Below are 206,509 nucleotides of genomic sequence, written 5' to 3'. Positions count from 1 at the left end.
CAAAAATAAATCCCAGGTGGATTACAGGCCCCGAAATATTTTTCAGGAAATATTTCTTTAGGATATCAAAATAGAGACGAATTTCTTAAATAAGCCCCAAAAAAACACAAACCGTGTGAGAAAATATTGTTAGATTTGACTGCATTAAAATTAGTTAATTCTGTAACAACAGAAGTTTAAGAAGATGCAACACAAAGACAAGCCAAAAACTAGATGGTATTCAAATATATAAAACCGCCAAAAGATTAATATCCGAAAAGTTCCCCAAATCAAAAGGAAAAAAGCACAATCCAGTAGGAAAGTAAATAAAGGATATACAGAGCTAGTTCACCAAAATACCAATAAGAATGACCAATAAACCCGTGAAAAGATGTTTAACTTCACTGTGACCATCAAGGTACAAATTAAAACAATATATGGGGCACCTGGCTGGATGAGTCAGAAGAGCATTTGACTTTTGATCTCAGGGTCATGAGTTCCAGCCCCATATTGGGTGTAGAGATTAAATAAACATATATATATATATATATATATATATATATATATATATAATATCTACATATATAACATATATACATATAATATGTAGATATTATATATATACATAATTTTATACCCATTAGTACCATGTTTTAGGATTTAGAAATATGGAACTTATATATTGCTGGTGGAGGCATTAATTGGTAATCACTTAATAAAATTGAATATACACATGTCCTGTGACTCAGCAATTCCTCATAATAATAATGGTTGATATTCATTGAGATAAGGTTTTTTATATATTTTAACCCATTTAATCCTACTAACAATACCATGAAAAGTTACTATTTTTACCCTCATTTTATAATTCAGGAAACAGACATGGAGAGTTTAAGTAACTTGACCAAAGTGACACAACTTGGAAATTATGGTGCCCGGAATTCAATCCCAAGTAGTCTGCTCCAGAAACGGATCTCTTAGAGGTGCCTGGGTGGCTCAGCTGGTTAAGCAACTGGCTCTTGATTTTGGCTCAGGTCATGATCACATAGTTCATGAGATTGCCAGGCGTTGGACTCTGCATTGGGCTCTGCGCTGACAGCATAGAGACTGCTTGGAATTCTGTCTCTGCCCCTCTCCCGCCCAAGCTTGAGTGCTCTCTCTCAAAATAAATAAACAAACTTAAAAAAAAAAAACTACCATAGAATCTGACCTCTTAAAAAATTTTTTTAATGTTTATTTATTTTTGAGTGACAGAGCACAAGCAGGGGAGCAACAGAGAGAAAGAGGGAGATACAGAATCCGAAACAGGCTCCAGGCTCTGAGCTGTCAGCACAGAGCCCGACGCTAGGCTCGAACTCACAAACCGTGAGATCAAGACCTGAGCTGAAGTCAGATGCTTAACCCACCCGAGCCACCAAATCTGACTTCTTAAACACTATGTTGCCAATGTTCATTGCAACACTATTATAATGATAAAATATCAGAAACAGCCTAAATGTTCAATAGTAGAAAGATGGATAAACAAATTATGGTATATTCACACACAAAAAATATACAGCCAGTAAATGAATGAATTAAAACTTCATACATCAGCATAGTAAGCTGCATACATCAACATTGATTGATTAGCACCTGTTAATGTGCTGGGCACTTTCCCAGCTAACAGAGATTCAGAGAACAACATATTTTAATGGACAGATGTGGCTAAACATTAACGTGTTAGATGTAGGTAATAGGCACATAGTTTTCTATAAAATTCTCTGTACTTTTTTGTATCTTTGGCATACAAAAAATTAGGCCTAAAAAAAAAAAAAGGCAGGATGCGGTGGGGTGGGAAGAAGGTCAGTGTATCTGTAATGTGGTGCAAGGCAGGACAGGTGGTAGAGATGAGGTTGGAGAAGGAGAAAAGGGCCAGATAATATAGGACTTTATAGCTCAAGGCAAGCAGTGGGGATTTAAAGTGTGACAGGTAACCACCGAAAAGCGTTAAGTGGTCATATGATATCATCTGATTTACACTCCTGCTGCCACCATGTAGAGAAAGGTGGTGGGAGGCAAGAAGGAAGACAGAGAAGCTATTGCAGCAGTCCCAGTAGTAAAGGTGAACAGATTAAGGATACATTTTGGAAGCAGAACCAACAGGCCGATGCTTTGTTTATGAGGAGTGAGGGAAAGAGAGGAATCTGGAATGGCCTTCAGTTTGAATGCTTGGCAAAGATGCTTACTGAGAAAGATGGAGACTAAGGAAAGAAACAGATTGGGAAAAGAGGGAGAGAGAACCAAAAGTTCTGTTTGGGACGGGTTAATTTTAATTTCCCTATGAGACATCCAAATGGATGCGCTTGGATATATGTCTGTGGGCAGGGTTGGAGATGCAGAACCATCAGTGGTCATGCCACTGTTACAAGACAACAACAGACAAAAACCACAAGACTTCTTTCACTCCACCACATCCTCCCCTAGTTTCCGTCCCACATCTCTGCTCTCTTTTGTAGAAAAATTCTTGTAAAGAGCTGGCCAAATCCTCTATTTGCACTTTCTTCTCATTCTCTCTTGAACCCTTTACAGCCAGGCTTTCATCCCCAGTCCTTGCTGAAACTGCCTTTTTTTTTTTTTAATGTTACCAGTAATTTCTACTTTTGTTGTCTCAAGTGGCAAATTCTCAGTCCTTTATTTAGTCCCTTGGCAGTATTTGGCCTTGTTGATCATTCCCCGGTATTGGATTTCACTTGGCTTCCAAGTCTCCATACTTTCCTGGTGTTTCTTCGTGGTTTCTTTTCTTGCTCTCCCTTCTCCTTCTGATTTCTAGCTGTCCCAGGCACAGCCCTTCAACCTCTTTTCTATCTACACTCATTGCTGTACCCATCCGGTTTTTTTTTTTTTTAATGTTTATTTATTTTTGACAGAGAGAGACAGAGCATGAGCAGGGGAGGGACAGAGAAAGAGGGAGACACAGAATCCGAAGCAGGCTCCAGGCTCTGAGTGTCAGCACAAAGCCCGACACAGGGCTCGAACTCACAGACGGTGAGATCATGACCTGAGCCGAAGTCGGACGTTCAACGGACTGAACCACCCAGGGGCCCCTGTACCCACCCAGTTCTAATACCATTTACATATTTAGGCCCATGAAAACCATCCAAGAAGGGCCCTGTCCTGGCAAATCTCTCTCTCTCTCTCCACACACACACACACACACACACACACACACACACACACACACACACTAACTATATTAAAGAACACATAGATTTCTCTATCTTTCAAGATCCGGCCCTCATCACAGAGTACAACCCTAGGGGTGCCTGTGTGGCTCAGTTGATTAAGCATTCAACTCTTGATTTCAGCTCAGGTCATGATCTTGCAGTTTGTGGGTTTGTGTCTTGTCATGGTCTGTGCTGATGGTGAGGAGTCTGCTTGGGATTCTCCCTCTCTCTCTGCTCCTTTCCTGCTTGCTCTCTCTCTCTCTCTCTCTCTCTCTCAATAGAATAAATAGAATAAATAAATAAACTTTAAAAAAGTACAACCCTGGGGCGCCTGGGTGGTTCAGTCGGTTGAGCTTCCGACTTCGGCTCAGGTCATGATCTCACCGTCTGTGAGTTTGAGCCCCGCGTCGGGCTCTGTGCTGACGGCTCAGAGCCTGGAGCCTGCTTCGGATTCTGTGTCTCCCTCTCTCTCTAACCCTCCCCCGCTCATGCTCTGTCTCTCTCTGTCTCAAAAATAAAATCAAACATTAAAAAAATTTTTTAAGTACAACTCTATTTACTTTTATAACTAGCATTATTCAAACTCCATATCTTTTGCTCTGTGTCCTCAAACGGAAAGGCACCAAAAGAATTGAAAGCAAGGATTTGAGCAGATATTTGTATACGCATATTCACAGCAATATTATTCATAATCACCAAGAGATGGGAAAAACCCAAGCATTCACTGAAGGATGGATGGACAAACAAAATGTGGCATATACATACAATGGAATATTGCTCAGTCTTAAAAAGGAAAGAAAATCTGACACATGCTACACAATAGATAAGCCTAAAAGACATTATACTAACTGACATACATAAATCACAGAGATAAATACTGTGTGATACCGCCTATCTGAGGTACCTAAAGGATTTAAAATCAGAGACAAAGAGTAGAAGAGTTGTTGCAAGGGGTTGGGGCAAAGGAGAACGGGGAGTTAGTATTACATACTTACTGAGTTTTGGGGCACCTGGGTGGCTCAGTTCTTTAGCACAGGTGCAACATATTCGGGCATAACCAAGTATTATTTCCCAGTAGTAGTGAATGTTCCTTTTTACTGTTGTTGTTAAAGTTTATTTATTTACTTTGAGCGAGAGAGAAAAGGAGAGGGAGTGGCAGGGGGAAGGGGAGAGAGAATCCCAAGCAGGGTCCGTGCTGTCCGCACAGAGCCCAACTGCATGAACCCTGAGATCCTGACCTGAGCCAAAATCAAGAGTCAAATGCTTAACCAACTGAGCCACCCAGGTGCACCATGCAGGAAGGTTTTTGGTTTTTTTTTTTAATTGCCTCTTTACCTGTTCCGATTCAAGGTGTGGAAACAATTGGTGATTTAGTACCATTTCCCATAGTGGCTGAAAAAAAATTCCACAATGCTAAACAATTCTTTTGACCGTGAAATTTTACATCATGTGTGTATTTGTCTAGTTGTAATGAATGGAAAAACTGGTTCTTTACATTGTCAATACTCAATGAATTGGGAATGCATTGGGAATAACTTTGTATAAAAATATTTAATAAGACAATTTGGTTTTTAAAGGCTAACTTTCTATTTCCTGCATTGTTTATACAATTTTGATTTAAAATTCTGATATTTTGGGGGGTGCCTGGGTGGCTCAGTCGGTTAACCGTCTGACTTTGGCTGAGGTCATGATCTCATGGTTTCTGAGTTCGAGACCTGCGTCGGGCTCTGTGCTAACAGCTCAGAGCCTGGAGCCTGCTTCAGATTCTGTGTCTACTCCTCTCTCTGCCCCTCCCATGCTCATGCTCTGTCACTCTCTCTCTCAAAAATAAATAAACATTTAAAAAAATTAAGAAGGGGCGCCTGGGTGGCTTAGTCGGTTGAGCGTTCGACTTCAGCTCGGGTCATGATCTCACAGCTTGTGGGTTCGAGCCCCGCATCGGGCTCTGTGCTGACAGCTCAGAGCCTGGAACCTGCTTCAGATTCTGTGCCGCCCTCTCTCTCTGCCCCAACCCATTCGCATTCTGTCTCTGTCTGTCTCAAAAATAAGTAAACATTTAAAAAAATTTTTTTAATTAAGAAAAAAAAAGAGTCAGGGGCGCCTGGGTGGCGCAGTCGGTTAAGCGTCCGACTTCAGCCAGGTCACGATCTCGCGGTCCGTGGGTTCGAGCCCCGCGTCGGGCTCTGGGCTGATGGCTCAGAGCCTGGAGCCTGTTTCCGATTCTGTGTCTCCCTCTCTCTGCCCCTCCCCCGTTCATGCTCTGTCTCTCTCTGTCCCAAAAATAAAATAAAAACGTTGAAAAAAAAAAAATAATCTATAAAAAAAAAAAAAAAAAAAAAAAGAGTCAGATGCTCTACTGACTGTGCCAGTGAGGCGGCCCAACAGTTTCATTTTAAACTTATCAAAATATATTTACACTTTGTACATTTTGAATACAATTATCTTTTATTCTCAATCCTTTTTTAGCTCATTATTCCCACAGATACAAACTATGTGAAAAATTTTATTATAACAATATGATTAGTGATTTTGCTAAGGCAAGAAAAGTTAATTGTATGGAATAAATATGTAATCATTTATCATGTATTTTATAATTTATCTAAACATCCCTGATCCATCAATGGAACAGTCAGACAGGTATGATAGTAACCAAATTCAGTTTTTTTGTGATATTTAGCCAAAATTTGGCCACAAAAATCACAATTTCATTATGTGTCCTTTTAGGTTTTATTGTTGTAAAGGTATATTTATCAAGACAGAAGGATAGAACATGTTTTATCTAACAGTGTGATGTTAAGTTAGTTATAACTTTATATAGTTGGACATGTGGTATATGGACCACCATTTGTGCTCTTGGTTCTGACCCTGAAAATACTAAGAGTGAACCTGCTAACCATTACCACTGTACTGATGTCCAGACTCTGCCTCCTAACTGTCTCCTCTACATATCTAGCAGGCAGCTCACACAATACTTATCCAAAGCCTTTCCTTTGTCAGTAAATGACAGTGGGTTCATTTGGCTGCTTAAGCCAAAGATTTGGAGTCGTGCTCATCCCCATCCTCTCTCTCACATTCCATATCTGTTCTAAGCTCTTGATTGAAAATGTGCTCTCTGGGAATGCAAGCTGGTACAGCCACTCTGGAAAACAGTATGGAGGTTCCTCAAAAAACTAAAACTAGAACTACCCTACGACCCAGCAACTGCACTTAGGTTTTTATCCAAGGGATACAGGTATGCTGTTTTGAAGGGACACATGCATCCCAATGTTTATAGCAGCACTATCAACAATAGCCAAAGTATGGAAAGATCCCAAATGTCCATCGATGGATGAATGGATACAGAAGACGTGGTATATATCTACAATGGAGTATTACTTGGCAATCAAAAAGAATGAAATCTTGCCATTTGCAATTATGTGGATGGAACTGGAGGGTATTATGCTAAGTGAAATTAGCCAGTCAGAGAAAGACAAAAATCATATGACTTCACTCATACGAGGACTTTAAGAGACAAAACAGATGAACATAAGGGAAGGGAAACAAAAATAAAAACAAGGAGGGAGACAAAACAGAAGAGACTCATAAATATGGAGAACAAACTGAGGGTTACAGGAGGGGTTGTAGGAGGGGGGATGGGCTAAATGGGTAAGGGGCACTAAGGAATCTATTCCTGAAATCATTGTTGCACTGTATGCTAACTAATTTGGATGTAAATTTTAAAAAATTAAAAAATAAAAAAAAAAGAATTGTTTCAGAGTGAGACAGGAAAGAATACTTACTAAATGTGTGCAGGAAAATTGAAGGGCAGTGTTGAGTGGCATTCTTCATTTGTTTAACAAATATTCATTGATGGTCTGCTATGTTTCAGGTACTGTCCTAAGGGCAGAAATATGTCACAAATACAGGCGTGGAATGGCTCAGTCAATTAAGCATCCAACTCTTGATTTCAGCTCAGATCATGATCTCATGGTTCTTGAGATGAAGCCGTGTATCAGGCTTTGCACTGACAGCTCAGAGCCTGTTTGGGACCCTCTCTCTCTCTCTCTCTCTCTCTCTCTCTCTCTCTCTCTCTTTTTCTGCCTCTTCCCTGCTTGTGCACTCTCTCTCTCAAAATAAATAAACTGAAAAAATGTTTTAATAAATATATATATATATATATATCTCATAAATAAAAGATGTCCCTACTTTTGTATTTTTTCCCAGAAATTATAATATAGTTAACTTATTTGCAACTTTCCTTAGTCATATTCTAGTTCTACAGATACTCCTGGTTCTCCTTGATGAAGCTGGATATTTCTCAATACACCATCAGCGACACATTTACAAGTGATGGTTTAGGGTAGTTTCATTGTGCAGATTCATCTATTTGGATTCAAAAAACATTGTGGACTGACTCACTCTATCATTTCATCTAGGTGGTGATTAAGTCACAAGAGCCCAACTTACTAATTCACCCTAAGAAATATAATGGCATCCTTATAGAAAAGTCAACTTTGGAAGCAAAATTAGCATCGGAAGTTTGCTTAGGGAGGGTAGGATCTGTGTAAAGGGAGCTAGAAGATCTTAAATCACCCCCTTCCATACCCAGCCTTATTTATAATGACTTTCTGTTTTTCTCTTTCCTTTCCTCAAGATCTAATCAGGTTAGGTTCCAAATCCAATCCATTGGTCCTCAGGAAACCTTCTTCCGTCTGTCTTTTCTCTGACCCATTTCCATTTACCCCTGCCCAGCAAATGGGAACATATACAGAACACAGCATGATGTCCTCTAAAGGTCACAGAAAAGCAGGGAGGGTGAGAGTAGCTGCAAGGTGAGGGACCAATGTCTATATTCCAGAACTTCCTTTGAATGCTTAGCCCCCATGACTGTCACCACAACCTCCCAGTCTCTCTCCCTTGGACTCATCATGTCCTTGGGATCCCAGGAGTCTAGTGTTCCTTCCTGGGAGACTTTGCTACTGTGTTTTGATGAAGGGTCGGTGGTCCCAAAGGCAGAGAACCCTCAAAGGAGATGGAAACTCAAAAACCCCACAGATGCTGTTGCAGTCTTCCTCCCTGCCAGAGATTCCCCCTGGAGAACTATTCTTTGCTCTTCCTTTTCAGGGATTTTACATGTGTTGGATTTATGGAAGGATTGATTCCTTTCCTGTACCACCACCATTAGACATGTCCTACTTCTCTCTTGCTTGGGCTATTGCACAAGTGTCCCAACAGTTATCCCTGCTTCTAGACCATCCCACTTGCTCTCTGAAATTCATCTGCCTAAATTCACCTCCACTGCTTAAAAATGTTCAGCCCCATCTTGCTTCAAATATAATCAAAATCCTCAGCCTGGGTTTTAAATTTTTTTTTTCAACGTTTATTTATTTTTGGGACAGAGAGAGACAGAGCATGAACGGGGGAGGGGCAGAGAGAGAGGGAGACACAGAATCGGAAACAGGCTCCAGGCTCTGAGCCATCAGCCCAGAGCCCGACGCAGGGCTCGAACTCACGGACCGCGAGATCGTGACCTGGCTGAAGTCAGACGCTTAACTGACTGCGCCACCCAGGGGCCCCCTCAGCCTGGGTTTTAAATCCAACCACTTAACTACTTGCTATTCCTAAGAGCACAAAGTTGTTTGCTAGCTCTCCAAACATGTCACCACCCCCCTTATACACAGTTTTCCTACCTTTGTGTCTTTGCTCAATTCGTCACCTTTTCTTGGAACTCCTTGCCATTGATACTAAACGGTATGAAAATACAGTATCATCCTGTCATGGTAGACTGGCCCTTCCTTCAGCCCCGCAAACCCTAATCTTTTTCTTACCTCAAGGGCTTTTTGTACTTGCTGTGCTCTCTGTCTGGAATGTTCTTTACATCTCCAGCTCCTTCTCAATCTTCAGAGTTCTTCTCTTGAAGTGGCTCCCTTGCTTTTCTCTCTTCTCCCAGCCTGTTCTTTGTTTCTTTCATAGCACTTACCACAACCTGTAATGACACATTTAAGTATGCATTTATTCGTTTGATATCTCCTACTGACACCTCACTAGATCATAAGTTCCCCACTCTATTTCAGTGCCTCACACAGAGGCTATCATAAGCATGAATATTTGTTGGACGCCTGAGTGACCGTCTGGGTTATAATGCATGCTCTGTTATTAGCAAAACCACCTCTCTTCTCAAACTCTTCTCTGCTTTAACTTACACATGAATCTCCCCAAAGAACACTTCTTCCCTCAAGTGCTATCTTTCCTCTTTTGTTCACATCATAATTGGGGCCTGGCACAGAGTAGTTGCTCCACATATATTTATTTATTTGCTTTTTGCTATGACCTTTTCCCTTCAGTCTAATGAATGGTCAAGAAAGCCCAACAGAGTGAAAAGCGGTTACTGTTCTGAAGTCAGACAGACTGAAATTGAATCCCATTCTTGCAAGTGACTAGCGGGCAATCGTGACCACATTATTTAACTTCTCTGAGCCTCAAGCTTTCACTTTCATGTGTTAACAGAATTTTAACGTGGGCAGAGGTAGGTTGTTAGGTTGGGCCAACGTGTTAATCTACACTGCCCCCTAGAGGGCCTTTGTTTCTGGGATAGTGTTTTCAGAATCCCAGGAATGTCTGAAGATCTTTGCCAGCTACTCTGACGCCCTGGAAAGAGAGGAGGGGCCCCAGCACAGCTTTGCCGGAGTTGGACCCAGCATAGATGGTGTGCCACAGATGGAAAATCCAGTGGCCTGGAAGAGGGCAGCAATCCTTGAGCTGCAGAGTAACAATGGTAGGTCTAGTTATTTTTGAGAACTGGGGAGGGGACCTGATTGAAAGACTGGATTTGCTATCACTTAAGCTTTTGGTGGGTTGCTTACAGTTTAGAAATTTGGTTTATTTTTTTAATGTTTATTTTATTTATTTTGAGAGAGAGCGTGAGCAGGAGAGGGGCAGAGAGAGAGGGAGGAAGAGAGAATCCCAAGCAGGCTCTGCACTGTCAGTGGAGAGCCCAATGCAGGTCTCACTCCCGCACACTGAGATCATGACCTGAGCCAAAATCAGTAGTGGACGCTTAACCGACTGAGTCATCCAGGTGCTCCAGAAGTTTGGGTTACTGATACTGTTTGGTACATTTGTGTTAACCATGCTTAGGTGGGGTCAGGGTGTTTCTGAGTCATACATTAAATGAAGATAATAATAAATACCCACCTTTCAGGGATGTTGTCAGGATCAAATGAGAAAACGGATTCATGTAAAGTGTGAATATGGTGCCTAGTACACAGTAGATACTCAATAAACGGCAACTGCTACTATTCTTGAAAATTAGGCAGGCTTTCCACTTTTCTTTCTTTTGCCAAATGACAAATTTATTCTCTAAAAAAGGGGAGAATTGGAAAAAAATGGATAAAACAAGAACATGGTCAAACCATGTACTTTTTTGTAGGCAGTCTTTTGCTTTTTGGTTTAATAAGAAAACGCAGACGTTCCGTTATTTAAGTGTGTGTAGTTAAATATATATTAAGATCCATTAATAGGTGTAATATAATTATTAAGTGGTTGCCAGTCACCAGGAGTTGGGAATAGAAATTTATTGAGAAGGGCCAAACAGAACCTTTTGGGGTGAGAAATGTTCTATATCTTGATTGTGGTTCCTGTTACATGTGTATATACATTTGTCAAAGTTCACTGAATTGTACATTTATGTGGGTATTTTATTGTATGCTAATTCCATCTCAATAGAGCTAATTCTTTTTTTTTTTTAACATTTATTTATTTTTGAGACAGAGAGAGACCGAGCATGAATGGGGGAGGGGCAGAGAGAGAGGGAGACACAGAATCCGAAACAGGCTCCAGGCTCTGAGCTGTCAGCACAGAGCCCAACGCGGGGCTTGAACCCACAGGCTGCGAGATCATGACCTGAGCCGAAGTCGGACGCTCAACCGACTGAGCCACCCAGGCGCCCCAATAGAGCTAATTCTTTAGAAAAATCCAATCCTTGGGGCACCTGGGTGGGTCAGTCAGTTAAGCATCCGACTTTGGCTCAGGTCATGATCTCACAGTTTGTGGGTTCGAGCCCCGCCTCAGGCTCTGTGCTTACCGCTTGCTCAGAGCCTGGAGCCTGCTTCAGATTCTGTGTCTCCTTCTCTCTCTGCCTCTCCCCTGCTCACACTTTGTCTCACTCTGTTTCTCAAAAATAAGTGTAAACTAAAAAAAAAAACAAACAAATCTTTAATTTTTCTCCTAGCCTGGTGCAGCCCAGACTCGAGACCCCTGAGCTTCACAAACAGGAGACAAATGTCAGCCCCCGGGGACCTTGAACTATCAGGTTAAGTGCAAGTAGGAGGCCCCTCCCCTCAGAGTGCATCACAGTCTGGCCCCCATGTGACCCTGATGTTTGGCCGTCAGCTCCCTGACAAGTCCACGGGCTGACAGACAGGGAGGGCAGCAGATCATTTTCAATGTAAGGAGGTAAAAATCATGGTGGGGGAATGAAAAGAATACAGTGGGTTCTGTGCAATACTACGGACTACTGGCTAACTAGGTAAAGCTCCCCAGAGGATTGATGAGGCTGCCTCCTCTCCTTTATGAGTATTCCAGGATAAAAACACACGAACTAATTAGTAAACCAAAATCTCTAGCTGTATACTAGACTGTGTACTACTGTCTATAACTCTGATAGTTGTTTGGTGGAGAGCAAAAGCCGTGCGTGCAGAACAAGGACGGAGAAAAGATGTATAGAAAGTGAGACTGGGGTGGGGCACTTACCTGTGCCTTCCAAGCAGAGGTATGAGGTGGATAGGACTCAGTGCAGGAAGAGCTAGGAGCCCAATGTGTGCCAGAAGTCTGGAGTTACAGCCCACGTTTCAAAATGACCCAGGGACTGTTGAGGATTAAAGGAAGCTTATTGGTAGTTCTAACGAGGATTGCCAGATTCGGCAAATTAAAATGCAGCACATCCAGTTCAATTTCTAATTCAGATAAATAACAAATACTTTTTTGGCCTAAGTATTTTCCCGGGTTCAAACTGAACTGGCTTCCCGTATTTTATCTGGCAATCCATATGAATGAATTAAAGTAACCACTCAAAACCATGAGCTCATAAACAATAGGGAAACAGGCATGCTTCATGGGAAATGTGAGGACTAAAGTTAAGATTTGGCTGATGAGCTTAGAGCTGATGGGGCCCAGGCCAAGAAGGCAACTCCGGTGGTCTGGGCGGCCAGGGCTAGGGCTGAAGTGTGGTTTGAAAGGTCAGGATTGGTAGGCCCTCAGGGCAAAGGAGGCTGTGCTCTCCGGCAGAGTCTATGGGGATGGGGCCAAGCCCGTGGCTCCTGTGGTCAGGAGATTGAGTAAATAAGTGAATATATGGAGAATAATGGGAGCCAAGTTACTGTTGGAGAAGACAGTTACAAATATGGAAATGGAAAAGAGTAGACCAAACTGATGTTGAAATAGAATTAAAGGTAGAAGCGTGAGCCCATGGTGTATATAGATGCATATATGTGCACGTCTGTATGTATAGAGAGATAGAGATAGTATTAACTATCATATATAGAGAAGAGTAGATATATGTGTGTGATATATATGTAGTTGTACTGGTAAATGGCTTTCCGATTAAAAAAACACACTGAGAGGGCACCTGGGTGGCTGGCTCAGTTGGTTGAGCATCTGACTTCGGCTCAGGTCACGATTTCACATGAGTTCGAGCTCTGCATCAGGCTCTCTGCTCTCAGCCAAGAGCCCACTTCAGGTCCTCTGTCTCCCTTTCTCTCTGCCCCTCCCCCATGCTCTCTCTCTCAAAAATAATAGATAAAGGGGCGCCTGGGTGGCTCAGTCGGTTGAGCGGCCGACTTCAGCTCAGGTCATGATATCGCGGTCCGTGAGTTCAAGCCCCGCGTCGGGCTCTGTGCTGACAGCTCAGAGCCTGGAGCCCATTTCAGATTCTGTGTCTCCCTCTCTCTCTGACCCTCCCCTGTTCATGCTCTGTCTCTCTGTCTCAAAAATAAATAAACGTTAAAAAAAAAATTTTAAAAAAAATAATAGATAAACATTTAAAAAACCCACACTGATATGTAGCATTTACTGACTTCTGTGGTATAAATACTCCTACTATGGTTGATTTCAAACTACCATCAGTTTAACAGCTGCTCAAAGAATTCCTGAATATTCAACATTGAGCTTTTTCAAGCCCATATGAACTGACTCCAGCCCAACATCTTAGAAGGTGCATGATATCTATTTTTGTGTGTGTATGTGTATCCATAAGTATATTTCCTAGCTGATATACTATTTTCTAGTCCTACTGAAAGGGCCTGCAAGAATATGGGACATCTAGGGGCACCCGACTAAAAGCTCAGTCTTTTAAACATCTGACTTCAGCTCAGGTCATGATATCGCAGTTTGGGAGTTCAAGCCCCACATCAGGTTCTGTGCTGACAGCTCAGAGCCTGGAGCCTGCTTCGGATTCTCCCTTTCTCTCTGCCCCTCCCCTGCTCTCTCTCTCTCTCTCTCTCTCTCTCTCTCTCTCAAATAAATAAACATTTAAAAAATATATGGGGCATCTGAAAAACACAACAAATGAACAAATTAAATAAACAGAAATAGACTCAGAAATACAGAGGACAGATGGGTGGTTGCCAGCGGGGAAGGGGTTGGGGAGATGGGCAAAATAGGTGAAGGGGGTAAGAAGTATAAGCTTCCAGTTACGAAATAAGTATGTCATGGGGATGAGAGTATAGCACAGAGACTATAGTCAATAATATTGTAACAACTTTGTGTGGTGACAAGTGGTAACTACACTTATTATTGGTAATGTATATAAATGTGGACTCATCATGTTGTATACCTGAAGCCAGTATAAAATTGTGTGCCAATTATACTTTAATTAAAACAAAGGTTAAAAAAGTAATGGGATTGTATATATGAGGGTTTTTTCCCAGACGCTCTATTCTTTTCCTTTGGTCTATGTCTGCATTTATGCTAGTACCAAACTGTTTTGACTACCATAGTTTTGGATTAAGTTTTGAAACCAAGAACAATATAGTTCTTTTTAAGATGGTTTGGGCTATTTGGGGTCCCTTGAGATTTGATATGAATTTTAGGATGGATTTTTCTATAAAACCAAATAAGTTAAAAAAATATTTTTCAATAGAAGGAAATGGTACACATTCTTATACTTCGAAGTCCTCCCTAAAATGGTCATGAACTGGGGTGCCTGGCTGTCTCAGTCAGTAGAGCATGTGACTCTTGATCTCAGGGTTTGAGCCCCACGTTGGGTATAGAGATTACTTAAAAATAAAATCTTAAAAAAAAAATGGTAGTGAAATTAGGGACCCTTTTGAGACCTGTCTTAATGGTACTGGATCCCTGTACGGAGAAAGTCGAAAAGCCTGGGACAACATTTTATGAGATCTCCTTTCCTTGGTTTCTACCAGTAAGAAAGCAGGCTCAGTAACACCCTGGGTGCACATTTCCCCAGGTTATTACAACAGAAAAGAAAGTTTATCTCTCATTGATTTGTTTGTTTCAAAGGCCTTTTCAGAGCTATGAGGAATTTAGTGGTTCTTGATAGGATTGCTTAATCTTACCTCTGAAGAAAAAAATTTACAAATACTACAAAATCACATCTTTTATGGCCCGGTATCACTTAGCAGTATAAAAGGGTCTCAGAGGGGCGCCTGGGTGGCTCAGTCGGTTTAGCATCCAATTCTTGATTTTGGCTCAGGACATGATCTCACAGTTCATGAGTTTGAGCCCCGAATCAGGCTCAGTGCTGACAGTGTGGAGCCTTCTTGAGATTCTCCCTCCCTCTCTTCCCCTCCCTGCCCATGCTCTCTCTCTCTCAAATAAATACATAAACTTTAAAAAATAAAAATAAATAACATAAAAGGATCTCGGATTTGGGACACCTGGGTGGCTCAGTCAGTTAAGCATCTGACTCTTGACTTTGGCTCAAGTCATGATCTCTGGGTTCATGAGACGGAGCTCCACGTTGGGTGGGCTCTCCCTGACAGCATGGAGCCGGTTTGGGATGCTTTCTCTCCCTCTCTCTCTCTTCCCCTCACCTGCTCAAGCAAGCACATTCTCTCTCTCTCTCTCTCTCTCTCTCTCTCTCTCTCTCTGTCAAAATAAATAAATAAACTTTAAAATAAATGATCTCAGCTTAATTTCTGCCAGTAATGCATTTGAAATAAAACTATTCACCATGACCCTTCTCTTTCTGCGAAGAAAATAATAAATAATGTAAATTTTACAAACAGGCTTGCCCAGCTTCTAGTTCTGCACTTACTAGGTAAGGCTCTTAATCTCTTTGTCTTAGATCTTTAAAATGGAATATTGGGGCGCCTGGGTGGCGCAGTCGGTTAAGCGTCCGACTTCAGCCAGGTCACGATCTTGCCGTCCGCGAGTTCGAGCCCCGCATCAGGCTCTGGGCTGATGGCTCAGAGCCTGGAGCCTGTTTCCGATTCTGTGTCTCCCTCTCTCTCTGCCCCTCCCCCGTTCATGCTCTGTCTCTCTCTGTCGCAAAAATAAATAAACGTTGAAAAAAAATAAAATGGAATATTAACAGAAACCACATCATGGGGTTAGATAAGATCAAATGCATTAATAGATGCAAATATTTAGAAATATGTTACATCAATGTCAGCCATTATTATTACCTTATTAGGCGTTGTGAGGATTAAGGTAAATGAAATAACCCTTGTGAAGCTCTTAGTACGGAGTCTGGTACATGGAAAATGCTAAATAAATGTTGATTATCATTATAAACAGATGTTTTTGTGATTTCCTATGATGCCCACCTCTTTATTAGGTACATCTTGCCTCTCTTTGCAACTTGGACCTATGAGGAATTTGTTACTGTAAAAGCATTGGGTTTTTTTCACAGTTATCCTTCAGTCAGGCAATTCATTTCTGAGGCCTTTGGCTATGTTGTCTAACATGGGAGCCTGTGGACATATATGGCTATTGAACACTTGAACTGTGGCTCGTCCAGATTGTGATAAACTCTCATAAAATACACACCAGGGGTGCCTGGCTGGCTCAGTGGGTAGAGCGTGTGATTCTTGATCTTAGGGTTGTGAGTTTAAGCCTCACATTGGATGTGGAGCCTACTTAAAAAGAAAAATCTGGGGTGCCTGGGTCGCTCAGTTGGTTAAGCATCGGACTTCGGCTCAGGTCCTGATCTCATGGTTCGTGAGTTTGAGCCCTACATTGGGCTCTGTGCTGTCAGTGTAGAGCCTGCTTCAGATCCTCGTCCCCTTCTCTCTCTGCTCCTACCCCACTCTCTCTCTCTTTCCCAAAAATAAACATGAAAAAAAAGCTTTTACAAAATTTAAAAAATAAAATACACACCACATTTCAAAGTCTTAGTATGAAAAAAAGGATGAGAAAAGTCTCATTAATAATTTTACATCGATCACATGTGTAAATTATAATATTTTGAATATATTGGATTAAATAAATATATTATTTCAATTAATTTCACCTGCTTCTTTTTACTTTTTAAATGTGGCTTCTTGGGGCACCTGGGTGGCTCAGTCGGTTAAGCGTCCGACTTCGGCTCAGGTCATGATCTCGCGGTCCGTGCGTTCGAGCCCCGCGTTGGGCTCTGTGCTGACAGCTCAGAGCCTGGACCCTGTTTCAGATTCTGTGTCTCCCTCTCTCTCTGACCCTCCCCCGTTCATGCTCGGTCTCTCCCTGTCTCAAAAATAAATAAACGTTAAAAAAATATATAAATAAATGTGGCTTCTAGAAAATTTAAAGTTACATATGGGGCTCACATTTTATTTCTATTGGGCAGTGCTGCCTTGTTGGGTAATGATTTGTGATCATTTACTCAAGTCATGACCACAGCTTTAAGACGAGCTTCTCATGATTTGGCTTAATCAGTAAATAATATTTCTGAATGTTATAAATATACATTGATCATTTACCTCTACACTGAAATTATATTTTAAATGTACTTCATGTTAATACCTCTTTTCTTCGTATTATCCTGGATTCGAGGCATTTTTTATAGATTTAACTTGTTTCATGGGGGCGCCTGGCTGGCTCAGTCAGTGGAGCAAGTGACTCCTGATTTCAGTGGCGTGAGTTCAAGCCCCACATTGGGTGTAGAACCCACTTAAAAGAAAAAGAAAAAATCTTGTTCCAGTTGATTACAGTCATTGATTTCAATATTCAGCTTGTGGTGGCATAACTGTCCCTGAATGTGAACATTTTCTTCTCAAATTGGCCTGTTTGCCTCCTCCAACGCCATACATGAAATCCCCAAAGAATTGCTATTTCCTGTCAGTAACAAGATGTACCGGGAGTTTCTCTGCCTGGAGATTTGGCACTGGCTGCCCTCCAAGAACCCTGGTTTCTTTTCTTGAAGGATAATTTGAAGGATTTAGGACCTGAGGCTGCATTTGTATTATTATGCTCCATGACTATTGGGTGTCAAATAGCCCAAAACAAAGGAAACATTAACCATTTTGCAGACTGAATGGAAGCCTTTCAGAGTGACAAGTTTAATTTCACCCTCACCTCATTATTGTTATCTTAGTCTAATACACATTATAATTTAAATAAAACTTAAAATTCTACACAACAATTTGGATCATTTAACAGTACAATTCTCCCTCTATAACATCGTCTCTTATCCTGCTCTATTTTTACCAGGTACTTAAAATTTTCAATATACCTCTCTCAATTTTCATTGAATTACTTAACTGAATTGTCAGCTTTTTCTTTTTCTTTTTGGAAGTTATATTTATTATTATTTTTGAGAGGGAGAAAGTGCAGGAGAGGGGCAGAGAGAGAGAGAGAATCCCAAGCAGGCTCCATGCCATCGGGGCTGAGCCCGATGAGCGGCTGGATCTCACTCACTGTGAGATCATGACCTGAGCCCAAATCAAGAATCAGATGCTCAACCAACTGAGCCACACAGCACCCCCCTGAATTATCAGCTTTTTAACTTTTATACATGATATATTCATACCATATGCATTCTTTTTAAAAAATTTTATGTTCCTTTTTTAAAAAATGTATTTATTTATTTTGAGAGAGACAGAGAGAGAGTGAGCAGGGGGAGGAGCAGAGAAAGGGAGAGAGAATCCCAAGCAGGCTCTGTGCTGTCAGTGTGAGTCAGGTCTCAACTCGCAAACCGTGAGATCATGACCTGAGCCAAGATCAAGAGTTGGATGCTTAACTGACAGCCATGTAGGTGCCCCAATTTTTTTTTTAAAGTAATCTCTACATCCAATGTGGGGCTTCGACTCATGACCCCCAGATCAAGAGTGGCATGCTTGTCTGACTGAGCCAGACTGGTGCCCCCATATCATACGCATTCTTAATATCATGGGAAAGAGAAAAGCAGCCGCTTTCATCTGGAGCTGGCCTGGTACTCACGCCTGGGCCTTAGCACAGCTGGGAGCTGGCCTGGTACTTGTAGCTCAGCCATGGTGTTCTCCTGTTGAACATGAAAACATTTGGCAGAACAACAACAGAAAAACAACATTTCGCAGAACATAAACATCAGATATGTTTATCTGACTATGACAGAGGCAGACAAAACAAGACCGGTCCACAATCACGTCTGAGTAGACAAAAACCAATAATGTTATCTAAAGCACAAAAATGACTGAGCACATGCCTTTTTCCTGGATGATATGAGCGAGTACTGCTCTCTCTCTTTCTCTCAAAATAAATAAACTTAAAAAAACAAAGAACTTTGCAGTTAAACGTCTGACTTCAGCCCAGGTCATGATCCCGCGGTTCGTGGGTTCGAGCCCCACATCGGGCCCTCTGCTGACAGCACAGGAGCTTCCTTCGGATCATCTGTTTCCCTCTCTCTCTGCCCCTCCCCTGCTTGTGTGCTCTCTCTCTCTCTCTCTCTCAAAAATAAACATTAAAAAAAAAATGAACTTTGTAATAACATATTTAGAAATATGGTTACCTAAAATAAAATATGTTTTACTAAAACCTGCTTTGTTATCATATGTGCAAAGTTGATGAGTTGATTACTCAGGTAATTAACAAGTGTATAAGTTACATTGAAAGGGGTTAAAAAATGTAAAAACTGTGTTAAATATTGGTCTCTAGCATGGGTATTTGAAAATATTTAAGATTATTTTATTCTACTGTTTTGCTTAGTACATGGCTCATAGTTAATAACCTAGCTTAATAGGTCTGTATTGTTTTGAACGGATATTTAAGAGTATCTTACTTTCAGTTTCTAAATACGGAGATGTTGCCTAAAACAGAATTCGATTTGAATCCTTAGATACGTTTTTATTTTTTTTAATGTTAATTAATTTATTTAGAGAGAGCAGGGAAGGGCTGAGTGAGAGGGAGACAGAGAATCTGAAGCAGGCTCCATGCTGTCAGCACAAAGCCTTATGCAGGGCTCGAACTCACAAACCATGAGACTTGACCTAAGCAGAAGTCAGACACTTAACTGACTGAACCACCCAAGCACCCCATGTTTTAGGGTTTTTTTTTGCTCTCCTCTTTATTGGTGCTCCTTAAAAAAATAAACAGGAAACTATTAAATTAAGTTTTCCTGATAAATCTGATACCATCGAAGCACAGAGTCTTGCAGTTGAAACAATTAAAAGAGAGTTTAGTCCATCATTCCCCACTCCCAGTTTTATAAGTGAAAACACTCTGGTAAGAGATGTTCTAGAATGACCTGGCTCCTGCTCTTGCTCTCTTGGTGAAAAAGAACTTTCTGTGTCAACAATGTACGGCTTATTGAACAGATTATTTGTGTCCAAACTCATAAAAAATAAAAATGTTTGAAGCAACTCGCAGCAAGAACACAGGAAATAAACTAGAAAGTGAGAGGGAGACCATATTCCCTGAGAAGACCAAGCACCCAGCTTTGGGTGCAGGGGCCTGCAGCTCTTGGATTCCCAGACCTGCTTTCTCCTTTGTTTTCTTTGTTTTTTTGCTTTTCTTTTGTTTCTTTGTTTCTCTTTCAATAGTGCATTTTGCAATCTCCTTTGGCTTATGAAGAATGGTTAGGAAATGTTCTCAGAGTTTATCTTCTCTTGATTTATTGCTAGACACTGGGGAAGGAATAGCCTTGTTTGGAAGGTATCAGGCATTCTCAGGGGTTACGTGTGAGACATTTACCAACGCTTATGGGAAGGTGTTATATGTTGCAACATTCCAAGATGCTGCAAGAAGATCAAGGCAGCCAAGAACCCAATACCTCCCCAGGAAAACATCTCTTTATCTGGGTCATATAGCTTCTCCTTTCTAGGTCTTCTGGTCAAAAAACTCCACCCACCACTGTTTATTTGCTACCGGTTTACAGGCTTGATGGTGAGGGAGGATGAGCGCCGGACTGCAGGAAATGGTTTAGCACGTGCAGGCCTAGATCATACAAAAGTCTTTGTAAAAGTTGATTCCTCAGAACTGTAACTCCAGGATGTCACTGTGCCCCGTGAGTCTTTAAGTCTCATGAGAACTTGCAAGTCGTAGGTGGCAGTGAGGTTAGTTACTTGGACTCTGGAGTCAGAACTGGTGGCTTCAAATTCTGTTTCTTGCTTGCTGTCCCACCTTGGCCTTAACTTCATGCCTCAGTTTCTTCATCTGCAAATCGGGGACGATTGAGCTCACTTCATAAGGTTGTTGTTGGCTTAAATTAGATAATCTCCAATTCTGATTCCTAACACAGAGCTCCTAAATCTCTTAGAATTTCCCCGGGCAATAGGAGTGCCTTTTGTTCTAATGAGGTAACTTTTGGTGGACTCCTGGATAGCTTCAGGATGGGGCTGGTCACCAGAAAAACCAAGCCATGTTTAGGTACTTGGAACTTTCAGCCCCACCCCTCTCCATTGGGAAGAGGAAAGGGGCTGGCGATTGAGTTAATGATCAATCATGTCTATGCAATGAAGCCTCCATACATATAAATCCTAGAAGTACAGGGTTCAAGGAGATTCTGGGTTAGTGAACATGTTTGTAAGCCAGGACAGTGGTGCACCCCAAAACCATGGACCTCACCCTATGTCTCTTTATCTGGCTGGTCATTCTTTATTATATAACCTTTATAATAAACCTTTATAATCAACCATTAAACATAAGTGTTTCCCTGAGTTCTGTGAGTCATTGTAGCAAATTATTGAACCCGAGGAGGGGGTCGCAAGGACCTAGATTTATAGTCGGTTGGTCAGACATACAGGCGACAACCTGAAATTTGTGATTAGTATCTGAAAGTGGGGGGGCAGTCTTGTGGGACTGAGCCCTTAACTTGTGGGATCTAATGCTACCGGGTCAGAACTGAGTTAAATCGTAAGTCACCCAGCTGGTGTCAGACAGTTGCTTGATGTGTGGAAAACCCACACATCTGGTGTCAGAAGTGAAGTGAAGTGTGGTAGTTGTCGTGTGAGAGTAAAGGAGAAAGACACAGAGAAAAGTAGATTTTCGTTTACAACGTCTAACAAAGTTCCTGGCTTACAGTAAATGCTCAATAAATGTTAATGATAATCGCTGGGCTCTGTCTTCCCCCTGGGCCTCCAGGAAGGCTATGGTTGTGAATAAGTAATATATAACTGGGGCACCTGGGCGGTTCAATTAAGTGTCCAACTTTGACTCAGGTCATGATCTCATAGTTCTTGGGTTCAAGCCCCATGCAGGGCTCTGTGCTGACAGCTCAGAGCCTGGATCCTGTGTCTACCTCTCTCTCTCTCTGTGTCTCTCTCTCTCTGTGTCTACCTCTCTCTCTCTGCCTCTCCCCAACTTGTGCCCTCTCTATGTCTCTCTCTAAAATAAATAAATAAACTTAAAAATATACATATATAGCCTTCTGGTGGCTTTGACGTGATCTATAGATGGTGTTAAGAATACCAGCATGAGGGGCAGATTCTATACTTCCTCCTTCCACAGGACCTCCTTCTGCCTAAAATGCTCCCCTGTTCATCTCCAGCTCAAGTTTTGCAAAGTAAATATACCTTTCAGATCACAGCCCAAAGGTGTCTTCCCTAAAACAATGTTCACTGACCTCCCAGTCTAGGTCAAATCCCCTTCCTACACCTTTTCTTTCTTTTCTTTTTCTTTCTTTCTTTCTTTCTTTCTTTCTTTCTTTCTTTCTTTCTTTCTTTCTTCTTTTTTTATGTTTATTTGTTTTTGAGAGAGAGACAGACAGACAGGACATGAATAGGGGAGGAGCAGAGAGAGAGGGAGACACAGAATCCGAAGCAGGCTGCAGGTCCTGACCTGTCAGCACAGAGCCCGACGTGGGGCTTAAACTCACAAACCTCGAGATCATGACCTGAGCTGAAGTTGGACGCTCAACCGACTGGGCCACCCAGGCGTCCCCTACGCCTTTTCTTTATAGAACTGACCAGAGGTGTGATTTTTTTTTTTTAATGTTTATTTATTTATTTTTGAGAGTGGGCATGGGCAGGGGAAGGGCAGAGAGCAAGGGAGAGAGAGAGCATCCCAAGCAGCTTCACATTGTCAGCACAGAACCTGATGAGGGGCTCGAAATCACAAACAGTGAGATCATGACCTGAGCCGAAATCAAGAGTCGGATGCTTAACTGACTGAGCTACCCAGGCGCCCCCAGAAGTGTAATTTTCTAATTTTTTTTACATAGTTACTCCATTTGTATCTACTTCCCTGCTAAATTGCGGGTCCCAAGAGGACAAGGCCTACTACACCTTTTTGCTCACCTCTGTATCCCCAGGACCCAGCATAGTGCCTGGCATATGGTAGGAATTCAAAAACCAAGTTTTGAAGCGGAATACCCCTCATGCAATCATCCATAGGTATAACTCCTTTTCGTTAGCCTTTAATATTTTCAAACATAGTTTTGTGGTTGAAAATTATGCTTTATGCTGATTATAGCAGACTTGTAACGGGTGTTGGCAGCACAGAGTTGAAGCTTGTGTTCTCTGGTAAAATCCTAGCAGGCTGACCTTCCGATTGGCTGGCAAAGGTGACCTCAAAAAGAGTGAGTCCCAAATAAAAGGTGTACTTGAGACAAGCTACATTCTCCAAGTTTCCTACTGTGATGCCTCTGAGGGCAACTAGCAAGCCATTGGGGGCTGCTGACCTCTGCAGAGTTTAATTACCTTGTGTAGTCTGCAGATTTGGATTAACTTCTCTTATACTTCTCTTATGGTGAAATCATCTGGTGTGCATTTTCTTATTTATTTATTTATTTATTTATTTATTTATTTATCTATTTATTTTTAATTTACGTCCTAGTTGGTTAGCATAGAGTGCAATAAGGATCTCAGGAGGAGATTCCAGTGATTCATCCCCTAGGTATAACACCCAGTGCTCGTGCCAACAAGTGTTTTTCTTACTGCCCCTTGTCCTTCTGGCCCATCCCCCCACCCCCCACCCCTCCAGCAACCCTCAGTTTGTCCTTCGTATTTGAGAGTCTCTTATGTTTTGTCCCCCTCCCTGTTTTTATATGATTTTTGCTTCCCTTCCGTTTTGTATCTTAAATTCCTCATATGAGTGAAGTCATATGATATTTGTCTTTCTCTGACTGGCTAATTTCACTTAGCATGATACCCTCCGGTTCCATCCACTTAGTTGCAAATGGCAAGATTTCATTCTTTTTGATTGCCGAGTAATACTCCGTTGTAGATATATACCACATCTTCTTTATCCATTCACCCATCGATGGACATTTGGGCTGTTTCCATACTTTTGCTATTGTTGATAGTGCTGCTATAAATGTGGGGGTGCATGTGCCCCTTCGAAACAGCACACCTGTATCCCTTGGATAAATGCCTAAGTGCAATTGCTGGGTCGCAGGGTGGTTCTATTTTTTATTTTTTTGAGGAACCTCCATATCGTTTTCCAGAGTGGCTGCACCAGTTTGCGTTCCCGCCAGCAGTCCAAAAGTGTTCCTTTCTCCACATCCTCACCAACATCAGTTGTTGCCTGAGGTGTTAATCTTGTGTGCGTTTTCTATTTCACTTAGAAATAAGGATTTTTATTTGTTCTAAGAAAAGAACTGTATCCACTTCAGTAGGCTCTGTTTACTCTGATGACCTCGTGTTTCTGGCTGATCTCCAATAAAACAGAGCCTTAAGCATCCCAATGCTTTTCAGGGCTAAATGGCCAGACTTTTATTTTGCTTCTCAGCAGACAAGAGCATCTCATCAAAGAGAATATTTATTAATAAATTGGCATTTGTATTGTGCTAAATTACTCCCGACTGAGCCGGGAGAATAAAGGATAGAAGAACTTCCAATTCTTTCTAATCTACCCACAAGAGACAATTGAATGGATCTAACATGAGGCTATTAATAAGAGGGGGAAGGGCCCTTATGTTTTGGGTACCAATAGACAAAGGCATAAGCAATAGCAATAACTTCATTCTGCCTGATTGCTCATGCTTCTTCCAACATTGTTCTCCCTCAAGATGGGGGTGACCAGGACTATTGCCAGTGGCCCCCCCTGAACTACAGACTATTCCTGGTATTCCTGGGCTTGCTTTATTTATTTATTTTTGAGAGAGAGAGAGACAGAGAGCGAGTGCAGGCATGGGAGGGGCAGAGAGAGAGAGAGAGGGAAGAGAGAATCCCAAGCAGGCTCCATGCACTGTCAGCATGGAGACTGATGTGGGGCTGGAATTCACAAACCTGAGAGTGAGATCATGACCTGAGCCTAAATCAAGAGTCCTAAATCAAGAGTTGGACGCTCAACTGACTGAGCCACCCAGGCACCCCTCCTGGACAATTTTTAGGAAGAATAAAGTCACTGAGTCCTCTATGGTCTCTGGATATCCTCTGAACAAGCAGGACGCACCAGCAAGAGCCCACCCCCAAAGCACCCAGTCCCCTCAGAGGGTTTCCAGTCTTCTCTGCCACTGAACCATCCCCCTTTCCCACATAAACAAACACCTGTACTCCCTTTCTCACCTCTCAGGGCATGACTATCACAAACCAAACTTTCAGAATTCCTTGATGAAGACTCAGACTCTTGTGAACTTGGTTATTGTGAGTCAACTCTCTGATCCTGATGGTCTTTGGTACACTGACAGAGTTCAGACTCTGGACCAGGAGGCCTCTATTTGGGCATGTTACCAACTTCTCTGCATGTCGTCCTCAGTTTATTTAGATGCAACCATTAACAATTACAATATTCCACATGTTTTATTTTTTTTAATGTTTATTTCGGAGAGAGTGAGACAAAGTGTGAGTGGGGGAGGGACAGAGAGAGAGGGAGACACAGAATCCGAAGCAGGCTCCAGGCTCTGAGCTGTCAGCACAGAGCCCGATGCGGGGCTCCAACTCATGAACCAAGAGATCGTGACCTGAGCCGAAGTCGGACACTTAACCAACTGAACCATCCAGGCACCCCCAACATTCCATACGTTTTAATAAACAGTACCCTTCTAGGAAAAGATAGTGATGGTCCTTTTCCAGTTGGAGTTTTATTGTCTCTAAACTGAGGGTCTTCTCAACCCAAAGCCATCCTGTGGAATTGTCATCTGGAGTAGGCCCCTCCAAGATCGTTGAGAACCTTGCACTTGTCTGAAATAGAGGACATGTTCGCCTTGGCAGAATTCCCAGCCCCAATTAGCAGTTGCCAAGATCAAGAAGAAAGGAGCCTGTATTCAAATAATTTTCTTGTTCTGTCTTTGGAGTCCATGCCCCAGATAAAATGCCGCAGGTACTTCATGACAGAAAGACCATGCTGGGAAAAGTTCTAGTTAATGGGAAGATCCTTGGCTAATGAGGAAAGTGGGTCTAGTGGAAGACTGACGAGTCCTCTGCAGAGAGGCAATGGGCCTTTTTGAAGCTCACCCTGTTAGAGACCAACCCACTCCTGCAACTGAATTAGATGTATTAGGGGATAGATTGTTAAAAAGGGATTCCACTGCAGTAATTAAGTGGGCAAGGAGTTTGAAGAAGAGGAACAAATGGTAAATAGTACATGTAATAATATTCCTCCTTGCTAGTAATCAGGAAAAAAAAATTCCAAAGAAAGCATATTTAGGAGTCCATCTGACCCTTCTCAAATAAAGGAAACTGTATTTAGGGGCTCCTGAGTGGCTCAGTAGATTTAGCGTCCGACTTCGGCTCAGGTCATGATCTCACGGTTCGTGAGTTCGAGCCCCGCGTCGGGCTCTGTGCTGACAGCTCAGAGCCTGGAGCCTGCTTCAGATTCTGTGTCTCCCTCTCTCTCTGCCCCTCCCCTGCTCATGCTCTGTCTCTCTCTGTCTCAAAAATAAACATTAAAAAAAATTTTTTTTTAAAGAGACATTCTCTTTCCAGAACCTGCACTCTTAACTACTACATTATAAGGTAATGATACAATGAAAGTATAAAGCTCCATGTAGGAAAAGTCAATTGCAGAATTCTGTAAGGTCCAAAAATGAATACATAATAGGTTTAATAAATTGTGGTATGTCTACCACCCAGCCACAAAAAGGAAAAAACGTAGAGCCTGTAGAATCAAAGAAAATATTTACGAGATTCTATATCAGAGTATGGTGGTTACTGGATGAATGAATAAACCAGCAGAACCCCTGCCATAGTCAATTTCTGGCCCCAAACGATCATCAGTTGCTGCATACCCAGGGCCAAGCCCTATGTCTCCACTCACAGGGCTTTCCCAGTGCCTGTGGGAAGTCAAGCCTCCTGACTGGGGGAAGCCACAGGCAAATGACTCTAGAATCAGGCTCCTCCATCTGAGCTGCAGACGTTGGCCTTGGAGTCGTTCCCCATGGACAAAATTATGATGGTGTCTTCCATGTTTGCGAGAGGTTGAAAAGACATCTGCCTGTGGACAGACTCTGGAAGGTGGTATGCAAAAATGAAAATAGTTGCAATGTTTGCTGGGAGAATTATAAAATTACTTGGTTAAGATTTTTTTTCAATGTTGTTGTACTGACTTTTCAACAACATTTTGTTATTAAGAAAGGGGGTCCTGACCTTCACCTTAATGTTCCTAAGACAAAAGTCAAATCAGTTGAGGGTTTAGTGCTATCTATATCCAACCCAAACCTTAGGCCTTGGCAAGAATTCATCCTCTAGAGAATATCTTGGTTAGGACTACTTAATTGTTCTCATTCCTGGGGGTAGGGCAAAACATAAGATGAACAAAAGTCCCTATTCTCTAAGAGTTTATATTCTAGAACTTCATTGCCTCTGGCTACATGAGGCTATTTAAATTTAAATTAATTAAAACACAATAAAATTTAAAATTTATTTTCTTGGTTGCACCAGCGACATTTCAACGGCTTAAGACTCATATGGCAACTAGTGGCCACTATAGTAGACAGCACAGATATAAAAACATTTCCTACACTGGGGCACCTGGGTGACTCAGTCAGTTAAGTTTCTAACCCTTGATTTTGGTTCAGGTCATGATCTTGCGGTTTGTGCGTGTGAGCCCTGCATTAGGCTCTGTGCTGACAGTGCACAGCCTGCTTGGGATTCTGTGTCTCCCTCTCTCTCTGCCCCTGCCCTGCTTGCACTCTCTCAAAAATAAATAAGTAAACATTAAAAAAGACCATTTCCTTCACTGCAGAAAGTTCTATTGGTCAGCACTATTTTAGAGAGAGGAGTCTGACAATAAGCAAGTAAACAAAAATGGACAAGAGTAAAAATTACTCTGAAGAAAATAAAAGAAAATGATGCCATACAGATGGATGTTCTTCGGGAAAGCATCTCTGAAGAGCTGACATTTGAGCTGAAGACTAATAAAAGTAAGGAGCCAGTCATGCAAAGATCTGGGGATAGAATGTTCCGGGAGAAGGGAGAGGCAAGAGCAAATGCCATGAAGCGAGAACGAGCTTGGAGTATTTGAGAAACAGAAAAATCATTTTGGCTAGAACTTTATGAGCAAGAAGAAAAATGGTTCAGGATGAGTTTGAAGAGATAGGTGGGCGCAGAATCTGTAGGGCTTTCGAGGTCACGATGAAGCGCTTGCATTTACCCTCTGCCCATCTTTAGAGGGTGGCCGGTCTTGAGGTCTCCAGAGAAGCCTAGACATTTTGCTAGGTTTTTGAGGCTATGAGTTGTGTATCCAGGCACCTGAGATCTTGGAGCAGAGCAGAGTTGTAGAGGCTGACAACCGTTTTAGAGATGAGCAGAAGGTGGTGTCAGAAAAGTTGGGCTTGCTGGGAAAAATAGGAGGAGATGAGGAACTCCTTAGCAGCAGTCACAATCCCATTACTGGATCAGGTGATTAAGGCACTTGGGCAAGTTGGTGCTTTCACAAGGGCTGCAGAGTGGGCCTCCTTGTCTGCCGCCTAAAAGGACAGTAGATCGAAGGTTCTACCCACTTCGTTGGTTCTACCCTAAGAAAAAAATCTTTTGGATGCTAAAGGCACAGAGTTCAGGTGAACCCCAGAGAAGCTTGAAGTGGGGAAGGAAAGAGTCACGTCCCCTCATCCTGGAACATTCAAATGAAGAACTATCTTCTACCCTTCTCTGAGACCCATTCATCCAATCATTCATTTCCCCTCCAAATACTCTCTACCTATACTATTTATGCTATGGATTGTTTGGGGTGTTAGGGATATAGCAGTAAACAAGACAAAGTGCTTGTTCTCATGTTGCTGACAAAGCAGGTAACAAACAAATGGATATATAAAATAATAGGTGGAAAATTAAGCAGGAAAGGAGATAGAGTGAAAGCAGCCTTTGTTTGACACATATCATTTGGGGAAAGCTCTACCTAGGTAATGATTGAATGGTGTTTGGAATGAAGTGAGAGTTTAAGCCAGGCAAATGCTTGGCAGGGGTGGGGGGGGGGTGGGCAGCATTCTGGGTAGAAAGAATGGCAGATCTCTGGCGGTGGAAGTCTTTTTCATGGACTCATGGAATAGCAGGAGGCCAGTGTGCTGGATCCCAGTGAAGATAGAGAGAGCTGGGAGAGCTGCAGCCCTGGATGTGAGGCTGGAGGCTGGGGACAGATAACAAAGTGTTGCAGGCCACCAAAAGGTATTCCAAGTATGATGGGATCTTGCAGGGAAATTGAGGAGAAGGAGAAACATGTTCTGATGCACATTTTCTTTTTTTTTTTAATCTTTATTTATTTTTGAGAAAGAGAGAGACACACAGAGTGCGAGCATGGGAGGGGCAGAGAGAGAGGGAAACACAGAATCTGAAGCAGGTTCCAGGCTCTGAGCTGTCAGCACAGAGCCCGACACAGGGCTCTAACCCATGAACTGCGAGATCATGACTCGAGCCAAAGTCTGATGCTTAACCAACTGAGCCACCCAGATGCCCCTGTGATGATTGTTGAGCAATCAAGTAGAAATGTTGAGTGGGTGGTAGAAAATATATGTTTGGAGTTTAGGAGAAAAGGCCTGGAAGCATGAATATAGAAGTGTTCGGTATACAGATTGTGTTTATTCATTCATTTATTTTTATTATGGAAAAAATTTTAAGCATATACAAAAGTAGAGAGAATAATATGATGAATATCTGTGTACCTATCACCTAGCTTTTTCAATGATTAATATTCTGTTAGTCTCCTCCTCATTCCTTTCCGGGCTGAAGTATTTTGAAGCAAATTCTGGATATTTAAAGTTCTCCCTGTAAATACTTCAGGATGCAATAGACTGTTCTTAAAGTCATGGAGTCAGGGTGCCCAGGTGGCTCAGTAGGTTGAGCTTCTGGCTTTGGCTCAGGTCGTGATCTCACGGTTCATGGGTTTGAGCCCGGCGTCGGGTTTGAGCCCGGCGTCGGGTTCTGCACTGGCATTGCGGAGCCTGCTTGGGATTCTCTCTCATTCCCTCTCTACCCGTCCCCGTCTCATGCTGTGTCTCTCAAAATAAATAGACTTTAAAAAAAAAAATGCCTCACTGTGTGAAAAAATAAATAATTAATTAAAAAAATAGAAACAAAAAATAAATAGAGTCATGGGGCCAAATGATATTACCCAGGGAATGTATATAAATAGAGAAAATGTCTCAGGACTGATTCATGACCCTCCACCTTTAGAGGTTAGGAGGAATGAGGGGCGCCGGGTGGCTCAGTCGGCTGAGCGTCCAACTTCAGCTCAGGTCATGATCTTGGAGTTTGTGAGTTTGAGCTCCATGTTAGGCTCTGTGCTGACAGCTCAGAGCCTGGAGCCTGCTTCAGATTCTGTGTCTCCCTCTCTCTCTGCCCCTCTCCCACTCACACTCTGTCTGTCTCTCTCTCTCTCTCTCTCTCAGAAATAAACATTAAAAAAAATTTTTGAGGGGCATCTGGGGTGGTTCAGTTGGTTAAGAACCTGACTCAGCTCAGGTCATGTCTCACAGTTCATGAGTTCAAGTCCCCACGCTGGGCTCTGTGCTGACAGCTCAGAGCCTGGAGCCTGCTTTTTTTCTGTGTCTCCCTCTCTCTCTGCCCCTCCCCTGTTTGCACTCTCTCTCTGTCTCAAAAATGAGTAAACATTAAAGTTTTTTGAAAAAATTTAGAGGTTAGGAGGAATGAGCTAAGGGGACTGAGAAGGAGCCGCAGGCAAGATGCAGGAAACATGTGGGGAGCATGGTGTCTTGGAAGCCAAGTGAAAAATGGGTCTCAAGAAGGAGGGGGTGATCAATTGTGTCAAATGCTATTGAGAAGCCGAGAGGGATGAGGACTGAAAAATAACCCTTGGATTTAGCAAAGTGACGATTATCAGTGACCTTTATGAGAACAGTTTAGTGGAGTTATAAGCATAGGAGCTTGATTAAAATCTATTCAGGAGAAAATGAGAGGAGAGGCAATAGAGACTTCAAGTAGATACAAATTTATAAGAGGTTTTATTTATTTATTTATTTATTTATTTATTTATTTATTTATTTATCTGTAAAGAGGAGCTGGAAAACAGGGTAATAACCAGAGGAAGGTACAAAGTTTCAAGGAGGTACATTTTTAAAATGTTTGTTTATTTATTTATCTATCTATCTATCTATCTATCTATCTATCTATTTATTTATTTATTTATTTATTTATTTATAAGAGAGGGGGAGGGGCAAGAGGTAGAGAGAATCCAAGCAGGCTCCACACCGTTAGCCTTGAGTTGGACACAGGGCTTGAACTCTTGAACCATGAGATCATGGTTCAGATAATGAGACGATGACCTGAGACGAAATCAAGATTTGGAAGCTTAACCAACTAAGCCATCCAGGCTCCCCAAACAAGGTATATTTTTTAGATAGGAGAAATTACAGCATATTTGTACACCTCAGGGCAACAATCAAGTAGGGAGGGACATTCTGATGATGGACTAGTGGGAAGGAATAAATTAACGAGCTAAGTCATGGAGTAGATAGGAGAAGTAGGATCTAGGGTGTTAGATCACTCATTTCAGTAGCTATAGTAAGTTCTTAAGACCGCAGGCCTTGCCTCTTGTGGGTCGGGTCCTAGATACAGGCATACTCTCTTCCTTATTGACACTGGTTCCAGAGAATGAACATCTTTGCCTGGAAAATGGCTGGGGCTTGTTGTTGAGACAGATAGGATTTTCTCCCACTAAGTGGAGTCATTTGGCTATGTCTTATCCGTTGTGGAGTCTACGTTTATCCAGTGAATCCCAGTGCGGAGTAGTTCCTGTGCCCAGTCCCAGCGATACAGAGATGAGGGTCTCCCAAAGAATTGTCAATACAGTAGAAGAGACACTAAGAATAGAAAACTTTTTTTGTCCCCCCTCATAGCATTTATTTTGCCCAAGGAAGCTGACTAACTCAGGGGTGGAGCATTATCAGTACGTATTTGGCCACACGGATAGGTCCAGGGGTGGACATGTGATCTAATACAATCCAATCAGATCCTTTTTGGGAATGCTAGACCAAAGACTCCCTGTTTTCTATACGATGTGAAAGAGAAAGTGTGTAACCCTGGAAGTATGGGCATCACTTTTGGGATAACAAAAGAAGTGAGGGTTGGTTTTTTTTTTTTAAGTTTTTTTTTTTTTTTTTAAGATTTTATTTTTAAGTAATCTGTACACACAGCACAGACCTTGAACCCATAACCTTGAGATCAAGAGTCACACGTTCCACCAACTGAGCCAGCCAGGCTCCCCAGGTTTTTTTTGTTTTTTTTTTTTAAGATATTTATTTTTTATTTTTTTAAATATTCTCTATACCCAATGAGGGGCTTGAACTCATGGGTCACATGCTCTACTGACTTAGCCAGCCAGGCACCTCCAAAAGCAGTCAGTTTTGATGAAGCCAACATTTTAGAAGGCAGAGACTAGTGGGTGAAATGAAATCAGATCCTTGTTGAGCTGTTGGAGATAACCTTGCCTGAAGTTCAAATATGAAGTTTCAGCATAGCTCTAAAAATTTTTCAGATATGTGGAATAATAAATTCCCTTTTAGCTTAAGCTAGCTCAAGTTGGATTTTCCATTACTTGCAACCGGAAAGCATCCCAACTGAAGCACAAAGAAAGGCACGGTGCTCTTCTGGGTTATTCACTTATTAAACATGTTTATCATACACCAGTTTTGCGTCAAGCATGTGCCATGTGCTAAGGACACAGTAGCAAACAAAGAAGATTGTGTCCTCACAGTCCAATAGCCCCCACCCTCCCGGTCACCTCTTCCTTGAAGGGCTGTTGGTCCTTTGTTCTTTTGTGAGCTCCAGTGATTCAGCTCTTCTCTCTTCTCAGAGCTACCAGCTCCTGTCTTCACATGAGACTTTTTCCAGGCACTTTTCATCCCATGTTTTTCTCCCCAGCTCTCCTCGTCTTTGTCACTGTGTCAGTTGGGGATCAGTCAAGGAAACAGAAACTACTCTAGATATTTCAAGCAGAGAGGAATTTATTTCAGGAAAGTAGCTGTTTTACCAAACCATCAGAATAGCTGGAGGATTGAAATTAAGGGAGTTATCCTTTGCTCTCAGCCTTGCCACTAAATTTCAGAATCAAAATTTTTATGTGGGCAATCTGTGGGAAAATACCGAGAGGCCACTGCAAAGCCTCTTATCTTCCTGCAGCTGCCTGAGGAATAATAATGCATGGCTTCTGTTTCTCATTTTCTCTCCCTATCTCTTCTGAATGCCTTTCATCAGCTGGCACTAACCTGAACACCACCGGTAAGAGGTTTTGGAAAATGTAGCTCCCAAATTTCCAGTCCTTGTGATATGGAGGAGTATAGAAGGGGATGAATTTCCAACAGACCATCTAGCAAAGGAAGACAATCCACGAAAGAAGGGATTTCTTTCCAATTGCTTTCTTTTAAGGGTTTGTCTGCTAATCACAACATAGATGCTTTCTGAAGACAGTGAGGATTTGCCTGGAGCAGGCTCCTGGGGAAAATACTTAGCCTGACAAAAAACAGATCAGATCTGCATAAAAGGTAGAGTGAGTGGGGGAACGATTCCTTTATTAAGGGATGATTCATGGACTGTACTCCACCCTCTTAATGGAGTCAGTTATAGAGGTCACTGGACTGCCTGCCTACATGCACCCTACAGATTAAGCCTGCCTGTTGATATGATACACACCTTCTGTTCACATAGAATTCAAGTTAAGGGATAGGTCTATTGAAAAAACACACATGCAGAGGAAACTTGAGCTAACTCTATAGGAATATGAATAGGCAACGGGGCACCCAAAAAGAAAAAAAAAAGCAAACAAAGCAAGTTCTCTATAAAGGAATGAGACTTGTCATCATTAGCACTGAATGTCTTCAAAGTTGTGAGGGAAAAATTATTGGAACCCAGAATTGTTAAGCAGAAATAGAGCCAGACACTAGTCAAAGACATCAAAGACAGATTTTATTCAGTACTATTGCAATAGGGCAGAGAGGCTTCGGTAAAACTGAGCTCAACTCCACATACAGCGAAGATGGCTGGGCATTTATATGCAAGGAGCAGAGTGAGGGGGTTGGAGGATGGAAAATTACTAAGAGGAGACCTCAAGGGTAGGGGGATTCTTGATGAACTTGTCTAATGAGATTCTTGCTAAAATTAGGCCAAGGATTTAGACATCAAGGGTATGGAATGAGGAACTTAATTAGATATCAATGGTGATCAGGTATCAATGGAATACTTGCTAAACTAACTTAGCAGGATTCTCTTTATTTATTTTTATTTTTTTAATGTTTATTTTTGAGAGAGAGACAGAGTGGAAGTTGGGGAGGGGCAGAGAGAGAGTTGGACACTTAACCAACTGAGCCACCCAGGTGCCCCTAACTTAGCAGGATTCTTGGTGAAATTGGACTAGGCAGGCTGAGGACAGAGCCCAAGAATGAGGCATAATCAAAAACAGGGCTCAAAGGAGTCTGCCTAAAGTCCGGTCAAGGACCGTGTGGTAGAGTCCTCTCCCTAAAGAATGTGGTAAGAATGGGGCACCTGGGTGGCTCAGTCGGTTGGGCGTCCAACTTCAGCTCAGGTCACGATCTCGCGATCCGTGGGTTCGAGCCCCACGTCGGGCTCTAGGCTGATGGCTCAGAGCCCGGAGCCTACTTCCGATTCTGTGTCTCCCTCTTTCTCTGCCCCTCCCCCGTTCATGCTCTGTCTCTCTCTGTCTCAAAAATAAATAAACGTTAAAAAAAAAAAGAAGAAGAAGAAAGGCCTCAGTGTCACAACTCTGTGCAAGAATCCTGCTACAAAGAAACCGAATTCTATACCTAGCCAAACTGCCAATTGAGTATGAGAGAAAACAAGAAACGTGTGGGAACTCAGAATGTTTAATATCACATATCCTATGTGAAAAAATTACTCATAGATATGAATGGAATGAAATAGAGTGAAATGAAATGAAAATAGAATCTAACAAAGAGGACCATATGGGATTTAAGTAATAGAGGTATAAGACCAGACAAAGTTAAAAAAGCTTGGGAAAAATTAAAAGATCTACGAGGCCCTGATATGTGGAAGGCTCCCTTTTGAGTTGTAAAGTTTTAATGTGGTAGGGTCCCCTCTCTAAGGAGAGAAAAAAGAGAAAACAAAAAAACTCAAGGCAACCTGGCTATGTGCATAAGTACATAAGTATGTGACAAAATCCCTCACGACCTTGTAACATGAGACCACTTAATCAGACTCCATGTTTATGTGTTACCATATATGGGAGACAGAGAAATAGAAAATGTGTAAAAAACTATGCCACATGATGTTCGGGGCTCAGTTCTTCAGATGCGAACCCAACTGAGCAGTGCCAGCATGAATAAAGTTGCTTCCTGGAAAAAAATGCCTCAGTATCACTACTCTCTGTGTGAGAATCTGCTACATTAATGACATAGGACTATATTTTCTTTCTTTTTTTTTTAGTGTTTTTTTAATGTTTATTTTTGAGAGAGAGACAGAGACAGAGCATGAGTGGGGGAGGGGCAGAAAGCAAGGGAGACACAGAATCCAAAGTAGGCTCCAGGCTCTGAGCTGTCAGCACAGAGCCCAACGTGGGGCTCGATCCCATGAACTGCAAGATCATGACCTGAGCTGAAGTCCGATGCTTAACTGACTGAGCCACCCAGGCACCCTTTCTTTTTCTTTTTCTTTTTAAGTAGGCAGGAGCCCAACACAGGGCTTGAATTCATGACCCTGAGATGCAGATCTGAGCTGGAATTAAGAGTCTGACACTTAACAGACTGAACCACCCAGGTGTCCTGACATAGGAATATATTTTCATTGCTAAAGGTCTAATCATACTACTTGATTCTACAGTTAATATTTGTAGAATTATAATATGGTAGGTATTAGGTTTTGGTTTTTAATTTTTAGTCAATCTGTATACAAATTAATTTTTAAAATTAAAAATTTAGAGGTGGGGGGGCGCCTGGGTGGCTCAGTCGGTTAAGCAGCCGACTTCGGCTCAGGTCATGATCTTGTGGTCTGTGAGTTCGAGCCCCGCGTCGGGCTCTGTGCTGACCGCTCGGAGCCTGGAGCCTGTTTCGGATTCTGTGTCTCCCTCTCTCTCTGACCCTCCCCCGTTCATGCTCTGTCTCTCTCTGTCTCAAAAATAAATAAACGTTAAAAAAAATTTTTTTTTTTTAATTTAGAGGTGGATAAAGCTGGAAAGAAGGGAAATTTTGTTAATTTCTTTATCTTTTGCTGTGGAAAGATACAGTTTAAAATCAATAAACTAATAAATAATTATACTGATTGAAGAAATCATGATAAATATCAGGAAAATGAAAAGTGGAAAATGTTAACAGAATTGTCTCTAGGAAGTGAGACTTAGTGAGAAATGAGAAGAGAGACCTTATTTCTTTTTCATGTCCTTAGAATTTAAACATTGTGTGTATGTACGTGTCTATATATGATTAAAAATGTCAAAAGCTTGGGGCGCCTGGGTGGCTCAGTCAGTTAAGTGTTCCAACTCTCGATTTTGGTTCAGGTCATGATTTCACAGTTTGTGGTATCAGTCCCACATCGGGCTCTGAGCTGAAAGCATGGAGCCTGCTTAGGATTCTCTCTCTCTCTCTCTCTCTCTGCTCCTCCCCCTGCCTCTCAAAAATAAATAAATTTTGAAGTTGTCTCAATGTTACAAAAAAAAAAAAAAAGGAGATTATCTTTTCCGTTGGGCAAGAGGAAAGCATTTTTTCAAAAAGTTTTTTAATGTAGATGGCATGTCTGATACAACTTTATCATTTTTGTGAATAATTTTTGTAGCTCCCACAGTTAACAAACCAAGAATTTTTTTTTGAAATTTTATTTTGAAGTAATATCTACAGCAAACGTGGGGCTCGAACTCACAACCCCAAGATCAAGAGTCACATGCTGTATTGACTGAGCCACCAAGTGTCCCCAAACCAAGAAATCTTGGTATTACCTTTATCTACTGCTGCCACCAGCTAATGGTATCACGGTCTTTCCATGGCTCAGATAACAGAAATAGATTCTTTCTCATTCTGAGAGTATCTGCTATATGTGGTCAAAATCCCTGTTCATTTTATTGAAAAGCCAGTAGGTATCTGGATCTTGATTATTAATACGCATGCTGTGTTTTTAATAGCAAGCAACTTAATTAAGAAATTTTAATTTAAATAAAGCAGTTTCTTGTGAAATAAACACACACACACACACACACACACACACACACACACACACACAACTGAAACCTATGAGCATTCAGATACTACTCTATGTTCCCACTGTTCCTTGTCTATTCTGGGGAATAGATATGTATCGTACCAACTTTCAGTACTCTTTTAAGTCCACTGAAATTGAGGCTTTACAAGTTCTCACTTCCTGTTACAATATTAATAAGTCTCAGAGGCTGTTTATTAAAATAACAACCTGGAATTGTAATGCCCCCGATTTCAAATCCGAGAAACCACCAAGGAGCCGATACCGATGCAAACGCACGAGGGTTTATTTGCAAGCTCGAGCTTGGGCCCAAGTATACCCGACACAGCGGAGCAGGGACTTGGACCCCTAGGTTAAGAGGCGTAGCAGTTTTATAGGGGCCAGTGGCCAATGAGATTGTAACACACACAGAAAGTTGCATAGTCATGTCAGGCCACACGCAGGTGGCCAATTGAGTTACAATCTATCCTATAGTAACTGTTTGAAATAGCCTATCACTCTGGTCAGAATTGGCGCGCGAGTTTGGCGGGCAAAAGGTGGGGGTTTACATCCTTTGGTGGTTAGGGGTTCCGCATTCCTTTATGAGTCGGTTTCCAGTAAGGGGGTGCTCACTGGCTTGACTAGGGTGGGGGTTATACATGAGATGATGGGTGTAGCACAAAATGGAGTTAGTCTTGCTCTGCTTGTCCAGGGGTAGGGGATTTTTGTTAAATTCCTTGCGTCCCACAGGAATTGACTTAAATGGAAAGAACTTTACTTGTCTTTTACTACATGGTTCCTCTTAAAACCAATCCAGAGGAAGTGAGAACTCTGTTGGTACTTCTCCACATGGATAGTTTGAACTATTTGATTAAAAAATGCTTTGGGGGGGTGATGATGGTTTTAATCTCTTTGTGGTTTTCATTTGCCTTTATTGTGATTATTTCAAGTCTTCTTTCCACATGAATAATTCCATTCCCAGCCTTGTCTATTCTACTCCTTGCTATTTTGATGTGTTTATTAGCTCTATAATGATATTGTTTTGGTTTTTGTGTTATCAGATGTGCAATTTCCCTATTCATCTCTTTCAGTCGTTTTATTGTCTCATTTTTGAGTTCTTACACTATTGAGCTCATTTTCTTTCTTTATTTTTAATTTTTTTAAATGTTTTTATTTATTTTTGAGTGAGAGAAACAGAGCACAGTGGGAGAGGGGGAGAGAGAGAGGGAGACAGAATCTAAAGCAGGCTCCAGGCTCCAAGCTGTCAGCACAGAGCCTGATGTGGGTCTCGAAACCATGAACTGCAAAATCATGACCTGAGCCAAACTCAGACGCTTAACCGACTGAGCCACCCAGGCACCAACCTCCCTCCTTTTTTTTTTTTTTTTAATGTTTATTTTTGAGAGAAAGAGACAGAGACAGAGACAGCAGGAGAGGGGCAGGGAGAAAGGGAGACACAGAATTCAAAGCAGGCTCAAAGCCATCAGCACAGAACCCGATGCAGGGTTCAAACCCATGAACCATAAGATCATGACCTGACCCCAAATCAAGAGTCAGATGCTTAACTGACTGAGCAACTCAGGTGCCCCTGAGCTCATTTCCTTGTTAGGTTATTCTAGAGTTCGAAGCACTTGGGGTGAATTTTTTTCTATTTCTCTACTTGCCTCCTAAATTCCTTCCCACTTTATCTGAAACTGATTTGTTTTTCCTAATGAACTGCAGCTTGAAGTCTGTTATTTTGTGCTGTATGCACATTTTCTATGATTTATAAGCTTATCTGAAAGAGAGGAGGGCAGAACTCAGGGGAGGAGGTATGCAGCCTTTGTTAGAATACTGCATTCCTCAGGGTCTTCTGAAGTTTTAAGAGTCTATTTCAGAGTTCACTCTAATAGGGGTTGTTGTATCCCATTCCTATATGAAAGAGCCTCAATTTTTGGAACTTCCCCCAATTTACTATGCTTTCTTGAACTCTTCACAGCCACCTAAAAGACCTAGTCCATTCTCCACTCCTCACTTCGCCTTCTCCCCAGTGGCCATTTTCACTTTTCCAGAGAGAAGAGATAAAAGATAAGGAAACCAGGTAGTTCTCTTTTCTCTTGGAATATATGTGCATATGGATGTATTAATTCTCAGGATTTTGAGAACCTAACAGTATGAATTTTGATGGAATGGAGGCAGGGTTGGAAACCTTGGCATACTCCAGACCATAATTTTCTATTTCTTTCCTTGACTGCCACTTGTCGACATTTAAGATACTGAGTTGTGGCCGTTTGCTGTGTATGAAATTTTAACTTTCTTAGGTATTGGCAGAAACAGAGTCTATGAGAAAGCTTTATTCCATTATCTAACCAAAAAGTACAATAATTTTATTTTATTTGTTTTATTTAAAGCATAATAATTTTTAATGTATATATACATTATACATTTTAATTATACATTTGATATATGTATATTATATCTTAATTTTTTCTGATTATAAAAGTTATGTATTTATACATATATCAAATCATTATGTTGTACACCTTAAGCTAATACAATGTTGTATGTCAATTATATTAATAAAACTAGAGGAAAAAGCCTGGGAAAAATAAAATAAGTTATTGGGGCGCCTGGTGGCTCAGTTGGTTAAGTGTCTGACTTCGGCTCAGGTCATGATCTCACGGTTCAAGAGTTAGAGCCCTCCGTCGGGCTCTATGCTGACAGCTCAGAGCCTGGAGCCTGCTTTAAATTCTGTGTCTCCCTCAGCAAAACTAAAAGGCAACTGATGGGGAATCGGAGAAGATATTTGCAAATGACATATCAGATAAAGGGTTACTATCCAAAATCTATAACTTACCTAGCTCAACACCCAAAAACCAAATAATCCGGTGAAGAAATGGGGAAAAGACATGAATAGACACTTCTCCAAAGAAGACATCCAGATGGCGAACAGACATATGAAAAAATGCTCAACATCACTCATCACCCGGGAAATACAAATCAAACCCACAATGAGATACCACCTCATACCTGTCAGAATGGCTAACATTAACAACTCAGGCAACAACAGATGTTGACGAGGATGTGGAGAAAGACGATCTCTTTTGCATCGTTGGTGGGAATGCAAGCCGGTGCAGCCACTCTGGAAAACAGTATGGAGGTTCCTGAAAAAACTAAAAATAGAACTATCCTACGACCCGGCAATTGCACTACTAGGCATTTATCCACGGGATACAGGTGTGCTGTTTCGAAGGGACACATGCACCCCCATGTTTATAGCAGCACTACCAACAATAGCCAAAGTATGGAAAGAGCCCAAATGTCCATCAATGGATGAATGGATAAAGATGTGGTATATATACAATGGAGTATTACTCAGCAAGCAAAATGAATGAAATCTTGCCATTTGCCACTATGTGGATGGAACTGGAGGGTATTATGCCAAGTGAAAATTAGTCAGAGAAAGAGAAATATCATACGACTTCACTCATATGAGGACTTTAAGATATAAAGCAGATGAACATAAGGGAAGGGAAGCAAAAATAATATAACAACAGGGAGGGGGACAAAACATAAGAGACTCTTAAATACAGAGAACAAACTGAGGGTTTCTGGAAGGGTTGTGGGAGCGGGGATAGGCTAAATGGGTAAGGGGCATTAGGGAATCTACTCCTGAAATTGTTGTTGTACTATATGCTAACTAACTTGGATGTAAGTTTAAAAATAAATAAATGAATTTTAAAAACTAAATAAATTCTGTGTCTACCTCTCTCTCTGCCCCCCTGCCTGGCTCACACTATGTTTTCTCTCAAAAATAAATAAACATTAAAAAATTTTTAAAAAGGAGCGCCCGGGTGGCTCAGTTGGTTAAGCGTCCAACTTCAGCTCAGGTCATGATCTCGCGGTCCATGATCTCGCGGTCCATGAGCTCGAGCCATGCGTCAGGCTCTGTGCTGACACCTCAGAGCCTGGAGCCTGTTTCAGATTCTGTGTCTCCCTGTCTCTCTGACCCTCCCCTGCTCACGCTCTGTCTCTCTCTCTGTCTCAAGAAAATAAATAAACGTTAAAAAAAATTAAAAAACCCCACTTATGTATCTTTGCATTACGAATTCAAACCATACATAAGTATAAAAAGTAGAAAGTGGGGCTCGCTTTAGCAGCTCAGATACTGAAACTGGCACAATCCAGAGAGGATTAGCATGGCCCCTGTGAAAGAAGGACAAGCAAATTCATGAAGCGTTTAAAAAAAAAAGTAAAAAGTGAATGGTGAAAACTGTTTTCTTTTCAGTACTTTAGCTGTTCAATGAAAATCAAAAATTCATGAAAATCTAGAAATACACGAATACGTGAATACATAGATTTTTTTTTAAAAAAACAGCTTGATTATGGTTATGTTTTACATCCTATAAGATTCACCCATTTCATGTGTAGGATCCAGTGATTTTTAGTAAATACAGACTGGTGGAACCATCACCATAACATATATACTTTTTGCAAAACGACGTAGTTACTTTCTTCATTCCTATTTAACGTATTCTCCCAATTCTAAAATGTACTTACCGATGCCTACAGCGCGGTAAACATGGCCAGGAAGCTGCATTTGAGAGTTTTGGGGTAGTTCTGTTCCTGCCAGTTGAGCTACATGACTACCAAATGTCTGTTGGGTTTATTCCACTTACTTATATCAGGAAAATTTGCTACTGTGATTTAATTAACATGTGGAAACCGTTATGATATATGGGTGTAAAAAGAGATGTTTCTATGGAAACTAAGTTGAATGCTTTGGAAAGGCTGGTTGAAAGCAAATTGCTAAAAACGTGTTAGATTAGGTATAGATGAAAATTCTGTCCTTGGAAGAGCTACACACATCTAGAAGGACTTTGCCTTCAGATTGCTTCACAAGTGCCGTTTAGTTATTGCTCCACTTTAAAGAAACATTTAAAGAAATTATGGGTGACTTGTGAAAGGCAAGAAGTATCTATCACTCTAAGGAACACTTTCACCAGGGGCCCCGTCATCACAGAAAAAGCCCGAGGCTATCTCAAAAGATTGATAAAGCAATTTACATTTATTAAGTCGTAAGTTTAAACCAAAAAGGGTGGTTTATAATATGCCAGGAACTTACTTTTCTTAAACAAAACCGTGTGCTGTGTAATGCTTTACCATTCTGCATTTTAATTGATTTTTTTCATGTAATAACTAACCACCAGGCCCAACAGCATCAGATAAAAGGGCTTCGGGTGGGTGTGCAACCAGCTTTTCCTTTACAATATATTGAGACATTTTTCATGTGGTATATATAAATTTACCTTATCCTTTATAAAACTCGCCTCATAATATTCCATTGTACTGTCCATACATCCTAATTTACTTACCAAATTCTCTATCCATAACTATTTCAATGATTTTCTGAAAAAATACTTTGAGCAGGCAATTGAGAGGATAAAAGTGGGTTACCATTTGCAACTTCGTGGATGGAACTGGAGGGTATTATCCGAAGTGAAATTAGTCAGAGAAAGACAAATATCCTTTGACTTCACTCATACGAGGACTTTAAGAGACAAAACAGATGAACATAAGGGAAGGGAAACAAAAATAATATAAAAACAGGGAGGGGGACAAAACAGAAGAGACTCATAAATATGGAGAACAAACTGAGGGTTACTGGAGGGGTTGTAGGAGGGGGGATGGGCTAAATGGGTAAGGGGCACTAAGGACTCTACTCCTGAAATCATTGTTGCACTATATGCTAACTAATTTGGATGTAAATTGAAAAAAAAAAGTAAAAGAAAGTGGGTTAAAATAATGAATCTGGCAATAGAACATAGAGCGGATTAAAAGGGGAAATGGAGTGCTCGTTTCGGCAGCACATATACTAAAGAGGGGGAATGGAAAAGGGAGAAATGGTGAATGAAAGGCTCCTGCAATCATCCAGCTTTGAGATTAAACCAGGAAGTGGCAGTGATTTCCACATCCAACACATGTTCTTGTCAGTAGGGAAGCCCTGCCACTTCTAAAAAAAAAAAAACAAAAACAACCACACCATTCTTTTCCACCTCTATACTTTGGCTCATCTCAGTCCTCCTGCATTTCATCTTTGCCTGTTGAAATCCTGTTTTTGCTTCAAGATCCAGGACGAATACCACACCGTGCCATTATTAACCCTGGCTGGAAATGATCCCTCACCTTCCATTTCTAATAGAGAGCCGAATCCCTCCTTTCTTTCTTCCCTCCGCAAAGCATTTTTCTCCCGAAGGCAGTCCGGTTCGTCAGCTGAGTAACCACTTTGGACCCACCAACTTGCTATCTCGGTGAACTCTGCACCTGACCCAAACTCTCAGCGCCTCAGTGTCCAGACCTGTAAAATGGGGAGAAGCGTACACAGCGTTACGAGGATCAAATTTGCTAACAGGGAAAAAGCACACAGAAGAACGTCTGATGTGCAGCAAGCGTTGAATGACCCGGGGCATTCATTTTGATTGATGGTGGCGGGCGGGGGGTGAGCGCGCGGTCCGCCCCCGCAGGCGCCGGGTCCAGGCCCCGGGAGCGCGGTCACGTGATTGGGTCAAGATGGCGTCGCCCAGCTGTTTGTGGCTTTTGGCCGTCGCTCTCCTGCCGGGGTCTTGCGCGGCACCTGCACTGGGGCATCTCGACCCGCCGGTGCCGCTGCCGCTGGTCATCTGGCATGGGATGGGTGAGTGAGGGAGGAGAGAAGCAGGAGGGTTTGGCGACTCCTCTTTCCCAACCTGGGTTCGCATCGGCAGAGTGCGAGGTGGAGAGCGAGGACCGTGGTCGCACAGCAGCAGGCTGGCCCGACGTCTTAGGATTGGGGGTGCGGTGGGGGGGCGGGGGGCTCCTCTGCATTGGAAAGGAAGAGAGGAGAAGGCGCTGTCTTTTGGTGAGCTCTGGCAGAGACCCGTGCGCTGCGTTAGGGTATTTTGGGCGGTTCTTGCTTAATTCTCACGGCGGTGGCGTCAGGGTGCAGCGTCTGGCACTTGAGGCAGCCCTGGCTGTGGCTGCATGACCAGGACATCCATCCTTTTATTCATTCGCACATTGAATAGAGATTTGTTAGGTACCTAAGGTTCATGTTTCCATTTAACACGTAGTTATTAAGCACCTACTAGATGCTGAAGATAAGACCGTGATAAGACCGTGAACTAAACAGACCAAAGTCTTTGCCCTTTCTGAACTTATTTTCCAGGGGGAGACACAGACTATAAAGAAATAACTAAAACATGTAATATGTTTTAATTTTTTTTTCAACGTTTATTTATTTTTGGGACAGAGAGAGACAGAGCATGAACGGGGTAGGGGCAGAGAGAGAGAGGGAGACACAGAATCGGAAACAGGCTCCAGGCTCTGAGCCATCAGCCCAGAGCCTGACGCGGGGCTCGAACTCACGGACCGCGAGATCGTGACCTGGCTGAAGTCGGACGCTTATCCGACTGCGCCACCCAGGCGCCCCATAAAACATGTAATATGTTTTAAATAAAATGGTGGCAAATGCAATGGAGAAGAGTAAAGCCGGGAGTGAGAGAGAAATGGAGATGGGGGCTTGCAATTTTATAAGCAGGGTCAGGAAAAGATTCACCCAGAAAGTGACATCTGTGCAAAGAGCTGAAGTGGATGAGGGAGGATACCCTGTGGATAGCTGGTAGAAGGAACAGCAAATGCAAAGGCCCTGAGGCAGAAGTATGTTTGATATGTTGGAGGAACAACATTCAGGTCAGCGGGGCTGGAACTGAGTGAGCAAGGAGAAGAAAATAGGGGTTTAGGTTGGGGTGGATGGGGATGCTGGGGCCTACAAAGGGAGTTGGCTACAATGAGTTGGAAAGCCCTTGAGGGATTTGAGCACTTGAGTAACATAATATGACTTACACTTTAAAAAGGACCACTCTAGTTGCTATATTAAGAATAGGTTGTAGAGGGACACAGACATTTGCAGGGAGACAAGTTAGGAAGCAATTGCAACAACTTAAACAAGAGATGGTGGTGGCCTGAAACAATATAGTAATAGGGGAGATATTGAGAAGCGGTCAAAGTTTGTGTATCTTCTGAAGGTGGAACCAATGGGATTTATTAACGGATTAGATTTGGGATGAGCAAGAAAGAAAGGAGTCAAGGATGATTCCATGGTTGGGGGCTGGACAAGTTGAAGGATGAAGTTGTCATTTTACCAAAATGGGGAAGCCTGTACGATGAGCAAATTTAGGGTAGGGAGAAGATCAGTAGTCTGCTTTTGGACTTACTAGATTTGGGATGCTTGTTAGACATCCAGATGTTGTAGAGCCATTTGGAGTGTGGAGTCTAGGACAGAAATACAAGTTGGAGATTTATGTTGGGAGCCTTCAGTGTGTGGCTGGCATTTAAAGCCATGAGACTGAGCAGGATCATGGGAGCGAGTGTACACAGAGGAGAGAAGAGGTGTAAAGATTGAGGCCTGAGGCGCTGCCAACATTTGGAGGTTGAGAGGAGGAGAAACTAGCTAAGGAGACGGTGGTGGTGGAGGAAAGTCAGAAGAGTGCAATGTCCCGGAAGTCCAATGAAAATGTTTCCAGAGGAAGGGAGTAATCAGCTGCATGGAATTTTATCAACAGGTCAAGTGAGAACTGCTTATTGGATTTAGCAATCTGAAGATCACTAATAACCTTAACAAAAGCAGTTTTGGGGGTGCCTGGCTATCTCAGTTGGTTGAGCATCTGACTTGTGATTTCTGCTCGGGTTACGATCTCACGGTCATGAGATCGAGCCCGGTCTTGGGCTCTGCACTGGGCATGGAGCCTGCTTAAGAGTCTCTCTCTTTCCCTCTGCCCCTCTCTCCCACTCGCACTCTTTCTTTCTCTCTCTAAAACAAATTAAAGTAAGTAAATAAATAAATGAAATCGTTAAAAAAAAAAAAAAGAAAAGAAAGAAAGAAAGAAAACCCTGAAGAGGAATTACAGTCAGCAAATATAAACAGTTTTCTCAAAGCTCTGTGCTGGGTTCCAGGGCTACTACAGTGGAGTTAAAAGAAGTTATTATGAGACAAATAGAGGATGCTTTAAGCCTCAGCTTTTCCTTCTTTAAAAATGAATTCTTGGGGCGCCTGGGTGGCGCAGTCGGTTAAGCGTCTGACTTCAGCCAGGTCACGATCTCGCGGTCCGTGAGTTCGAGCCCCACGTCAGGCTCTGGGCTGATGGCTCGGAGCCTGTTTCCGATTCTGTGTCTCCCTCTCTCTCTGCCCCTCCCCCGTTCATGCTCTGTCTCTCTCTGTCCCAAAAATAAATAAACGTTGAAAAAAAAAATTAAAAAAAAAAAATGAATTCTTAAGGTTCCTCTTAAGTTAGAAATGGGATGATTAAGCTCAAAATGGAAAATGATCTCAGCCTACTTCTCCAACTGAGCGGCCAGTCACTTTTCTTCCAGTTCTTGGTTTTAGTTCTTTGAAACAGGAAAAGAAACAGGGCTGGGAGTAGGACGAGGCAAGGAGACCCCTACATTGCAAAAGTTAAGAAGGCACTCACTTTCTAGCTCGTAGAAGTTCAGGGTCAGCACTTGCACGAACCTGCGAGTGAGTACCTCCTGAAATTTTGTGCCCTAGGCGTTTCACTTTTCTTTCCCTAGTCCTAGTCCTTGAGTTTGATTCCTAAGTGCTCTTGACTCTACTAACCCCAAATGTTCCAAATGATAAGGCAGGGTAATATGCACCTCTGCTTACTTTTCAGTTATGAATTCGGTGTCCCAACTGTATTGTGTGGGCTTTTGAAGTTTGTTATTACTTGAGAAAACACGAGCCACGCAAAAAATGGTTTTTTTTTTTTGAGGTGAAATTCATGTAACCTACAATTAACCATATTAAGGTATGCAATTCAGTGGCATTTAGTGTATTCATAATATTGTTTTACCAGCGCTCCTCTCTACTTTCAAGTTTTTTTCATCATCCCAGAAAACACTGTACCCCGTAAGTAACCACTCTGTTCCCCACTCCCAACACTTCCTGTCCAATGTCCAATGTCCAATCTGTTTTCTGTCTTTATGGATTTGCTGGTTCTAGATATATCCTATATAAAGGGAATCAAACATTATGTGACCTTTTGTGTTTAGCTTTTTTCACTTATAATAATGTGAATTTAGTGTGAATTTAATGTGAATTTAGGTTCATCCACATTGTAGCATATGTACGTATGTATGTAGCATGTGTATTTCTTTTGTTTTTTTACAGCTGAATAATATTCCGCTGTATGTGTCTACCACAATTTGTTTACCCACTCATCCATTGGTGGACATTTGTGTCACTTCTACCTTTTAGCTATTATGAGTAGTGCTGCTGTAAACATTGAGGTACATGTTTCTGTATGGGCATGTTTTAATTTCTCTTGGGTAGATATCTAGAAGGGAAATTGCTACATCCTATGGTAATTGTTAGGGTTACCTTTTTGAGGAACCACCAAACTTTTCACGATGGCTGCATCATATTACATTTCCACCAGCAATGTACAAGGGTTCCTATTTCTCCACATCCTTGCTTGCTACTTTCCAGTGTTTTAAATTAAAGCCATCCTAGTGGGTGTGAGGTGGTATCTCATTATAGTTTTGATTTGCATTTCCTTTTTTAAATTAATTATTTATTTTAGTGTTTATTTTTGAGAGTGGGGAGGGGCAGAGAGAAAGGAGGACAGAGGATCAGAAGCCAGCTCAGCGCTGACAGCAGGGAGCCTGATGCGGGGCTCAAAGCTCACCACCGGAGCCAAAGTCGGTCGCTCAACTGACTGAGCCACGGGGTGCCTCGATTTGCAGTTCCTTAATGACCAGTGATGTTGAACGTGTTTTCATATGCTTGTTGGGCATTTGTATATCTCCTTTGGAAACATGTCTGTTCAAGTCCCTTTTCCATTTTTAAATTAGGTTAACTTCTTGTTGAGTTGTAAGAGTTCTTTGTGTATCCTGGGTATTAAACCGTTATCAAATATATGATTTGCAAATATTTTCTCCCTTTTTATTTTTTTCCTTTTGCAAATATTTTCTCCCTTTTTATTTTTTTCCTTTTGCAAGTATTTTCTCCCATTCTGTGTGTTTCACTTCAAGAAAAATTTTTGTTTTTAATCTTTATTTATTTTTGAGAGAGAGACAGTGTGAGCAGGGGAGGAGCAGAGAGAGAGGGAGACACAGAATCTGAAGCACGCTCCAGGCCCCGAGCTGTCAGCACAGATCCCAATGCGAGGCTCGAACTCACAAATCGTGAGATCATGACGTGAGCTGAAGTCGGACGCTCAACCGACTGAGCCACCCAGACATGTCATGTTTCACATTCTTTATAATGCCCTTTGAAGCTTAAAACTTTTTAAAAACTATGTAACCTGGTTCATGAATATCTGCCATTGTCTTTGTTGTCTAGGAGACAGCTGTTGTAATCCCTTAAGCATGGGTGCTATTAAAAAAATGGTTGAGAAGAAAATACCTGGAATTTATGTCTTATCTTTAGAGATTGGGAAGACCCTGATGGAGGTAAGGCCCTTCACAGCTCTGTTCCTTTGAAGGTTTGCTGACTGATTTCATAGAATGTACTATTAAAATGCTTTGTCTTGCATTTTTAGCAGCAAATCTTGCAATGATACTTTAACTCTTGAGTGGCTTGTGTGCAGATTCCAACGAAACAAATTTGCCTTCTTAGAGAAGACACCAGTGGTGGTTCTCATCCCCATCCTTCCCCTGTGGCTCCTCTTTTAGGATGTGGAGAACAGCTTCTTCTTGAATGTCAATTCCCAAGTAACAACAGTGTGTCAGATTCTGGCTAAGGACCCTAAATTACAGCAAGGCTACAATGCTATGGGATTCTCCCAGGGAGGCCAATTTCTGTAAGTCCTGTTCGGTGATGTCATACGACTTACGTGGGATTGAATTTTTTTTTCTTTCATTCAGATCTAGCCACTCCTCTAATTCTTTTGAGCTCTTCATCTATCTTGGAAGGAACACTATTCTAAGATGTCTCCATGTAAAAAGCTTTATGGAACTTTATTTTCTGTGAAAGAATAAGGATTTGTTTGGCCATCTGGGGGAAATCCTGACACTCCCTGGCTTTGGGGAATCACAGGGAATGAAGTAACTTCATCTGGGAAGTTGGTGGTTGATGATACATTTCCATCTGATAATCCTTTTCTCCCCCAGGAGGGCAGTGGCTCAGAGATGCCCGTCACCACCCATGATCAATCTGATCTCGGTTGGGGGACAACATCAAGGTAACCTTGGCCTCTTTGTCTCCTTTTTTCTCTGTTCTAATCCACACCACCACTTGATTTTATTTATTTATTTATTTATTTATATTAAAAAAAAATTTAACGTTTATTTATTTTTGAGACAGAGACAGAGCATGAACGGGGGAGGGTCATAGAGAGAGGGAGACACAGAATCTGAAACAGGCTCCAGGCTCTGAGCTGTCAGCACAGAGCCTGACACGGGGCTCGAACTCACAGACCACGAGATCATGACCTGAGCTCAAGTTGGACGCTTAACCGACTGAGCCACCCAGGCGCCCCTGTTTATTTATTTTTAAAAGTGTATTTATTTTGAGAGAGAGCACACACGCACACCCGCGTGTGCATGAGTTGGGGAGGGAGAGAGAGAGAGGGTGAGAGAGAATCCCAAGCAGGCTCTGCACTGTCAACACAGAGCCCAGCATGGGGCTTGGTCCCACGAACCATGAGATCATGACCTGAACCGAAATCGCGAGTCAGATGCTTAACTGACTGAGCCACCCATGCTCCTTGTTTTTAACGTTTTTATTTATTTTTGGGATAGAGAGAGACAGAGCATGAACGGGGAAGGGGCAGAGAGAGAGGGAGACACAGAATCGGAAACAGGCTCCAGGCTCTGAGCCATCAGCCCAGAGCCCGACGCGGGACTCGAACTCACGGAGTGCGAGATCGTGACCTGGCTGAAGTCGGACGCTTAACCGACTGCGCCACCCAGGCGTCCCAGCTCCTTGTTTTTAAAAAACACAAGTGTTATTCAAATGCATGTTGGTAAAAACCTTATCATTCATTCAGTCAACAAACATGTATTGAAAATCTGTAAGACAGACAAGGTCCCTGTCTTCAGGAAATTAACATTCTAGTTGGGGGGTAGGGAAGAAATAGACAATGAAGCAAGGAAATAAATAAACACAGAGAGTGAAAACTATGATCAAGAAAAAAAAAAATAGGACAGGGGGTCCCTGGGTGGCTCAGTCAGCTAAGCGTCCAACCCTCGGTTTAGGCTCAGGTCATGATCTCACGGTTTGTGGGTTGGAGCCCCATGTCTCTCTCTGCCTCTCTCTGTGCCCCTCCCCCAGTCATGCACATGCCTGCTCTCCCTCTCTCTCAAAATAAATAAACATTAAAAAAAAATAGGATAATACTTAAGAGACAGGGCAGTGGTTAAAGGTGTGGGCTCTAGAGCCAAACTGCCTGTGTTCATATCCTGACTCTTAGCACTTCGTATCTAACCTTGGGCAGAGTATTTCATCTTCCTGTTTAGAAGTTTCTTATCTGTAATATGGTACAAATAATGATTTCCTCTCTTCATGGTCATGAAGATTAAATGAATTATTGCCAACATATGGTTGGAACTATGCCGGGCACCCCTGAAAATGTTATCGATGAGGATGATGAAGGTGGAAGGTGTAACTGGGGGAAGGGTAGGAATTGGGGTTAGGCACTACTTGAGTTAGGGGAGTCGGATGTGACTTCCTGAAGCTCCGACCTGAGAGATGAAATGAGTCCAACCACTGAAGCAGTGAGAGAGGAAATACATCTACCAGGGAACGGCCGGTGCCAAGGTCCTTAGGCAGAAAAGAGTATAGGAGCGTCAGGGGGAAGCTGGTTATGGTATGCATGCTCTACGTTATCTTCTTTTTTAAGTGTTTATTTTTGAGAGAGAGAGAGAGAGAGAGAGAGAGAGAGAGCAAGCAGGGGAGGGGCAGAGAGAGAGGGGAACAGAGGATCCAAAGTGAGCTCTGCGCTGACAGCAGAGAGCCTGATGTGGGGCTCGAACCCATGAACCGTGAGACTGTGACCTGAGCCGAAGTCAGACGCTTAACCAGCTGAGCCGCCCTGGTGCCCCTCAATACATATTTTCTTGAGGAATAAGTGAACAAGATCAGAGGTTAGTTCAGGTCTGTTTTGTTCCTCACAGTGCCTTGCACATAGTAGTTACTCAGTACACAATTCTTGAAAGAATGGATATTTGGCTTCTGCTGTTGTAGGTGTTTATGGACTCCCTCGGTGCCCAGGGGAGAGCTCTCACATCTGTGACTTGATCAGAAAAACACTGAATGTTGGGGCTTACAACAAAGCTGTTCAAGAACGGTATGTATGGTTGGCTAAAAAAAGATACAGAACTGTCATTGCATGAAAATATCATGCTGACTTTCATGGTAGCAGTGATTCCAGGAGTAGGGGCCAGTGATATTCAAATGAGAGGCTTTTTTTAAATATCTCTGTGCTATCTATTCAGTTATATTGTAAACCTAAAACTGCTTTAATACTAATTTTAAAAAGGAAGGGAGGGTATTCTTTTAATATGCATATATATAAAGTTTATTTTATTTATTTTGAGAGAAAGAGGGAGAGAGAGAATCCCAAGCAGGCTCTGCACCATCAGCGTAGAGCTCAACATGGAGCTCGAAGTCACGAACTGTGAGATCATGACCTGAGCCAAAATCAAGAGTCAGGCACTTAACCAACTGAGCCACCCAGGGTTTTCTTAGGGTATTTTTTTTTTAATATAGAAAGAATGTAATTAAAAACAAAATAAATTTCCATCTTAAAAAAACTAACAAAAGAGCCTTTAAAAAAATCCCAAGGGGTGCCTGGGTGGCGCAGTCGGTTGAGCATTCGACTTCGGCCGGGTCACGGTCTCGCGGTCCATGAGTTCGAGCCCCGTGTCAGGCTCTGGGCTGATGGCTCAGAGCCTGGAGCCTGTTTCCGATTCTGTGTCTCCCTCTCTCTCTGCCCCTCCCCCGTTCATGCTCTGTCTCTCTCTGTCCCAAAAATAAATAAACGTTGAAAAAAAAAAAATCCCAAGCCCAAGAAATTACCGTATATATTTTGGAGGACAGATTCTTTGTGTTGTCAGTAACGAGGGTTTAGCCTCCTATGTCAGTGTTTGCAGCTACTCAGATGTGTTTGGATATTTAAAAATGTACAGAATCACTTTTGGAGTGTATTCTTTTCAATTGTTTCCAAACTTAAATTGTACATCAGAACCCCTGGGAAATTCATTAAAATGGATCCTGGGGCTTCATTCCTGGGATCAGAGATTAGATTTGGATTTAGTAGGTGTGGAGTATTCTAAACAATAACAGATTTGGCATCGACTAGTATGGCTCTGGTAGCTACCCTACAGGTTTTCTTTCTTTTTTTTTTTTAACGTTTATTTATTTTTGAGACAGAGAGAGAGACAGAGCATGAACAGGGGAGGGTCAGAGAGAGGGAGACACAGAATCTGAAACAGGCTCCAGGCTCTGAGCTGTCAGCACAGAGCCCGACGCGAGGCTCGAACTCACGGACCGCGAGATAATGACCTGAGCCAAAGTCGGCCAGTCAAGCAACTGAGCCACCCAGGTGCCCCTACCCTATAGGTTTTCAAAGCATATCATTCTTGTCTAATACCAATTCTTCAATACAATACTTCCTTGAAGCCATTTTCCAGGGTTCAGCCTTGCCAGTGACTCACATATGGAAACAACTACGGCTAGCTCTCTCTTCCTTTCCTACCCTTTGGCTACGTGCACAGCGACAAAGCTGTGTTGGGTCAGTAGTGCCACCTGGTGGTCAGTGGTGGTCAGTGAAAGAAACTAAGATACTTTTTTTTTTTTTTTAAGATTTTATTTTATTTTTCTCAAATCCACCCAATGTGGGGCTCAAACTCATGACCCCGAGATCAAGAGTCACATGCTCCACCGACTGAGCCAGCTAGGCACCCTGAAACTAAGATACTTCTATGTCTCCACCCCCTTTTCCATTAGGCATCTCAAACCTCTGCTAAGCTTTACCCCTAACTGTTTTGACTAGTCACAGCTCGATTGTCTATATTCTACGTGTTCTCTCTGCTCATGGATATGTGTGACTTCTTTAAACTTCATTGTTATTTATTCTTTACTTATTATTCTTCTAACTCTTGCCCAGATGCCTCAGAAAAATTCAACGTTTTCTTTCTTTGTGTTTCTTTTGTGAACCAAATACAACCCTTGGCAATCAGAATTATTAGTGACTATAAATGAGCAGTCATGGCGGGGAGCCAGTCACATGTAACTGATTAAAAGTGGTAGATTGATGTGTTTGTCTTCACTTCCTCCTTTTACTGGAATAATAATCAACTAGTAGCAAAAGAATAAAAAGTAATAAACCCACAAGGGCAGAGAAAACAGGAGAGAAGAGACAATAAAAGATGTCAACATGTTTTTAAAAGAAAGCAGATGAATGAGTGATAATTGTTTTAGCAGAAAACGTTGAAACCTTGTATGTCTATAGAAGGATGCACTGACAAAAAGGGAACAGATTCACTTTTTATAGCTCCAGAAAGGGTCAGGAATGAGGTGCATAAGATCCTTTGGAAGGTAGAGATAAGTTCCTGGGGCTAAAAACAGGACTTTTTGTTGGGGAAAAATTTTTCTATATAAGGAATGATCAAACCGCCGGTTCCCGTGAGTGCACATCCAAGTGATTGCTCCTCCCCCATTGTGACAAAAAAAGCAAAATTTATTCTCTGGAGCAATTTAACTAGAGAAGTGCCAGCCTCTGAGACAACAGGCACAGGATGGTGGTAAGACACCACATAGAAAACCCACGCCTTCCCCCTTCCCTCCCACTCAGTTCCCAGAATGGTAGCGTTGAGGCTTCTTACCTGCTAGGGTGTTGTTCAGCGGCAGGCCCGTCTCTGGAAAACCTGACTGGCCCCAGAGAAAAGATCTACAGGTTGATGTTTTGGAATCCTCCAAGATGATAGGATTCCTCTTGACCCCCCTGACGTGAAGCCACCAGGAGGTAGGCTCTGTTCTCACATGAGGAGCCTCCAGTCAGCTTTTGTGGTGTCTGTATAAACCATGAGCCCGGACCCCCAGTCAGACATCTGAGGAAAGCTTCTAAGGTGAAAGACAGACCAAAACCAACAAAAAGTATAAAAAGCAACTTAGAAAGAAAAGATAGCAGTTCAAGGAGCCAAAGAAAACCTAAAAAAAAAAAAAAAAGCCTATAATTATTATCTTTGGAGATAAAGAATTATAATCCAGGGCACCAGAAAAGAATGTGAATGAAACCACCAATCAGAGAGTAAAAGAGAGATCCTGGAAATTAAAAATAAACAACAACAACAAAAATGTGAGCGCAATATGGGAATATGCACTTGAGGAAATCTCCTAGAAATTAGAACAAAAACTCAAAGAGGTTAAAAGGAAAAAAAAAAGAGAACTGACAAAATGAAAGACATTTAGCTGTTTGGGAAGTCCAGTTTCTGACCCATAGGAGTTCTGAAAGTCATCCAGAGGAAAAGGGTGGATTGGAATTATCAAAGAAGCAATACAAGAAAATTTCTCCGGTCGACAGGACATGAGTTTCCAGACAGAAAGGGCTCACTAAGTGGTTAGGGCAACAGTGAAAAAAGATTCACGTTGAGGTACGCTCCTGTGAAATTTCAGAGCACCGGGGTAAAGAGGAGACCCCAGGGAGGCCGCCCACAGAATCCGTACTACTGACCGCCCCTCCTGCCGGCAGCACTGCTAGCTAGAAGGCAGTGATGCAGTACCTTTGTGTCCTTATTTATGTATATGTGTATTTATTCATGAGGGCATGGGGAGGAACAGAGAGAGAGGGAGAAAGAATCCCAAGCAGGCTCTAAGCTGTCAGCACAGAGCCCAATGTGGGGCTCAAACTCACAATCCGTGACGTCATGACCTGAGCTGAAGTCGGATGCTTAACCAACTGAGCCACCCAGTACCTTTGTGTTCTTTTTTAATTCTTTAAATGTATTCATTTATTTGTTTAGGGAGAGTGAGTGAGCACAAGCAGGGGAGGGGCAGAGAGAGGGAGAGACAGAATCCCAAGCGGGCTCTACGCCATCAGCACAGAGCCTGATGCGGGGCTCGAACTCACAAACTGTGAAATCATGACCTGAGCTGAGATCAAGAGTCAGATGCTTAACCAACTGCACCACCCAGGTACCCCACCCACGCACCCACAGTACCATTGTGTTTTAAGGGAGAGTGATTTCCATCCTAGAATTCTATGCCCAACCTTCAAGGAGCAACCAGATGTGAAGGGAAAATAAAGACCTCTTCAGACATGGGAGAAAAAAAAGAATGCCCCTCTTTCTAGGCACCTGTTGGGAGACACTCAGTTCTATCCCGTCTAGTTACGTGGCCTAGTATGTCTTCAAACCTCCTCCTCTTCCCCAGCATGGAGTACGTGGTAATACTTCCCTGCACAGAAATTCAGTGCCGTGCTCAGTTCTTACCAAGTAGGCAGGTTTGGGCTGTTACCACTAGTGGTGTTGTGTTTAAAGTATTTATTCAATTTGAACTTCCTGTTTCTGTTATTTATTAAGTATTGCAGTGGTTTTGTCTTCTTTTAGTTGCAGTTCTAAAGCATTCCATTCATAATTCCATCAGCTGTTGCACTGCAGTTTGCCAGGCCCTGTGGTAGGTCTGGCAGATAAAGGGAGAATGAGACAATGACGGTCCCTGCTGTCATGCAGTAACCTGTCAGTGGGGAAAAGGAGGCTCCAAGTGAACAGAGGCAGGGACCACCCCTAACAGTGCTAAGGCCATGGTGGAAAGAAACAGGATGCAGTGGCGGAGGGTAGTGGAGGCCGTATCTACTCTGGACAAAATGGTCTTTGGAGAATAGGTATTGAGGCCGGGATCTGAAAGATGAAAGGGAGCACAGGAGGAGCTAAGGGAAGAGCCATCAGGCGGAGGGAACAGTAGGCACAAAGGCCTGATCCTGGGACACCTTGGGCTCGTTCTAGGCCCTGGCAGCAAGTTTAGTGATAGACGGGAGAGTTGGCAGGGGCTACATCGGCAGGGACGTGCAGGTCACGTCGGCAGTTTGGGTTTCCTTCAAAACATCAGGAGAAGCTACTGGCAGGTTTTAAGCAAGGGAGTAACATGGCCCGATCCATGTTTTTGGAAGGTCTCCACTGCTTTGTAGAGAGCAGATTGGAAAGTGGGTAGAGGAAAAGCAGGGGCTGTTGCAGCGTCTTGCTAAGAGGTGCTGGTGGTGTGGACGCTCAGTGAGATGGAGAGAAGTGGAATGACACGAGATACGTTTCATAATGGAGCTGAACTAGACTGCAAGCCAGGATACATCTCAGCATGTATCGCATGGTTTCCCTGGGGAACGGATTCTGAGTTCTCACCAGTTCATTTACAGATTGATGCTTCTCTAATTTTATGGGGTTGCTTTTTCTTTGTAAAGTTTGTTTTATATTTCTATGTATATCTCCGGTTAGCAGATGGTCAGTATGAGATTTCAAGAGGCAGGTAGTCCCAGTAGAGAGGCGGGAAGGGGGAGGTGAGGGTGTAAAGGGACAGAAGGAGATTGTGTTCTCCTGGCAGTATGTTCCTAGGCTGCCCTTTGTACCCAGAAGGATTCTCGTTGCAGGCGAATAACCAAACCAAAGTAAATTTTTAAAGTAGTTCATAGTCTGTTGGTGCTCAAGGTTTCAGAGGTTCTAGAATCGAGGAATGGGAGTCACAGCCAGCCAGGCCCATCTGTCTCCAGCTGGCATTGCTGCTGCCTCTCTCCACGCACACCACCCTCTCTGGCCACTCACATGGCAAAAGGTGGCCTTGCCCGGCTTCCAAGTTTTTGGGTGTTTTTGTTTTTTTTTTAAGTTTATTTATTTTGAGAGAGAGAGAGAGTGATTGAGCAGGGGAGGGGCAGAGAGAGGGAATCCTAAGCAGGCTCTGCGATGTCAGCACAGAGCCCGATGCAGGGCTTGAACTCACAAACCCTAAGATCACGACCTGAGCCATGAGACTGGATGCTCGACCAATCGAGCCGAGTTGGATGCTCGACCGACAGAGACACCCAGGTGCCCCAGCTTCTAAGTTTTTAATCATCTCTGCTTAGGTTATTATCTCAGGCGAGGCTGGAATCTTCTGTCCCAGTCCAGATTCTTGAGGAAGGGACCATGCCCCAGCTCAGGTCAGGTCTCTGTCATCGACTGTGGCCACAGAAGTGGGACCTTACATACCAGTTATACTTGCCCCTGTAACCAGGAGGGGCAGGGCAGGAAGGATACAGTTCCCAGACAAGGGAGGGTTGATTTTGACTTAGGCAGGGACCCCTCAAGATGTCTTCTACACTGTTGAGATCATTCAGCCTTAGCAAAGCAAATTTAATGGAGTACTCTGGGAAGCTAGTGAGGGAGGCCTTTTCCCGCACCAGCCCCTGGCCAGGCTCAGTGCGGGCAGCGGCGAGGAATGGTGAGGGTGACCGTTCTCTCTCACCTTGTGGATGTGAAGTCTGCCTTCTAGTTCCCCTTTGAGAAGCTGGCAGCCCTTCCTGGGTTTCTCCTTCTTCCAGTTTCCACCTTGCTATCCTGTGCTCATCCCTGCCCCAGGGAATACTGCATTGTTGCCCTGGCCTCAGCCTTGGCCTCTCCTCTTCCTCTGGGCCAGCTCTGCTCTCCTAAGTGGCGCTCCCCTTGGTCTGCGGCCCTCAGCCCTGCATGCCCCGTGCTTGGCAGGGCCTCTGCCCCCAGCAGCTCTCATAGAGCGCTCATCCACAGGTGTCCCACTGTGCCCATGCCTTCACCCTCAACTTGCCACCCCCTTTTCTGGAAATACTGAGGCAGCCACTGAAGCTCCCTTAGGCACTTTTTAACTGTTCAAAACAGTATAAGGAGTAATGTAATCTGAGACCTAAAATTAATATTTTGTCGTATTTGTCTCGGATATTTCAAGAACTGAAACATTTCAGATAACACTGACTTCTACACATCTCTGCCAGGTTCCGTTCTCTGTCCTCCTTCTCTGGTGACAACCATTGTCAAGAAATTAGAGTAGTAGAAGGGCGCCCAGGTGTCTCAGTCGGTTAAGTGTCCATCTCTTGGTTTTGGCTCAGGTCATGGTCTCACAATTTGTGGTTTCGAGTCCCACATCAGGCTCTGTGCTGACAGCTCGGAGCCTGATTGAGATTCTCTGTCTTCCTCTCTCTCTGCCCCTCCCCCGCGCCTGCCGTCTCTGTCTCCCTCAACATAAATAAATAAAACTGAAAAAATTCTGTCCATTAAAAATATTTTGTATATTTATATACATATCTATCCTTAATAGTATTATTTTATATATTTAAAACGTTATGAATATCTTGTGCACTTTATGCTGCAAATGAGTTTTTCACTCAATATTATGTTTTTGAGATCTAAACATGTGGTTACATATACATCTAGTTCATTTGTCTTTTTTTTTTTTTTTAACGTTTATTTTTGAGAGAGAGAGCATGAGTAGAGGAGGGACAGAGAGAGAGGGAGACACAGAATCTGAAGCAGGCTCCAGCCTCTGAGCTGTCAGCACAGAGCCCGACACAGGGCTGGAACTCATGGACTGAGAGATCATGACTTGAGCTGAAGTCAGACACTTAACCGACTGAGCCACCCAGGCACCCTAGTTCATTCGTCTTGACTGCTACATGGCATTCTGTATTCTGTGACTACCACAGTGTATTGATTTCCATATTACAAACATTTTGGCATTTCTAGTTTCTCATTATAACAAACAACTTTGAGAGAACACCCTTGTGTTGAAAAGCCCAGTCTATCTTCCTGCGTGTCTCCTTTACTTTTACACCACCACTGTACTCACACAGGACACTTCACTTCCGGTCACCAAATGTGTGGTGGTTTTCCTACACCGATGAATTCTCTGTGACATCAGCTGGGTGTCCTACAATTTAACTCAATTCTGACACTGTCTACCTGGAGGTAGCGTCAGATCCCGCAGGTGAAGGGCTCCCACAAGCCTACCAACCCCCCACATGCCCATTGCCAGTAGTAGGTCTGCGGGTTACCCACAACCTCTGTCCGACTTGGCTGCAAAGTGGAGGTTCCCTCTCAGTTTGACTAATTTGCTAGAGTGGCTCGCAGAACTCAAGGAGACATGTTTACCAGTTTATTAAAGGGTATGATAAAGGATACAGTTGAACAGCCAGATGAAGAGATACACTGGGTGGGGTCTGGGAGCACTGGGGTCCCAAGCGCAGGAGCTGGGGTGGGTACCCTTCTGGTGTGGATGTGTTCACCAGCCTGGAAGCTCTCTGAACGCCTACTTCAGAGTTACTAACTCCATTTCCAGCCCCCAGCCCCTCTCTGGAGAATGGGGAGCAGGGTTGAAAATCCCAAGCTTCAGGTGGAGGTTTGGTCTTTCTGGTGACCAGCCCCTTCCAGGAACCACCTAGGAGCCCACCCAGAGCCTCCTGAGTAGGACAAAAGATGCTCCCAGTATTCTTACATAACACTTAGGAAGTTACAAGGTTTTAGGAGCTCTGTGCCAGGAACCGGGGTTGGAGACCAATATATGTATTTTCTATTACTTAGCTGTCCTCGTACAAGAATTTACTAGCAGAATTCACATGTAGACTTTTAGTGATTCATTGGGTAATTTGGGGAATGCTCCGTAACGTCTCTGCTTTAGTTTCATCATCTGTAAAACAGAGCAGTAAGTATACCTTACGAATTGTAAAGAAGGTTAAATGAGTTAATAGGTGTAGAGTGTTTAACATAGTAACAGTACTTCGAAAACACTCAGTGCACTGAGCTGCTGTTTTGGTGGTTAGCATGTGCATTTTAGGCTTGACTGGGTATTGCCAAGGTGGTTGTACCAATTTCTGTTCCCACCAACAGAGTGTGAGTGTTCCTGTTTTCTCCAGTCTTTTTTTTTTTTTTTTTTTTTTTTTTTTAAGTTTATTTATTTACTGGGGCTCCTGGGTGGCTCAGCTGGTTAAGCATCCAACTTTGGCTCAGGTCATGATCTCACAGTTTGTGAGTTCGAGTCCCATGTCAGGATATGTGCTGACAGCTCAGCTTCAGATTCTGTGTCTCTCTCTCTCTCTTTCTCTCAAAAAGAAACATTAAAAAAAATAAAATGCTTCATAAACATAATTTTTTAAAAAGTTTATTTATTTTGGGAGAGAGGGAGAGTGAGTGCAAAAGAGAGAGCACGTGCGCGTGCGAGTAGGGGAGGAGCAGGGAGAGAATCCCCAGCAGGCTCTGTGATGTTAGTGCAGAGCCCGACGTAGGGCTCGATCCCACGAACTGAGAAATCGTGACTTGAGCCAAAATCAAGACTTGGATGCTTAACTGACCAAGCCACCCAGGCGCCCCTCGTCTTACTAACTTGTGATCCTATGTCACATGTCTGTCAGTCAGATGTGTGCAGAATGGTTTTGCATTCCAATCTGTATGTGCTGTTGGACAGCTTGAACATCCGTTCACATTTGTTGTCTGCTCAGGTGTCCCTTTTCTGTGAATTGCCTATTCTAGTTTTTGCCTGTTTTTCAGTTGGATGCTCTTTTTCTTACTGATTTGTAAGTATATAGATGCATGTGCACACGTATTATGAATACTAAGCCTTTCTTTGTTAGGTATGTTACACTTAACTTCTCCCAGCCCGTGGGTCATCTTTTTACTTGTGGTGTCTTCGTTTCATGTAACAGGTTTTTTATTTTATTTTTAGTTTTTTTTTAATTTTTAATTTTTTAGAGAGAGACAGTGCATGGGGGCATGCACTAGGGGGAGAGGGGCAAAGGAAGGGGGAGAGAATCCTAATAAGCAGCCTCCATTCCCACATGGGGCTCTGTCCCATGACCATGAGATCATGACCTGAGCTGAAATCAAGAGTTGGATGCTCAGCTGACTGCAGTTTGGTTTTTTAGATGGTTTTATTGAGCTACGATTCACATACCATACAGTTCTCTCATTTAAAGTGTATAATTCATTGGGTTTGGGTGTATTATATTACTTTTTTAAGTTGTGGTAAAACATATATATGTTTATAGATGTTTATATATAATATGTTTATATTATATATAAAACATAAAAATTTGCCATTTGAATCATTTAAAAAATTTGTTAATGTTTTTATTTATTTTTGAAGGAGAGAGAGAGACAGAGAGAGACAGAGAGACAGAGAGATAGAGCATGAGCAGGGGAGGAGCAGAGAGAGAGGGAGACACAGAACTCAAAGCAGGCTCCAGGCTCTGAGCTGTCAGCACAGAGCCCGATGTGGGGCTCGAACTCTCGAACTGTGAGATCATGGCCTGAGCTGAAGTCGGATGCTTAACCAACTGAGCCACCCAGGCGCCCCCCGTTTGAATCATGTTTAAGTGTACAGTTCAGGGGCATTAAGTACCTTCACAGTGTTGTACAACCAGCATCTGGGGCAGTGCCTTCTGACTTGGATTCAGGCCACTTTATCAGTCCTTCTGACTGATGCACAAAGCTATTCTCCTCCCCATATTTTCTCCCCATATTTTCCTCTCATTTTTTTAAAACGTTTTGTTTTTATTCTCATGCTCTTCATCTACCTGGGGTTTTCTATGCTTGAATCTGTTTCTGGGCTGCGCTTCTGTTCCATTGGCTTATTTGTCTATTTCCACCCAGCGACCACACTACTTCAGTTACTATAGCAACGTTTACCCAGTTCCTCTTCAAGTCTTGGCTGTGCTTGGACTTTTATTGTTTCATCTCGAGTTTATTTATTAAAAAAATTTTTTTTAATGTTTACTTATTTTTGAGAGAGAGAGACAGAAAGACAGAGCTTGGGTGGGGGAGGGGCAGAGAGAGAGGGAGACACAGAATCCAAAGCAGGCTCCAGGCTCCGAGCTGTCAGCACAGAGCCCGACGCGGGGCTCGGACCCACAAACTGTGAGATCACGACCTGAGCTGAAGTCAGACGGTTTCACTGTGCCCTTCATCTGGAGTTTAAATTATTTCAGATTCTACCAAAACTCATCTTGTGATTTAGATCAGACCTTCTTAGCGTTTGGCCATCCCCTCAGCGCACGCTCTGCTGCATTCCTTTCGCTCCCCTTCAGGCGCGTGTTCCTCTTACTCTAGGACTTGAGCAGCATTTCCCCTTGCGGACTCTGCGGGAGCCTGCTGGTAAGCAGCTGGCTTCAGAGCGTGGGAGAGGAGGGACAGAAGGGGATGGTGACAGGTCTGAGAGCACTACCTTTTGTGGAATTTGTGCCACGCATGGACACACTACCGAGCTTTATGGCTCTTGTTTAATTTTCACAACAACCCTGCAAAGAATCCGGCTCAAGGGGCGCCTGGCTGGTTCAGGCAGAAGAGTCTGCGACTCTTGATCTCGGGGTCGTGAGTTCGAGCCCAGTGTTGGGCATAGAGATTACTTAAAAAATATAATTATAATCCAGCTAAGAGAGGCAAATACCCATGATTCCAACCTGGGTCTGTGCAATACACGGCTGTGGGTGCTGTGTGCACCCCACGGTCCGCAGAGACAGTACGCATGTATCGTGGTTAAGAGCAAGGCTTGGGGGGCCAGACTGCCTGCTAGGCTCTTCTGGCTTTATTACCTCCCAGCAGGACGACCTCGGGCAAGCTGCTTAATCACTCTGGGTATGGCTGCCTCATTTGTAAATACGAGGCTAATAATAGCATCTCCCCTATGGAATTCTTGTCAGGATTAAATAGGTTAATGTGTGTCAAGTGCTTAGAAGAGGCCCAGTGTATGTAAGTGCTGTACTCATGCTTCTACTATTGTCTCTAAGCCACAGTGGCTAGAGCAGGCCTCAGGGATAGAGGCTCCAACTGGGGGTGGTGGGGAGTAGGGGGTGGGGGTGGGGGTGCCTGGATGGCTCAGTCAGGTGTCCCGACTTTGGCTCAGGTCACCCATCTCATGGTTTGCGAGTTGGAGCCCCACACTGGGCTCCTGGCTGTCGGCACAGAGCCTGCTTTGGATCTTCTGTCCTCCTCTCTCTCTTTAAAATAAATAAACGTTAAAAACAGAAAGATGGAAAAAAAGGCTCCAACTTCTGGGGCGCTGACAGCCTCGTGAGCGGGCTGCATTGGAAAGAGTGTGGACTCAGACAGATTTAGGCTCCTAGCTTACCTTGTCTGTGACTGTGTAGCGGTTTTGAGAGAGGTGCTTAACCTCCCTGAATTTGGCCCTTCACTGGTGCAAAGGAGGTGATAATAGTACGAGCCCATGTTTCTTTTCTGCCTCCTGAAGAACCGTCCGCCTCCCCCCACGTCTCCACCTCCCGCAGCACTTCAGCTTCTGCTCAGCCTCAGGCCCTTCCCCCCACTGCTGCCTGTGCACCCAGCTTCTCGCAAACCAAATGTCCTTCATTTCTTCCTGTTGCCCCTTCTTAGCTCTGTTTCCTTTTCACACAAAAAGGTGACCTTGGACTACCGCCTTTTCAGCCATTGGGCTCCCCGCTGTCATTCTGGGTGTCCGGAACCTGGTCTGGCAAGATCCAAAGACATTTGCATTTATTCACTTGACATTTAAAAAAAAAATTTTTTTTTTTAAGTTTATTTATTTATTTTGAGAGAGAGAGCATGCACCAGCAGGGAGGGGGCAGAGAGAGAGAGAGGGAGTGAGAGAATCCCACGCAGGCTCTGCTCTGTCAGCACAGAGCCCGACGTGGGGCTCGAACTCACGAATGGTGAGATCATGACCCGAGCCCAAACCGAGAGCCAGACGCTTCACTGCCTGAGCCACCCAGGTGCCCCTCACTTACCGTTTTTTGAAGGAACTCTGGCCACCTGTGTGGACGTGTGTGTGCTCAGGCTCACCGCTTCTGAGCATTTGACACTGTTGAGCGCCCACTCCTGAAGCTTCTTCCCTTGTTCTCACCGTCCTGCCTTCCCTTCTGCTCACATCTCCACATCCTACCCCTCCTTCAGCGCCAGCCGACTTGTTTTGGAGCTTGTCTGGCATCCCTGTCTCGGTCCCTTCCCTTCGGCAGAGCCGTCCTGCTGAGCGCCAGCCAGCGTGTCGCTGCTGAGGGAGCTAGTCGTCCTTGGGGGGACAGGGAGCCAGCTCACACAGGGTGAGCGACCACAGTGTTAGACCGGTGCCGATGTCAGTATTTCATAAGTGGTCGGAGTTCATCACATGTTTAAAAATCAGTGAAAACTAAACATTGAGAGCACGAGCAGGGGAGGGGCAGAGAGAGAGGGAGACACAGAATCCGAAGCAGGTTCCAGGCTCTGAGCCGTCAGCACAGAGCTCGACGCGGGGCTCGAACCCACAGACCGTGAGATCATGACCTGAGCCGAAGTCGGACGCTTAACTGACTGAGACATCCAGGCGCCCCACTTCCCAAACATTTATAAAGAAATTATAGAACATCCCTCTGACTGCTGACGGGCTGACAGCGCCCCCCCTTTGACCTCAGTCGCACCTGCCCTGGGCGTGAGGAGCGCTGACCTCTGCTGCTTCCACTGGGCTCTCATGCCCTCCTGCTCTGCTGAGTGGAACTTTCTGGATCATCACCTCTGAGGCAGCTCTTCCACTCAGGCTGGAGAGCTCGTGGTGTAGAAATGTTTCTTTTTTCCCCTGCCAGCCTGGGCTAGAGAGCCCCACCTGTGTTCTGACTCCTCCTTTGCCCCAGAGGACTTCTCCCGTCAGGTTCATGCTCAGCTCTCGGTGGAAATGCTGCGGTGTGGATCCTGGTGTGGATACGGGAACTGAGTGGAAGTGCCTGCAGGGAGGACTTGGGGAGGGGTCAGCGTGGGTGGGGGAAGGCCCGGAGGGGAGGGGAAGCAGAGAGACTGGAGGGAAAGTAAAAGGACGTGAAAACCTGTCTGAACTAATGCTATAAACAACACCAGATCCCTGCCTCTTGTCTTTAAAAATCGTGTGACCTACCAGAATCCTGCACACTAGTGTCATCGGTCAACGATAGGAAAAACGCTTTGTGATTGAAAGGTTAGACCTCCCTCCCAGCCTGAGGATGGCAAGGTGGATGAAGAGAGAGTGATGGGATGGTTGGGTGCAGAGGAGACAGAGGTGGTGATGGCTGAGTCTCTCGGGAGGAATGGGAAGCAGAGGAGGGTGAAGGAGGTGGGGTTGTGGGCGGGACAGCCTGTGCCACCCTGACCTGGAGCTATAAGTGTGGTAGGGCTCACGGCCATGGTGAAACCAATATTGATGAGTCCTTTTCCTAACTCTGTGGGACTCTTGTATCGTGCTAAGTAGCACTTCCTTGCCTCCGGTGTCTTGTTCATGGGGCTCTTGAACTGTTTCATCGGTGGAAGGCTTGTCTGCTCTATTTACGGGCCAGGCCTGGGACTTGGTGGCTCCGATCTTTTGTCCTTTTGAAGTCTCTTTGTGCACGGTCCCCTAGGCACAGGGGCATGCACCCAGTGCGCTGACTGACCTGCAGCTCGGTCCCCTTCACTCATTCCTTCTTCTTCCTGCAGCCTGGTGCAAGCAGAATACTGGCACGACCCCATAAAGGAGGACATGTACCGCAACCACAGCATCTTCTTGGCAGATATTAACCAGGAGAGAGTAAGCACCCATCCCAGGCTGCCATCCGTAGCTGTGCATTCATTTTGCTTCTGGGGCAGTACGAACAGATCAGCTGTGACTGTTTACCCAACGTATCCTGGGCAGAACCTGGGAAGCAGAAGTTCTGTTTTTTGGGAGGCAGTGCTCTTCTGAACTTTGTTTCCTTTTAGGAAGGCTGAGATTCTTCTGGCTTTCTCCCTGTAGGTCCTTTTCCTTTCCTTGTGTTGAAGAAGCAGGGTAAGCTCAGCAGGTTGCTGGCTGGCTTAAGTGGAACTTCGCAGCTGCTGTCTTACTGAGGGAAGCCTTCCTAGTGGGTCCCTTTGGGGTCAGATTTTCTCGGAAGCAAGATTTACTTAGAAGAGAGACTGCGGAGTGGGTCCCAGGCATGAGCTTGGTTTGAGCGATTCTGGTAAACTACATGGCTCAATTTATAGCGGGCTTATCTCGAAATTTTTGGGTTTTTAAATTTTTTTTTTTTTTAATTTGAGAGAGAGCACGCGCATGTGCATGTGAGCAGGGGGACGGGCAGAGGGAGAGATAGAATCTTAAGCAGGCTCTATGCTCAGCACAGAGACTGTGACCTGAACTGAAATCAAGAATCAGATGCTCAACCCACTGAGCCACCCAGGTGCCCATTTTTGTTTTTGAAAAATTGTATTTATTTATTTTTGAGAGAGAGAGCGAGCGACAGAGCACAAGCGGGGGAGGGGCAGAGAGCGAGGGAAACACAGAATACGAAGCAGGCTCCAGGCTCTGAGCTGTCAGCTGTCAGAGCCCAATGCGGGGCTCGAACCCACAAACTGTGAGATCATGACCTGAGCCGAGGCCGGATGCTCAACGGACTGAGCCACCCAGGTGCCCCCGATTTTTGTTTTTTAAAAACAAAATTTGAAGGGCAGTAGGGGAGAAACAGAGTAGTATTGCAGAGCCACTCAGAATGTGTAGTTTCTCATTTTGCCTTGGCTTTCTCTGGGTAGTAGCCTTTAACCTGTGTGATGGATGGCTATAGAGTGCAGTGACAGACTCATGGCTGCTGGCGTCTGTGTGCTCTGGTTGGTTGGGGTATTGTCAGATAGGATGGTAAGAAAAGGCTGTACAAGATACATTCTGGGCAGGGAGCTGGAAAAGCAGTCCATACCATGGAAAAGAAATATGGTGGCCCAGGGTCGGGGAGACCAGAGCACTGAAAGGCTTTAACATCCCTGCTGGAACCTGATGATGTTGTCCCTGAAATACTGCTGGCCTTTCCTCCAGGGTGTCAATGAGTCCTACAAGAGAAACCTGATGGCCTTGAAGAAGTTTGTGATGGTGAAATTCCTGAATGATTCCGTTGTGGACCCAGTGGATTCTGAGGTGAGACACTGTATGGGCACAGCAAAACATGCCAGGAGACCGAAGGAGTAAATGGTATTAAAAAACAGCTGCCTGCTGGGGGAAAAACCTTCAGTCTCTTTCCGCCACCTCTTGTGTAGCTTAGGGCGTCTTCACCTGAGGTCTAGAACTGGGACAGTGGGGGCTGGAACCCCCGCCACCTGAAATTGTGTGCAAAATTATGAAGTTGTGTTCTCTGAAGAAAGGTCTAATGCTTTTACCACATTTTCCAAGAGACCTGTGACCCAAACCACCAGCCCAAAGTCTGTAAATCCCTGAGGCTGGCACGCAAGGTCTGCCTTGACCTGTCCTTTCAACTCAGTCTTCCTTCATTACCCGCTTCATACACTAGGATCAAGCCATCTTGTACTTCTTGAAGTGACCCAGAGTTGGCCTGTGTTTCTTTTACTTGCCTTTGTTCATGCTTTTTAGTCTCTAGAGTTCCCTTCCCTGGGCTTTTCCACCTGATGAGCTCCTATTCATCTATCAAGGCCAAGCTCAAGTGGTCACTTCTTCCATCCAGGATGCCATCCCTATTCCAAATAGAATTTGCTCTCTCTTTTGCAGAATCATCACATTATGTCAGGCCACCAGGGACTAGCGAACTACAGCCTGCTGGCCGAATCCAGCCTGCCATCTGCTTTTGTATGGCCCATGAACCACTTTTTAATGGTTAGAAAAAAAATCAAAATATCTGATGACATAATTATATGAATTCATATTTCAGGGTCCATAAACAAACCTTTATTGGAATACAACCATATTCAGTTTTAATTTTATTTATTTATTAGTCATATTCCTTTTTAAAATATCGTCAGTGGCTGCTTTTGTTTTAGCACTGGGTAGTTGTACCCACGTGGCCCTTAAAGCCTCAAATACTTTGTATCTGGCCTTTACAGAAAAGTTTGCTGGTCCTTGTGCTACACAGTTGCTTCTGTGCCTCCGTAGACTGTTGAAAACAGGGGCCATATATATATATATATTTTTTTTTTTTTCCGGGTGTGGAATTTAGCACGAGGATTTTCACAGCACAGCATAGGTGCTCAGTAATTGTAGGAAACAGGAATTCCGGAGAATTAGAAAGTTCTGGGGAAAGATGAACTCCTCCCTCAGGATCCACCCTGAAAAAGAGATGACTCAGATAGGCTCTATTTTTATTCTTCGCTACAACTTTGTGATACTGTTGGTTATCTTAACGACCAGCCAGTCTCAGTCTGACAGTGTGTGGCTGTGTATCTGATCTGACCTTTCTTCCTCGTCTCCTGCAGTGGTTTGGATTTTACCGAAGTGGCCAAGCCAAGGAAACCATTCCCTTGCAGGAGACCACTCTGTACACACAGGTAACTGGGGAGGAGAAGGGTGCTGTTTTTTTCCGCTTCTGGTTCCTGAAGCTGCTAGGTTCTTTGGTGATAGACCCGGTCCCGTACACCTGGGAGCTGTGGGTGCCCGGAAGCGTCCGGCTTTGATACGGGTGAGGCTTGTTAGGGTGCTGGTTGTTACACCAGCTTATCAGGCGCCGGTTTACAGAAATGTAGATCCCAAATGAAAGACCTGTACCTTGTGGTTTTCAAGTATGCGCAACGGTCACATCATCTCCATCTCCTTCCTTCTGATAAAAAGGTTCAGAACTGGCTTCTTTTGCTGCTGTGCAGGGTGCAAATCCAAGAATCCCCCGTGCATCATGAAAACATAGGAGAGGTGTTACTTTAAAACATGAACAGATACGAAGTCCCATCTTGAAATTTAGGGCGGTGACCGGGGGAGCTCCTGCAGGAGCCCGAAGAAGCGCAGTAGGCCCCCCGCTGTTTCTCAAGCAGAGGTCGCACCATTTCATGACCTTTAGTTCTGGAGCCTTCCATGCTGTTGGGACTCTCCCAAAAGTCACAAGTGCTGTCTGCACCACTTGCCTTCAGAGGCCAGTGGTCTCCTCTCTTAGCTTTTCTCCTGCATCTGGTGCCCCAGCTTGGGTGAGATCAAAGGAAAGGGAAGCTGGGGTCTGTTGAGCTTTGGAGATTACAACTAAGAACCTCCCTATCGTGAAAGCCAAACCGATGGTAAGCTACAAGCAACACTCCGGCACCGTCGACTGCCCGTCCTCCCGGCCGTACGTGTTCTGTGGCACCGTGGGTAATGCCATCCTCAACTGCAGGATGGGAAAGCGTCTTGAGGTTTGTTATTGAAGGGTTGGCTGTGTTTTAAGTTAATGTTTTCCTGTCTTTGGCTCAGTCTCACTTAACTGACATTTTGAGGCAGTTTTGTCTGTGGCTTGCCCACCCCACATAGGTGGTCCTCCAGAAGCTTTAGGAAAGTTTCAGAAAGAATATAGAACTCCAGACAACAGTCTCAATTACATGTGTGTTTCGAATGCTTAGGAGGAAAACTGGAAGGAGGTATCCTTTTTGGCATTTTCGACAGATAGTACAGCTAAATTTTACTACGCAGGGCAGAGACTGCGTAGTAAAATTTATTTTTATTTATTGCCAATGAACATTTATTGCCAATGAACATTCTTTCTATTTTAACTGTAAAACTTTTCATTAGGCCTCTTGACTAACTATGGCCTTTCTCTCTGCAGGACCGCCTGGGGCTAAAGAAAATGGACGATGCTGGCCAGCTAGTGTTCCTGGCTGTAGAAGGGGACCATCTTCAACTGTCGGAAGCATGGTTTTATGCCCACATCATACCTTTCCTTGAATGAAACCCTTGTAGTTTGCATCAGAGCTCAGGGAGCCCCAAGCGCTTCTGAACCAGTAGGAGACAGTTCCCCTCATGCCTCAGCCTGAGCTCACATCCAGCTTGCAACTAATCCTTCCCTCTACTTATCACCTAACATGCCCTGCTCAGAAAGATCTAAGATTCGAACCTTATCCTTTGCCTCATCCTATCAGCATATGGTGTTGAATGCAAGTTTAATTAGTTAATAACCATGCATGGAGATTATTTTACAACCCCTCAATGTGGTCAGGCTGTCTTAGGAAACAGAGTCTGCTGCAGATCAGTGTCAGAACTGTGCCCAGGCCCAGAAGAGGCTGAAACTAAAGCAATTAGAGTCTAAAGGCAGACACCTTGTTCAGGAAAACCTAGCCGCATTTCAAGCCAAGAGGTAGCCGGGATCCAGGCCCGAGGTGACCATAAATGCTCTCTCAATTTTGCGGGTGGCGATTCAACCAGCGCTTTTTAAAGTATTGCTTAATGTTTCTGCAGAATTTCTTGAGGCTACTCTCTTTTCTCAGTATATTGTCCTGTGGTAGCATTTGATCTGTTCTGCTAGGCCACCGTCTGGTCTCGGTAGCACTCTTTGTGTCCCTTCAGGTAGTGATGAATTAGGTGCTCTGTCACAAAAGGAGGGAAGTGGCACCCAACTGGATTACTTAAGGGAGGGGAGGGGGGTGTACATCTTGCTTAACTTAGGGGAGTGAAAAAATTGTACAAGCAGCAATAACACTGTTATGTCAACTATACTTGAATTTAAAAAACAATGTACAAGTAGAAATGAAAAATGACAAGGCAGCTGGTTCTTCCCATTCCATCCTTGATTAACCTGTCCTTTCTCAGTATGACCAGTGGTCTAGATTCTAGAGGCACTCTGTTGCTGGTGTTAGCAGACAATGGGAGGAAAAAGGGGAAGAGATCAGGCTAATTCCCATCTCAAAAAACCGTATTTATCAGTACGCTGTAAACTATATCTGATGTATTTGATGAAAAAAAGGATGATTTGCTCAAAAAGTTTGGGGAACATTGTATACACCTTTTCTCCTGTTGGAGAGCAACTCACATTCGAATATTAATGACTCAGAATTCCTGTTTTTAGAGTGAAGAAAACTAACCTTAATCTACTGTTTCCCACACGGAGCATGGACATCTTGGCCGCCCCCTCCCCACCTAGAGAAAACCTATCAGCACTTCCTGGAAGACTGTTCTTCCAGAATGCCAATTTGAGATATGATAGCTATGCAGGAGGGAAGCACCTTGTTAGTGCTGCGAACTTTACCCTTTATGACTTTCCCCTCACCTTTCTCAAGCCTTATTTCTCAACTAAAAGATGAGGATTAAGAGTAACAAGTGGGGGAACATGAAAAAAGTTTTATGACATTGTCTAAAATAAAGAATAGTTTCTTATCCTTAGTGTCCTTTTTCTTTCTTTTCAATATTCTTACATACACCTCAGGGCGCCTGGTTGGCTCAGTCAGAACATGTGACTCTTGATCTAGGGGTTGTGAGTTTTGAGCCCCATGTTGGGGGTGGAGCTTACTTCAAAAAAAGTATTAATCTCTATACAGCAAATACCACCAGTAAATACTAAGCAAGTTTGGTATTAATTTTATTCTATTTTCTGTATAACTTTAAGTACATAAAGGTTTATTTCCACAGGCCTCAGGAAATGGGTAGAAGTCACAGGACAATCTCTCTTCCCACCAAAAAAAGTTGCATATTTTGGTAAGCGTCCTAGAGAGAAAAACTGTAATTTACATTAGCAATGCTGTGCAAGATTCTTACACAAGACCTAAAACCAGGCTGCAGTGGAGATTTTAGTCCTTTGTTCAGGTGCCTGGACAGAAACCAAAAGCAGTTGGGCATGACAGGGCAAAGGAGGCAGTGAAGACGGAGGGCAGGCACCTAGCATGGAAGAAGGAAGGAATTCCAGATTCCTTGGAATGGTGTAGTTTCCTTGTTTGTTTGTTTTGTCTTGTTTTGTTTTTGTTTAAGTCGTCTCTGTAGGAAGGTGCTGGGCAGGGATCCCAGTGAAAGAAAGGGTCCAAGACTTCTTTAACTGGCCTGGGCGCAGGGCTCTGCCCAGCGGCTGATACAGGACAACCTACTCTCTCAGGTTCAGGCAGACCCAGGATGGAATGCAGAATAAAAGGAATGCCTACAGGAATCAATTTTGCTCGGAATGCTAGATGGCCAGGCTTCAGCCTTTGGTCCAGTGCGACCCCTGCCTCACCTGTCAACAGTGAAAAAAGTTAGTTTGGTTAGAAGAATCAGCTAGAATCACACCAGCCTCTGCTACCTTCGTGGGCATTGTTAGAAAAAGATGAACTTGAGTGAACATTCTGATCTGTTACTTCCTGGGGACCGCTTTATTCTTCCCAAATGACTGTTTGTTGGTCAAATAACCCCCAAAGGCTGAAAGCTAAAACACAGCAGTCCTGGTGTGCAGTTCCTTAAGAACGGACTGGTGGTGTGGTTGAGCTGACAGGGAAAAGCCGCACCTTCCCGCAGAAGATAACTGACCTGCTCTCCCACCCAAATCTCAGCCTGAGGTATATTTCAGTGAAGGCAGGTAGCTGTGCTTCTCAGAGCAGAGAAGCGGTTTAAGAGCAGAAAGGTAGAGGAAATCTAGAAAAGAACCGTCTTGATACAGATTTATCCCACGGTGTGAGGGAGAGGGCAAAGAACCCAGTGGCACTTCGCTTATCCAGCAATTTCTGTCACTGTGGTGACCAACTTCTGCCCGTTCCATAGGGTCTTGAACTGCTCAGGGACTGGGAATTCATTCTGGAAACAAACAAACAAACAAACGGGTTTAAATCCCAAGTCCAAGCTCCAAAAGAAGCTGGGGTTAAATCTTACACTTTTCTCTCAATGCTTGCTTCCACTAAACTATTAGAGCAACAAGGCGGTCCTGAGAGTGAAACTGAACCGCCAGTAAACAGCCTGGCTCTGTAACCAGCAGCACTACATCTCCCACTACCTGCCACCCTGCCACCGCCGTCCCGGAGGAGCAGTGTAGGAATGAGAACAAAGGCTCCAAAGCCAGCCAGACAGACAGAGGTTTAAATTTGTTTCCTACTGTTCCTGAATCAGCAATCTTAGACAGTTACACCTGTGAGGCACAGTGAGCAGGTACAGGACTTCGCGGCGCCAGTCCAATAGGGGGCGATGACTCCGTCCCATTCCTTTTTGCTACCTGAGCATCTGCTCAACCTGGAGCTCTACTTCATGTGACTACCTCATACTTAAGGGTGCTCGAGGTGTGTATTGCTAGGTTGGACCCACTCAGTACCGAATGACCATGAACCAGCCTTCTCCAGCGCAAGTGATCTTCAGTCCCCCGTTCTGAGATCATACTACCAAAGAGATCAAGGAACTTACAAAGTCACCGCCTTCTGTAGGAATGAGGACATTCATCTCAGAAGATTTGGCACTGACTATCTCGCAATCCAGGGAATTCTTGCTCAGGTAAACATGGCAGCCATCTGTTTTGTTGATGGAAATGGTTGGCACTTTACCCATTACCTGCAGAGAAAACCCAAAGTGCTGAGTTCCAGTAGCTGTGGAGAACAACAGGAAGTTTCAGGAAGAAGCTTTCACTGTTTCACGTGATTCAGCAACTACATGAAAGGCTCACAAGTGCACAGCAGACACCGGATACTAGAGGTGGGTTGGGATGGGTGCTGGAAAAGGCCTCGCTGTAAAAGCCAACTCCTCTCCTGCCACCAAAGCAGCTCAGCTTACAGACTCAGTAGAATCAGATTCCCACCACAGCAACATCTGTGGGTCAGCCATGTCTTTCAATTAATTCCTCAGGGGCCAAAGGAAGGAGCCAAGATATCAAGTTACCTGAACTTTGACATCTCTACTATTGATTATCTCCACAATGCCCACCACGTCATCGAACACCAGACCGAGTTTCTTACAGTTATCTAGGAGAAGAAAGGGAGGTCAACAGTAGAACTTTAAATTTAACAACCTTTAGGAACAGGGTAGAAATGGTTCCAGCTCTCTCAGGCTCTAGGACGGAGCCTAGGACTGACAAAAACTCACCTACTGTAATGGAGTTAATTTTGCCCTTGATTTGCAATGTTGTATTGACACACTTGTATATGTAAGCCACCTGTTTCAGCTCTGTGTCATCAATTACCAGGTTGGACACATTCTCCTGATTTTCCTGTTAAAGAGATACCGCTTTTAGGAATGTCATCACTAATACACACTACCCCCCAAAACAGGCTATCCCAAACTTCTGTTCTTGTAATCTAACCCAAGACCCTGCACTCATCTGGCTGTACTCCATATACATTTTACGTATATGTATGTATATATATATATATATATATATTTTTAACATTTACTTTTGAGAGACAGAGAAAAACAGCAAGGGAGAGACAGAAAAAAAAAAAAAAACAGGGAAGAGGCGGAGAGAGAAGGAGACACAGAATCTGAAGCAGGATCCCGGTTCTGAGCTGTCAGCACAGAGCCCAACGTGGGGTTCAACTCACAGACTGCGAGATCGTGACCTGAGGCAAAGTCGGACCTTAACAGCAAACCAGTCCTGGTATTTTTAACTCACCACTCTCCACTTCTTGCCCTCCAGTTCAAGTACAGGTGGCTCCTTCTTTGTGGTTGGTTTGGGGGACGGGCTGACTCCTGGTTTAGGTGCAGAGAATGGTTTGGGGCCACTTCGTACTGGACCACTCTGAGCCTTCAGGGCAGGGTTCTTGTGAGTCTTCATGTCATCAGATACATGTTTCAGGGCTGTAAGAACAACAGCTGCCTTGTGCCCATCCTTCGTACCATGGCTTTGGGCTGAGGCAGTAACCAACTTCTGTTCTCAGAATTAACTGCCTTAACAAAAACTTAACAAAAAGTCAAAAGCCAGGGCTCTGAGATGTTCTCTTAAACAAAGGTTTTGGAGAAGCACTTTTAGAATTTCCCTTCTACCCCAAGGTACGATTATACAGTGGCATTAAAAAATAAAATAAAATACAGACTATGTGCACATGGGAGGAAAGGATATATGAATGCACAGAAAAAGATCTAGAAAGACATACACCAAATATATATTCACAAAATATGTACAGTTTTTAAAGCAAAAGAAGAAAAAATATGTGATAGTAAAGCAAATTTGGTAAAAGGAAAGAAACCTCACCCACAGCTAACCTACCGCACCTCCTACTCAGTGTTTGCATTTGAAATCTCCTTCCACCAGTTTTCCTATTGATAAACATTTTTTATTTGGTTATAACCATGTACACTGTTAACAAGTTTGGTTTAACGAGTTAACACTTAAAAAAACTTTCTCATGTTAACCTACAGTTTTTTTTTAATGTTTGTTTATGTATTGGGGGGGAGGGGCAGACAGAAAGGGAGAGAGAATCCCAGGCAGGCTCTGCGCTTTCAGCACAGAGCCCAACATGGGACTCAGTCCCAAGAACCATGAGATCACGACCTGAGCCAAAATCAAGAGTTGGACACGTAACCAACTGAGTCACTCAGGCGCCCCTAACCTAGTTTCTAAAAAAAAAAAAAAAAATTTTTTTTTTTAAGGAGCAGATTCCACAATCACCTTCCCACTGTAGGTGGATAAATGTCTTCCTCTTAAATATGGCCCAATTTATTTAACGAATACTGACTGGCCCTTTCAGCTCCACCACTCCCTGTGGCTGTAGTATAAGTACTAGATTTTTTCTTAAACACTGCATGGTTCCCTGTAAAGAAAGGCATTAATTAATGGCTGCTTAGTATTCCATTAAGAGGGTATACCACAGTTAACCATTTCTCTTACTGTTGGATATTTAGGTTGTTATACCATTTTTAGCTACTGCAAATAATATACAGTAGTTGGTCTTTATTTTAGATATTTTTACGGGTAGATTCCTAGAAGAGGGCTGTATAATTTAGACTTCCACCTTCTATATATAAGGGTGTCAACTTTCTCTATCCTGACATTGGTAATTATATTTATTTTTTTTTAATGTTTATTTTTGAGAGAGAGAAAGTGTAAGAGCTGGGGAGGGGCAGAGAGAGAGGGAGACAGAGGATCCGAAGCAGGCTCCGCACTGTCAAACACAGAGCCCAATGTGGGGCTCAAACTCATGAACTGTGATATCATGACCTGAGTCAAAGTTGGATGCTTAACCAACCGAGCCACCCAGGCACCCCCCAATATTGGTAATTCTTATGCAAATTTCCATGACTAATATATGCCCCCCTCTCCACCCCCAGGATGACTTCCCAAAGAAAGCATGTGGTAACACAGAAAAGGCTCTAGGGTGAACTGCCAGCACCATGCCTTGGCACACTAGGGTACTCTATATATGCCACTTAATATTAAGTCATCTGCTTATGGGGCAGAGGGCTTCCCCCAACTATAATCACCCACTTTCAATTTCCATTTAAGCCAGCTTTATGTCCCTTTGGGCAACTTGAAGGACAGTGACACCCAAATGAATTCTCCCATACACAAACCAGGGTTCTGTTTTTACAGACCATCAGGTCTCTAGTTGATCAGATCAGGCCCAAACAACTTACTGTACCAACTCTTCTTGCCAAAATATTCACTTACCATGTGTGATGCTCTCCCCCTGATTAATCTGCGCAAACAGTGCTGAGCGGGAAGCAGACTCATCTGAGCCAGAACTGGTGGGGACTGGTGGGGGAGGTGGGCCTGGTGGGGGAGGAGGAGGACCCGATCCAGCAGAAGGTCCAGATGGCAATCCACTCAGTTCTTTTGCCACAGGCCCCTGGAACAATAAGGGCAGGCAACACAGCCATGATCTCTTCCCTTCTGTACCATTCCCAGTAGGGTCCTACACATGTTCTAGGACACGGGGTACCCACTGTAGCCCTTGACGCTAGGATTCATGCTCCCTATCCACACCCAAAAGGGTTTTATTCCCTCTTACCCTTTCCCAAAGATCCAATTCAGCTCCATTTTTCAACTTTCACATCATTCCTTTGGCCTCTACCCGATTCCAGCTCTAACCCACAGTTTTGCAAATCAACTTCGTGTGTCACCAGTACCTCAGCCTCAACAAGTCCAAGGCTGATGTCATCATCTCCTCCCTGCTCCTCTACCTGTACAATCACCCCCTTGTTTCTATTTCAGTAAAAGACATTGCCATCCAAGCTTGACTCTTCAATCTTCTTGAGTCTAACACCCTCAAGCTCATCAAACCTATTACCTTTTATAGCTTCTGCAAATTCTTCTGTAACAGCTCCTAGCACCATCAAGCACCTCCACGGTCTGAGCAGGAGCCCTTACCCCTAACCTGTATACTGAGACTCTCTCAAGGACAAGTCTGATCGTTATTACTCTCTTGCTCAAAAGTCACAATCAACCTTCCTTTCCAGCCTTTTATCCTAAAAATCTGACTCTCTCCTTCAACTGAAGCCAGAGATGACCAATCTGTACATTTACTCTACATGTACTCTGTTTAAGCTATGCCGTTTGCCAGTATTCCCATTTCTCCCACTTCTCACTGTTCTCTATTTGCAATGTCCCAGATCAGAGAATACCTGTTGAAAGTACAATCTCTTCCAGTGAGACTCACACTCCCTCTTACTCTGTCGTCTATATCTTTATCACAGTATTTTACTTGTTGACTTGTATTTAGGGGTTTTCTGTCTCTATTTTTAAGCGTCTGAAGGGTTGCGATAATGTAACTCATTCTTCTGGCTCCCCTCCAGCCCAATCACTATCTCTGACCCATGTGTACTGAAACTGAATAGAACTGGATATTCTTCTCTGACCCTTGCTTTCTTCACACTTTTCTTTTTTCTCCCCTTTTCCTTCTACTCTCCACTGTAAAGACTAGCATTCCTTCTTGGACCTTAGTAGCACCAAAGTCTAAGAAACTTGTGGACCCCTGTCCTGGAGGGATAGAGGGAGGGAAGAAAGGCTCACTAACCGTTTTGCTCCAGGCCAGTCCAGTGGTATGGAACTCCTTAATGTAAGCCTGTAGCTCTGTCCATATACTCAAGTAAGCTTTGACCCAGTCCACGTGCTTCTTATCACTAGGAGAATTAAAGAGAAACTCACCACAGACAGTCAGGGCACATTACCATAGTGATTCCAGAACCCCTCCTATCTGTGAGCTCATATCCTCCCACCTGTGGTGTGGTTTTGCTCAATGGCAGCTTTTCTATCACAACTGAGCTTTGCTTTTCTTTTTTTTTAACCTATGCTATTACCCTAATTAGACTAAAGTCCATTAGGATAGGGACTCCAGATTATATCTCTATCTCTTATAGCAGTATTCTTCAAACTTTTTTAAGTATAACAAAACCATATTTTTCAAAGTATACCTTAGGGAGAACCTAATACACAAAACTAATAAAAGCAGGCATTCTGTGCATGAAGCTATATGATAGAAGGTCTCTTGCACATCACTGTGGAACTCTAGGACTTCAAGAAACTCACCTGCCTTATACCACAGTGCCTTATGTCAAAGTATGCCCCTCCCACCAAAAATTTAAAACTTCCCTGGAGGAAATAATCAGCATTAGATTATAGAAAGAGCACTGAATTATGGTTCTTCTTATATATTAGAAGACTTTATGCCTATTTATCGTAAGACCTGATTTGCTCAACTGTGAAGTGTGGAGTTTAAAGGCAGGTTAAGTCAAAACACTGCGATGCTTAACTCCAGGTTGCTGGAAGGAGGGATCAAGGAAGTGCCTGGTGTTCTGAGACCTATTTCACACACACGAAGCTATTCCTTCACAGTAGTTACTCAACAAATGTTGGTTGACTGATGACTGACAGAAGAAAGGAAGGGTTTGGGTAATTATGCAGCTGAGTGATAGCTGCCTGCAGTCACTCCAGCTCAAAACCAGCAATGGAGAAGTCAGTTAGGACTGGTGAACATACGTGGTTAGACATACAGAGACTCCCCTCCTCTTACATGATACACGTGCTTCACCAGACAGCTGCCTTCTCACTTTACCTGACTACGTGAATAGTCAGGGTGATTTCCGAGTAAATCTTACCGAACCTTTTGTCCCTAAGCCAGTTAGAAATTCTCAACAAAGGAACAAAATCTACCTTGTCTAAACAGGCAAATTAAAGGGCATTTGTCCATTTTATCTCCAGCAAAACTTCCTAAACCTGGAAGGGTAAGGATGAGAAGACTAAAAGGGGCTCTATAAACCCTTTGGAGAAAAAGCAGAAGTGAAAGGAGAAACACTTCCTGCTTGCAGATGCAGCCTCTATAAGCCAGTATCTATAAAACTTCTGAGAAAGCAGCCCTGGGATGGAGAACCAACACAACAGCCTTAACCCCCAAATGCTACTCCGGCAAGTAATCAGCTGACGTGTCCTGTACCCCTTAAGAAAAGGCTGGACTTACACATCTTTGTATTCCTTGAGGACTCGGTTTGTATAAAACATGGCAGCATCATTCATTTCTTTCACATAGGGACCGGGCTTGGGAGCCTAGAGAAACAGCAGCGGTCAGTGACTCAGAGCCTCTCCAGCCATGTCCCCTTACCTCTTTCATTCCATCCCTTCCCTCCCAAGGAAGCTGCGCTGCTCACCACAGCCACCCAACCCAGGGCCTGGATACTTTCGCTGACAGCTGACAGGTGGTTGAACAACTTGCTGCCTCGGTTCTTCTCCCGGAAGGTTACCACTTCTTGGATCTGCTCGGAGATGGGTGCCAACAAATCCGAAAGTTTATTCTAGGAAGAGATGCAGGGGAAGATTCGGGTTAGTCTTTCCACAAAAGCTTTACGCGTTTGTCAACTCGGACCCTGCAGGCAAGAATTCATGGGCTGTATAATGAACACCCAAATAAACTTTGTACTCATCCTGCACAGATTCATATGGCTAAAACACTGCTCCTCACCTCACCCTCCTCAGGCTAGATCTGGTGGCTCTTCATGATCAGGACCCTTACTTCATCTATACCACAAAATTCTACCATTTCAGTCACTGGTCTCTTTTCTGCCCCACTAGTAGGAGATACTATCTCATTTCTGAGCCTTTACTCACGATGGTCTCTTCTTTTTCTTTTTATCCAAATATTCCTTATACTTCATGAGGAACAGCCCTTCAACTCCAGCCACACTGGCCTCCTATAGCATTTATTGTCAGCATAACCAATTTTGGCACCTTATCATGCACCAACACAAACTATTAGTGGATCCACGTGAGTATGTTTTTCAAAATTTCTCATTAACTTTTCAAATACCAGGGCTTTGTCTCAGCCTTCTTTTATAATCTTTACAACCCTCACACATTGCTAGCTATATAGCAGCTGCTGAGCAGAGATCTGATGAACCAAATGCAAATAGAGGGCTTGGCATTTGAGCTGGCAGCTTAGCAAAATGGATGAATCTTGTGTTTCCATGTTTTACCCTTTCTCCAAAGCTCAGTTTCCTGAACATTGCAATTCTCAGATCACAGCATGAAAACAGTCTAACACGGGAGTCCGCAAACTTTCTCTACACAGCCACACAGTGACTATTTCAGTCTTTGCAGGACATATGGTCTCTACTACAGTTTCTCAACTCTGCCATTATAGTGCATAAAGCAGCAACAGACAATACTTGAAAGAATGGGCATGGCTGTGTTCCAAAAACCTTTCACTTACAAACTAGATGGCAGGCTAGATTTGGCCTGCAGGCTGTAGTTTATCAATCCCTAGTCTAGAACAAGGGAAATATAATTGTGTCTCAGCTGCCTGATTTGTTGTGGAAAGTGCGGGTTTGGAGAAAAGGTTTCGAAAAAATGCCTTAACCATTCAAGACAGATTAAGAATTAAAGTCTAATATATTTAACATTATCTTAAACTATTTTTATATTATTTAGGCATGCTGAGGGTCCAGGGGTTTTAAACACAAGAGTCGCAGGAAGACCTGCTTCGTTACCTCTCTGCCACGGAAAGCCAAATGCCTAAAGAAGAAATAGGGACACCTGGGTGGCTCGGTCAGTTAAGCATCTGACTCTTGGTTTTGGCTCGGGTCATGATCTCATGGTTCGTGAGACTGAGCCCCATGTCAGGCTCTGCACTGACAGTGTGGAGCCTGCTTGGGATTCTCTCTCTCTCTCTCTCTCTCTCTCTCTCTCTCTGCACCCATGCCCCCTGGAGCGCGTGCACGCTCACTCACTCAGTCTCTTTCTCTCAAAAATAAATAAACACTTAAAAAACAAAGAAATAGAACAAAACTAAAATCTTCGGTTGTGAGAAAAATCTATTTCCTCTAATTGATTCTCACACCTTGGTAGCATAAAATTTTGAGGTAGGAGTACACTTCAAGGGAGATCTCCACCACGGAAAGATGAGGGAAGAAGCAGTACTTGAGGAGTTTTAGGGTCTCCACAGCAGCATTACCAAAGCCCAGTCACAGTGAAGCAAGAGAACTACTCTCACCCAAGGGCTTACGGGACAATATGATGAATTTGGCCTCAGCCAAGAGGTTAAAAAAGGCTGTCTATTGAGAGAAGCAGCAAAGTCCAGGAGTAACTACAGTCCCAAATAAAAAAGATGGGGGGAAAAAAACCAGTAGAGTCCAATAAATACTGAATGGCACATTCTCATATGGCACTTTAAGTCTGACTACTTCTGGGACTTGGTGTGAACGTGCATGAGGCTGAGGGTCCATTTTAGCATGTCGCCGTACTTGGCAGAAACCTCTCAACCCATCCTGAGCATCAAGCCACAAGGAAACCAAGTAGCAGTGAACTTACGCCTGCTGGCTGCTGACACTGAGAGGCTGTAACCAAGAGAGCTCGCTCCAACTTCAGGCCCGTGTGAACCATCTCCGCCTGCCGGAAAGGAGAAGAATCAGTTATTCTCGCCACATTACAACTGGAGAGGGTCCTGATAAGAAGAACCCGAAACCTCCACTTCCATGTAGTCTGGTAGCAACCCGGGAACTTCCTGTTGCTTTCCTCAGGTACTCCACTTCCAGGGAGTGGCAGAAGGATTACAGGTACCACCGTTCCCGTGGCAACTAATCAGGGATACATATCCGGGAAACGAAGGCAATTAGGGTCAGCTTTAGATGAAATCAAGTTAGCAACTGTACACGCAGTGCGATATGAAGGGCAATGAAAAATCCCTCTTGTCTCACATCACCAAAAAGGCTCTTTTCTCAAAAACTAGAGGTGGAAGTCAAGGCAAAGGCCAAATTGATGCCCAAATTCCCAAGGTATTTACTCCTTAAGGTTATAGCTATTTCTCAAAGGTTGGGTCATGACCCATTCACAGATTTTTTTTTTTTTTTTTTTAACGTTTTTTTTATTTATTTTTTTGGGGACAGAGAGAGACAAAGCTTGAACGAGGGAGGGGCAGAGAGAGAGGGAGACACAGAATCGGAAACAGGCTCCAGGCTCTGAGCCATCAGCCCAGAGCCTGACGCGGGGCTCGAACTCACGGACCGCGAGATCGTGACCTGGCTGAAGTCGGCAGCTTAACCGACTGCGCCACCCAGGCGCCCCTCACAGATTTAAAAAAAAAAAAAAAAAGAGTGCCATGCAAGTAGGTAAGACTGCTTTGTGAAGCTTCTGACTCCGTCACAAATACATTTTTTCTTCCTGACCGTCATGGTCAAAGGAGTTTAAGAAACATAAGTCTACAGGCACTATCTAAATAGAAAATTTCAAATAAGGTAACCTGTTTTTTCTAGATTTGCATTTTTAGAATGTGTACGTGATACATGTTTTTAAATCTTTTAAATGTGACAAACTGCATAAAGTAAAAAATGCAAGCCCCCACTCTTGTATCCAAGTCCCAGTCCCACTCACTAAAGCTAACACCACTGCCAACAGATGGCACAGGAGAGGCTCAAAATAGACCTTCCAAAGATCAAGCAACCAGTCTTGCTGAAGGGTCAGGAAGATCCTAAACATGGTTATTGCTTACAGAGGACCATTCAGGACTAGGAAAACGATTCTGGGTCCCAAAGAAAGATACAGAATATATATGTGAGTGTGGGGGTGGTGACGATGTAGGTGGCAGCATATGAAGGGAGGTGGGTGGAGAGGCACCTGTCACTGCCTACTTCACATTCCTGCTGTGAGCTAAGTGTGAAAATAACTCACATTAGCATAACTAATAACTATCGAGCATAGTTTTATAAATGCTAAGTCATGACTATGACTCCTTTGCATAAGCCACCCTAGGCTTGGTTATATAACATGTTGGGATCAGAATGGTAGAATGTTCTCACTATAGAGATGAACCAAGCCATAGTTTATGCACCAAGCAAGTTACCTGCATAAAAGAAGCCCACACAGTAAATGTGATCAAAGCAGAGGGCCTGGAAAAATCTGAGGAACTGTTCCAGTGCCTGGAGTGAGCTCCTCAGTGAAGGTAAAAGAGAAGGAGCCAAGGGACTCTTAAACCAAGAAGGAGTTGGATTTGAAGACCACCACCAGTCCTTAAAAGAGGGGGAAAAGGGGCAATACATCCTTACATGTTTCTGCACATCTCCCCCAATCTCTTTACTGATCCTCAGGTACTCTGCCACAGGACCGGTAAGCAGTGAGTCAAATGCTTGCACATATGGAGCTGCTCCTGCTAGAGAGAGACACACACCACAAAGGATCAGTCATGCACCAGAAAGATGATTTTTAAAAAGCACTTCCACATGAAAGTGGAGAAGCAAGGTAATACAGTAAACAGAATACTGGAACACGAGTCCGGAAACCTGGGTTCTAGTTCCAGTACCACCACTAACTGCCTGTGTGACCCTAAGTTCCTTTTCCTCCTCGAGCTTGACTTTATCTATAAAATTAAAATGAAAAACAAAAACAAAAACACCCCAATCTCCCTTTTAGCTCTAACATTCTATGATTCATTTGGTGCATATACAAAATGGCTAATTTGCCAATCATTTGGACAGAGTTTTAATATCACTTGTCACTCGACTTACACTAGAGTCATTTTGCTAAAGAAAGAACAGGAAATATCACACAAGCAGGAAGTTCTTATGTTAAAATAACCACAGGCCTCCCTGCACAAGTCACTTCCTCTCTTATCTGTTCACAGGCGATGAACTTAGCAGATTAAGCATTTTGGGAAGTTAGCTCCAAAGGAGAGAATACCCTACGACAGAAAAATTTCAGGCGAAGACAGAGTCTTCATTCAAAGTATTCTGCTGTGCTGCATATTGCTTACCTTTTGGAGCACTGTCTCCATAGCCACAGTGCATGTCAGAGGCATGGGATACTGCCTCCAGGCGGCCCACTGCCCTCTCCAATCTTTCTACCAGATTTTGCATGTCAGCCATAATGTACGACCTGCTAAAGGAGATCACATGTCACTTGTGTTAATAGTACATAGCACCTAAGGAGAAAAGACAGAATACTCACGGGGTGACGAAGATGCCAATTCGGAAGAACAGAATCATTTAATAATAAAACCAGATGAAAAACAGATGAACATATTTGCAAAATCATCAAGACCTCATTAAGCAAGAGAGCTACCCAGGAAAAGGTGTTCACTGAAAGCAAATGTTTCCCCATTCAAATACTTACTGAATATTTACTATGACAACACCAAGTATTTATGCCAGAATTTAGAATTTACACAGTATGGTCAATATATTATCTCAGTTTGTGCCTCCCAACAACTATTCAGGAATGGAAGGTTAATCACCATACTCTTTAGAGATAGGAAACGTAATTACAGTGAAGTTAAATGACTTACCTACTGTCACATAGCTAGTTAATAGGAAAGCCAGCACTTTAGTTCCAGTCATCTGGCTTTAAATTCAGGGTTTTTTTTCCTGCAACATCCTGCTGCCCACATATGGAATGCCGAAAACCAAGATGAATAGGGTATTTATTCTGCCCTCAATAACTTAGTCTGACAGTAGTTATTTGACGTGTACCCTTACAACTACAAATAGAAAAAAATATGTGAAGATAACACAAGAATGTTGCAGAAAATAACAGAATTTTAGGAAGGGGAAGAGCGCATCAGCTGAAAGAATCAAGAGAGGATAGCATGGAGAAGCTGCCACTTGAGCCAAGCTTCACAAAAGAGGATGGGTATGATCCAGATTTGCAGTAGGGAAAAATAGACACATCCAGAAGAGCTTTTTACAGATCTTTCACAAGTACTAATTTATCTGAAATTAGTCTCATTCAACGTCTAAATCCTAAAGAAAGTAAGCTCTACCCCAGAAAGGTACTTCTCCGGCTTGTTGCCTATTATCCTCTACCATCCAGACCACTACCTGGCAGGTAGAAGGTGTTCAATAAATATTTATGAAGTTAATGAACCTGAAATATAGCATCCCCAAACTCCAGAGGGACAAGTATTCTGAAAGTTCATAATCATTAAATGTTTTCAACACACATCCACGTGAAATGGTTGACACCGTAAGTGATATAAAAATCAGTCAGTGACATTTCAGACAAAGCCTTGACTTGGAGATTCCACTTCAAAACATTAATTAGTTCAGGTAACTGAAGCTGAATGAACCCAACACCCTTGAAATTGCCTAAAATGACCACAGCAATTACAATTTCCCCAAAGATGTCATGTCAGACTATCTCAATCTAACATACTGCCCTCCCTGTGGACAAGATAAGCAGCTGACAAGACAAAGTAAGGAAGACAACATAATCCCTGTCCATTTTTTCCAGTGTGTTGGCTCTGGTCTCTCTGGGCCCAACCAGAGAATGTTGTTTAAAAAAGAATCAAAGAAAAAAATGTGAAGGTAAACCAAATAAACCTTTTCATTCCCTGGCCTGGAGAAGCAGCAGAAGGCTCCAAGTCTCTGTTCTACTCACAAATGGAGCAGACTAGAAGCAATCATGTTATGCACCGCCACCTGAGTTCTCAAATTACTGACTGTCCAGGGACAGATTCACATATAATCTGCCACCCTCTATAAATGCCAGAGGAAAAGGCAAGGAACGCAATAAACTCCCAAGCTATCTTCCATTAATAGATACCACCCATTCTGGGGGCACCTGGCTGGCTCGGTCAGTGGAGTATGCAACTGTTGATCTCGGGGTCATGAGTTTGAGCCCCATGTTGGGTGTAGAGATTACTTAAAAATAAAATGTTAAAAAAAATAGATACAACCACATAACACTGTACACTTATCTCTACTACACATTTGATATACTGGTTATAAAACACATCCCTTCATATACCATGGATGCTCCAGGTTGAGGCCAGTGTTAACATGGAAAACATAGTACAAGTGTCTCTAATGGCTGCCAGGGTTGGTGAACACCTAACCATCTTAACAGCTTAGTAATACAGCTTCATGAGATTTCCGTTCCTTTTTTCCCACATTTCGCTTGTATTTGTAAGCTTTCATTGCTAACTTAAACAGAATGTAAAAGGATAATACAGCTATCATTTATAGGTAATCTCATTCTACCATTAACCAAACATAGAACAGTACTTAGAGGTGGGGTGAAATATGAGATGTTATGGGAAAGAATATCCAGAATTGAAGGGACCAAAAGACACACCACATCTCATTCTCCACCCCAACACACATATTCGTATTTTTCAGGTGGTCATGTCCACTCCCAAGCCTTCAACTACCATTATCACAGTACCATCCAGCCTCCTTCCAGAGTGGCATGATCACAACCACCTAGACACTAACAACTCCCAGAGCAGCATATCCAGCTCAAGCCATTCTTCTGGAATTTATAATTTGAAATCCGGCTTCCACCTAGACACCCCTCTTGGCTATACCGAAGGGATCTCAAACTGAAATGTCTCAAAAACAACTCATGGTCTTCCCACACCTCACCACCCCCCCCCCCCCCCCCCCCCGTCTCAGCAATCCAGCACTACTACCAATCACCTGATTGACCGAGTTAGTAACCCGGGAACTATTAGGCCGTATAGTATAGTGGTTACAAGCATGGTCTTTTGAGAAGACAGATAATTGAGGGTTTGAATAACACTACTCATTGGCTCTATGACTAATGAGTGTTAGCAAACTTTGAGTCTCAGCTTCCTTATTTATATAATGGAGACAACGGTACAAAATCCAAAGGGCTAAAGTGAGAATAAAGGGGAAATACATTTGACCCTTGAACACAGGTTTGATCTGCGCAGATCCACTTACACAGGAATTTTGTACAATACTGTAAATGTATTTTCTCCTCCTTATAATTTTTTTAAAAAATGTTTATTTTTTAGAGAGAGAGAGAGAGAAAGTGTATGCTTGCGGAGTGGAGAGAGAGAATCCCAAGCAGGCTCCTCACTGATGTGGGGCTCAGTCCCACAACCATGAGATCATGACCTGAGCTGAAATCAAGTTGGACTGACTGAGCCACCCAGGCACCCCTCCTTATGATTTTCTTAGTAACATTTCTTCTCTAGCTTATTGTAAGAAGACAGTATTATGGTATACATAACATATAAAATATGTGTTAATAAACTATTTTATCAGTATGGTTTTTGGTCAGTAGTACACTATTAGTGGTTAAATTGGAGGGGGTGGGGATGGGGGGAGGAGTCAAAAGTTATATACAGATTTTTGACTGCACTAGTGAAGGTTGGCACCCCTGACCCCTGTGTTGTTCAAGGGTCAACTATACATGTAGCAGTACTGGACCCAGTCCTGAAAAATAGCAAGAATTCCATAAGAGTTAACTAAATTATCTTCTTCCTTTCTCCCCCAAGTCTAGTCAGTTATCAAAATCCACAGGCTCTATCTTGTTTATCTCATGAATAGATGCCCTTGCCTTCATTCTGATTGTCAGAAATCAGGTCTTCATGACTTTTTCTAGATTACTGCAGTAACCTCCTTGCTAGTATCCCCTAATTACAGAAATACACCCTGTTTATCCATTCTCCACATTACCATCATAATCCTTCCCAAATGCAAATGCAATTAAGATAGCCTTATATTTAATATCATTCAGTACTCCCCAGGACATTCTGAGTAAAGTCCAAATAAGGATTTCCATATCTGGTCCAGCTTTATCTCCCACCACTCTTCTCTAGTTTTATCTCTTACCACACCCTTCTAAACACACTATAGTCACCCAGGACTACTTTCATTTTCCAGAAAGAATCATGCTTTCTCTCATTTCTGAGGCTTCATGCTATCCACTCTGATTGGTTGTTGTTCCATCTCATAAATCCTACTTGCCTATTAAGATTCAGCTCAAGTGCTACCTTCTCCAGGAAGCCTGTCCAGTTTGGTATGCTTTTCCTTCTTAATCTGCCCCCTCTCTAGAATTCCTACTGCCTTTTAAGACTCAGCTAAGGTACCACCTCTCCAAGAAACATTTCCAATTTGGTCATAACACTGTTCACTTACCTCTACCACACATTTAATATACAGGTTTAAAATCATTTATTTAATAGTTAATAGGCAACCAGCCACCCTAGGGAGGGACCATGTCTTGTGTTTATAATTCCAGTACTATAAATGTAGTAAGCACTATAAATACAGTAGGTTATTACAGGTTCTTTAACCTTTCTCCCCTCAAAACAAGTCTGGCTATCTCCTCTCTCTCTCTGACAAATCTGGGGAGATTTGTTTTACCTTTCTTTTTTTTCCTCTTCGCCTATCTGCAGGATCTTACAAATACTCCCATCTTTCAAATAAATGCTACCTTCTTAGGCACATACCACACTGATATTGAGATCTTCAAACGAAGTATCATAAGAAAATAACCTTATTAGATTATATAACAGTAATTAAAAATAGTCCCCTACAGTTGTAAGTGCTTTACATCCTCAATCTGATGCTTCTAAGACTTAAAATAATTCTCTAGGGTCTGGTATGAAGATACTGATCCCCATCTTTAGAATGAAGAAACTCAAGTTAAAAAGCTTTCCAGATATGAAACAACCAGTGGGTAGAGGCAGATAACCTAGGCCATGAACACAAATTTTCTGAATCCTAGTCTGAGGCTCTTCCCACCACTCCACATGGCTTTTAAGAAATTAAGTGACTATGCAATTCATCACAGCATCCAGCCCCTACTGCTTGCTGAGCACATTACTGTGGGTTCAAGGGCTCTTCACCGTGTCTTCAGTTAACATTATTAGCAACTTTTAATTTCTCTGCTTTCAATTTTCTCCGTGGAGACCAATATTTTTTCATAGGCTAGATGACACACATTTGGAAGGCAAATGTTTAAAATAAGGCTTTTCCGTAAGAATTTAGAGTTGCCAAAGTAGAAAACCATAGCCCTGCCTGATCTTGTTCTTTGCCATTTCTTTTTTTTTTAATTTTTTAATACATTTATTTATTTTTGATAGAAACGGAGCACAAGTGGGGGAGGGGCAGAGAGAGAAGGAGACACAGAATCCAAACAGGCTCCAGGCTCCGAGATGTCAGCACAGAGCCTGATGCGGGGCTCGAACTCACAAACCGGGAGATTGTGACCTGAGCCGAAGTCGGTCGCTTAACCGACTGAGCCACCCAGGTGTCCCTGTTTGCCACTTCTGATTGACAATAGCCAATAACTAAAAGTAAGTCTCCATAAATGAATGTACAGAATCCCAACTATTTAGGCATTCATCATAAAAGCTTCAGAAAGGGAAACAGTCCTAATTTTAGAAGTCTAAGAAAAAACTAGGATTCAGGAGACCAAGCTTTGAGTCCCAGCTCTGCCATGTATTAACTGTATAACTAAAGGACTGTCATTTAATGAGTCCTTACCTAGCACACAGAGATATAAGGATCAAAGGAGAGGAACAGTCACTTTGGGAACCTTAAAATACAGTTTAAATGTAAAATGTTATCACTACATGCGTTGTGCTAGAATTCAGGCTTTAGATGGGAATCTATCCATTCCCCTCCCCCAACCAGCCCCACCAATTCACAGTACCTACAACAACCGGGCACACAGAAGATGCTTATAAAATGAAAGTGCTTAGTACTGTACTTGGCACTGTACTTAGCAGCTACTGAAGACATAGAAGGCAAACGGCATCTGCCCTCAAGAAAATTTCATTCTTTTTTTTTTTTTAATTAAAAAAAAAAATTTTTTTTTTAACGTTTATTTATTTTTGAGACAGAGAGAGACAGAGCATGAACAGGGACGGGGCAGAGAGAGAGGGAGACACAGAATCTGAAACAGGTTCCAGGCTCTGAGCAGTCAGCACAGAGCCCGACGCGGGGCTTGAACTCACGGACCACAAGATCATGACCTGAGCCGAAGTCAAACGCTTAACCGACCAAGCCACCCAGGCGCCCCAAGAAGATTTCATTCTTATTGGGAAGGCCAACACAAATGAAAATGCCAATGGGATAAATACTGGTGACACGTTTTTTAAAGTTCTTTTAGAGATTGTCTAACTCCATTTAGATTAGGAAAAGTTCCAGTATCAGCCTATATACTGGAGCTTTTTCTTTGTAAAATGTTGTATGGTTCTGAATGACACTGTATAAATTACTATATGTTTTGAGAGTTGAGAAGAAATCAGTGAGGACTGGAGATAGTCTGGGGTTTTTTTGTTTGTTTGTTTTTACATTTTTATTTAATTTTGAGAGATAGAATGCAAGTGGGGGAGGGGCAGAGAGAGAATGAGACACAATCCGAAGCAGGCTCCAGGCTCTGAGCTGTCAGCACAGAGCCCGATGTGGGGCTTGAACTCACCAACTGTGAGATCATGACCTGAGCCAAAGTCAGACGCTTAACCAATTGAGCCACCCAGGTGCCTTGAGATAGTCTGGTTTCAGGAGAAAGGGGGGCATCCTGATAGAAAAAGTAAAAGAAAGGGGCGCCTGGGTGGCGCAGTCGGTTAAGCGTCCGACTTCAGCCAGGTCACGATCTCGCGGTCCGTGAGTTCGAGCCCCGCGTCGGGCTCTGGGCTGATGGCTCGGAGCCTGGAGGCTGTTTCCGATTCTGTGTCTCCCTCTCTCTCTGCCCCTCCCCCGTTCATGCTCTGTCTCTCTCTGTCCCAAAAATAAATAAAAAACGTTGAAAAAAAAATTTAAAAAAAAAAAAAAAAGAAAAAGTAAAAGAAAAAAGGGAAGACATTCTAGAGCAATCAGACGCAAAGAGGAGAGAATAAGGGGGCTAGGCACATAAAGTATGTCATGTGGGTTAATCTGCATAGAGCATCAAGCATCATGAAAAATAAGGCTGGATAAGCAAGGCAGGCTAGGTAATGAAGGGCACTGAAAGCCAGGCAGCATTTGAATCTGATGCTGTGATAAGTGTGAAGCCATTTAAGGGTTTTGAGTGAAGGAGTAATATGATGAAAGCAACATTTTTACAAGTACTATTTGATAAACAGAATGCAATTTGGAAAAATGGGACAATATTAAGGTCTAGGTTAGGTTGAACTAGGAAGCTAATAGGGTCTAAGGTTGAAAGCTGCTATTCATCCAGCTGTAAAATGAGAGGGCTGCTGAAAAAAATATTTTTTATATTTCAAAAGAAAAAAAATCTATACCATCTACTCTCCAGCCAGATATGGAAATGAAAGGAAAAGAATCAATTAACCCACAAATAATCAGTTTTAGGTAACTACGTAACCAGCACCTGAATTAAGTGGTAAAATAGTTTTCCTGTTCCAAGGGAATCTAATCTAGCAGGAGAAACAAAGCTACCTTCCACTGAATCCTTCACTGCCAGGATTAGGAGGGATTCTAGAAATCATCTTATAAAAACACCATCTGATGCCAGAACAGTCCTTTCAACATTCTCAGCAATTAGCTAGGTAACCTCTGTTCAAGTACCTTCAGTGTGGGGAAACCGAGACTTCTAGAGGCAGCCCATTCCCTTCAGACAGCTCAAAGTACTAAAAGTTCTTCCTTATATGGAGGCAAAATCTGCTTCCCTGCAACTTCCACCCACTGATCTTAGTTCTGCCCTTGGAGGTCATACAAAACAAGTGTGCATTAAACACAGAACAAGTACTAACTGTGTGGTAGTGACTATTGAGTACTGTAGCACTCAGAAAGGAAGCAAAGATGACTCGAATTGCAAATCCAGGGGCCTAAGAGAAGGATGACACTATAGGCAGAAACAGGTTTCTGGCATGTACTATTTGGGGCAAGAAGATGAAGTCAGTTTTGGACAAGGAGAGTCTGAAGAGGAGCTGAAGCTTCTAAGTGGGTATTTAGAAATAAAACTTGGGGAAGGACCAAGGCTGGAGAACAATGTTTGCAAGTTATCCACAAAGAAATATCACAAAGTATGAGGATGGATAGGCTCTTGGAGGGATATCACACACAGCAAAAAGAAACTATGAGGTGGATTCTCCAGCAATTTCTTTTGTGGTCTGAAACCAAGAAAAAAATCAGAATTGGCTAGTGATTCCTGCCAAAGCTGCTTCAGAGTCTCATCATTCGAACAATTCAAACAACCCAATTCCTCCAGCCTATTCAAGGCAGTTGTTCAGAAGTAAATGGAACCAGGCTACTCCTGCAGTTCTTGTCTCATCTCACCAGACAATTAAGCCAGTGGTATGAATGTCTACTTGAGTAGGAAGTTGTCACGTTTAAATGTTTTCTACTTTGTCTGGTAGTCGTTCCTCTAAGTCATACCCTTAAGTAAAACTGAAAAGCAGCTATACAAGTCAGCCTGCATACTATGGCAGCCCGACTGATCTGCTTCAAAATGCTTCTTTTGGCCTTGACTTTGTATTTCTGTCCCTGAGATGTTATCCTAATAAAATAATCCGAATGTGGGGAAAGTGACAGGCAGATATTCACTGCAACGTTAACTTAGACCTCTAATTACAAGGAATGCACCGCGGAAAAAGACTTGAATAGAACACAAAATTTACAGTATTTGTCACATTGGAGTGATGGGGTTTTAGACAATTTCCTGATTTTCCAACCTTCTTTAACATAGTTAATTTCTTTATTAAAAAACAAAACAAAACAAAAACGAGTTCCATTAGGATCTCTCTCCTAAGGTACCACCAAGCTGTAAGACATTAGTTAGTTCTACTCCTAACAATATAGAATTAGAGCCTTGTTCTCATCACTAGGCTCTACTACGTCAAAGTAAAACCTAGACATACTAACAGGAGACACAAGTTGGCTATGTGTTTTTTAATTTTTTTTTAATGTTTATTTATTTTTGGGAGAGACAGAGAGTGCGAGCAGGAGAGGGGCAGAGAGAGAGGGAGACACAGAACCTGAAACAGGCTCCAGATTCTGAGCTGTCAGCACAGAGCTCAAACTCATGGACCGTGAGATCATGACCTGAGCTTTGAAGTTGGATGCTTAACCTACTGAGCCACCCAGGTGCCCCTATGGGTTTTTTTTTTTTTTTTAATGTTTATTTTTGAGAGAGAGAGAGAGAGAGAGAGAGAGACACACACACACACACACACACACACACACACACACACACACACACACAGAGTGCGAGTGGGGGAGGAGCAGAGAGAAGAGGGAAACACAGAATCCGAAGCAGGCTCCAGGCTCAGAGCTGTCAGCACAGAGTCTGACATGGGACTCGAACTCAAGAACCGTGAGATCATGACCTGAGCTGAAGTCAGACGCTTAACCAAATGAGTCACCCAGGCACTGCGCAAGTTGGCTGTTTTAACCAGAAACCAAAGAACAGATACCACTTTGCCCCAGTAAAGATACCATCTAAATCTAACCCAAATCAGGAGCCACTGTTCTTCCTTAAGCATTTGGTTTCAGAGGGAACCAATGACATTTTACTGCCTGAGTCACTGCCATCTGAGGTTTAGATTAAAAGAGAAAGACCTATCTTCTAGGGAGGGAAAGAATTCAATCCAATATCAACATTTGTCTCCTGTGCCCTATCTGAAATTCCAGGAGTGAGTAAAGCTAGTTAGAATGTACAAGCTGAAGTCAGACTTAGAACTAGCTGCTTCAACAGTCAGGGCAATAAACAACTTTGTGTGGCCATGGGTTTCCCCTCTCTCTTATACCCAAGGAATATTACGAAGATCAACTATGTAAGAGCATTCAGCAGGCAACTTTTACATTGTATAAGGAAAAAGCACATTGGCTGATTTCAGCTGGCTAGTTGCATAAAGATAGATCTAAGGACTCCATTTGTCCCTAGCCAGGATTCAGCTACAAATAGAGATATGAAAATATATGTGACTGTAAGTCTATAATTAAACTTAAGTATAGGAATTTTAATGACCTCTGCAGAAAAACAAAAAACAAAACACAAAAAAAGCAAGCTCACTCCTTCCATGAAACATTTCAACTCTATTTTCTGGTCAAATGGAAGAGTTTAACACGTGTCTCATAATACAAGGCAAATGAAGCTTTATTTATAAATAAGGGATATTTTTAGAGCTTTGATTCTTTTTATTAAGTTTACATGATGGTATACCAAAAAGAAACAGTTTCATGGTGAAATGCTATAGTCGCATTAAAGATGATTCAACTATAACAACTTAATCAAAATAAACACTGAGCACCAAGAACATAAACTATAACAATTTAAAATAATGGCAATTTAAAATAAATTTAAAATGGCAATTTAAAATAAACGGTAATCTAGGGGCACCTGGGTGGCTCATTCGGTTAAGCATCCAACTTCCCCTCATGCCATGATCTCATAGTGAGTTCGAGCCCTGCGTTGGGTTCCGTGCTGATAGCTCAGAGCCTGGAGCTTGCTTGGGATTCTGTGCCTCCCCCTCTCTCTGCTCCTCCCTCACTCACGCTCTACCTCTGTCTCTCAAAAATAAATATACGTTAAATTTTTTTTAATTAAATACAATAAAAATAAAAAATAAATTAAAAATTAAATTAAATTTAAAAAATAAATAATAATAAACTAAACTAAGCTGTCTAAATGAGGGCAACACTGGGGCACCTAGGTGGTTCAGTCAGTTAAGCATCAGGCTCTTGATTTCAGCTCAGGTCATGATCTCATGGTTTGTGAGTTCCAGCCCCATGTTGGGCTCTGCACTGACAGCATGGAGTCTGCTTGGGGTTCTCTCTCTCCCTCTCTCTCTCTCTCTGCCCCTCCCTTGTGCACACGTGGCATGCTCTCTTTCTCTCTCTCAAAAATAAGTAAAAGAAAAGAAAAGAGAAGAAAAGAAAAGAAAAGAAAAGAAAAGAAAAGAAAAGAAAAGAAGGCAACATGAATAAAACAGGAATGTATATATCCTCAATGTAAGAGATATATAAATCTGCTTACTTGCACTGTCAACTAACCCAAAGCTTCCTTCTGGGTGAGTGCCTAATCAGAGGCATTTCTCTATCAAGATCACACCCTCTGAGGAAAAAAGCAAAAATGAAAGTCCTTCAAGGACCCCAGAAATTCCTTTAAACAAACAATGATTCTTGCTGCCTCAATGAAAAATGATTCATTCACTACAGGATATCCAGTGCTTATGATGTGTATATACTGTGCTAAGCATGGTCATGAAGCCTGCCCTAGAAAATCTAATTGGAGAGATAACACTGCACAAACATAGTTATGATACTTTCTAATGCAGTGGTTCTCAATCAAGGGCAATTTCATCCTCCGGGAGACACTAGGCAATGTCAGGAGACATCTTTGGTAGGCACAACGGAGCCAAGTGCTACTGGCATCTGATGGGTGGAGGCCAGGGATACTGCTAAAATCCTACAATGTACAGGCAGGCCAACCCCACAATGAAGAACCATCCAGCCTAAAATGTCAATTGTGCCAATGTTGAGAAACCCTGTTCTAATGTAATAAGGAGCAAAAGGGAAGCACAAGAGGTATAAATAAAACGCCACGGGTTCAGGACTTTCTAAATCAGAATGTCAACCTGTACTATCCAATGAAAGCTAATTAAGGGTCTAATGTGGAGAATTTTGTAAACTGGACAATGGAATTTAGATTTAATTCTTTGGGAATATGAAGCCAGGGAAGATGAAAATGGTTCTTTTTAAAAGATTAGCCTGGTTGTAGTAGAGAAGGTGAAGTATGAAAGCCACGTTAATAGAAAGTAAAAAAAAAAAAAAAAAAAAGAAAATGATGACAATTCAAAGGAATAATCACTAGGAGTAGGCAAGATGTGGCTTGAGGATCCTCAGATTTCAACTCCAGATTAAATTTCAAAGCAGACAGGGGCACCTGGGTGGCTCAGTGGGTTATATGTCCCACTTCAGTTCAGGTTATGATCTCATGGTTTGTGGGTTCGAGCCCCGTGTCAGGCTCTGTGCTGACAGCTCTGAGCCTGGAGCCTGCTTCAGATGCTGCGTCTCCCTCTCTCTCTGCCCCTCTCCCATTTGCGCTCTCTCTCAAAAATAAATAAACATTAAAAAAAAATTTTTTAATTTCAAACTAGAGAGTTCAACTTCCAATGACACTTTGTATTTGCTCGTTTAAGTAAAATGCATCTTTTAAAAAAAAAAGTCTATTTTTGAGAGAGAGAGACAGAGAGTTGAGTGCGGGCGAGTCAGGGAGGGGCAGAGAGAGAGAGAGAGGCTGACAGAGGGTCTAGGAAGGGCCTTGCGCTGACAACAGCGAGACTGATTCGGGGATTCTGGGCTCAAACTCCCAAACTGTGAGATCATGACCTGAGCCAACGTGAGACGCTCAGCCGACTGAGCCACCCAGGCACCTGTAAAATGCATCAAGTGCTTCACAGAAAACCGAAAGGAGGAAGTCACTTTTACAAGGCTTAGTTCCTGGTTACAAAAATAATCGCAGCTAAACCTACGTACGTATAACCAAAAAAAGGGGGTGAGAAAAAAGATCGCCCTCCAGATTGGAAACAAACCATTTTACAAACTAAACAGCTAACCTCCTCAGAGCAAAAATACACGCACTGAAACTTAACATTACCACCAGTCTGGGCCGGCATGACAGGTTGTACCCTGACAAAATGCTTTTCACTGCTACCATTTTATTTAAGCTCCTCTCAGACATAAATTACGTCCACCTGACTGACAAAGTATTTCTAGTGAAGAAAAAGGTAGGCAATTCCTACAGAAAAAAAGTCTTCCCTCCTACAGACATTTCTTTATGCTGGACCAGTGCAACTCAAACAATAAGCAAATTGCCAACTGCTGAATAAAACCCAAACGCGTTCAAACGAGGCATCAAAAGCCCTTCACAACTTGGCAGCCATCTATCTACCTTTTTTCTTGGTCTTACTTCCACCACAAACTCCAGGCGAACTCCGATACTCCAGGTGCTTCACTGAATATATGCCTCTGCACCTTTGCTCTTGTTTCCTCTAATTGGGATACCTTATTCCAACATCTGTCTGGATGTGCTGCAAACACCTCCAACTAAATACGTCCAAAATTCATTTTCTTTCCATGCCACCTCCCCAACTTACCCCTCTCCTCTCACATTACCTACCTTGGTGAATGGTACCACCCAGTTCCCTAAGCCAGAAAACCAGGCACTCATCCTAGACGACTTCTATTTCTTCATTTCCTTTTTTAAAAAATGTGTATTTATTTTTGAGAGAGAGAGAGAGAGAAAGCATGAGCTGGGGAGGGGCAGAGAGATAGACACACACACACACAGAATCCCAAGCAGGCTCCAGGCTCTGAGCTGTCAGCACAGAGACGAACGAGGGCTTGAGCTCACAGACTGCGAGATCATGACCTGAGCCAAAGTTAGATGCCCCACCGAATGAGCCACCCAGGCACCCCTCTTCATTTCCATAAATAATCAGCCTCCAATTCTATGGTTTCTATCTTTTAAATACTGCTCAAGGGGCACCAGGTGGCTCAGTGGGTTGAGTGTCCCAATTCAGCTCAGTTTGCGATCTCCTGGTTGGCTGCTGAGTTCCAGGCTCACCGCTGTCAGCCTATCAGTGCAGAGTCTGCTTCAGATCCCCTATCCCCCTTCCTCTGCCCCCCCCCATATTAAAAAACAATACATACATACATACTGCTCAAATCCCATCCCTCCTCTCCTTCCCATGGTCACTGTCTCAGTTCAGGCCAAGACTATGGCAACAGCTTCCCAACACTGGTCTACTCTGCCATCATGTCCCTTCTGCCTTGACAAACTAAACTTCCTAAAACATAAATCTGACCACATCATTTTCCTAAGATCCACGTTACGCAGCACAATTTACAAGGTCCTTTATATCTGACCCACCACTTCCCACTTCCTCCGTTTCTGCAAGCATTACTAGAATTTCAGTCACTGAATTAGCCGTGGTCTTTCACATGTCCAGATCTCCATGTCCTCGCACTTGTACTCTTTGCCTGGAAATCCTTTTTCCAGACTGACCACACAGCTAAGTAAGTTTTGCAAGACTTATCCTCCCATTTCCTCCTCAAAGCTCGGAAGTCTGGCTCAGGTATTCCTCTCTCTATTCTCCCATAGCCCTGTACTCACACAGTGCATTATGACAGTGCATATGGCAAGCCATCCCTGATTTACTTGTCTGCCCCCCTACACTCCATGGTAACAGCTGTATTCCTGGCCACCAGGCCAAGTGCCTCATTTAGTATGTACCTCATACATATTAAGGGCTCAATGAATGAGTGGTGAATGATGAATGTGCTGGGCTGTCCTGTTTTTCAGCTGAACAGGGATCCCTACAAAGAGCTTCAACTGACACAGTTCTGATACAAACCTCTGCCTGAAAAGGTGCTCGTCCTCTCACCAAGCTTCATGCTGTTTATCCTTCAAAATTCATCTTAAATTCTGCTCTGCAGAAGGGATCTTCCTAAGCCCTAAGTTATATATTTCCAACACTGTTCTTTCCTAACACTCATCACATTTATAATTACTTCTTAAACGTCCCGGCAAAGGTCTGGCTTTTTTTTTTTTTTTCTTCCCAAACTGCATTCCCTAGATATGGCAGAGTGCTTGACAGAATAAACACAATTTGTTAGACTGAATTTAATCCTGTGAGATATGCAGAGATCTCCGCTTAAAAGATAAGAAAAATAAGGCTCAAGGAAGTTAATGCATCTACAGCTACAGAAACTTAGCAGAGCGGACAGACCAAACCTGAGCCATCTGATTTCAGGTCCAGAAGTATGCAACACCTTCAATAAAGTTAAACAAGCCTTTCAGAATAGGAGCAACAGACCTGGAGGAAGGAGAGGCTATCTGATTGCAAACACAAAGACCTGCCCCACTCTCTTGTGAAAAACTACCCAGGTATTCCAAACAGGTTGCAATAAAAAAAAAAAAAAAAAAATTCCACGCAGCGGGCGGTCTTTAACCTGCAGCTGCCCGCCGCGACTCGACACCGACCGGAAGACCACTCAGAGGTAAAGAAAGAGGTTCCTGGGAAACAGTCGTGGGAAGGACCTGGGGCTGTTAATCTAAATAACTGAGGTCTTGAGTCCAACTGTTTCCTTCACTCGCTATACGGTCGTAGACCAGCCTCTCCTCCCCGGGGATCAATTTACCCATCTGTGCAATGGGGACGAGATGGGGCATAGAGAAGACTCTAAGGTGTCGTTGGTTCCTTAGGAATGCCTAGGTCTGGGCACCTTAGGAATCAGGCCCCCGCTGAGGCTGACGGCCAGGACTGCAAAATCCAGCGGAGGGGCCTCCCCAGAGGAGCCCGGCTCCGTTGGTCACCCTGGCCCCACCTCAAGAGACCGCGCCCAGGACCCCGGGTCGGCCTGAGGGCCTCCGCTATGGCCCCTTCAGCAACGCTCACCGTACGCGCATAGGTCGGTAAGACCATTAACAACTCCAGAGACCAGTGGGCCGCGGAGTGGACCCCCGTCCCTACCCGGCCGCGTACCCTCACCTCAGAGTTCCGCCTCACCTCCGGACTGCGATCAGCCGCTCTCCACTTCCGGCAAGAACCGCCCAGCAATCTTCGCGCGACCCACTTCCGGGCCCTTACTGGGCGCGGCACCCCCACCGGAAATGGACGGCTGCTGAAACGCCGAGCTAGTGGAGGGACCCGGGAGGAAGTCTGGCCGCCCCGCTCGTGGCTCCGCCCCCTATTCTCCACGCCCGGAAGGGAGAATCCATGCTAGACCGGAGGGCACGTGGGAGAGGGTCCCGCCCCCAAAGCCGGAGCGGCCCCCGGTGTGTGCTCAGGGGTAGGCCACGCCTCCCTGCCAACTAGCGGGAGCTGAGTCGTCCGGGCCAATGAAGGGCCGAAATTACCAGCTAAGCTCCACCTCCGGAGAAGGAGAACAGGTGAGTGGCTAAATTAGTGCTCCTATCAATGCGGTCTCAATGACCGAGGCCAGTGCCTTAGCCTAGCCGTCGGAAGGGGTCTTGGAGGGACTAGGAGTCAGGATTTTCTGGGAATCCCGGACAATCGTCCACTCTCCGAGGAGATTGAGGCGAAGCTCCGCCTCTTTGGGCGTGCATATCTCAGTGTCGCCGTTTGTGACGTGCGGATGCCGTTGGTCTGAACAGTGTCCTAGGGATACCTCCCGAGGCCGGTGTGGGGAGGTGGTTGGTGAGGGCGCGTGGGTCCAGCCCTGGGTTTCTGGGCATGCCCGCCGTCGCTCGGCTTGCTGGCTGGGAAGGTGGAGGCTCGCCCCACTTCCTGTTTGTTCCGTGTGCTCTGTGACCATAGATGGTCAGGTCTGGGACCGCGCGGAAGCCTCCGCCCCGCGGTTTTGGAGTCCTTCCTCCCCGCGCGCAGGGTGTGGTCCCCGAGAAAAAGATGAGCGGAATGAGCGAAGATCATCCTCCGCTCCGCTAAAACCGGTTTGTGAGGCCGCCTCGCCCGGAGCTGGGCGTGCCCTGCCACCTGCCACTCAGTCCCGGGGACATTAGGCTCCCTGGCCGCAGCCTGTGGGGGAGAGAGATTTCGCGTGGTCCTCGGGCCTGGGGATCAGAGCTTTGTTCCCTTCAAGGCTCACACTTTCCAACCGGTGATTATCCTCCCACAAAGATTTATTTCCAGAAAAAATTGGCGAGTGCAATTGTTCCCACTCCTTCGGCTGAGCGACGGTGACAGCTCCAAGCTTCAAGTTGAATGCAAGCGCTATATGCCAAAGTCACTCGACAGATACAGTTCTTATAGTAATAGCCACCATTTACTGCGCACTATGTGCCAGGCCTGTGCTGAATGCTTCAAGAACATTTTCATGTAATCCTAATAGGAACTCTCTGTGGTAGATGCTATTATGGCCTCCAGTTTTCAAATGGGGAAGCTAAATTACTTGCCAAAGTCACAAAGTAACTTAGAACTTTGAAGTAAACACATCTAAATGATGAAATCCCATGAGTATGCCACAGACCATACTGAAATAACATGTGCCACAGTTTTGAGTTAGTGATGCCTCTGGATGGGGAGACATCCTGGGTTTCCATAATTCCTGGCTTGGGCACTTTACTAGGGATTAGACTGGCTAGGTTACCTGACTTGGCTGAACCTGGGCCTCTTTTTAATTTTGTGACTTCCAGTATTTTTAAAAGAAAAATGACCACATGACAAAATAGGGTACAAAAAATTTATATTTTAAATATTTACATTTAACAAAAAACACTCTCTCTCTCTCTCTCTCTCTCTCTCACACACACACACACACACACACACACACACACACACCACACAAATATATCAAATAATTATATTTGAGTGCTTCATGTTTGTGAAACCTAGGGCAAATAGCCTCCCTGACCCTCATTGTAATTAGCTCTCCATTTAAGCCCTCAATCTCTGAATTTAGAGACAGCAGATACCTAGACATGCATTCCAGATGTAGGGGAGAGAGAGGAGGAAACAGGAAGAAGGATGAAAGGAAGAAAGTTTTCCTATTTACAAAATGGGGATAATAATTTGTGGGGTTGAAATAAGAAACAGAAGCAGTAACCTATATGAAACTACATTGTAAAGTGATTCTTTGTAAAGAGTGCACACATGAGTAAGTCACAACCCCTGCCCCTAAGGAAACCTCTAATCTTTTAAGGAGTCTAACCACATGTACTTGTAACCCCACGGGAGGCAATTTAAGAGCAGTGTCTATCACTTTATTTATTTTGTAACATTTTAAAAGTTCATTTATTTTGAGAGAGAGGCAGGGAGAGGCAGAGAGAGGGAGAGGGCAAATCCCTGCGCTTTTAGCACAGAGCCCAAGGCAGGGCTCTAACCCACGAATCATGAGATCATGACCTGAGCCAAAATCAAGAGTCAGACACTTAACTGACTGGGCCACCCAGGTGCCCCTATTTATTCATTTGTTTATACACTGAAAAAAATGATTGAGTTCATGATTGAGTTCTTCCTCAAGAAGCATCGTAGGCACCTTGCTACTTTGCAGTAGACACAATGAGGAGTATGCGAGTGGACAAGTCAGACTCTGTCCCTGCCCTCATGGAGCTTACAATCTATTGTGGAAACAGGTGTTGCCATCTGGGGCAGTCATCAGAAGTACTGACTATTGACTTCCAGCTTTTTCCTCCTCACTGATCTTGCCCAATTTCTCATCCATGGTGGGCTTTCATCAGGCACACGACCAATGAGTGCCTTGAATTTGGAATCGTCATTTCCTGGGCTGAGATGGGTGGGGAGAACATTGAGAGCAGACCTGAGTAAATGGTAGCAGGGATGGAATCTGTGACTGGCTGAGGTGAGAGGTTCCTGTAGAAGAATAGGAGTTAAGGCTGAAGAGAAAGAGGTTGAACAAGCTGTGCCAGACAAGAGAGGTAAAACCTTAATGTGAAAGAAAGAAGGAGCTGGTTAGATTACATTTTAGAAATATAACTCTAACTGCAGGATAGAGCATGGGCTTGAGCGGAGGGGGAAGAGGCAGAGGGATCTGTCAGAAAATAGGTACAAAGGTAGCATAGGGTCTGAATCAAGGCTGGGACATGGGGGTACAATGTAGAGGAGACAATGCAGAAGGGACAGGGCAGAAGATGCCATTGTTATCAAGGGGATGGTGAGGAGGAAGATGACAAGGAGAAAGGCAAATGGAAGGGGGATGATCTGAATATGAACCTTTAGGCTAGACCTAGTTCCCCAGGTATACACTCCCACTGAATACTACTTTTCCTTCCTGGCTGGTATCACAGTTCTAATTAAGTAATGATCTGTGCACTTGTCTTTTTCTTTCTTTCTTTCTTTCTTTCTTTCTTTCTTTCTTTCTTTCTTTCTTTCTTCCTTTCTTTCAGAGAGAGAGCGCGAGAGCTGGGAGGGGCAGAGGGAGAGGGAGAGAGAAAATCTTAAGCAGGCTCCATGCTCAGAACAGAGCCCAATGCGGGGCTTGATCTCACGACCATGAAATCATGACCTGAGCTGAAATCAAGAGTCAGACGCTTAACCGACTGAGACAGGCAGGCGCCCCTGTACACTTGTCTTTTAATGTTTTCTTTCCTTGTAAGTACCTTGAGGTCAGAGTCTTTGCCTCTCTGGCACAAAATTAATCCTCAGTAGATATTTATGGGAAAATGTGGCTAAATGAAAGGGTGAGAGGGGCCAAGATGGTTCTGAGACTCGGAGCATGGGTGAATGGAAGGTGGGAAGAAGTCTGGATTAGGGTTTGGGGGTTTCGAGCCTCAGACTTCAAAATCCAGCCTGAGAACAGAAAGAAGTACAGTGAATCATTCTGCAAGCAAGAATTGCCAACAGAGAGTTGATTGATTCTGACACAATTCCCCTCTTCATGTCTTTTGCCACTTTCGTATTTTGCCTGGATTTCAGCACATTCTAAACCTGCAGAATCGCTTTGTCTCTGAGGGTACCACCCAAGATTCTTCCTTATCTCTCAGAGATTCAGACACAGAAGTCTGGCAGTTCATCTGGAGCGTTTCCCAGCCTGGCTCAGAAGATCGCCTGTATCTGTGCAGCCTGGCTCAGAGCCTGTCTGCATTTGGGCAGATCCTGTATCCCCCAGCCAGAAGGGACTGATAACAGACAACGATCTCTGTGAGCCCATCTTTCTTCCTCTCCCACAGAGGGCCCCAGGCTCCAGCCTGAGTTAGTTAGGGTCTCAGGTCCAAAAATTACAAATTGGCAAAAGAAATTTTGGCCATATGATACAGTGGTTAAGATCTGGCTTTGATGTCACTTGGACCTGAACTTGAATCCCAATCTGCCACTTACTGTGTGATCTGAGTCAAGTCAGTTAACCACATAGAAGGATATTAATACCCATCTTGGGGGCGCCTGGGTGGCTCAGCTGGTTGAGCGTCTGACTCTTGGTTTCAGCACAGGTCTTGATCTCACAGTTTGTGAGTTCAAGCCCCACATCGGGCTCTGAGCTAAGAGGACGGAGTCTACTTGGGATTCTGTCTACCTCTTTCTCTCTCTGCCACTCCCCTGCTCGCTCTCTCCCTCTTTTTCTCTCTCTCTCTCAAGAGCTAAGAGCATGGAGTCTGCTTGGGATTCTGTCTACCTCTCTCTCTCTCTCTGCCGCTCCCCTGCTCTCTGTCTCCCTCTTTTTCTCTCTCTCTCAAAAAATAAACTTAAAACAACATACCCATCTTGAATGGTTGATATGAAGACGAGGAGGGAATTTGTAAAACACTTGGTTCCCAGTGAATACTAGTGAGAAGTAACAATTATTATTCAGTACAGAGAGTCTATTATCTGTGTTTGTGGTGAAGGCCACCAGAAAGCAAAATAAGGTGTCAAGTGTCAACGTCCTGGATGGTGTCACCAGACCACTGCTGCTACTGCCACATCACTGGCAAGTCTCCCCACAGGGTCTGCTTCTTTACATCGCTACCTTTTGATTCAAAGTCTGGGCTTGTACCCTTGGCTGCAAGTAAGACTAGATAAATCGGTTAGGAATACGAATGCTTTTGGCTGCAGAACACTTGACTGTGGTGACTTTTTTTTTTTTTAAGTATATTTTTCTCGAGAAAAATGGAGGTAGGCAGCTTTATTGGTTCAGGAAAATCATCTGATATCTCTGTGATTCAATTAGACTTACCTTTATTTTTTTAAGTGTCTTTATTTATCTTGAAAGAGAGAGCACAAGCGAGGGAGGGGGAGAGAGAGAATCCCAAGCAGACTGTGTGCTGTCAGTGCAGAGCCCAACGCGGGGCTCGAACTCCCTAACCATGAGATCATGACCTGAGCCGAAATGAAGAGTCGGATGCTTAACCAACGAGCCACCCAGGTGCCCCTCAGTTAGACTTACCTTTGGAGTTGCAAATTGGCTGTTGTAGCCCAAGCCATTATGTCACATTTAAGGAAAGAGGAAACAGGAAGGAGGTAGAGCATCTGAAATTGAAAAGCTAGTTTTCCAAGGAGCTCCATGAAGCATACCCTGCTTTCTGTCTCATAGCTAGAACCAACAGTCAACAAATATTTCAGCTTCCTGGTTCCTCAAAGGAATACTTCCAAGGTTGCACATTTCACAGTGTTTCTGAGGGCCCCCAGAAGGACCAAACCTCAGTTGCCTACAGCAGTAACCCACTCATTAATGAACCCTTTACTGGCTTTTCTCCCTACCCCAACGCACTTGTCTCAGGACAAGAGAAAGGGACTGGCTGGGTCTGCAACCCTAGCAAAGTGATAGAGAGCATTGTCGGCTTTGATGCTGTAAGGTGCACTCTCTCTTTGTTTGGGGTCTTACCCAGATATATGAAGGGGTTGCAGATGCTGAGTGTCCAATAGGAATGATAGGTGCGCACTATAATAAATTCCCAGAATGGTCCAACATCAACACATACCCTTTTAAACTTCAAAAAATGAAACAAAATGCTTCACTAAAATACCCCCCCCCCCCCCCGCCTTTTATAACCTGAATTGTCATCACTGCACTCTCCCCCCTACCCAGAAAAAGGAACTGGCAAAACCCTCGTCAGTTACTTCCTCCAGCTCCAGGTCTAGGACCTCCAACTAATGTTGATTTTCTGCCAGTTCCATAATGATGCTTCCTTAATGTTCCTGAGCCTATGGACTGAACTTTATTTATTTATTTTTATTAAAAAAATTTTTTTTGACGTTTATTTTTGAGACAGAGAGAGACAGAGCATGAATGGGGGAGGGTCACAGAGAGAGGGAGACACAGAATCTGAAACAGGCTCCAGGCTCTGAGCTGTCGGCACAGAGCCCGACGCGGGGCTCGAACCCACGGACCGTGAGATCATGACCTGAGCCGAAGTCGGACGCTTAACCAACCAAGCCACCCAGGCGCCCCTGGACTGAACTTTAAAGTCAACCACCACAACATACCACATCCTATATATGTTGGGGTGGGGTGAGGGGGAGAAGAAAATTAGATACAATATGTAACTATTGAACTGACATGGCAAGAGGCCTTTCTATAGCTATCACAAGGTCTTAGTTGATAGTTTTGACTTCATGAGTTCACGTATCTATTACCCATTCCATTGTCTCTGTCTTCAACCAGCACTTAATCAGGGTCACAGTGATGTGAAAAGAAAGAGGACATGAAGGAAACATGCTGCTATCTTAAAGGACCTGGTCAAGAAGTGGCATGTATTACTTCCACTATACTGCATGACTGGAATGTGGTTACATAGCTTGTAATTGGAGCTATGAGTTTTCTGTAGGTGACCCAAACCTAGTTCTTGCCTGTTCTGCCTGTAAAATATTCCCATAATTTTCTGCACTAGACATGGCAAGAGTAGGAGGTCCCCTAAGTATCCTCTGGATTATATTCATAACCCTCCCTTCCTATTGCATAGTGACAGTTCTCCTTTGCCGTGATAATAGGCACGTTCACCCCAGCCAACCATCATAATCCAAGATATGCAGGTAAAGTTTAACCACAGGCTGTCCAGAAGTAAAAGCCCTAATATGTAGCATTTGCCAATTTCTGTGGTGTAAATACTCCCACCATGACTGATTTTGAACAATATGTCAATGAATGTAGAGTTGAGAAAAAGGCACTGTGGTATGTGGAATAATGGCTCTCCAAAGATGACCATATCCTAATCTGTGGAACCTGTTAATATACTATCTTACATGGCAACAGGATGTGATGAATTTAAGGATACTTAATGGGGAGATTATCCAGGTAGGCCCAATACAATTACATGCATCCTTATAAGGAAATGAAAAAGCAGGAAGTCAGCATCAGAAAAAGAGATGAGTTGTGGCCCCTGGGTGGCTCAGTGGATTAAGTGTCCGACTTCAGCTCAGGTCACGATCTCATGGTGGGGTTCGTGAGTTTGGGCTCTCTGTTGTCAGTGCAGAACCCGCTTCGTATCCTCTGTCTCCCTCTCTCTACCCCTCTCTGCTCACGCATATGTATGCTCTCTCTCTCTCTCTCTCAAAAATAAACATTAAAAAAAGAAAGAAAGAAAAAGAGTTGTGATAATGAAAGCAGAAGTCTTGGGGCGCCTGGGTGGCGCAGTCGGTTAAGCCTCCGACTTCAGCCAGGTCATGATCTCGCGGTCCGTGAGTTCGAGCCCCGCGTCGGGCTCTGGGCTGATGGCTCAGAGCCTGGAGCCTCCCTCTCTCTCTGCCCCTCCCCCGTTTATGCTCTGTCTCTCTCTGTCCCAAAAATAAATAAACGTTGAAAAAAAAAAAAATGAAAGCAGAAGTCTTAGTGATACGATCAAGGAATATGGGCAGCCTCAAGAAGCTAGAAAAGGTATGTAACCAATTTTTTCTCAGAGTCTCGAGAAGGAACACACCTGTACTAACACCTTGATTTTTTTTTTTTTTTCTTAGCCCAATAGGACCCATTTCAGATTTCTGATCTTCGGAACTATAATAAATCTGTGCTGTTCCATTTATTTGTGGCCGCTACATTTGTGGTCATTTGTTACAGCAACAGTAGGAAACTAACATGTGCACTCAGTCAGTTCCTATAAACCTGTATGAGCGGGCTAGCACACCACTGGATTAACTTTTTTTTTTTTTTTTTTAATCTGTTACCTAGTGGCAAGAGAAGCCCAGATTGGCAAATGGCAGCCTTAGTTTACAGTCCAGTGGAGCTGTTTTCATGTCCTCTGGTGGAAGCGTTCCTCCCTTGGGTAATAAAATTTGAGAAGAGCCATGCTCAGAATCACAGAGACATGAAGATCAACATTTAGTAGTCCATTCGATAGAACAGAATTGCCATTCCACATTTACCCTTTCTTCCTGGTTCTAAGTGAAATGCTACTGCAGTTTGCTTATTGGTTCAGAACTCACCGTGCATCTTACAGGATAGAACTTCAGTCTCGCAAGATGTTGTCTCTTACTTACGGCTGTGCATTGGGCACCTTTGGTGCCTGTTGGTACACCTTTCTACTCCAGCCTTTGCTGTGGGTACCATATTCATGAAGGTGTGACCTGACAGTCCAAGGCTTCAACTGCTTTCTTCAAGTATCTCGCGTTCTGCCCCAGGGCTTTCATGGAATTCACCTGATGGGATCTGGGGGAATATGCACAGTTATTTTGATACACGTGTCGACCTGAAAGTGACAACTTGAGAATGCAGAGGAGTTAATGAGCAATTGGGAAACCCTTCACCAATAAAGGACAGGAGCTTGTAAATAAATACTCCCTCTTCCTTCCCTAGTTGGACAATTATGAGGCACATTCTGCTTCAGAATGTCTCCAGGGGAATCAAAACCCACACACCCAAAGCAGTGACCTTCTGGATCAATCATCCTTGGATTGGCTTTCCTGGTTTGCCTGTATTTTACTCTTCCTAGTCTCTGACCCCATGTTCCTTGAGATTACTCCTGAAAATAAACTACCTGTTTGTAAGCACTTGTCTCAGACTCTGCTTTTGGGGGAAACTAAGTCTAAAAGATTTGGTAGTAGGAGTGACCCTAGAAAGCAGATTCTCAGTATGGGATTCTGGAACTGGCTCAGACCTCAATGAGCACCCCGTTCCCTGTGGTATGTGCAGTAGTGATAATCCTTGACAATGCAGTAGCCTCATAGTTACTAAAATTCTTACCAGTGTCATACTATAATAAGGTGTATAAGAAAGGTGAAGCATTGACTTTATTTTTTTAACGTTTATTTTATTTTTGAGAGAGAGACAGAGAGACAGAGTGCACACTGGGGAGGGTAAGAGAGAGAAGGAAACACAGAATCCAAAGCAGGCTTCAGGCTCTGAGCTGTCAGCACAGAGCCCAACACGGGGCTCAAACTCACGAACCATGAGATCATGACCTGAGCCGAAGTCAGAGCCTTAACCAACTGAGCCACCCAGGTGCTCCAAGCATTGACTTTAGAGGTAAAAGTAACATTTGAATGGCCTCGGGCAATGATATTATAAGGATTATGTTGTCGTCTAGCTTTTGTTAATGGTTTTTGAAGTCTGGGGGAAAAAAGATAACATCAGGTTAGCTGTCAATGTAAATACGTATATTTATTTGAGTTAAATGTATATACTTACATATATGTTTATATCATATATATATCAACCCTGGCTTGAGTGTTACACTGAACTGAACTTAGTCACTTTTTCTCCATCAGTCATTTCTTTCTGTCCCTTTCCCTAACTTCTCTGCTGCATGTGACAGTTCCTTAAAGTTCAGCCTTAGATTCTTTATTCTTTGCTCTTTCCACTGATGAATTAGCCTCATCTCATGTCTTCAGTTATTATCTTCGTTTCAGTGTCTCTCTGGTGTGTCTGCCATCCTTTTATTTAGCTTTAGGTTCTTGAACATCTTGCTTCAAATGTTGCTAAATGACATTGGACGGTGTGTCAATAAACTGCCACAAGATGGCAGCCTTGCTAATTTTGGCTGCGCTGAATACAGTTTATCCAACTCCTTCAAGTTGGAGGGAGTAGGAATGCCTTCTAAAGACTTTAATCTTATTTATTTAACTTTTGCCGAAAATCTGCTCAATAGCCAGTCTTTTAATCTATTGTTACTGGGTTTTTAAAAAAATTCTCAAAAGTTAAGTATAATCTGCCGATGAGAAAACGGAGTTGAAAATGGTTACTTGCCCAAAGTCGAGACCTAGATTTGAAACCAGTTTTCTGACTCCACACGTAATTCTTTTTCCATTACGTAAGTGAATCTCAAGCTGCAACAGTATTATTTAAGGCTTTTTGTTTTTGTTTTTAATTACAAGTAACTGAAAACCAACGGGAGCCAGCTTAACAACACAATAAAGCATTTGGGAGTGCCTTGTAGAAGGCGAAAAGGAAATGATGCCCTGGCTTTAAAAGATACAATAGAGCCAGGAATTGGAAAGCCTTCAAGACTTAGAAGGAGAAGGACAGAAAAATGGGGGATGGGAAGAGAAAGGGAAAGCTGGGGTAGCCTAAGAGATTAAGCTCTGCCCCATTACCCATTCAACTAGAATGGTCCCATTTTAATGCATTTTACATATTGGGGCTCCCATGTCAGGTTCTATTTGAAAAATAAGGATTAGATACATTAGAAAATACTTTTAAATCACTGGTGTAATAATATGAAGCCATTCCTATATTGTTGGACATTTAGGACTGTTGGTTTTTTCCTAATTTTTCACTCTAATAGGTAAAGTTGTGATGCCTGTTCTTTCATATTGTACTAGACAGTGCATGAAGTCATCTAGTACTTCATTTCTCCTGGCCCTTACAACTTCCCTTAAGGGAGGAAAGGAGTGACAATGTGGCCTTAGGCAATTCTAGCCTGTGCCCAAAGGCTGGTGCTACTTGGGCCTTCCCTGATTGTCAGCCGGTCCAACAATACTTAGTGTGCATCTAACTACATGTCAGGCACTCCTGGGCACTGTGGACACAATGGTGAATAAAATAGGCACAGTCTGTCTTCATGGAGCTAACAGTCTAGTAGGGAAGAGAGATGAAACAGACAGTCCACAATAAGTACAAGAATCAGAAGCAAAGTGCTGCCTAAGGGAAGTTCAGATAGTTAGGGAAATACACAACACAGTGAGTTGACCTAATCTGGGGTGATTAGGGCAGGCTGTCCTGAGGAAATGTTATTTAATATGAGACTCGAAGGATGAGTAAGAGTTAGCCAAACAAAGAGAATGGAGAAGACTTGTTTGAGCAGACAAAACGTGAAAGGCCAAGGGTAAGAGAAGCCTGGCAGGCTCAAGGGATTGAGAAAAGATCAGTGTGACTGGCTACAGAAAATAAAGGGAAGTGATATGAGATTGAGGTGAAAGAGATAGCAGAGTCCAGATCATGCAAGATCTTATGAGCTATTGTAAGGGTTTCATAATATACTCCCAAGAGCATAGGAGATCATTCAAAGCCTTTAAACTAAGTAAGTGCACGGTCCTATTTGTGTTTGAACAAGAACATGCTAGCCATAGCATGGAGAGCCAAAGTGGATGCTAGGAGGCTAGTGGGATAGGGGTGGGGGACTGATGGCAGAAGTCCTGGCAAGAGGATAATGATGGCTTAGACTATAGTGGCAGCAGTAGATGAAAAGAAATGGACAGATTTGAAAGTAAGTGATCTAAGAGGTGGAAATTACAGAAGCTACTGATTGATTGTCTATGGGAATGTGTGTAAGAGAAAATGAGTAGCCAAGTAGACTATCAGTTTTCTAGCTTGAGCAGTTGAATGGATGGTCTTTCCTAGTAGAGACTGGGAACAGTAGAGTAACAGTAAATTTGGTGGAGAAAGGTGATGAGTTCTTTTTTGGATTGCTTAGTTTGAGGTATCTTAGATTTCCTGAATATGCAAGTAGACATACAGAACTAGAGCTTAGAACAAGTCTGGCCAGAAGGTGTGGATTTAGGAGTCCTGAGATCAAAGGACAAGAAAAGGGTAAGCCAGAACTCCTGAAGAGCTACATTAATAGTAAGTTAGAAGAGAAGCCAGAAAAGGAGATTCAAAAGGAGCAACCTTGGGGCACTTGGCTGGCTCAGTTGGAGGAGTGTGAAATTCTTGATCTCAGGGTCATGAGTTCAAGCCCCATGTCGGGTATAGAGATGACTTAATAAATAAACAAACAAACAAACTTAAAAAACAACAACAACAAAAGGAGAAACCAGTGAGGTAGCAAAAAATGAGGAAAATACATGGTTCAAGAAAGCCAAGGTAAGATAATGTTTCAAAAAGGCAATGGATACCTGTACCTGATCAAATAAAAAGAAGATGGAAAAACATCCACTGGATTGAGAAATATGGTGGCCATGAGTGATATTGTCAACAGCGATTTTGTGGAGTGGTAGTAGGCAGAGACTAGACAGGACTAAGATGAGAAGTGGAAGGTTAGAAAATGTAGACAGCAGTGTAGGTCACTCTTGAAAATTCTGCTCTGAAAGGAGACAGACAACAAGAGTTGGAGGGAGACATTCATTCACTTAGTTCTTCCAGCTAAAGATTGTGGAGCATATTCAACTCTTCTTTTTCTCTTATGTCCTACTTCCAAAATATCAACAAAGCCTATTGGCTCTAATTTTAAAATATATTCTGAATCTCACCACTTAGCACTTTCTTCACTGCTACGTATTCCAAACCACCATTAGCTCTTGCCTGAGCTATCTTAAGAGCCTCTTAATTTATCTCCTAATCGGTCTCTCCCTCACATCTCTTCCCTACATGGAAGATCTGGGAACTACAGAGGCAAGTTCTCTTTCCCCTACAAACATCGTAATACAATGGTTAGAAAGGCATAGGATAAACTCTATACTCATTCCCCTTCAAAAAGGGAGAGTGGAAGGTACGCAGCAGGACCAATATGAAATCCAACAAGCATATGTTGATTAGAGCTTAGTCCAATTGCCTGAGACTCATTCTTCACTGTGTTCACTGTGGTTTTTGGCTCCAGTATCTGGGCTCTTGGTTCCACCCTCTGAATCATCCTCCCTTTCTTGCAAGAAAACTGAGCTAGCAACAGCCCTTCCAGCCCTCTGCCATGAGTTCCAAAGCCAATGCCACATATTTTAGGCTTTTGTTATGGCAGCACCCATACCAAACTGTTTCATTATCTGTTGCTACATAGTGAGTCACCCCAAAACTTAGAAGCTATATAAACTTGAGTCCTTTCACAAGCAGATGCCAAGGATGGAGTCAGAAGTTCAAGGGGGCAATGCGTGTGAAAGATAAAGTTGAGAGGGAACAGAAGTAAACAGGGACAATCTTAAGACCATGATGTGGGACTGACACCTGTAATAGGAAGATTGGGTGGAAAATGCTTCAAGAGTGCAGTGCAGCTCTGAGGAAGCCTTGGCCAGGCTAATTTCCCGTTAGAACCCCACATGAGGGAGAAATAGCCCAGCTCCAGTGTGCCCACTGGGCTTAGTCATCAGCTGAGACTAATCCAGGGAAAGTGTGCCTTGGCATGAATGCTGTGGCAAATTCGAACAGTACAGTTGGAAGATGTCAGCTCCCTACAATCTTAACAGCAGTTTTTTGCTGACGGTAAATCTAAGAGGTCATGCACACAGTCCCCTCCTTGTTGACGTAGTCCAGCCCTTGCACTGCTCAGGATCCGGTCTTCCACACATCCTTGGAAAGCAGCTCCACCTCTATGGTTCTCCCAGGGCTTTCTTATTGAGCGAAAACTTAGAAGAGGGAGGTTGATGGGATGAACTATAGCCCCCATTGCTGCAGATGGTTGTCTTTTTTAAAAATTAGCTTATAGGCTCTTACTGTATATTACAGGTATAATCTCTTTTCAGTTCCACGCACTGCAAACATTTTTCCAATTCATCCTTTGCCTTTGCCGTCTTTTCCCTTATTAAAAAAGTGGATTTTTGCGAGGTCAAATAAACCTAACTTTTTCTTGATCTTCTGAGCTTTTCTCTTGTTTGCAAGGTCTTTCTAAATCTTAAAGTATATATTTAGATGCCAAAATATTATTTTAAAATTTTAATTTTTCTAAGTTTATTTATTTTTGAAGGGGGGGTGGGGGGGGGCAGAGAGAGATCCTAAGCAGAATCCATGCCTCCAGCACAGAGCCCCACTTGGACCTGGATCTTAAGAACCATGAGATCATTACCTGAGCCAAAATCAAGAGTTGGACACCTAACCTACTGAGCCACCTAGGGGTCCCTAAAATTAAAAAAAATTTTTTTAACCTTTATACTTAAAAAAAAATGTTTATTTATTTATTTTGAGAGAGAGAGAGAGAGCAAGCGGGGGGGAGCAGAGAGAGAGGGAGAGAGGGAATCCCAAGCAGTCTCCTCCACTGTCAGCACAGAGCCCAAAGCCTGGCTTGAATTCACGAACTGTGAGATCATGACATCATGAGCCAAAATCAAGAGTCAGATGCTCAACCGACTGAGCTACCCGAGTGCCCCAACCTTTACGTTTTAATGCATCCAGAATGTATTTCTGAATGTAGTGAATTTGGGAGTCCAATCTTATTTTCTTTCTGGTGGATGGCTAATTGTGCCAGGGCCATTTATCAAATAAACATATCTTCCTCACTGAATTAAAACACAATTTTTGTCCTTCCTAAAATCTTCATGTACCCTGGGATCTATGTCCCAACTCAGTCTATTTTTATGCTAACATTTACTTTTTCATAATCGGTATTTTATTATTTTTTGGATGACCAGACACTGTGAACAATTTGTACATAACTCTAAGTATTGAAAATCTCCAAAACTTACATGGCTGTAATAATTTTCTGAAGAACTTGGCAATGATTTTCTAGCTTAAAAATTTGTAATCAATTTGTTCATGTAAAGAGGATATTAAATACCAGTATCTTAAAATACTGATGAACTATTAGGTGTAAAACTCCACAGATTTATAGCTTTATTTTAAGCATACTGCCTACACCATAAAAATTTCAAATACTTCATAGCCTGTTAACAAAGAATTACAAAACCAGACTATGCCAGGCAAAAGATGTCACAGATGGCATGCAGTTATGACAGAGAGATCCAAGACTAAGCAACTTTTTTTAAAAGGCTTGATTTAATAGATTTTATTTAGAAAACTTTACCCAATATTAGAGAGTATATATTTTCATCAAGCATTTCCATGGAGCTTTTGTAAATACTGTCCATATTCTAGACCAGGCTCTACCTTTGTTGAAACAAGTCTCAAATACCAAAGAATCAGTATCTTACTTACCCCATTGTGTGTCTTCCTCATAATTGGATGACAATAATAGTGACACCTTAAAATATTCTGTATGTTTGGAAATATTAAAACATGCTGCTAAACTGATCAAAGAAAACAGCATATAGAAAATCAGAAAACAGGGTGCCAGGGTGGCTCAGTCAGTTAAGCGTCTGGCTCTTGATTTCAGCTCAGGTCATGATTTCATGGTTCGTGGGACTGAGCCCCACATCCTGCTTTGCACTGACAGCAAGGAGCCTGCTTAGGATTCTTTCCTTTCCTCTCTCTCTGCCCCTTCTCCACTCAACGTGTGCACTCTCTCTCTCTCAAAATAAAGAAATAAACATTTAAAAAAAATCAGAAAACACTTAGAACTGAATGACTTAAAAAAAATACAATGTATTGAAATTTGTGGGATGTGCTTAACGCATAGCCTTGAGTGCTTATATTAGAAGATAAGCCACTACTGGGGTGCCTGAGTGGCTCAGTCAGTTCAGCGTTCGGCTTAAGCTCAGGTCATGATCTCATGGTTAGTGAGTTCGAGCCCCACATTGGCTCTGTGCTGATAGCTCAGAGCCTGGAGCCTGCTTCTGTTTCTGTGTCTCCCTCACTCTCTGCCCCTCCCCCGCTCACGCTCTGTCTCCCTCTCCCTTTCTCAAAAATGAATAAACATTTAAAAAATTAAAAAAATAATAAAATAAAAGAAGAAGAAAGCCAATACTTAAAGAGCTGAGTGATGGGGTACTTGGCTGATAGTCCATATAGCATGTGACTCTTGATCTCAGGGTGATGAGTTCGAGCCCCATGTTGGGTGTAGAGATTGCTTAAAAATCCAATCTTTTAGGGGCACCTTGGTTGAGCATCTCAGCTCAGGTCTTGATCTTAGGGTCATGAGTTCAAGCCCTGTGTTGGGCTCTGTGCTGGGTATGAAGCCTACTTAAAAATCATGAATTAAATAAGTAAATAAACTAAATAACTAATATTTTAAAATCTTTTAAAACAATTTTTTAAGTAAAACACTAAATGTTAAATTCAAGAAGTTAAAGAATAATAGAACTGATCCAAACAAATAGAAGTAATGACATATAAAAATAAGAGGAGAAACTAAATAAGCAGAAAGCAAATACAAGTGAGTAACAAAAGATTGACATAGCCAAAAGTTGATTCTTTGAGAAAAATCATAAAGTAAAACTCTGGTGAAATGATTAAGAAAAGGAATGAAAAAGTTTGAAGTAAAAAAGAAGACGCGCTATAGATACAACAGAGACTGATGGTGTAACATATTGAAAGGCAGTTGACCACAGCCCACCCTCTAGCCAACATAACTGACATCCACTGAATGTACAAAATACACTCACCCTCCTGCCCGGATGCCCAAGGTCTCATCACATTATGGTGTCAGCTCAAAGCACAGGACCTCATCATCTAAATGAGGTCTAGTTGTAGATGAGACTCTTCAGATGTGGCTACTTGGATGTGGTTCCTCTTGATCTGTGAAATGAAAAATCAAGTTGTCTGCAACACAAACAGCATACATTGGTGTTATGGGGTTAGGATCATTGCAATAAACATTCCCGTTAAGAAGAGGTGGGGGAGGGGGGTGGATAGGAGATACATAACAGTCAGTGTTTTGTAGCAATCCTGAAACCCCAGCCGTGAACATGTTTCTATTTCTTTGATTGTGACCCAGGCCTGCTCCCCGGGAATGATTCTCTGTGGCTGCGAGCTCTGCTTTGTGGGCTCGTGATTCTTCACTTTGAGTCATCCTTCCTTTCGTAGGAAGTGGCTCACATTCCACTGGGTGATGCATGGAATCGTTGAATCATTATATTGTACCCCTGAAATTAATATAACACTATATGTTAACTATACTGGAATTAAAATTTTTTTAAAGGAGGTGGCTCATATTTGCTGCCATGTGGCTTTCATGGCATGATTCTTGCCCGTAGAAAGTTGGGAGTTTCCAAGGCTCTTTTCATTTTGAACTGTCTTTTTCGCTGGAAGCTGGTGGTGCTTCTACAATGCAGTTCTTTTAAATTGTTGTTTTCTGTGAATTTTATTTGGGTTCTCAAAAGTCACACTTAAGGTTTCTTCAAGGGGCACCTGGGTGGCTCAGTCAGTTAAGCATCTTTTTTTAATGCTTATTTATTTTTGAGAGAGACAGAGACAGAATGTGAGTGGGTTAGGGGCAGAGAGAGACAGAGGCACAGAACCTGAAGCAGGCTCCAGGCTCCGAGCTGTCAGCACAGAGCCTGACGCGGGGCTTGAACCCAGGAGCTGTGAGATCATGACCTGAGCCGAAGTCGGATGCTCAACCGACTGAGCCACCCAGGCACCCCTCAGTCGGTTAAGCATCTGATTCTTGGTTTTGGCTCAGGTCATGATCTCATGGTTTGTGAGTTCAAGCCCCAGGTCAGGCTCTGTGCTGACAGCATGGAGCCTGCTTGACATTCTCTCTCTCCCTTTCTCTCTGCCCCTCCCCAACTCAACTCTCTCTGTCTCTCTCTCAAAAACAAATAACTTAAAAAAAAAAAAAAAAGATTTCTTCAAGAAAGAAAGGCCCCTCTCTGCTTGGTCTGACATTCAGTATACTATAGGAAACACTCTTAAGATTCTTGAAAATTCTCTTGTCTAGGAAAAAAAAAGTAAGAGACATTTTAGCATTCTTAGAAGTCACTTCATTTACTTGAGAGGATCTATGGAACATGCATTTAAAGCTTTCTTGGGGCACCTGGGTGGCTCAATTGGTTAAGCATAGGACTTCGGCTCAGGTCATGATCTCACTGCTCGTGGGTCCGACCCCTGCTTCGGGCTCTATGCTGCGAGCTCAGAGCCTGGAGCCTGCTTGGGATTCTGTGTCTCCCTCTCTCTGCCCCTCTCCCACTTGTGTTCTGTCTCTCTCTTTCAAAAAATGAATAAACATTAAAGAAAAAGTATTTTTCCTTTGAGAAACTTTTTTTATTATTATTATTTTTTAATGTTTTAGTTTTGAGAGCACATGAATGGGAGAGGGGCAGAGAGAGAGGGAGACAGAGGATCCTAAGCAGGCTCTGTGCTGACAGCAGAGAGGGCTCGAACTCACCAACCGTGAGGTAATGACCTGAGTTGAAATCAAGAGTCAGATGCTCTGGGTGCCTGGGTGACTCAGGTTGAGTGTCCAGCTTCGCCTCAAGTCATGATCTCGCAGTTCACGAGTTCGAGCCCCACATTGGGCTCTGTGCTAACAGTTCAGAGCCTGGAGCCTGCTTTGGATTCTGTGTTCCCCTCTCTCTGCCCCCTCCCCCAGTTGTGCTCTGTCTCTCTCTCTCTTTCTCAAAAATAAATAAACATTTAAAAAAAAAGAGAGAGAGAGAGCTTAACTGAGTCACCCTGGGGCCCCCCTTTGAGAACTTTTGATGGCTAGAAAGAGTGTCCTGAGCCCTTCATATACCCTCTAAATTCTTCTAAGCTGAACAGTTTCCTTCTTAGCTTATCTCTGTCTTCCTGTGCCTTATCATAGACAGCTAAAAGGAACCAGTTGGCTCTTTGAACATTCTGCCTAGAGATCTCCTTAGCCAAATTCACCCACTCATTAAGTATACTTTCTAGTTTGTATTTTACCACAGGTGACATTCTTCTGAATATTTTGCTACTGCATAACAGGAGTTGTCTTTCTCCAGACTCCAGTAACAATTTCCTTTCTTCGGATCTGCACAGTTTCCTTGAGGCCCTTCCAGCTTCCAACCACTACTGGTCCCAAGCCATTGCCATGTGGTTTAGGTTTTTGTCACAGCAGCATAACACTTCTGGTATCAATTTCTGCTGTAGTGATCTATTAATTCATAAACAAAACAAAACACCAAAACTTAGTAAATTAAAAAAAATTTTTGGACATTTATTTATTTTTGACAGACAGAGAGACAGAGCATGAGCAGGGGAGGGGCAAGAGAGAGGGAGACACAGACCCCAAAGCAGGTTCCAGGCTCTAAGCTGTCAGCAGAGAGCCCGATGCGGGGCTCGAACCCATGAACCGTGAGATCATGACCTGAGCTGAAGTTGGACACTCACCGACTGAGCCACCCAGGCGCCCCACTTAGTAAATTTAAAACAGTAATTTGGGGCACCTGGGGGGCTTAGTCGTTAAGCATCCCAACTCTTAATTTCGGCTCAGGTCATGATCTCACAGTTCATGTGCTCGAGCTGACAACACAGATCCTGCTTAGGAGTCTCTCTCTCTCTCTAAGTAAAAATAAATAAACGTAAAAAAACCCGATAATTTATTATCTCTTATGCTTTGGTGGGTTGACCGGGCTCAGTTGGGCAGTCCTCACTTGGGGTGTTTCATATGATTACTATCAGATGGTAGCTGGGACTGGAGCCATTGGAAGGCTTCATTGGGCTGGATATCCAGGCTGACTCATTCACATAGCTGGACGGAGCTTAGTTGGGGATGTCAATCAGAGTACTTACAGGTAGCCTGTATACACAGGGCTTGGGATTCTCACACTATGATGTCTGGGTTCTGAGAGGGAGTATCTTAAGAAAAAACATTCTAATATACCAGATGAAAGGTACAGTGTTTCTTATGATCTAAGGAAGTCCCAGAACAATACTTCCTGGGCATTCTACTGATTAAGCAAGTCAGCATTCTGTTGATTAAGTGAGTCATTAAATCCAGTCCAGGCTTAAAGGGAGGGATAACATCAGAGAAAGAATTAATCATGTTCATCCCTGGAGACTATCTACAAAATCAACTTAGAGATTATTTGTGCGTTAAAAAAAAAGTTACTAAATTTACAATTAAAATTGTACTAAATGTATTTATTTTGGTAGGTTGGACATTTTAAGTCTTCCCTTCCAAGAATAAGAGATGCTTTTCTATTTGTCTAGATTTTGTTTTATAACTCAGTTATATTTAATTGGTGAGAGGACCGTCCCTTTTGGAACAAGTACTGTGTATAGTTGGAACATTTACTAGAATTCCTATATGAGGCTGTACTGAATGGGTTTATGATTATTAATTATGTCCAAAACTTTTTAGAAATGATAGTATAAACCTATCAGAATCATTGCAAGAACAAATGCTTACATGAATGTAAATTATGGATGATGACTAAAGCAGTGGTTTCACGTCAGAAAAATCCAGTAATCACTGAAAATGATTTTCTGGATTTTCACTCATTCATAAGCTGATTGCACAAGGAACAGGCTCTTCTCCCTTACTGGGACTGCTTCCCTTCTTCCAACCCATAAAATTAAACTAAAGGCAGATTATTGATCTTAGGCAGGTACTCTGACAGTCTCTACCATGATCAATATAGCTACTATTTAATGAATACCTACTCTGTGCTAGGTAATGGCTAGGTACTTTGAAGCTATTATCTTATTTAAAATTAAGTTAGATTGGGGCACCTGGGTAGCTCAGTCAGTTAAGCATCCGAATTCAGCTCAGGCCATGACCTGGTGACTCATGAGTTCCAGCCCTGCATCGGGCTCTCTGCTGACAGCTGAGAGCTTGCTTTGGATTCTGTGTCTCCCTCTCTCTCTCTCTCTGCCCCTCTCCCACTCACGCTCTCTCTATGTCTCTCAAAAAATTGAGTAAACGTTAAAAAAATTTTTTTAAAGATTAAGTTAGACCAATAGGCCAATAGAACAAAACAGAGATCTCAGAGATAAACCCATGTGTAAATATGGGAATTTAATATATGATGAAAGTGTGGCACAAATCAGTGAGATGACTCTATCAGGGGCCAACCAAGAGACAGAAATCACGTAATAATTTGAACAGGAAACATTTAGTATAAAGAACTATTAACTATAACGGGGCGAAGGTAACAGGAGATTGAATAATAAGAAATAAAGAGAGCTCTAAAGGAGACAACAATCTCAGGTGCAAGGAGCAGCTATTATCTCTAGGGCAAGAGAGGATGCCTAAAGAAGAGTCTTCCTTACCCTCCAGCCTAAGACCCAGACTGGGTTAAGGAGGGAGTGGCCTCTTCACTGGCTGGTGGAGAAGTTGGTAAGGTGCCACACCAGTGAAATTTGCTGCGAATCTACCCAAGAGGTTGCCGGGGGAAGCTGTTAGATACTAGACCCTGCACACTGTAGGAACCACATCGTGCAAGCCCAGCACCACAGAAACTGCATACTGCAAACCTCCTGTCAAGAGGATGAACCAGGAAGAGGAAAAACTCCTTGTCCTCCAATGCCCCTCCAGTACCCTCTACTGACAAAGCTTAGCATTATGCCATATGGCAATAGAGGAATATTTAAAGGCATCATCTTAATTTTAGCTGAGCAAGCAATGGAGGATATGTTTGGGACTGTGAGGCAATACATCAAAACTGGCTCAAAGACTAATTGGATTGTTTAGTAGATAGTGTTTGATAAATTGTCTCCTTATACAGAGAAAGTAATACTATGTCCCTATCTAATACCACATGTAAAGGCGAGCTCCCAATGGGTTAAAGACCTAAACGTAAAAGGTAAAATTATGAATTTAATAGGAAAAAAAGTCGAATGATATTTTTGTAACCGAGGGGCAGGGAGAAAAATTTTTTAACTCCAAAAAATGTAACTTTCATGGATTTGATTATATTAAAACCAAGACCTTTGGTTCAGCAGAGGACTGTGTAGGCAAAGTTAAAAGACACGACAGAATAAGAAAAGATACTTTCAATGTCTAATGCCAATAAGAGATTATTATTTGGAGCAGAGTTTGGCAGAGCCTTTCCATAAACAACAAAACATTAACTATCTTAGGCTGGTTTTGTGATCCAGTTGTTCTCTGACACAACTATTCAACTCTGCTGTTGTCGCTGGAAAGCGGCCACAGGCAGAAAGTGAATGGGTGTGACCATGTTCTAATAAAATTTTATTTACCAAAACTGGAAGTGGGCCACATTGGGTCTGTGAGCCATAGTTTGCTGATCCCTGATCTAGAAAAGACAAGGAACTCCTGCACATCAACAGGAAAAATACAGCAACTCCAATTTTAAAAATAGAAGGGTGGGGGGCGCCTGGGTGGCTCAGTTGTTTAAGCGTCCAACTTCAGCGGGGTTGATCTTGCGGTTCCTGAGTTTGAGCCCCGCATCGGGCTCTGTACTGACAGCTCAGAGCCTGGAGCCTGTTTCGGGTTCTGTGTCTCCCTCTCTCTCTCTCTCTCTCTGCCCGCCCCCCCCCCCGTGTCTTTCTATTTCTCTGAAAAAATAAACATTAAAAATAATTTAAAAATAGAAAGGGTTATGAGTAGGCAATACACAAAAGAGGAAACTGAGAAGGGTAATAAGCATATGAAGGGACATTTCAACTGAATTATAATCAGAGAAATATAAATTAACAATGAGATATTTCTTGGGGCGCATGGGTGGCTCAGTGGGTTAAGTGTCCGACTCTTGATTTCAGCTCAGATCATGATCTCCAGGTTCGTGAGAATGAGCCCCGAGTCAGGCTCTGTTCTAACAGGGCAGAGCCTGCTTGGGATTCTGTCTCTCACTCTGTCTCTGCCCCTCTTCCATCCACGCTTGCTCTCTCTGTCTCAAAATAAATTAAAAAAAAAAAAAACAAACGAGATATTGCTTTAAAGATTTTGAGATAGCAAAAATTAGGGAGATAATGGTGGGCTTTGTTGAGCAATAGGAACTCTTCATGGTGGGAATAAAGACAGGTGCAACGTTTTTAGAGTGTAGTATGGTGACACATAGTTCAATAGTGTATGTGTATACCTAATAACCCAGCAAATCTGCTCCTAAGTCTATATCTCAGTGAAATTCCCACACAAATCCATAAGGGATCATGAACCACAGTGTTCATTGCAGCATTATTTGTGGTGCAGAGAAGTGGAGACAATCTGAATTTCTGTCATCTGGAGAGTAAATACATAAAATGCAGTGAATGTGCACCAAAAAGTACCATATAGCAGTAGGGAGCAATGGATTAGATAGATGTACAGGGCTGGTTTTAGTAAGTCAGAATAAGTTATAAACACAGACCACGTATGCAAATGTAAAATATACGGGCAGAAAAAAATACCTATTTTGCAAGAACACAAGGATGTGTATTAAATACATTACAGCGGTTGTCTGGAGTAGGAAAGGAAATGGGTTATGGAATGAAAGGGAATATAAATATATATGAGGAACACTGCATGGACCAATGATGATAATGTGCCATAAAATGAGGAAAATGATTAACTGCAGCTGAAGTTAAAATAAAAATAACAGGGGTGCCTGGGTGGCTCTGTCAGTGGAGTGCCTGACTCCTGATTTTGGCTCAGGTCATGATCCCAGGGTTGTGGGAACCAGCCCCAGATTCATTCTCTCTCTCTCTCTCTGTCTGTCTCTCTCCCTTTGCCCCTTCCCTCACTCGCGTGCACTGTCCCTCTCTAAAATAAAATAAAATAAATTTAAAAGAATGGAAATGTGTTGTAAAAATAAATAAAAATAAAAACAGGTAAAAAGCCAGAGGGTATCAGTTTTTCTTTTGAAGGAGTAAAGGAGGCAACTCCATAGGAAGATGAGCCTCATAAGAGCTGTGAGCTCCACATTCAATTCTTTTTGCTTGGGATTACCCGTCCACACAGACTAGCATGTCAAAGAGTGTTTGGGGCAGCCTCTGAGTCAACAGGAAAAGCATCTGAACAAGAGTGAGCAGTGTCTGCTCGAGATTACCCAGGTTTGAATCTGTGTATTCGAAATTCTGAATGTCTGGATGACAATGAAATAAGTGTAGGTTATATCTGAATCTTGCCTACCCATGCATAGTATCCAATATGCATAGTATAATTCCATTTTCATTAAAAAGTTCCACTATAGGGGTGCCTGGTTGGCTCAGTCAGTAGAGCATGCAACTCCTGATCTCGGGGTCGTAAGGTTTAGCCCCACATTGGGTGTAGAGGTTACTTAAAAAAATAAAATACTTTTTAAAAGTACCATTGGGGTGCCTAGGTGGCTCCATTGGTTAAACGTCCAACTCTTCATTTTGGCTCAGGTCATGATCTCACAGTTAGTGAGTTCGAGCCCCAAGTCAGTATCTGTACTGACAGCACAGAGCCTGCTTGGGATTCTCTCTCTCTCCCTCTCTCTCTCTGCCCCTCCCCGACTCATGCTCATGTGCACATGATCTCTCTCTCTTCTCAAAATAAATAAAAGAACTAAAAAAAATTTTTTTTAAGTTTTTAATGTTTATTTATATTTGAGAGAGAGAGCCAGAGCGTGAGCAGCGGGGCGGCAGTGGGGGTGCGCAGAGAGAGAGATGGAGACAGAATATGAAGCAGGCTCCAGGCTCTGAGCTGTCAGCACAGAGCCCAATGAGGGGCTTGAACCCACGAGCCGTGAGTTCATGACCTGAGCCGATGTCTGACACTTAACTGACTGAGCCACCCAGGCACCCCCCGAAAAAAAATTTTTAAGTACCATTATATACATTAATACATATACATACCATTATACATATATGCATACAAAAATACTATACATTAATACTAATACATACCATTAATACATATATGCATACAAAAAAAGTTGGAGTACTTTGCTCTAAGCCATTGACAGAGGTGCCCATGGTGTGGGTGTGTCAGAAATCGGTCAACAATTCAACAAATCTCTTTATTGTTCCTTGTGGGCACTCATTAGCTTACATTCTCAGCCACCCTTGCAGATAGGAATTGGCTTGTGCCTGGGATCTGGCCAATAGAATTGACAATTCTCCATACTCTTTCTGTGACTGCTTTGGAAGGTCTGTGTTCAATATGGAGACACTAGATGAAAGGAGCCTGGGCACCTGAATCATTGTTTAGAAGAGAACAGTTAAGTGATCAATGATGAAATCCTATTTTGGATTTCAGAAGGAAAAAATAAACTTTTATTGTGCATCCGAGATGTCAGGATTTGTTAAACTGCTAGCATACATTTACTCATACAGTAGGATTTTGGAGACTCACTTTCTACAATATACACTTAGTTATTGTTTGCATTTTGTAGAACTTTCTCTCTTTTTAAAAGTTTTCTTTCTTCTTTTTAGCCAGCGAAAATGGGTTTATTTATTACAAACATTTTCTTTTTTAATGTTTATTTATTTTTGAGAGAGAGAGATAGAGGGGGGTGGGCAGAGAGAGAGGGAGACAGAGGATCCTAAGGGGGCTCTGCCCTGACAGCAGAGAGCCCAATGTGGGACTGGAACTCACAAACCATGAGGATCATGACCTGAGCCGAAGTCGGATGCTTAACTGACTGAGTCACCTAGGCGCCCCAACAAAAATGGGTTTATTTGGGAATAGCAGAAAATTGCAATCCGGGATAACCAAGCTATGGCAAAAATCATAGGCAATTTCTTTCTTGCATTTGTAATTAGCCTATTATACAATATAGGTTTTAAAAAATTAAATCATAGGTAACTTCTCATACTGCATTTATAATTAGCCTTCTGTGCAATACAGATTTTTAAAATTAATGTTTCATAATTTATAATCAACTTTTTCTCCTTCTTTGAGTAATTCCTTCTTACTTAACGTTTTCGTAGAAAATGCAAAGTTGGATGGTGTTACCAAATGGCTGATTGTCCAAGATGTAGAAGTATAGGAGTCAGCTTTTTTGGTTTTCTTCATTGAGATGCAATTCACATACTGTAACATTCATCCTTCTAAGCATACAAAATTCAGTAGTTTTTCACATATTTATCAGGCCTTGCAACCATCACCACTAATTCCAGAACATTGCCATCACCTCAAAAGAAGCCTCATACCCTTTAGCAGTCATTCCCCATGTCCTCCACCCAGCATCTGACAACCACTGATGGACTTTTTGTCTCTATGAATTTTCCCATTCTGTGCATTTCATAGAAATGGAATCTACAGTCGGTGGCCTTTTGTGTCTGGCTTCTTTCACTAAGTACAATGTTTTCAAGGTTTACCCGTGTTGCACCATATATGACTACTTCATTCATTTTGTGCGTGAATACTGTTTCATTTATGGATAGACCACATTTCGTTTATCTATGCCTCAGCTGATGGACATTTGAGTAATTTCCACTTTCTGACTATCAGGAATAGTGCTGCTATGAGCATTTGTGTACAAACTATTTTCCATAGTAGCTGTATCATTTTGTATTCCCACCAACAGTGTATCAGGGTTCCTATTTCTCAACATTCTAACCCTTGTTATCATCTGTCTTTTTGATTATGGCAGTCCTAGTGGGCATGAAGTGGTATTTCATTGGGATTTCAGTCTGCATTTCCTGGCTGATTGATATTATTTCTATTTTAATGTTTGTGTGTGTGTGTTGATGGTGGTGATGTGATAATCACTTTCCTATAGCGATAAGGTATTTATGGGTTACATATTGAAGAAAACATAAAACAAAGAAAGAGTTGGTTGGTTTGGTGTGGAAAGGAAGGAAGGAAGGAAGGAAGGAAGGAAGGAAGGAAGGAAAGAAGGAAGGAGAAAAGAGAGGAAAGAGGAAGCAAGCAAGCAAGAGTTGGTTCTATTCTCTCACATGTTTTTCATTCATCTGTTCTCCCCTACAACAAAAAGACACACAATCAATTCATTTTACCCTTTTCATGTAGCAAGGTTGCTAGGTTGGGCCCAGTTTTTGACTCAGTGCTTCTCATGGGTGAGATTCATTAATACTCTTCTCTCCACCTCCACGTATCTATTTAAAGCTTAGTCGACTCAGGCTGCCTTAACAAAATACCATAGACTGAGTGGCTTGAAAAACAGAAATTAATTTTCTCACAGTTCTGGAGGCTGAAAAGTCTAAGTTGAAGGTGCCAACTGATTCAGTTCTGCTGAGATTCTCTTCCTGGCTTGCAGACAGCCACCTTCTTGCTATGTCCTCACATGGCCTTTCCTCAGTGGATGCTCTTGGAGAGAGGAAGAGAGAGACAGAAAGACAATGTAAGTTCTCTGCTATCTCTTCTTATAAGAACACTAATCCTAACATCAGAAAAACCCATGCTCCTGACCTTATTTAACCTTAATTACTAAAGGCTCTATCTCCAAATACAGCCACATTGGGGGGGGGGGGGGGTGTTAGGGCTTCAACATATGAATTTGGGGGGTGGGAGTACACAAACATTCAATGTATCCACTGATTTCTTAGGAACTCCTTGAGAAACAGAGTGTTGATTTCTATCCACTATTTTATTCAGACACATACAAACCCATCTGATGGATTTGCAGACAAGCTCAACTGTGCACTTGAGGAAAAATTCGAGAAGGGGGCTGCATGAGGCTGGCACAAAGAGCCAGTCCAGCAACAGGGACCATGAGAGGGGAGTACCAGGTCACTACACTGTACAACACCAAGGGTACCATTCGTTGCTTAATCTATGTGAATGGCACTTCGTGGTGTTATTTGGAGTGCAAAACCTATAAGCTGGTTCTGAATACAATGTATTCTAGTAACTAGTAACTAGTAACTAGTAACTAGTAGTACCCTTCCTGACACCATTCCCATCCAGACATCATGGAGGTATCACTGGAGAGAAGATTGCTCTATGCATGTGTTGAAAAAGCTGGATCACTAAATATCATCTCATTTGGGGGTTCTCTTTCCTATCTATGGTACTCTTCTGAGTTTACTGTCCTTTTGCTACAGGCCCCTCCTACTTGAGCTTAATGCTAAGAGACAACTACTAATTAAAGTCCTTTGTCTACAAGCAACAGAGACCAACTCTGGCTAACTTAAAGGGAAACATAAAGGAATTTATTGAAAGAAAATGTGAAAATTCACGAAATCAAAAGACAATCTGAGCAACCAAGGATCAAGATATTCAGAAATCAGGGCAGTGCTGGATATGTACGTAATAGAAAGCCTATTCAGGATGCCGCCCCAGAATCAATCAGCTCCAGGAGTTTTCTGTCCTCCTGTCTCCCACTAAAATATTTTTCCAGTGTCCTATTGGGATTTGATGCCATCGTCTGACGAGGGAAGGGCAGAGACCCATGACTGACAGCCCACCAAGCCAGCGAGTAGTGGGGGAGGAGACACTCTCCAAAAGAAGGAGCTAGAATGCTGATAGAGAAAAACAACAGATGTCCTTGCATTCCAACCACGGGTTGCCAAGCAACGTCCTCCCACTTTTTTTCATACCATACACAATTTTTTAAATGCCTCTGCCTAACATAATATAATTATCTCACATGCAAGCAAAAAAATACATTCAACTCCTTCCAAAAGGATACAACTCATGTCCAGTTATGGCATCCATTCCTTCCCAGGTTTCATCAAGGTCCCCCTCCATACTTTGCGACTTGTGGACAAAACGACAAATTTAACCTTTGCCAACCAACACAGTACACAATTCTAGAGGAAGGCAATAGGGAGGAGAAGGATAACTACTTTTAAATATATCTGACTTTCGGGGCACCTGGGTGGCTCAGTCGGTGAAACATCTGACTTCAGCTTAGGCCGTGATCTCACGGTTCGTGAATTCAGGCCCCGCGTCGGGCTCTGGGCTGACAGCTCAGAGCCTGGAGCCTGCTTCGGATTCTGTGTCTCCCTCTCTCTCTGAGCCCTCCTCTGCCCCTCTCCTACTCGTGCTTTTTGTCTCTGTCTCTCTTAAAAATGAATAAACATATCTATATCTATCTGACTTTCTGTATGTAAGTCAGAGAAGGAAAACCCAGTCTTCCTCCTGTGTTTCCCCTTTACTCTCGCATGACTACTGCACTCACAGCGCTTCTGACACCAGATGTGGGGGTTTCTCTGTGACGCTAGCTATACGTCCTACAATTTAACTCAATTCTGATGCTATCTATCTGGAAATAGTGTCAGATCCCACAAGTTAAGGACCCTGTCCTACAAGACTGCCCCCACCCGTACCTCAGATGCCAACTGCAAACCCAAATTGTTGCCTGCGTTTCTGACCAACTGGCTGTAAATCAGAGGTTCCCATGACACCCTCCTCAAGTTCTTAATGTGTTAGAGCAACTCACAGCACTCAAGAAAACCATTTACTTACTGCTTAATAGTTTATTATAAAAGATATGGTAAAGGACACAGATGAACATCCAGATGGAAGAGATATGTGGGACAAGGTGTGTGGGAAGGAGTACAGAGCTTCCATGCCTTCTCTGGGCACACCATTCTCCCTGCACCTCTACCTGTTCACCAACCGGGAAGCTCTCCTAACCTTACACTATTGGGATTTTTGCGGAGGCTTCCTCACATGGGCATGGCCAATTACTAACTCCATTCCTAGCCCCTCTCTCCTCTTGGTGAAAATTCCAAGCATCTAATCATCGCTTGGTTTTTCCAATGACCAGCTGCCAACCAGGAGACCACTAGAGTCACCTCATCAGAACAAAAGCCACTGCTACTGCCCAGGGAATTCCAGGGATTTGGGGACTTTGTGCCAGGGCTTGGGTTAAAGACAAAATACTAGAACAAAAGATGTTCCTAGTGTTCTTATTACTGAAGAAATTAGGAGGGTTTTAGGAGCTGTGTGCTGGGAACCAGGGGTGTGTGTATGTTGTGTGTGTGTGTGTGTGTGTGTGTGTGTGTGTGTGTGTGTGTGTATACACATTTATATATATATATACACATTTATATATATGTACTTTTTTTTAATTATCTCACAAAGTTATACCTCAATAAAAGAGAAAAATATACATGACACAGCAAGGAAGGAAATACAAGTAGAGGCAACAGTCCTCACTTATGGAACTGATTATAGCACTTATGGCTCCTCCCCTACCTGTCCACATTCTCTTGTCATTGGCCAGCACCTCAGTTGGTCTAGTGCTTTGCCAAGTGGGTTGTAATAGCCAGCTTTCAAGGTAGCACCCAATAATTCTCAACTCCTGGTGATCATGCCCTTGTATAGTCCCCTGCCACGCTGAATAGATCCTAGAATAGTTTAGATTCCTGAGATTAATTCTTCTCCTGGGTAGCTACATCAACCACTCTCATGCTTACTACTCTGGTTTTCAGCTCTCTCTCCACTTTGGACCCTGGAGATTTCTCTTTCATCTTACCAATTCAGTGATGCGTTTCTTTTTTTTTCTTTTTAATTAAAAAAATTTTTTTAACGTTTTTATTCATTTTTAAGAGACAGAGAGAGACAGAGCACAAGCACTGGAAGGGCAGAGACAGGGGAAGACACAGAATCCGAAGCAGTCTCTAGGTTCTGAGCCATCAGCACAGAGCCCAATGCGGGACTCAAACCCACGAACCGCGAGATCATGACCTGAACTGAAGTTGAATGCTTAACCGACTGAGCCAGCCAAGCTCCCCAGTTATGTGTTTCTTTAAATGTTAGTCAGCATTTCTAAGTGCTTATTATATGAACGTGTTCAGTTTTTCTAATGTTTCAGATAGCTGAGGTTGGAAGTCCCTGCGTGTTTACTTTTCTATCCCCCACCCCCCCCACTGGACTGCAAACTCCATTGGGACGGGGAGGATGTTTTGTTCATAATTACGTTCCCACAATCTAGCACTGTGCCTAGTATATAATAGACATTCATTACATGTTTGTTAAATGAATGAATGCAAGCAGGGAAGGAACAGATGCCATAACTGGACATGGGCTGTCTCCCTTTGGAAGGAGTTGAGTGTGCTTTTTGTTTGCATGTGAGATTATTTAATTAATTAACTAATCAATTAATTACTGAGAAGTCACATAGAAGACTTTCCTCCTTTAACAAGATTCTCTTTCAGAATTGTCTGTTGCTGATAATTAGACCTTGGGACTTGCCTTTCAGATTATCAGTGTTTGGCCTGCAAACACGGTGGTCATTTGAGTTTTACTTCTTATATTTATTTTTTTTTTAAACCTTGAAATTCTCTAGTGGAACTGGAATTTGGTTATGCTGAGCCAGTCATAACACTGACAGCATGGACTTCTCCATGTCAGGCTAAAAGAGACAACATTAATTTACATAAATACAAATCTTGCATTGGTATTTATAGAGTTGTTCTTTAATGGATGGATATTTCAGGATTGAAAATTTGCATTGTTTAGGGGTGCCTGCATGGCTCAGTCGGTTGAGCGTCCGACTTCGGCTTGGGTCATGATCTCACAGTCTGTGAGTTCGAGCCCCGTGTCGGGCTCTGTGCTGACAGCTCAGAGCCCGGAGCCTGTTTCGGATTCTGTGTCTCCCTCTCTCTCTGACCCTCCCCCGTTCATGCTCTGTCTCTCTCTGTCTCAAAAATAAATAAACGTTAAAAAAAAATTAAAAAAAAAAAAAAGAAAATTTGCATTGTTTAGAATAGGTGCCCCCTAGTCTGTGAAGTTTGACTTGGTCAATTTCATGATCCAAAGAGAATTCTTGATTCTTTTTTTCTAATCCTGCACTTGCCCGCATCTTTCCCTTTTCTGAAGTTTTATCTAGTATTCAGGCCAAAACCTTAAGAAACAACTGTGTATCCTCTTTTTTCTTCCCATACTCCAGGCGTCACCCCACATCCAGTTCATTAGCAGTCTTGTTGACTCTGCTTTCGAAAGATTTTGAGAACCCAACCCTGTCTCTGAAGTCCAACCCACCAAGTCTAAACTCCCATCATCGGTTACCTCGCTTACTGTGACAGTCCCCTAACTCATCTGCCTGCTTTCTCTCTTATCCGCACTATCAGTTCTCCACTCAACGGCCACAGGGAACTTTTCCAAAATATAAATCAGATCCCATCAGGTATATAGTCATGGGTCAATGTAAAAGGCACCGGGAAAACTTAGCCTCCTGTGTCATCCCTGGCCACACTGTAGGAAAGCCAGGGCCATTTCATAACAATGATGTATGTTCCATTCCCAGCAAATTAAAAAAAAAAAAAAAAAAAAAAAAAAGAAGGAGGTGTTGCTGCTATGGGAAATTATAAATAGCAGAGTTTGGCCTAATCATCTTGGCTCTTCTCCACACTTCATTGGATAGCCAGTGCAAATAACCTCTGAGCAGTCAGCATGAGAATGTTGGAAAAGTAGTCATAATAACCTGATATTTTCCAGATAGGTTTCTCCTATGCTACTTGCTTCTCTCATTACAAAGTTGACCTTTGATGAGCTAGTGAAAGGCTGGTTCATATGATGACCCAGAGTTGCTGCTCTGATGTTATGCCATCACTCAGCAGGAATGAATATGGGGGATTTTCATCCTTTTCCATGATGCCTTCCAGAAGGACCAATGGCCAGAAATCCAATAGGCAGAAAAAGGTTTTCTAAATCTCAGGCAGAGAGACATATTTACCATGAAGCTAATAAAGCTTAAGATTTAAGACTTCTTCCTTGCATGACACCCTTCTAAGGGCCTAATTTTATATTCCTATTTATGTATTCCTTTTCTTAAAAAGAACCCCACCTGTTTGCAATGAAGTTTACAACCCCTCCTCCCAGGTTTTGTGACAACTACCAGAAAAAGGAGATTTAGGGTGTTGATAACATGAGGAGCTGGGGGGAAAGAGCAGCAGATGCTGTGTCCCTGGGACCCTCTGTTTTGGTGACCCCTTTAGAAACCTTCTGTCCTACCCATTCCAAGTCACTCAACATCTATACCCTTAACTCCGCAATCATTGCTTCTTGCTCTTCCAAAGAATCCTGGCAAATTGCCAGCTGTGTGGACCCCCACAAGATCCCACTTAAAAAGATGATCTTAAATATCTTAGTTATGGAACCATATATCATCTTGATCATCTCTTTTCCACAGAATAGCAAGAGACCAGTTTGTAGTAGGTATTTCCTCTTGGCACATCTGTCTACCATCTAACATAAGAGCTGAGATACACTGAAGTCCTGTCAGGATGGATTTGAACTTCTTGGAACACAGTAGACTCTCTGGCTTATTAAATAAACTGAACTAAAAATGAGACCCTTTGCTTTGATCTCTGCCCCCAAATCACACTCTAGATTTGCACTGACTTAGGTAGCCCCATTTTTAGGCAAAATTGCACAAAGTAACTGAACAAGTGTTTGCCCTTCCCAGGTGTTGCACCCTTCTTCTTCATCATTTACAAAGTAGGACATTGAAGTCTTACTGAGTTACATCTTTAATACTATTTTGTAGGGGCACCTGGGTGGCTCAGTAGGTTAAGCATCTGCCTTAGGCTCAGGTCATGATCTCACGGTTTAGGAGTTCGACCCCTACGTTGGGCTCTCTGTTGTCAGGGCAGAGCCTACTTCAGATCCTCTGTCCCCCTCTCTCTCTGCCCCACCCAATAAATAAATAAATAAATAAATAAATAAATAAATAAATAAATAAAAGCTTTAAATAATAATAATAATAATAATAACATTTTTTAAATGTTTAAGAACCACCATTTCAAAAATACCCCATAGGGGCGCCTGGGTGGCGCAGTCGGTTGAGCGTCCGACTTCAGCCAGGTCACGATCTCGCGGTCCGTGAGTTCGAGCCCCGCGTCAGGCTCTGGGCTGATGGCTCAGAGCCTGGAGCCTGTTTCCGATTCTGTGTCTCCCTCTCTCTCTGCCCCTCCCCCGTTCATGCTCTGTCTCTCTCTGTCCCAAAAATAAATAAACGTTGAAAAAAAAAATCTTTAAAAAAAAAAAATAAAAAATACCCCATAAAAGGGGCACCTGGGTGGCTCAATCAGTTGAGCGCCCAACTCTTCATTTTGGTTCAGATCATGATCTCACAGTTCGTGAGATGGAGCTCTGAGTCAGGCTCTGCATTAAGGGCATAGAGCCTGCTTGGGATTCTCTCTCTCCCCCACTCTCCTTGCCCCTGCCCCCCTAGTGCACACACACTCTCTCTCTTTCTCAAAATAAATTAAATAAATAAATAAATAGATAGATAGATAGGTAGGTAGATATTTAAAAAAACAAAATAAAAACACCCTATAAAAACTATATGATTCTCAGACCTCACAAAACCCAGCTAATTGTATCTCTTCCACACTTCAGGGAGTGGCGAATCAAAGATTTCATTACTATTTAAAAATCAAGTTAATTTAAAAATCAATGTATTCCTGACTATACTATATATGAGAACATTCCACACTTCCCAGCAATGTGGAAGTCAAGGTAACAACTCAAGTTTTCAGCCTGGCTAAAAAAATCACTTTGCTTCTAACTTTACCTAATATTCTATGCCTCCTATGTATTAAGTATCGCATTGTCCAAGAGGTTCACCAGAAAACTACATAGTCAAATAAATCTAACAGTTTTCCCCCCTTAGGTTCTTACAACTGTATCATATGTAATAGTATTATAAGAAAGATGGGGAGGGGTCCCTGGCTGGCTCAGTCGGTGGAGCATGAGACTCTTGATCTTGGGGTTGTGAGTTCGAGCTCCACGTTGGGTGGAGAAATTACTTAAAAATAAAATCTGTAAAAAAAAAGAAAAAAGAGGGGCACCTGGATGGTTCAGTTGGTTAAGCACCTGACTCTTGATTTTGGCTCAGGGCATGATCTCAGGGATCGTGGGTTCAAACCCTGTGTCAGGATCTGTGCTGACAGCATGGAGCCCGCTTGGAATTCTCTCCCTCTCTCTCTGCCCCTCCCTCCTCAAAATAAATAATAAGCTTAAAAAAAAGAGAGATGAATTCCATTAACTCGAAGACCTCCACTCAGTGGGTTTAAATATCCATGTTACATATTCACAGCCTACTAGTCTACAATGAGAACTGGCACTCAGGGCCACTAGGCATAGACTTAGAGATCATTCCGGACATAAAGGGCCCAGCCCACACCCCACTCACCAAACCCTACACACTGGGACAGAGCTGCATCCACTCAGAGAGGGGGTACCCTTTACTAACTTCCTCTAAGGGGCCCTGTGGGACAGAGATGGCCCTACTGCCCGCGGCTGTGTCAAAACAGGAAGGAGAAACCTACCCCTCCCATACCTGTCCTACATAACACTTCCTCACCTACCTTCCCCCCCCCCACCCCCCAGAGGTTTATACACTTCTCCACTCTTGGGTTTCACTAATTGTTCCTGCCTTAGCTACCTCACTCCCTCTGCCCCCATAATTTGCAAAGCTGCCTCTCTCACAATGGAATTAGGACTTCTATTTGCAATGCAGAACAGTTTTGTTTCTCTCTTTGATCCTTGGCCTTCCAAACTATGTTCTCTTAGGCCTGCTGAGAATAATGAGCAGGCCTATTGAAGAGTCAGGTACCCGTTAATAGCTTCTCCCTTTCCTACACAAAAACACAAAGGCCCTGCCAAAGCTTTGAAACTAAACCCTGAGACTCCTCCAGTCTGTGCTCTTGTGTGTTATGAAAAGGAGCCCAGTGAAAGAAATAAAGGGACAAAGAGTGTTCTCTAGTTACAATTTCTAGTCTAGTTCTAGTTCTTTTTCTAGTTACAATTGTTTGCATTTTCTGATTTTTCTGAAATGAATATGCAGAAGCTCAGGGAGGTTATGTAACTTGCCCAAGGTCACACAGCTTAAATGGTAGCCTGAAAGTCAATCCCATCTCAGGACTTCAGATTGCAGGTATGGTTCTTTCCACCATAGCTGAGCTATCCCTGGAACGTTGAGGCTGGCTGCCAGGCCTGGAGTAGAAAGAGGCTTTCCCATAAGGAGAGAGACACATTACTGTCCCTCAGCCATTGAAAAATATGATACAGGATATAAATATCTCTACGGTCAAGAGAGCTGAAGAGAGCTGATCCCTTCACCCCTGAGTGGGCAGCCCTATGTACCAAGTTTGTGCTATGATCACTTCCCGATTCTAGCTGAGCTAATAGGATCTCTCCGTCTCTCAGGGAAATCTGTAATTAGAATCAGGGGTATCTAGTTCAATCTGGGAAGGTCCCTCAAACAGAGAAAAAATATGCTTGAGAGCTGTACTTTGGCCATCTTCTACCTGCTATGGGGAACAAAAAGCTAAGCAATGATGTTGAGAGAGAGGGAGAGTGACATATGTGAGGAAGAAATAGAGATTCCTGATGTTTTTAGTTACTGGATCCAGTAAATTCCTACTTTGTCTAAGGAGTCCAAAGAACTTAAGACAGAGGGTGCTACATCCCAAGCCAGTCATTTCCAGATTCTAAAAACTACAAATCAATGGCCATTTATCACATATTTCCATGTAACAAGAAGCCAAATGGTTTAGTGGCCAAAACCACGACAAGGGCACAGACTTCCTGCATGACTGGGGCAAGTTTCTTAATATCCGTTTCCCCAATTGTGAGATAGAAATAGTACCTTTCTCGTATGATTTTTGTGATGATTAAATGAGTGGTTATTTGGAAAGTCCTCAGAAATAATGACGGGAACATAGAAAATAGTATGTAAATGTTAGATATTATTCAACTTTTTTTCTTCTCCTTTCTCCTATTTTGTACATGGGGAAACTAAAACCCAAGAAGGCAAGGGTATTGCCCAAGGCCATGCTGCAATTACACAGTAAGGCTGGGCCCAGAACTAAAGTCTTCTGATACCGGGTTCAAGGTTTGGTCCATCGCCCTGAATGTCCCATAACAAACGACCTGTTACAGTGTTTCCTTGGAGAAAATGTTAGAACCCAAGCCCTGAGGGTATTATGAGATCTGATTAGGAAGTAGCCCCCTGCCTCTGCTCCTGGTTCGAGAACAAGGCTACTCCAACTTGGCCTGCCCAGCTGGGCCTCCATACCTGTACAATTGAGGAAGAGGAAGAGCGTTTGTAATGATAATGTAAGTTTTTGAGAAGTATTTTGCAAAGAATCCTGCTGCCAAAAATATGTCTCCTAATATTTAGGAAATCAGGAAGTGCAGAATCACAAGGAACCAACATCAATGATCTCAGCGGCCAGAGACACCAAAATGGGTGATTCATAGGAGGATGCCTAAATATGCACCCCAAACCTCTGTCTGCTGTCTGCCAAAGCCCTAGGCCTGATCATCACTGATAGAATAATAACAGCCTCTCCTTTCCTTCTGCCTTCCAAACTCACATGAGCACCTCTCGTTTTCAGGATACCTAGGACCCTGCTGTTAAGGGAATCTGGGAAATGTAGTTTGAGGCTTCCAGCCCCCCAAATATAGGGGAAATTATGGAAGGAAGTAAGAATGGTGTTCACCCAACAATCTGGTATGGTTTATTTTATCCCTTTGGCTAGTCAGTGACGTTTATATACATTTTTCTATCCATATTTAACTTTCAAACAACATTACTGTCCCCCTTAATATGATGCAAGTATCCCTCATATACATAAAGATGTTGTTATAGGCTAAGTTGTGTTCCCCTCAAATTCATATGTTGAAGCCCAACTCCCAGCAGCTCAGAATTTGACTATATTTGGAAATGGAGCCTTTATAGAGATGTTTAAGTGTGGGCCTTAATTCAGCCTGACTGGTGTCCTTATACAAAGAGGAAATTTGAACACATAGAGACGCTGGATGTCCCAGTTTCTTTACAACCTTGCAGGGTTTTGAGTAGAAGCATGAGCCGATCTCACATTTTTAAAATGATCACGCTGGCTGCCATGTCGCAGATAGAAAATAGGGACTAGGGTGGAAGCAGAGAGACCATTTTGGAGGCTGCTGTAGCAGTTTAGAGAGATGATGATGGCTTGGATCAAGGCGGTGTTAATGGTGCTGGTGGAGGTAAAGAGTGATCAGATTGGAATGCGTTTTGAAGATAGAGCCAATTGAATTGACTGATGGCTCAGATGGGGAGCGTGAGAAGGAAAGAAGTGTCAGGGAGATTTCAAATATTTTTGGCCTGAACAATTAGGAGAGTTAAATTGCCACTTACTAGGCTAAAATCAATCTGGGAGAGGAAGAGGGTCGGGTTACCTGTGTTGGGGAGCAGACTCAAGGTTTGGTTTTGACATGTAGATTTTGAGATGTCAGTTACTGATATAAATAGAGACATCAAATAGAAATGGAATCTACAAGTGTGTATTCAAGAGAAAAAATGAGGCAGAATGAATAGTTTGGAAGATGTCAGGATATTTAAATCCAAAGGACCAGAGAAGATCACCTATGCCAATGATTTTCCACTGGGATGTTCCACCCAGTAGAGAAGCATTTGGAAAATTGCCAGAACATTTTGTGGGGGCGGGGGGTGACATGATGATTAGGGTGGGGACCACTACAAGGCTTTGATGTGTGGGACCAGGGTTCCTGGGCTTCCTGTAATGCTTAGGACAATCCTGCACGACAGAAATTGTCCCACATTCCACATAAGTTTCAAATGTCCTATCGGACATTCGTTTGGTGGAAAATATATTGATTGTTTATCTCAGTCTAGAGCCTAAACCTATTCTCCACATAAACACAGAGTATTTTTTGTATGGTTTTAATATGTACTGAATATCTCAGGAACACCACTTCCGTATGATTACTTGATGGAAGAGGGTGCTTTGTCTTGTTCAGAAAATCAGCCGCACAGCTGCTCTCTGTGTTCGAGATGCCAGTCCAGTTCTCCTGGATCGGTCTGCATGTGCAGCTTTGGCAGGCATAGTGATTCTAGGAATGGCTGCAAGCATCTGATGATTACATTAGGGCTTCTGGTGAAGTTGTGCATAATTTATACATGTTCGAATATGTGACACTTTTCTGCGCTGGTTTCCTCTTCTTTCTCCTTATAATATAGGGAATTAAGTTCATTATTGTGAAATTGTGGGTGTAGAATGGTGTGAAAGGTACTCTCCATTTGCCCCTCCAGACCTGATCCACTCTCTGCTCTTGGGTTACTTGCTCTGTGCCCCAGGAGGCAGACTTTAATGAATGATGTCAATCAGCTCCATTGCCCAGTGGCTTCCTGTTGAGTTCGGCCAAAGGGAAATACTGCTCCCTCATCCTGGCTCTTCAGACCTTGGGATGGCACACAACTCCCTCCAGTGCTTCCTCATTCCTTGTCAGTTCCCTTAACTTTGCCCACATCGTTTTCAATAATCCCTTCATTAAACTGGCTTCAATTGGACTCAGCGTGAGTGTGCCATCTGTTTCCTGCCAGGCCCTAACTAATACACTAGTGACATTATTTCTGAATTTCATTTCAGGACAGCAAAGGGCAAATTACAAAAGATTTGTTATAAAAAGGGAGTAAATCCAGAATGTGGAACATTCTTGAGGACAATTGAGCTGGTTTCTGCAGTAAATCAGTAGAATGAAAAATAAAGGGAGGGGGAGGATTGCTAGAATTAAAAAAGATTGAAAGGGCACGACAACAAAATGTAATGTGTAGACCTTGTTTGGATCCAAATTTGGACAAACCCCGTGTAATAAGGCATATCTGAGACATGAAGGAAAGTGTAGTTGTGGACTGGTTTTAAGTGATACCAAAGAACATTTTTAAACTTTGTTAGGTTTGGTCAGGGCATCATGGTTGTGCAAGAAAATGGCACATGTCTTTAAGGATGCATACTGAAATATGTAGGAGTGAAATGACATGATGTCTGGGATTTGTTTCAAAATACTTCTGCAAGGGGGGGCACCTAGGTGGCTCAGTCAGGTAAGCGTCCAACTTTGGCTCAGGTCATGATCTCATGGTCCGTGAGTTCAAGCCCCGCATGGGGACTCTCTGCTGTCAGTGCAGAGCCTGCTTCAGATCCTCTATCCCCCTCTCTCTTTGCCCCTCCCCTGCTCGTGCGCTCTCTTTCTCTCTCTCTCTCTCAAAAATAAATAAACATTAAAACAAAATTTTTTTAAATACTTCAGCAAAGGGTGCCTGAATGGCTTAGTTGGTTGAGCTTCCAACTCTTGATTTCGGCTCAGGTTGTGATCCCAGGGTCATGGGATCGAGCCCCGCATAAGGCTCTGCACTGGGAGTGGAGCCTGCTTGAGATTCTCTCTCTCTCTGCCTCTGCCCCTCTCCCCCACTGGTGCTTGCTCTCTCACACTCTCTCTCTCCATCTCTCTCTCTCTCTCTCTCTCTCTCTCTCAAAAAAAAAAAAATACTTCTGCAAGGAAAAAAGAAAAAAAGAAAGGGATAGACAAAGCACTTGGTGTAAAAGGGTATAGATAAAGCAAATTCACTACTATTAAATGCTAATAATAGATATATGAAGATACATTGTACTGTTCTCTCTACATTTGTTTGTATGTTCGAAATTCTTTATGGTAAAACATTTTGAAACTAAATTAGATTAAATTTAAAAAGGACATTGTGAGGGGCACCTGGGTGGCTCAGTCGGTTGAGCGTCTGACTTCGGCTCAGGTCATGATCTCACAGTTTGTGAGTTCAAGCCCTGTGTCGGGCTCTGTGCTGACAGCTTGGAGCCTGGAGCCTGCTTCACATTCTATGTCTCCCCATCTCTCGGCTCCTCCCCTGATCATGCTCTGTCTCTCTCTGTCTCTCAATAATAAATAAATGTTAAAAAAAAAATTTTTTTTTTAAGGACGTTGTGTCTAATAGGGGCATCAACCAAGGCAGGAAATGAAGATAAGAGATTTGGATTGAAACAGGAATGTATCCAGGCAAGATCTATAGAGGGGAAAGGGGGCAAGAGAATATTGATAATAATGAGAACAAGGGCCCTAAGGTAGGTAAATGGGCAAGGTGAAGGGTAACAAAAAGGTGGTAGGGTCAATGGGCTGGATGTCCTGAAGAAGTTGAAAAGTTATTGGATTCAGGATACTGACAAGAGTGAGCCACAAAGACAAGTGATGATGGTCAAAGAATGATACTTAAAAATAAACAAAATATTAGCTTTAAGATCAATGAAAAAATATATATCTAAATTAAATATGTGGAAGTTTCATAGAATTAGTAAGTGAATCTGATGAAGCTACTAGATACAAGGTGAAGATACAAACAAATGTATTTCTATATACTGGCAAGAAACAACTGGAAAATGAAATTTACAAAGTAATACCATGGAAAATATCAAATTCCTAGGGATAAATCTACTGAAAAATGCATAAGACCTCGACACTGACAATTCCAAAACATTCTTGAGAGAAATTAAAGGCAACCTCAGTAAATAGATATTCCACGCTCATGAATTGGACAACTTAATACTGTTAAGATATCAGTTTTTTCCAAATTGGTCCATAGGTTCAATGCAGTCCCATCAAAATTCCAGCAAGCTGTGTGTGTGTGTGCGTGTGTATCTCTGTGTGTGTAAATTGACAAGCTGATTCCAAGATTTATATGATAATCAAGGACCTAGCATATCAAGAACTCTGTTTTTTTTAAGTTTACTTATTTATTTTGAGAGAGAGAGAGGCGGGGAGGGGCAGAGAGAGAGAGGGAGAGAGAGAATGTCAAGCAGGCTCCACACTTTCAGCACAGAGCCAGATGTGGGGCTTGAACTCATGAACCGTGAGATCATGACCTGAGCCGAAACCAAGAGTCGGACACTTAACCAACTGAGCCACCCAGGTGCCCCTCAAGAGCTCTTGATGAAAAAGCTGGAGGACTTACATCATCAGATTTCAAGATTTACAATAATAAATAATACAGAGCACCCTGGGAGGAGCAATAGACAAATAAATCCCTGGAACAGAATAAAGATTCCAGAAACAAACCACACATACTATATATATATACTATCTTTTTTAAAAAAAATTTTTTTAATGTTTATTTTTACTTTTGAGAGAAAGAGAGAGACAGAGACGTGAGGTGGGGATGGGCAGAGAGAGGAAGACACAGAATAGGAAGCAGGCTCCAGGCTCTGAGCTGTCAGCACAGAGTCCGATGTGGGGCTCAAACTCACACACCGTGAAATCACGACCTGAGCTGAAGTCTGATGCTTAATGGACCAAACCACCCAGGCGCCCCAATACTATCTTTGATTTACATCAAAAGTGTCACTGTAATTAAGTAGGGGAAGGATGATGTTTTTTTAATTTTCAAAACTTTTTTTAAGTTTATTTATTTTTGAGAGAGAGAGAGAGAGAGGGAGAGCTAGTGGGGGAGGGGAAGAGAGAAAGAGACAATTCCAAGCTGATAGCACAGAGCCCGACACAGGGCTCGAACCCATAACTGTGAGATCATGACCTGAGCTGAAATCAAGAGTCCGATACTCAACCGACTGAGGCACCCAGGCACCCCAAGGGTGATCTTTTAATAAACAATGCTGGAACAATTAGATGTTAGTGGAGAAAAAGGAACCCTGACCCTTAAAACTATGACAATAAATTAATTTGAGATGGATCATTGACCAAAACATCAACACTTCAACAAATTTCTGAATAAAACCATAGGCAAAATTTTTTTTAATTGGGGTAGATAAAGATTTCTTAATCAGATCAGAAAACACACTAACCATTAAAAAATTGATAAATTGGACTTAATTAAAATTTAAAAATATGAGGTGCCTGGGTTGGCTCAGTTGGTTAGCGTTGACTCTTGATTTTGGCCCAGGTCATGATCTCATGGTGGTGAGATAGAGCCCCGAGCCAAGCCTGCAGTTGGGCTCAGTGCTGGGAGTAGTTCCTGCTTAAGATTCTATCATTCTCTCCCTCTGCCCCTCCCCTACTTGCATGCGCTCTCTCTCTCTCTCTCTCTCTCTCTCACTCTCTCTCTCAAAGTAAAATAAAATAAATAAGAATGTTCATAGCAACTTTATTCATAATAGCCAAAAGTGGACAAAATCCAAACATACAACACAAGAATACAACAATTTGGGTTTTTAAAACTTTTTATTTATTCTTGAGAGAGAGAGAAAGAGACAGAGTGTGAGTGGGGGAGGGAAAGAGAGAGAAAGGGAGACACAGAATCTGAAGCAGGCTCCAGGCTCTGAGCTGTCAGGACAGAGCCAGGCTTCGGGCTCCAATCCATGAACCATGAGATCATGCCCTGAGCCGAAGTTGGCTTAACTGACTGAGCCACCCAGGCACCCCTGAGAATATACCAATTTGTGGTATGTTTGTAAAAGGTAATTTTATCAGCAGCAAACAAAATGAAAAAAAATACTAATATACAGAACAACACAGATGAATCTCCAAAACATTGTGCTAAGACAAAGAAATCAGACACCAAAGAATACATACTATATGATTCCCTTCATAAGAAGTTCAAGAATGGGCAAAACTAATCTATGATGATAGAAATCAGAATAGTGGTTACCTCTGGTGGATTGGGTATTGATTGAATGGGGCACAGGGAACCTTCCTGTGAGATGGAAGTGCCTCTGTATCTTGAACTGAGTGGAGGTTATATGGGTGTGTACATACAGGTAAGTTGAGCAATATAATTAGTATTTGTCCATTTTCCTGTCTGAAATACCGTGATACCAAGTTTTAAAATAAGGAGTTTCTTTTTTAGTTATAAAAGCAAAATAAATAGACACTTTTTACAGGAATTAAAACAAATGTAAGTAGAAGGATGAAACTAAGACTTGACTCCATTTCTGAGGACATGGGTCTATCTTCAACTCCCTGCCGGTCTGAGATGGGACAGAGGGAGGGCGTGTTTTCTGCAGATGACAAAGGGCAGATCCAGGATCTGTGGGGGCAAGCCACAAGGACATAGTTTCCATTTGAGATGAGGAAGATCGTTTTCACACCTTACTCCAGAAATGAAACAGGCGGACTTGAAACAGTCTGCGGTGGCAGTGTGTGGGAACAGAAGGCTCCCAGCCAGCCACAAGTCAGGGATGTGGTAGAGGGCATCCAATACCAGATGGGGGGTGGATTAGACCACCCACATCTCTTTCCTTGTGGCCTCTGCCACTGGGTCCCTTTAAGAAATAGTAGTGAGTGGAGGCACCTGGGTGGCTCAGTGGGTTGAGCATCCAACTTTCCCTCAGGTCATGATCTCACCATTGGTGAGTTTGAGCTCTGCGTCGGGCTCTGTGCTGACAGCTCAGAGCCTGGAGCCTGCTTCAGATTCTGTGTCTCCCTCTCTCTCTGCCCTTCCCCTGCTCATGCTCTGTCTCTCTCTCTCACACACACACAAATAAATAAACATTAAAAAATTTTTTAAAAGAAATAGCAGTGAGTGGCACAGCTCCTCTCACACACCAAAATGCCACTCCTATTAACAGAGATGGCCATGCCCATCTGCTGGCATCCATAGACTGCTGGAGAGCTAGCTCTGGAGTCTGGTCTCTGGTGGAAGTGAAAGGGCAGGCAAGGACACAGGACAAGAGTGCTAGTCCTTAAGAAACTGACAATTTGGTGGGAAAGCAAAAATAACCCTGAGCTGGGAGTGAAAGCTAAATTCTGATGGTTTTCAGGGCAAGCTTGCTCCAAAATATGCTATTTTGGCATACTGATTATTTTGAATTAAAGTTACTTAGGAAACAGCCAGTGCAAAAAGGACACTCTGACCCTCCTTTGTACCCTTGAAAGCAGGGAATAAATCTCCTATGTGAAAGATTACCAGCAGATAAAGAGACATCCTTACCGCCAGAGATGGGAATTCAGGGCCAAAGCCTATATAAACACACCTTGTTACTTTTACTAATTCACTACCCAGCCCAAATTTTGTTTAGAATTCCTTACTAACTGAAGCTCCCAAACATAAGTTTTCTTTGTCCTGTCAATTCTTTGCAGATTTATGTTTCTTTGCCTATAAGGTATAAAAGTTGACAACTTTGGTCACTTTCCTGAGATTCATATTTCTATGAGTTCCCATAAGTATGAATTAAATATTTCTCGTGTTCATCTGTCTCATGTCAATTTAATCCTTAGACCAGCCAGAAGAACCTTGAAGGGTAAAGTAAAATTCTCCCCTCCCCCCACCCAATAATTACATCTTGCTTCTGCTTCTGGAGGGCTGTGTGATGTTGTGCAACTCCTTTGCCATCTCTGAGCCCAGGAGCCAGGCTGGGTGGTTCCCCTGCATTCCCCAGTACAGACATCCTTCGAGGCTGCACAGGGGTCCTAGAGGGGAAGGCACTGGGATGAGTGACCACTATGACCACAGTGGGAAACAGGAGTCAGGGAGATTCCAGGCCTCATTCCCCATCTCTTAAACTACTGTTAAAGTTAACGGTTACAGTTACTGCCCCAATTAACAGCAACTGCCCCAAGAAACTGCCCCCTCCCTGCTTCTCTGGCCCTAGGTCACCTGCAGGACATCCCAGACTCCCCACAAGCTATCCAGGCCATGTTAGATCACCTAGGGGTAGGGATCCAGTACACCCACCCTAGGCCAGTTTCAGTAGGATCTCTGCCAGACAGAAGGCAATTTCCTGGATAATGAGCAATCAGAGCTCACTCTGGGCTTGGCCTCTTTAGGGCTTGGGCCTCACCCCGGAAAGGTCCTTGGGCCATAGCAATCAGGGACTTCCTTGATTGCCCTGGAGATATGAGCATTGCCCAGCTCTGCCCAGCTGCCCTGGAAGAAAAGAGGAAGGCCTGGATCTAAGCCAAAACACTCAGACCTAAACCTTCCCTGGCTCTCTACTTTCTCTGTCATTGCTGCTTCTTTCTTCTCCCCTCTATCTCCTGCCTCCCTCCCTGGGGTTACAAATAAATTTTAGCAAGTAGGGAAATTTGCAAATACAGAATCTTCAAATAACGAGAATCAAGTGCATGTTGTCCTAGGGGAGCCTGGAAGAGTCAGGGACGACTTGCAAAGAGACGCTACTTTGGCTGTTCCTGTAATACAGAGAGGTCCAGGCAGGGGGCTTGTGACCACAAACTAAGTCATGTGCTTTAACAAAGAACTATTTCTTTCCTATTCATTCCTAGGTATTTCGTTGCTGTCATAAATATGGTCTTCTCTTTCACCATATCTTCTAACTCAGCACTGAACAGAACTTTCTGTAATGATGGATTTGTTCTATAACTACGTTAATAGAGTAGGCACAAATCACATGTGGCTATTGAGAACTTTAAGTGTGACTAGTATGATTGAGAAACTGAATTTTAAAATATTTTTAAAAATTTTTTGTTTTGTTTGAGAGAGAGAGAGAGAGAGAGAGGGAGAGTGAACGAGCACGATCAAGTGGGGGAGGAGCAGAGAGAGAGGGAGAGAAAAAAAATCCCAAGACTCAGGGCCTGAACTCACAAACTGTGAAATCATGACCTATGCCAAAACCAAGAGTAAGTCACTTAACTAACCAAGCCACCCAGCTGCCCCAAGAAACTGAATTTTAAGTTTTACTTAACTTTAGCTATTTTTAAATGTTTATTTGTTATTTATTTTTTAAAGGGCTTTTCTATTTATTTTGAGAGACAGAAAAAGAGAAGGGCAGAGAGAGAGAGGGAGAGAAAATCCCAAGCAGGCTCCACACTGTCAGTGCAGAGCCTGATGTGGGGCACCAACTCATAAACTGTGAGATCATGACCTGAGCCGAAGTCGAAACGCTTAACCGACTGAGCCACCCAGGTTTCCCTATTTTTATTTTTTTAAGTTTATTTTTTTTTTAGTAATCTCTATACCCAGTGTGGGGCTTGAACTCATGACCCTGAGATCAAAAGTTGCATGCTCTTCTGACTGAGCCAGCCATTCGCCCCAATTTTAGCTATTTTAAATTTAAATTCAAATAGCCTCACAGTTATCATGTTGAAAAATGTAGTTTTAACTGATTGCAGTTTGTATATATAATAGGTATTAATTTTTGTATGTTAATTTCATACCCCATTTCCTTACAGAATGTTGTTTACAGTAGTTTTTCAGTTGATTGAATTGGGTTCTCTTGGAATACAAACATGTCATTGACAAATAAAGATAATTTTACCTATTATTTTCTAATTTTTATTGATTTTTCTTGTCTAATTGCATCAGCTAATACCTCCAATTAAAGGTTATATAGAAATATTGGTAATAGTGTGTATTCTTGTTCCTGATTTAATAGAATTTCTAAGTGTGGTTTCTTCTTTTGTATATAAAAATGATACAAACAGGTGACAAATAAATTGTTCTGTCCCCCTAGCTTGCTCCTCTGGTGCTCCCTGAGCTACTAAGTTGAGGTGCCACCGTTTCCCAAGTTAGAAATCTAGGGATAACCTTCATTTCTCTCTCCCTCTCTTCTCCCTTCCCTTTTCCTCCCCTCCTCCCTCTCTCTCTCTATTATCCAGGCCAACCAGCTGCCAAATCTGTCTTGTTCCCATTTCCACTGCCACCACCCATCTTGTACTTTTCATTGCCTAGAAACATTAGAAGAGCATTTGCTACATTAGTCACCCTGCTTCCACTTCCTTTTTTAAATTTTTATTTTAGTGTTTGTTTATTTTTGATAGAGAACACACTAGCGGGAGAGGGGCAGAGAGAGAGGGAGAGAGTCCCAAACAGGCTCCCCATTGTCAGCACAGAGCCTCATGTGGGACTCAGTCCCCAGAACTGTGAGATCTTGACCTGAGCCAAAACCAGGAGTTGGGCACTTAACTGACTGAGCCACCGAGGCACCCCACCCTGTTTCCACTTCTTCAATCCTTTCTCCACAAAGCAGATGATACGGTCTTTCTAAACTCTTGGTCTATCTTGTGGTGTCCCTACTTAAAACTTGTCAATGTCTTCTCTCTTCTCTTAGGGTAAAGATCAAAAGGCTTCACATGGCCCACAAAGCCTTGAACCATTTGCTTCTGCCTTAAAATCACTTTTCTGTTTAAATCCCTCCAATAGTTTTTTGGCTATTCTCAAAATAAAATTTGAACTCCTACTGAGGCCACAAGGCCCTGGATGGTCTAGTTCCTGTAGACCTCTCCAAACTCACCTCATACTACCTGCATTCACTGCACTTTGGCTGCACTGTTTCCTTTGAGTACTTCAAATACACCGAGCTCTTTCCTACCTCAGTCTTTGCACTAGTTGATTCTTCTATCTACAGTGCTTTCCCCCAAGCTTTTTGAAGGTCTGCTAATTCTCCTCCTTTGTGATTCAAGTCAAAAGCATTTTCTCAGAACATTCTTTCCTGGGCCCTCAATTTAAAATAGTCTCCACACCAGTTCCCTCTATGACATCACCCTACTTCTTTCATGGTGCTTCTTACAATCCAAAATTATCTTATTTATATGCCCACTTATTTGTCATTGGTCCCCACTGAGCATGTAAACTCTTTTATTTACCACTCTATCCTCAGAGCCAGTGCATGACACACAGTAGGCCCAATAGAAATATTTGTTCCAGGGGCGCCTGGGTGGCGCAGTCGGTTAAGCGTCCGACTTCAGCCAGGTCACGATCTCGCGGTCCGTGAGTTCGAGCCCCGCATCGGGCTCTGGGCTGATGGCTCAGAGCCTGGAGCCTGTTTCCGATTCTGTGTCTCCCTCTCTCTCTGCCCCTCGCCCGTTCATGCTCTGTCTCTCTCTGTCCCAAAAATAAATAAACGTTGAAAAAAAAAAAAAAAAAAAGAAATATTTGTTCCATAAAATGGATAGCCAAGGTCAGAGTCAATGACAGATCTTGGAATTCCTTCTTTGCAGTGTTGAAAGGTGTTGCTTGCCACTTTCTTCCAGCAGGTGGAGCCAAAGCCACACCTGTTTCTTAGCGAGAGTAGGGGGTGGGATGTAGGATTGGCATGGCTGAGGGCAGTAGGGCAGAGTCAAGAGACAGGCAGGGTTTTCTGTAGTAATGCTGGATCCAAGCAGAGAGGAACTAAGAATGCGCTTCTCAAAGGATGAGTAGATATGAGCTGTCCAGAAGGCACGTGGTGTTGCCAAAGACCCAAGGAGTTTCTGGGATCCCTGGGTTGCTTTCCTACTCACCCCCCCCCAACCCCCCATATCATCTTCTAAGAAATAAGCAGGGGGTCTTTGAGGAGAACAATTTTCTGTGAGCATGAAACTGAAGAGGGGGTTTTCAATTCCCAATCTCCATTGTACAGCTGGGGGAAATGGAGGCCAGAGAAAGGCATCATGGTGGGTCAGCGCCAGTTGGGTGTGGCTCACAAAGCCTTCTTGCTGGAGCTTGCGTTTAAAAACTCAGCTGCATAAGCCCCACCCCACCGTGCCCAGCCCTGAGCTCAATATGGGAGACTAAAGTGGAAGGGGTGTGGATTCTCAAGAGCTGCCCCAAGGGACAGAGGTGCAGGAATTGCTTTAGAGAGGCATTCTGGAGCCAAGGTGTATTGGACCAGTGTCTATCAGATGGACCAGGGGCCAGAGTATGTTCCAGGGCTGGGCAGGTGGCCTGGGGGCGCTGGGGAAATCAGCAAAGGTCTCTGACTTCCTCTTGAAAGCAATGGGGACTCACAGAAGGGTTTCTAAATAGGATGGCCACTTAGGTTATCTTGGATAGTTTACAGAAGGAATGTGAGGAGATCAAATCAAAGACAGAGACCAGTGAGGCTGCTGGTATAATCCTCCTGGTGAGAGACCGGATAAGTAATTGTAGGGATGGGAAAGAAGCAAGCTTGAGTGGTTTAGGAAGTTTAAAATAATTTTTATTTTTTTAAAGACAGGATTTGGTGGGTGTTGGGAGTACAGGGAGAGGGGAGGTAGGAGTGGGTTTCTGCAAACATTATCTGAGTCCCTGAGCACTCCAACTACAAAGGCCAACCCAGAGCCCAGGGCCCTTGGCCTGCCCAGGCAGCCTGACCCTGAGATGGCAGCTCTAAAGGCAGCAGGACCTGGCTTGGAGGTGACCAGACTCTTGGTTCACACAATGGCCTAAAGTAGTGGGTGAGAGCACTGGCCTTATAGCCAGACAGAATGGATTCAAACATCGTCTCCTCTGATGACCTCGGACAAGTTACTTTTCTGTGCCTCAGCTTCCTTATCCGTAAACTGGGAATAATAATGGACTCACCTCACAGAGAAATTATGCATCTGGTTGTGCCTGTTAGTAACACTTGATAAATTTATGAAAGTGGCCTGGCAGAACTTCAGAGCAAAAATGGAGCCTCCCCTTCTCCCTCCGAAAATGGAGCCCTAGACCCAAAGTAAAAACCAAGCCTGAATAGCGCACACACTTCTCTTCTCTGGCCTGCATTTATCCATCTATAAAATAGAGAAGCTGGACTGGTACCCCTGATCCTGCCAGCTTGGCCTAAGTGTATGAGACCCAGTGATGTGCTGGGGGGCAAGTAGAGAGCTGACTGTTAAATTTTTGGGAACTTCTGTTAGTACATCCATTGGTAGGTAACCTGAAATTGGCTACAGCAAGAGCATTTACACCATGGAAACAGACAAGCGCTATAAACCAGGTCTTCCCCAGCAGCCTCCTCCCCACCAGAGGTGGTTTTTCACCGGCACACCTGTGGGGAGAACCCTTCCTCAACCAACACACAAACCCAGCCAGGTACAGTCTCACTTTCCAACACCATCATTAACAGCTACGGGGAAAGAATCACAGGTCTCGGGACCCCACACAGCCCCAAGCACATAGGATATGTGCCAGCTCCACATGCTCAGGCAGGCACAGAGCAGAAGGCACAGGGCACAGGCCTGGGCAGAGCAGCCTGTCTGTCTGACAGCCAGCAGGTCGCTCTCAGACACAGGGGAGTGGAGAGTGGTGGTTAAGGTCCCAGAGTCTCACAGACCTGGGATGATATTTCAGTACGGTAACTCTTGGCCATGTGACCTTAGCCACGTCCCTCTCTATACTGGAGCTCAGTTTTCTTCTCTTTAAAGTGGAATAGTCCTGACATAGCAAGACAGCTTCAAGGATTGAGGGTGAACACCAACAAAGTGAAGGTAAAGCCTCCACACTGTGCCTGGTACAGATAGGGGTTTAGTAAATGTTAGCCGATGCTGTTATCACACCTCCAGACACATTCTTCCCCACCGGGGCACCTGCAGCTTAGTGTTCCCTCTCACCATCTGCGTCTTGGCACAGAAGGGGTCAGGGCAAAGTGGCCGAGGGCAAAGACAGAAACAGGAACCTCTGGTTTCCAGCTTTTATCAAAATTAATAACATTAATAGCTCACAGACATATACATACACACACATTGCTATGTACATGGTCATTAAGTTATTAATTAGTCTCTGTATAAAACGTTTCCACATTAGTGTTCCGGGCTAGGCCCGATCAGTCCTTGGCATATTCACAGTAGCAGCCCCGGGGCTTGGCCCCATGGGCAGGCAGATGTGAGGCAGGTGGCTGTACGAACAGCCCTCCCCGTGGCAGGCACAGGAGGTATCCTGGACCACTTACTCTTGAGTCTTTGGCTCCCTTCCTGGCACCTGGAGACCAGGTATTCAGCGATCAGGCAAGTAGGTCCTGATTTCTCCTGTGGTCCGGGACCCAGGCACTGTGGATGGTGGCTTCGGGCAACACAGCAGACCCTAGAGGATTCTGGCCAGCTCTGTAGAGTCTGTGTCAGAGCAGCCAGAGCTGCTGGCCTCTTCCCTGCAAGAGCCGAAGGAGACGGGTTGGAGGAAGCATCCTTACCCCTTCCCTGTCCCTAACTGCCTTGTGCCTTGTTCCGCATAGGACCTTGGCCCTAGTCTTAGCCAGCTGTCAGGTGTGTTTTTACACAGTTCACAACCAGTGCAACTGTACAGGTGAGTCTAAACTATAGGATGTAGACAGTTTGCTCACTCCCTCTCTCAATCCAGAAACTGCCGGTTGGTCTGTCTGCAACTCTCATTGCCCACAGGGTACTACTACAAGCCCTGGAACTATACTTTGGACTTGGGCTGGCATGATTCACTTGACCCTGCCTTCTGGTCTCCCGAAAGGCAGGCTCAGGCCACACCTGAGACCCTGCACACCAAGAGAGCTGTGAAGAATACAGGCCGTGGAGTGAGAACGTCAGGGTGCAAACCCCAGTTCTACTCCTTATCAGCTGGGCCAATTACTCTTCCTGGCTAAGCCTCTGTTTCTTCATCTACCAAGTGGGAATTGTAGGAATCTCCTGACACCTGGGGTTGTTGAAGAACTGTAGGAGATCATGAATGCCCATTCCCTAAAATGTAAACTCCACGAAGGCAGAGATTCTGTTTGTTTCATTCACTAGAGCAATGCCGGTCACATAGTAGGTTTCCAATAAGTATCTGTTGAATGAATAAATGTAAAACCAGCCAGCACAGTGACTGGCATGCAGCTAAGTATCAGAGAGATGTCAGCTGACATTATTATCAGTCAGCAGTGAGAAGGGGAAATAGAGCAGGAACCATTGAGGGAAGATGGGCAGGAAGTTAAGTCAGGATTTGGCCACAGGAGGCACGAGCTGAGGGGTTAGATTGGATGATGCCCCCTCCTCCACCCCCCTGCTCTCACCTCAGAGCCTGCAAGTCCTTCTTGTTCTGCCGCCGCTTCTCCTCATCAATGGGGTACAGCTTGAAGAGCAGCAGGCCTAGCAGGATGAGGACTATGGGGGCTATGGTCACCAGCATCTTCAGTGTGAACTTGACACGTGCCGGCTGCGAGCAGCCACGGGTCTGGTACCCGGCAAAGCTGTGGGACCCAGTGGTCAGGGGAGTGGTGAGGGCAGGGCACCTGGGGCCCAGCCCTGCCCAGCACTGCTCCAAGACCCCACCCCACTCACTCAAGACTGAGGGTGGAGATGCCCAATGAGACTCCAGAGGCGAACTTGGTGAAGAAGACGTAGAAGGAGAAGAAGATGGGCTCAGTTCCATGAGACTGGGGCTGCTTCAAGTGGAAGTCGTCAATGACATCAGGCAGCATGGACCTGCGGAGTGGTGGCAGCCATGAGGACCCACCCACCCAGCACTCCAGGGCCCCCGCTAGCCCACGTGGCGCCTCTGTGTCAGTAAGAAGAGGTGGCCCTCTGAGACCTTGTAGGCCCAGGGCACACAGCTCCGTGAAGTTCACAACTTCGTGGATGCTGCCCCGGTCTAGGCGTGCAGCTTGGTAAGTAGAGTGCAAACCAGATTTAAGCCCCCCATGTCCCATCCTGATTAGGTGTTTTTGCACAGTTCACAACCAGTGCAACTGTACAGGGAAGACTTGTTCTACCCCCAACCTGGACCCACAGAATGGTCTGCAGGAGAAGTTCCTGCGGAATTGTCCCCAAGGAGTTTCAAAATAGGGGCTAGGGGGCTGGGAAACATAGCCAGGTGGGCCTATATACACTCACCAGGGTAGTAAGAAGGCCGCTGCTACACTGATGCCGGCTGCCACGGCTACCACGTATGTGATAATCAGATTACTCTTCATGAAGGCCACCAAGATGAGAAATGGCACTGCTGACTAGGAGAAGGGGTGAGTACGGGAAGATGGGTCAGCCTGGAGACTCCCACCAGCAATCCCCAACCCAGTCCGGGCCCTACCCCTTCAGCCCCACTCACTGAAATCCCAATGTATACTGCTGTCTTCTTGCCATATCGGGTTAGGAACCACTGCCAGATGGGAATGGTGAATGTGGCCGAGAGCTGGGGATGCACAGTAGGGGGTGAGGGAAGTGGGTTAGTCATGAACCCCTGTTGCCCTTCCCAGGACCTCAAAGAAACTCCTAGCAGCCAGATGACACCATCTGGGCAGTAAGAAAGCTGACAGGCACCACTGACGGCTCTCCAGGGGAGCCGAGAGCTAGTCCCAATCTTATCTCCTGCCTTCTCTGAGCTCAGCTGAGCATAGCTTCTCAAAGTTCTTGGTTTCTGCTATGTTCTCTACCGGAATATCTTGCCCCACATCTTTCACAGTCCTATCTAAGCAATTGTAGGTCAGATCCAACTGACGATTCTGAGATTCCTCCCTCAGCCCTCCTAACCTTAGTCGGTCCGGGAAATATCCTCTGACTACCCAAAGAACCATCTAGAAGTCCAGGCTGCCTACCCACCCTCGGGGCCCCACACACACCATGATGGCCAGGAGCAGATTCTGGAATTCATTTCGGAAGCCCAAGGTGTAGGTGCAAAACAAGGCGAAGTTCCCCTCCACCAGCTGGGGGATGGGCAGCGTATAGGAAAGGAAATGTAAGGAAAGACATGAGGTCAAGGCCAAGGCTTCCCCATGTTCCAGAGACCTCTGCTCACCCCACCCCCAATCCATCTGTCCCTCAGGCTTCGTCACTGAGTCCTTGTTTTACCCCACCCCTATTGCACTCCCCTCAACCCCCACTCATCCACTCCCCACCACTCCCTGCTCTCAGGCTGAGCATGTCAGGCCCCCACTCACCATGAAAGCCAGGGAGGTAAAGAGGAAGCCAGCAATAAGTTTGACATATGGGCCATGGCTCATGACCAGTCGGAGGCCCCGAAAAAAGGACATCGGCTCAGCCTGCTGAGTCTCATAGGGTTCTGGGGGCCAGAGGGGACAGTGAGGAAGGAGCAGAGACACCTCCCAAAGCCTGAGGCCCAGGCAGAGGGACAAAGCCCTGCAGCGCTGGGGCCTGCACCGCTCCCCAGGGATCCCTCACCTCTCTGCTCCCGCACGCCCAGGGTGAGGATGACAGCACAGATGACATAGATGGAGGCAATAACTCCTGCCGCCAGCAGGTATGCATTTTGCTGCAAAGGGGATAAAGGCAACATAGAGACCATCAGTCTGATCTCATCCCAACTCTCAGCAGCTCCACTCCGTGGGCCAGTCCCTTCTCTGGGGCCTGTCTCTACTGGTGAAGTGGGAGAACTATCCTGGGCTGGCTGCTGCTTCCCATGGCTAGGCAAAGTCCAGAGGAACAGAATGTTAAGAAGCCAGGCTATGGAGTGTGAGAGCTCCCCCAGATCTAGTTTCTGTAAATCACTAGTTCTATGACCCTGGCCAAATTATTTAGAATTATCAGAAATTATCAGAAAAGTGGGCATATTAACAGTTTGTAGAGCAAATGCCCAATAGTCACTATGCTGAGGATGACTGCAAACTACCCCATTGTGCCTCATCTCCCCAGATCCCTGTGCAGCCAAGGGCCTCACCGTTTCTTTGAGTGAGGTGGCGCTCTGTGTGTGATTGGTACCTTCCGAAGCCAGTGCAGAACCATTGGGGTCCTGGAGGCAAGGCGTATCCGCTTGGCCCACGATTTGCCCCTGGATCGCTGTGCCCAGCACGGTGCCCAGTACCTCCACGGTCATTCCTGAATGGTAAAAGGGTCCTTTGGAGGGGCCTTGTGGCTTGTAGGCCCCCAGGGAGGAAAGTCAGGTGGACAGATGCCCAGTTCTAGCCCCAGGTGATGGTAGCAGCTCCAGGAGGGTAGATACAGGGTGGTGAGGCAGATGACGCCTTGGCCTAACCTTATGGCCTTGCTTTGTATGACCTCTGGCTGGCTAGTCCCTGCACCTCTCTGTTCTCGCCAAAGCAATAAAAGGATCAAGTTATTTTTGAGATGGTTTTACACCCACTCCCAGCAAGGGAAGAAATGTGGCGGGAGGGTCAGGAACAATAGACCCACGGTCCCCGGTGGATGGATCAGTGGGCTGGAGAGAGACTTACGATACGCAGTGGCAGAATCCCGCTCACTCTGCTCTGTGCTGATGAACATCGTGAGAGCTGAGTAGGGAACGTGGAAACACTGGCATGGAAGAGAGGCCCTTGACCAGTCAGATGATGGACAGGCAGATGTGGCTTTGGGCACCAACCCTGGAGGCCCCAGGGACTGCCCTCATTCCTCCCCACCAGACACCCAGGGGAGGTGCCCACACTCACCGTGACCAGTGTCTCAAACAGGCAATAGAAAAGCAGGTACCACAGGGCCTGGCCCTGTGGGAAGTCAGGCACGAACCAGATGAGGAAGTAAGCAATGATGGCCAGGGGTGTGGAGAAGATGATCCTGAGGAAGGGGAAGGTCTGAGTAGGGGCTGGATGCCAAAACTCCAGGATCTGGGCCCCAGCCTGGACTGCTCTGTAGTCCCACAGGGTGCCTGCCGGGAAGGAAATTCCTCCCCCTGAATCTACCCACCCCAGGGTCTCTGGGAAGAGGCTAATGGCCAAGCCCGGAAGGGCTGACTTCAGCAGTGCCCCTGGACTGAAATCCTGAGCACGGAGCAGGAGGTCAGACCCTGAATCTTGCCTACATCTCCCCAGTGGAGAGGGCTCCCGAGGCAGGGGCTTCCTATGGGCTGGGGGAACTGAGAATGGCAGCTAACCCTCGGGTAGTAGGGTGGCAGGGAGCAACCCCAATACCAGTGTTCTTACGCGCACACACATACAGTCAGCACACATACACACACACTGTGGGCACACACACAGCGGTAGGGGAGGCTGACTCCAGGCGGAAGGACTGGGCTTAGTGAGATAACTATAATGGGGCGTAAACATGTGCCTTCCCACTTGTGCATTCTACACCGTCGCAAAAGCGGTTAGACCTCAGGAGGGACCGACTGCATGTCATTAGTACACACAGGCAGCAAAGAGCAGCGGCTAAAAGAAACCCCTCTGGAGCCATACTTCAGGAACCCAATTCTGGCTCTACCAGTGACTATAAATACCTTACAAGTTATTTAACTTCTCTGAGGCTTATTTTCTCATCTGTAAAATGACACTAGTAACAGCACCTACCTTACATTCCACATTTACTCAAAAGATATTCAAGTGCCAGCAACGTGCTAAGCACTATTCTTATCACTTAGGATGTTACCAGTGAACGAAACAGACGAAAGCTATGGCCCTGGGGGATCTTATATTCCAGTTGGCAAATGAAGAATAGGCATCATTTAAAAGTTATATATATTATTCAGCCTTAAAAAGAAACGAAAGTCTGACACAGGCTACAACCCAGATGGACCCTGAGGACATTGTGGTAAATGAAATGGGCCAGACACAAAAGGATAAATATTGCATGATCCTGTTCTCAAGACGCCTAGAGTAGGTGTTCAGGGACAGGGAGTACAGTGGTGGTTGCCAGGTGCTGTGGGGAGGGTGGTATGGGAATTATTTTTTTCATGGGGACAGAGTTTCAGTTTGGGAAGATGCAAAAGTTCTGGAGATGGATGGTGGTGATGGTTGCACAGCAATGAGAATGTACTTGATGATACTGAAGTGTACATTTAAAAATGGTTACAATGGCGGGGTGGGGGGTGCCTGGGTGGCTCGGTTGGTTGAGCGTCCGACCTCGGCTCAGGTCATGATCTTGCGGTTTGTGAGTTCGAGCCCCGTGTTGGGCTCCGTGCTGACAGCTCAGAGCCTGGAGCCTGCTTCGGATTCTGTGTCTCCCTCTCTCTCTGACCCTCCCCCACTTGTGCTCTGTCTCTCTCTCTCTCTATCAAAAATAAATAAAATGCAAAAAAAAAAAAATTTTTTTTAAATGGTTAAAATGGCAAAAGTTTATGTTATGTGTACATTTTACCACAGTTTTCAAAAGGTTATGTATTAGAAGGTGATTAAGTGCCATGGAGAAAAGAAAGCAGTCTAAAGGGGATTAGGAGTATGGGGGTAGAGGTGACAAGAGCAGACAGGGTAGCCCTCACGGAGGTGCTGATATCTGTGCCAAGACTCGGCTGAGAGGAGGGAGTTGGCCTTGAGCAGTTGTCTGAGGCAAATGTGTGTCGGGCAGGAACAGTCAGTGCAGAGGTGCTCAAGCAAGTTTGAGGAGAAGCAAGGAGGCTACTGGGGCTGGAGTGGAGTGAAGTGAGCACAGGAGGTGGGATTAGGAGATGGGGTTGGAGGACATGGAGTACCAGGTCATGTCCTTACAGGCCACCGTAAGGACTTTGGTTCTATCTCATAGAGTTGAAGTAGTTTTGAGACTTTAATAAGTTGATACTAAAATGTAGAACAGTGCTTGGGACATAGTAAGTGCTCACTGTGACTACCACACCAGAAAGCCCAGCGGGAGAGTACAGGTCCATGGCCAGGGAATCAGACCTCAGGCTCAGCCCTGCTGCATCCCAGCCTGCCCTTGTGACCCTGTGGATACTTTGCCTCTCACCACGTGGCCTTGGGAACTCCAGGGAGAGTGTCTGTCAAAGTCTTCCTGGTCGGAGGGGTGGATGTAAGTGCTGGCTAAGGGCAGGGGCTGCTCTGAGGCCTGAGAAGATAGTGGGCCACAGGGCTGATGAACCCTGAAAGGCGCGGCCTCTACCCGCACCACAAAAAGGGGCTGGGTTCCGGGCCTGAGGGACCTAGGTCCTGGCTGTGGTATGGACCAGGAGGAGGTCCCGTAGCCTACACAAAAGCCCCTCAGCCCCCCACTGATCCAACGTGCGCTCAGACACAGGGGTGGAGGTACCATTCAAGAAGTATCACCCAGAATTACCACCCGAACAGGTGAGGACATGTACGCAGACACCGTGCTAAGTCAGAAACCTGCCTGAAGGCCCCTCAGCAACTTCACCAGGCTGGCTGCCACACCTGCCCAGCTCCAGGCCCTCAGATCCTGCTTCCCACAGGGAGGGCCTCCTCTTTTCTCCCTCTCTGCCCTCCCCCCTCCTTCCCGAATCCACGCGTCTCCTCGGAGAACAAGGGCTCCTTCCGTCAGCCTTCGTCAAACACTCCTTCCTCTCCTTTCGCTGAGAAGCTGAGAAACCGAATGTGACTGGAAGTAACCCAGCTGCTGCCGCCGGCCACCGCAAGGGGCTGTCCAGGGTAGCTCTCTCCCATTGGCTGTGCCTCATGAGGAGATGTGGCAGCAGAGCCCCACCTCCCACAGGCTGCCAGGGACTCGGGTCTGGGGCCCAGCCTTGTGGGCTGGCTCCTACCTGGGCGGCCTGTCCAGGTGAGGCGGATGGTCCTGCCTTGCAGCCACCCCCATCCCATCGCCATCTCCCTCCCCCTCCCCCTCCCCACAAATCCACCCCCCCCCACCCCCCCACCCCCGCAGCCCTGCAGCCTGGATCAAAGGCCCCAATCTGGGCCTTAGCCAGGGGCTGGTGCGATTGTGGTGGGAGGGGGGCCTCGTGGGAAAGGAAGTTGTGGGGGTGGAGTGGGAGCTGTGGGAAGAGCTTTGAAGGCCGGAGACCAGGTATGGGCACCCCTGGGGCAGGAAGGCGCCCATTTGAGCCTGGATGGGCTGGAGATGAAAGGGGTATGTCCACCCCCCTCCCCCCACCAAGCAGGATGTCCTGGAGAGAACCAGAGCTCCAGACTGTCAGCTGGTCCCGTGTGTCTCTCTTGGCTGTGTGATCTGTGGTACTACCTCCCCCCACTTTGCCCTATAGCCTGAGGCTGAGTAGTGTAGGCTTTGTATCAAGGGAAAAGGTAGTTTACATCATCCAAGGGGCCAGAGGTTATGGTTCTGCAAATCCCATTCTTGGTATTACCCTCCACCCTTGACCACCAGGAGCTACTCTGAAGGGGTGCCAAATTATACATTACTTAATATGTGCCAAGCACCGTTCTAAGTACTTTACATATAAAAAAAATTTAATCCTCACCATAAACGCATGAGATAGGCATAATTATTATTTCCATTTTGCAGATGAAAAACTTGAGGCTCAGAGATGTTAAGTGATTTGCCCAAGGTTGCATAGCTGTGAGTGGTGAAACACAGGCAGGCTGGCTTCCGAGTATAACCTCTCAACCACTATGCAGCACTATCTCTGCCGCTATAATGACTGAGGGGGAGGAGTTAGAATTCCAGCTTCGCAGGAGGGAATGGACTTTGGGGAGCAATGGGGCCTGGTGTAGGGGAAGCTGCTCAGTCTGGCAATTTAGCCAGCCTGGGAAATGAATTGGCAGAGCATCCATCCCAGTGCCCATGCCTGGGGCAGCTGAGGCCTCAGCTGGGTTTCAACACTCGGTTTTCTGCGTCATTTCTTCTCACCCCCCAGCCTGTGACAAGTCAGATGGAAGGATCAAGAGTTAGTGGGCATGCCTGAAGCCCTGCCTTCTGCCACCTCAGAGGAGCCTCTTTTACTCACCAGGGCATGAGGCGGCCCAGGCGGGTCCAGGAAGATTTGCTAATGCAGAAGCCCACGAGGGGGTCTGTGAAGGCATCCCAAGCTCGGCCCACAAATAGGATGATGGAGGCAGAGAAAGGGTCCACCTGGAATGGGGAACAGGTAAAAGGTGACCCCTTCATCCTTCTACTCATCTCAACCCTCGATGGTAGGCAAAAGCAGGGCCTCCCTCCCCATCTCAGCCAGGCCCTTGGGACTCTGGGCTGCTCTCACTCAGGCCTTCATCATCTTCTCTTGCCTTGTTCATAATGATAACAGCTCCCTGATAGCAGCCAGTGCAGAGTGCCTTAGAAGTTTTCCCAGATCTGCTCCCTTATGTACTCCCTTCCACTGCCCTTGAAAACACTCCCCATCGACTAGAATGAATCCAGAATCACTTCCTTGCTTCCCTCTCACAGCCCTGAGCGCCAAGCACCTGGTATCAAAATGAGCATTTGCTCATTTGACTACAGTGGGCCTCAACTTCCCCATCTGTATAATGGGAGTTATGATCCCTATCTTACAGGACTGGAGTTAAGATCCCTGTCTTACAGGTCAAGCTCTATCTTGGATGTGGAAAGGAATCTTTAGATGCTTTTAAAAAGTGATCTGTGACTATCCACTGAAGCCATCCCCCTCCCTGCAAACCTTTTAGGCCTAAATAGTTTCTCTGGACTCTTCCTTACATCCATCAAGGCTCTACTATATTGCTTTTGCTCCAGGAAATAGGGAAACTGGTGGCCTCTCTCACACTGTAGTTTCCCCAAACTGACTCTCCCTAACCTCACACTCATGAAGACAATTCTATACTTTGATTGCAGGTTCCTCATATTTGTACCCCACTCAGGACCCAGCCCATGGGAAAACTAGCTGCTTGAAAGAAGTTACTTGTCCTTTCTGGGGCTCAGTGTTCCCCACCTAGAAATGGATACAATGAAGATGCTTTGCCTGCAGTGGCTGTTGAGCCTCCCACTCTCCCATCCAGACAAGGTGAATTCTCAGGATGCCAGGCTGCTGGCCAAAGCTCAGAACAGAGAAGAACCCTGCTTCACCCTAAGTACCTCTCTCAGTCAAAGACCCTGTGCACTGGGCGCCTTAACCTAGCTCAGCACTTGGGGGCCTCTCTGCCCACTGACATGCCTTGGCCTCTCAGGTGAAGGTGGGAAACAGCTTATGTACAAGCCTGGCAACATCTACCAGCCCCTGAGCTGGGCCAGCTGACTGTTGTCCAGCTGGGGACATGGTGTGCCAGTCTCTTCTAAGAACAGGGTCACCAGCAGGCTCCATTCTTTCTCACACCACTGTCTGCCCCTCCAGGCTCTGTTGCTCTTGCCAGGCAAGGAGAAGTTGCCTGACCTTGCCAACTAAGACTCCTGGGGCAGATAGACTCCCCTGCTGAATACTTTCCAAAGCAAGCCTTCTTATTTCTTATCTACGGCTGACTCTGAGAGGCAGCAAAGTAGGGATTCCCAGTCCCATTTCACAGATGGGGAAAACTGAACGTATCTACCCTCCCACCTCAGGATGCTGGAGGAGCCCTGGTGGGCTCAGCCCCACTTACCTGAGCCACATCCAACAGGTAGATCTGCAGGAAGAACCCCAGGGCACAGCCCGTCACCTGGTAGGGGGCCCCCCCAACTGCATAGCAAAGCTTGTTGCAAATGGACAACTGTTGTTTCTTCTTTGGTTCCTTCTGGGAAGAAGAGGAAAGGATGAAAAGAGACCCAGGATCCTGGCCTCCATCCTAGAAGGTTCCAGAGGCAGGACCATTCTTCTGATCCACTCTGCCAGGAGGAACAAGTCTACCTTGCCCTGTTCCCACCCAGGGTGATCTCACTTCCTACAAGAAAAGAAAGGTATTCTCTATCTTAGGAAGCTGGAAAAGGGGATTCCATACCAAGGAAGTGGCCCCTAAGCCACCCTACCCCCAGATTCTGAGTTAATTTAGCAGCCCACCGTTCCTAAAAACAAAACAAACAACAACAACAACAACTTCCCGTAGGGTTCCAACCATGCTCTGTTCCAGTTGGAGGGGGAGCATGCTCCAGCAGCAGACCTGTGGACCTGTCCCCACCAGGCACCACCAACCGTCACAACCTGAAAATCCTCCGGCTGCCAAGAGCTGCCTAAGCCCAGCCCCTGCTCCCGCCCTAGTTCAGAGGCCAGGACCCACCTGCCTACTGGGTGAGGGGCCCAGCCCAGCTGGCTGGGGGCACAGCTGTTCCTTCCATCTGTCCCAGAGCGACCCTGGCCCCTGTAGTCAGCCAGAGCTGGAGGCAAACCCGGGAGCTGTCCTACCCTCCCTCTTGCTATTCCCCATCCCCAGTTCCTAGGGAACCTTGGAGAGGGGAGGAAAGGCCTCTAGGTACAGGGCTGGGCCCTATCTGGGTGGGGCACTAGAGAGATTGAGTTTGCCCAGGAAAGTGAAGATTACTCATATTAGAGCATAATTGCTCCCCCCCACCCCCACCCCCCACACACTCCGCTCCTTGCAAGGATCACTTAATAAAACTAAAAGGAAACGGCAGTCACCTCCCAGGCAGATACCTATTGCCTGGGATCTCCCCCTGGAGTCGCCTGATTCAAATGGGTCCTTCACTAGGTCCAGAGAGCTGGGGATGGGGTCGAAGGTCAGGACACGCAAAGCAAGGCGCGCTCATCAACACCCACACTCACACAAGGGCCTCTCTCTCGGAAGTGCTGCTCTTTTAAGAGCAGAGAGCCCTTGTTCTTATGAATGAACTTGAGCGGCCCTCACCGCAGAGTTGAGGTGCCAGCGCAGGCATGTGGGGGTGGGGAGTAGGGGCTGAGAGATGGGGAATTAAGGGGAGTTTCCCGGATTTCTGGGGTCTCTGGCTTCCAGGGCGGCAATCCTAAACCGCTCGTCACAGAAGAACGGAAACCGGCTCTACACAGCCAGGCACCACGTGAAGCTGCCGGCGCGGCCGCTCGGCGGAGAGGCGGGGTGGGGATGAGCAAAAGGGGGCGTCTACAAATCCTCTCCATCACCCCCTGTCCCCAAGGCCGGTACCCCCCGGCCCTCCCCTGCCACTGGGCTAGCCTGTCCCCGGCTAGCCCGAGGCGTCCGGAACCAAACCTCTTCCTCGACGTCCCCATCTCAGCTTACTCTCACCCCTAGCCCTCCGCCCGGGGGGGGGGGCGGTGAGGGGGGGGTCCTCACCTTCACCTGGGCCGGCCGTTCAGCGGCTTGGAGGATGCCGGTGGGCAGCAGCCCCGCCGCGGAGCCGCTCTCGGAGCCCTCTCCCTTGGCCATGACCCGCGGGCCACGCCGCCTGGGACCGGAAAGCCGGGATGCGCCTCTGCTCCGCGGGACTCCGCTCTGCTGGGACTCCCGTCGTGGCCGCCGCCACCGCCGCCGCCGCCGCCACGGCCGCCTCTCGCTAGTAAACCCGGCAGGCGGGCGAGGCGCACACTCCCCTGCACGCCCCCTCGCGCCTCTTAAAGGCCCGGCCCTGCCCACTCTGATCCAATCGCCGAGCCGGCTGCCCTGCCTGCAGCCAATCTCCTCGCCCGCCTGGCGGCTCTCCCGCCTGCCTAAGCCTCCCAGCCTCTCTGCCACTGAGCCACGTTCTCAAAAGCCGGCATCCGGCTGCGCGTGCTCCTCGCAAATCCCGGAGAAGACCGGGAGACCCACCTGACACGCACGAGGAAACTGAGGCCTAAGGCTGGAAGGGACCTGCCCGAGGTGCCTCAGAGTGAGTTCTCCCTGAGTCGGGCCCACGGCCGGTGACTTCTGACCCCCACGGCTAGGAAAGGTAGGGGCTGGGAAGCCCACTGCCCGCCCCCCCCCCCCCCCAAAATCAGGAGTCAGGTCGTGCCTCCCTCTCCTCCAAACCTGGATGGAGGATGTAGCGCTGGCACTTCCAGTATCGATGTCCCTCTTGCATCTCCCAAGACTGACCATTCCCTCTTCCCAACACTGGCTTCTCTGGGGCCCGGGGCAATGGGGGACAACGATGACGTATCGCAGTCACTGCCCCTGCTGGCAGGGAGCTCCCAAGGTGTGCAGAGGAGACAGGACCAGCCCCCCAGTACCCCATGATAGTAACAGTGGCCTTTTATGGAGAGTTTCCTCCGTGCTTAAAATGATGTCATCCAGTCCTCACGGCAACGACATGGGCACGGTATTATCATCCCCATTTTATAGCTGAGGAAATGGAAACTCAGAGAAGTGAAACAGCTGTTATGTGGCAAAGCCAGGCCTGGCAGGTTTGTCCCTTTCCAGAGCCTTCTCTCTTAACGGCCCTGCTCTCTCTCAGCAAAAATTACCAGGACGCTAAATGGGGTATATGTGTTTCTCCAACAAAAAGCCCTAGGAGATGTTACAAAACTGCAGTGGCACTCTGGGTTGAAACAATCAAGGAAGGATTTGAAAAAGAGAGAACTGAGTAATCTGGTCCTTGAAAGAAGATATCTAGAAGGGCATTAGTCTGGAACAGCTGCCAAACACAGATCCAGAAAACATGCTTTTTCTACCACCTCTGGGTCATCACCCCCAGGCTTCCCAGACACTCAAGAGGCTGGGGAGGGGGCATGGGGGTCAGTTGCTCTAATTAGTGAAGGGGATGCTGGGATCTCAAAGGCCACTTTCTCCCGTTCCTGTGATTGCTGTGCTTCCACTCCTGTTTTCTTTCTTAGGCTCTCTGATTGATTGCAGGGAGGAGAGATGAGGTCTGGCTACCCCAGGATGGCCACACCAAGCTTCCTCATATGCCCCAGCAGCTCCCATCTTGGCACACAGCTCTTGGTCACTGCTGAGCAGACAGAGCCAAAGTGAGACAGTTGGATGCTGTGAAAAGGGCACGGGCTGACCTCCCATGGCTCCACCAGGAGCTGTGTGACACTGTTCTTTCTGTCTCTTCCCTTCCCCAGGCTTGAGTTGGCTGTGGTGGATTCTGATCCGTCCCAGCCCTAAAATCTTCACTCCTGTAGCATCACACCATATCACAAGTGATTTAGACCCCCACCCCCAGACCATGAGCTCCAGGAAGACAGGAACCACATCTTTTTCCACTGCTGTGTCCCCACAAACTAGCTGGGATCTGACTCATAGAAGGAAACTAATAAATATGTGTTCAGTGGTGCATGCTCAGTCTTCCTCTGGTACAAGCACAGGAAGAGCCCATCTGGGAAAGCCTCAGGCTCCTCCGTTTACTAGCTGCATGGCTGGTCCTGAGCAACTCAGTTACCCTCCCTGTATGTAAAGTGGAGATAGTAACAGTGACTCCCTGGTAGGGTAGCTTTGGGTATGAAACAAGAAAATGCCCAGGAAGTGCTTAGCACAAGTACCTGGGAGCTGAAGCCGGACTGGTCCCCCTCCTGGCCGGATTCCAGCCTGTCAGTGTAGCAGTGCAAGATTCCAGATATGGCCTGACCATGCCAGCACAATAGACCTATTATTTCCCCCAGTCTGGACGCGACACACTGTTAATGCAGCCTAAGACTGCTGGGCTCCAGAGCCTTTCTCTCCCATGATTAGTTCCCATCAGGTTGTGATCAACTAAATCATTCAGATCCTTTTCAGCAGAGCTGGGGTCAAGTCAGGTCTCTCCCCCACCCTCTGCTTTGTGTGAATGTCTTTGAGCTCACAGAAGGACAATGTCATCTTGCTTATTCCAGCCTGTAGAAATTGTTTTGAATGCCGGTTCTGTTGCCCACTGTTTTCTCTCCCTAAGTTTAGATCCAGGCTGCTCCTTGCAGCTTCACTCCACCCACCATCCATAGTGTTGCTGAGGACAGAGCCCCCGTAACATACCTCCAGGGACACTCATTGACCAGCAATGGAAACAGAGCACAGCTAATACAGGAGCTCCCAGTTATTGAGCACTCTCTGTGTGCCAGGCAAGCACTGTGCTAAGTGCTTTGTGTATATCATCTCATTTACTCCTCACAACACCCCTGGAGAGGGTAGTTTTTATTACTCCATTTAATAGATGATGAACCTGAGGCTAATAGAGGAGAAGCAGGGACTAGTTTTATAAACCCAGAGTCAGGCCCCTTTTTCTGGTGATGGTGTGGTTGTAGACTTGTCACTTAGAGATGCCTTCCAGTCCTGACCACGTATCTCTGCTGGCCTTCTTGCCAACTGTCCTTCCTACTCCCCCTTTACCCCCACACCACCAGGCCTGGAGTCCAAGGGGCTGTCCTGAGCCTCCAGTCCACAGTAGGCAGAGGGCTCTGTTAGCTTCCGGAGCCTGGGGCAGGGGCCTGGGCCCATTTTTCATAGTAACATTCTTTTCATCTAGGGCAGCAGTGAGGACAAGGGTTTCTCCTTGAAGGGCAGACAGACAGCTCCCCACTCTGTGCTCGGACCACCCTCCTAGCCATCCTTGACCTTTTCTGGGTCTAGCCCGACCTCACGGCCTAGGGCAAATGAGCTTCAGAGCCCTCTCCCTGCCCCCTTGTTGCTCTCCACCTGTCTATGCCCTCATGAAGCACCATGCCTAGCCTGGTGGGCTTCTTCATATACCCTAGCATAGTCCCCTGAGAGCCCTTGGGGGAGGCCAACAGGTCCCCAGAGCTTCTTGGGAGGCAGAGCAGCAGAGTTAAGTGCAAAGATCGCAGAGACAGGTTACCTGGCTGCATAGCCTATCTCTACCATTACAGTTTACTCTTGGGCAAATTGCCAAATCTCTTTGAGCCTCACTTTCCCCACTTGTCGAATGGGGATAATAATTGTACCTGTCTTTGGGGTTGGCATGAGGATTAAGTGGGGTGCTTAAAACAGTGCTTGGCACAGAGTGAGCACTTTATTTTTTATTTATTTATTTATTTTTTTTTTTTTTTTTATTAAAAAAATTTTTTTCAATGTTTATTTATTTTTGGGACAGAGAGAGACAGAGCATGAACAGGGGAGGGGCAGAGAGAGAGGGAGACACAGAATCGGAAACAGGCTCCAGGCTCTGAGCCATCAGCCCAGAGCCCGACGCGGGGCTCGAACCCATGGACCGCGAGATCGTGACCTGGCTGAAGTCGGACGCTTAACCGACTGCGCCACCCAGGCGCCCCCAGAGTGAGCACTTTAAAAGGATTATTAGGAGCACCTGGGTGGCTCAGTTGGTTAAGCATCTGACTCTTGATCTCACCGTTCATGAGATCAAGCCCCTCATTGGGCTCTGCATTGGCAGCATGGATCTGCTTGGGATTCTCTCTCTCTCTCTCTCTCTCTCTCTCTCTCTTTCTCTCTCTCTCTCTCTCTCTGTTTCAGTCTCTCCCCATCCCTCCCCTGCTCTCTCTCTCTCAGAATAAACATTAAAAAATAAAAGGATTATTTATTATTATTATTATTATTATTATTATTATTATCTTTATTAGCACCCTGGGCAAAACCTCTCCAAGTAAGGCCGCTTAAGTCAGAGGGGAGGAAATTTGATGTAAATAGCTAGAGGCTAGATTTATGTCTCGTTCCACAATGTGGTATTTCAAGCACAATTGGATGCTGTTGGGTCGGGGCACGATGATCAGGTGGAGCTGTTGAGGTTTCATCTAAGTGAAAGAGTTGCCAAGTGTGATAGCTTATAGTTTGTTATCCAGTGGAAGATTTCTTCAATGCCTAACTGGCAGACTCACCACCCTGACTTCTGAAAAAAAGGAACCAGCCCATTCCTTAAAGTATACTTTAGCTCAAGAGTCACTAGTAAGTTTACATTCTGGGTGGTGGTGCTCTGAGGCCAGGGAATGGCCAGAGTTAAGGCCTGGGCAGGCCCCGGAGCAAGGGTTTCCTGGAATGGCTGCTACGATAGGGATGCCCCAGCCTACTCTCCCTGGAGCCCCTATTATTTGTCCTGTAGGAAGGAGGCAGGGCAGAAAGTAGGAAGAAGGGACTCTTGAGGGTCCCAAAGAGAGGCTCTTTGGGGAGGAAGTATCTGAGGGCCCTTGAAGTCACCAGGAGGCTGCTAGTTCCTGCCTGTATGTCAGCTGGGCAATTGTAGGATAGGAGAGTCTCCGAGGCTGATCCATCTGACCACGAGAGGCTATAGACCACTTCGGAGGGAGGCCCCCTATTATGGGCTTCGGGACTAGGCTAGGTGATAGGTCTGACTTCTGAGCCTCAGGTGTCAGGGGACTGAGGGGCATGGAGAGTGCCCAGAGATTCCCTGGGATACCTGGTGCCTCCCCCAGCCAACCAGCCAGTATCCCTGTATCTTCTCATCCTGGATTCCCCCAAGTTCAAGTTTCTTCCCAGAAGAGAGAGACATCCCTACCCCCCAGGAAGACTCTGCAGAGGAGTTGTAAGAATGATGGAGTAGAAGTTGCTGAGTAGACCAGCCTTGGCTCAGAGAACCACACTATCTGAGACAGCCCCAGGGATTGGGCTAGGAGCCTGCCAGGTAGCCTATCCTGCCAGGTAGCCTCAGGATCCAGGAGATCAGGTGAGGCGCTTTCGGGGCAGGAGCTTAGAGCCTGGCCTCAGAAGAAGGGGGAGGGGGGCCTGGGTGGCTCAATGGGGCACCTCGGTGGCTCAGTCGGTTAAGCATCTGACTCTTGGTTTCAGCTCAGATCATGATCTCACAGGTCGTGAGTTCCAGCCCCAAATCGGGCTCTCTGCTGATGGTATGGAGCCTGCTTGGGATTCTCTCTCCCTCTCTCTCTGCCCCTCCTGCATCTCTCTTTCTCTCTCTCTCTCTCTCTCTCTCAAAATAAATAGTAAACTTTAAAAAAAAGAAGAAGAAGGGGTGGGGTGGAGGCTGAAACCTGAGCAATACTCCTCCCTTCCTGGCCAGCCTGGACTCTGCCCTCGCTCTCCTTTTGCTCACACCACGTTCCTGCCTGGAGGCCCTGCCTTGGCTTGCTGGCCTTGACCCTCTCAGAGTAAGATCTTCAGCATAAGTGACTTGCTGGACTAAGGCCAGCGTGGCAGAAGCGGAGCCTGCCTTGGGAAGCCCAAAGTTCCACCCCACTTCTGGGCCTCCTTTTACCCATCTGCTCAAAAAAGCAGGTCGGACAGCCTAGCACCAAGTAACGGCTGCTTCCACTTTCACTACTGCACATGGAGACCTGGCCTTTGGTGGCCTTCAGACTTGTGGTAACCCTGTGGTCTCATGCTGATAAGGAATAAGAGAACAGCATAGTTGGGGCCCTTAAAGAGTGTGGCCTGGAGTCAATCTTGTCAGGTTTTGAATATAGTTCTGTTTCTAGCTAGGTCTGTGACTTTAGGCAGGTCATTTACTTCTCTGAACTTCATTTATTTGGTCAATAATAACAGCTCATAGTGTTATCCTGAGGATCGGGTGAGACAATATATATGTGCAAAACAAAACTTATAGTTGGCTGTTAACATATGTTAATTTATGCCCTTTGTCCATTTCTTCTGACTGGCCAGATGTCTTTGATGAAGAGGCAGTGGGGAGGGGGGGGCACCTGGGTGGCTCAGTTGGTTAAGGGTCTGACTCTCGATCTGGCTTAGGGCACGATCTCACAGTCAGGCTCTGTGCCAACAGTGTCTAGTCTACCTGGGATTCTCTCTCTCTCAAAATAAGTAAACTTAAAAAAAAAAAAAGGCATTGGAAAAACATTTCTGTTCTGGGTTTAAAAACAAAATAGGTAAAAAAAATTTTTAGACATTAATTATACTGGAATTAAAAATATTTTATTTAAAATAAATTCTTTATTTTTATTTATTTATTTCTTTAACATTTATTTATTTTTGAGACAGAGAGAGAGCATGAACAGGGGAGGGTCAGAGAAAGAGGGAGACACAGAATCCGAAACAGGCTCCAGGCTCTGAGCTGTTAGCACAGAGCCCGACGTGGGGCTCAAACCCACGGACTGTGAGATCATGACCTGAGCTGAAGTCGGACGCTTAACCGACTGAGCCACCCAGGTGCCCCTAAAATAAATTTAAAAAAAAAAAACTTAAAGGGGCACCTGGCTGGCTCACTTGGAGTGTGCAACTCTTGGTCTCGGAGTTATGAGTTTGAGCCCCACGTTGGGCATAGAGGTTGCTTAAAAATAAAATCTTTAAAATTAAAAAAAATAATAAAATGAATAGAATAAACTTAAAACATGGGGGCCTTAAATTTTTTTTAAAAATTTAGGGATACCTGGCTAGCTCAGTTGGTAAAGCATGCAAATCTTGATCTCAGGGTTGTGAGTTCAAGCCCCATATGTGTCATTGAGTTTACTTAAAAAAAATTTTTTTTGTTGTTCTTTTAATAAAATCTACTTGGAAGAGGTAGAAAGGTCCATGGATTACTGAGCTACTCTGGACCCACCCAGCAACACAAAGGTGAAGAAGGTATGGATGATCCTGTCCTTTGAGGGAGTCACATTTTTTAAAAAGTTTTATTTAATTATTTTGAGAGTGTGAATGTGTGTGTGCACACTCACATGAGAGAAAAAAGAGAGACAGAGAGAGGAGGAGGGGGAGGAGGAGAGGGAGGGGCAGAGAGAGAGGAAAGAGAGAATCTCAAGCAGGCTCTGCAATGCCAGCCTGGAGCCCGACGCAGGGCTTGAGATCATGACCTGTGCCAAAATCAAGAGTCGGATGCTTAATTGACTGAGCCACCCAGGCACCTCTGAGGGAGTCACATCTAATCACGGAGACAAACATAAGCAGACTAAGCTACAAAATGTAGCGAAGTCCTAATGGAGATCTGTCTGAGTGCACAGACTTGAGAACACTAGATTCTGTTTGAGAGAGATAGAAGTCTGGGAAGGCTTCACAGAGGAGGTGATGATGGAGCCAAACCCTGAGTAAGAGTTCCTGAGATAGGGAAGGGCATGTGAAGCAAAAGGAACACCACAGATGGAAGAGTAATGGAGCATGGTGGGTATAGAAACAATGAGTATCTTGGTGGGGACTGGGCATTTGCTAGATGGGAAATTGATAAGCCCTGAGGCTGAGAAGATGGGAAGAGGCCTTGCATCCTCACCCTGAAGATAGTGGGGAGCCATTATAAGGATTCTAAGCAGAAGAGTAAAATGACCATATCTGTACTTTATTTTTTTTATTAGTATTCTTTTAAATCATTACCTCCCACTCTTTTTTTTTTTTTTTTTTAGTTTATTTTTAGAGAGAATGAGTGAGAGAGAGGCACAGAGAGAGGGGGGACAGAAGATCCAAAGTGGGCTCTGTGCTGACAGCAGAGAGCCTAGTGTGGGGCTCGAACGCACAGACCATGAGATCCTGACCTGAGCCGAAGTCGGACACTTAACGGACTGTGCAACCTAAGCGCCATGACCATGTCTGTACTTTATAAATATGACATGACACTTGCAATCCTTAGACTCTTGTTCTATCTCTCCTGAACTATTGGAACAATGCCCTAATGGGCCTCCTCTAATCCAATCTTCAACAACAGATGAATTAAAAAAAAAAAAAATCTGGCCATTTCATCATCCTGTTTAAAGTCTACCTATAGTATGTGTTCAACCAATATTTGATGAATGAGAGATTAAATGAATGAAGGGACTATCTGTAATAGGCCCTTCTGTGTTTCTGGGTCTATGAGTCTAAATAAAACACTTTCTGATTTCCTTTTTGGGAAAAGTAAGACCAGAGAAGGGAAGGGACTTTCTCAAAGTCACAACAGCATGTCAGCAGCGGTGGGATTGCTTCCCATCCCATTGAGATTCCAAGGGGTAGTCTTTGCAGAGAAAGCCCCAGGCCATGTTTTGCCTGATGTCTGAGTCCCCAGTATGGACCCTCCAGACCAGGGCTAGGAGAACCACAGAACACTCCCCTTGCCACCACACAAACACCAGCTCCTTGTCCCCCTCCTGCCAGGAGTAGGGTTGAAATCTGGAATTCCTCCTCCTCATCTTGCAGCCTTGGTCTATCCCTAACTGCTGCTAGGAGGAACATCCGGGGTCTGCTAGGCTGTGGGCTGGGTGTGGAGTTCTATGCACCCCCATAACTATTAGGCTGGAACTATTAGGCTGTCCTGGAACTAAGATGGGTCTGTGTTGTATTCTAGGCTTTTGAGTAGCTTCTGGGTTGCTTTGGGCTCTGGACTTTGGGCTTAGCTTTAGTCTGAATTCTGGCTCTGAGCTTCTGGCCCTCTGGCTCTGGGTTCTAAGCTGTGAACTGGATTATACGCCCAGGACTCGGTTCTAAGTCCTGAGCTCTGGTCTTTGGGTCTGGTGAGGGGGGCAGAGGGAGAGAGAAAGAGAATCCTAAGCAGGCTCCCTGCTCAGCACAGAGCCCGATGCAGAGCTCGATACCACAACCCTGGGATCATGACCTGAGCCCACATCAAGAGTCAGACATTCAACCAACTGAGCCACCCAGGCACCCCTGGGTTCTGGGCTTTAGTGCTAGCTTCTGAGCTGGACTTTTGACCCGTCTGGGCTTGTTTGGGCTCTGCGTTCCAAGCTTTGGGCTGGACTTTGGGGCTGGGCTTGGCTGGATTCTAACCCTTAGCTGGTAAATTATGATCTCTCCTCTGAATTCCAGACTCTGGGCTTATGTTGGGTGGGAACAGGAGGCCAAAGAAGGGAAAATAGCAAATTCTTGAGCCTCTCCCCTCACCCCGCTTCTTTTTGGAGACTTTTGGCTTTGCTTACTCCTTCTGAGTGACAGGGCCAAAGTGAAGGTAGTAGCAGCCTTCCTTGAGCTGCCCAAAGACTTCCTGGCCATCAGGAAAAAACGAAAGGTGAAGGGTAGGGCTGGTGGCACGTGGAAGTGTCCTCCGGTGGCCACGATCCATTCTGCTTGCTATCAGGACCTTCCCACAGAGCAAAGGGCAGTGAGGACACACAGGCACAGGCCACCACCTGGCTCCCTGTGGGAAGCCAAGCCACAACCAGGGGCTGGGACTGAGACTGAGGGGTTCCCAGCCCCCCCCTTTCCCACCTCATTCCTGAAACTTCACCCCACCCTCTGTTTCGGCCAGGAGTTGGACTTGAAGCTCTCAGTCCCCAGAAAAGGTAGTTCCCATGGCTCACCCTAAGCTTTACTTGCACCCTCACCCTTAACCTGACTGCCTTGTCCCTTAAAATGGACTGCTCCTCATTTTATTCCTCTTCAGGTAAGGTTGTCTTCCTCCCGTGCCTGCTCAGGAGCCTTGCACCCAGAAGGACTCCTCCCCAGCCCCACTGCTGGATATGCTCACTCCATGAGCTACCACGAAGGCAAGGCCCACATGCCTGTGACAGACTTCACTGAAGGGGCAGGAATTCCTGTAGGGAAATACAACTAGAAGAAATCATTTTAAATTGTGCATGTCATGTGACTGCCCAAGGGAAAAACAACCAAAACCTGTTAACAGGATGTCTCCTTATGAGTACACTCAGTTCCTAACTTTATTCTCCCGTCTCAGATCTTCCTTCCCTTACACCCACTGAAAGAGACCACCTTTTCAGTTCTCCCCTGGGCAAAATCTACATCAGGCTCTGTTCAGGAAGCCTCACCCCCTAAGCCACATGGGATAGGATCAACAGGATAAGAAACACTTAGCAGAACACTTCCCAAAGTCTGAGTTATTCAGTCTAAGAGACTATCCTAGCAAGAGCATGGAGGGGTACAGGCAAATAGCCTTCACCAAACAGCCCAGGATGGGCTTGGAAATTTTGACTCTCAGTGTCCTGTCTCTTTAAAGTCTTTCCACCAATGAGAAATGACGAGCTATGCCTCCTCCTCATTGTTCAGATTTGGCCTTTTGGGGTGAGTGGGAATGGCAGGAGAGTGGTTAAATGCAGATCAAATACACACACATACACACATGCACACAAAACACAACTATTTATTCTCAGCAACAATATAGTCTAAATCCATGTTGAGGAGGAGAAACACTTTCCTAAGAGCCCCATAATCTGGTCCTAAGCCCGGGGGTAACTCGAATTAAGTTTTAGAGCAATGTCAGATCCTCTGGGTACCTCCTCTTGCTTCAGGCTGTGGCCCAGCGTAACAATTGGCCTGGCAAAGACCTCAATCTATGCTGGTTCCTCTTGGATATACATTGTCCTTGTAAGAGCTTTGAAAAGATGATGTTCTTATTTTTGGACCAAATGAAAGTCAGGGGCGGTGGAAGGCGAGAATTCTTCCCACATCTGAGAAGAACAATCCAGAAGTGTGGGGCATTGGGTTTTCTAGTACGTACTCATTCTTTACATCTCTGCTCCAGTTCCCCGCTCTGACCACCGCATCCTCTCTTAGAGCTCTCTTTGTCCATCGTGGGAACGCCTCTGTCTGAAACACACAGGGCTGTGAACCTCCTGGTCATACTCTGTTCTTGATATGTTTTTTTTTTTTAATTTTTTTTCAACGTTTTTTATTTATTTTTGGGACAGAGAGAGACAGAGCATGAAAGGGGAGGGGCAGAGAGAGAGGGAGACACAGAATCGGAAACAGGCTCCAGGCTCCGAGCCATCAGCCCAGAGCCTGACGCGGGGCTCGAACTCCCGGACCGCGAGATCGTGACCTGGCTGAAGTCGGACGCTTAACCGACTGCGCCACCCAGGCGCCCCTCTTGATATGTTTTGTTTGTTCATTCTGTCTCCCCAGCCAGACTGGGAACCCCAGGATGCAGGGATGAGGCTAGGATCCCTTCATTCAGATGAACATTCTCTGAGCCCTGCCTCGGTGTCAGGCAGAGTCCTTAAGGAGTTCAGAGTCTAGAGAGAGAGATCAACAGGTAAATAAATCATTACAGTAAAAGGCTGATAAAAATTACGATAAAGGTAAACAGAGGAGTGATACAGGCAAGATTGCCACGTTGCACAGCCAAAAGGGTCTATATGACTGGTCCCCCACTGGAGTTGTGCAATGAGACAGCCATGGTCATGTGCAAGCCCAGAGGCTTCCAACCTAGCCTAAGAGGTCTCAGCAAGTCCTTAAGGATATGAGCTATTAGCTGAGGCTCAAAGGGCAAGTGTGCCAGGCAGATGAGGAGAGTGAAGGGCATGTCAGGCAGAGCAAACAGCATGTGCAAAGCCAAAGGGGGTGAGGGAGAATGGTAAGTGTTAGGAAATCTCAGGAAATACATTTTGGCTGAAGCACTGGGCACATGTGGAAGAATGCCTAGAGCTTGTTTGTTAAGTGAGTTAATGAATGCAAGAAAGACCATAGTAACAAGAATCATAATGGCCAACATTTGTTAACCACTCACTCTATGCCAAGCACCGTGCTATGTGATTTACGTGAATTCTCTAATTTTAACTTCACAACAACCCCATGAGGTAAGTTCTTTATTATTCTCTCCTCTGCAGATAAAGAGACTGAGGCTGAGTAGTTAACTTGCTCAAGGTCAGAGAGCTAGTGAGTGGCAGAGCCAGGATGGAAACCCAGATGTCCTGGACTCTAGAACCCTGAACCCTTGACCACTGCTTCCCTCAATGCTAGTCCCTTAACTTTGGGCAGAGGTGGCCTCAGCACAGACCCAGGAGGGCTTTTCCTCCTCAACCTTAGATGTTAGAGCTCTGAGGACCTCTTCCTTCAACCCTCTTTCCTCTTTACCCCGTCCTCTCCCACCCCATCAGTGACCATATTACACCAATAACTCCCCAAACTACGGCTTCACCCCACCTGGATGTCTGAATGTGTATTTCACACAGTTGTTAATACAACTAACGTTTTTGGGTCTGTTAGGCACCGTGCTTGGTAGATGACACAGACCCCGGCCTTGTGAGATCACAGTCGGATGGACAAATAGAACCAGGCAATTGGAATGGAGTGTGTCGTCAGAGAGAGCTGAGGGACAAGAGAAGAGACGGCTGGTACCAGGGAAATGTATCAGCTAGGCTTGAGTTTGGCTATAGGTGACAAAATTCCCCAATCACAGCCATGTCACGAGCTAGTATGGCGGCTCCATGATCATCACAGCTCAGTGCTTTCTGTTCTATTGCCCCATCATCCTCTGCCATCCTTAACACAATGTTTCTATCTCACTGGCCAGCGTGGCTTCCATGTGAGTTGGAAGGAGGAAGGTGTGAAAAACAGCACACACTCCCTTTAAAAAACAGTTCCTGGGGTGCCTGGGTGGCTCAGTGGGTTAAGCCTCTGACTCTTGATTTCAGCTCAGGTCATGATCTCGTGGTTTGTGAGTTTGAGCCCCGCATCGGGCTCCACGCTGGCGGCCCAGAGCCTGCTTGGGATTCTGTCTCCCGCTCTCTCTGTCCCTCCCCTGTTTGCTCTCTATCTGTCTCAAAAAATAAGTGAAAATAAAACTTAAAAAAAAATTTTTTTTTTAATAAAAAATAAGATAAAAAACAGTTCCTGAAAGTTGCACAGAATAGTCGCACCCACAAGCTGTTGACCCACATTCAGTCCCAGAATCACACCTAGCTGCAAGGAATTCTAGGAAATAGGGTTTTTACTCCAGGCCAGCCAGGTGCCCCGCTAAAAATCAGAATTTTATGACTAAGGGCAAGCAGAATAATTGGGTATTAGGGGACAGCTAGCAGTTTCAGCCTCAGAAATTTCCCTGAGGACCTGACACTTAGCCTGAATTTTGAGGGATGAATCAGAGTCAGCCAGGCGGAGTAGCCCATTTTAGGCACTCATTCTTGGAAATGCAAGTGGTTCAAGGCGTCTCCAGCATGGAGTGCATCTTAGGGAGCAATGGAAAATACAGACAAGATCACATTATCTGAGGAGTCATTTCAAGAGGGGGAGTCCTGGTGCATTCTGAGGAAAGAGACGCACCAAGGGGTGGGGCAGGGAGGAGCCAACCTGTGTTAAAATTAGGTTTCTCTAGAGATCAACAGCCTAGGTGTGATGCGGCTTTAGAAGTCCCTTAGGGGCGCCTGGGTGGCTCAGTCAGTTAAGCGTTTGACTTCAGCCCAGGTCAGGATCTCACAGTTTGTGAGTTTGAGCCCCACGTCAGGCTCTGTGCTGACATCTCGGAGCCTGGAGCCTGCTTCGGATTTTGTGTCTCCCTCTCTCTCTGCCCCTCCCCAGCTCGTGCTCGAACTCTGTCTCTGTCAAAAATAAACAAACTTAAAAAAAAAAAAAAAGTCCCTTAACTTTCCTTCTGGGGCCTGGGGTCCCAAGAGATGCCAATTTGCAATTGCGACACGACCATGCCACAAATACATCCACACCTACGCATTCACTCACCTATGTGTCACCCCCAGACCCTCCCATTGATGTTGGTTCCTGTGTTTGGGGGTCAGGGTTCCCCAGTTCTCTTAACTGTAGGAACCTGTGCCTTATGAGCTTTGATGAACAGAGATTCAGCAGGAATACTGTGGAAATTCCGGAATGGGGCTGCAGTACTTAGGTAATCATCTAGGAGCAGTTAATGGCAGCAAGGCCATTGGCCTCACAAGCCTTAGCGGCCGGTCAAAGGCAGGGCATTGCCCACATGAGCTACTTGCTGTAGCAGCCTCCCCAAACACATCACCAGGACTTCCAAAGGTTGTGTTTATTTCCCTGGTGTTTTTTTTTTTTTTTTTTTTTCCCCAGACATCAGGGCAAGATAGTCAGCTGAGTGTGAAGCATCTGGCTCTTTGGAGAATAGACCCAACCCCCTTGACTCTGCCCCTACTGCCCTTCTTTGCTCTTGCAGCAAGTAGACCATGACCTTGGCCGGGCCACCTCAGAGAGTTCAGCAGGGAATCCTAAATACATCAACACTTCCCCACTGCCTAAAAGAACTCTCCAGTTCATGCTCTCCCCCTGATCTAGCTCACACAAGACACACACATCATATACAGACACACCAACACACATTGCTTAGACCACGTACCCAGATCTACATCTGTTGCCCCACGTACAGGTATTCACACGCAAAAGTCACCTACGCACACTACATATGTGCTACATGTAGACATGGCCCTCCAACTACCCACATCACTTCGAGACCCGTGTACATTGCACACAGACATATATGTGTTACACGTGATATTCTAACATGCCTGTATTTACCATACACCATGCACAAATACATCCATACCTCCATATTCACTTACCTATGTACACATCACACCCAGTCCCCCATTGATGTTGGGTCCTGTGTTTAAGGTACAGGGGCCCCCAAGTTCCCTTATGCATAGGAACCCTTGCCTTCCGAGCTTTGATGGACAGAACTCAGGAGGTAGTCAGAGGGGAGAAGGAAGCACCCCTACCTCCGCAACCCAAATACATACACTCAGCCCACAGCAAAGAAGGAAGACCAGCCTTTTCCCCAGTACCCTGTGGAGCCATGTTTGCCCCTGACGTCAGGGACATGGAGTTCTAGGCAGGGGCTCCAGTGTGGTGCCTTGGCTCTGACCCCACTGCCCAAGATGCCCTAGGGACAACAGTCCCAGCCAGAAGCCTGGAAGCAAGGCTGTGCCAGGGCCACTAATGTCATAGTGGCAGGACAACCCTTATGCAATGAGCACTGTGGAATGTGCAGGGCACCTACAGGAGCTGACCTGGTGGATCTGGAAAAACAGTGAGGGGGAAAGGCCCTGGCGGTTATTGACATCTACTGTGTGCCAGGCGCCATGTCCAGACCTCCACAGCATTGTCTCCTATCCTTCTCATGTCATCTGTTTTCCTGTTTTATAGACAAGAGAATCGGGGCCCAAGGAGGTGCTCAAAGCCTCACAGCCAGTAAGTGGTAGGGTCTTGCTTTGAACCTGGGACTAGTTGTCCCTACAGCACCAGGGCCCTGAGGTTGGGCTGGGATGCTGCATGCAGCAAGGCAGCTCCAGGGCAGGCGTAATCCCAGAAGCAGACCAGCCACATGGGGCCCTGTTTTGGTCTTTTCCCAGTCTCTCTCCTTCCTTCTAACTGGAGAGTACAGACACCACATGCTTTTCAAACGTTTGCATGAAACGCCACTTTGCTTTTACAAAAGACCTACATCAGTACCTGTTTTTTTTTTTTTTTACTAACCAAAGAAATTCAAGGGGGATTTTCACTTTTATAAAAGATGAAAAAACAAACAAACAAAAAACCCCCAAAACAAAAAACGGGACACCTGGGTGGCTCAGTCAGTTGAGCCTCTGACTCTTGATATCAGCTCAGGTCATGGGGCCAAAGGTCCTGGGATGGAGCCCCACGCTGGGCTCCATGCTGAGCGTGGAGCCTGCTTGAGATCCTCTCTGTCCCTCTGCCCCTCTCCCCCACTTGCACGCTCTCTCACTCTAAAAGAAAAGAACAAAAACGGTAAATAGCCAAAATAGTGCTCAGTGTTTGGCATCAAGCTGTCACAGAAGCAGCGTGAACCCCTGACAGCCAGAGTGGCCCCACCAAGCTCCTTCCCCAGGAAGTACACTCAGCATCTCAGCATCCAGCCACCAGAGATCTGAACTGTGTCTATAAGCATCTATGCTTTAATCTCGGATTTATTTTGCACATACACTAGCAAGATGTGCCCTAAAGTATCAGAAAAGCCTAACAGAAGCTTTTGGGTGTGGGAATGCTGAAGAATTTTTCCATATAAGTTCATGGCCATTGCTTCTTTACGCCATTTTAGCTTACAAAAGGCTTCATAGGAATGCAGGGGAAACGAGGAACTGAGGTGGGAAACTTCAGCCCAGGAAAGTGGAGCTGGGGATTGGGAGGGGGTAGGAAACACAGGGCGCCTGGCTGGCTCGCTCGTTGGAGCATGCAATTCTTGATCTCGAGGTAGCGAGCTTAAGCTCCATGTTGAGAGTAGAGTTTACTTTAAAAAAAAAAAAAAAGAAGAAGAAGAATAAAAATAAAAGGGAGGGTAGGAAACAGATGAATGGGTTGTGAGCTTGGACCCAATGCCATGGACTAAGCCCATATTCGTCCTGGATATTAAGCCAAAGCTGGTGCTAGGCCTGGAGCTGGATCTCCAGCTTGAAGCAGGTCAGAGCTGGAATCAGAGATGGGTCTGAGCCAGGAGCTAGACCTGCAGCTGCTGCTGGCTCTGAAGTGACTCCAGGCCATGCCAGAGCCGGAACGGACGGAAGGGAGATCGAGACTAAGTTGCTCCCATCCCACGTTTTCAGAGCCTCCCCACTATGTCAGGTAACATGCTGGGCACCAAGGGAGGGATGCACAGAAGCTCACACCACTCAGTAGGAAAGAGAGACAGGGACACAAAGAACTTTAATCCAAGGCACATTAGGCTCCAGCAAAAGGACCCTCTGTGCAGCGAGGCTTTCAAGGGTAGCCAGAACTTCAGTCACCAGAGATGGACAAGGGAGATTACGGTAAGCCAGGTTGGCACTGGGAACAGAGGCCCCGAGGCCAGGAAGCCTAGCCCAGGGTCTGTTCAGAGGAGGGGGAGTTAACATCCCATTTGGCTGGAACAGTCCAGGGATCAGTGAGCACGAGGCTGGCAAGGCTGGTGACCAGAGTCCACAGGGCCTGATGACCCACTTGGGAATTTGGGCTTTATTCAGAGGGCAACAGGACATCATGGACAGGTGTTAAGGACAATGACTGGGTCAGACTTGTGTTTGAGAAGAGCCCTCTGGCTGCTGGTGTGGATGAGGGCCTGGGGGAGGGAAAGGAGAGGTGGAAGGCAGGGGGACCAAGGAGGAGGCTGATAGCCAGAGCAGGAGATCATGAGGCCCAAGCTGGGGCAGTCACTCTGGGACTGGAGGGAAGGGCACAGATGCCAGGTCTGCAGAGGGGGTATGATTGACAGGATTTGGTGATCACTTTTTGATTATGAGGGAGAAGGTGAGCCTAGGAGGACCCTCAGGGCAGAGCTCAAATGTCGGGGAGGCTGGGAGGGCTATTGCAGAAGTGGGGTCACCCCAGGAGAAACTGCAGGGACAGAGCCCAAGCTCCAGCCTTGTCCTCCCAACTAGGCCTCTCACCAGCTGCATGTCCTTGCATGTGATTTATGCCTTATGAGCCTCAGTTTTTTCTTCTGTAGAACAGGGAAATTTTTATTTCCTTCATAGAGTTTTTATAAACATGTATGATGATATTTGGCACATGGTAAGGGCCAATTAATTTTTCAAAGCTCAGCCATGCCCCAGCCCAGATCTCTGGCTCCCGAGAAACATCACTGGCCTCTATCAGTGACAATCTCAATACTTCCTGGCCATAAGGGGTGACCTAGCCTGACCTGCCAAGTATCCTATCATGTGATAGGTAGCTCCAGGTACCTCCAGCCTTCCAATTTCCCTGCAGCTGAGAAAAATGTCCTGGATGCCCTCTTTGCTTATTCTCCAGCCAGTGGGCCCAGGTGGGCTTCTCCTCTGAACTCCCCTTCCCGGTAGTGTCCCAGAGGCCCACCAAGTGACCCTGGAGGAAGGAAGGAACTTCTGAAGGATGCTTAGATGTCCTGAACCAGCCTGGGGTCTTGTCCCACCTCACCCTTTATCGGGCTACAGCAGGCTCCAGTCAGAAACCCTCCTCCCCACCTATCCCTCAGTCTATCTGTGCAGGGAGGTCTTGAGGAGGGGTCCAGTCCTACAGGATGGAGGCAAAGGCCACCTAGGGAGGCACCTGGATCCCGCAGAGCCTGTAGACTCCTCTCCTTCCCCTTGTAATCCCTTAAATGTCCTTAATCCCTTAATGTTAACAGGTCCTCAGGGTCCATCCTAGGGCTCCTGCTCTCCTCCACATGCCCACAGGACTTCCTTGTCACCAACAATACATCCTAAGGCCAGCTCTTTCTCCTGAGCACCAGACCCCCTCTATCCCACTGGTCTCATAACTGGCCCAGACTTTTAGACCCCGCGTGGCTAAATGAACTCATTCGCCTCCTCTGGACCCTCGGGTCAGTGAATGGGTCTTCCTCCCACCCGTGCTCCCAGGCTTTGTCTCCTCTCTCTGCACACCGCACCTTATCAGTTCTGCTTTCTAAATGCCTACAGCCTGTCTGTTCCTTCTCTCCATCTCTGCTCCACTTTCTGCTAATGTCTCCACATCTTCCACCCTGTCACTTCTGACCTCCAGCCCAGCCGGGAAAGCTCAAAGGCCTGCAGATCCTTTCCTTGATTCGGGGGACTCGAATGGCATAAACTGCCTCATTCTGAAATGTTTGAGACATCTTTTAGAAGAAGAACGTGTTCCAGAAGGCAACATTTTAAAATCTGACAATCAATAATCACAACTTAAATACAGTATCTGCCTTTCAAAATAAACTTGTCTTGCAGACCTTTGCAACAGGGGAGTTGCCTAAGAGGTTTTTGATTTTGGTTTTGGTTTTTTGTTTTTTTCTGGTCCAAAAGTTAACACCACGTTGCAAGAGACATACAGAAATACACTCTGGGGGCGCCTGGGTGGCTCAGTTGGTTAAGCATCCTACTTCAGCTCAGGTCGTGATCTCACAGTCTGTGAGTTCCAGCCCCGTGTCAAGCTCAGTGCCGACAGCTCAGAGCCTGGAGCCTGCTTCAGATTCTGTGTCTCCCTCTCTCTCTGCCCCTCCCCAACTCACAGTCTGTCTCTCTTAAAAATAAATATTTAAAAACTTTTAAATAAATAAATAAATACTATATGTAAAAAAAAAACCTACTTCTAGCAAAATACAATAATACAATAACAGCTTAGGAAATACAAGCTTCCCAGACCTTTAGCCTTTTTAAAAGAAGCCAAAATCTGAGTTTTAGGTAAGATCTCACAATTTTAAAGGTTAGCAATTAGTTTTTAAAAATCTTTGAGGGGTACTTGTGTGGCTCAGTCGGTTAAACGTCCGACATCGGCTCAGGTCATGATCTCACAGTTTGTGAGTTCGAGCCCTGCGTCGGGCTCTGTGCTGACAGCTCAGAGCCTGGAGCCTGCTTCGGATTCCATGTCTCCTTCTCTCTTCGCCCCTCCCCCGCTTACGCTCTGTCTCTGTCTCTCAAAAAATGAATAAACGTTAAAAAAGTTTTTTTTTTAATCTTCAAAACCAGTGTTCAGCCCCCAGTATGCAACTTTGGGGCCCTCTAAGTGCACCCTCCATGCTGTTCTCGAAATGGTCTTTTGCAATAATAAAAATTATTAAAAAAAAAAAAATCCTACACTTGGGGCATCTGGCTGGCTCAGTCGGAAAAGCGTCGGACTCTTGATCTCCCCGTTATGAGTTCAAGTCCCACGTTGGGTGTGGAGATTACTTAAAAATAAAATCTAAAAAATAAATAAATAAAATAAATTTTAAAAAATCCTACACTTAATGAATGCTTACCAGTTCCAGACTGGTTCCAAATGCTTCACATGCAATTCATTTAATCCAACACTCCACCTGATGAGGCCCAGAGGGACCAAGTAATTTGCCCAAGTTACACAGCTAGTGAGGGAAAGGAGCAAGGATTCCAATCCAGCCATCTGGCCACAGAGCCACGAAGTGGGAGCGTCCTTGGGTCATGGACTAGTTTTGCGCTCCTGCTCCTGCCATAGCTCAAAAATTGATGAATGCACCAATAAACGAATGAAAGTGCAGCTCTAGCCTTCTCTGTCCAGTTATTACTACCTGCCTGACTGCCGCCGTCCTGCCCCAGCAGCGGATGCCAGGAACGCGTCCCGGGGAGTCCCTGGCGGCCCAGCAGGGAGCGGGGCTCGCACAATGCAGGTGCCGGCCGCTCCCTCCCTTCCGCCGCTTTGAGGCTCCAGGACAGGCCTGCCGCCGCTTCCTGCGCCCAGCCCCGGCCCTTGGACGTCCGGCTGCCGGCCCTCCCGCCCCCAAGTCCCAGCCCTGGAGGCGGGGGAGGGGTAAGGGGGTACGGAGGAGGCGCCCTTGCCGGTCGCCCAGTGTTTGGCCGAGTGCTGGCCTGAGGGCCGGTTTCCAGTTCGAGTCCACTTCCTGGCTGTGGGCTTGGGGCAAGAAGGCCAGCGGTACCACCACGGATTTGTTGCCTCCTGGCCCTGCCCCTCCTGCCCTCCCTCCTGAAACACAGAGCGTCAAGGTGGTCCGGCACTCGGCACTCGGAGCCAACTTAAATTCACACCCCCCTCCCCACCCCACACCCTGCCTTTGAGTATGACAATAGCTTCTACATCATGGAACACCTTCTAGGTGACTGAATCACCGGCTGAGAGCTTTGCATGGATAATCGCGTTTAATGGACACCGCGGCCATGCAAGGCAAGATGATCATTCTTCTCCTTATTTCACAAGTTAGGAGACCAGAGACCAGACTGGTTAAGTGCCTCTCTCAGGTCATGTGGCAATGGGGTGACCCAGCCCAGATCTGCAGGACTCCAGTGTCTTGCCTGGTGCTGCAGTGTTCTGTGTAGCTGCTCCAACACTTGCGGAGCAGGGATTTGCAGCAGGCCTGGGACCCTGGTGGGAGTTTCCCTGGCCCTCAAGAAACCCCCCTTCTGATGGGGAACACTTTCTAGGGTTGGATGATCTAGAAACTCACTTCGTTGCTATGCAGACAGAAAGGCATGCCTGAACACTTAAGCATAAACAGGTTTCAGGTGGAAGGAAGAGCTTGCACAAAGCCCGAGCCTGGGTGAGGACCCCTGGGCCAACTGCCTGCAACAACACAACAGTGCTCTCCACTGCTGTACCCTTCAACAGCCTCTGCCTGCTTCAATTGGGTGTTTCCTTCCATGGGGACATCTGAGTGTGTCTGTGTTGGCAAGACCACTGGAAAAGCTCATCTCCTCCCCGCGACACCTGATGTGGGAGAGGCCGAGGCAGTGATGTCCTGGCAAATATTTAACAACTGGCACGGGATTGGGGGGGGGGTGGAGCCCCAATTTGTAGCATTTGCGGGTTTCCATGGAGCAGATATTCCACCATGGCCACTTTCAAGCTACCACAGTTGAAATTGGTTAGAGCACACCATTATACAGTACTGCTGACGTAACAGATTCAATAGAGAGGTAACAGTAAAATAAGTAGGGAATGGTGAGTTTGGGGTCTTGACTACTTTTGTTTTTAACATTTAACTTAAGTGTCAATTCACAGAATTTAATTTTTAATGACCGGGCTTAACAACCACCTCACACGATTCTTGGAAATGCAAAACTCGGCTCTCACCCAGCTGACACACGCTAACTCCCGTCAACATTGAGCCAGGGTCACTCGGGTCCCCTGGCTGGCAGCTCCCTCCGTGCCTTCTTCCAGCCTCAGGGCTCCTACACACAGGACTCCCCATCTCTAGCCTGGGATTCCCTCTAGTGGACAGAAGAGTCATTCCAGGTGATTCTCTCGCTCCACCTGTGTCCATGGCTCAACCCGGAGGGCATGGATGAGGTTGGTCATCCTTCATGAGAAAATGTTCTTAATGAGGGTCCGTATGGTTTCAAAATTGTCCTCGGGCACTTGGCATTCCTTCTCTATGGAGGGCAGCGCCAGGGGGGCCCTCTGGGCTTCGGCCATTGTCACACTCTCTAGAGCTTCTCAAAAGTCCCATCTCATCCCCCAGGTGGCAGCTCAGGCTGGCTACACCAGCCCTTCATGTTTGGGGAACATCCACGGTCAGGTCTGTCTCTAAGAAGACAAGCTGCTTTCCTGTTTGCCTTAGGGATTAAGCTTTCACACAACTCACAGCCCACTAGGGAAACACTGTTGGAGACCTTTCATATGTGTTGGGCACATTAGAAAATGGAGTCACTTAGATGTAGAGCTGGGGCTCAGGACTCCCTCTCTTGAATTATGCTTGGACTCTCTTCTTCTGGAAGGGATATTTCCAAAGCATAGATATATTTGTCACTCTTCCACTCACAAATCTCCTATAATTCCTCATTGCTAACAGCTTCAGTCCAAGCTCCTTAGATAGGCACTCAAGACCTTGGTTGAGATTCCATCCATACTGTTTACCTTAAATTGCCAAAGAAGGAAACAGAAGAAAACTGACATTTAAAAAATTCTCCTCTGAGGGGCGCCTGGGTGGCTCATTCGGTTAAGCATCCGATTTCAGCTCAGGTCATAATCTCGTGGTTGGTGAGTTTGAGCCCTGCATCAGGCTCTGTGCTGACAGCTCAGAGCCTGGAGCCTGCTTCAGATTCTGTGTCTCCCTCTCTCTCTGCCCCTGCCTCACTCAGGCTCTGTTTCTCTCTGTCTCTCAAAAAGGAATAAACGTTAAGAAAATTAATTAAAAATAAAAAAATTCTCCTCTGGGCCTCACACTCTGCTAAACACTGCAAATACAGGTGTTCCCCTGCCCCCCGCCCCCCGCCATCTGAAAGTAGAGGGTTCCTATGCAATCTTTCATAAGTCCAACTGGCCATTTCACTTTTATGAAAGACTTATTATTAGTAGAGGCGTTTTTTTTTTTTTTTTTGGAAAAAAAAATGAAATCCTCTTCTTATTTCTTTCAGTTAGCAAAAACAGATACTAACGTACTTTCAGAAAGTGAGGGATGCCTTGTATCTTAATTCTCCAATAACGCTGCTAGATAGAACATTCTACAGATGAGAAAACTGAGTCAGCACCAGCTGACTTGGTGTGGCACAACTTGCAAATAGATAAATTTTATATCCAGCATACATCTCTTTGTTTTTGAAAGCTGCTCTTGTCTCTTCAGGCCTGGCACCTTCCCAGGTTAGTTGCAGAGGTCCAAAATTCCCAGAACCTTTTTCTCACTGCGCTCAAGGCCAGGTCACATTCCTTAGGGTTCTAAGAAAAGGGCTGCTTTTCAGTGAAACTCAAGCAGAGGTAATAGATCTACAGGCAAGGGATAAGACACCAGATTTTTATCTAATTAAATTCTTCTAGTGCTAGCACCAGAGTCCTTCCTCTTGCTTCCTTCCCCTTCCTTCTCCCCAACTCTCCCTTCTCATTCTTTCTCTCCTTTATCTCCTTAACTTCCACTGGAATTGTAGACATCTTTAAGGCTCAGATCAAATTTCCTTTCTCCAGAAAGCCCTCTCAGAGCGCCTGGCCCCGGAATCTGCCTAATGAAAGTGAGAGTTGTCGCACTTTGAAAGGAAGAAGAGATTTCTGGCTAAATGAGGATGGATCACATGTGTTTATCTCTGCTTACTCCTGCAACTTCACTAAAATGGCAGTAAGTGGATTGGGGGCGGGGGGAAGGTATAAACTCACAAAGGAAAGGAATGAATGACTGTTCAGTGGTCACAGGGTTTCCTCTGGGGATGATGAAAATGTTCTAGCATTAGTAGTGATGGTTGCACATACAAAAAAAAGAAAGAAAGAAATGGGAGAACCTGGACCCCTGCCTCACACCATATACAAAAATTAACTCACAGGCACCTGGTTGGCTTAGTCAGTAGAACATGTGACTCTTGATCTTAGTCAGGGTTGTGAGTTCAAGCCCCACGTTGGGCATGGAGGCTACTTAACAACAACAACAACAACAACAACAACAACAACAACAACAAATTAGGGGCACCTGGGTGGCTCAGTCAGTTAAGCAACCAACTTCAGCTCAGGTCATGATCTCTCTGCCCCTCCTCCACTCACTCTCTCTCTTTCAAAATAAGTAAATAAACTTTAAAAATATTTTTTAAACATTAAGTGGATCAAAGACCTAAATGTAAGAGCTAAAACGATAAAACTCTTGGAAGAAAGCATAGGAGTAAATCTGTATGACCTTGGATTTAGCAATGGGTTCTCAGATATGAGACCAAAATAGCACAGCAACCAAAGAGAAAATAGATTCATTTCATCAAATTAAAAACTTTTATGTATTAAAGGACACTATGAAGAAAGTGAAAAGAAAATTCACAGAATGGGAGAAAATATTTGCAAATCATGTGTCTGATAAGGGTCTAGAATCTGAGACTATACAAAGACCTCTTACAACACAAACAATCTGATTAAAGACAAACAATCTGATTAAAAAATGGGTACAAGATTTGAATAGACATTCTGGAAAGAAGATATATTAATGGTCAATAAACACACAAAAAGATGCTCAATATCATTAGTTGTTAGAGGAAATGCAAATCAAAACCACAATGAAATACCATTTCACACCCACTTCACATGCAGTAATAATAATAATAACTGAAAATAACAAGTGTCGGTATGGATGTGGAAAAATTGTCACCCTTATACATTATGGGTGGGAATGTAAAATGGGGCAGCCACTGTGGAAAACAGTTTGGCAGTTTCTCAAAAAGTTAAATGCAAAGTTGCCAGATGACCCAGCAATTCCACTACTCAGAATATACCCAGGAGAACGGAAGACATATATTCAAACAAAAACTTATACACGACTGTTGATAGCAACATTGACCATAATAGCCAAAAAGGGGAAACAACCAAAATGTCCATCAACTAACGAATGGATACACAAAATGTGGCCTAGCCATACAATGAAGTCTTACTCAGCTATAGAAAGGAATGAAGCAAAGGGGCACCTGGGTGGCTCAGTTGGTTAAACGTCCAACTTTGGCTCAGGTCATGATCTCACGGTCCGTGAGTTCAAGTCCCACATTGGGCTCTCTGTGCTGACAGCTCAGAGCCTGGAGCCAGCTTCCGATTCTGTGTCTCCCTTTCTCTCTGCCCCTCCCCCGCTCACGCTCTGTCTCTCTCTCTCTCTCTCTCTCTCTCAAAAATAAAAATCAACATTAAAAATAAATAAATAAATACATGTTACAACACGGGTGAACCTTGAAAACACTATACATGGGGAAAGAAGCCAGACGCAAAAAGCCCCCTATTGTATAATCCCATTTATCTGAAATATTCAGAATAGGCAAATCCATACTTGGAGTGACTACTTAACGCATATGGGGTTTCTTTTGGGGGGTGATGAAAATGCTCTGGAAATAGATGGTGGTGATGGCCTATTGGCACATCAGAACCCAAGAACAGGTCAGGAACTGGAGACACGGGATACCTCTGAAAGCAGGTTGTAGGATGGGGCTGAAAAGAGGAGGTTTGGATGAAAAGTAGAAGGAGTTAGACTCCTGTCTCCTCCCTAAACCTCTACAGCCAGGTGGCTGCCCTTTTCCAACTTGGCAGGAGGTTGAACTGTGAGGTTCTAGATTTGGGAGCACCGGCACAGCTGAGACGAGGGGTGCCAGACTGTACTGTAATCAGGGCGTTTGTTAAACTGTAAGACCCTCTCATCCCCTTTTCCCTGTTCGTTCCCAGAACGCTGGCAACCAGGCTTCTAACTTTGCCCCTGGAAGAAGATTGGAAAACTTCTCTGTATGAAAATTAAAAGACCCACGGGTACTGACAGTGGAGGAGTCCCCAGGAAAACAGCCACGTACCTGTCTAATAACGCTTCAGCGAAGCTTAGTAGTCAACACACACACATACTTACAGAGATTTCAACTCTTGTTTTTATTTATTCTTAAGATTTTATTTTTAAGTAATCTCTATACCCAATGCGGGGCTCAAACTCACGACCCTGAGATCAAGCGTTGCATGTTTTACAGACTGAGCCAGCCAGGTGCCCCCAATCAACTTTTAAACCTCACTCTTTAATATTTAAAAAAAAAACAACAACAACAACTTACAGCAAGGACCACCAGATACTTGCTTTCATCGAAACAACAACAACAAAACCCACGAAGCAAAGCAAACTGAGGGATGGAGGGGGTTTCAGAGGAAACAGGGGAAACAGGGAGCAGAAGAAATTCCCCAAATTTATAATTAGTACAAAAACTATTATTAATAACCTCAGAGGAAAAAAGAGTGAAACAATTGTGTCCGTGGAAAAAGAACAGGAAAGTACAGAAAAATGAACATTTATGAAACAACAGAAAAAAAAAGTGCTCTTAGAAATTAAAAAATACGCAATAGTCAAAAACATTTTTGTAATCAATAGAATTAGAAGTTGAGGGGGCGCCTGGGTGGCGCAGTCGGTTAAGCGTCCGACTTCAGCCAGGTCACGATCTCGCGGTCCGAGAGTTCGAGCCCCGCATCGGGCTCTGGGCTGATGGCTCAGAGCCTGGAGCCTGTTTCCGATTCTGTGTCTCCCTCTCTCTCTGCCCCTCCCCCGTTCATGCTCTGTCTCTCTCTGTCCCAAAAATAAATAAAACGTTGAAAAAAAAATTTTTTTTAAAAAAGAAGTTGAGGAAATCTGGGGCACTTGGGTGGCTCAGTTGGTTAAGCAACCGACTTTGGCTCAGGTTATGATCTCGCACTTTGGGAGTTCGAGCCCAGCATCAGGCTCTGTGCTGACAGCTCAGAACCTGGAGCCTGCTTTGGATTCTGTGTCTCCCTCTCTCTCTGCTCCTCCCCCACTCATATTCTGTCTCTCTCAAAAATAAACATTAAGAAACAATTTTAAAAAAAGCACTTGGGGGGCGCCTGGGTGGCGCAGTCGGTTAAGCGTCCGACTTCAGCCAGGTCATGATCTCGCGGTCCGGGAGTTCGAGCCCCGCGTCGGGCTCTGGGCTGATGGCTCAGAGCCTGGAGCCTGTTTCCGATTCTGTGTCTCCCTCTCTCTCTGCCCCTCCCCCATTCATGCTCTGTCTCTCTCTGTCCCAAAAATAAATAAACGTTGAAAAAAAAAATTAAAAAAAAAAAAAAAGCACTTGGGGGGCACCTTCAAGTGGCTCAGTCGGTTAAGTGTCCGACTTCAGCTCAGATCTCATGGTTTGTGGGTTCAAGCCCCACATCAGGCTCTGTGCTGACAGCTCAGAGCCTGGAGCCTGCTTCGGATTCTGTGTCTCCCTCTCTCTCTGCCCTTCCCCCTCTTGCACTCTGCCTCTTGCTCTCTCAAAAATAAACATTAAAAAAAATTTTTTTTTAATTAAAAAAGTAAAAATAAAAAGAAGTTGAGGAAATCTTCCAAAAAGTCAAATGAAACACACAGAGACAGAAATGAAAGAAGAGATAAGAAAAGGCTAACAGGAGTTTTAGAAAGAGAGAAGAAAAAAAAGAGGGGGGAAATTTTTCAAAAATATAATTATAAAATATATATATATAATTATAGGGGCACCTGGGTAGCTCAGTCAGTTGGGTGTCTGACTTCGGCTCAGGTCATGATCTCCCAGTTTGTGGGTTCGAGCCCCACTTCGGGCTCTGTGCTGACAGCTCAGAGCCTGGAGCCTGCTTCAGATTCTGTGTCTCCTGCTCTCTGTGCCCCTCCCCCACTTGTGCTCTGTCTCTCTGTCTACCAAAAATAAATAAATGTAAAATATATATATATATATTTTTTTTTTTTAAATATAATTACAGAGTGAATGGGTTTCCAGATTTAAAAACTTAGGGCAAAGAATGCAAAAAGATGCATTTCTGACACTAACTGTTTAGAGTTACTTCAAACTGCACAGGTTAAGGGCACAGTCCTCCATAAGACTATCTTAACTTCAGACACCAGCTGCAATCTCAGGGCTTCCCAGGCCACCAACGCTAGTGACCAACTGCTACAAATTCAGGAGTTCTCACCACCCCTTCAGGTTTGATAATTCACTAGAACAACTCACAGATCTCAAGAAAATGCTATACTAATGGTTACAGATTTATTATGGCAAAAAGGATACAAATCAGGATCAGCAAAAAGAAGAGACACATAGGCAAGGTCTTGGAGGGTCCCAAACATGAAACTTCCAATGTCTTCTTCCTGTGGAGTCAGAATGCATCACCCTGTCAATACACGTATGTGTAATAACATACACATAGCATTGCTCACCAGGAAAGCTCACCTGAACTTCAGTGTCTAGTTTCTTTCTTTCTTTCTTTCTTTTTCTTTCTTTCTTTCTTTCTTTCTTTCTTTCTTTCTTTCTTTCTTTCTTTCTTTCTTTCTTTCTTTCTTTCAACACTTATTTATTTTTTCAGAGACAGAGACAGAGTGTGAGCAGGGGAGGAGCAGAGAGAGAGGGAGTCACAGATTCTGAAACAGCTCCAGGCCCTGAGCTGTCAGTAAAGAATGCTATGTGGGGCTCGAACTCACAAACCATGAGATCATGACCGGAACCAAAGTCAGTTGCTCAACCAACTGAGCCACCCAGGTGCCCCTCTTTTTTTTCTAATTAAAAATTTTTTAAGTTTATTTAATTACTTAGAGAGAGAGAGAGAGAGAGAGAGAACATGAACCGAGAAGGAGCAGAGAGAGAGAGAGAGAGAATCCCAAGCAGGCTCCAGAGAGCACAGAGCCTGATGCAAGGCTTGATCTAAGGAACCATAAGATCATGACCTAAGCCAAAACTGAGAGTTGGACACTTAATCAGCTGAGCCACCTAGGAGCCCCTAAAATTTATTTATTTTTTTTTATTTTTATTTTAGAGAGACTGAGATCATGGGTAGAGGAGAGGCACGGTGGGAGAGAGAGAATCTTAAGCAGGCTCCATGCTCAGTGTAGAGCCTGACTTGGGGCTTAATCCCACGACCCCGGGGTCATGACCTGAGCTGAAATCAAGTTCGATGCTCAACTGACTGAGCCATCCAGGCGCCCCTTCGGGGTCCAGTCTCTACTGGGCTTTCATTAGGTGGGCAGGGCTAATTGAATCATTGTTCATGTGACTGAACTCAATCTCCAGCCCCCTTTTCCTTTGCCAGAGGTCCCACTGATATCACATGACCCAAATCCCCAACCCTCTAATCACATGGTTGGCCTTTCTTACTTGGTCAACCTCTGTCTTAACTATCTGGCTATCCAACTTATCTTAACATATCTTAAACTATCTAGAGGGCCACCATGAGTAATCCATTAGCATAAACTATCAGGGCCCATTATGAATAACAAAGAAAGTCCTATTGCTTGGGAATTTCCAAGGATTTATTTCCCCTCCAGGGACAGGGACAAGGGCCAATCAAACTCTTTATTATACAACAGACCCATACCAAGGCATATCAATGAAAAAAATTCAGAATGTTAGAGACAAGGAGCACAGCCTAAAAGCTTCCAAAGAAACAGGTCATCTACAAAGGTTTGTAGTTCAAACATCAGCCTCAGGGCACCTAGCTGACTCAGTCAGAAAAGCATGAGACTCTTGATCTTGGGGTCATAAGTTCAAGTCCTACGTTAGGTATAGAAATTACTTAAAAATAAATAAATAAATAAATAAACTTCAAATGATATCAACCTCAATGGCAACATTGGTTTCTAAGAAACAGGAAAGCAATACCTTTAAATTTTTGAAGGAAATTTATTTCTAATTTGGTATTCTATACCCAACCATACTATCAACCAAAGATGAAGGTATAATAAACACAATTTGAGAAAGGCAAGGTCTCAAAATTTGACTTCCCAAGGACACTTTCCCAGACAGCTGCAGAAGGATGGCTCCAACAATGTGAGGAAGTAAATTAAGAAAGAAAAAGCAATGAGTTCCAGAAAACAGGGGAGCCAACACAGGAGAGAAGCAAAGGGAATGTCCAGGATGATGGTGAAGGGAACTTGCTTGATGACAGTTGTGAAGTAGGCCTAGATACCAATAAATTCAGATTAGAATAGGAAGATAAAAGGTTCCAGGAGGTATGTTTCCAAGAAAAACATGGAACTGATAGATTGACTACCTGATGTGTTTGACCATATCAAGTGATCTTTGTACCTCCAGGTGGGAATGTGTAGGGTTAAATTATATATGTATAATATATAATATATATATGATATATATAATGAATAAATAAATATAAATCTAAACAAAAGATAAAAAATGAAAGAATTTAACTCTGAAAAAAGTATACAAGAAAAGAAATATAGTCAGAGTGTTCCATAGTCACATAGTCAAAATATTGTAACTAATATTTTAAAATCTAGGGGCACCTGGATGGCTCAGTCAGTTAAGCCTCCAATTTTGGCTCAGGTCATGACCTTGTGGTCTGTGAGTTCAAGCCTCACATTAGGCTCTGTGCTGACAGCTCCGAGCCTGAAGCCTCCTTCAGATTCTGTGTCTCCCTCTCTCTCTGCCCCTCACCTGCTCACACTCTGTCCCTCTCTCTCAAAAATAAACATTAAAAAACATCTAACTATAATTTTACTGGGAGAATAAGGGAAGACTAAGTATGTGGGAAGGGAAATATAAGAGCTACATCATCTTCTATTGTAGAATCTATTTTAAATCAGGATAAATAGGGGTGCCTGGATGGCTCAGTCGGTTAAGTGTCTGGCTCTTGGTTTTGGCTCAGGTCATGATTTCACATTTTGGGGATTGAGCCCCGTGTTGGGCTCTGTGTTGACAGTGCGGAGCCTGCTTAGGATCCTCTCTCTGCTCCTCCCCTGCTCACTCACTCTCTCTCTCTCAAAATAAGTAAATAAACTTTTTAAAAAAATCAAGAAAAATAGATTATATTTGTCAAAATATGGAAGTAAATATTAGGGACCAAAAAAAAAAAAAAATCTAAAAAAGTAGTTGCTTTTGGGGAGTGAGAATCAGGGGTGGTGAGGGCAGGGCAGAAGACTGCTTTTTTTTTTTTTTTAATCTTGTCATACACTTTGTTGATTTTTAAAAACCATGTGTATGTATTATTTTGATTTAAAATGTTTTAAGAAAAATAAAGGAAGGGGTGCCTGGGTGGCTCAGTCAGTTAAGTGTCTGACTCTTGGTTTCAGTTCAGGTCATGACCTCAAGGTTTTTGGGATCGGGCCCCACATTGGGCTCTGTGCTGACAGCGCGGAACCTGCTTGGGATTCTCTGCCTCTCTCACTCTCTCTCTCAAAATAAATAAACATTAGGGGAAAAAAAAGAAAGAAAAAGAAAGGAAGTGAAAAGTTGAGTGTCCCTAGGGTAGCATTTGTTATGCTGGAGAATTTATCACCATCCTGCGTGCTGATATCACCTCAAAAACCAAAGCTGTTAGCCTTAAAAGCAGCAGCATCACTGTGGAACAGACACACATTAACCAGGCTCATGAGACTGATATTTCCTATCAGATGCCAGTTCATTAATTTATAAGGGGAAGTGGGGCTTTGAAGCAGACGTTTTTCTTGTTTGCCGATGAGTGCATTATCTCCCTAAGGGTGGATCTACATAAGAAATAGAGTGGTTTTCAGCAGGTTGCTTGGTAATCCAAAGAACTAGTGAGGCGGGGGGTGAATTGGGTGATTTCAAACCATGAGGCCTCTATCTCCCTTGTTCCTGGACCAGCATCTTTGTGTCCAGACAGCGCTAGGATAGACACTCTGATGGTTGCTTTGACAACTCTTACTGCTCTCTGCTTCATTGGCAATGCAGACTCCTAACTGGAACCTTCGTTCTTCAGCTACTTTAATACCTTTATTCAGTCTAGACTAGGCCTGACAGTTATTCTGTCTCCATCAGATATGTTGGCACATCTCTGTAGCATCAGAGACTTATATCCACTCAAACAGGCAACACATTTACAAAGCACCCATGATGTGCCAGGCTCTGTTCTAAGCTCTAGAGTTACAGTGGCCAACAAGGCTGACAGTTGTCCCTGCCCTGATTAAGTTTACAGCCTGGTAAGGAAGACATATATTAAACAAAGTGGGCAAAGTGAAGGAGCAGCCCAACTCACAGAGACAACTTCATTTCCTTTATCCTAGTTCTGTTTTTTTTAATATATAAATTATACTTTTACCTTTTTTAAGTTTATTTATTTATTTTGAGAGAATGAGTTGGGAAGGGGCAGAGAGAGAGAGAGAGAGAGAATCCGAAGCAGGTTCCACACTGTCAGTACAGAACCGTGAGATTGGGACCTGAGCCGAAACCAAGAGTCAGATGCTTAACCCGCTAAGCCACTCAGGCACCCCTTTATCCTGGTTCTTGAGGTGGGGTCATCTCGTGGGTATCACCTACTGCAATGAACCATCTAGATAAAGAAGGCTCATTTTCCAAGCCTTCTGTGGATTCTGTATCCCAAATCCTTCCAATAAAGTTATTTTATATGGAAATTTATCTAGGGTTGGTTTCTGTCATTTATAACCAAGAATCCTGACTGGTATAGCAACCATCTCAGACATCTGTGGACCAGAGAGCAAGTTACCAAAAGACAGTTCCAAACCTTCTGCCTTGGGACTACAACCAAAACTGGAGCCTTTCAGATCTGTGCCTTCATTCAGCACAAAGCAGGGCACACAGGCTGTCTCAATAAAATATGGTTGGCTGAGTCACTCAGTAAGTCCACAAACCTCTGCCAGAAGTTATTCTAGGTACTAAGGTTACAAAGCTAGTACAAACTGGGGTGCCTGGGTGGCTCAGTTGGTTAAGCGTCTGACTGCAGCTCAGGTCATGATCTCACACTCTGTGAGTTCAAGCCCCGCGTCAGCCTCTGTGCTGACAGCTCAGAGCCTGGAGCCTGCTCTGGATTCTGTGTCTCCCTCTCTCTCTGCCCCTCTCCAGCTCATGCTGTTTCTCTCTGTCTCAAAAATAAATTTTAAAAAATTAAAAAAACAAAAACAAAAACAAAGCTAGTACAAACTAGTTGCTGCTGTCAACAGTGTCCCACATGCATTTTAGATCCAATATATTCAAAACTGAGGGTGTCATCTTCCCTGCCTTTTCTCCCAACCCATATGTCAACTCACACTTTGTGTATGCTCCAAACACAGTGAACTGCTTGCACTTCTCACTACCCTCTGCTTCGATGCCAATAGTTTGGTGTTCTTAGACCATAGGAGTGGGAGGGAAAGAGACAGCAGACGATCTGGTTGCTGACTATAGACAGTGACCAGACCTTGAATGCCACATAGAACATTCTAGATGTGTTGGCTGCTATCCCAAATTATTTGGCCTAAATGGAATGACCATACAGTTTGGCTTTTCTTCTTCCACTGAGAGTAGTCTGCATAGAAGATGACACAAAGGGCTTATATGTCCATCGTCTTGGCCACAGATGCAACTGCAAGCAATGGTCCCATTTTACAGATAAGCAAACAGAGACTTCAAATGACTTGGCCCCACAGCTAGCAAATAGCAAAGCAAGGGCTTGAATGAGGTTTCCAGACTCCAAATTCTCATTTTCTTTCCTCTAGTACTGCAGCTCTTACAGAGCTGTTTTGGGTGTGGTGTGAGGAAAGGGAGACAGCTCTGACCTAGACCAGGGGAGGGGGGGAGGAATTCTCTTTACCACCAGTGCACTCACTAGGGGCTAAGTCTGTTTAACTTGCCTCTTTTCTTGGCCTAGTTCCCTTCTCTAATTAATCTTTTTTTTTTTTAATGTTTATTTATTTGTGAGAGAAAGAGAGACAGTGCAGAGAGAGAGGGAGACACAGAATCTGAAGAAGGCTCCAGGTTCTGAGCTGTCACCACAGAGCCCAACCCAGGGCTTGAACTCAGGAACAGTGAGATCCCAAGTCAGACGCTTAACCCACTGAGTCACCCAGAAGCCCTCTCTACTCTATCTTCTTAAAGAAATCCTTACAACAACCCTGTAAAGTAACTGTTCCATCCCTTTATTTTATAGATGGAACTGAAGCTCAGAAAGGTTAAGTTTCACGCCCCAAAGTCCTGAATCTTCCTACCTCGCTTGTCTGAGGTACCGGCTTGGAACACCGCGGTAAAGAAATCTGCCAACGGGTGATGAAGAGGATACCCGGGACCAGCCCCCAGTTCAGGGCTGAGGGCCGCCAGGTGGCGCGGTGGAGGTGTGCCTGTCCCCTCCCCAATCTCCACCGGGCTGCGGGGCAGACGCACCTGAACTAAACCCGCGAAGCTGCCTTGAGGGGCGGGGCAGGGAGTAGCTCCACTGCCTAGCCCAGGGTGGGCAAGGAGGGAGACTTTAGTTTGCGCGGTGCGGACCGCCCGGGCCTAGCTGGAGAGTCACGCCTCCACTTGTCGACCGCCAAACCGTGTCAGCTCGCTCCTTGCCCTGCACTCCCCAGCGTGCAATTTATTTTTGGTGGGGGGGGGGGGGGTCCAGAAAATAGACTGGAGCGGGAGAGAGCAGCCAAGAGCGGTGGGGCGGAGACTCCACCGCCCCCACCTGTCGGCGGCGGGTCGGGGGCGGGTCGGGGGCGGGGCCTGTCCCGTAGGGTCCGCCCCCGGTCCCAGAGCTCAGGGAACGCGACGAGATATAAGGCAGCCGGAAACAATGCGCCTGCATCTCGCGCTCCCGCGCGGATCCCGGGAGCGTCCGGGCCGCCGTGCGCGAGCGAGGGCGGGGGCGCGCGCGCGGGGGGCGCGTTCTTGAGTGCGGGCCGCGCGCTCGGTGGCGCGCATGTGCCTGTGTGCGGGCTGCCGGGCTGCCCGGAGCCGGCGGGGAGCCGGTCCGCTCCAGGTGGCGGGCGGCCGGAGCGAGGTGAGGCTACAGGCGGCCGAGGGGGGGCGGGCTGCAGGCTGCCTCCTGGGCACAGCGCGCCCCCGCCCGGCCCGGCCGGGCCCTGGGAGCTGCGCTCCGGGCGGCGCTGGCAAAGTTTGCTTTGAACTCGCTCCCCGCAGCCCAGTCCGCGCGCTGTGAGCCTCTTCCTTGGGCACGCCGACCCGGGGCTGGGCTTCCCGGGACGCGAGGGAAGGGCGCGGGCTGCCAGCCGGGAGGTTGGGGAGGGACGAGAGCCTGGCAACCGGCTGTGCTGGCGGACCCGGGGACGCCTCCCTCGGCCCGCACCCCAGCCAGCCGGTCCCCTTCCCTCCCGCAGGGAGCGGACATGGACTTCGACTCGTACCAGCACTATTTCTACGACTATGACTGCGGGGAAGATTTCTACCGCTCCACGGCGCCCAGTGAGGACATCTGGAAGAAATTCGAGCTGGTGCCGTCGCCCCCCACGTCGCCGCCTTGGGGCTCGGGTCCCGGCGCCGGGGACTCAGCCCCTGGAATCGGTCCCCCGGAGCCGTGGCCCGGAGGGGGCGCCGGGGACGAGGCGGAATCCCGGGGCCATTCGAAAGCTTGGGGCAGGAACTACGCCTCCATCATCCGCCGTGACTGCATGTGGAGCGGCTTCTCCGCCCGGGAACGGCTAGAGAGAGCGGTGAGCGACCGGCTCGCCGCCGGCGCACCCCGGGGAAACCCGCCCAAGGCGCCCGCCGCCCCAGACTGCGCTCCCAGCCTCGAGGCCGGCAACCCGGCTCCCGCTGCCCCCTGTCCGCTGGGCGAGCCCAAGACCCAGGCCTGCTCGGGGTCCGAGAGCCCAAGCGACTCGGGTAAGGACCGCCCCGGGCCATCTAAGAGGGGGGCACCCCAAGGGTGGCCAATACTCTGTCGCTGTCTGAGGTCAGGCATTGGGTCTTCGCAAGCCCCGCGGCCACCTCCCCCTTTCTGTGGCTGAAGCCGCCGGTGTAGCCTTCAGCAGTGTCTGTCTGGCACGTGGGTGTGTTAGTAAACAGTTTGAAGAAGTGGCGTGGGAGCCAGCGTCCTTTCGATGATGATTGGAGCCCCAGGGGACAAGGGAGACAGGGTGAGGCTTAGCGCTTAGGGAGGACAATACTAGGATTGGACTGTAGGGGATTTCTTTCCTCCGGAGGCTAGAAGGGTCTCTTAAGGGTTACTCCAGGCTTGAAGTTTTTTGTTGCTGCCACTTTCCCTGGGAAACTCACACTCCCTTAGGGAGAGGAAGCTGAGGAGCCTTTTGTGCAAAGCCAAAGCCTTCACCCTTTAAAAAATCTAGTCTCCTGTCTGCTTTAAAAGAGCAATAATGCCCTCCCATTGCACCTCCCACCCCTTACCATTTGTACACCACACAATCACCCACAGATAGGTAGCAATGAATGCTCCCCATTAACAGATGGGAAAACCGAGGCTTGGAAATAGGAAGTCACTAGAAGTGAGCCCCATCTTTTGCCCAATCCTCCATTGCATCCAGGCACTGCTTCCTTGATGTTTCGAGGGTCTTCATGGTAGCATATCCTAGAGGGGCTACACTTTGCTTTGTTGCTTTGGCCTGAGTTGGAAAGGTGTTCCTCTAGCTCCCTCCTAATTTTACCTGTGGGCTCTCTGTAGCTACTTCCTTGCATTCAACAAATGTTCCCTGGCCGCTGAGTGGTGCCAAGCTCTGACTAGGTGCTGGGGTCACAGATATGGAGCTCCAGCCTCCTCCCCCATCCTTGGATGCAAATTTAAACCTCACTAAGTGCAGACTTCAGCATCCTGTTCTTAGCCTCGCCTTTTAGACCTCTACCCAGGAGAAAGACTGGAGAGGGTGCTTTTATAGGGTGCCAACTGACTAGCGTCAGGTAAATCAGGATCTAGAAAATTTGCCATAGCTCTTAAGAATAACTTTTACATGACCTTTTGAGAGGGAAGTGGGGAGTGGGTATGGAAGTTGTCATATACTTGCGGGGGCGGGGGGGGGGGGGAATAAGGATAACAAGAAATTAAAAGTCAATTTTCTTTTTTTTTTTTTTGGTCCACTGTGTTAAGGTCATTTTTAACCTGCTTGCTTTCAACACCAAGAGCTTGTGTTTGTTTGATGGCTGGAATGGGAGTTTGAGATCAAGAAACCAATAAAGATATATCTCTACAAAAGCTGATGGAGTGGTAGAGTGGAAAGAGCATTGTTTGGGGACTTTGGAGATCTTAGTTTGAGATTCAGAACATTACAGAGGTGATGTGTGGACTTGGCTGGTCTGGATCTCAGTTTCTCCCTCCTCTGCACATAAGAGGGTTGGACTTGATTGTCCAGCGGAGGGCATTTTCTTGTCTGGGTAGAGTTAGACCATCTCTGGAAAGAATGGTGCCCTACATTATTTCTTCCTTAAGAAAAACCTTACCAGCTATGAGGTTTAACACTGAAATATTAAAAGTTTGGGATGTGGGAAAGCTTCCTGAATCCTTTTCTGACTTGCCCTTTAACCTGAACCTGTTTGCAAGCCACTGGTTCACTCACAGGCCACATGGCCCAGAACAAAATGCAACAGATTGCAAACAATGAGGGGGGGGCGGTGGGGAGAGTGACTGACGGCAAGGCTCAGCCAATAGGGGTTAGGGGCTGGGTAAAACAGCATTCCAAACACAGCTCATCCAGCCAATCACAGGCTTTGTGGCCAGGAGGGCTGAATGGTCAGGTTTTATTAATGGAGAAATAATGCGATTGTCCACACAATGGAAGCCTTCCTGACAAAGGGGCTCAAGGATCCTGATATGCAAAAGAGGCCGAGAGAACTGAGCTCTTCTGTTGTCAGGCTGAAATGCATGAAGGTGGCCTTCTGTGTGGGGGCTGCAAAACGTGAGGCAGGAAGACTTTCCCCTAATTGCACTCTCCTGGTTGGGTAGCCTAAGAGACCTTTGAGCCAGGGAATGACGGGGGCATGTCCAGGCATCTCCAGGTCTCTTGGTGTTTTGGCCCTTGTACTGGGACATTCTGTTGCTGCTCAGTTCCCTGCCCCCGGCACAGGTCGCTTGGAAATGGTCGCTTGTACCTTTGTGAAGTTCCTGCAGCTTTTTCCGACCTGCTATTACAAATCCAACCCTCTTCTGGTCCAGGGAAGGGGGTGGGGCAGGCGACCTATGAATGATGGATGACTAGAAACCCATTGAAACCAGGAGCAAAATGCTCCTGAGAGAAACCCTTTCCCTCCCCTCTGTGGGTGAGGAGGGATGGGTTATATGTAGCCCTCCCTTCTCCAAATCTTCAGCTGAAAGGGATGGCAGAATAGAGAGGTGGGGGAATAATAGGATTTATAACTTGTGAAAAGTAACAATTCCCCAAGTGCAGACTGTGCTGGGCAGGAACAAAGGGCAGCTAGGCCCACAGACCCCTCATTTACAATTCTGATGGGGCATGAAAGAGCCCGACTGGGGAAGATCTTTATAGCTAAACTTTGTCCCAGGCCGATAGCTCTTTCTCTCCATCCCCTCGGTGGGGGAGGGGAGCGCCTGTGCCGACTGGGGGCTGTTGGCTTGGGTCTGCCTTTTGTTCTTATCTAAGCCTTGCTGTGCAAAAGGAAATTGGAGAATATTTTCCTTCTTGCTTATTTCCCCTCCTTTCCTGCATGCTGCCCTTACTCCACTACAAATGAATCAGTTGTCTTTCTCCCCATTTCAATTTGTTTATATCTAAATGGGGGAAATGTCCCCTCTTTCCCCGAGCCTCAGCATAGGGTCTGTGTGTGTGTGTGTGTGTGTGTGTGTGTGTGTGTGTGTGGGTTTCTCATGGGATGTGTTTCTTCTCTGGATCTCTCTTCTTGGACAGAGGGTGAAGAAATCGATGTTGTGACAGTGGAGAAGAGACAGTCCCTGGGCGTACGGAAGCCAGTCACCATCACGGTGCGGGCAGACCCGTTGGACCCCTGCATGAAACACTTCCACATCTCCATCCATCAGCAGCAGCACAACTATGCCGCCCGTTTTCCTCCAGAAAGCTGTTCCCAGGGAGGGGCTCCCGAGAGAGGTCCCCAAGAAGAGGCTCTGGAGAAAGATGCCCCAGAAGAAAAGGAAGAGGAGGTAGAGGAAGAGATTGTGAGTCCCCCACCTGTAGAAAGCGAGGCTCCCCAGTCCTGCCACCCCAAACCTGTCAGTTCTGACACCGAGGACGTGACCAAGAGGAAGAATCACAACTTCCTGGAGCGCAAACGACGGAATGACCTCCGTTCTAGGTTCTTAGCCCTGAGGGACCAGGTACCCACCCTGGCCAGCTGCTCCAAGGCCCCCAAAGTGGTGATCCTGAGTAAGGCCTTGGAATACTTACAAGCCCTGGTGGGGGCCGAGAAGAGGATGGCCACGGAGAAAAGGCAGCTCCGATGTCGGCAGCAGCAACTGCAGAAGAGAATTGCGTACCTCAGTGGCTACTAAGTGACCAAAAAGCCTGACTGCTCTGTCTTACAAAGACCCGAGTTTATTTTTTAACCTGCCCTCTCCCCCTTAGTAATTTGCACATTTTGGTTACGGTGGGACAGTCTGAACGGTAGATTCCAGAATGCAGAGCAGCCGGTGCACACACTCTTAAGGGCTTGCATTCTTGGAAACCTGGGAACCCAGCTCTCCCGCTTCCCTGACTCAGGGGAGCACTGGGTGCTCTCTGGCGCCTTTGGCTTCTCAGGCAGGCAGCTGACTGAGGAGCCTGGGGTGCCTAGCTCACTAGCTCGGAAGAAAAGCCTGACAGATGCTATGCAACAGGTGGTGGACGTTGAGGGGGGTGGGTTCCAGCCTGCATGAAATCTCACACTCCGGATGAGCTTTAGGCTGGGAAAGGATGCTCCCACTGGTGTCTCTGGGGTGATGCTAGGACAGCTGGGCCCGGACGCTCTCCCTGAGGCTCTTTTTTCCAGGAGACACACGAGCTGTCTTGGGTGAAGACAAGCTCACAGACTTGATCAACATGGACCATTACCTCACTGTCAGACACTTTACAGTAGCTGAGGAGTTGGAAACCTTTAATATATATGTGTATATACATATATATATGTGTATTTATATATATATATATATATATATATATATACACATATATATATTGTGATGTTAGCTGACACCCCTCCTCCCACTCTAAATGCTGCGACCTTGAGAACAGTTAAAGAGTTTGGCCTCTAGATTCTTTGTCTCAAAGCCCTCTGGGCCCTTTCCTCTGAGGGAGAAACCATTCTGTCCTCACAAGGGACTTTTTTGTTTTCTTCTGCCTTTGTTATGCAATGGGCTCTCCAGCACCCCTTTCCCACAGGTCAGAAATATTTCCCTAAGACACTGGGAAATGGGTCCTAGCCTGCGGCCTGAGGAAGGCTTGGAGTCCTGGCTGTGAACTTGTGATCTGCCCAGGTGTTTTCCGTCTTGGAATCTTTTCTCAAGGCAGATGTCAGGCACATCCAGAGGGAGAACTATACCACTTCCTCTTTCCTACTTCCCTCTCCTCAGTCTCTGACTGGTAAGTCTGAAGTTCTACTAGAACCCTGCAAACTGTCCTAGTGCAACTCCCAAAGAGCTTGCTGGCCCTGCACCCACCTTGGGCCCCTTGCCAGCCTGATATGAGTCAGATCTGTTTCCCAGAGTCCGGGCCTTACTGCAGTTCTTGCTGGGAGAGCTGCTGGGACTCATCCAGTGCTCCAGAAGGTGGACTAGTTTCCTGCTGGGTTCTAAAGGAGCTTCCAGGAGCTCTGCTTCGCTGACCATGACGGATTTTGCCCCAGGTGAACAGCCCATCTCCAAGTGGACTCCAGGTGTAGCCTCCAGTTTGGAAAGACCTCTAACCCAACAGGTGTCATGTGGGCAACTCAGGAGCCCCAAAGCCTGGCCTGGAAGAAAGATCAACCCCTCCAGAACTCTGCCCAGGGCAGGAGGTGCCTACTGGCTGTGGTTTTGAAGGGGGGGGGGGGGGGGCGGGTAGAGCACTGTCTGTGGCTCTGGAAAGCCAGCTGCTACTTCCAAACTTATTATGCACAGTGGTCTGTTTCTGAGGTCGTTTTCTGGCCTCAGAGAACCCCAGTGGAAATTTGGAAAAAAATCTCTCTACCTTCTGGAGTATGGTTTTCGGGAGCCAACTGTCTTCTGGAACTGTCTTTGGAGAACAGGTGGGACGTAGGTTACTGATGTATCACCTGAATAGCTTGTGTATAAGCTGCTGTTGGGTATTAGGCTGGGAGCAGTGGTTTGTTTTATTGTTTTGTTTTTTTTTAATACTGTATTTTTGTATGCCTTTTGCAAAGTGGTGTTAATTGTTTTGTACAAGAAAAAAAACACAAAAAACTCTTGGGCAATTCTCCTGTTGCAAGAGTCTGGTTTATTTTGAAAGGCAAGTTTACCTGAAATTTTGTATTTAGTTGTGGTTATCAATTGCCTGATTTTAAAATGTTGCCTTCTGAGACCTCTGCTAATAAAAGATTTCTCAAACATGTCAGAGTGGGGGCACCTTATGCCAACCAAGTGCCCCTGAGCCAAGGAAAACGGTTTCGGGGTAACCACCAGCGATCCAGAGGGTTGCATTTCTCTAACCATGTTGCTAACCAGGTCATTCCACTTCGGGTTCCTGAAATGCCATTTCAGACATGTCTAAACAATGTAGGTTTGGTCCGTGGTGTAGTCCGTGAACGTGGCATTCTCTTGTGCATTGCAAAGAGGGTTGAATTTGAGCTTCAGAAGGTTTGAAATCCCAGCTCTACCACTTGCTCTGTGCCTTTCACCTTTACGTTTCTGAGCCCTAGTTTCCTTATCTGTAAAATGGGGATAAATGCTCCTGCCCAGGGGCGTAACAGGTATTCATGAAGTAGTAGATTTTAAACCCCTTTCTTTCTTTTTTTTCTTTTTAATGTTTTTTAACATTTATTCATTTTTGAAAGGCAGAGAGAGACAGAGCGCGAACGAGGGAGGGGCAGAGAGAGAGGGAGACACAGAATCTGAAACAGGCTCCAGGCTCTGAGCTGTCAGCACAGAGCCCGACGCGGGGCTCGAACTCACGGACCGCGAGATCACGACCTGAGCCAAAGTTGGCCGCTTAACCGACTGAGCCACCCAGGCGCCCCTAAACCCCTTTCTTAAAGTGTGAAGCCTTATATTCTTTTGGGTGGTACCGGGTTCTTACCTTGGTGGTATGATGACCATGCAGGATATCTTAAAAATTCGCTAAGATTTTGTGATGTAATACGATTTTTTTTTCTTTCTCCCTCAATTAATGAAAGCAAATGAAGCCTCCTCTTCCCTCCCATAGTCTTCCTAAACTTGCCCTACAAGCAGGAGGGGAGAATTGAATAACAGCTGTTCCTGATAGAACACTGCCTATGTCAAAGCACTCTGCCCCCTCCTTCATGTGACACCACGACCAACTGTGTGACAGGGTTACAGAAGATGAACCTGAGGTTCTTTTTTTTTTTTTTTTTTTGCCGTAATAAATATTTATTCATTTTTGAGAGCGAGAGCATAAACGAGGGAGGGGTGGGGACAGAGGACCCAAAGCAGGCTCTGTACTGACAGCAGCGAGCCTGATGCGGGGCTCAAACTCATGAACCATGAGACCATGACCTGAGCCAAAGTCGGACATTCAACCGACCAAGCCCCGCAGGCACCTTGGAACTTGAGGTTCTAAAAGCAAAATAAAACTCAGGGCGCCTGGGGGGCTCCATCGGTTGAGCATCCAGCTTCAGCTCAGGTCATGATTTCGCAGTCTGTGAGTTCGAGCCCCGCATCCAGAGCCTGGAGCCTGCTTTGGATTCTGTGTCTCCCTCTCTCTCTGCCCCTGCCCCCCCTCTCATGTTCTTTCTCTCTCTCTGTCAAAAATAAATAAACATTAAAAAAAAAAAAAAAACACCTCTGTAAAAGTAAAACCTGCCCAAAGTTACTCAGTTACTTGGCTAGTAAGTCAATGAGTTGGGATCTAAACTCACTTTTGCCTGTCTCCACAGCCAGAGGTCTCAACCACTACATAATAATGACAGCTGGTTTTGTTAGCATGGGGTGTGTGGAGGAGGGAAACATGGAATTTCATCACTTAACTGCTTGTTGGAATTGTCTCTCCGTGGGGCCATTGCGCCTGCCATTTATTGGGATGGAGTGGAGCAAATGTTCCATGACCAGTCACTCTGCCACATTTGTGGGCTGGGTGGGTTAATCTTGCCCCAACGAGGCCCCTTCTGGGACTGTGAAAGCAGACAGTTGCTGTTCAGAAAGGCCGAGCACATCATGGTGGAAGAAGGCCACTTTGCCTCGGCTAATCCTTTACAGCTGAGACCTGGTTGCTCTCCCTCTCTCTTACGGAGCCTGAGTAGAGTCAAAAACTTCCTATAAATTCCTCACGTTTACAAAGTGACCCTCATCACAAGTATGCAACCTCTGCCACATAGTAATGGAGCCTAGGCCGGTTTCTTGCTCAAGGTCACATAACAAAACCAGAGTCCCAAACCCAGTCTCTTGTCAGGTAAACTTTCCACTCAACCCTCCACTGTCTCTAAGCCAGGGAACCTAGTTTGTAAGTAGCTGTTTGACAAACATAGACTTGCGTTCTTGGGACTGTTTTCTTAAAACTTCAGTTCCCTCTTTCAGTTCTTGTCACTCTGCTCCCAGTATATTCATCCTTCTTTTTTGATGCCATTTGTCAAAAGACTAATTTGTAGGATTCCTCTCCCTTTCCTAGGCCTCGAAAGAAATCATGGGCCCTCTGTAAAACAGCAGGGACCCCCAGTGTTAGTTGTTTTACGTATCTTAATTCTCGCAACAACCTGGAGAACAGGGTGGCGTCAGTTCCATTTCACAGATGAACAAACTGAAGACTCGAGACATTGAAATCCTTTGTCTAAGCCCACACAGCTAGTGCCAGCTGCCTGACTCCAAACTTCAGCTCTTTTGAGTGTAACTCTGCTGAGAAAGGAGAGGGAATAAAGCCATCTCCTGGGGGGAAGGGAGGGTGTTTCTGGAATGTGAAGTATTTTAAGCTCCTTCCTAGCTCATTTCTACAGACTCCTACCTCTATCTTTGTCTGAAAATAGCTGGGAGTTTATTCCTGGATTTTGGAGGACAATTTCTACAAATTAGGTTTGACTGGGAATAGTATACCTCAGGGACTCTGCACATAGACAATAAGGGGCAGCTGAGAAGCCACACTTAGTATAGAAAAGAAAGGCCGTCTTCTGTGTTAGACAATAAAAAGCTAAAGCGTGTGCTAATTCTTGCCTCTGTTGGCAGGGAGTATTGGGGGGGGAATGAGACAGGTTGAATTATCTTAGATGTGCTGAATTTGTCTAAAGGACTCCCAGGGTTAGGATATTCCAGAATATTCACTTTAGAAGGAGAAGGGGAGGATGGGGATGGCTTTGTTGATCTAGAAGGTGATAAGAGGGACTGAGAAAGAGGTTCTTTTCTAAGGAGAAGATAACCCGTTGGCAGATGATTGATGAGTGGGTGACTGGGCAGGGGTGAATGAGAGGTGTCTAAATGTGTCAGCTAAAGTTCCGTTGGGGTGTGAGCATTTCTACTTTAAGCCCAGTGGGCAGCCCTTGTTAATGTCTTTATTTGGAACTGTTGCCAAAGAGATCAACTGTCTTAACATTACCCATTCTTTGGACCAGGAAATGTAAATATGTTCTTAAAGTCTCTAATCAGGTGAGTTATTAAATAATTACACTCTGTGCCAGGGGCCTAGGAGGTGCCTAGGAAGTGTTGGATTGCCTTTCAACTTGTGGGAAACAGTATGGTTGAGTGGTCTCCCTCACCCAACAGATCTCAGTTCCAAGTCTGGCCCTGCATTTTCCAGCTACACCTGTGCTACCACCTTGGGCAAATTACTACCTTCTCCCAGCCCCAGTTTCCTCCTCTGTAAAACAGATATAAATAATAGCACCCACTTCATTGAGTTGTGGTGAGCAATAGTAAGTGCTCAGTAAATGATTAGCGTTATTCAAACCATTTAGCAAGGCACACCTAGAATGCAGATTAGTCATATTTAGAAAGTGACAGAAGAGAGTGGTAAAATAAAGAGCCTTCCCACAAGGAGTACTTAAAGTAATCTGGAGTGCACATAT

At 44.9% G+C, this 206,509-nt stretch overlaps 4 protein-coding genes, 3 long non-coding RNA genes and 1 other non-coding gene across 17 annotated transcripts; 4 read left to right on the top strand and 4 right to left on the bottom strand.

The window, feature by feature from the left end:
- Window positions 1-6,972: 6,972 nt before the first annotated feature.
- Window positions 6,973-18,611, bottom strand: LOC147577942 (uncharacterized). The gene is made up of 3 exons (XR_015254629.1): window positions 18,540-18,611; window positions 8,990-9,147; window positions 6,973-7,058 (listed from the first exon to the last, which is right to left on the bottom strand). It is a non-coding gene; the product is annotated as an uncharacterized LOC147577942 (long non-coding RNA).
- Window positions 18,612-41,162: 22,551 nt separating this feature from the next.
- On the top strand, window positions 41,163-41,269 carry LOC112849078 (U6 spliceosomal RNA). The gene has a single exon (XR_003222525.2). It is a non-coding gene; the product is annotated as a U6 spliceosomal RNA (small nuclear RNA).
- Window positions 41,270-43,553: 2,284 nt separating this feature from the next.
- PPT1 (palmitoyl-protein thioesterase 1) lies at window positions 43,554-71,009 on the top strand. Its single transcript, XM_025931216.2, has 9 exons — window positions 43,554-43,712; window positions 48,396-48,505; window positions 48,728-48,855; window positions 49,166-49,236; window positions 51,240-51,342; window positions 65,429-65,519; window positions 66,774-66,872; window positions 68,159-68,230; window positions 69,466-71,009. The coding sequence occupies exons 1-9, from the start codon at window positions 43,589-43,591 to the stop codon at window positions 69,586-69,588; spliced, it is 921 nt and encodes a 306-aa protein (XP_025787001.1). The 5' UTR covers window positions 43,554-43,588; the 3' UTR covers window positions 69,589-71,009.
- A 189-nt stretch (window positions 71,010-71,198) lies between these two features.
- On the bottom strand, window positions 71,199-99,337 carry CAP1 (cyclase associated actin cytoskeleton regulatory protein 1). 8 transcript variants are annotated; one of them, XM_086716584.1, is made up of 13 exons: window positions 99,200-99,337; window positions 83,741-83,862; window positions 83,037-83,140; window positions 81,307-81,384; window positions 79,152-79,295; window positions 78,965-79,050; window positions 77,525-77,630; window positions 76,180-76,357; window positions 74,185-74,369; window positions 73,659-73,782; window positions 73,455-73,537; window positions 72,987-73,130; window positions 71,199-72,389 (listed from the first exon to the last, which is right to left on the bottom strand). In XM_086716584.1, exons 2-13 carry the CDS (start codon window positions 83,850-83,852, stop codon window positions 72,306-72,308), a joined length of 1,428 nt encoding a protein of 475 aa, XP_086572710.1. In that variant the 5' UTR covers window positions 83,853-83,862; window positions 99,200-99,337; the 3' UTR covers window positions 71,199-72,305. The 8 variants fall into 8 exon arrangements, with proteins under 8 accessions (XP_086572710.1, XP_086572715.1, XP_086572711.1 ...); XM_086716589.1 differs by having other exon boundaries at window positions 83,037-83,137; XM_086716585.1 differs by having other exon boundaries at window positions 83,741-83,865; window positions 99,200-99,333.
- Window positions 99,338-99,374: 37 nt separating this feature from the next.
- Window positions 99,375-202,894, top strand: MYCL (MYCL proto-oncogene, bHLH transcription factor). 2 transcript variants are annotated; one of them, XM_086716591.1, is made up of 5 exons: window positions 99,375-99,582; window positions 185,229-185,376; window positions 195,603-195,783; window positions 196,774-197,278; window positions 200,266-202,894. In XM_086716591.1, the coding sequence occupies exons 4-5, from the start codon at window positions 196,783-196,785 to the stop codon at window positions 200,862-200,864; spliced, it is 1,095 nt and encodes a 364-aa protein (XP_086572717.1). In that variant the 5' UTR covers window positions 99,375-99,582; window positions 185,229-185,376; window positions 195,603-195,783; window positions 196,774-196,782; the 3' UTR covers window positions 200,865-202,894. The 2 variants fall into 2 exon arrangements, with proteins under 2 accessions (XP_086572717.1, XP_025768146.2); XM_025912361.2 differs by lacking the exons at window positions 99,375-99,582; window positions 185,229-185,376; window positions 195,603-195,783 and adding an exon at window positions 196,210-196,436.
- Window positions 104,554-116,426, bottom strand: LOC147577941 (uncharacterized). Its single transcript, XR_015254628.1, has 3 exons — window positions 115,613-116,426; window positions 107,462-107,684; window positions 104,554-104,572 (listed from the first exon to the last, which is right to left on the bottom strand). It is a non-coding gene; the product is annotated as an uncharacterized LOC147577941 (long non-coding RNA).
- On the bottom strand, window positions 149,779-162,050 carry MFSD2A (MFSD2 lysolipid transporter A, lysophospholipid). 2 transcript variants are annotated; one of them, XM_086716580.1, is made up of 14 exons: window positions 161,793-162,050; window positions 160,173-160,304; window positions 158,594-158,718; window positions 154,443-154,566; window positions 154,230-154,308; window positions 153,716-153,873; window positions 153,220-153,310; window positions 152,979-153,100; window positions 152,661-152,744; window positions 152,150-152,233; window positions 151,939-152,051; window positions 151,387-151,530; window positions 151,119-151,295; window positions 149,779-150,245 (listed from the first exon to the last, which is right to left on the bottom strand). In XM_086716580.1, exons 1-14 carry the CDS (start codon window positions 161,883-161,885, stop codon window positions 150,182-150,184), a joined length of 1,590 nt encoding a protein of 529 aa, XP_086572706.1. In that variant the 5' UTR covers window positions 161,886-162,050; the 3' UTR covers window positions 149,779-150,181. The 2 variants fall into 2 exon arrangements, with proteins under 2 accessions (XP_086572706.1, XP_086572707.1); XM_086716581.1 differs by having other exon boundaries at window positions 160,173-160,301.
- On the top strand, window positions 161,924-163,713 carry LOC147577940 (uncharacterized). Its single transcript, XR_015254627.1, has 3 exons — window positions 161,924-162,387; window positions 163,271-163,405; window positions 163,505-163,713. It is a non-coding gene; the product is annotated as an uncharacterized LOC147577940 (long non-coding RNA).
- Window positions 202,895-206,509: the final 3,615 nt, after the last annotated feature.

The sequence above is a fragment of the Puma concolor genome, chromosome C1, assembly GCF_028749965.1.
Source record: "Puma concolor isolate L17-30 chromosome C1, mPumCon1.1.hap2, whole genome shotgun sequence".
NCBI lineage: Eukaryota > Metazoa > Chordata > Mammalia > Carnivora > Felidae > Puma > Puma concolor.
The sequence above is the reverse complement of the archived record's forward strand: the minus strand, read 5'-3'. Positions and strand labels throughout refer to the sequence as shown.

Excerpts from the sequence above, each read along its gene's own strand:
- MYCL (XM_025912361.2), top strand. The coding sequence starts at position 196,356 with ATGTGCCTGTGTGCGGGCTGCCGGGCTGCCCGGAGCCGGCGGGGAGCC. Across the intron at positions 196,437-196,773 it reads TGGCGGGCGGCCGGAGCGAG|GGAGCGGACATGGACTTCGA; the intron begins GTGAGGCTACAG and ends TCCCTCCCGCAG. Across the intron at positions 197,279-200,265 it reads CGAGAGCCCAAGCGACTCGG|AGGGTGAAGAAATCGATGTT; the intron begins GTAAGGACCGCC and ends CTTCTTGGACAG.
- CAP1 (XM_086716584.1), bottom strand. The coding sequence starts at position 83,852 with ATGGCTGACATGCAAAATCTGGTAGAAAGATTGGAGAGGGCAGTGGGC. Across the intron at positions 81,385-83,036 it reads GGGGAGATGTGCAGAAACAT|GCGGAGATGGTTCACACGGG; the intron begins GTAAGGATGTAT and ends CCTTTCCGGCAG. Across the intron at positions 79,051-79,151 it reads CCCTGGGTTGGGTGGCTGTG|GCTCCCAAGCCCGGTCCCTA; the intron begins GTGAGCAGCGCA and ends CTGTTTCTCTAG.
- PPT1 (XM_025931216.2), top strand. The coding sequence starts at position 43,589 with ATGGCGTCGCCCAGCTGTTTGTGGCTTTTGGCCGTCGCTCTCCTGCCG. Across the intron at positions 65,520-66,773 it reads CAGATATTAACCAGGAGAGA|GGTGTCAATGAGTCCTACAA; the intron begins GTAAGCACCCAT and ends CCTTTCCTCCAG. Across the intron at positions 68,231-69,465 it reads AGACCACTCTGTACACACAG|GACCGCCTGGGGCTAAAGAA; the intron begins GTAACTGGGGAG and ends TTCTCTCTGCAG.
- MFSD2A (XM_086716580.1), bottom strand. The coding sequence starts at position 161,885 with ATGGCCAAGGGAGAGGGCTCCGAGAGCGGCTCCGCGGCGGGGCTGCTG. Across the intron at positions 154,567-158,593 it reads CTGGGCCGCCTCATGCCCTG|GATCATCTTCTCCACACCCC; the intron begins GTGAGTAAAAGA and ends CCCCTTCCTCAG. Across the intron at positions 151,296-151,386 it reads ATCTCCACCCTCAGTCTTGA|CTTTGCCGGGTACCAGACCC; the intron begins GTGAGTGGGGTG and ends TGGGTCCCACAG.